At 45.7% G+C, this 288,358-nt stretch overlaps 4 protein-coding genes across 6 annotated transcripts; 2 read left to right on the top strand and 2 right to left on the bottom strand.

Moving 5' to 3' along the window:
* Window positions 1-137,194: 137,194 nt before the first annotated feature.
* Cdh26 (cadherin 26) lies at window positions 137,195-209,551 on the bottom strand. The gene is made up of 18 exons (XM_045157078.1): window positions 209,510-209,551; window positions 200,116-200,172; window positions 198,218-198,322; window positions 194,973-195,134; window positions 186,458-186,605; window positions 183,846-184,012; window positions 183,545-183,673; window positions 182,169-182,354; window positions 180,009-180,277; window positions 174,846-174,988; window positions 171,150-171,395; window positions 170,475-170,690; window positions 169,644-169,765; window positions 164,351-164,401; window positions 161,230-161,304; window positions 152,342-152,524; window positions 137,449-137,500; window positions 137,195-137,364 (listed from the first exon to the last, which is right to left on the bottom strand). Exons 1-18 carry the CDS (start codon window positions 209,549-209,551, stop codon window positions 137,195-137,197), a joined length of 2,523 nt encoding a protein of 840 aa, XP_045013013.1.
* Window positions 209,552-218,061: 8,510 nt separating this feature from the next.
* Window positions 218,062-226,062, bottom strand: Fam217b (family with sequence similarity 217 member B). Of its 3 annotated transcripts, none has more exons than XM_045157322.1 (4): window positions 226,005-226,062; window positions 224,622-224,730; window positions 223,913-223,998; window positions 218,062-222,266 (listed from the first exon to the last, which is right to left on the bottom strand). In XM_045157322.1, the coding sequence occupies exons 3-4, from the start codon at window positions 223,936-223,938 to the stop codon at window positions 221,111-221,113; spliced, it is 1,182 nt and encodes a 393-aa protein (XP_045013257.1). In that variant the 5' UTR covers window positions 223,939-223,998; window positions 224,622-224,730; window positions 226,005-226,062; the 3' UTR covers window positions 218,062-221,110. The 3 variants fall into 3 exon arrangements, with proteins under 3 accessions (XP_045013257.1, XP_045013260.1, XP_045013258.1); XM_045157325.1 differs by having other exon boundaries at window positions 218,062-222,263; XM_045157323.1 differs by lacking the exon at window positions 226,005-226,062 and adding an exon at window positions 225,695-225,809.
* Window positions 226,063-226,199: 137 nt separating this feature from the next.
* On the top strand, window positions 226,200-229,385 carry Ppp1r3d (protein phosphatase 1 regulatory subunit 3D). The gene has a single exon (XM_045156758.1). It carries the CDS (start codon window positions 226,300-226,302, stop codon window positions 227,173-227,175), a length of 876 nt encoding a protein of 291 aa, XP_045012693.1. The 5' UTR covers window positions 226,200-226,299; the 3' UTR covers window positions 227,176-229,385.
* Window positions 229,386-237,711: 8,326 nt separating this feature from the next.
* Sycp2 (synaptonemal complex protein 2) lies at window positions 237,712-288,098 on the top strand. Its single transcript, XM_045157077.1, has 42 exons — window positions 237,712-237,735; window positions 239,002-239,145; window positions 240,279-240,407; window positions 241,183-241,287; window positions 241,563-241,587; window positions 243,393-243,478; window positions 243,919-244,004; window positions 244,503-244,537; window positions 245,342-245,484; window positions 245,575-245,627; window positions 247,240-247,285; window positions 247,812-247,907; window positions 249,467-249,527; window positions 251,794-251,942; window positions 252,838-252,912; window positions 253,655-253,798; window positions 254,790-254,889; window positions 255,613-255,767; window positions 257,752-257,821; window positions 258,136-258,181; window positions 259,521-259,640; window positions 259,755-260,196; window positions 260,907-261,031; window positions 261,756-261,792; window positions 266,133-266,197; window positions 266,295-266,352; window positions 266,832-266,887; window positions 267,637-267,694; window positions 271,307-271,475; window positions 273,561-273,595; window positions 273,997-274,173; window positions 275,060-275,255; window positions 277,172-277,377; window positions 283,051-283,141; window positions 283,376-283,498; window positions 284,488-284,600; window positions 285,827-285,921; window positions 286,023-286,122; window positions 286,537-286,595; window positions 286,740-286,818; window positions 286,937-286,993; window positions 287,971-288,098. Exons 1-42 carry the CDS (start codon window positions 237,712-237,714, stop codon window positions 288,046-288,048), a joined length of 4,311 nt encoding a protein of 1,436 aa, XP_045013012.1. The 3' UTR covers window positions 288,049-288,098.
* Window positions 288,099-288,358: the final 260 nt, after the last annotated feature.

Below are 288,358 nucleotides of genomic sequence, written 5' to 3'. Positions count from 1 at the left end.
CTAGAGCCTCCTCACAGAGCATTGCAGAGTCCCAGGAGGCAGGTCCTGGCATGGGCACTGAGGCAGAGCTGCTCTTGATGAGCTGTACCTGAGGGGTAAGGACAGAAATGGCCACAGATAGAAAGGTGCTATGTCCCTTCTTCTGACTCATCCCTGCCACCCAGACCAGAAGGAAGCCCATGGCAGAGTTGAAATGTCACCTGTGCACTCACAGCATGAGAAAGCCACTGGAATCAGTCACCAGCTCAATGTGGCTACCTGATCTTGGCTCTTCAAATGACTAAGCCACAGGCAGTCCTCACGTAGCTCCCCTGTGCGCCACAGCAACCAGCCACTCTCCCTTAGAACGCCATGTCCTCTTTCTCTCTCTCTCTCTGTCTCTCTCTCGCTCGCTCGCTCGCTTGTTCACTCACTCTCGTTCTCATCCTCCCTCCCTCCCTCCCTCCCTCCCTCCCTCCTTACTTGGGTGGATTTAGCTAACTCTGGGAGCCCAGGCCCCACAGACCCTTCCTGTCCCAAGATCACTGCATCCCTACCATCCTTCTGTGGAGGCCTCTGACTTTGGAGGGTCTTTGTTTCTTTTGAGGTCACCAAGCCACCCACAGAGCTCTGGGTCTGCAGGAAAACATCATCCAAGAACATTGGAAGGCGAGAGAATTTATATTCAAAACTTGCAAACCTTCCAGAGTAGTGCAAGTTTTAAATTGTGCGTTCTCTTTTATAGCAAGTGTGTTGGAGGACCATGAGACCTTTCACGTGCTTCTCTCAGAACACGGAGGCGCTCTGTCCAGCTCACATCTCCCAGGCTACAGCTGAGCTGAGTCCTTGGCCTTCCCTGTGTCATGCTTTTCTGGGGCCAGAGCTGTTTGGATCTGGAACTTTCTAAAAATATAGCTACCTAGGGATGGAGCTATCTGAGATGGGGATTCCTGGTGATAGAGTTATCTCAGGATGGAACTATTTGGGAATGGGACTATCTGGGAATGGATCTGTCTAGGATCTATCCAGGGAGCCTGGTAACAGAGCTGTCTCGGAGTTAACCTCCCTATGGATAGAGCTATGTGGGGTGGAGCCATTGGCCCAGAACACTTTGAGTGCTGGTAGACAGGGGACTAACACGGGGGCTTTTCTTCTTGTCAGAAGAGCCCTAAAGAGCAGGCTTGGGTTCCCAATGCTGGACTCGTACGGGTTGTATGGAAGCTTTCCCAGTTTTTGCCCTGTCTCAGACACTTCGGCCCCCAAGGAGCTCAAGTGTGACCTCATCTGATTTTCAAACCAGTCACGTGGACCAGGGTCAGCATCTGTGTCTGTTTCTCGGAAGCTGATAGGCCGCTCTCTCAAGTCGCCCTATAATTCTGTGTGTTTAATAAGGTTCTACTGTCAACCTCGGGCGACTCCAGGTGCACAGGAATCCAGTCGCGTAGGCATCTCTGAAGCCTTGTAGATGGCTTGTGATTTTCTACTTGTCAGCTGTATGTAGAGACCGCCTCTCCTCCCTACCAGCAAGTGCTCCATCTTCTTCTGGAAGTCCCCACATTCTGTGTCAGAGTTCTTCCTGCTCCCACGGCAGACTAGGGTAGTTTGGATATGAAATGGCCCCTACAGGTTCATGTGTCTGAACACCTGACCCCAGCGGATAGAGCTGTGTGGGAAGGTCTCTCAGCCTTTAGGAGTTGGAGCCTTACAGGAAGAGGTGGGTCACTGGGGGCGGGCCTTGAGGTTTGGTAGTCCACCTCCACTTCCTGTCCTCTCTCTTGTTGACTAGATGCAACACAACCGGCTGGCTTCCCACTCCTCTTGCCAAGCCTGCCCTCAGTGATGCACTGCACCCACCAGACTGTGGACCAAAATAAGCCTTTTCCTTCCTTGAGCTGATGATAGCAATGAGAAGAGGACACAGATCATGGGGCTTGGGTAGAGCCAACACAGGAACTAGGAACAGGCCCATGTATCCGTGACAACCATAAAAACGTGTTCAGAAAGGGCCACATAAACAAACCCAGATACAGAAAGCCGCCAGGTGCTCACGTGGGCCATCTCTGGAGGGCACTGAGCTGGCACAATCCTCTGCCATTACTTGGCAAGGATTTCGACTATGCAGCGACCATGGTGAGTAGGCAACCAGACGGGAGGTTCTCTCGTGCCATCCAGCACAGGGTCCGCTGCTTGCGGCCAATTCGATCTCTCCTCTCTTTGTAAATCCAGTAAGCTAGATAGATTTAAGAGCTCTGCAGAGTGTGCTGTCTAATGGGATTGTCAAGGCCTAAGCAGATGGACTGTGACCTCGGCTGGCCAGGTCTGTTATCTGCTTGATGCCAGTACTGCTGCTACCCACTGGTCCTCCAGAGGGCCCCTGACAGGTCAGAAGCACGTCCTTTCTGTAGAGCGCTGAGGCCTCGCCACCGCTCTGGTTCCACCTGGCCAGCAGCACCCCGGGTCTTTTCCTTTTAAGGGCCCACCCACCTGAAAATTTGTAATGTAGTGAAAGAGCAGAGTCCTTGGAACACATGGGCATATGTCCACAAAGCTTCAAAAATACCAGTTTTACTCAATGGGAGAAGTTTCTTTCAGGTAGGAATTCTAGATGCCTTGAACATACAACTTTTAGGGAGTAAAGTTTCTCTCCTGTGACCACAGAATGACTTCTTTAAAACTAGAATAGAATGCATGACAGGCCCTCCGTGTCTCCACCCGGAACACACGCTCCACGCTCTTTCTACAGCGTTAGCTCTTCAAGTCTTACGGCTCACATCTCAAAGCCCATTAAAGCAGCCTGGCTACCACTAAGCCTGCTGGCTAGCCACGTGCAGCAGGCAGGGCTCGCAAGCCCGTGTGCTTGGGTGCTTCATGCTAAGAGCACCTTTGGGCTGGCAAGATGGCTCCATGGATAAGGCACTTGCTACACAAATGTGAGGACCTGACTTGGGGTCTCCAGCGCCCACATCAGCCCCAATGCTACAGTGTTGGCATCTGGAACCCCAGAGCACCTGGGATGAGAAGGGAGGCACAGTCACAAGGATACCCTGAAGCTCCCGAGCCAGGTAATCTGGCCAACACAGGAACGATGAATGAGGGGCCCTGGTACACAAGCTGGAAGGTGAGGACTGACACGCAAGTTGTCAGACATGTGCCACATCACACATGTACCGATTCATACACACACACACACACACACACACACACACACACACACACCTTTTCTATGAAGTTTGGGCATGGGAAACATGTCTTATTTTGGGTGATTTCAAAGGTTTACAGGAATTAAAAGTAGCCATTCCTAATAAAGTATCTGGGCCACTGTCTTGGTGATCTGAACACGCACACTGATCACGGCTCCTTCCGTGTGCACACGCCTCACCTCGGCACAGCGGGTCAGGGCACGAGAGCCCCCAGCTGTGGGCACTGCACGTACACCCTTTCCTCAGGACCAAAGAACCCTTCGGAAACTTCTTGTTTGAAGTCATTCTTTTTGAAATGTCTTTGAACCTATTTCATCTTCTTTTACCTATCTTTTTGACAAACTTGTGCCTTCTCAAACTTTCAGAGACATAGTTTAAATTCTTGGGGGATTTCTAGGGCATGGAAATTTAAAATAATGTGAAAATAGGTGATTTTAGATTTTCGTTGTCATTGTTCACTTTTTATAATTAAAACCTTATTATTTATTATTAGCAACATATTTCGTATGTATACATCATGTGTTGGTACCCTCTTTTCCCTCATCCTTATCCCCATTTGGTTGGGGACCCTCCTCAATGGGGTTGCAGGTATTCCCCATGGGGTTGTGGTTCATGCATTGTGGGAGCAGCAGTCAGTTATTTGTGGGGAGGGAATGCCTCTGGGCATGATGTCTCAACCTGTGGCATTTATAATCTTCCCACCCCCTCTGCTGCAAAATTCCCTGAGCTGTGGTGGGTGAGTTTTAAGTCTTCTTCAGTGATGAGCTCTTAGGAGCCTCTGGATCTCTGCTGTGGTGGGTGTTGAGTGTCCTCAGGGTCTCTCTCATCACCCTGGCGCTGGTTATCAGGTTCAGCATGGAAGCAGCACTCTTGCTCATCTCCCCAATTCCTCTGTGGATTCAGCTGTGGCTTGCCTGAAGTGTGAGAGGTGGTTTATCTCCTCAGGTCTCATTACCTTCTGAAAAAGAAGAACAGATTCTCCAATAGAGAGTGGAGTCAGCACAGTTTAAATGGGATTTGCATTATCAGAATCCTATGGAGACAAAGACTATGCTCTCCACTGTCAAGCTCTGACTAGTCTCTGGCTATAAGAGAGGTTACATGCATTGTTCACTTTTTATTTTTTTAATTTAATTTAATTCTATTTTATTTCTTTGAGGGAGAGAGAGAAAGAGAATAGGCATGCTAGGGCCTTCAGCTGATAATATAAATGAACTCCAAACACATGTGCTACCTTGTGCATCTGGCTTACATGGGTCCTGGGAAATTGAATATGGGTCCTTTGGCTTTGCAGGCAAACACATTAACTGCTAAGCCATCTCTCCAGCCCCATTGTTCACTTTCAAAACAACTAAATTTAAACTAGGCCTGTAACCCCAGCTTCTCTGGAGGCTGAGGCAGGAGTATGGCAAGTTTGAGGCCTGAGTTCAAGGCTAGCAGGCAACTTAGTAAAAAAAAATAAAATAAAAATAAAGAAAAGGGCTGAAAGATGGCTTAGTGGTTAAGCACTTGCCTGTGAAGCCTAAGGACCCCGGTTCAAGGCTCGATTCCCCAGTACCCACGTTAGCCAGATGCTCAAGGGGGCGTATGCATCTGGAGTTCGTTTGCAGAGGCTGGATGCCCTGGCATGCCCATTCTCTCTCTCTCTCTCTCTCTCTCTCTCTCTCTGTCTCTCTGTCTCTCTCTCTCTTTTTCTCTCTCTCTCTAACTGCCTCTTTCTCTCTCTCTGTCACTCTCAAAAAAATAACTAAAAATACACAAAAATTTAAAAAATATATAAATAAAGAGAAGACAGGAGATGTAGCTCATAGGGTCAGCAATTGGCTGGCATTCACAAGGCAAAATCTTAGTACAGGAAAACAAAAGTAAGTACAACCAAATTAAGACACCCAGGGTGCTTCAGGGGCTGAGGTTTTCTAGAACAGTGAGGAGCTACTCATGAGACGGAGGACTCCTCAGAGAAAGTGGCAGGGGCGTGGGGTTGGTGGTTATTTCTGCAGCCCCACCAAGCATCCTTTCTCTCCTCTCCCTTATCCAGCATGGCTCCGCAGCGCTGGGTCCCGCACTGCGAGGGAGCTGGTTGGATCCCAACATCCTCCTCTTTGCTCACGGCCCGTTTTTCTGTGTGGCGGGAAATCACACCCTGCCACTGCATGTAACGCTGGACTCCTCGTTAGTCCAGATGACCTGACGTTGTTGAGCAGAGCAGATGGGGGATAGGAACTCAAGCTGAGGCACCGTCTCAGGGAGCTCAGTCTCTCTCTGTGTCTCCTTCGTTTCTTTCCCTCTTTGTCTCCCTCTCTGCTCTCTGGCACTATCTGGGTTACTCTGTCTGTCTATCTCTCCCTTCATGTCTCTGCCTGTCTCCCACACCCACATGTGTTTGCAAGGCTTGGTTCCCAGCTGGTGGTGATTTGGGAGGTGGAGCTTGCTGGAGGAGGTGTGCCACCGGGGCGGGTTTTGGGGTGTGATAGCTCAGCTTCCCCCTTGCCTGAACTTGTTCACTCTGGTTTCTTTCTCCCCGCTGCCATGGCAAGATGAGATGCCAGCCTCTGCTCTGCCATCCTTTCCTTGCCACAATGAAACTTCCCTTTGAGACCATAAGCCAAATAAGGCCTTTCATACGCTGCTTTTAGTCAGGTACTCTGTCCCAGCAATATTCTCTCCTGTCTCCATACACATGCAGAGAGAAAGAGAGAGAGAGTGAGTTCACTGAGGTAGGTCAGCCCACGTGGGCCCTGCATGGGCCCTTGCTCTGGCCTCTCCCCAAGCCCCTCAGCAGACATTCATTTCCATCACATATGCTCTGGCTCCAGACCCCCCTCCTAGCCAGAGTTGTGTCTTGGGTAATGCCTTCTGATCCTAAGTCTGCCTCAGCAGATCAAATGGCTCCTACACTGCTGAGACAGGGGGCCGGACGACCTCCCAGATGCCTCCGGGAGCCTCCTCTCACCGGTCTGTAGAAAGGAGAGTGGTACCACCTTGAGAAACGCCCACTTGATGCCACGTGGTTCCAGGCATTGGCCAGCCCAAGGCCATGTGCTCCTCCCTGCTGCCTCTCCGTACAGGGAGGACAGTGTGGCTTGGTGACTCGGTGTGCACTCTGGATCCAGGCCGCCCACTTAGAACCCCAAAGTGTCTTAGAACTGGGACTTTGGAAAGGGACTTGGCTTCCCTGGGCCCAGTTTCCTCATCAGTAAGCTGCAGGTGATGTCATGACGTTTTTCTTAAAGGTTTGTCTGGAGGAATACGCTCACTAGCCCAAAGCAGATGTGATAAATAGCTCTTGGCCCAAATAGTCACTCAATGAATCCCCTCTTCTTTACTCTTACATATAAAAGCAATGCTAGTAATACTAATGTAAAAAATAAAATTTCAATGCATTTAAACGATGAATTGAATTCATAAACAAGATAACCGCCCTCGTAGAGATTGAACAAAGTGATCCCATGAGCTGAGCTGAGCTGAGCTGTGCAGGGAGAGAGGAGTATAAAAGCCTGCTGGAGGCAAAAATGGGGAACAAATGGATTTGTGGGTATTATGACTTGAATGTGCAATGTCTCCCACAGCCTTGTGCGTTTGGACTCTTGATCCCCAGCTGGAGGCACTGTTCTAGCAGGTTCTGGAACCCTTGGGAGGTGAAGGTCATTGGTGGTGGAAGGTCACTGAGACCAGAATTCTACCTTGGCCTCAGGCCATGAATCCCTTTTTGCCATATGAGCAGCTGAGGCTTATACAGCAAAGATGGCGCCACACTTCTCCCACCATGAGACCTTTCCGAGTCACTTCATGTCAGGTGTTTGGTCAAAATGGCAATGGAGGGCCAGAGAGATGGCTCAGTGGTTAAAGGTGTTTGCTTGCAAAGCCCTCAGGTCTGTGTTTGATCCCACATTACCCACGTAAAAAAGCCAGATATACAAAGTGGCACATGTATCTGGAATTTGTTTATAGTGGCAACAGGCCCTGTTGTGCCCATTATCATTCTCTCTCTCTCTTTCCTTCTCTCTCTCTTGTCCCTCTCCACTTTCAAATCACAAATAAAATATGTTTTTAAAACTGGCCATGGTGGTTCATGCCTTTAATTCCAGCACTCAGGAGGCAGAAGTAGGAGGATCACCATGAGTTCAAGGCCAGCTTGAGAATACATAGTGAATTCCAGGTCAGACTGGACTAGAGTGAAATCCTACCTTGAAAAACCAAAAGAAAAATAAATAAATAAATGGCAATAAAAAGCAACTCTCATGGGTACACATGTACCTCCTTTAGGGTCAAGACAGAGGGCTTCCCTTACTCAAGCCAACAGACTGGATCCTTGTTGACTAGTTGGTGCGAGCCCAGCTAATTTGGGGAAAATTGGCTCACTTCAGTGAGCTCATGCAGCACCTGCCCAAAGTGACTCCGTTCAGGTGGTCTGGTCTGAAGAATCTCTTACAGAAGCTCACCCACACTGGTGGGCTCTCTAGGTTCATTATTAAACTGAGTACTGCAAAGTCACGCAGTTAGGCAGTGGTGTAGCCACTGGTTTTATAAATCCCATGTCCAGCCACAAATGCACACAAGCCAGGTGCTCGGGACCAACTGATAAAACCCACGCGCCCTCCGCTTGACTTCCAGTAACTGAGCTCTGTGGCTGTGCGGCTCAGCGCCGGGAACCCAGACCGCCGAAGCCGGGAGCTGCTCGGCAGGGGAGAGCGCTTGCCACACCCGTGAGAAGCTGAGCCCCCTCTGAGGCACCCACGTGAAAAGGCGGGGAGTCACTGCCCTCGTGTAACCCCAGTGCTGAGGGGCAGAGACAAGGAGGTCAGTGGGGCTTGCTGGCGAATAAACAGGAGTTCCAGGTTCACTGAAAGACTCTCGAGGAAGTAAGGTAGAAGAGTGATCTAGAAGAGCTGATGTCCTTCCTCTGGCCTCCTCAGGTGGACAGATAGGGTGAAGGCATCTGTACACACATGTATGTGGCATGTATACACAGCACACATACTGTACACACACACACACACACACACACACACACAGGAAAAAAAAATCAGATAGTAAAGTCAAAAGGCCTGAGTTCAAATCCTCGTCCTCCACTTGTGGGTTAACATGAGTGACAAAACCCTTACATGTGTCCTTGAATCTGGATCATGGATGCTCCTGCCCTGTGGGACTACATGACCGTTAGACCAGCCGGCATATGCGGGGTTTGCACAGGCTGAATAAGTGTCAGCAGGTTCTGTAATCGTCACACTGACTGGAATAGCTGCACCTTCATGGCCAAGCCCTTCTGTCACCAGGGCCATAAGAGGCCAAAGAGAATCGTTGCCCTGGTCTGAGGGGGGGGGCTGCTCTCCCACTGAGAAGGGGGTGCTGAGGTCCCCGTGAACACCGTATTATCTCCTGTAGACAGACCACTGCTGGCCTTAAGATAATCACGCAGCCCGCAGAGCCAAGCGGAGCGTGGAGACTTATGGGAGGCAGGGGGATTGAGGACTTAGTGTCAGCAGCCAAGATGACGCTGAGCCTGGCGTGACAGGCTTTGCCACTGTGGATGGAATACAATGGCTGAAGCTCCCTCTGGCCCCTGGATAACGCCCGCATTTACCAGCTGGGGTCTCGCAAGGCTGAGCTTCCCTGACAGGACAAATCTTTGACTGACACATCCTCACTCAGATGTGTTCAGCGCAGCCGGGCCGTGATGTCTGCCCGCTCTGAGGGCCAGGCCTCGGTCCTCAGCACAGTGCTCAGCTGATCTTCACTGTCAACTTGACTGGCTTTAGAGTCACAGAGCCACGCGGGAGACACATCTCCGGACAAGCCCTTGACTATGTTCACAGGGAAGTTCGGCTGAGGACAGAAGACCATCGAGAATGTGGGCAGCATCGTTGCTTGAACTTGGAGAAAGCAAACTGAGCACCAGCACTCATCCCTGTCGGCCTTAGGACCGGGCACGCGGTGTGGCCAGCCAGCGCGGGCTCCCACTCTGTGATGGCCCCACCCTGGCACACTGTCCCCTCAAGCTTCGACCTTCTGAGACAACTACTGAACCTCTGGAACAGTAGCCGGGAGGGTAAACACCATCTGTAGTAGGTTAAACACACCCTAATAGATTCAAGAGTTTAATAAAACTTGGGTTTCAAGCCACCTGTCTGGAGGAGGTGTCAATGGGCAGATCTTAGGGTTCCGCCCAAAGATGTGGTGGTGGGTTTGAAATTCCAATCTAAAGATATGCAAAGTGCCTGGAGTTCCTGAAGTGTTTTGTCTGTGGTGTGGTTTTAGGGACTAGGCTTGTGGCTTTTCTCTGTCTGCTGGGACCTGTGAAGCAGGCCAGCTTCTTCTGCCATTGTGGAACTTCCCCTGCATCTGTAAAATCCCTTCCTCTGTGACTGTGCCTGATTTGGGAGTTCACCTCAGTGACCTGGAGGCTGTCTACTACAGCAGCCAACACTGGAGGAAAGGGACCCAGAGCTTCTAGCAGCGTCCTCCTGGGACAACTGCCCGTGTCTCTCCGGTTTTCGTGCTCATCTTTCACAGTGATAAAGTGGACGTTGTGATTACATGCTGTCATGATTCTGGACTCGTTCCAGGAGTTACTGAACCTAAATCTGTGATCAGGCCACCAGCACTGAGGGGTCCCTGGTGCCTAGACTATGTGCCTGGAGTCAGTGAGGGTGCCAGGGTCCCTTCAGCACTTGCAGAAGATGCTCCTCACCCCCTGAGTGCCACCCTGCCTGGGCAGCTGGTACCAGGTCATGGAAGGCTCAAATCCACTGAAAGCCTCCAAATACACAGCCTATCCATTTCTTCCATTGAGTCTGATTGGCTAAAACTATACCAGCTTTTAAAATCCTTTTTACATATTGCTGAAAATCTGCAGTAAAGTCGTGGTAAGTATTGTGTGTCTGTGGTTTTACTATTTTGCATTCTTTCCTCCTTTAATAAACTGAGTACTGTGTCATGTACCTTTGAGACCCTGCCCTGTACCCATGTATATACCTAGGCTAGGCCCTTGCCCCTGGCCAGACAGCTCAACGGCCTGAAGAGTCTTAACTCCATCTGGCCACACTCTTCTTTGTGCATGTTGGTGAATTTTATTTCTGAACACATTTCAAGTTCCATGTCACCATTGTATTACTACTACTATCTCCTCCAAATAGCTGCTGAGGCTGACCCCTGTCCTCCATCCCTGTGTCTCTCCTGGGTCATTCGTGATTCTTGCTGGCAGCTGTTCCTCACCTTGGCCTGCTGGACTCACGTGTCTGGAAATGTCCCTAGTCTGCACTTTTCAATGGCAAGCACTACCAACTGAGCAATCTCCCCAGCCCTCCCTGTGCTATTGATCCGCATTGGCATGTGATATAATTTCTGCAAATAGTGTACAATCACAGCAATCCCATCTGCAGCCTTTGGACTTAAAGAGAGCCTTGTTTCCCTGGCCTAAATTTTTATGGCCAAAGCCTGGAGCTGAATCCAAGCTACCCCTTTCCGCACTCTTTGGTCTTTAAGGAACGTGTATGAGTCATCTTCCTTGTTGCTGTGCTAAAACCCCTGACACACATGACTTAGGGGAGGGTGGGTTTATTTTGGTCACAGTTCTGTTGCCAGAGTCAAGCCTGGATCCTGATATCCCATAATAATCCATGTTGGCCACTGTCCTCAATAAGCCAACTACACAAACAGGAAATGGTGTGGGGGGGGCAGAAAAAGGAGCTTTACTGAATGTGGCCACATTGGAAAGAGGAATAATGAAGTTCATAACTCCCTCTCCCTCAACCTGCAAGTCCATATTCCGGGTGCTGATGTGAGGGTTAGGCTTCAGGAGAGCACCACAGGAATGCATGACTAAACAACCTCGTAAACGCATGGTCCTGCCTTCACCATTGTCTCAGTGCTAGGCTGGAGTTGAGAAACTCTTTTCTGAAAACAAGTCCCCCCTTAGGCTGGTCCAGGGCCTCAGCCTGGGATTGCTGCATTAATTTCAATTTCTTGGAGTCCATTGTACATGCCAGCTCCTGGTAGCAGGAGCAAAGCTCAGGTCTCTTTGGGCTGCGGTGCATTTTGCACTACCGAGCTTCAGTAGCATAATGAAGAGGTAAACATACAGTACTATTAATATATGCTAAAAGTCAACACCATTCATAGTTTTGGGGACTGCAAGAAAAGGACATTTTCTTAATCTTGAGAATCTAGAAAAAGCCTGCTTTTTTTACACATCACCCTGAATTGTTAAAGGCTGTGATGGTTTCCCTTTAGGAGGTTCTGGTCAAGGCAGTGAGCAGAGAGTGAAAAGATGCAGTAGTACGAGGAAGGGGAAATAAAAACTCTCAGGTCGCTGGAGCTGAGCTGCAAACCTCCTCCGTGGGGAACAGCTGACAGAAAGCTGGACAAAGCTAAGCTGCATGCAGTTCATTGGGAGAGAGGAAAATCACCAGTGGAGATCCTCAACAGTAGACACTGCTAGCCTTAAATTTGGCCAGCCAGGCCAAATGAGCCAACAGGTGGCACGTCTGTTATGGGGGAAACCAATCACCCTCTAATTTGACTAGAGGCCCACTCCATGAGAGGAAATACATACCTGATACTGAAAACCTACAACAGGGGTAGTCATGAGCCCTAGGGGTGTAACATCTGCTGGTGTCTGGTTATATGTATATACTGTGCTCACCAAACTGCCCAATCAGCATTTCCCTTAATGTTCATAACATACATTAATGCTATTCTCACATTTCAGATGGCAGTGACCTTGGTGTGACTCAGAAGGCATCATGGTGCTGAGAAGAAGTGACAGAGGAGAGCTCAGCACTAAAACATCTCTATCACACTTTCCAAGGCTCAGGGTCTATTGCGAAAGAGGTGGCAGAAAGAACGTAAGAGCCAAAGGAAGGGTAGGACTCCTTACAATGTGTTCTTCCAGACACAAAATGGCCTGGATATCCATGACCTCACAGTGCCTGACACTTCCTACACAAGACCATCATAAGAGGAGGAAAAGATCATGACATCAAAATAAAAGAGAGACTGATTGACAGGGGGAGGGGGTATGATGGAGAGTGGAGATACAAAGGGTAAAGTGGGGAGAGGGAAGGAATTACCATGGTTTATTATCTACAGCTATGGAAGTTGTCAATAAAGAGTAAATTTTTAAAAACTCTCATGTAGAAAATAGAGAGAAAGCAAGAGGTAATAAAAGTCCTATGAGAAGTTGGCCTCACTGCAGATGTGGGTCTGCAGACCAAAGTAATTGAATTTCCTGTGCTGAGAACAAGTGGCCAGGAAGTGAAGACTTGACCATGCTGACAGTAACAGTAAAAATACTAACCACGTGAGACTCAACCTGATGTAAGACAAACAGGCCCTCTGTAGAGAAAAACGCAAAAGCACACACACACACAAAAAAAAAAGAGCTTAAAAGACCTAGAGAAAGGGAGGCACATTTCATGGTCATCATCCATCACAGGATTTGTTTTGGGGACAGTCTCAACTTTTTTCAAATACATATATGCCATCCCATTAAATCCCAGCAGCCCCTTTCTTTTACGAAAATGACAAAATAGTTCAAAAATTTACATAGAAACAAAGCAAGACAGGAGCAGCGGGAAGCTTGGATAGGTGCTGGGTACAGTGACTCCAGGAAGGACTCACTGAGCAGTTCCAATAGGTGGAGCTGTGGAGCCTGTCCCTGAACTCAGGGCCTTGGGGAAGGAGTTTCTGGATGGTGGCTGTCCTACGAGGTTCAGGTGTTTGGAAGCATTCCAGGTGTCCACCATTAAATGCGGTAGAGGAGCCGCCCTCTCCTAACACACACGCACACACGCACGCACGCACGCACGCACACAGATACTACTGTAAGCACCCTGGTGGTCACAAGTTTTACTCCTGGCTAGGAAGTACAGCACAGACAGAGGGAATGAAACACTGTCTGAGGAGAAGCCGATCATACACAATAGCAATTTGCAGTGATTTGTAGATGGAACTGTGAAACGTGAAAATTAAATGTCTACGTGGCAACTGAAAAGAACCTCTGGAGGCCAAGGACTCCATCCCTGGACCCATGTAAAAGCTGGGCACAGTGGTGTGTGCCTGTGATCCCAAAGCTGGGGATACGGAGGCGGAGAATCCCTGAGGCCCCCTGGCTAACAAGTCCAGCTGCATTAGTGAGTTCTCGATTCAGCAAGAGACCCTGTCACAAAGGGTGAGATGCGCAGAAACCGAGGAAGACTCTGAACATAGACCTCAGGCCTCAAAACATACATGTATATGTGTACTTCCACATACACACTCGTGTGTATGTGCACACATGCACACACAGATACACATGCAAAAAGCAAAAAATAAATAAATCTTTATGGCCTTGGGCCAGACAAAGATTTTTTTTTTGTTTTTTTTTTTTTTGGAGGTCGGGTCTTGCTTTAGCCCAGGCTGACCTGGAATTCACTATGTAGTCTCAGGGTGTCTCTAACTCATAGCAGTCCTCCTACCTCTGCCTCCCAAGTTCTGGGATTAAAGACATGTGCCACCATGCCCAGCTCAAAGATCCTTTAAGTACAGCACTTCACACAGGATAGAGAGAAAGGATAGAATAGACTGTTAAAATTAAGAACTTCTGGAGTAGGGAAATGGCTCAGCACTTCAAGTTACTTGCTTGCAAAGTCTGCCATCCTGGGTTCCGTTCCCCAGTACACACAAAAAGCCAGCTGCACAAAGTGGCTCCTGTGTCTGGATTTTGTTCCCAGTGGTAAGAAGCCCTGGTATACCCATTCTCTTTCTCTTAAATAAATTTTGAATATTTCAAACAATTAAGAACTTCTGATCGTCAAATGGCACACTGTGAGCGTAGCGAGACAAGATGCCAGGCATATACAATGAACTCCAGCCACAAAGGAAAGGCTGAGGGAAACTGGCCAGAGGACTGAGACTCTTTCCCCAAAGAAAGCAGCCACATGGCAGTGTCTCAGAGAAGGGCCCCGCCTCACCCATCATGGGGGAAACACTGATCAACGCCAGCTTGTGGGAGTGTGAGATGCATGGGGAAGATGGCCACTGTGGGAAAATCAGACAGTGTCCTGTGCTGGAGAGCTGTGGGACAACTAAACTCCTGTGGTATAGTGAGCCTTAAATGCGACAAGCCCAGGCAGTCTCCCATCATGCTGCCCACGGTGCCCACATTCTGGTACAGATATTCTGTGGGCAGGAAGGATTCCTGCAGTGCTGGTTGACAACCTTCTCCTCTGGTGTTGGGGAGCTAGGATCCACTAACCAGACACAGATTTATGTACATATGTATGTGTGTCATATTGTAATAAAAATAGATTTCTAAAAACACATCATGTTCTTACATACTCAGTAATAAATTATACAATGAACTGCGAGCAGCAAGCTCACTGACAGACCCCTATTTGATTTCTTTATACTGTTTGTTTCCCTCAGGCCTTTTTGTGCTGAAAAGGGTAAGCAGGCCATGGGTGTGTTTCTGTCACCTAAGCTGGCTGCCAACAGTCTACGTGGAACTGTACCCAGGTCAGGCCTGGAACCCCAGACTTCCACCATCAGATGGCCCATGAGGCTTCTCCATCATTCTCTCAGTAATTCTCCATCCTCTGACCCAGACATGGGCCTAGGTTATGGGGCGCAGCAGGGAGAAATATGAAAGCCTTGGTCCCCAGGTGGCCATGACCCTCGAAGGAGGCTCACTTAGGACTTCAATCAGCTCCTCTGTGGTGAGGAGCACTGTGGTGGTGTGATTCAGGTGTCCCCCATAAACTTAGGTGTTCTGAATGCTAGGTTCCCAGCTGATGGAGATTTGGGACTTAACAGCTCTTGGGGGGCAGTGTATTGTTGGGGACGGGCTTTTATGGGTATTACAGCCACCAACAGTACACTACCATCCCGGCCTCTAGTGCTTGCTGTGGACACAGTGGGGCTGCCTGCAGGCATCTTTCTGACAATCTCTCAGAATCCTTTGTTCCCTCTTCTGCTCCAGTTATCAGAGTAAGAGCTATCACAGTTTCCAATATTCCTGTCCCATAGTGTTTGTTGCAATCAGGTTCACATTGCTGCCACAAATCACCTGACCAAGAGCTGCTTGTGGGGAAATAAAAAGATTTATTTTGGCTTAGAGACAGGAGAAGCTCCACCATGGCAGGGAAAACGCTGGCATGAGCAGAGTGGACATCACCCCCTGGCCAACATAAGGTGGACAATAGCAACTGGCAAGTGTGAGCAACTGAATTCAGCGCCCCAGCATTCACATAAGAAAGCCAGATGCCAGGGAATGAGCATGTGTAATCCCAGGGCACCGGCAGCCAGAAGGGCGTCAGAGACTGGAGAACCACCTAGAGGTTCAAGGGCCAGGTGGCATGGCAGACACAAGTGAGCAACCAGAGACCCCGCCTTGGGTTGGAGAGACTGCTCAGTGGTTAAGGTGCTTGCTTGCAAAGCCTAAGGACCCATGTTCAACTCCCCAGAACCCACTTAAGCCAGATGCATAAGGTGACACATGTGTCTGGAGTTCGTTTGCGGTGGCTAGAGGCCCTGATAAGCCCATTCTCTCTCTTTCTGCCTCTTTCTCTCTCTCAAACAAATAACAAGAATATTTTTAAAAAGAGAGACACTGCCTCAAAGAAGGTAGAAGGCAAGAGCCAGTAGCCTTGATCCTCCTCTGACCCCCACACGCGCACTGGGGCATGGACTGGCCCACGCTCACATGCACGTACATGCAAACACACAAACCCAAACCGTAGATTCTGACAATTCTATCCCTACGTGTGTGGATCTACATCTTTATCCACTGAAGCAACATCACCAAGAACAGTGAGTGAGCTGAGACGGAGCTGCAAGCACTGGACCTGCGCGGGAAGAAAGGACGGGGCGGAGCACGGGCACTGGAGCATAAACACGGGCACCACAAGCCCCGCGGGGTCTGAGCTGCCCACCTGGAGGGCTGCTGCCCGAGCTTCCCTTACCTGCAAATCGGTGACTCCCTTAGGTGCCACCTAAGGTTCTTCAGCTCGGGCATATTCTTCCATTAGTTAGCAGAGAGCTCAGTGCCCTCACCTCAGCCAGTCACCTTTGGCCTTATCCAGGAAGTCTGTCTCCTTATACCTCCCCAGGCTGCCCCAGGGCTAACAAGTCTCGGAAGAGCCTGGGCTAGCCCCGTACCGCTACAGACAACTCCAGCTAGAACAATGCCCTCCAAGTGCCCCCACGCCTCTCAATAAAAAATAAAAAAGACACCCACTTCATTACATCCCACCCAGAGCACCAGCCGAGCCCCTCCTGTAGGTTCTCTAGGCCAGCTTAGGATGGAAGACCTCCTTCCCAAGGAGCAGAAAACAGATGCGGGGTCTACCTCCCTCTTCATGAGATAAAATCAATAGATAAAACAAAGGAAGGAAGTCCATCCGGGCTATTAATTAGGGAGAGCTAAATAAATCGTCTGCCCTAATTCCCTTGTAGTTGAAAAGTCAAAATGTATATTCATTACAATGAGATTCTTCACACGTGTCCCCCGCTGTGGGAAGTCAGGGGTTTCATCTGCACTTCCTGATCCCTGGTTATAATCATTCTAACCACAGGTTCTGCATATCTCTCCTCAAGCAGGCCTCCACACTGCTGCAATTCAAATCAGCACCCGACCAGCTATAATTCCAGTGACAACTGCCCCTTTCCCACAGATATGTGCCACTAATCAAAGACCTCAGCAAGGGCCTGGGAATGGGGACCCGCCTCAAAAGTGGCAGCGGCAGGGATTTGCTGCAAAGATAGACTTCAAATCAAATGCAAGAGGGTTAGCCGAGCAGCCCTGGAGTCAATCCTCCCCGTTCCAAAGCTAAGTCAGGAACAAAGAGTGCCATCCCGTCAAAACATTCCCCTGCAAGTGACCATTGCAAATTAGCCCGTTTCAAACAGCCCACCCACTTACCTTAAGCATCTCCCGTGGCACATGGCACCAACGTCTTCATGAGGCTGCCCCTGCCAGGAGCGACCTATACTGGCAGTGTCTGAAAGAACAGGACAAATTGGTGTCAAAGGAATTACAAAAGCCCTGCAAACAGGGCAGGGTTGCATGAAGTAGGTAACGGCAATCCTGGCAAAGTGTTTCCTGGGGAGGCAGCTGTGGCAGATCCTGCAGCGGGAGAAGGGAAGGAAGGCTTTTTGAGGGTGCTGACAACACGGAAATTTCAAAATCATTTGTCTTGGTAACTTTATAAGGGGCAATTTAAAAGGCATGCATGCCCATTGAGAGGAGCATAGATAAGTGGTTGGTGGGGGAACAAGAGGGGACCAGGATAGAAGCCGAGGGGGACTCTGCAGCAGGGGCACCAGCGCAGCACCGGTGTCCGGGGGGAGGGGTAGCTAGTAACTGGGAGAAAGCAGAGGGAGACTGGGAGGTGGGATGGTCTATACCTGCCTCTGAGACAGCTATCCAGATCTAAAGGTTCATCCAGCCAAATACAAAGGATGGGCGCCCATGACCTTTCCAGACCCTCTTGGCAGGACTGATGTCAGTCTGCTGTGAGTCTTCAGATGAGGGTCTTACGAAAGGCAAGTGGGATATGACGACACGGCAGTGATGTGCTTAGGCGACATCACACGTGTCTGCTATAGAATGATGAGGGCTGCAGGCCCCACTTAGGTAAGGAAGCTAGTGGCGGAATCCACACGGCAAAGAGAGAGTGGGGCAATCCAGGGGTTGGGGAGGGGAGATGAGGGCTATCCCATAGAGACATTTTCAGCTTGAGGAAGTGGAAAAGTTCTGTGGCTGGATGGTGGAGAAGGGAGTGGGCTCAGTGACATTTCTGTATGCTAAAATGGTAAATTTTAGGTTTAAAAGGCTTTAACACAATAAAATTAGGGTTCAGGGGAGATGGCTCAATGGGGAAAGTGTTGATTGCACAATCCTGATGCCCTGAGGTCAGATCCTTAGAACTCCAGGGAGAACACACGCATAGCCTGAGCATCTGCAACCCCCTCGCCTCCACCCACACCTGGGATGAGAAGGGAGTCAAGAAGGACCTTCTGTCTATCAAGGTGGAAGGTGAGGATTGACCCTCGAGGGTATCTTCTGACATTCACACATACACAAAATTTAGAAAGTGGGGGAAAAAATCAATACAGTTTATTTTCTTTCTGGTGTGAAAATTATCTCATAATTGTGATTAAGTTCTAAAGATTGAATATTAGATAAGAGTATCTTCACAATTTACATTTTATTATTTTAGACCAAATTTCAACACAGTTTGTTTTGTTGTTGCTATGGTTATATTTGTTTTTATCATTTAATAACAGATTTCAGGTGCACTTTGTAAGTAAATTCTCTCATGTGGCCCTTTGCCAAGAACCATGTGTCCTGGCATTACAAAGACTTTCACCTGGTGCCAAAGTTCAAGGTTCTGCCAAGACTTAATTCAAATCTATTTTCCTTAAAATGTATTTCAGCTAATCCAAAAAGCCTGTATAATAAAGAGCAATAGGCTTAAATGCCAAGTGTACCAAGTTGTATGAGGTTCAACTGTGTTTGTGCAGACCTCGCATAAACTCCCACCCAAGTTCTGTGCATAATTTAATCTCCTTGGACATGTTCTGCTGGCTATGAAGCCACAGTTTTGTGCTGTGCATATTAAGAATCTAGAGCTTTTGCACTCTCCCCACAGGCATTACATTGCCAGCACTTGGCGCAGCATGTGGGCATCTCCCAGCCTCATGCCAGGCAACACATGGAGGCATCTGTGTGAGAAGAGGCCTGTGGACACATGTGTTTACACGCCGTGGTGACCCTGAGAACCTGGGTGTGGGCTGGAACCTGGGCAGTTGGTGCCCTGGGACAGCCTGGTTCTGAGTACATTGTGCCTGAGATCTCATGTTCTCTACTACATTTAAAAAAATTTTTTTTGTTTTATGTTTATTTATTTATTTGAAAGTAACAGACAGAAAAAGAGGCAGAGAGAGAGAATGGGCACACCAGGGCCTTCAGCCACTGCAAACGAACTCCAGATGCATGTGCCCCCTTGTGAATCTGGCTAACATGGGTCCTGGGGAATCAGGCCTCGAACTGGCATCCTTAGGCTTCACAGGCAAGTGCTTAACTGCTAAACCATCTCTCCATCCCCTCTATTACATTTTTTTTCATGCTTCATAGCAAATATTCAAAACACATGGGGAAAAATAGGCGAGGTGAGGTAGCTGTCCCATGAGAGGGAGAACTGACCCACAGAAGCAGGGGAAGTGCTGGGCTCTTCGAAGGGCCTTGGAGGACGTGAGAGATAAAGCTCAGGGAGGCTAAGCCTCAGCCACTTACTATATAGTGCTTGGACTCCTCACAGGGACCCACAGCATGTGAGAGAAACAGCTCAGGGAGGCCAAATCACAGTCACTTCAGCTGTGTATTAACCAGCTCTCTGGAGGAATAGCAGGAATAGTGCTTTAAAAATGTTTAAAAGGAATTTATTATATTGGCTGATACAATACAGTGAAGAATGGAGAGCTGTTGGTCTTCATTCCGTGGTGGAAGGCAGAAGAAGCAGAGATCTGATGTCAGTGAAGAATGGAGAGCTGCTGGTTTCAGTCAGTGGTGGAAGGCAGAAGAAGCTGGGGTCCAATCAGTGAAGAATGGCAACATCAGGTCAGATGCCCTCACCAGCAAGGAGTTACAGCAGAAGTGTAAACGCAGCCTCAGACCTCTTTATATTTGAGCTGCTTCTGGAAGGGATTCTGCAGAGGGTCTTCCTTCCTCCATTAATCCTTCCTAGAAATACCCTCACAAACCTTCCCTGCATCCTCTTAGATGATTTCTGATCCAACCAAGTTGACCATAGAGACCTATCCTCACAGCATGTTAATGCTTGTAGTTTGGGAGTCTGACCTTCACTTTAGAGACGGCCATGTACCTGTCAGCAGACATCAGCTAGGTTGCACGGACCGTGGAGTTGAAAGCCCCACTCGTTTGTATCCTGCTGCCTCCTTGACATCCTCAGCAGCGTGGCCAAGGGACCCACCTTCCTGTTTGCACTGGGGCCTGCAATTCATGCACATGGCCTGATCACAGGTGGCTCCCAGATAGAGCACTTCTGTTGCTTCTTCCACAATCCAATTGGTTGGTCCAAAGGATGAGATAGAAATGTGAGTTTCAGATGGTGACCACCAGGGAGGCCTCAAAACTCATCAAAGTGCTGAGAGGGAGTGGCAGTGGAGTGTTCAGCACTAAGGGAGAGTCTCGATCATATCCTCCAGGAGTCAGGGACTATTTCGGAAGAGGTGCTGGAAAGAATGTAAGAGCCAAAGGAAGGAGAGGAATGCTTTGCAATACTGTCTTCCAGACACAAGCAGTCCATGGTATTCATGTCCTCACAGTGGCGGATGCTACTGACACAAGACCTGCTTAACAGGAGGTAAAATGATGACATTAAAAGAGAAGAAAGACTAGTTGAGGAAGAAAGACGAGTTCTGACACTCACAGCCTGCACCTTGATGCCTGGATGAGGCAGGGCAGTGTCAACGCACTGCAATCAGCACAAAGCCCAGAAGCCGCTGTGCCGTCAGGACAGACAACCCCTCAGCAGCCACCTGGCCCCGCCCTGCACATCCATTGTCCCGCCCCTACCGTTGCAGTTGAAGGTGAAATGACCACCCACAGCTCATGCGCTTGAACATTTGCTCCCCAGGTGGCAGTGATGTCGGAAGGGTTTGTGGAACCTCTAGGGGGTAAAGCCTAACTAGAGGAAGTGCCTAGGGGTGCAACCCAGCCCCTCTTCTAGCCCTAGTCCTTCTACTTTCTGGGCTACCAAGATGTGACCAAGCCAACAACTCCCTTCCACAGCCAGGGAGCCACCTTCTCTGTCTTCTCTGCATGCTAGACTAGCTCCCTTGAGACAGTGAGCTAAAATCAGTCCTCAGTTGCCTTTTGTTTGTACTTGATGATGACCATGAGAAAGGTAGCTCATGCGCCTGCACATGCTGATACCCCTGAGCTCACTGCTGTGCAGTATCATTTCTGCTGGCTCAGGGGCAGCTCCTGCCCCAGCTCCCAGGATGGAGGGGGCACTCAGCCAGCCAGCTCACTCCAGTCTTGAGCATGAGACCCAGCTCAGCCTCTCCATGTGGCCCTGTGAACCTGGGCTTGGCTTTACTTTCCTGCTGCACTTGAGGCTATAAGGATAAGAGAGCAATGGCCACCTTGACAGCTGCAGTGGGAGCAAGGCTGCAGACAGATCCAGTCAGAATGGAAACCCTGGAAGACCCACTGGCTACCAGATCATGACACCCCAATGTCTATTTACAACAAAGGATATAGGAAGTGTGTGCATGAAGCCACCCTGTGACTAGCAAAGAAGTATCTGTTTTTTTTCATCTGAGTCCACAAGGGGTAAATAAGCCCACAGGGAAGGCTCTGCCCACCAGGATACAAGGGAACCCTGGCATGAGCCCTCCCCTCACCATCGTGGTGTACTCTTTTCTTTTCCCTTATTTATTTATTTATTTATTTATTTATTTATTTATTTATTTTGAGAGTGACAGAGAACAAGGCAGAGAGAAAGAGAGAGAGAATGGACACACCAGGGCCTCCAGCCACTACAAATGGACTCCAGATGCATGTGCCACCTTGTGCATCTGGCTTACATGAGTACTAGGGAACTGAACCCAGATCCTTTGGATTTGCAGGCAAGTGCTGGGCCACTAAGCTATCTCTCCAGCCCCCTTAATTTTTTTATTTTTAATCTGTGTGTAATGTGAACATACATGTACTTGTATGTGGAGGCCAGAGGACAACCTCAAATGTCATTCCTCAAAAACTTTTCAGGAGATAAGGTCTCACATTGACCTATAAGTTTGACCAGTAGACTAGACTGGGTGACCAGCGAGCCCTAGGGAACCACTTGTCTCCACTGCCCCAGTGCTGGAGTTCCACGAGCATGCTACCACACCTGCTTTTTCATGGGTTGGAGGATCACACTCAGGTCCTCACGCTTGCAAAATAAGCAGTTTCTCCACTGAGTTGTTTCCCCAGAGAGTGCTCCAGCTTCTCTCCTCACATGTGATGGGGTCCAGGCTGGCAGTATGTGTGTGTGTGTGTGTGTGTGTGCATGTGTGTGCGTGCGCGCACGCGTGTGTGTGTGCACAAAGATCCTAGCCAGCATGAGTAATATGACAATCAACTAGGACTATAGGGTCAAAATAACATTCAGAGAGTTAGTGCTTTCCAGCCATAGAAGCTCTTCCCTCCGAAAAGCTTAACTCGGCACACATTTTGCTCTAGGGAGAGCTTTGCTATCAGGGCAAAGTGATCAGGCAGGCAGAATCTCCCAAGAGGCCACAAATGAAAAGCTGTAAGCTTCCACCTGCAGACAGCGGGCCATTTCTCGTCACTTGTGCATGAGCAGCTAGGAGGTGATGTGATCAGTACCAAGTCCACGACCCGCTATGGACCACGCTCCTTATCTCCTCATTATACAGTGGCCCCTGGAAACGTCAACTCCACAGCAAAGAACATCTGCTGAGGGCAGCACCTGCCTCATGCTGGTGAAGTGACTTTGGAGACAGGGCTGGGTTCTTTGTGGGCCTCTGCCCCTGGATCCACGCAGCCCCTGGAAAGAGTGTTTTTCCTCGATCGAACACAGCTTTATCCAGAAGCCCTGCCCTGTAGGCACCTCGCATGTTCTCACACCCGAGTAACTTGCCTGCTCAACCACTGCTTGGCCCAGGCCAGCCTCTGGCCTCCGCTGGGCATGACAGGCCCAGTGTCACAACCAGGTTGTGCTAGGAAGCTCCACAAAGGCATCAGGATCCTGCGGGGTAGACACTTCTCCTCCAGTCCGTATCTGAGGCAAGGCGGCCTGGGGGAGGCAGTGGCCTTGGGAAGAAGGGAAGAAGAGGTAAAAAAATAATGCTGCCCATGTTTCTAAGAAGTGTTCACAGAATGCACCAAGCCCTGCCTGGCATGCACATGGCGATTCCCATGAATCCACTTGGAGTATTTCTCCACACACTTACCCCAGAACAAAGTGGCTCCCAGAGGGGGGTAGATGCCAAGATGTAGCAAATTAGGTCTCTTCTGTGTGCACAAAATGTGCCCTTCGGCTAGGGGTCACTGTGAAAAGAGGGATCCAAGGTTTATTTTATGGAGTAGAGAAACTTTCGGGACTGGGTTTGCTCACATTACATTCCTATGTCTTGTTTTGTTTTGTGTTTGTGTGTTTTGTTTACTTCTCTGAGCCTGGAGGCAAGAATACATGTAATCGAAGATTGTGATTTTTTTCATTGTTTTATTTCTGGCCTATTATAATGTGGATTCAAGGCCCATTTGTCTGTCTTCCATCTGCCTCTGTGTACAGTGTAAACATGTAAATCCTCAGTAAGTGGGAAAGAAAACACTCCAACAAGGCAGTCACTTGTGCGCAGTGAACCTCACTGGCTCCAACTGTGCCCTGACCAGCTTCTCTGAGGTCTTAATGTGCCCTGGCCAAAGTCAGTGTGCTCTAACTGCACTGTGACCAACTCCACTGGCTCCAACTGTGCCCTAGCCCAATTCACTGTCTAAGTGTGTGTGGCCAACTTCACTGGTTCTAAGTGTGCCCTGGCATGCAGATAGAGACCAGACATGGTGAAGGGATAATGGACCTAGATAGATGAGTTCTCTTCAGTCCCCATCATGTAAATGCACTAAAAGAAAGGCTACCTAAAGTCTACTTTGGTACAGAGGCATGCTGAGAGGGATTCCTTTTTATGGGGGGTGAAGCTTTATTAAAAGGGTTCGTCCAGCATGGAAAAGCATGGCACAGTCACAGGGCCAGAGAGAGGGGTCTCATGCATGAACAAAGGGAGCGGTTACAGCATTTGGGGAAAGGAGGGAAGTTTCACACCATATGCCCCAGCCTGAACGCTAGAAGGCACGGAGCCATGGGGGCAGGAAGGCACCAGACAGGAGAGAAGACCAGAGTCCAAGGCGCGTTGTCTTGGGGCAGCAGGCCATGGGCTTGCCAGCCTGGCCTTGGACCTGCACACTCTCACCGTCGCAGCGGGGATCTTCTCAGCTCTCGGGAGAGGGAGAGGCTACGGGGGCATGTCCTGATGTACGAGGCCCCAGCTTGTGATCTAATGCAAAGTATTTTATTTTAAGTCAAATCTTAGTTTCTGTTAGTTCTGTTGGTTTTGTTTCCCATGTTCAAACCCAAGGCATTGAGTGCACTAGGAATATTCTAACACCGAGCGACATCCCACGCCGAATCGGTGCTTTAAAAGTCAGGAGACTGTGAAAACCCAAACTTCTAGTTTCTGTTGAAAAACACGGAACTGTAGTTATAAAGCTCCCAACCCTCGTGCTGATCTGGTAATGGGCTAGAGCCATCAGCAGCCGTCCTCCAGCCAAGCGCCTGGTGTCCCCCCACACGGACACCAGGGCACTCCAAGGGCCTCCAGAGCCACAGTCTCCACCACTCCCTGTCGCCTCCGCCACTGAGACCACAGGGGGAACCATTTCTTTGTTATCTGGGGTAAATAGGTGTTTGTTCATGCCTCCCCAACAAAAGTCACACATAATGCCTGAGACAGCTATGGCCACTTTACTATCCACTGGATGCCAAAGCCAACCTTGGAGACAAGGGCTCCAGATCCTGGTGCCCTCTGGGTCCCCCTGTGCCCCTGGATTGCTGGCTATACAGAATCATAAATACCTTGTAACTTCATCTAAGTCTTGTCTCACAGCCCAACACACACCAGCCGACGACACTTACTCATCAGGCCACCCGCACAGCCACGCAAAACATCCCTATTTCCTGAGGCTCCGAGACTGTCAGTCTCTGGAAAGGTGAGGCGTGTGTCCTCCATAGCTTCATGTATGGATTCTGATCAGATAAGACGCTGCATAGGGAAACCTTCCCGACTGAGAATTGTCAAGCCAAGGCGCAGGAGTGAAACCCCCAGCATGTGTGAGGCTGAGAGGACTGGAAGCACGTAGCCAGAGTCATGTCACATCAGCGTTCCATCCGTTAGTGCGCCCGTGAGCGCACCGCCCCACGGTCAACTGTTACCAAGACCCTAATAGCGCCTCCTCCACAGCTTCCTTCTGCAATCAACCCCCCAATTACCTGCGGACAGTCTGAGCACAGTGAAGCTCAAACTGGCCAAGACAGGGACGGGGGTGGAGCCAGGTCTCAGTGTTAGGAGGATCTCAGCCATCGGTAGGCCCCACCCGAGCCCACCCTGACTTATTGAATGATGGATGGGCTCAACTCCAGCTAGTCTCGCCTTAGGGAACCACTGCGATGATGTCAGGTGAGGTCTAACTCGGGGCTCACCGATGGAGCCGGCAACCCAGAGTCCCTCAGTGTGGCCTCGTTTGCCTTGCATCAGTATCAGCATCGCAGACACTCAGACTGATCTCGAGATGCCTGACCAAGAACATCTGCAGGGAGCTGGAGAGATGGCTCGGAGGTTAAGACACTTGCCTGCAAAGTCTAAAGACCAGGGTTCAGTTCCCCAGTATCCACATAAAGGCATATATACAAGGGGTTGCATGTGTCTGGAGTTTGTTTACAGTGGCTAGAGGTCCTGGCATGCCCATTCACACACACACACACTCTACCTATTTCTCTCAAATAAATAAATAATAAAATTTAAAACAATCTGAAAACCGATCCAACTGTGAGAACCCTCGTTCAAGATGCATTCATGTTCCAGAGCACAGATTGTCAAGAACTGAGTGGGGGAGGGGGGCCCCGGGCTCCCTCCAGGGTCAGGAAGTGTTCTTGGTTCTACGCAGAGAGGGCAGGCCCTGAGCTCACTTGCCCGCAGCTGTCTCTCTGCAGTGTGGTCCGTCCACCGCCCAGCACAGCGTCACCCGCATGCCTGTGTTGACAAGAGGGAGGAGAGCCTCAGGCGTGACCCCCATCCCCACTCACACAGAAGAGTCTGTGTACTTCAGGTGGTAGCAGCAGAAACCAGCTAAACACCTCCTCCCGAGGCTGAGGAAGTAAATAAAGGAAAGAGAACCTGCTTACTTCCCTATTTTTACTGTCTCAATCCTCTATCTCTGAGGTCATAGATTTTCCACATATTAAATAATTGTCTATCAGATCCAAATGGTGCCATTTAATGTGTTTCTTTGTCCCCTGTCTTCCAGTCCAGTACTTTAGCAAGGTCCTTGCTGAGTGGTGTCGGTCACTCCTAGAGACGTGCGATGCCTGCCCTGCTCGGTGCTGGCTGTGGTTGTGGGCTCAGCAAGCGTGCACAGAGTCTAAGGTTGGAAAACCATGATATTGGAGTCCTGTCAGCCACCTCCAGTTCTGCACTGGAGCTCTCCCATACAGAGCGAACTGCCCCAGGAAACCAGTCATTCAGCCACCATGAGACACCATTTGTTGTAAAAGTAAGGCAGAAAGACTGCTCAGCATTCACCCTTTAATTTCTGCTTCTCCAAACAGTGAGTTTGAAAGCAACTGCTTGATCAGTCGTGACAGTGTGAGGGTCCAGGTTCGGCTCACCGCTGCTGCCCACCACACCTAGTTAATCTCTGCTGCTGCCGCCGCCGCCATCGGCGCGTTCTCCCTCGGGTCTGAGCGTAGCTGCCCACTGCCCCCACCATTGTCTGCTGCTCTGCGCTTTTACACATGGGCGATGACATATCTGACATGTAGCTACACAGTGTTGGGGGTTTTCTTTTTGCATGTGTGCATGTGTGTGTGCATGGTGTGCATGTGTCTGGGTGTGTGTAGGTACATGTACATGAACCTATGTGTGATGGGCTAGGGCTAGGTGAATTTCAGGTGTTTCTCTATCATCTCTCTGCCATATTGATGGAGACAGGATCTCTCACAGACCCCAGAGCGCACTAATCTGGCTAGTCTAGCTAGCCGGCTTGTCACAGAGCTCCTCCGGTCCCCGTCTTCCCCGTGCTCGGGTTACAGACAGATACCACCAAGGCACACAGGCACATGGGTGCTGGGGATGCAAATGCAGGTCACCATGCTTGTGTGGCAAACACTTTACAGAATGAGCCACCGCCCCAGCCCTTGATGCTCTCACTGATGCTCCGAACATGCCATCTCTGGCCAGTGAGCCTGATCAAGCCAAAGCCTGAGTCCTCGACCCTGACCAGCTGCTATTGGAAAGACAGGAGGACTCGGGACCATCTCTGGCCTCCCTACCACAGGCCGCGTCTCCAGAGAGCTCTGGTTTGCTAATGGAAATCACACCAGTGTTTGGCGGAGCACAGATGCTGGAGCACCGAGGCAGCAGAGTGGGGTGCGGTGGTGGTTGGTATGACTGCCTTCTTTCCTGTCTTTTCCTTTCCTTCTTTCCTTTGTTTCTGTTTTGTTGTTGCTGTTGTTTGTTTGCTTGCTTGCTTTTGAGACAGGATTTCACTATGCAGGCCAGGCTGGCCTCTAATTTATGACCCTCCTGTCTCAGCCTCCCAAGTGCTGGGATTATGACCATGTACCACTGCACCCAGAAGATATGCGAGTTTTAGGAGCAAATGCATTGAGTCTCTACCAACATTTCCAATTCAGATTTAGAGTTTCAGTTTTATTTATATTATTTCATATATTTTTCTCTATTTCCTTTGAGCTGAATATCATTTCTTGATGACCTTATAATTCCTTGTTTCATATATCTCACAAGTAACCTCGTAGCTTCCAGAGACAATGACTATGTCGTTAGCAACACAGTGTGCCATTGTCCCCATGTCATTGAAGTAATCCTCAGTGGTGGCTTCCACTCCTGCTCGGTGCCATCATTCAGATAAGCCCTTCTCTCAGCAAATCCTCTGCTGCTGGGCAAGTAAGTCGTTAACCATCCTTCACGGTTTCATTTAACATTTTCTTCTTCAAAAATATTTTATTTATTTATTTGCACACAGTGTGCATGGGTGCACCAGGACCTCCTGCAACCGCAGACAAGCTCCACACCACTTTTGTGCATCTGCCCCTAGATGGGTATTGGGGAATTGAACCTGGGCAGGCAGTCTTTATATAAGCAAATATCTCTAACCACTGAGAAATCTCCTTAGTCCCACATCTTTCACTGTTTTACATGACAGTAAGATAAATATTCCAGGGATCAAGTATGTTCACACATTCCCAAATTACTATTTTAGGAAAACTTCTCACAAATGTATTTTCTGAGCCCCAAATATAAAATAATAAAATAATCACTGTCAGCTCTGGTCTCATGCAGCTAAATTATTCTCCTGAAATATACAAGATCCCCACATCCCTAAACTCTTGCCAGCTCTAGGAATTATAATTCATTGTTTTGGATTGTCTAACTTCAAAAGTAACTAGCTTGCAGCCATTGGAGGGCAGATATTCCCTTAAATGAATCTCTTGAGGTGTTCATATACTCGGTTATTCAACAAAACCATCATCCAGTGTCTGCCCTATGTCACGCCCTACACTGTGACCTCAAAGGACAGTCTTTCCCTCACAGGTTCAGGGAGCACAGAAGAACAATGATATCTGAGAAAGCAAGCTGTAGGGGAGAAGCCATGAAGCTGCATAATAGGGAGGTGCAGCTAGGCTGGGAGTCAGGGGAACATGGACACTCACACCACCACCAGAGTGAAGGCAAAGGAGCAGTGCAGACGAGCGAGGACACAAGCTTAGGTAGGAGTCAGACCTCTTCTGTCAAGAAAATTATTTAATGACAAAATATTTTATTTATTTATTTAAAAGAGAGTGGGCACTCCAGGGCCTGCAGCCACTGCAAACAAACTCCAGATGCATGCACCACCTTGTGCATCTGGCTTACATGGGTCCTGGGGAATCCAACCTAGATCCTTACGCTTCACAGGCTAGCTAGCACCTTAACTACAAAGCCATCTCTCCAGCCCATATATGTTCTTAATATGTGGATATCCCTGTGCTGACAAGAGACCCAGAACTCCTGGGACCCGCCTGCTGCACACAGGCTCCATGAAGGCCAGTTTCCAGGAGCCACCTGTGCTCCTGGAGTGGGCGAACTGGATGTGGAAGAAGCCTTCTGACTCCTTGTCTCAGACGGCGCTCCAGAGTGTGCTTCCATCACCCCGCCAGCATAAGCGCGGAGTGTCCCCCATCTTTCCTAACGTCCTCCCGTGCCAGTCACGGGATCACAGGGACACGCCTCCTGAGCCGATTAGCAAGAGGAATCTTCATAATTACACAGGCTTGCTGTTATTTAAATATTTACCAGCATTAAACACCAAAGGGCTGCACAAATGATCCAGGGACTCATATTGTTCTAAGCTAATATTCTTTGTACAATATTATGCAAATTGCATAAACTTTATTTTGTTTTTGGGGCTGCAAGCACTGTATCCCAAGGCAGCTATTCACTAAGTTGAAGCAGATAAAGTTTTAATAATAAATAGTGATGATGAATAAGTCACAAAGTTTGTACAATGCTAATACACTCTCTCACCCTGGGGTAGTTTATTAGATAAACAAGGAACACTTCCTGCTTTGCTTTTGTTCAAGTGGCATAGTTTTCCTGGAAATGTGTAAGCAATAAATTGTTTCAATCCATTAGGTGTTAACGAACAAATCATATCCACTCGCAATCTGTCCTGAATTGCTGAGAATTGAGATTTAAACACTGAAATCATGCATTAATTTCACTTTACAGCAACAAAACTGGTTAAGAGAAATTAAACTTGGCTGAAATGGGAACAAAACAGTCTGTCTGGTGCTGAATATTTTAAGCCTGCAAAGGAGGCTGAAAATTGTTTCATTAATATTCAGACCATTTGGGTGTTTGTGACGATGAGAAAATGCAAATGATGCCATCACGCCATGGGGTAAGAGCGCCACCCCACGGGGATACCTATTAGCACCAGCGCATCTATGCAGTTGGGGTGTGCCCATGTGAGCCCAGGGCTGGTTCCAGCTGGGCCAGCTCCCCATACCTGCACGCTGGTCTGGCACATCTCAGCTGACGTTTTGGCATCCCAGAGCAGAACTGATTCCATGCCACAAGAAGGTGCATCATAGCCTGCTTCCATCTAAACAGGAGGTTGGAAAAGATCTCGGATGGTTCCCCCAGCAGCCCAGGGCCAGGCTGGGCTGGAGACAGCAGAAGGCAGACGAGAGGAGGCCGAGACCACCTGCACCATGAAGGGTCTGAAGTCACGAGGCTGCAAAGGGAAGCCCAGATGGTTCCAGACCGACTTCCAAGATACTTCGCTAAAATAGTTATTTCCAGCATGAATTTTCTTGAAAAAAAAATAGTGCTTAGAGAAAGGTGCAGAGACCATATGTGGTGATGGATTCTTACAAGCTGCACATTTGAGGAACCAACACTCACATCAGCTGAAGAGCCTTCCTGCCCCTGCCAGGGTCGCTGCCTCCCAGTTCTCACGCCAGAGCGAGGGCTGAAGCCACCTCCTTCTTCGCACCCAGGTGCTGTTCGTGCAGCCGTGCCCGCAGGGCTCCCGTGCGGACATGCCCGCGGGGCTCCCGTGCAGCCGTGCCCGCGGTCTCACCACACAGGATCCGCCCCGGTTCTTCACTGTTCTCAGTGGCGGATGGGATTCGGTTGCAGGAAGCACCAGTTTGCTCACTTGTTTTCCTGCCGAGGCCATGTGAGTCCTTTCCAGGGCGGGACCATGGCACTTTGTGAGCTCGTATTCCCACCGTGGTGAGGGTAGGGGTATGGTCCGTGACAGAAACACAGTCATGGATAGGCGGGTTACGGTGGCATAAGGGGCGGTGGTATATGCATGCACACGCACACACGTAACACCTGTACACGTGTGGACCACGAGTTCAGTAGAGGACATCTCTGAAGCCTAGAGGAGTCATGACAGCCGCCTTGGGAAGGGTGCTGAAGAAACAAACTCTGCCTTTTCCTGCTCATGCTTTCGTGCCATTCGCACTTTTCCAAGAGGGTCGGTCAGTTTGCAACATAAAATGCAGTCATAACAGGGGCAGAGCTGTCACACACTCGGGCAGGAGGTCCTTACTGAACACCAACCCGATTCCCTCCATCTGTGGAGTCCAGCATGGGAGGCATTTTCCCAAAGTGCACCCAGGTGCTTCTAAGAATGGGGTGGAGAAAGGCCTCTCTATGGCCATGCCAGGGTACAGACACGCCACATTGTTTCTGTCTTCCTCTTTCACCTGGGACGCAGTGGCGTACGCTAACTTCCCTTCACTGATGAGATGTGTGGAGGACAGAGGCAGGGAGGGGTCCGGAATCCGTGGAGGAGTTTCACAGCCCTTCATCCTGTGCTGTTTTCCCCACTGACCTTGGGACACCCTGGAGTTAAAATGAGGAGGGGAAGGGAGGGCAGCAGTGGAAGCTGTGGAGCCCAGGGCATGAGGAACAACCCTACAGAAAACATGGGGGGGGGGGGTCTTCTGCCCCTTCCTGAGCCGTGCAGGGACTCTGCTGGGCTCCATGCTTTCTGCATGAGATGGGGCAGGGCACGGCAGGCACTGACTATAAAGTGTCAGACAGGAAATGCTCCAGGCTTAGTGGCCATTCAGTCACAGTCCTGCCTCTCCCTTGGCTCCATTTTATGCCAGGGAGCTGCAGACAGCACGTGAATGGACAGCCCTGGCTGTGTTCCAATAAAAGTTTATGTAGGACACTGAAATTTGAATTTCCTGTGACTTTCACATGTCATCTACTTATTCTCCTTCAGACATTCAAGATGCAGTGGACACTTATTCTTAGTTCCATGGCTGGACAAGCGCAGGCAGCAGGCTGGGCTTGGACCATTGGCTGCAGTTTGCCAGCTTTTGTTTTAAATAGCTATGAAAATAGGTTAAGATACAGCCACGAAACAGAAAGTTACCAATTTAGTTGTGAGATGGGAAACAACTCAAACGAAGGCAATCGAGATATGGGAGGTTATGAATGCTCAACAGAGAACTGGGTATTGGGATTCATACATGGGCATTTAGGATCTGGATTTCTGGAAGGTTCTTTCCCTCTCTCCATCCATTCAAGGCCTGTTAACTGCCATCACCCCCCCCTCCTTCCTCTTTCTTTCCCTCCTCCTTCTTTTCTTCTTCTTCTTTGCCCTCCTTTCTCTTCCACCTCCTCTTCTTCCTTTCTTTTCTCCCCGCTTTTCCCTTCTCACTCTCCCAGTCTTTTCAAGGCTGTGTGGTCTTGAGAACGCCCAAGTCATCTTCCACTTCACCCGCAGGCAAAGTCCATTCTAGCTTCTGCCAGTACAAGCTGTGCTCAGTCATGTTTGCCTCTGCACCCCCCTCCCCCGGGTCAGATCAACGCCCCTCTGCTTCCTTCCTTTACTCCTCAAGCGTCCTCTGAGTCTCTTGCTCTGTGCCAGACAACAAAGAGTGCCCAAATAGACGGAGAGTAGGCACAGTTCCACCATCAGGACAGAGGCTGGCAGGAACACAGAATAACACGATGCCGCAAGGAGCGCTGGGCGAGCCTCTGCCTCACTGTTCAGGAGCGCGGGGTCAGGTAAGCAGTGCCTCGCCAGGCGGGGCTTGTGGCCCTGTGGGCAATGCCTCAGTTCCTTCAGCTGTCAACCACAATTGCTCCAAGTTCTGCTGGCCTTCAACCAAGTCCTCACTGCAGCGTACCCCACCAGCCGTGAAGCCTCCAAGAGTCACCGTCGCTCGGTGGTCTCTAAGTGCACAGTGTGGGCACTGGAGCAGAGAACCACTAGGGGAGGTGATCAGAGCTCGGTTAACGTCGTGTGATATGAACCTGTTCAAACCAGACCCCAAACTCGGAAATGCTTCATGGACGTCTTTGGCCTAGATTTATGTTGCCTTTTGGAGCCTCTTAGAAAAAGTCTTAAGTATGTATATGTGTATGTATGTGTGCATGCATGCATGCATGTATGTATGTATGCATGAGAATATATGTATTATTTATTTGTTTGATTTATTCTGGTGTTGAGGATCAAACACAAGGCTTCTCACATGTTACGTGAGACCTCACCAAGCCAGACCAATCCAAAAATTTACCATTATGAGCATCATATTCAAACTGTTGAAATCAGAGACAAAGAGAAAAAGTAAAGATCTGAAGAGGACATGAGCCATGTCTTAGTAGCAGCCCTTGAAACCCCAAGGCAGGGTGTTTGTGTGCTCTGAGAGAAAACACATTTTAACATCAGGAAATATAAAGATTGTTGTTAGACTGAAAAGTGGAGGGAACTCATATCCAGAAGATGGATGCTTCCAGAAAATGTTAATGACCTTGCTTTGGACATGGTAACCACCTTATTTTCTATCTAAAGCAAAAATAATCAACTATTTCACAATGTATAAGATGCACAGGTCTGAAGGATATGACAAGGGAATCACTGAGTCTCATGAAAAATATATGGGACTATGGTATAATAGGATGCTCACATTGCTTGTAAAGTGGTACAATATTATTTGAAACTAGCTCTGTAAATTAAAGATTAGAAAATCTGCAGCAGGCACTAAAGTAAACTTGAAAACATATATCTTAAAAAGAAAAGATCAAATAGAATACTTAAAAAATGTTCACTTAATCCCAAAAAGGATAAGGAAGGAGGAGAGAAGAATGATCAATGAGACAAATAAAAATGATGGCAAAATGGCAGGCTTACATTAACCATATTGACAATTGTATGAAAATTGATAGATTGAACATTCAATGTAAGAGGCAGTGACTGTCAGATTTCAGGGACATTATCAAGACTCAACTATGCCATTTTCTAGAAACATTGATAATTTATAAACATATAAATTAAAAGTCAGTGTGTGGACACAGAAGTATCAAGCCAAAATGGGCATAAAATCCCAATGGAAACAGAGAAGAGTACTTACAGATAGGTGCTACAGGTAGATGGTGGGAGGAACTGCTCACAGTTCTCCAAGTGTGAAGTCACAAAGTCACAGTCTGTGACATTATGTGAGATGGAATGGAAGAGAGGGAAGGACATGCAGGAAGGGTAGAGTAGATAATTTAGTAAAGGAGTGGAATACTGGGGATTAGATGGTCTAAGTCAGAGCAGGGGAGGAGAATGGAGGAGAGGAGGGAGAGGGAGAAAGGTTAATCAAAGCTAAAGAGGTTGTAAATAATCCATATGGCAACCTACTTCTCTGTTATCTATATACATGTATATGAAGATCCAGCATTGGGCAGAAGTGCCAGATAGAAGCATAAATTCTGTGCTCAGAAGCTATGGACTGTCACAGAATAATTTCAGTAGCAGGGTTGGGATACCCCCCAGGGAGGTATTGGTCAGCAAGACTCCTGAGGTACCCAAAACAACAGAGCCATTGCCAAAGCTCTCAGTTGCCCGCCAGAACTAGATGGTAAGAATCTCTTGCTTCACTTGCAGGACACAGCAAATAAACAAGGAGAACAGAGCAGGAAGCCTTCTCCCTGCTGACAAGCTGTCACTGTGTGGAAAGTGCTATGCAGTCTGCTGGAGAAGAAAAGTCAACAATGATAACCAATAGTGGCCCTTGATAGTTATACAAGTAACCATGCAGGCATAACTAAAACCTTCCTAAATGGGCTGGGGAGATAGCACAGTGGTCAAAGGTATGTCTTGCAAAGCCTGCTGACCCAAGTTCACCCAGCCACCCCATGTAAAGCATCAGTTTGCAGTGGCCAGAGGCTCAGTTGCAACCCCCCCCCCCCCCACACACACACATGTGCAAAAAAAAAAAGAGTAGAGAAAAGCCTTCCTACAAAATCTAACACATGTCGAGATGGCTTTACTGTGGATGCTATCTGATGTTTAAGGAGAAAAATAATACCAAATATCTATTCTCTTGCACCGAAAAGGGGAAAAATCAATTTCTACTTGTTTTAACCCCAGTGCCAAAATATGGCACACTAACTCATAGGTCACTCTCCTCCCCAAAATACATGTAAGAACAACAAAGGCTGGAGTCAAAAGGAGTGCACAAGTGACTACTTTAAAGAATGCCAAAACGTTTGAGGGCTGGAGAGATAGCTCAGCCATTGCAAAGCTTGATAACCTGGGCTCAATTCCCCCGAACCCACATAAAGCCAGATGCTCAAAGTGGGTCATGCATCTGGAGTTTGTTTGCAGTGACAGAAGGTCCTGGTATACACTTTCTCTCTCTCTCTCTCTCTCTCTCTCTCTCTCTCTCTCTCTCTCCATATATATATATATATATATATATATATCTTGCTTTCTCTGTTTCTGAAAACAAATAAGTAGATAAATAAGAAACATTTGACAAAACTAAAAATTCATATTTTAAGGCTTTCATTAAATGGGATAATTTTCTCTAAGAAAAAAATTTCAAAATCTTTTTAAAAGAGTCTATGAAAACTTTACATTTATACATTACTCATTGGTAAATGAATTGTTTCATGTCAGAAACACAGGATGCAATCTTCTTCAGTCCCATTGAGCACTGTGCTACAAACTTTAGCTATTGCAGTAAGACAAGAGCAGAGAAAGTCCATATAGTCAGGGAAAGACTTGATAGGTGACATGGTAATGTAAATTCTAAAAATCCTATGGAACCCACAGGGAAAACCAACTGACTTTGCTAGGGAACATTAGGAAGGCCACAGAATAGAAAGTCAACGTACAATGCAGAATTGCATGTCTACATGTAAACACTGAAACCAGACAATGAAAGTCATAAAAATCAAACAACATATTTCTAATAGCAACCCTGAAAAACCAAATACCTAGGAGAATCTAACAAAAGATCTGTGGGACCTTACCACTGAAAGCTGGAATATATTGCACTACAGTAAACAAATAAGTTTCAAAAAGTGAACAAATGCTAATAGGGTACATAATTAACATGGTAAACGTGGATATTTTTCTCAGGCTGAGCTATAGATTAAGCCTAATCACAATAAAAATCCTACCAGACTTTTCAGATAAATGGAAAAGCTGAAGCTGAAATGCATACAGACATGAAAAAAGGCCTAAAGTAGCTAAAACAATCTCTGAACAAAACTGAAATTGGAAGACTCTCTGATTCTAGACTTCACGGTTGCAGGAATCAGGACGGTGCTGACTGAGAACAACTCATGTAAGGGGAAGAGAATGGACGGCCCGAAAGACAGCCTTATGCTCGCGGTGGAGGAAGATATCCAGTCACGTCAGTGGGGAAAGGAAAGTGTTTTCAACAGACAGTCCCTAGATAATGCTTTACTGTGCTTTCAACAATAAGCTGAATGGTGGTAAGCACGGAGGCCTGGCCCCGCCTTGCTTCACTCCAGAATCATACTGGTAATAGTAATTGTAGATAATAAGTAGGCCCAAATATAAGAGAAATTACCCTAAAGCTTCTAGAACATGACATGATTTGTTAGACAAAATTAACTGCATAAAAAGAAAAAAATAAATAAAACACAAAAATCAAGGTTTAGATTCATATTAATAACAGCTAATAGTATTCCCACCAAGTTGCCCTGTAAGCGCTTACATTTGTGACCATATGTTAGTGCCGCTCTCTTGTTTATGTCAAGAAGGTTTTCTTCTTAGATGGTGGTGACCATGGAGGTGACTCAAAACACACCAAAGTGCTGAGAAGTGACAAAGGTGTGTTCAGCACTGAAGGAAACACCTCCATCACTCTCTCCAAGGCTCGGCGGAAGAGGTGGTAGGAAGAATGTAAAAGGCAAATGATGGAGAGGAGTGCTTTGCACGGCTGTCCTCTAGATGCAAAGTGGTCATCGCACTCATGATTTTGCCCTTGTTACCTGAAAAAGACTCGCATAATGTTTGGCTCATCAACAGTCTGGGGTAGATGATGAAGGTGGGCAAATAATCATAAAGACACTCAAAATAGAAGAGGAAAAGCTGGGTGAAGGAGGGGATTGTGTAATTTTCTTAATGAAGTTTTTAATTGTAATGTAAAAAAAAATTAAACTTGGCTCTTTATCTGTAACCATTGGGGCAATAAGCACCCACAAAGGAAGAAAATATTCAGTTCACATTTGTTGAACAAAGGCCATGTATCCAGAATATTTAAATAACTACAACAAATTGATAATAAAAAGACAAGAATCCCAATTAAAACAGTGAGGAAAGAATTTTAACATTACACAAAAACAAATATCAAATGACTTATGAGTACAGTAAAAGAGATCTAAGACCATCCGCCTCTGGAGAAGCTAGATTAAAGCATGGCTCCAGGTCATATCCAACCAAGATGGTCCAATTCCAAACGTCAGGACCTAGAGCTACACACGACAAGGCTGTCCTTCATTCTTTCACTGATGGTCACATGGATGTGTAGAACTAAATGTCTGAGACCTACAAATGCTGTTTATAGAGCAATACTTATAAAATATTTTTGAATAATTGAAAAAATCCTATAAATGCTGAATGCATAAGTCTAAGAGAAAGACGGAAGAGCCAGTGGGCCGGGAGTTGGGGTGGACCCTCTCTGCGCACTAAGCCTTTGGACGGCATGGACCCTCCATGACACCCTCCCTTGACACTTCCTGACCCTCTGAAGTGACCTCAATCTCTGGCAGAAACAAAGAGAAGGAAGCCAGTCCTGGCCAGTAGAACTACCCTTCAGACATGAGATCTGCCCTCTTCGGAGTCCTTCCAACCCCAAGTTCCTAAGAGCTGCACACCTAGCCCTCCATCTTTCTACCTTACAATGCTTCTGCTGATCCAACCCAATTGAGACCACTAGAGATCACCCATTCTGCAATCTTCCCTTCCCAACTGAAAGTGGAAAACTTAGCACTCTCTTTCTACTAAAGGAACATGATATATTCCCCACCTCCACACCAGAGGGAGGGAGGAGGAGCAATGGGGTACCTCTCTCTGGGCTGGTTCCAGCTAGAAGAGTAGGAAGGCACACGTGGCCACGGTGAGGCACCCTCAGGAGGAGGGCAAGACTACGCCAGCAGACACGTCCCTTCCAGCTACACAGCTCATGCGCTTATGACCAAGTTTTCATAAATGCACATTTATAGACTGCCAAATCAAACACGTGGGCTAATTCCACTTAATTTAATTAACCAGATTTAATTTTTCTCTGTGTTTTGTGGCATGAGAGGATAGAATTCCATGCACATCTATTCTATGTGAAGGATTCTGATATTTCCTTTGATCATTTGCTAATTCTGCTGCCCTAGCAATTAGTCGTTTCGTAGCTGCCCCAGCTTCCAGGCACAACCTGATGTTGACTTTAATTACTTCACCCAAGACCAAGGCAGGGTGCGGTACCCAGCAAGCCCCGTTCCTATTTCAGTCCCTTTCATGTGCCAACATGGCTTGCCGAGCAGGATGTGGCTCTCTGAATCAGCGGTGCACGTTGTGAGCGATCAGAAGTGAGTGCCCTCCTTTCTGCCAGTCTCCACTGTGACCTTTCACAGTCACTGCAGTTAATTAGTCGGAGCGGTCTCTCTTAACTGTGGTCACAGCGAGACATGTCCTGGTCCTCCCAGGGGGCCACGCGCACTCCAGCCTGGACTCCCAGGCTGGGTTCAGTCCCCAGGATACAGAACCCTAAAGAAGACATGGAAGGCTGGGATCCCACGGGTTAAGTCCACTCTCCAGCATCACTTAAAGGATTCAGGTTTTAATCTTCCCAGGTAATTTAGATTAATGAAGATGCAGGGAGCAGTCTTTATTTTACTTCTGGCTCTGCCCTCAGCCAGAGGTAATGACCACCATGACACTTTGAATGAAGTTCGATACTAATCTGCCCAAATGGATTTCTCCAGCTCACTCCACTTTTAAATTTAAGGTCCAGTTTAAGAAAAACAAAAACAAAAGAAAGTTTAACCGCCTGATGCCAGCACACTGGACAGGTGCACGTTCACTTTTCCTTCCTGTGGCCCCTGCAAGTGACACCTACTGGTAACCCTCTGGATTCATCTCTGGTTAGATGGTGGCTACAGGGAGTGAGTGGTCCAGAGAGTTTTCAGAGATGCACAGTCTCTACAAGGTCTGCCAAGTTGTCTGAGGAAAGAGAAATAAACTCTCTTCATTCCTTTGATAAGTACATATGTGTGTATGTGTGTGGAAGCCCAAGGTTGAAGTCAAATGTCTTGCTCAATTGCTCTGTACCTTAGTGAAAACAAGGTCTCTCACTGAGCCTAGAGCTCACCAACTTGGCCAAGATAACTAGCCAGCAAGTCTCGGGGATCCTCCTATCTTTGTCTTCTCACCCCTGGGATCATAGTTGCATGTCATGAGTCCTGGCTTTAAAATGAGTGCTAGAGATCCAGCCTCAGGTGCTCACACTAGTGTGGAGAGCACTTTTCCCACTGAGCCAAATCTACAGCCCCAAAGCCTCTTCATTACACACACACACACACACACAAACACACATAATATATATACATATACATATACATATATATATATATATATATATATATATATATATATATATATATATATATACATACACATATATTTGTATTGAGAGACAGACAAACAGAAAGAGGGAGAGATAGAGACAGAGAGAGAATGGGCACACCAGGACCTCCTTCCACTAGAAGTGAATTCCAGATTCATGCATTACTTTGTGTATCTGGCTTTACATGGATGCTGGGGAATCAAACGTTGGCCATCAGGCTTGGCAAGTAAGTGTCATTAACTGTTGACAGTGTTCAGTGTTCACCTCATTTGGAAACCCACATGTCTTCCCGTAGGGTCACTTTGATGACAGCAAATAGACATGAGCAGGAAAACATGCTCATGCATGGACGCCTCTTGCTCCAACTGCAGTGTGGTCGGGGCCTTGCCCGCCCACACGGTCTCCATCCTGCACCCAGCCATGCAGCTCCCCTCTGCCCTTGTCAGTGAAGCTCCTGCCTGGCGTGGCTCTCCTGCGCTTCTTCCTGCTCCCTCTTGTGCTTTGTGCTCTTACTTGCTTCTCTCCTCTGTTAGTCTCCTGCTCTTTGTATAATATTCATGGACCATACCCTCAAAGACCCTCCTCACACGGGAAGCTGAGAACCAGGTCTCCCTGTGCCCTGAATGTTCTGCTGCATCTTCAAGGAGACCCTGGTGGCCTGAATTTCCTTTTCATGGTGCTTTTGGAAGGACTTATAAGGTTGTGCGAATCAAAGGGTTCTGATTTCTATCTGACCTATGGTAATCTGGGAAGCACTGGTATTCAAGTCATCTATACTCCGGGGCTGGGGAGATGGCTCAGCAGGTACAGCGGTTGCCATGCAAGCGTGAAGACATGCGTTCAGATCCCTAGAACCCATATAAAAGCTGGGCGCAGTAATCCCAGGCCTGGGGAAGCAGAGACAGGAGGATTTCCAGGACTCAATGGCTAGCCAGACTAGCCAAATCAGTGAGTCCAAGGTTCAGTAGGGCTTCCTGTCTCAGAAAGTAAGAAGGAAGAGAGACTGGGGAAGATCTGATGTCAATCTCTGGCTCCATATGCGTACATACATACACATGCACCCACACAGTGATGTGTGTTCCCTCACAAACATATGTACACACACACACACGCACACACACACATGCACACAATGCACACACATATACTTGCAAAAGATATCTATACTGGATTAATACCCCCATAATATTGTTGATTAATTAATTCACTTATTTAGAAGAGAGAGAAGGGGATAAATAGATGATAGATAGATAGATAGATAGATAGATAGATAGATAGATAGATAGATAGACAGATGGATAAATAAATGATAAAGAGATGGATATATCAAAACAAACTCTAGACACATGAGTCATTTTGTGTTATCTGGCTATATGTGGGTACTGGGGAATTGATCCTGGACCATCAGGCTTTGCAAGCAAGTACCTTTAACTGCTGAGCATCTCCCTATCCCAATATTTGTTATATATTTATATTTGTTTATAAGGAGATAGGGAGAGAGAGTATGGACATGCCAGAATGTCTAGATGCTGCAAACAAACTCCAGATAAATGTGTCACTTTGTGCATCTGGCTTTTGCATGGGTACTGGAGAATCGAACAGGCATCATTAGGCCTTGATAAATATTTACTGATCGCCTGCTTTTGTCTAGCAGCGCTGCCCAGGGTAGTGTAGGAACACGGAAGATGAAAGCACTGTTGCTTGGCCATGCCAAGAGCTTCTTCTAGCACATCCAGAAGTGGGTGCCACAGGAAGCCTGGGAGCTGTGATGAGGAACACAAGGCAGTTACTTTAAGTCGCGGGCCGCATAGCTAGATGCCATGTGTACTGGGAGACTCAAGCCAGCCACGCATATCTTCTCACAGCTCGGCATCTTGGCGATGCCTGATTACAGAGCTAACAGAGTTGGGCTCTCCCCCTGCCTGGCAGACGACACCCCACCACTATGTCTCACATGGTCTGTGTGTGCTTTTGGAGAAGGGCTCCACCTATAAGACCACCAGTCTACTGGACTTGGGCTTCACCCTTCTGAACTCATTTAACCACAATAGCCTCCTGGAAGCCCTGCGTCCCAGTCAAGTTCCACTGCAGCGTTAGGCTTCAATGTGTGAACATGGGCACGTGGGGTGGGGAGAGGTTGAGCATTTCACTGCATGTAGCCAAGAACAGATGCTGAGCAGGTGTTATTTGAGGTGAGATCTGGAGGGTGGGGATGGGCTGTCCCTGGAAATGCAGGCGAACAGTGGAGAGATGAGTTGGGGGGGTGACCAGTATCCAGGGTTCTCATTTAGATGTGTTACATTTGGGCAGGAGAGATAACTTAGTGGTTAAAGTGTTTGCCTGCAAAGCCATAGGACCCAGGTTTGATTTCCCAGGACCCACGTAAGCCAGATGCTTAAGATGGCACCCGTGTCTGGAAGTCATTTGCAGTGGCTAGAGGCCATGGTGCACCCATTCTGTCTCTCTCAAATAAATAAAATAAAAATATATCTGTTACATTTGAGGCTCATGTAACACCCCTGTGTTTAGATCAGCTAAGCAGTCAGGTAAGAGAGTGGAATGCACTCATAATCTAAAGTTGATCACTTATTCTTTGTCCACATGCCCTTACCAGGGGCTTCAGAGATAAACTTGTGGGGCTTTCTTGGGCGAACCTACTGGATCAAAGGCCTTCATTCCTTGGCTGGTGTAGCAAGATGTGAAGGGGCTGGAGGTAAGTGGAAGGCCTAGAGCCAGGTGTGGAGAGTCCCGGGTTCCCAGGAGACCCAGGATGTTGGCCAGTACAACCAAGGCCCCAAGGCAGGCCACTTTATGCGACTGACCTAGGAAGCGTTTGGAGTCTCATCGGACAACACAATTAGTCAAAACAAATTCTTCCTGCCTGAAAGGCTCCAGAAGCGTCTCCAATGACCAGCTGTTAATCAGAAATGGCCGCCACCGCCATCTGAATTGTGTTAAGCTCAATCGTCAGGAATCTCCTTCCTTTTCTCCCCCAGGTCTCTAATACCCCACAATCCCCGCCCTTGACTTTCACCGCATGGAGCTGTTTAGATACATCCATGTGCCTAATGATCTCTTCCCATCAGAACCGACTCTGCGGAGAACGGGGGGCGTCTCCCCCTCTCTGGTCAGAAGGCCTTCTCCCCATGTCCCCACGTCACGGCTCGCCTCTTGCGCTTTGAGGAGGCAGCAGCCATGTTAAGTTAAACCTCACCTCCAAACAGAGCCCATCCGATGTTAATTCTTTTATTCCTCTCAACCAAACAAAGCATGTCTAGGTCTTACCGGGCTGATAAAGGCCTCCAGGCACTGTTTTTAACAAGCTGCGTGTGATCTGCAGCTTGCCAGCACTATCAAAGAGAGGACTCCTCGCCACGGAGGCTCTGTTATGGATCAAGGGGCAAGGCTGCCTCACGGCAGAAAAAAAAAAATCTTTAAGGCTGTCCTGATGATATGTCTTAATCCCAATATGTTGGAAGATGCATCAATTTTCAAATGTATTTGTGTTGAAGGGCCTTAATGCAGCAAGATGTCTCCGATCTCACTTGCACCTTTCTTAGGAGATGGAACCTAAAAACTGGAAAGAAATAATTTGCATGATATGGAACTGTCGAGGGGTCATTTGAGTATAGTGTTGGCAATAAACAGCCTGAGCAATTCTCCTACTTCTGTGACCTTTGGCTCTCCGTGTTGCCCCCAGAAAGTGTTCTTGTGAACTGGCCCGGTGTCTGACTCTGCCAGCTGCTGCAGGGTGCCAGGAGGAGAGGAGGGAGAGGGCGGCACGAGCAGCGCTGGGAAGGAGCACGCACGCGGTCACCCTACGGCGGTTGCGTGAGGCGCTCCGACACAGGGCCTCGCCCTCCACCTGCGAAGAGGAGAGCTCCACTCCTCCTTCTTACAGTAAGGAGTTTGGAAGTCATGCCTCCCAGGTTTCTAATGCCCTGTAGCTGGGACATTTAAAACTTGGTTGTTTCCCTTCAGCCTGACAAGGATCTGCTCTCCCAGAGGGAACCAGATTTTGTCCTCTGCTCCTGTAGCGGACACATAGTTTGGACCCAACCAGCATGAAGTCACTTGCGCCATGTGCCAGGTCACCACACTGAAACTAGAAATGAGCCCGTTTCCCTAAAACTCACAAAACACAGTGAGAGGGTCCTCTCTGTCTTAACCCTATAGAAACTCCGAAATGACCTGCCAGTTCTTTGTTCTGTTTCTTCAGCCTTCCGTGCCTGTAGACACAGCCTCCACTCAGCTCGGGAGTCACTGTACCGTGAGGTGCTCCTCTGGCCTAGAATAAAAGTGCCCATCAAAGCACCTTCTCAATGAATATATTTTTGCTAGGGAGATGGCTCTGTGGTTAAAGGCCCTTGTTTGCAATGCCTGCTGGCTGGGGTTCAATACCACAGTACTCATGTAAAGCCAGATGCATAAAGTGGCACATGTGTCTGGAGTTCCTTTATAGCAGAAGGAAACCTGGTGTGCCCATTTTCTCTCTCTCTCTCTCTCTCTCTCTCTCTCTCTCTCTGTATGTATGTGTGTGTGTGTGTGTGTGTGTGTGTGTATATATATATATATATATATATATATATATATATATATATATGACGTATATGTTTATCTCCTTTGATCAATGGTACTCTCACTCTTGGTTAGAAAACCTGCTTTTAGCAGATCGTAGCAAATACTGGGAGACCCAAGGCCAATTGGTACAATAAAAAAAGAAATGGAACTGCCTAGCAGGAGACAAGTCATCTCCATCACATCTTCCAGGGCCCAAGAAACATTTCAGAGGAAGCGGCAGATTAAGCACAAGCTCTGCTCTCGCTGCTAGCCGGCCAAGACAGCTTTGAGTGACACTTTGTCATCTGTCCTCGAACCTCCAGTCCAGAGTCACAGGCCAGCTCTGCCTGCACGATGCACAAGCAGCTGGAGACAAACTTGCCTCATGGGGGTGCTCAGAGCAGAAACATGGCAAGCCTTTATAAATCGTGCAAGTTGACTTTCCCAGAAAAAGAAAAGAAAAAGAAAAGAAAAAAGAAAGCCACATCTCTGCTGAAGATCCCAGAAGGCTGATCTGCTGGCTAGAGCCCAGGGGTTGTAGAGTCCAACTGTTTCGGACCCAGACGAAATTGTCTTGGGCTGTCTTTAGTTCCCTACATAGATGACATACGTTACCCACCTTGGTGTCAGCTCTAACTTCCTTTCTCCTATCAGGTAAAACATTGGGATGTATTAGCAGTCTGCTAGCTTCTACCAGCCCCAAAGCTAAGAATGTCTAAAGCTTATGACAGAGTTTCCCCACTTTGATGTAACCTGCCTACCTGATGCTCCTACCAATGTAATTTTTAAAAAAAAAATGCCTTGTTTTATGACTTTCTTTTGTCCTGTGTCTGTAAGAATCCATGGACCCATTTCTCCATAGGACTGTGTGGTGGTTTGAGTTAGGTGACTTTCATAAACTCATGTGTTTTGAATGCTTGGTTCCCAGGTGATGGAAATTTGGCAATGGGCACTTTGCTGGAAAAGTTGTGCTGTTGGAGCGGGCTTATGGGTGTTATACCCAGCCTCCCCTTGCCAGTGTTTGGCACACTCTTCTGCTGCTGTTGTCCACCTGATGTCGGCCAGGAGGCAATGTCCAGCCTCTGCTCATGCCACCTTTCCCCTGCATTTACAGGGCTTCTCTTCTAGTCTATAAGCCAAAATGAAATCTTTGTTCCCACAAGCTGCTTTTGGTCAGATGCTTTGTGCCAGCAACGTGAAGATAACTGCAACAGACCATGTTATTCCAGTCATGGTCACTCATCTTTGGCTCAGAAGAAACGATCTCTTCGAGCACCATCTTTTGCCCTGACGAATGAAGGTAAAGGAGTCCCGCGGGCTGCAGTCTTGGAAGACCTCATAGTCTGGACTTCATCACCAGGAACTACCCACCACCATGACCATGGCCAGCCTAGAAAGACTCCCACTGGCTTTTAAGGGAGAGGAGGGCCATCTCACAAGATGTGTCCAGCCCAACGCCTTCTCCTGTCCTACAAAGGGTGACTCTGCCAGGACCCTGTCCTACAGGGGAAGAGCACACAGTCACTGCACACACACACTGCCTCCAACGAGCCTCCTTGTCCCTTCTCAGGCAAGAAAGCCCCACTGCAGGCCCTCGGCAAAGAAGAACACCGTGACAGAGAGAGCTCATGGGTGGGGGGCTGCTGCCTCCCACAGAGGGGAAGCAGAGAAGAGACGGAGAGCGTTCTGGGTCAGACCCCACATGCCTAACCTTCCAGAACCTCCCAGAACAGCATGCAACCAGCTGTGGAGGTGAGTCCATGAAGGACATTCCCATTTGAACCGTAACAGACACCAATCCCAAGAACCAGAAAATAGTTGGATACAAAATAAATAAATAAAATGGATCAGCCCCAACCCAACATGAGTATGTACAAAACAAACAGAAGCCCCAAGAAAAATCAAAGAGAAGACAGCCCTGCACCCCCAGAGGACCAGGATGAAAATCATGGTGGCCTCAGAATTCAAGTGACAGAAAGAGAGAAAGCAGGTGATATTTGGCATTGAAAGAAAAATAATTTTTGTATTAGTTGTTTTTATAATTGCAAGTGAGAGGAGGAGAGATTGAGTTTAGTTCAAGATTTCAGCAGATATAGTCCATCCTGTTGGGGAAGGCATGGTCACAGGAAGGCATGGTGATTGACAGGAAGGCATGGTGATTGATAGAAAGGCATGGTCACAGGAAGGCATGGTCACAGGAAGGCATGGTAATTGACAGGAAGGCATGGTGACTTACAGGAAGATATGGTGATTGACAGGAAGGCATGGTCACAGGAAGGCATGGTGATTGACAGGAAGACATGGTAATTGATAGGAAGAGACATGGTGATTGACAGGAAGGCATGGTGACTGACAGGAAGATATGGTGATTGACAGGAAGGCATGGTCACAGGAAGGCATGGTGATTGACAGGAAGGCATGGTGATTGACAGGAAGATATGGTGATTGACAGGAAGGAATGGTCACAGGAAGGCATGGTGATTGACAGGAAGGCATGGTGATTGACAGGAAGGCATGGTGATTGACAGGAAGGCATGGTGACTGACAGGAAGGCATGGTAACTGACAGGAAGGCATGGTGACTGACAGGAAGACATGGTGATTGACAGGAAGGCATGGTGATTGACAGGAAGACATGGTGATTGACAGGAAGGCATGGTGATTGACAGGAAGGCATGGTCACAGGAAGGCATGGTCACAGGAAGGCATGGTCACAGGAAGGCATGGTGATTGACAGTAAGGCATGGTGATTGACAGGAAGGCATGGTGATTGACAGGAAGGCATGGTGATTGACAGGAAGACATGGTGATTGACAGGAAGGCATGGTGACTGACAGGAAGATATGGTGATTGACAGGAAGACATGGTCACAGGAAGGCATGGTGATTGACAGGAAGGCATGGTGACTGACAGGAAGATATGGTGATTGACAGGAAGGCATGGTCACAGGAAGGCATGGTGATTGACAGGAAGGCATGGTGATTGACAGGAAGGCATGGTGACTGACAGGAAGATATGGTGATTGACAGGAAGGCATGGTCACAGGAAGGCATGGTGATTGACAGGAAGACATGGTGACTGACAGGAAGATATGGTGATTGACAGGAAGGCATGGTCACAGGAAGGCATGGTGATTGACAGGAAGACATGGTGATTGACAGGAAGATATGGTGATTGACAGGAAGGCATGGTCACAGGAAGGCATGGTCACAGGAAGGCATGGTGATTGACAGGAAGACATGGTGATTGACAGGAAGGCATGGTCACAGGAAGGCATGGTGATTGACAGGAAGGCATGGTGATTGACAGGAAGGCATGGTCACAGGAAGAAATGGTGATTGACAGGAAGGCATGGTCACAGGAAGGCATGGTGATTGACAGGAAGGCATGGTGATTGACAGGAAGGCATGGTGATTGACAGGAAGGCATGGTGATTGACAGGAAGGCATGGTCACAGGAAGGCATGGTGATTGACAGGAAGGCATGGTGATTGACAGGAAGGCATGGTGATTGACAGGAAGGCATGGTCACAGGAAGGCATGGTGATTGACAGGAAGGCATGGTGATTGACAGGAAGGCATGGTCACAGGAAGAAATGGTGACTGATAGGCAGGTATGGTGACAGGAGTGGTTCCTGGCTGTGGCCACAAGAGCCTGCTTACATCGTGACAGAACAGGAAGCCGAGATGGGACAGGAAATGGCCTCAGCGGTAAAGCCCTAGGCCTGTCCTCCGCTGACCCACTTCCTCTATCACAGCCCCACCTCCTGAAGGCTCCTCAGACCCCCAGAGCCACAGCTGGGACTACGTGTCCAAATACAGGAGGCGGTGAGGGATGTGTTGTAGCACCCTTCAATGTCCAGAAACCTTGTCCCTCAAAGTGAGAACGTATTCTTTCTCAGACAGACAGAAACTGAAAAAGTCCTTACCAAAAGCCCCACCTTGTAAGAAATGTTACGGGACCATCAGGCAGGAGGAGCGAGAAGATGCCAGCAACAGACTGACATGCATGCAGGGCAATGATGGCAAAACATAAGCTTTCCTTTTTAAAAAGAAATTATTTTATCATTTTAATTTATTTGTTAGATACAGAGGGAGAGTTAGAGAATGGGCACACCTGGCCATCTAGCCACTGCAAACAAACTCCAAATGCATGTGCCACAATGTGCATCCAGCTAATGTGGAACCTGGAGAATGGAACCTGAGTCCTTTGGCTTCACAGGTAAGTGCCTTAACCGCTAAGCCATCTCTCCAGCCCACAACCTTTCCTTTTTGCTACTTGATTGTCCTTTAGAAAACAACAACTTAAAGCCACAGTAGTGACAGGGTGAGGGTGACAATGGGACATGGCTGGCAGGGGCTGGAGGACAGCCAGTCACGGGGAGCTGGAGGAGGAGCTGGCAGCCCCTGTAGCCAGCACCTACCCTCCCGCATGAGTGGCAGGGTGCTTGAGGTGGGCTTGGTTTCAATCACAACGCCAACAAGAGTCCCTGAGAAGGCAGAGCGGTTGCAGGGGATGCATGGACCGCGTGCGCAGAGTCAGGGGCTGACCTTGGCCCTGAAGCCTGGGAGGAGGTCAGGTCACGGTCAAACCACGTCAGCCGGAACATGTCTTGATTGCCTTTATCCTGTGTTTCAGAGGAAGCTCCAAAGCCCAGTGATAAGGCGAGCTGCATGCCTGACTCAGGGAAGCCAACTGCACACTGAAGCAGTTTTCGTTTTCACTCATTCTCCAACCCTGGTCCCCAGTCCAGCAGCATTGTGCACCTGGGGAAGTGTCAAACACACAACCCCTCCCTTGCCCCAGAGCCCAGACGCTAAGCAGGAACTCTGTGGTGGGACCGGCAATCTACATTGCAGAGTCTTTCAGGGAATGAAGATTCTTTGAGAGGTGTGACTGAGAAGTCCCTGGGAAGTCCTGATGACCTGACCTGAGGGAACTTGAGACCAGCTGGCCTTCCCTCCCTGCCTTCCATCATGACCTTAAGATACCAAGTACCTCTGCCTTCTCTATCTGATCACCTGTTACCTCCATCCCAGGGAGCAGTGACATGCCTGGCACAGACTAGTTCCCAGAAAAAGACCTACTGTGTGAACGACTCAGTAGCTAGAAGGAAGGTGTCCCTGGCTCTGTGCATCTCTTCCTACAGGTAAAGAAAGGAAGGCCTAAGACATTCAGGTGTCCCATTTGAGCCTGCACTATTTGGTGTCCTCTTGCTCTGAGCCTGGTGATGCATCAACAGAGGACCTCAGGTCTGGCTTCCCATCCTGCAGCCTCTTTACCAGATAGCTCTGTCTGAAAGGCCACAGGGCTCGCCTCCTGAAGTCCTCAAGGGCTGCACAGAAATGACTTGAGATCTCCCATGTTCCCAGTTCCCCTCGTGACCATGAGACTCTGGCAAAATTGTCATGGGGTTGTTTTAGCTTAGGTGCCACACTTGTCAAAATCTGTGACACGCACCAGCTTTTTAAGACCTGGCAGGGGAGTGGGGCAGTGCATGTGTGGTACCCCATTAGCTTTGCTCTGGGGAGACAGACAGGGCATCCTCGTTAGTGGGGACTAGGGCTCTGTTTCGGGGGGGACTCTGGGCTGCAGGAAGAGCAGAATACTGCTGGACACTCCATGGAACTCGGTGCTCCCACCCCCCAGGAGAGTGGGTACTCCACCTGACTGATGGAAGCTAAGCGAGGCGGCAGGTCCCCTTTGCCTATTAAAGTAGCATTAAAATGTGTTTAGTGGAAATACTGAGTGCTGGCAGCAGTGTAATGAAATTGGCATTGTCATATATTTCTGGAAGCATCTGGCGAATGGGGATAATATGGTTCTGGAAAGCATCCGTCAACACATACGAAGAGTATTATAAATGTTTGTGTCATTGCGCCCTGCCATCAGGACTGTTGAAACTTGTCCTCTCTGAGGTTGTTTTCAACAGAAGGGGGTGACATTCCCAGCTGGGTTCATTGCCAGCAGAGGCAATAAAGATGTCAGAAAGTGGCTATGGAAATTGATGTGACTGCCCAGGGGTTAGTAGCCTTTAACGCAATTTGTCTGGAAAACATCAGCCACCTGCACACAAAAGCCTGAAGACGGGTTCAATTAAAAATCCTGACTGACTCTTTCAACAGCGCGTAGTTAGTGACGACGGAGCGCTGGGGGAAGGCGCTGGGCAGAAGAACAGCAGCGGTGGTGCTGCTGGGAAGACTGGTGGCGGCTTGATTCGTCCCCTCCACCTGCCCAGTGCTTTGAGATCTGATTGCACATGGCACAGTGGAAAGTCATACAGAGAACGAGGTTGACGTGAGAGCCCCTGGCCGTGGCTGGAGGAGGACAGAGTCACGTGGTCTTCTCACTGCCAGCTCCACTGGTGTCACGCCGGCTGATTGTCCTCCCTCCTGCTCTCCTGCTGGAAACGGCTCTCCGAGAGAGATCTCCCAGAGACCCCATGTCTCCGGGTCTGCTCCACCAGAGGCCAGCACTCAACTGTACCCCAGGATGGAGTTTGCAGGATGAAGCCATACTTCTCCCAAAGCCCCTAAGACAGAGGCTGTGAGGCCGCATCCGAGTCTGAGGGTTTAGTCAGTTGATGTTCTTGGGCTGGAGGCAAGCTAGGAGGAGGGGTAAGGGTCTGAGCACAAGAAAGGGTTTCCCGGCATCTGAGGAGTAGCGCCTGATCATAACCGAGCAGGAGGTGCGCATGGGAAGTGATGCCCCGTCATGCAGCAGCGCAGCGTGGAACATGGCGGGTGAAGCTTGTGTGGCATTAGGACTGTCCCAGGCGGTTCTGGTGGACACGTGCGCTCCGGGCCCACGCAGCGAGGGCTTCTGTGCTCCCATCCAGATGGAAAACCTCCTGTCAATTTTCTGCACACGCGCCCTTTGCTTCCTCCTACAATTTGGCCACACAAGCTAAAAGTGATCTGAAAACCTCTGCTTCATTTTATAACTAAACGTAATATTAATCTGTTGCTTATTTAACAGCTGTTTTGGTCTTTATTTCCATTGATTTTAATAACTATAATAATAAGAAATTATAGCTTTGTTTTAGATAAGGTGGTTCCTTCCTCTAACTACAGCATTTAAAACTAACTATTCCCCACACCAGACTGGAAGATGTAAGCAAACTCCGGCCATTCCCTGAGCCTCTGAGGTCCACAATTGTGGTGACAGTTTTTGTCTCTGCCCAGAACACCAGACAAAGAATTCGATTGAAACAAGGCATCACTTTTAAGAGTAGATGCTGCCACCTGGTGGCAGCATACCCAAATTTCATGCCTAGAGGTCTGACAACAGGGATTTCATGGACCAGGAATTGGTGGCATTCTTTTTTTTTTTTTTTTTTTTTTGCTTTGTTTCCCTGCCCAGAACAGATGAGACACACCAGAGTTTGCTCTGCCTCATGTCTGCTTGGCCTCCTCATTGTACTTAGGGCTGCTCCTCTGTGGGAGCAACGGGGCCCATCCCTTCAAGAACACCATCATTCTTGTCCCCTCAGAATGGCTAAGACACCTGGCCAAACTTATGCCTGACATGGGAAAGGTTGGGACCATGAATGGGCATTTCTCTCTACTGTCCTGACATCCGGATCTCGAGGACACATGAGACCACCTCACTTAGCTGTAAGGAACACTACTAAACCCAGACACAGCTGTTTGCTCATGGAAAAGAGCAGTTTTAAATTATTTAAGGCAAAGCAATAAAGGCAGTGGCTTTATCCCCTGACTTGCTGGCTAATGTGCAGACTCATGCAACATCGCCTGGGATGGGGAAGCCACCATTCTCTGGTAATATTATGCTGTCTTAATTTGGTTTGTATAATTATTTAAGCTTGCTTTGAGGGCTGCTACCAAATGTTACTATTTTTCAGCAGAGGGCATTTTTAAAAGTGGGTTCTTGTGTCCACACTCATCAAGAGGCTTACTTGCTGGAATAGCGTGGGCAGCTGTGGGAATGAGAATGACACCGGTGCATGGAAAGTGTGCAAGACTTTTCATGCCAGCTCTACGGGTGACATCAGGTGGGCTCTTTGCTCAGGAATACAGCCACATGCACTTCCTAGATACGAGTCCTGGAGGTGCTGGCAGGGGTGCTAGGGGCTGACTGACGCTGAACACAGACAAAGAAATCAAGCCACTCACTGAAGTGGATCTCACGAGCTAACACGCACTGAAGTCCTCCCCGTGCAATTCCTCCATGTGCCCCAGGAAGCAGGTGGAAGGTGTTGGCATCGGAGCCAATAGGCCCGTATTATTTCTAGCTGGCAGTGCTCAGGGAGGAGCTCCCTGCCCCCTGGAGGAGGAAGCCCCAGGGAAGAGGGAAGGGAAGTAGGGTGGGAGCAAGGAGTGCTCATTATTGGCCCTGCTCTGTCCTGGCTTTATGGTGTCTCACAGCCTGGAAAGACCCTGGCTTTGTTGAGCCCATGTGTGCAAGGCCAGTTGTGATAGCTAACAGAGTGGGCACACCCAGGGCCCCTGCAGTGTGTTGAGAGAAATCCGGTTCTCGCAGAGTCAGATGGCAGATGGAGCCCCACTATATGCAGCTTTGACTTGGGGGTTGATGCAAAGGTGTCCTGAAGAAGTCCAGGAGGATGACACACCCATCCCGACTACCATGAGGGTCATGAGCAGAGAAGCGATGCGAGCTGTGTTCCTTTGGGATAAAAACTCTTGCCAGGGGGAGTTGCCAGGGACTGGAGAAGGCCTGGCTGGGGCTTGAAGGAACCTTTGGAGGAGTCTCCTAACTAGTAGAGCCACATGACCCATCAGGAGATGGCATCGTTATTGTATATTAACTATTAAAGATGGTTTTCTCTTGGCTATCATTTGTGTTCATACACATACTGTCTGACACTAATTCTCAACAACCTTCAAGCCAACATGAAGCATATGTCCTCAGCTTAGTTGCCCAAATTCAGTTCAAGTTCCCGACAGTTCAACAGCCAAGCACCCATGAAGTTGGCTCTCCCTGCATACAGCCCCCTGCAGCCTAGAGCCTCCCTGGATGTCTCTGTGAGAGCAGAACCGCAGGTCACAGAGCCAGCAGCTCAGGAGCAGTCACTCACTTTGACTCAGGGATATCTTGACACCACCTCCCAGACAGCGGAGAATCAGTCTCATCTCGGACAGTGTTGGTCTGTCCACTCCTCAGACGTGCATACCTCTGTCTGACATCCCTCCCTTCCTCCCTCCATTCCTCCCTCCCTTCCTTTCTTCCTTCCTTCCATCCTCACACTTCCTCTCTTACTGTACTCCAGTGTGATATGACTAACGCCATCATAAGGCAGGGCAGCCATGGTGACCTATGCCTTTTCAGGTTTCTCAATGCAATTAACTTGCTAAAAATTAGAAAACATAGATAATAACAGAATAAAACTTTTCCATAACAATAACTCATGAGTTTTTATTATTTTTGTGTATAGAAGTAATCATTATGGAAAATAATTACAAATGCCCAAGGGGATATATTTCTTCAATGCATAATTAGCTGAAATGTTCACACATAAGCCACTTATGGCTTGGGTCTCTTGCTTTTCTAGTAACAGCCCGTTTCCATCATGCTGGATTCCATACCCAACCTCAGTCTTTTCCTGGTACACAGACTCCATCCATGCCAAACATGTGATATCTGGAGCACCTTACTTTAACAAAAAAAAAAAAAAAAGGCCAGTATTTTTTTTTTTGCATGCGTGAAAACGTGTGTGTGTGTATGTGTGTGTGTGTGTCTGTGTGTGTGTGTGGTGTAAGTATGTATATGTGCAGATGCGTGCATCTGTGTGCACACATGTGGAGCCAGAGGAGACCATGGACTCTTCTGTATTGTTTTCTTGAGACTGACTCTTTCACTGAATGCAGAGCTGCAGGTTTGGGTCACACTGGCTGACTAGTGGGCCACAGCCATTCTCTGGTCTCCTCGTCCACAGGCCTGGGCATCCAGGCCTGTGTGGCCAAGCCCTATTGTTATATCAGTTATGGGCAATCAAATTCAGGGTAAATCAGCCCCTCTCCGGCCCTCATGTTTGCAAGGCAAGCACTCTTTCCTGCTGAGCAATCTCCCCAGCCCAAGATCCTTTTTAATGACCATATTTTTTTTCTCAATTGTTTCACACACCACAACTTGATCAAGCCATTTTTATTTGTTTCAGATATTTTGCTATTTTTTTCATTTTTCAATAGTGTAAACAATACTAGCTAATGAGCATGTGTGTAGGTCTTTTCACACCTGTCCAATTATTTTCTTAGGACAAATTCTTAGTAGCAGGATTGCTAGGCTAAGGGATTTTCTGTCATTGTTTTCAGATCTTCTTCTGATTCATGTTGTCAGGTTACATCCCAAGAAAGCCATATAAATCTATATCCACTACCCGAAATGTTAATGTCATACAAATCTTTCCATTACAAAGTGTATCTGAGAAATATCTACAAACAGTAAGGTTTTCATTGAAGAGGTAGGATATAAATATATACACACATATGCATGTATGTGTTCATATATACAGAGTAATTAATTACCTTTTCTCTTTTATTAATGTTTTTGTATTGTGTCAAAGTGACCTAAACTTAAGAGAAAATTTACAACTCAGGGCAGGCCACTGAAAATCATCTGTAGGCAAGACCAAGGACTCTGTTCTGGGGACATTGGACAAGGCACACATGGCATCCATGCCACCCACATTCGTGTATGTTAGCCTTATCAACCAAGCTGCCTGCTGTCCTGAGGAGCTCACTCACCCATAAGGAAGAGTCCTCAGCTGCCCCATGGGTCACTGCTCTCAGCACCTGTCTCGCCACCCTTTGCAATTGATTTTTATCTTGAGATGATCGTGAGTTCGCATGCAGTTGAAAGAAACCGTGCAGAGAAGCCATGTGTCTTTGCCCATCTTCCAGCAGCACAGATTCACAGACTGAAGGACAGAACCACGTTGCAGTGTGCAACGTGACCAGAGCCCAGCCACCATCCTGTGCAGAGCTCACAGTTGACCTATGGTCTTTCCTGCCCAGTGGATAGGCTCAGGTATCTACCGTCAGTCAAGACAAAGGATGACTTCCTCACAAGTACCTCCATGTTCCTTGTCCAAAGCCAACTCCATTACACACACACTCACACACACACACACACACACACACACACACACACACATGCACACACAAGCACACACCCGTCCTGTGCACTTGGCAACCCAATTTCTTCTTTTTCCATTATTTTAACATTTCAGAAATTGTCACAGCATAACTATGCACATAAAAGTGTGTAACTGTATCAGTTACTTGCTTGTTGCTGGACAAAACACCTGCCCAAAGGTAGCTTAAGGAAGGAAAGGGTTTGTTTCTGGCTTACAATTTCAAGAAGTCATTTCTGTTATGGCAGGCAAGGCACGGTGGGCCTGAGCAGAAGGCCTGTGTCACATCTTCACACCAGGATGGAGCAAGTAGAGAAGCATGAATGCAACAAGGAGGACTGGACTGTGACACCTAAATGCTCCCTGCCTGGTAACACACTTCCACCAGCAAGGTTCTGCCTCCTAAAGATTCTGCATCCTTCCAGAACAGTGCTACCAACTGAGGATTGATATTCAAACACATGAGCCTGAGGGAGACATTTCACATGCAAACCATCACAGTGGCCTTTAGTAAATTTGCTTTTAAATCATCCAAAGTCCCCTTGAGATACTGCCAGGATCATGTTTCTTTGCTCCTTTTGACGTAATAACCCATGCTAAGATGTGTCACAGTTTGCGCAAACATCCACCCTCTAAGGGACATGGGAGTTGTTCCCAGTTTGGGGTTATTATGACTCAAGCTGTGTAACCATCCATGTGTAGGTTTTTGTGTGAACGTAAGTTTACATTTCTCTGGGAGGCATGCCCGGGAGCATGACTGCTGGGTTTTGTGTGAAGTGCACGTTCAGTTTTATGAGAAATTACCAAACCGCTCCCCGAGTTACCACACGAGTTATGATCCCAATGACAGCATTGTTCGGTCCAGCACTTCTGCACCCGCACCAGCACCTGGCTTCCTTACTTCAGCCATGGTGACAGGTGCACAGTTGTATTCACTGTGGTGTTCGCCTATGTTGTCATTACGGTCACTGATGTCAGATATTTTTTCCTATGTTTGCTTCCATCAGTGCAATGATGTATCTGTTTTCCCATTGGACTATGTGGGACACTTTACTGCTTAGCCTTGAGAATTCCCTAAATTCCTTTAAGTAACAACCCAACACTGATGTCCCTGTCTAAGCATCTCGGCCTGGATGTGGCTTTCATCCTCTTGCTGAGGGTTTTCACGGTGGGGGGGGGGGGGTGTCACTTTGACAAGGTCCAGTGCAACTGTGTTTTCTCTCTTGGTGTTAGCTCTAGAACTCCATACTTATCCATACACACTATTTTACTATGTTTATATTAAAATTTTTAGCTTTATTCCAAACACGTTTTCCCCAGGTATTCTCAGCACTGGAAAGAGACCCAGCTCCTGGCCGGAACCCATGGGTCATTTACTGTGTCTTCTGGAGTGAGGGTAGCATTTGTCCTTTTGGACAAGGAAGTGGTACTCCTGAGATTGCTGTCTAGAAATTGTTAACCAATGTTAGCATGGATGCTGAGTGGCCATGGGGGTGGCTTATGCCAGCTACTGTCCTCCAGCACCCCCTGCTCCCCTCCAACAGCCATGCCTGGTTACCTCAGGGTCTATAAGCAGCAAGAACCTGGCCAGCTCCAGCAGCAGCTCCGGCACCTTCCTGGCCCTGTAGTCACAGCCTGGCTGCAGGCACTATGGAGCAGGGCATCGTGGCTTCCTCCATTTCCTAATGTCCCAGCAACACTCACCCGTGGCTTCCGCTCCCCGTCCTGCAGTTGGCGCTGTTAGCATGGAGCCCTTTCTGCATGCAATGTCTTGACGAACTATGGCTGACATGCCTCAAGAGCAAGGCTGGGTTCAGAGCTTCTGGGGCCATTAGGACAGATCCACAGGTGGAGCTGCATACCAGGGTGCTAGGTGCTGGTAGGCCCTATGGGGGTGTTACGGTTTGAATGCAAAATGTCTCCCACTGGCTCAGGTGTTTGGACACATGGCCCCCAGGTGTGATGCTGTTCAGAAGGTGTGGAATCATTACGAGGTCACTGGCGTCTGGTCTTCAGCTATGTACACCAGCCCCAGTCCCTGCATATGCTCTGCTTCTCAGCTATGGTGCACAGAGCTGGCCTAGCTTTCCCCTTTCCTGCCATGATGGAATATATCCAGTCAAAGCTGCAAGAGAGAAGAAACCCTCTCATTCTTTATGTGACTTCTGGTCCAGCATTTGTTCACAGAAATAAGAAAGTAGCTTATACACAGTTTTCTCCCCCGACCCTATGGCTGGATAACAAAATTCAACAGGGAGCTGAGCCTGGTAGAGGCCAGCTATCCCAGCACAAGGATTCAAAGTTCAAGGCCAGCCTGGGCTATCGAGTGTGTTTAAGGCTAGCCTGAGCAACTTAGTGAGACTCTCTCTCAAAATAGAAGTAAAGAGCAAGGGATGTGACTCTAAGATCGAGTGCATGTCTAGGGGACTCAAGGCCCTGAGTTTGATCCCACTGCAAACAGTGGCAAAACACATGTAGGATCTGTACCTGAACACCCACACTGCTCGCAAACCTTCCCAGCAGCCTTCACGCTGTGCACGAACAGAATCTGCTGCTTTGGGAAGCCAGCAGACTTCGCCTCACCTGTCTTGTCATGATTTTCCTGTCCCTCTTTGTGCCTTGCCCACATTCTCCCCCCTTCAGCTGGAGGCAGCACCAAGAAGCAAATAAGCTGCTGCTACAGCATTCGTGTTTTTAATTTGACAAGAAAACTTGTGCAACTGCATGGAACATTTATCTTATTTTGGCAAAATTTTTCTTTCTTCTATGAATAACAAAACAGCCTCTGAGCACAGCATCCTACCCCCATCCCAGCCCCAGCTCCAACAGCACCTATGGCTTCTGCAGCCAAAGCCAAAAGGCCTCTGCTTTTCCCATCCATTTGAGGCCACTGTCCTTTGACCACTCACCAGCAAGTGGCTGGTACTGTATATGTTTTATTTTAAATAGTCTATTTGCAAGTAGAGAGAAGGAGAGAATTTGTATGTATGTGTGAGTGAGAGAGAGAGAAAGAATGAGCACGCCAGAGTCTCTTGCCTATAACTGAACTCCAGATGCATGTGCCACTTGGTGCATCCTGTTTTAAGTAGTACTGGGGAATAGAACCTTGTACTGTCAAGCTTTGCAAGCAATTAATTGCCTTTAACCACTGAGCAATCTCTCTGGCACAGTCTGCGAGCTCTGTTCTCCAGAGATGGAGTGCTGTGTCCAGAACCAGAATGCAGAGTATGAAAAAACTTGTTCTAAATGCAGGGCAAATAGGGTCATGTGCCTCAAGAGACAGGGCAATCCCATTGAGACCAACGAGCATCTTTCACAATGGAAATGAAGACGACAATGCCCTGGCCTCCTCACTTCCCTCTTCTGCCTCTCAATAGCCCACACTCTGCCTGACTTGACTTTAGTGACCACCTCCTGGCTATCTAAATGCCATCTGCTCCTCAAGTGATTCAGCAAATGCCAATGTTTTCAAGAAGGGATTGTGTACATACTCCCATACACAGGATGATTCCTGTCACATAGCATGATGTGACCTACATCGTGGCTGTACATTAGCCTTGTCTCTGCAACTTATCAGCACAGTGGTGACTGTATTTGTGGCAGGTAGATTCAGACCCTGCTTGGGTGGGCACAACACAGGTGTGTCCACAGGAGTTCCCCAGCAGTGCCCACCATACCACAGGGGTGGTATGCTTGACCTTGCCCCAGGAGACAGACGAAAAAACAGACTTACACAATCACATTAATTATTATTTTCACCAAATACCAGACAATTAGCAACTTAAAGGAGAAGGATTTATTTTGGTTCAAAGTTTGAGGATACTGCCCATCATGGCAGGGAACACATGGTATTCTCTTATCCCCACACAGCGGGAGTGTCCATCAGCTGTGCTTGTTCACAGCCAGACGGATTGAGACATACAGAAAGATTGGGAAGCAGAACTTGACTATTAACCCTCAAGCCCCACCCCCTAGTGAACCACTGCCTCCAGCTAGGCTCCACCTCTCAAAAGTTCCACAACCTCCCCAAATTGCACCACCAACTGGGGACCAAGAGTTCAGACACAGGAGCCTGATGGGGACATTTTATATCCACACCATAAAGATGATGAGGAAATCTTCCTTTTAGATGGGTGACTGCTAGAGAGACACATCTAAGGGCTGGGAAGGAGTGACAGTGGAGTGAGTGTTCAGCACTTAATGAGACATCTGTGTCTCACTCTCCAATGGCTCAGGGACCACCATGGGAGAGGAGGCAGAAAGAATGTAAGAGCTGAAGAGGAGGACTGACTTGAACCGCTGTCTCCCAGCACAACATGGTCGTTGTGTTCATGACCTCTGGTGACTGTCATTATCTTCAAGAGACCTGCAGAATATTGGGTGATCAGCAGGTTGCCATGGATGGCAGGAAGGAAAGAAAGTACACAAATATGAAGGAGAGAAAAGTAGGAAAAAAAACTGGAGGCTCAGTGGAGAGGGATGTGAAAGAAGAATGTGGTGGGAAGAGACTATGTAAATTTTTAGTAACTATTTTAATTTATAAATAAAAAATAGAAGTGAAAATAAGTTGTGAATTAATTTTTCATTTTTTTAGAGAGAGAATGGATGCGCCAGGGCCTTTAGCCACTGCAAACAAATTCCAGATGTGTGCACCAAAATGTGCATCTGGCTTATGTGAAACCTGGAGAATCAAACCTGGTTCTTTAGGCTTCACAGTCAAGCGCCTTAACCACTAAGCTATCCCTCTGGCCTGTGAATTATTCTTTGTTTGTTTGTTTGTTTGTTTTGAGGTAGGGTTTTACTGTAGCCAAGGCTAACCTGGAATTCACTATGTAGTCTCAGGGAGGCCTCAAACTCAAGGTGATCCTCCTACCTCTGCCTCCCAAGTACTGGGATTAAAGGCGTGCGACACCACACCTGGCTGTGAACGATTTTTAATGATGTGGCATTCCCAGATGAGAGGGATTGTTAGGACCTGAAACACAACCTGGATCCATTACTCCAGAGCTCAGACTTTGCAGATTAGAAGATGTACACTTGATGACAGAAGGTTCAGGATCAAGGGGAAGCAACTCTGTCCCAATTTCTTACAGTATTCAAAATAAACGAGATGCGTCATTTGCGTCAGCAAGCAGGGGAGTGCTTTTAGGTGGTGACTGGTGCTGTCTGCACTCTGGTGGCCCGTGCCGTTCCAGGAGACTTCCTACCAGTTTGCATGAGGCTGGGAATTGCTCAGAATATACCCTGTATCCACTTCTTCCCTGGCTCTGGAGATTCTAACTTAGACCTTTCCTACACCATGAATATTAAACACAAGTCCTTATGTTCCATCTGAATAGCGCCTCAAGTTCCCATCCCTCCCCCTCCACATGGCAACCAGCAGGCGAGAACATTAAGTGGCAGAGCTTCATCTGGGCTCGTTAAGGATGGGGCCCATGTTATGCAACCATGCGCAATGTTAAGGAGACATGTTTTACTGCCCATTTTCCCTTATGATGCTTGTCTAAGAAAGAACAAGAGGATAAAACCCACCCAATGGTAAAACAACTGCGCTGTGAATGATTGCCTTGGCAAAACTTCCCTCACACTTTCTGAGCTTAAACAAAAAAGGAAGATAAAAGAGGCAGGGTCCCCCACCCAAACACGTGGGTCAGATTAATCTGGAGGGTGAGATAGGGAAGGAGGGTCGTACTGGGGACGTGTGGCCACAACTCAGATTTTTAACTAGGCTTCTGGACAGTAAAGATACAGACCAAACCGCTCACTCCCTCACTCATGGGACTGAAGACAAAGGCTCTGACGGCAGCCCACCGCCGCCAGGACCTGCCGGCAAAGCACGCTCGCCTTTGAGCTGGGAGCCTGGCTTAGCGGCGCTGCTACGGGGCAGGCCTGGGAGCATCCTGAAGGTAAGGGGCTCATAAGGTGTCTCGGAAGTTACCCCACAGCGACTGAACAAAGCCTGGGGAGCACAAGCAGCCGTCCTGCCTCGCTGATCCTAGTATCGATTATGGAGCTGGGCTGACGTGGGCACGGCCAGCCTGGGTCCTGCATGTGGAAACCACAACAGCGACACCTCCGGAGTGAGCCAAGCGACAAAATATCAAGAGCACAGCAGTGTCTGGTGTGGACCCATTCTGAGTCCCAAGCCTCATACATAGCCTTAAAACAATGCAATGTATGATTTATCTCAACTAATTTTTAAATATTTAATTTAATTTATTTCTTTGACAGAGAAAGAGGGAGGGAGGCAGGGAGAGAGAGAGAATGAATGGGCATGGCAGGGCCCCCAGCCACTGCAAACAAACTCCAGACGCATGTGCCCCCTTGTGCATCTGTCTAACATGAGTCCTGGGGAATTGAATCTGGGTCCTTTGGCTTTGCAGGCAAATGCCTTAACTGATAAGTCATTTCTCCAGCACTCAACTAATTTTTTGGTAGAGATTCATTTCATTTCTACCCTCGTTTTCCTCCGTTAGGAAACATATCACTTTTAACAAGAAGTCTGACCCAATAACTCTGACGTGTGCATTGTACACAGTGGGTATTGAGAATCTGCTACATACCTGCCAGGAAGCTATCCATAAAAGACAACAGGGCAGCCAGAAATGCTTTTGAATGCAGAGCTGAAGCCTGGCTCCAAGTTCTAACTCCAGCTTGAAGTGACAACATTACCCTGAACAAGCTACCTCACTCCCTGTGGCCTTAATCTCCTAGTCCACTGAAGGTGACCATAGGCCTGCATTACGAGGGCCATCTTCTATGAGAGGATGTCTGTGTTGTGCCTTAAGAGGCGACCACAGAAAACAGGTGCTCCAAGACCTGCCTGGAATCCAGAAGAAAGCCAGTCCCCAGACAGCCCATCTAGTGCCGGGAAATGCTACACGAGCTACTGGGGGAAAGTGGCTGACCACTGTGTGAACAATCGGGTCTAAGCCACTCAGAGACAACCAGCCTGACTAGAAGCACACACCAGTGCAGTGGGGGCGTGCAGCCTTGGTGGGTGACCAGTGGGGCTTTCTGATTGGTTAAGAGATCCACTCAGTGGTTAGGAACCCATATCTGGAACTAAGAACCAGGTCTGAATCCTATGGAGACAAAGATTATGTTCTCCAATGTCAAGCTCCCACTAGTCTTTGGCTGTAAGATGGGCTACATCCATCAAACTCTCCCCAAATTAATAACATGCAATTTAACCTATGCTGAATTCACTCTCTGATAGAAAATCTGTTTTTCTTTTTCAGAAGGCAGTAAGACCTGAGGAGATCAACCACCCCTCACATCTCAGCCAAGGCCCAGGTGAGACCACCGAGGAAGTGGGGAGATGAGCCAAAGTGAGCCTGATAGCCAGCGCCAGGGTGAGAATACAGCCGCCAAGGATACTCAACACCTACAAAAACACAAACCCAGAGGCTCCTAAGAGCTCATCACTGAAGTAAGCTTGAAACACACCCACCAAGGCTCAGAGAATTTTGCAGAAGAGGGGGTGGAAAGATTGTTAGAGCCACAGGTTGGGATGTCATGCCCAGAAGCATTCCCTACCCACAATAACAGACTGCTGCTCCCACAACCCCATGGGGAATACCAGCAACCTCACTGAGGAGAGACCTCTACGGAATGGGGGCAGGGAAGGAGGAAAAAGATGTACCAACACATGATGAATCCATACAAAATATGTCCTTAATAATAAAAAACATTATCCACTGATGAGTGGATAATGAAGATGTGGCACATTTATACAATGGAGTTCTACTCAGCGGTAAAGAAAAATGAAGTTATGAAATTTGCAGAAAAATGCATGGATCTGGAAAGGATTATACTAAGTGAGGTAAACCAGGCCCAGAAAGCCAAGCCCCACATGTTCTCCCTCATATATGGATCCTAGCTACAGATGATTGGGCTCTGCGTGAGAATGAAAATACTTAGTAGCCGAGGCCAGTAAGTTAAAAAGGAGATGTAAAGGGAAGAGAAAGGAAGGGAGAAGGGTACTTAATAGGTTGGTATTGTATATATGTAAGCACAATGATTGAGATGGGGAGGTAATATGATGGAGAATGGAATTCGAAGGGGAAAGTATGGGGGGAGAGGTAGGGTATTATCATGGGATATTTTTTATAATCATGGAAAATGTTAATAAAAATTAAATTAAAAATATGACAAAAAAGCCTCAAAAAACAAAAAAATTAAATTAAATTAAAATGACATAAAAGTGAAGGAGAAATGTTAGGAATAGAAAGGAGATCATGGGGAAGGGAGACAGTACAATAGAGGATAATTAGGTAAGAAATGAGATGAAAGTAAGCGATAAGTGTGAAAATGTCTCAGTAAAATTCATGATTCTGTGTAACCAGTTTATAATAATAAATCATCCATAAAATAAAATAAAGGAAACAGGTGCTCCGAAAGGCAGATTTGTCATCTGACGTGGCAGGATCCATAAAGCAGTTCTGTGCTGGAGAAGACTACATCGGGGATAGAGAAGCAGTGCAGCAGCCGTGGCACCAGGCATGAGTGGCCAGCAGCCAAAATGAAATGCAGGCAAAACTGAGTAAAGCAGAGATGATGTTGGGGAGACAGCCGGGAGAAAATGGATGGGGTTGTGTGAATTCTGGAATAGAGAGACTAAGGAGCAGGAAAGAGGAAAAGAGCTTCCTAGCCATGGAACATGGATTTAGGGTCGACCAGTTAGCCTCCCTCTGTCTGACAAACGACCAAGATCAATGGTTCATGGCACTGATGGACACCTCCGTGTGTATACTCCTTCCCAGGTACATGGCAACAGCCATCATGCACACACCAAGCTTCATGCACATGCACATTCAAATGAACACACACGCCCATGCGCATACACTCACCCACATGAATCTACATATCGACACTCCTGTACCCATCCATGCTCACACACTTATGTGGGCACATACATGGACACACACGCACAGACACAGAGACACACGCATGCATACTTACTTAAGCACACACACCCACCCAGAAGCACAATTCACCCTAGGGTCCATGCACACACTAACAGAAACATTTACAGATGAGTTCACAGACACACATGCACTTGCATACATTTCAAATGCATCACCAAATGCACAAACACAAGGAGATTATGAAAATTCACAGGGACACATGAGCACTGTCATGTACATATAGTCACACACACACACACACACACACACACACACACACACACACACACACAAGAAGAGCTTGGCCTTTTGTCTTCTTTTCTTCTGACATCTCATCTGGTCAGATGAGTGTCCTTTGCCTTTTAGAGAGAGAAGTCACTCAAACCAGAAATGGTTCACAGAGAGGCCATTAGCCTTGGTGAGCCTGGAGCCCACTGTGTCTTATCTGCCTCCAAGAGCTACCCCCACTGGATAGCCAGATGTCCTCCTGGCTGAAGGAACCCTCTCACTCTGTGGCTGCCCAGCCTCTTAACAGAGTAATTGCCCTTCATTCCATGTCATCCAAAGCCACAACTGACTTTGCATTTCCTCCTATCTTCTGAGCCACACCGACCGTTCTGTTGGTCCTTGTCGATGTGGAGACCCAGCCCTGTGATGCAGGGGAAACAGAACCTTCAAACCAGGGCTGACATTCTTTTGGACTGCTGCAGGCTGCTGTTGGGGCACCCCTGGGCTTCCAAAGTGGGTCATGGGTCAGCTATGCCAGGGGTAAAAACCTCTCAGAAAGAAAACCACCCACTCCTAGGCTGTGTTCCTCTTTGTGGCATCCCTGGCACAGTCTCTGTGCCCCCGCATGCAGAATGTAAGCATGAATTATCCATGCGCCTCCGAGCCCTGCTTGACAGGGAACGTGGGAACCATGCAGACAGGTTGCAGGCGGTGGGACTCGGGGTGCTAATTACTTCTCACTGTCACTTAGCGATGCTGTCACATCTGCTGGGGGAAGAAGGGGCCTTTTCCTGTCTTCTTGTGGAACTGAAGGATAAAGTTGAACACACAAACAGGATTCCGCAGAGCACACAACGCAGCAGGCTGAGAAAGTGCCTCTGCTTCATCGCAGGGAGGAAATGGGTTTTGCCCCCAAAATCTCAGAACAAAATGAGTGCGAGGACACCTGGCTGAGGTGGCCAGGCCAAGGAGAGGACGCGGAGGAGGGGCTTTCCAGTAAGACAGACTAGACCGCGAGCTCGTGGAGACACCTTGCCTCCCATCAAAAGCCTCAGTTAGATCAGAGGTGAACAGTGGACTCTAGACCTGACTGGCAGTGTGGACAGACCAGAAGTTCAGCACACGGTGCAGGCGCGGTGCGAACCCAGCAGCAGGGTTTCTGAGAGACGGGGCATGCGGGAGTGTTCTATGATGACCCAGCATCTTCCACGTTGTCATTTTCACAAGCGATGGTGTGTGCAGGATGTTCACAGATCCCCTCTGGTTCTGTTTGCCACTGCCTTGACCTCTTCAGTTCCCTGGTGCTACTCCTGAAATCCCCAGGCCTGGCCGGTCCCCCGTAGTCACCACACCAGGGCTGCCTGTAACCCCGGTGCACAGATCCGCCTCCCAGGTCTGCTAGCACCAGGCACGTGCAGAGTGAAACTTGCCGCAGGCTTGCTCAGATTGCCCCACTGTAGCAGACAGCTTCAGGTTCACTGAGATGAACTTCCAGACCAGGCACAGTTATGGAGGAAGGGATATTTATTGAAGCCTACAGATCCAGGGGAAGTTCTATAGCGGCAGAAGAAGCTGGCCTACCTTCACAGGCCCAAGCAGACAGAGAGAAGAGAAGCACAAGACAAAAAGCCAAAAGCCATACAGCACACTTCAGGAACTCCTGCTAGGCACACTTTGCATATCTTTAGACTGAAGTCTAAAACCCACCACCACACCTTAAGATCCACCTAGTGACATTGCCTCCAACCAGGTGGCTGCACATGCAAACTACAAATAATAAATAACTCAATATATTGGGGGCCATCTATTCAAACCACCACACCCACTATTTCTAGAAGTAGGAGCTTCAGGTCCACTGGACAACCCCACAGGAAACCCCCAGTTATTTTTCCAGACCTTTCACAGCACACCTTCGAAACCCAAAACATTTCCAATCGCAAAGGTCAGTGTGGATCTCCAGGCCTCTCTGGACAACGCTCTGGCGTCTGCTCCCGTTCCGAATCCTCCGATCTATAACAGGGGTGTGGGAGGAGAGGGCAGGTGACAGACTGACTGGAAGGCTTTTCTTTCAAAAAACAGAAGGCAGTGTAAGCAAGATGGGTGAATAGATAAAGCACTGAGTTTGGATCTGCAGAACTCACAAACAATCTGGACTTGCTGTAGCAGGTGTCTGCAGCCCCAGTATACCTAAGGTCACGAAGGGAGGCAGAGGCAGGAGGCTCTGTTGGAAGCTTATGAGCCAGCTAGTGCAGTAGACAAGACACCCTTGGCTCAAATGAGGTGGAAGGCAAGTATCAACCCCCAAAATTTGTACTCTGACCTCCACATATCCACGGTGGCACACACCAGCATGCACACATGTGTACACACACAGAGATAGCACGTAGAATTTTACTTTTCTTTCCATACTGGGAGGGTGAGGGGACTTGAGGTTGTCTCTTTTTTGTTTCTCCAAAATCTGTCCTGGGATTTCAGCAGAAGTGCTCCAAGAGCAGTGTTCTAGAAATGACATTTTGAGTTATAAGAAAATATTTTAGAATTTTTTTATGAAAGAAGAGACAGGCTTACATTTTCCTCCCCTTTTTTGGTACGTGTCATGTGGAGAATTTATAGAATGTACTTTTCCTATAACAGCTCTCAAAGAAGGGGACCTGTTTCTGTACATCTTGGCATGATGTCCCCAAGGATGAAATGCAGAAAGTTCGCTTCCCTTCCTGGAGGAGCCACTGGCTGGGCCCACTGAGGGCCGATCTGGAGCTCAGCCCATCGCAGGCAGGGGCCCGGCGTACCCGGAGGCGGCACAATGCGGATGGTGGCAGTGTTTGCGCCAGGCAAGGACTGGCGTGAGAGGAGCGAGTGCGGGAACCAGCTCGTGGAGACATCGCGCACAGATGCGTCTTTCAAAACAGGCTGCATACCCCAAATATGTGCAGCTTTTACTCAGCATTGCAATAAACAAGCTTAAGCTTTAAAACTGGCAGGTGTAATGATCTGGGACTGTAATGCGTATAATCCTAGCATTAAAGAAGCTGAGGCAGGAGGATCACAAGTCTAAGGCCAGCATGGGCTACAGGGAAAGATCCTATTTCAAGAAAAAAAAAATTACTGGGGTTGGTAAATGGCTCAACAAGACAGGGCCTATTACACATGTGCAGGGCCCTGGGTTTAATCCCTGCAGAGGAGGGGAAGGGATGGGAGGAAGGAAGGAAAATGGCCATCGCTGAGGCCTCAAGGGCACCTTCAAGTGGCCCCAGGAAGGCCCTGTGAAGGAACGCCCCACAGGTAGGAGCCCGCGGAGTCAGCCAGCCCAGGTTCTTCATGGAGCTCTGGACTCAGGGGTATTAGTTCTTAATCTCAGGAACAAACTCTGGTCTCCCAAGAAAGGCTTAAATCCTAAAACTGCCGGAATAGACGCGCACATTCCCTGAGGGCCAGAGCTCGGCGGGATCCAAAGGACTGGGTGTCTCATACCCAGCACGGGCCTCCCTGGAGGATTCATTTAAAACCGAAAGTGTTCCCTTCTCTTGCAAACCTCATTTTTCCACTCGAGTATTGAAGATAAAGTCATTTTCACAGGAGCACCAGAACAAAACGAAAAACAAATGTAATGTAACTGCTGATATTTTCCCAGTAGACACCTCTTTGAGTCTACTTCCATGTTAATGTCATTTTTAAGATCTTTATCAAAATTAGCGACCCATGCCCTCTTTTTGAACATCACGCATTGCACGCTGTCTCTCTTAGAAGGCTGGGGCCTCTCCATCATGTTGCCAGTGGCTTTCTCATTTGCATCTGGTCTTGGCGCCTTCCATCCACCTTGTCGGGGCTCTGTCCGGCTTAGGAGCGCCATCCTTTACAGAGTTCCACACCGGAGCCCTCGCTGGCCGCCCTGCCTCCTTCGATACAGTCCCCGTTTCCTTAAAGAGTGCCGTGTCACGTTGAGATTCGCCTCCGATCATCACAGATGATGTTTACCTGAAAGCTTTTGAATGGATCCGACAGGATCAGAAGTAATTACTTGGCAAAGTTCACTTCCGACTTTCTTCCCCACCACTGAATAAATATTTCACTAGCATGAAACTCATGTTGTTTGTTCCTCTTTACTTTGCGAGCATTTTTTTAGTAATTAGCTGATATGCTTGTACTGTTCATTATTTTTCTAGATCTCTTCATATGATCTTACGGAATAAGCTACGCTTGAAATATATCTGAGGAATTTTCCACAGAATACTAAAGAAGCCATGACCCAGGGTCAGGTAGGGGCGGGGCAGGACATCTGCTCCAGACCACACATCTGCTAACTTACTCACTTTCCACGTAAGCCCCACACCTTGACAAGACACTGGATCAGCGTGGGTCCGCAACATTCCTGGGAGCCCTGGTTATTAGTTACGCTGAAAACTTTTGAGATCTAAGACCAAGTTCCTGGAACGCATCATTAGAAAGACCCGCAGCCCCCTTGACTGTTAGCAGATGCCACTTGCCTGCCTCGCTGCTGACAGGAATATTCTTGGTGGCAGCAAGTGAGACATCCGCAGACTCCCGACAGCAGGTAAACAAGCCAGGGCAGCCGACTTGGAACTGCCAGTAAATCCTGTCTATCATGGGGAGGACGGCGGTTCACGTAAGAAAACTGGCCGGGGGTGGCCATGGCCTACAGGGTGCAGGAAGCGCGGGGTGAAGGGAGCCTGTGGTGCCCTCCTGTATTGACACTACCACCCTCCCTCCCTGCTACTGGCAGCATCTGCAGGTGCCGGGAGGTCTCACCTGTGACGCGCTGGGCACAGAGCTAGTGCATCTCCACCCACGTGTGCCTGAGAACCAGGCTTGGAATCACCGAGGCAAGACAAGGAAGAAAATCCAAACGATGCGGAGGCCGGGGGCCGTGCTAACGCACTCCCACGTGGGCCTCCTCTGCAAAGATGGCTGCCTGGCATTTTCTTGCCTTGAGGTTTTATTCCTCAGACACGCTATTCACTGATGATCTAGCCGACAGACCTTAGCCACATGCCTTTCCTGCTTAAAATAGACAGGGCAGGTTCTGCACCTGGTGTTTGCTACCAAAGAACCCACAGGACTGGGTAGAAACCCAGGCTGCCTCTGGTTATCTAGCTATCCTCCACCACCCACCTCCTAGTTTGCTTAAACAGGTGGACACCAAAGAGAGCTTGGGATGGATTGTTCCACGGCCCTGTTAGTACCTTTATCTTTGTGAAAGTTGAGAAAACTGACAATCAGCCAGTTCCCGCCAGGGGGCTAGTGAACATGCATACATACACACATGCACACCACACACTTACACATGCAAAAGCAAAATCAGCTCAATAAATAGACTTAGAAAATAAAAATGGGGGCTAGAGAGATGGTTCACCAGTTAAGATGCTTGCTTACAAAGCCTGACTGCCTGGGTTCAATTCCCCAGTACCCAGGTAAAGGCAGATGCACAAAGGGGCATGTGGGTCTGGAGTTTGTTAATACCAGCAGCCATTCTCTCTCTCCTTGCAAAGAAATAAACGTTTATAAAAAGGAGAAGAAAAATGGTTCAGAGTAGGGAGTGATGGTGCCCACCTGTCGCTCCAGCAATGGGGAGGCTGAGGCAGTGGAATTGATTCTGAATTCAAAGCTAGCCCAAACTCCATAGCTAAGACCATATCTCAAAGGACAAGTCATCATCTTTATGATCATCATGGAAAAGTAAAGTACAGTAAAACAGTTCAGGTCACTATTTTCACTAGTGGCCCCTCCCCTTTGACTGAATAGTAGCCCTTTTTGTTTTTCCTTCATAAACATCATACCTGAAATCTCAAATAATAAAACGGATGGGAGAAGAGTGGCAGGAAAGAACCAGAGCCCAGTGCTCTCCTCCTCTGCAAAACTGCTCCCCAGCCCCCCACCCCACCCTGCAGCCTGTGCAGCCTCCAAGCAGTGTGCCTCGCTCATTAATTTAAGCAGGACCACGGTCCTGACCTCAGGCTCCTCTGGGCTGGGGTCCTGGGGAAGCATGGACACCCAGGAAGGAGTTCTCGCCTGTGTCAGCTCAAATATTCCATTTCAAGTGCCTGCCTGAGCCTCATTCCTTAACTGAGGGCTGCTCGTCTCCCTTGTGTTTAAGAAACTGCAAGCTCAGTGTAAATGTGCCAACCTCTGGTGTCTCTTAAATCCTGTCGGGAAGAGCACAACGGAGAAGAGCTTCGCACATCTCCCTGGGAGCTCACGATCCACAGGGAGATTAATGTGTACTCTAAGAGACACACAAGGAGGGCTGCAAGGAGAGGGGCCTCTCTCCGCATGAGGATTTTGGGGTGTAACCACAGGCTTTATATCCTCATGTCCACGACAGAGAAGCACGAAAATGTGTATGCTCAGAGAGGCCATATTTTATGCATGAACTAGTTCCATTTCTGGAATCCGTAAGCTTTTCAGAGGTAAGAGTCACAGACTATTCCACACTTCACACGCATCGTGCATACAGTCATGCAGTTTGGGGTTATAAATCCTGAGGGCCTCTGGAAGGCCACTTCCCAACACACTGGGCATCTTTTCCTCAAAGGACATTTCTTCTTGCAAACAAAGCTTTCAGTCCCTTGCTCCTTCTACAGAAACCTGAGGCGGGCCCTTAGGGCTCATTTTCCTCTCGCCCAAAACCTGGCCCACGTTCTGTCCCTGCAGCTCTTATCTCTAAAAAACACCCGGTGCTTGGTGCTTTCCCTCTGCCTGTCTGTCACCACGTGCCACCACCAGGCCAAGGTTGGATGCTGGAAGCTGCTCCTCTCTCATCCCCGGCCAAGGATTTCATATACAGCAGGCATGCAATTTTCAGGGGCGAGGCAAAATCACACGCCCAAGAGAAAGGACAAGGACCCCTAGCTGCCACCACGGAACACGCAGGCAGCTCAGTCAGGAACTCCTCATCCCGGGCTTGCTGAGTTCAGACAGGTTCAGCCCCTGCTGCACGGTCACCTGACTGTGGTAGGGAAAAAAGTTTTATCCCTGGCTCCACCCACAGTGGCCGTGGCTCCTCCCCGGTTGTGAAACATCACATCTCCAGTCAGTGTCAGCTCGGCTCCATGGACAACTTTGAGCTTGAGGTTTAGTGAGGACCCATGTGACAGCCATGGAAGTAACGGGAGCCAAATGCAGAGTCAATTTTCCAAGGACCAGAGGCCAACCGCAGGCCCCATCACCAGTCACATGTGGAGGGCCCATCAGTTCCCAAACCTGCAACTTCCACCCCGGCCCTCCTCAGGCATCTACACACATCTCCAAGTTCACACTATCAGAAAGTGCGCCACATCCCTCAGGTCCAGACGAACTTGAGACAGAAAATGCCACCCTGAGGAGAAGGCCACCGCGGCAGCCTCTCTGCTACCTTCCCTGCTGCCCCATTTCTGAGTGCAACGTCAGCTGTGCAGCCAGAAATAAAAGCTTTATGTGGGGCTGTGTCATGGATTCTCACAGCAGTGCCATTCAGAGCCTTTTACTAGGACATAAACTGTAAGCTAAAATGTCACCAGATTTTATTAGACAATCTACACTTAATTGCAAATAAGTTGATGCACTCATAAAAGATGATGTAGGGCCGCCATCTAAGCAGCCATCCAGGGACCAGCCAGGGGCACATGACGATGACTAAGTTAAGTGACAGTTTGTCCTCTACCCCAAAAAGCTACACTGGGTTTCTGAAGTACCAAGAGGGAAGAAATATGTTGGCAGGAAGCAACATTATTAGTTAATAATAATAACACCAGGAACCAAAGGTTAAAAGAGTTGTGCTCAAACCATGTTCCAAGACCATTTTCTCTGGAATAAAATTTTCATAACAAGCTCTAAGTCTTTTTGATGGCTGGGAAGAATGTCATTGGGAAATTAATGATGGGTCTGGATGATAAATCTGCCTTCATGGAGAGGGCTGGTTTTCTGAAAATATGCTTCTGTGCCTTGAAGGCTGTAAAAAAGAACAAGACCCGAATACATCCAGAGGTTCCTTATTCTAAGCCCAGCCACCTGCCCCATGGCTCAGCTCCACCACACTTCTTGCAAGCCAAACAGAGATCAACAAAATTCTATTCCCATGCAAGGACTTACTTTAAAAATGTACAGTATGATTAATGGTGTGAGGACTCCACGGTTTGGGTCAGAATGTTGTATTTTTACCATGTGTTTTCAAAAGTCACCCAAGATAACAAATCTGAGAATGGAAATTTTTGTGAATTTCATGGTTCCCCCATAACTGGACAATTCTATTCATGATTAACTGATCAATGTTCACAAAGAGTTTCCTGAGTTTCCTAAAGATGCCATCACAGGGCTAGAGCTGTAACTCATTTGGCAAAGCTCATGCCCAGCATGCACCAAGGCCTGAGTTTTCATCAGCCAGGAGCGAGGGCATACACCGTAACCCTCGCACTCAGGAGTGCAGGCAGGAGGATTGGGAGTTCAAGGTCATCCATGGCTACACAGCAAATAGGAAGTTTGGAGAACATATCTCAAAAACAACAACAACAACAAAAGTGTTGGGATAGAGAGATGGCTTAGCGGTTAAGGCACTTGCCTCACAAGTCTAAGGACTCAGGTTTGATTCCCCAGTACCCACGTAAGCCATATGCACAAGGTGGTATATGCATCTAGAGTTCATTTGCAGTGTCCAGAGGCCCTACCATGCCCATTCTCTCTATCTCTATTTGCCTTTCTCTGTCTTTCACAAATAGTAAATACATAAATAAATAAATATTTTTTAAGAGAAATGTACCATCACAAATAACCACGAACTAGGTGACTTACAGATAACATGAATGGTTACCTCACAGTTTTGGAGGCCAGAGTTGAACGTAAGGCATTGCCCAGGCCAGGTCCTCCTGTCTGACATAGCTCGGGGTGGCACCTGGCAATCTTCAGTGTTCCTTGGCAAACAGTTCACCTCTCCGAAGTCTGCCTCGCTGGTCAATGACCTCTGTGTGACTTTGCCTCTTGTTAGCACACCGGGCAGGCAGTTGTGCTATGACAACCGTCCTTGCCTGCTACTCCCTTAAAGCACACTCAGTAAGTTGGTCTTCTACCATGAAAGCGCCTATGTATGCACATGGACAAATCACTGATTTGGAGCAAATCTAATACAGTGCAACTTTGTTGCCATTTTTCTGGCAAGATTTCCCAATAAACTTACTTTCTGAAGAGGAATGACTGTGAGGGGGCTTATTGACTCCACTGAGGGGAAGAAGCTGTTGGCATGCGTTGACACAAACTCCGGTCTGAGGAACGCCTACGGCACGTGTATCAGTGAGCGTTATATCACACACAACGGCTCCTTATCTTTCGGAGAGAGGAAGATACGGATTGGACTCTGCAACCTGTGGGTCCCGGGATCCTTGGGGCCGCAGTTCCCTGACAGTATCCAAGCAACCATGGAGAGCAGGGTCTTGAGAGGCCGTGAGTGTGACGGGAAGTACACCTGGGAAACAACTTCAGAGAGTGACTTGGTTTATTTGTCAGGGGACTGAGGTTTTATAAGCAGTTGAGAGAGAGTGGGAAGAGGGTCCTAAGGGGATTGGTGGGTTCAAAGGTTGCTTGCCATGCCTAGGGACATTCATCCCAGAACTTAGGGAGTCAGTTGATCTACATAGTGGTGGGAAGAGGGTCACAGGGGGATGGGCTGTGTGAAGGCTGCTGGCTGATAAGGAGTTCCTAGGCAACTGACCCAAGGTCATAGGGCTGTGAGGGAAGCCTAGGTCTCAGGACATCCAGGGGCCCCCGGACTGGAGAGGGTGTGGGCTCTTGTAGCACGGAGGCCCTTAAACTGTGCCTGGCAGCTCAGGCCCATTTTAACCCTCAGTGGCCCAGGGCCATTACCTGTGCCCAACATCAACCCTGAGGAGGCTTCTGCCCTCTTTCTGCATCCGGATGACATGTGCAGAGATGAGTTGACAACAGCTTGTTGTTTCTTGAGGCCACCTGAAGATATCACCCAACAGTATCTGAACCTTGGGACCCATCACTACCAGAGTGAGCATAATGTCCCTTTACAATCAGGCCAGCAAAGGAAAGGAGGACCAGCTCCCATGCTGCCTGTACCGGTCCACCATCCTGACACCATCACATTTCTATCTTCACCATGCTACCGAGGTGAGACTTGAGGTCCACCTGTTAGCAAGGAAGTTTTGGAAGCTCAGATAAGATAGATGAAGGATGAGGGCATCAAGGAGGCTGGAAGGCATCCAGGCCACACTCATATCCTTCCACCCAGAGGTGGGAAGCCAGTCAGAACAGGGACTGCCTCAGCCTCCACAGGAATTCAGTTTGCAAGTTCAAGCCCTAAGAGGCTGTAGCCCAGGTCTGCAAGAAGGAATGTTCCAGAAGCAGAGAAAGGAAAGATTGAAGCCCTACCCACCACGGTTTCAGTGTAGTAACTCACTATTGCTAAAGGTCTGTTTCCAGGCAGGTACAGGATTTCATCTCAGGATTGTCATCAGCATAAATTAGTGACTTCTTTGAACAAGGTCTATTTACTTAGCGAGTAAATTGGGTTAGATCATCACTAAATTTTGCTACTTGGCAGAGATGATATTTATGTACTTAATAGCTTCATTAAGGAGTTTCGGGAAGTTTATTACCGCTCAAGCCTATAGATCATCAGGCAGTAAATTTAGAGAAATCTCCTTAGCATTCATCTAATTTGGCCATAGTTTTAATTAAGTGTTTCAGCTAATGATTCCCATCTATGTTTAATAAAATTTATTGTATAAAAATAAGTTATCAAATCCCAATTTATGCAACCTCTACTGACTGATGTGGTCGCCCCACACAGAGCGCAGCACGTGTCAGTGGGTGGCAATTTGCACTCAGAGGATTCCACAGGGCTTGGAAATACTCTGGTCACAGGCATTTGGGGTGCCCTACCCTGAGCCATTGACTTAAAAATTATTTAAAGCAAAATAAAAACTTACAAAAAAATATCCTACAATGCCTACCAAATCAGAGAGCCAGAGCCCCAGAGGCCCCAACACCTCATCACTGAAGCAGACCAACATTGAACCCAACATGGCTCAGGGAACAAGGAGGGGCCAGTGGGGAGGGGGTAGGTCATGGATGAGCCTAATAATGGTACCAAACTGCCTATACTTGCAGAATAGAAAACTAATTTAAAAAATACCCCACAAGCTAAGCATGGTGGCACACACCTGTAAACCCAGTACAACGGAGGTGGATGCAGGAAGCTTAAGTTCAAGGTCTCCTCAGCTATAGGTCAAGTTTTGAGGCCACACTAAGCTACATGAGAGCCCATCTCATAGAAGAATCATTTGCAATAGAGCTGGCTTTTGAAACGGCTGTGAACTGCATGTACACCCTGGAGAACATGGAACCTGCTTCCACGGGTTGTTGGCAAGAGGTCCTTCCTGACGCAAGCCCCTGGCACTGGCGGCCCTGTCCAAGCCCGCAGGCTCGCTGGTCACGGGCCGTCTCGCTTGCGCATGCTCTCTCAATGTGCATGTGCTTGCCTTCCCACCCACCCCCGAATCAGACCTCGGCAGCCTCAGGCCGCCCAAGGAGTGCCTGCTGACAGCCACGACCCAGTCTCGGCCACGCCTTCCCCAGGCTTGCCTTTCCCACATTCAGTGAAGGACTGAGTCAGGGGGACAAGCACTGGGTCAGTGGCCGCTATGATCCTAGCTCAAGGCTCTGAAGAACCAAGCCCTCCCGGAACTGGGAGCAACTGAGGCTCAGGGCCGCTTCTCACATCCTGGGCCTCTTTGCCCATATCTGGACTTCCAGGCCCCCAGAGGCAGGTACGAATGAATGTGACAGCAGACCAGCGAGCTGCCCATTTTGGCAGGTCACTATAACTCCTAGCATTTCCCAGTAGGGACCCACGTCCTCGAAGACACACACAAGGAGGCTCAGTGCGGTGCTCTCGGAGAAACTGTAACCACCCCCGACCAGCCCAAGGGTCCATAGAGGCCCAGGCTCCCCTGCGGCTAAAAAGGCTGGGCTGGGTCTGCGCACGAACAATTACATGAATAACCAAGCAACAGTCCAGGGTGCTGGGAGTCAAAACAGAGGCACGTCATCACATCTTCCTTTCATATCAAAACAACCCAATTTTATGCCTTTTCTGTGGGTACCTACCTATCTATCTAAACCCATCTATACCTAAACACAGGGAAATCCAAGGTAACAGTCATTCCTTCTAATAGGCTCTGGGCTGATAACAGGATAGCAAATAGCAAGGGGTGAGGGGTAGAGATTGAGCAAACTCACCGAAATTTCACAATGCAAGGCACCCTCTTCCTTTCACAAGAGACCCACTTACACTTTGATAGCTCAATTAAATATTAATCAGTTTATTTTGAATATGGCCATGTCATATAATCTCCTCGGAAACCTGGGGATAGGACCATTTATTGTAATGAAATGAAAACACAACAGGACCATTCAGATGCGCTATTGAAGGCTCTGCTCTGTGCCTCAGTTAGAGAAAAAATAATTGGGCTGCCTGTACAAAGAAAGCAGAGCATGGAAATATGTCTGATCCGCCACAACAGGCTTGTAGCAATTTACAAACGTTTTTAAAAACGTTACTCTACACCTAGGGATTTTCTGATTGGAGCCAGTCTATAACGCAGCTTGTTGCTTCGAGACAATGAAAGCTGAGTCCATCAAGCCAGTCTTTTCATTCTTGTAACTTAATTCATTTCTTTAAATTCATGCTCACTTTTTCATGAAATACAATTGAGGCAACTTAGACTTACAGCTGTCACCATGTCTTGGGTACAGATTAATTTTCATAGCATAAGAGAGGTAGGCTTTGGGCTGGAGAGGTAGCTCAGCAGTTAAGTGTGCAAGCACGAGAGCCTGAGGGGGCCTGAAGTTGCCGAGTTCGAATCTCAAGTCCCCATACACACAGTTGGGTGTGCCCATGCATACATGCCTGTAACCTTAGTCCTGCTGGGAGCTAAGACTGTGGATTCACCCCATCAGCACAAATGAGTGCAAATACCTCACACACCACCTCACAAACACACAGACACACCATGACATTGAAGGAAAACACCCCAGCAGGGGGTCCCCCACGCTCTGCCCGGATATGGCGACACCCCAAATCACTCACGAGAAGCGGTCTTGATGCAAACTGCAAGAGGATTTTATTCCAAGCGCGCTGGGGCCCACAGTCATACACCTCACAGGGGTAGAGGACTGCAGAGCCCCGAATGCAGGAACAGGACAGTTTTTATAGGGTTTCTAACAAAGCCTGTGTATTAGACCAATCATTTTCTTATGACCTTGGTGGTCGGCATTTGCGCAGGTCCTTGGGTGGGAGTAGCAGAGTGTGGTACCAGTCTCCTATGACCTTGGAGGTCAGCCTTTGCACAATTCCTTAGGTGGGGGTAGCAGAGTATGGTATCAGCCTCCTATGACCTTGGTGGTCTGAGGCAGGCTGCTACAGCTTATGGTGCGAGCTACTAAGGCTTACAGTGTGGGCTATTAAGGCTTATAGTGTAAGGCTTATAGTGCAGGCTATTTACAGAAACCAAATAAGTGGTTCACTTCATTACTCATTTCCCATCCTTGAGGGCTATCTCATGCCCTTTTTACCTAGTTTTATATTAGGAGCGGGCTCTGATATAATGAGAAGAGGGATTCTTTACTTGCTTCCAACAGAGAGTAAAGCCTGGAGTTTGAGGTATGCAGGGCCCTGCTTAAGCTCCCCTTGGAGTGTGATAGTATTTCTGAGCTTCTGAATTCTTGGGCCTTTCAACATAACACACCACACCCATAACACACCACACAACACCACACACACACACACCGTACAAGACACATGCAAACAGAGAGAGACAGACAGACAGACTTCGTACATGAGAAAAGTCAAGCTTAACATACTCTTGAAGATCTCTGAACCCAAGCCCACATTTTATATTCAAGGCCAAGGGTGGGGCTGCAAGGAACATGCCTCTCAAGGATGTGGTCTAAATTGTGATTATTAGGACAGATCTTCACAATGAGCATTTCTGTTTTTCTGACTTTGCTGTCTCTCGCTTCCTCTAGTGACTGGTTCTGTGTTTGTAGGTCCTGAGGCAAAGTGAAGCGCACAGCCCATTATTCAACAAATACTGAAAACCTATCAGATGGAGCCCATGGAACATTACACTAATCCCTATATCATCTTGTTTCAAGCATTTGATTGGTTCAGAGGTGAGCACGTGACCCTGAGATACCCAATCAGGGTGATTTTCAGAGCATGCTGAGATCTCTGCTCTCCAGGTGAGGAACTGGTTGTATACAATGCAGGTATTGCTGGCAGCTTTTCTGTGGCAATGAGGAGAGAAATTTCCTCAAAGCAAGGTGGCCAGACTAGAGGGCAGAGCTAGGCTGGAAGGTGGAGACAAGAGATTGCTGATGCTTCCACATGGTCCTTCTCCATCTTGCATGCCCAAGTGTTTTCACTGGTCTAGCTAACTGGACTTGGGTTTTCTGATGTCTCTATAAACGCATGTTCTCTGACTGAGACGTCTCCTAGATTAGTAAAAATGTACACCATACACATTCTATGGACATCAACTGGCCAATGTCAATTGGCATCTGATATTTCCCCAGGAATCTATTTCTAGGAAAAAGTTATCTGGTAGCAGCCTTTGTCCAAACATGCAAGGACTTCTTTTTATTCCCCGTGGTAGTTTTATTTTTGCTGCATGATTTATGGCACTGAAAAAAAATGTAAATAAGCATATCTTCACCAATAGGGTTCACCAATAATAATAGGGCTTATTAGTAACCAGTGGTCTTTGCATTGTACAGAATAGCAGACAAAACTTAAATGAGTTGAGGCTGATTTTTTTGTAGGAAGCCATCAACAATATATTGAGTGAAAAACAAAAGCAAGTTATACAGGAATGTTCTGGTCTGATCTGATTTTTTATGAAAACAAGCGAACAATAGATACTGCATAAATCTATTGCGAGATGTCACTGGACGGTCTAGAGGAATGAGTGGAGGGGCTTGTTTCCCTTCGACAGAACACGCAACAATTTGAATGCTGCAGTCCCCTAATGAGGACATACTGCTTTCAGTTGAAAGAAAAGAGAAGACAGCATTTTAAATTCCAACATGTGTAAGTGGGCTGGAGGTACTAGGCCATAAGTTCCTCTGCGATCCTGGCATTATATATAATATCCTGGCACCCACTCCTGTCACTCTTGACCCTGGGCAGTCTCCACTGTGCAAGGCCTGCTCCAGATGGGTCCAGAACAGCTAGGCTGGCCAGCTCATGTAACACCAAGGCTCAAAAGGACTGGTTTCCGGTCTCGAGATCCCTGAGGAGTTGGGGCGCCACTTTCCTGGCTCATCCCCGCATGCTCGTCCATGGAAGGCTGCACAGGTGTCAGCTGAAGCTTCCCAGCAGAAGCCCGGCCTGTGCTGAGCTCGCCCCGAAGCAGACTGATGAACTTCCCTGCGAGCGGAGGGGTGAGGTGGCCAAATCGTCTTGGGCTATTTAAGCCCCTTAAATAGCCACTGACTGCCCACTTCTGTGTGTGACTGAGCATCCTTGTGTTATTAGGTAACTCCTCTAGGAATGCGTAAATAGACGCCCTAACTTCCACCAACCCAAAAGCTTAGGATGGTACATCTGAGGCTTATAAACGAAGACTTCCCGCCTTGCCGTAACCAGCCTACCTGTAGTTTCCACCAATGTATTTGAAGCGTGTTTTGATTTGTGACGTTCTCTGTCCTGCGACTATGAAAGCTTCATAAACAGTTACCACACTACACATGGAATTGGGGTGACCTGAAGCTGTGACCCCAGGCCATGATCACTCACACTTGGCTCAGAGGAAACTATCGCTTGTCCCTTTTGTGTCGGATGCGCGGACACGTCTCTTCATGCAATGCTACGGGCGCGCGGCGGCTCAGCCACGGCTCACCGAGAGGCAGCGATGTGCAGAGCCCTGAGCCGAGTGCCGCAGGGCTGGCCAGTGGCCTTCCCCTGCAGCCTGGCACAGAACGCAGACCTGGGGGCAGAGTGCTGAGGGTAAGGCTATCGCAGCTTGTGGGCCCATAGAGGCTTCTAGAAAGAGTACAGCTGCCACAGAGTCTTGCAACCAGAGACGTAACGGGGAATACATGTGCATCTAGCAGAGGGCCTCTGGGAAAAGGAAAGGAAACCCAACGTGTCTGAGAGTAGAGGGCTCAGGAGAGGGAAGAGCAGGAGGAAGAGCCACGTCAGATGCGTCCTTCAAAGGGGGTCCTAAAAGACATAGGGAGTTTCAGGCCAGGAGTTAGTGATCACATTTGCACCACAAAGGAGACCTTCCTAGCAAGGTGGGCAAGGTGGCTGATGGGTGGTACAGGGGCAGCATGAGTCAGGGTCAGGGAGACCACCAGAAGCAGTAGTGGGTTGAGGATAGGGGGTCGGAGGGAATTCTGAGGTCAACAGGGAAGCCTGGCTTCCTGGGCTTTGAGCGAAGGCTACAGGCGTCCCAGGCGGGCTCTCCACAGTAGCCTCTGCCCAGAGTCTGCTGCTCACCCCTACCACACCCACATTGTCACTGCCCCCTCCAGCCTGAGAGTGGAGCTAGCTCCTCAGGTCACCAACACTGGCGTGCCTCACCATCACCTCTGCTTTCCCATGATCCCCCACACCCCTGCATAACCTCCATGAAAGTCCCCTTAAATTACCCAGAAGGAGCAGTCCCTGTCACACTTGAATGTAAAATAGATCTGACCCACACACTCCTCATAGCATGTGCCACTCGTGTGCAAAAATGCACATGTGCACAACACACACACGCGCACGCATGCGCGCACACACACACTTGCTTTTAGTGCCCCGCCCTCCAGGACCTCTTACTCAGTGCGTGTTTTCTTCGCCTCCTGCACCACTTGCCCTCAGGAGCCTCCTCACTCAGCCTGGGCACTCTCCCGCTCTACCTCCCTCCCTCCCAGCCACACGGCTTCCTCTGAGACGGGCTCTTAACTCCTTCACATCACTTCTTTGAGCAGCAATAGTCATGACTCCAGAGAGAGGTTCTGGGCCCAGGAAAAACCAGCCCGTGTCAGCAAATCGAAGTTCCTGAGTGGTTTGTCAGGCTTGTTCTCGGCCCCATGATGGGAGTGTGTGTCGATGAGCCACTATGAGTTGGAATATCTCAGTGAAAAATGCATTTCACACCCTGGGCCTGTGGAACTCATGTTAGCCTACAGCTAGGAAAATGCCCTTGTGAGCCGAGGTCCCCAGGAAGAGCGACGCCTGTGTTGGAGTCCACGAGGCTTAGGCTGCTTACAACTTCATTACTGGGAAAGAGTTGGGATGTTTCAGATCTAGACAAAAGTCCCTGGTGCTTTGCTTAGACTCCTCACTGGCCATGTATTGCCTTCCTTTGCATCTGACCTAATATCCTTTCAACTAGCAGGTAAAGCTTCTTGAAGTGTATTGACTGGTAAAGTCCACCAACCTAAAGGCTGAGGACATCATCAGGCTGCGTCTGAAACCCATCACAGAGTCGTCCCTGCTTTGCTATAACCTGCCTACCTGATGTTCCCACCAGTGCACTTGGAACAGGTCTTGATTTGTGACTTTGTTTTATTCTGTGACTATAAAAGCTCATGGGACCACTTTCTTGGGTGATGGGTGACACTGGCTGTCAACAGGACCTAGGATCACCTGTGAAGGATTATGTAGGTTAGTCTCTATGCACATCAGTGAGGGGTTATATGCACTAGGTGACTTAAGGTGGCAAGACCCATGTTAACTGTGGGCAGCGCCGTCCATGGGTCTGCACAGTATAGGAAGCTGCGCAGAGGTACTAGCGGCTCTCTGCCTCCTCACCATGAGCACGTGCGTCTATCCCCGTGTCCTCCTTGCCACGATGGACTGTAACCTGGACCTCTGAACCCAAATAAGCCCTTCCTCTCTCTTTATTTATTTATTTATTTATTTATTTGAGAACGACAGACACAGAGAGAAAGACAGATAGAGGGAGGGAGAGAGAGAATGGGCGTGCCAGGGCTTCCAGCCTCTGCAAACGAACTCCAGACGCGTGCACCCCCTTGTGCATCTGGCTAACGTGGGACCTGGGGAACCGAGCCTCGAACCGGGGTCCTTAGGCTTCACAGGCAAGCGCTTAGCCACTAAGCCATCTCTCCAGCCCGCCCTTCCTCTCTTAAACTGACTTTCCTCAGATATTTGCTCCCAGCAACAAGAAAGTAACACATACATGTGATTTGTGACAAGTAGGATCCATGTACCCAGGCCAGAGTCACTTGCATATGAAACTTAGATATGCCTGTCTCGTGGGACTCACTGAATGCTGAACATGACTGCCTGTTGAGAACAAATTGTTTTGGTTTTTTTGGGGGGGGATCAATACACTCTCTCACCATTGTAAAGCTAAGAAATAGGGACTAGAGAGATTGCTCAACCTTGCTTGCCAAGCCTGACTGCCTGGGTTCAATTCCCCAGAACCCATGTAAGCCAGATGCACAAAGTGGTGCAGGCATCTGGAGTGCATTTGCAGTGGCCACAGGCGTTGTCTCTCTCTGTCTCTTTCTCTGTGTATCTCTCAAATAAATAAAACATTAAAATCTAAAGCTGAGGAGTCCTGACAAAGCCTGGCCAGCCTGACTGTGTGTCCCTAGGACCTCCACCCTGTCCCATGGCAGCCCCCACTTGAAGTGAAGGCCACCTTCAGACTGCCACCAGTGTTGGGGCAGGAGCATCCGCGCCAGGCCGCAGCCACAGCAGCCGAGGGCTTCGGTCAGAGGCTCGGCTCGCAGGGCTGCTGGCTTCCCTGCAGACGTTCAGGCAGAGGCATGTTGAACAGAGACTGAGCGTGCACGCAAGCACGGGGTAACAGAAAGCGGCACTCTGGGGACAGTCCACACTGCAGAGCGTGGGGATGGGCCTCTGGAAGGGTCACTGTCTTTACAGTGGCCATCTCCAGGATTGTGATAGCCGCTGCACATACATCTCAAAGGGTAGCTACAGGATCTGACAGGTCACGGCGTGGTCCTGCATGTGCATTGGGTAGAATTATACATGAGGTAATATCCACAGGTCACAAGTATTTCACGAGGAGTTTTGTTTTAACGGCAAAGTCAGTTTAGAGTCTTGTTTGTGAGATTTTTTTTCAGAAAATTGCAAGTCTTTTTTTTTTTTTTTAGCTGCAAAAGGAATAAGGCCATATATGCTTTGTCATTAAACATGATTTTTTGCTATTTCAGTGTTTTTATTTAAAATACCTTTGTAATTTGGGCGTGGTAGTGCACGCCTTCATTCCAAGCACCTGGGAAGCTGAGGTAGGAGGATTGCCATGACTTCAAGGCTAGCTGGCTACAGTGTGAGTTCCTCCAGATCAACCTGGGATGGAGTGAGAGCCTGCCTTGGAAAAAAAAAAAAATTAAAAACCTAAACTCAAATAAGATTGGATTTTTCTATATAATGTTACTGTTTCTTCTGTATAGGGAACCTTCACAGTGAATGTTGTGAGCTGTGTTGGAGTTCCTGATTCTTGGTGAAAGACCTCAGTCAGATCCCGGGGTGAGGGCTCCTTTCTCTACCCATGCCCCCTTCATTTTCCATCTTTCTCCCAAGTTTCCCTTCGTATTTAAAATGTATACTGGATCTCTAAGATTTCCAAAAGAAAAATATAAAACAGCTCATTATTTTTATATTGATTACATGTTGAAATGGTAATATTTTTGATATATTGGGTTATATAAAATACATTACTAAAACTCATCTTACCTGTTTCTTTTCACCTTTTTAAAGTGACTACTAGAAAACTTTAAATTACACACACAACTTCCTTTATATTTCTTTTGGACAGGGAGGTTAAAAACTGGGAACAAGCAAACTTTTCCTTTGCAAGACCAGAACAAATATGTCTGCCTTTGTGGGCAGATAATTTCCACAACTACTTGGCTCAGTCTTTGTACCATAAATGAACCACAGATGCGTGCCAAAAAAAAACTTTATTTCCACTGTCAGATAGTGAGACACATTTTCTTGCGGCTGGGTAGGGTTTGCCTCCACCCTGAACCCCTGGAGAGCTACAGGGACCCAGGATGGTTCTTTCTTGTAGAAATGGAGCAGTTTTCTCTGGTGCGACATGACCCTGACCATCATGAAGCACAGAGACTATGGTCACCCACAAAAACCTTGTCCTCTAGTCATGGAAATGAAACAAGCAGAACAAGCCAGGCGTGGTGGCGCATGCCTTTAACCCCAACACTCAGGAGGCAGAGGTAGGAGGATCACTGTGAGTTCCAGGCCACCCTGAGACTCCATAGTAAATTCCAGGCCAGCCTGAGCTAGAGTGAAACGCTACCTTGGGGCGGGGCGGGGTGGGGGGGCAAGCAGAACAATGCAGTGATGACCAGATCTGCAGTAATAGGAATGAGGCTCCTAACAACTCTTTGAGGACCTGAGGCAGACCAGCATGGGGAACAGAAGGGCTTGCCCGCTCAGGACTGCACTGTGGACAATAACACTTCCCTTTCTTGAACAACGCACCCAGCCACCAGTTGGGGATCTGAGAACTCCACCTACATCTGGCTGCATGCGCACCCTGACTCTGAGATCATGGGCTGAAGCTTCCCTGTTCCAGTAATCACCAGCAACTCCCCTCTCACGGTCAGTTTCTATTCAAATGTGTCCTTAGATACATTCAGCCTGAACTGGTTTTCGATTCATGTGAATTAAAACAAACTGTGTCCTCCAAGTGGGCTTTGAGGAAGAAGCCTGTATTTACCACCAGCTCATGCCTGTGTGTATCTGGGCATACATGTGATTAAAGTCAGATGCATCATTGGAAGGGATGTGCACAGGAAAGAAAATATTATATAACTCAACCCTGGTGATCAAACCTCTGGCAGCTGACACCTCCTTCTTCTGGATGCCTTAAACAGAAGCCCTGGGCCACAGCCAGGGACCCATAAGAACTGTCCTGCTCAGGCGGCTCACTGTCCCTCTTGGCAGTGGCCATAAGTTTGCTCTTAAGAATGTTTCTCACTGGGCTGGAGAGATGGCTTAGCGGTTAAGGCATCCGCCTGCAAAGCCAAAGGTCCCAGGTTCAATTCCCCAGGACCCATGTTAGCCAGATGCATAAGGGGGCACACACATCTGGAGTTCATTTGCAGTGGCTACAGGCCCTGGTGTGCCCATTCTCTCTCTCTCTCTCTTTCTCTGTGTGTCTCTCTCTTTCTCTGTCAAATAAATAAATAAAATTAAAATTAAATAAGAATAAAAAAACACATTTATTTTTAAAAACCAAAAAAAGAATGTTTCTTGCTGCTTTGCTTCTTGCGTCTTCTCCAGTACTTTGAATAAGGCACCAAGAAGCTGGGAAAACCCGGAAATGGCCAGTAACAGAGGGAGCCGGAGGTTCCAGAAACTCACCTGAGACTCCTCTCCACTCCCTCTTTCCTGGCTGGTCCCGTGTATGTTGAGCATATAGGAGGTGGAAGGTCTGTCTATACACTCTCTTTGTAGAGTGAACAGACCTTTTCTATGCCTCCCCCAGGAAAAGTCACTCAACGCATTTCCACACACATCTGAGTGCAGCTGGAAGTCGCATCACTGGATCAAACATGATATTATATTGTAATTTTGATGGACACTGCCAAATTGCCCTCTCATAAAAGAAGTGACAGCTTTTTCCTCTTCAGACGGTTACGTCAGTTAAGACTGCAGGGAAGACGAGGAGTAATGATGTGCAGGGGCACGCCAGAGCAGGGGTGGGTGAGCAGCTGATTCTGAGACAAATGAGCAGGTGCCCTCGTTAGCTTTAGGACTTCTTGGGGTGGGGTGGGACTTTTGAGTGTTGTGTCTTGATTTTCTCCATAGGCTACTGGCCTGGCACATAAACTTCATTAAACACTAAGGCTGGACATCTGTTTCCTGCTGTCCTGCAGGAAGCTGAATGCGTTGTCCTTTTGGATTCTGTGAGATTTCTCCTCATGAGCTGCTTTGTGACTCCATTGGGTGTTTTGTCCTCCTATATCAACCCCTCTGGAACCACACACCACAGCTTCCCAGGTAGAGCCGCTGCAATTCTCACTTCCTCTACTGTGAACTTCACATTTTAAAAGTTGAAACTATACTTAGGGCTGGCAAGATGGCTCAGTGAGTAAAGTGCTTGCTGTGGAAATACAAGGACCTGAATTTGTATCCCCACAAACCACATATTAAAAGCTGGGGACTAGAGCGATGGCTTAGCAGTTAAGATGCTTGCCTGTGAAGCCTAAGGACCCAGGCTCAATTCCCCAGAATCCACATAAGCCAGATGCACAAGGTGGCACATGAGTCTGGAGTTCATTTGCAATGGCTAGAGGCCCTGGCATGCCCATTCTCTCTCTCTCTCTCTCTTCTCTCTCTCAAATAAATAAATTTATATAAAAATTTGTTGTAAAAAATCTAGCTGTTGGAGAGATGGCTTAGTGATTAAGATGCTTGCCTGCAAAGCCTAACAACACATGTTCAAATCCCCAAATGCAGTGACGCAAGCGTGCAATGTCACACATGTGCACAAGAGGGCGCACATGTCTGGAATTAATTAATGGTGGCTCTCTCTCTCTCCCTCCCTCTTTCTCTCTGTCTCTCTCTCTCAAAAAAAAAAAAAAAAAAAAAAAAAACTAAAATTTATAAAAGCTGGGCATGACCAGCCATGCCTGTAATCCCAGGACTGGGGAAGCAGAGACAGGAGCGTGCCTGGGGCTCACTATTTAGCTAGCCTGTCCAAATGGGTGAGCTCCAGGCTCAGTGAGACACCCTGTCTTAAAAAATAAGGTTGAAAGAGATCAAAGCAAATACTCATTGATGACCTCGGTCCTCCACAGGCGCATGATCATGTGCACATGCACCAGCACACATGTGGACATGCACCAGCACACGTGTGTACATGCACCTACACACATATGTACCCACATTTATGCAAAAACACACACAAAAAAAATCCCTACATTTTGTCTTTGGTGCCTTTTTCGAAAGAAACCAACTTGAAAAGGGTCCACTTTTATGGCCTCTTATGACCCATTCTCAATGGCAAGGATGAAGAATGTCTTCTTGGGTCTCTGGAGATGACTCAGTTGTTAGCAGCAATCGCCGCACACCCCACGAAAACCCAGACGCTCACTCGTAGTCTCACCGTGCCTACGACAAAGGAGGGGGGCAGAAAAATGTGAACCTCACAGATCAGCTAGACTGGCATTCACGGCAACAAAATGAGCGCTTTCGCCTCAAATAAGTGGTGGGGTGGGGGACAGGACCAACGCTGGAAGTTGTCCTTTGACTCATGCACAAGCCCAAAACCCCTCCCACACCATGCTTGCATAAGCGCACACACACACACACACACACACACAGAGAGAGAGAGAGAGAGAGAGAGAGAGAGAGAGGGAGAGGGAGAGAGAGAGAGGGAATTTAGTCTTCAAACAAGGGAAAAGATTTCTTCCTTCAAAACCCACAAAACAGGCTTATGGTAAAAAAATAATGAGAATGTGGTTATTAGTGTCCTGGAAAATAGTATGAGCAGAAGCAGAGATCCTTTCATCCAGCCTCAGTTGGGCTGTGGGAGCAAAGGCGCTGGTCTCCGGGGAGGGAATGGCTCTTCCTCATGTCAGCAGTTTGTTTTCAACAAAAGACTCCTTTGCTCTCCCCTTTTATTTTAATAAAGAAAGGATATTGTTAGTTGACCAGGGCTTAGCTGGGATTAGAGCTGGTTGGCTTTACAATATTTCTACCTGCCGTCCACGCACACACTTGAATTAACAATGGTAAATAATCAAAAGGGCATTGAAACGAGAGTGGGTGGAGGGACCTCGGGCCCCTGCTTGTGTGGCGTGGAGCTCCGGGACTCACAAGGCACCCTTGGACTACTGCAGTTCTGGATCTGTCCTCCCCAGGATGTGAGCCTTCTCGCCTCCTGAACTGCCTGGGTGTATTGCAAACAGTTAGCATCAGGGTAATTTTCCCTAATGCTGGAGTTGATTAAGAACATAAATTCTTTTTAACCCCAAGGCTGTTATTAGCAGCGGGACAGTTGGTGGGGAGACCAAACCTGCGCTAAGGCTGGAAGAGCTGGGAGGAGTCCAGCCCCAGCCAAGGCCTTGGAGCCCAGCTGACAAAAGTGGCCACCCACGGGGAACAATGTCTCCACTGTGGCTTTTCACCTGCTTAGTTAAATTTAACTCTCAAAGGCTGGGAGAGTGGCATGATTACCTATGTATCTGAGCAGGCATGGAGCTCCTCAGACAATCAAGGCCTCAGAACTGTCCCGGGGGAAAGGCTGAGATGCCTGGCGCAGAACCGCCCCCCACCCCGTACCTTCAGTTTGTCAGAAGAAGGACAGCATTGTGGCTTCCCTCCTGAAGAAGTTTACAAATGTTCACAGGTTGTCAAAAATAATTAGTCAAAAGTCGTTTCACAAACCATAGAATGGAGCAGGCTGTGCCTTGTTGAGATCAAAGGGCTTTTGTTGCTTTCATGTAAATCAGGTAAAGTTCTTTTGAATGTAAACTGCAGGAATTAGCAGTGAATTTGTGGAGCACGAATGGCAATCCAGTGCAGTCGTGTGTGTCCAAGAACTCAGTGGCTTCTGGGGGAAGGCATGCTCTGCGTGGCTGGTACTGGTCTTTGCAGTATTTCCAGCATCGCCTGGAAGTGCCTGCGCCTATGGTCATGGTCTCTGTGGTTTCCAGCACTGGGGATTGCTCTAGGGACTGGCGTATGCTGGGCAAAAGTGCTACCACTGAGCTCCATCTTTGGCCCCTATTGATGATCTTGAATTTGTAGGAATGGTGGCACTTATCCAGCTTCGCTGAACACAGTAAAAGCAGGGGCTTCTGAGTCTCCCAGCCCACGCCTGCTCCAGTACACAGGTCCTGGACAAGACATTTCTTTCTCTATGTCTGTACCTCTCCCAGATGCAGGTGGGTGCTGGACCTCCCTCCCGGTAAGGGGGTAAGGGTGAGGGGCAGGCAGTATTGCATCCCGGGGACCAGGTAAGGATCTGGTGCAGCATCAGCCCTAGTGACAGCAGCTCCACCTCTCTGTACCTCCCCCTCTTCACTATCATGGATGGGAACAGACTTGTTCCTGGGGCTTTGTCTGTGGCAGATGTCAAGGGAGCCCCCGGGTACGTTTAGAGACAACTTCTGCCTCTGAAGGACAGAGCTAAGGCAGCTCACCCTTCAGCTACACGGCACAGCATGTGGGTCTCAGCCAGTGCAAGTGCCCCCCCCCCCCCGAGAAATGGGAGGCAAGTATTGCAGCAGCCAGAGAAGCCGCTCCAGATCTGGGGCTCCACAGCAAGGAGGCTATGGCAGGTCGTGGGGTCCGGGGAGACTCACAAGAGCCTAATGGAGGAGCAGGAGGTGGAAGGAGTGGGATGAGGACACATTTCTGGTCAAAAGAAAGATATTTAATAGAGTCTAAAAACTAGAGTTCCCTCTCAATGACAAATGATGATGATGATGATGATAGACAGACAGACAGACAGATAGACAGACAGATCATAGATACATTGACAGATGATCAATAGATCAATGCAGGCAGATAATAGATCTGAGAAGGCTGTGTACTATCTGGTTAGAACTCCAGTCTACTCTGGGAAAGATTAAGCAGGGAGACAGCTAAGAAACCAGAGGTTGGCAGGGGTCAGCAGGGGGAGAGGAGTAGAGGATGCTCAGAGCAGTACTGGGGAATTAAATCTGGGACATTAGGTTTTGCAAGCAAGTACCTTTAACTACTTAGCCATCTCCCCAGTTCAATGACCATATACATATATATATATATATATATATATATATATATATATATATATATATATATATAATTTGAGAGAGAGAAAGAGGCAGACAGAGAGAGAGAGAAGGAGAGAGAGAATGGGTGCACTAGGGCCTCCAGCCACTGCAAATGAACTCCAGATGCATGTGCCCCCTTGTACATCTGGCTTACATGGGTCCTGAAGAGTCGAACCAGGATCCTTTGGCTTTGCAGGCAAACGCCTTAACCGCTAAGCCATCTCTCCAGCCCAACCACCTATTTTTGAGATGGGGGTCTCTCATTGGATTTGAGCTTAACAAGTAAGCTACAGCGGCTGACCAGAGATCCTCAGAGACCTGCCTGCATCTGCCTCCCCAGCACTGAGATGGCAGTGCACACCACCACCTTGCGTTTTCGTGAGGCTCAGGCTCACGATCTCAAACTTGCAAGGTCAGCACTCACTGAGCATCTCCCAAGCCCCTGCCTCCTGGGTTTCCCTGCTACCCGCCCGCCACCTGAGGTCAAGCTGCTTTTAATGAACTGTACTGCAGCATTGTCCTTGTGGCTGCTCAGTGTGTTAGGAGTGCTGTCGCAGTCAGTCATGGCTTTTGAACCAGGTAACAAGCGACAAGGAGCACACAGCAGCCTATTAAATTCTGTCACGGTCTGCTCTTCCCTCCGAGCCTTTCCTAAGTGGGTCAAATGGGTGTCCACAACTTGCTTGTGATGGCGCCTCAGTGTTGATACATACGTAATTTTTATCTTCTTTTCCAGATGAAGTTAGCAGTCCATGTAATCAGCTGCATCATCTCTGAAGCTCACAGACAGCGGCCCCTCCACTGTCCCGGCTTCGAGTCCTGGAGCTGAGCATGAACAGAGGCAGGGCTGGACAAGGGGGCCGAGCCCCAGGGCTGTCTGCTCCCGATGTTAGACTGCTGTGGGCATCTCCCAGAGACTCTCAGGAAGCCCAGCATGGGGATCAGGTTGGGAACAGTCTCCGCCGGTGGCGTCTAGCAGGTGGCAGTGTAGGACATTTGGTTAGTGGTCCTTGCTGGATTCCCTTGTTCCTCACCTCAGGCTGCTCCTGACGAGCATGACATGAGCATGAGTCCGGGCTGCACATCCCACACGCGGAATATTAAGCAGACATTTTGCAGCAAGGCTGCCAGGCTGGAGGACACATGAGTGAGAACAATGCCGAAGAGTGAATTGTTTCTCCAAGTTTGATCTGCTAACTCCAGTGATGTAGGGAAGAAAAGATGATCCCAAAGCGCTTTGATCCCCTGACGGTTCCATTGGGACCTCTCTTTAACCTGTTATCTGGCCTCTGCATGGGACAAGACTGGCCGTGCGCTCTGAGCCTCACATGACCGTGGCCCGTTGTGGAGATGGAGAACAAGCCACTGCTTCTCAGCTGCTTCCTGAGCCCGGGGGTCAGTCAGTGAAAGTCAAGGGCACCTGTGATGATTGACAGTGATCGTCAACTTGAGCGAACCTTGAGCGAATCACCTGTGCAAGATTGGCTAGATGAGGTTAGCCTGTGGTTGTGTCTCGGAGAGAGTATCTTGATTGGGTTAATTGAGGTGGGAGACCTACCTTAATAACTATGGATGGTGCAGTTTCGTGTGGTGTGATCTTGGATTGAATAGAAAGGAGAGAGCCGGCTGAGCAGCAGTGTTCATCTCTCTCTGCTTCCTCGCTGTGGACTGAATGTGGCCAGATGCCTCCAGTCCCTGCCACTATGCCTATCCCAGCTGCATGGACTATAAGCTGAAGTAACCCCTTCTTCCCCACACTGCTCTTTGTCGGGTATTCTGTCCCAGCAGCAAGCGGGTAACTAATGCAGCAGCTTTCTAGCCTGACCATCACTGCAGCCGTAGGTTCGTTCAAGTTCAGCCTAGAGCTCTGGACGCTGTGATTTCACCCTCGCCTGACCAGGAATATTCACACCCTGCCATCGAGGAGGGGGCAGGACAGCATTTCTGACTTCCCCGCCACGGGGCTGTCTCAGATGAGGAGCCCAGCCCTGGCCCAGCCTCAGATACCTACAGTTTAGACTGTGGGGGCCTGACAGGTTGGGTCAGTGCATACCACAGGAGGATGTTGACAGGTGACAAAACAAAGGATCACCTTTCAGAAAGAGGAGACGCAAATAACAGGGGTCAGGCACAACGGGTTTGGTCGGCCTGGTGGGGGAGACCTTCAGCCTGTTCCCAGAAGAACAGCACAGTCTAGAAGCCTCTCTGTTCCTTCTAAGTGCCCAAGCCCACTGCCTCACACTGCTGCCACACCACCCAGCCTGGAGCCTGCAGGACAGGCACCCCCGACCCTGCACAGCGCTCCAGCTCCCGGTGGCACATGGTCTTCCATTCCACATGAATAAATAGGTTTCTTCAAATTATTTCACTCTTCAAAGTTACACTAACAAAACCGAAACTTACCACGAATAGAGAACAATGGCTTTAAAGATGTATGATCATGAAAATCAAGGAAAATTAGTAAATTCTTCCCAAATATTGTGACTTGTCAAAACCCTTGGCTTCAGATCGATGCCTTTTGTTAAAAAGTGAAGGCGGGCAGGGTGGGAAGTCCAGGGAGGAGCACTCTGGCAGACAGCTTGGTCTGAGCTGTGGAACGTCAGGCTCAGGTCAGGCTGTACAGGATGAGCTCAGCATCCAGGCCCATCACCGCATGCCGGGTCTCTCAATGAGTTCCACCTCCAGCTCCATGCCAAGTGTTGCTCTGGTGTGGGTACTGGAAGGCAGCTCTGCCTTCCTCTGGCATTGACAAGGACTCCTCAGAGAGCCATTGCTCACCCAGGAGGAACACTGAGAGCCACATTGTGGGCAGCAGAACGATCAATGCCTGCCTCACAGTTGATCGAATGCACAAATCTCGAAGTGCTTCCTATGCCATTTAATGAATCCCTCACCTCCAGCCCAGGCCGAGTCAAATCAGAACCTCAATGATTAAAGCAGAAGATGGCAGGTTCTCCCGGGAGTTGTTGGTATCATTCCTCGGAGCTCCATCACAATCCGGTCACTGCAGAGCGAGGGCAGACAGTCAGATCCTGACGGAAGGAGGTTTTCAGAAGTTACGTGGAACCAAGGCAAAGAACAATGCCGAGCATGTGTCCATGTGGAGAGGCCCACGGTGAGGTACAGAGAGAAAGCAAACATAGCACCTGTCTGTGGCCCAGTCCTGGCTCATGGCGGCATCTGTCTCCAGACTCAGACATACACATAATGTCACCCATTACATAGGACTCTTCAGTCGACCATACAGCACTTATGAGACACTCGCTAGTCACATAAGGCTGTGACAGAGCTGAAAAAATCCTACCACCTGTGACACAGGAGCCACTGTAACGTTGTCCCCAGCATGTCACTGCCCGTGTATGGTGGGGTTGGTCCTGTAAGAGCACTCGTGGAATACGCAATGGTGACAATGGTAAAGACGACTGTGTTGTCAGTTCACATGTTCGCTAAGCCATGCTTGCGTTACCATGTCAAAGTGTTCTCTTACTTACGTAGGAAATTTTGTTGAGAAACAGTCTTCCATGCTATGTGGGAGGAGGCCTCAAACATCTCATGTTTAGCAGGTGTATTATCATGTTACTTTCTACTGGCCTTGATCCAGCCTCATGTTGTATTCATCAGACATGTCCACAGGCTATGACATACCTATATATATTATACATTATGTATGTTACATATATTGTATGAAATAGGCTATTATGTATAATAATATAATAGGCTATTATGTATAATAAAACCATATATACATGTATGTATAGTATATATATATATATATGTATGTATGTATGTATGTATGTATTGCTATTATAGTCTTTCCCCCCTCTTTTTGGCATTTTGAGGTGGCGTCTCACTGTAGGCCAGGATGATCTAGAACTCATCTATAGTCGAGGCATGCCTCACTCATGACAATATTCCTACCTTAGCCATCCAAATGCTGGGATTAAAGGCACGTGGCACCACACCCATTGTTGCACTTACCTTCTCACTGTGGGCACAAAGTGCCTGGCCAGAAACAGCTGATGGGAGGCAAGTTTCACTTTTGGCTTATGGTCTCGGGAAGTTTCATGATGGCAGGAGAAACCCTGGCATGAGCAGAGGCTGGGCATCACCTCTGCCACCAAGGTGGAAAACACCAGCAGGAGAGCGAGCTGCACTCTGGCAGGGAGCTGAGCCCATCCCTAGAAGCACCTCCTCAAGCAAGGTCTAAACTCCCAAATTGCCATCGGCTGTGGACCAAGCACTCAGAACACAGGAGATTATGGAGGCATCTGATTCAAACCGCCACACACACATGCACACACACACACACACACACACACACACACACGTATGTTCCAATGGACTCTGGTAGCGTAGCTGCCTGTATGTCACCTATGGGATTCAGTGCTGATTTTCGTGATCATCTCTTGAATCCGTGGGCTGGCCACTGCATGGGGTGGTTGTGGGCTCTTAGCCCCACATGAATATGGTGCAGTGAGTGGATAGAGATCACACCTCTGCTTCTCTCTCTGGTCAGTCAAAGCCAGCTAAGGGCATCTTTTCACCCTGAAAAATACTGCACCCTAAAGTTTATCCAAGTTCAACTTCAGAGGCTGTGAACTCACCCTGGCTTACCCACTAGCACCCCACTATTGAGGAAGAGGCAAGATAGCATTCGCCCACTGGCATGGGTAAATATGCCATTGTAATTTAGTTTGTTTTTTTTTTTTTTTTTTTTTCAGCCACCACTAGCTTGGCTTATGACCTCTCTAGCTGAGGTAGAGAGTGGCAATAGTAGTACCTTATGCCACACAGGTTTGCTTGTAAGCACTCTGTGGCATTCACATGGCAGTGGGACTGGCTAGGACAGAGTTCTCAGAAGGCTCCCATCATCAAGTCATGACTGTATATTATATCGGGCATTATAGAGAAGGCAACTGGGCATTTGTCATATCCTCAGCCCATGTCACCCTCAGAACTTCCTAGAGGGATGAGTTCTATTGGCCCTACTGTACATCAGTGGAACTGAGCCTTGGGAAAGTTAAGCAAGCAGTCAAAGTCACAGGGAGCCTGCACCATGTAGAAGATGGGTTTGAGAATGTGAGGCTTTCTTTTCCTTTTATGCTACCTTCTGCATAATTCAATGCTTATTTACACTGTGTTTGCAACCTTAAGAACTAAATCAGATTCCAATTCCAGGTAAGAAGGAGAGGGAGAGGGCCTCACAACTCCCCACCCTTCCCTGAGGAGTTATTGGTAGTTAATGATGGCTGTCGAAGAGAGACCTTTTCTGTAGTGATATAGCCACTGGTAAGTTGCACCTATTCCTGTACATTACCACAACCTTACATGAACTCATTGGGTCATTAAAAAAAAAAAAGTCATAAAAGGAGGCTGTAGAGATGACTTAGTGGTTGGGGTATATGCCTGCAAAGGCAAAGGATCCCAGTTCAATTCTATAGGACCCACGTTAGCCAGATACACAAGGGAGCACATGTGTCTGGACTTCATTTGCAGTGGCTAGAGGTCCTGGCATACTCACTCTCTCCTCCTCCTCCTCTTCCTCTGCCTCCTTCTTCTTCTCTCTCTCCCCCACCTCCCTCTCTCCTCCTCCTCTTTCTCAAATAAATAAAGAAGAGAAGGCAGCAAAAGAAGTGAATATGATCAAATGCATTTAGATGTGTAGAAATAAAAGTGAAAATTTATTTTAACTTATTTGTGTGTATGAATGAGCATGCCAGGACTTCTTGCCTCTGTAAACAAATGCCAGACAGACATGTAATTTTTTTACATCTGGCATTATGTGGGTAATCAAAATGAGGCCAGAAGGCCTTGCAAGCAAGTGGCTCTAACCACTGAACCATCTCCCTAGCCCAGAAATAAAGAAATTTTAAAGCTGATAAAAAAAACACGACTAGGAAATAAAATCAGTCAATGGGCTCAGAATACAAGAGAGATATTAGAAGAATAGATCAGTGATTAGGAAGATGAATAAGCAGAAAGTAACCAAACTGAACAGAGTATTTTTTTTAAATTTTTGTTATTTTTATTTATTTATTTGAGAGTGACAGAGAGAGAAAGAGGCAGAGAGAGAGAGAGAGGGAGAGGGAGAGAGAATGGGCGCTCCAGGGCCTCCAGCCACTGCAAATGAACTCCAGACGCGTGCGCCCCATTGAGCATCTGGCTGACGTGGGTCCTGGGGAATCGAGCCTTGAACCGGTGTCCTTAAACTTCACAGGCAAGCGCTTAACTGCTAAGCCATCTCTCCAGCCCACAATCTTATTTTAGAACGTTATTACCCCAAAGAAAACCAGGGTCCTTAGGCTTCACAGGCAAGCACTTAACCGCTAAGCCATCTCTCTAGCTCAGAACAAAGTATTTTTAAGTGGATTTTTCAGTGTATAAAGAGCTTGCCATGCAGGTTTGAGGACCTGAGTTCAGATCCCCAGCACCCACATAAAAAGCCAAGCACAGTGGTGCATGCCTGTAATCCTAGTGCTGGAGAGGTGGAGGCAGGAGGATCTCTGAGTGCAGTGAGAGACTGTGTCTCAAGAAATAAAGTAGGGACTGAGAAAGACAACTGACCCTAACATTGACCTTTGGCCTCCACACATATGCACCTTCACATACATATGATCATGTACACACACACACACACATACATGCACACACAACAAACATACACATGCAAAATAAGGAAAATAAAGACAAAATGGTTTAAAAGTGAGCAGCACTTCGAGATCTGGGAGACAGCCACAGAAGTTTTCACTGGTGTCAGTAGAAGAGAAGACAGAACAGAGGATTAGAGAGTTGTATGATTTACCAGTGGCTGGAGACTCCCCAAAGTTTGCAAAAGATGAAACATACAGATAAAAAAAGTTCAGGAAATGCAATCATCTGCCACCAAATCCACATCCAGAATCACTGGAAGTAAGCTAGTAAAAACTGTTTTTTGTTTTGTTTTGTTTCATTTTAATCTTGAAAGCGTGTGGGAAAATGATGTGTGATGTATGGCGTTTGACCCATAGGAGGATGGTTTGAGTGACAGCAGATTTCTCATGAAGACCATCGAACAGGGGAATACCACGGGTGCAGAGATAAAAGAGAAGACTTGTCAAAGTCAGAATCTAGGGAATCTACTTCGAAGGAAAACACACCTTATGAGTTATGGCAAAAGAAAGGTATTTTGGAGTACAGGGAAACTAAGAGAAATGCATATATGCCCTCCAGAAATGCTGAAAGAGTTTTTCTCAACAGAAATCACAGAGTCAAGAATTAAGGGAAAGAAGCAGAAATGTCAGCTCTCTGAGTAAATTCAGCCAACTCTTCTGCTCTGAGATTTATAGAACACATTTGATATTGGAAAGTAACAAACCTTCTGACAGAGTTTCTACACCTGCAGATGCACTATGACATGAAAGGAGTCATAGGGCCTATAAAATTTCTGAAGTCTGAACTGACCCTTTTACTCAATAGTGGCTCAGGAGGATTAACCTAGTTGACACATCCTGCCACTAGCACCCCGTGTGCTGTCCCAGGCTGGGCCAGTCCCGGATGGCTTTGATTAACAAGACAGGCTTGGTCCAGGGACTCTATGTGTCATCCATGGCTGGGTGTCCAGATACCACGTGAAGACAAAGCAGGTTGTCTCCTAGCCCCACCTTCCAAGCTCATAGGATGTCATATTTGCTTTCACTAAAAACCAACTAGGAGAACCATGAATATTACAGAGAATGCATAAGGCCTGAAATCTTTATTTAAAAATACAGTTCATTTTTATTTATCTGTTTATTTGAGAAAGAGAGAATAGGCATGCCAGGGCCTCCAGCCACTGTAAACTAACTCCAGATGTGTGTGCCCCCTTGTGCCTCTGGCTTACGTGGGTCCTGAGGAATCAAACCTGGGTCCTTTGGCTTTGCAGGCAAGTGCCTTAACCACTAAGCCATCTCTCCAGCCCAAGGCCTAGAATTTTTATATACTCTCAACTATTTCTGTTTGCTTGCTTATTTATTTAGCAAATTGCATTTTATTTCTTAAAGTTATTGGATAGGGAGCCTTCCCAACTCACACAGAGATTGACTGATATAAAAGTATATAGAGATCTCACAGGGGAAGTAAAGGTTAAAGAGGAAAGAGTGAGCATGAGTGAGGGCATATGGTGGACCTCTTTACTGCTTTCATAGGCCAATATCACTGGAGAGCCATGTCTGGTCCTCAGGGTCCTCAGGAAGAATGTGTTACACTCGCAGCCAGAGCCTCCATCCCTCGAGAGCCTTCTCCTTGCTGAGCAGCAGTAAATGATTTGTGATCTGTCCTTTGCTCTGGGGACCACAGGCATGGCTCCAGGGTATGATAAACCAGGCTGAGCTGCTCCAGCCTTTCAGGCTAGCCACTACCTAAGGTTATAATTTCACTTTATAGCTCACTCATTAAAATGCAACTGGAAGTGAACTGAGGAGAACAGGGTGGCTTTGACCGAGAACCCTTGACATGAAGGGCAACACCAAAGGCCCTCAGGGCTAAGGAACAGAAGAAAAGAGGCCAGGTGCAGAACAACTACTTCTTTTTATTTCTATTTTATTGGGAACTTGAATATATGTACCTACTGTAACTGGGCTGTGTTCCCATCACGCTGTCCTCTCTCACCCCCTCTCTCCTGCCCCCATTCCACTGAGGACTCTCTACTACCAAGGTAGTCCTTCCTCTGTTTTGTTGTCTCATTCCTTTTGTCCTCCTCTGTCCTCCATGTCAAAACACTGATGGGCTGAGAACAGTGCAGGTTTTGCGGGGCTGTTGGTAATCACTGTGGGGCCATGAATGCACCAGTTGGTTCATGTTGAAAGACAGTACACCTTCTCACTTGGTGGCTTTTTCCATTATTTCCACACCCTCTTCTGCAATGTTCCCTGAGACTTGGATCCCATGTTATAAGCCTCCTTTAGTGTTGAGCTCTCAGCAGCTTCCGATTTTCTGCTTTGATGACTTTTGAATCTCCTCAGTGACTACCGCCATCCCCATAGGGAAGGCTCTCTGGCTAGCAGTGAGAGAAGCACTCACATTTAATCACCTGGACAGGAAAACCCCCTTTGGGAGAAGCTTACTAGTTTTAGAAGGAGTGTGACACTATCCACTGTCCCCTCTGGAGCATGTATTCTCCTCTATGGTAAAAATAAGTGGCTGTCTTCCACACCACACTGGGTACTATTTACCCTACCTCGTCCATGGGATGGAATGTCTGACACCAGCAACATAAGGAATGGACCCCGTTCTCCCAGGTGCCTTCATGAGGCCCACCTGGAATGAATCACCGGTGCTAAAGGTATACGTAGCTTTGATTGGCAGGCCTGGGTCACGCCACACGGGTGATCCAGTCGTCAGGGTCTATGCAGGAAACAGAAACCAGTCTAGACCTCCCACTCTTCCCTGGTGGCCTCCCGGCTGATCAAGGCACAGTGGGGGTGGCGTTCTGCCTGTTGCCCCCTGAGTTGCCTCACTCCTCCTGCATGCTTCTCTACTCGCTGACCACTTGTACAACAAGGAAGGAGATGCATGGCCTAGGCTGTGCTCCTCGTGACAGAGAAAGGTGGGGGTGTACTGACTGGGGGGGGGGATAGTTGCAGAAGCTCAACTAGGGCTTAGGACAGCCCCTCAAGCCAGAACGAAGAGGAAAATAAAGACCTGGCTTCTGTCTTTTTGGATCTTTTCTCCTTCCATTGCTGCATCCCATTGGCTAAGGCTAGTTGCAAGGGAGGCTGGGAAAAGTAGTTCCTGTGATACAAATGCTGGTGAGAAGGAGGAAGGACTCTAGAGCTTGCCTGCAACTTCTCAGGTTTACAAATGGGAACTGGGGGGGGGGTGCGGCATCCCCCAAGCAAACTGGAGACCCAGCCTAGGTGAACAAGACAGTTCAGCATGGCATTTCTCCTCTGCATATCACAGAGATCAAGCATAGGCCAAAAGGTTCTAGAACATTTCCGAAGCTCATGCCCAAAATACAGTTAAAGAGAGCAAAGGCATTTCCTTCAACAGACAGGACCACCGGGGTTGGCACAATTTCTCTAGACCCAAGACGTTTCTAGGGCAATGAATTTCTAACGTGTCTCTTGGGAAGGGAGGGGCTTGAATCCCACTCGCGAGGCACAGAGCCAGCTTCGTCTCTCTTCACAGTGGCTTCGTACTTGTCCCATTAGGTTCTCCCAGTTATTTCCTTGCTGGGGTAACTGAAGGAATGATAGCAAGGAGCCTTTCAAACTCAGCCATACACTTTGTTGATGAGGCAGTACAGAGTTCCATCAATCACCCTTCGCTGTCAGAGCTGGGAAGCCTGCAGCTGGAAGCGCCACACTGGCTGGGCCACTCGGGATTTACATGCTGGCTGTGGTCACAGTCCAGGACCCTCAGAGCCCCTGGCAAGGAGTATGGTGAGAGGAGAAACATTGATGGCCAAGGAAAGGTGATTGTGATGCTCTTAGTCATAAAAAAGTGAAATTTTGCTTTGGTTACACCACAGCTACTTCAGGAGAGAGTGATTTGTATTTGCTAATGGCCTCTGGCAGTACTTTGGTTTCTGGTACAAGGGGATCATTAACCAGAACAACCCATGGTCTCCAAAAAGCCCAGACCTTTTTGGTGTGATTTATTTCTTAGAAGACAGGCACTGCAAGCTCTACCTCCAGCTGAGGGCCCGTCACATGGAAGGCTGTTCCCTGGCACCAGGATGGCAGCCTGGTTTGGAGCTTTCTGAGGAGTTCCCTCTTGCCACTTGGGTCAGTGTAAAAGGCACATCTAGAGAGCTGAAACTAAAGGGCTTGGGAGATGTGCAGTCCATAAAGTGCTTGCCTTGCAAGCACAAGGACCTATACCCACATTAAAATGCTGGGTGCAGTGGTGTGCGGCCGCAATCCCATACTGGGGAGGCAGAGAGAGGAAATTCCTAGGGTTCACTGGCCAGCCAGTCTACCCTAACTGGTGAGTTCCCAAGCAATGCGAGACCCTGGCTCAAAAAAATGAAATGACACCTGAGATTGTCCTCTGCTTCCATAGACATGCACACAAAGTGCATGTGTGCCTGCACACACATGCACACACACGCATGCATGCACATGCATTAAAGAAAGAAAACACAAGCATACCTGCCAGCCATAGTGCCAGCCCATCTGCTGGTTCAGATGGAACCTGAAGAATCAGCCAGAAGGAAAGAGGAAGGATGGCGACACTGGCGTCTCAGGAAAGTAACTGAGAAAGAACGCAACAAAATGTTTTTCAAGGAATAAATTTGATCTTTGATTAGACAGTTGGTCTTAGAATTTTGGTTAGGATTCACTGAGCTTGTTGGGGTTGCCAGACCTACAACCACATTGTTTCCTGAGGCCAGACCTATAGGCCCTAGGGGATGCAGACAGGAAAGGATCCTGGCTCCCAGAATTGCAGGTGTGCAGGATAGAGGTCGCCACAGCACTGTCTCGGTCACTAGTGTCTGCTGAGTGGCCTGCTGTGACACCTTGTGTGGCCAGTGGTTCCATAGTTCCCACCCGGCACGCATGTGCATATGGTCAGTGCACAGTGGGCATACAGTAGACACAGAGCACATCGTCTCTATTGGCACACTATCCACAACAGGCAAGGTGTGGGATCAGCCTAGCTGCCAAGCAACAGATGCACAGGTGAAGAAAATGCACTGTGTGTAATGGCAGAGGTGCGCTCAGCCATAAAGACAAGTGGGATCATGCCATTTGCAGGAAAATGGATGGAACTGGAAGACATCATATTAAGTAAACTACATGAGACTCAGAAAGGTAAAGACAGCACATGCCCTTTCAAAAGGAGCAAGGCTGAGGGCTCCCAGCTCCTATCCTGCCCACGCAGGGCGATGAAAGCAAAGCAGACCTCACTTTGCCCATGCCCTCAGAGGCCACTCACCCAGGGCGGGGGGAGGGGGCATGGCAGACAGCTTCAGGTTCGCTGAGATGCACTTCCAGGCCAAGCACAGTTATGGAGGAAGGGGTTTATTTAATCTTATAGGTCCAGGGAACTTCCATAATGGCAGAAGCTGCTCTGCTTTCACAGGACCAAAACAGAGAAGCACAAACCTAAAAGCCAAAAGCCACACAGCACAGCACACTTCAGGAACTCCAGCTAGGAACACTTTGCATATCTGTAGATTGAAATCTCAACCCCACCACCACACCTTAAGATCTGCCCAGTGGCACCACCTCCAGCCAGGTGGCTGCAGATGCAAACTACAAACTAATAAAACAGTGAATATATTGGGGGCCATCCAGTCAAACTACCACAGTGGGTATGCCACCTTGCTGGTCAACATTGGTCCATCCTTGGTGATGTGGCATTGATGCCCCATGGGAGGTTTTCCAGCGGGCAATTTGGACTGTGACTCCAAATTCAGCATGTGCTCTTCTCTCTCTTCTCCACTATATAGGGCAGAAATTCCTACTCGCATCTTTCCCAGGCCCTGGTCCTGTAGTCTCCTCCTGACCCTAAAGAGGACTCTAGCTAGTCTGATGCAGCCAGTACAGTTTGATGTTATTAATGGGTGGTGCCTGAAACTGGAAATTTTTTCTTTTGTCTTTCCTGGGGATAAAAAGCAAGGGTTGTAGAAAAGCAATGCCACATGGTCTGGCAAGCATTATGGAGGATTACCACTGGACCTAGCCCTGGGGCCAGGCCTTGGGAAAATGGAGAAAAGTAGAGGCAGCCATTTATCATCTGAAGCTTCTAGAAGGCCCTTTAGTCATGGCTTCCAACACAGTCACCTCTCACATCTCATCTTGCCCTGGCCCAGGTGTGAGTCAGCTGTAGGGAGTGTGTCTCTCCCAACACACAGGCTGTTCAATGTTCTAGCAAGGCAAACCAGCTAGAGGATGGTGGGATGGGGAACCACTGTAGCACCACAGTGAGAATGTCCATTATGCCTCCAGTCAAGTTAAGATAGCAAAGATGATGTATTTTATGTTGTGTGTGTTTTACCACAATTAAAAAAGCCCTGGAAGACAGAAAATGTAAACATCCATCTCATCTTAAATGAGGTGCAGTGGAATGTTTAAAAATATTAAAGCTGATTTTTATTTTCATTACACAAAAGGTTCTTTCTAAATTATCCATAAAAAGCTCTTTCTTAGCATTGAAGAGTTATAAACACACAGTGGGTTTGTAGACAGGTTTCAGAATTCTTTATAACTTCATTAACAGCAGAATTTTGTGCCATAACTATAAAGCTATATATAGATAATGAAAACAAAACTCTATAAAAAGTAGCTACTGAGAACCACCAGCTTTGGTTCAGCACTCCCCATTTTTCCATTCTTTCCTGCATGTCACCAAGCACCTATGCTGTGCAGTCCTGGACACAGGACACAAGTGGCCCAGGCCTTCCTTACTAAGACAAAATGACCAAAGGCAGCAAACATCCTGCCAAGCAGCAGTGCAGGTCAAAATAGATACTTGTACTCAGGACAGATATGATCTGATGCTAGCCTGGGAGGTGACATCCAATCTGAGACCCTAAGAAAATGAAGGGCCAGTCATGAGACCATCTGAGAGTGAGTTATTCCATACAGAGGTTGTAACATGTGACCAGATCCCAAGGCAGGACCAAAAGGAAGCCCATGGGAGTGTGGGAGGATCTGCAGGAGGTCAAAGGCAGGCAGGGGCTGGGTCAGACAGCTGTACGCCAGGGACCGAGGTCAGGACGTAGGATGGGAAGCATGACGTGACTCCTTCAGGGCTAGCGGACACGACAAGTGCAGACTGGGACGGCACCAGGTCAACGTCCCCCTCTGGTTTCCAGCGATCAGCCAACCACAAAAGAAGCTGCATGCCTGCGTGACTCCAAACACAACAGTCGGTGGACGGTGAGTGGAGTTCCGGCCCTGGGCTGTCTGTGAAGACGTGCTGTGTCTTCCCAGAGTCCAGTCTCCTCAGCAGCCCTCTCTCCAACAGAGACCACCCTTGGATGGTTATGATCTCTCCCATGCCTTGCTCAATGCCAGTGGCTGAGAGCACAGGGAAGAGGGTATACAAGATGTCCCAGAGAAGGCACAAACCTGACAGTCCCGGGAGGGGCTCTGGGCCTGATGGGCAGCGAGAGTTCAGGTCACAACACCACCACTTCCTGATGCAGTGACAATCAGCATCATACTAGATGGCCTTGTCCGGGCATCCTCATCTGTGTGATGGGGACAAGTGCCTGTGGTGATGTTTCAAGATCTTGTGATGCTGTAATCAGTGCAAGGTTTTCCCTTGGCAGAGGGAACTCCTCAGCATGGGACAGCCACTGTCATAGAACAGAAAGGATCTTTCCACCACTGGTGACATTCTGACACCCAGGTGTACGCTAATGTATTAATCTAATCCTGAAAATTTCCTAAGGCCTTCAATAGCTGTCAATGGGCACATTCCCAACACCTGCCTGGAGCTATTGTATGGGTGGTGGAAGTCACCATCCTGACACAAGAATAATAGTCATTGTCTCAGACATTCATGACAGATCCCTTTCAAGACTCAAAGCAAGCTTTTTGATTTTGTTATGGGCATCTTGAAAATAAGTTTTTATTGCCTCCAGGCATCCAATTACACATGTATAAGTTGTGCATTCTAATTAAGCATTCCTAATGTCCTTTCCACTCTGCCCACTGGTATTAATTATTGAACAGGCTCTCTGAGAAAGCTACTTTCTGTTCTCTGGTTTCCTTCTTCCCTGCATCACCACACACCCCAAAACTGTCCTTGTACTTCCTGCTGCCACTGCTGGAGAGTGTCCAATGTCTCACTGAGAAGGAGCCCCTTCAAATAAGGATTCAAAAGCAGGTAGGTGCTGCCCCAAACAGGTTAGGACCCTGGAGCCACAGGGGAGAGAGAGAGAGAGAGAGAGAGAGAGAGAGAGAGAGAGAGAGAGAGAGAGAGAGAGAGAGAGGGAGGAGCATGGCATGGCAGTGTGGCTTCCTAACAGGCTCATCAGATACAGGGGTGGCAGGTGACCCTGCAGAGCCACCCTCAGTGTATTGCCCTTTGGAGCTACCCTTTGATGGCCACTCACTCTGCTGAAAGGCCTTAAGTGCCAGCCAAAGGCAGGGCCTGAGCCCCTGGCACACACATGCAGAATGAGAGTTCAGAGAGTGCCCCCAAGCTTGAATCAGACTTGTAGGATTTGGAGGGTTTTGCGCATGTGAGCGAGCTGTGTGTGCGTGCATGTGAGCATGCATGTGTAGGCCAGAGGTTGACTTTGGGTATCTGCTTCAATCTCTGCCCACTTTATTTACTGAGGCAGGATCTCTCAGTTCAACCTGGAGCTCCCCGATGCTGCTAGTCCAGCTAGCTAGCTTGCCTCAGGGTCTCCTGTCCCTGGCATGCCCACTCAGTGTTTGTGAGTGTTGGGGACCCACGGTCTCCTCCTCAGCCCCCATGCTTTCCAGGCAAGCACTTTATATACTAAGCCATCTCCACAGCAGAAACATGACTTTTACAAAGAGCTCTAGTGAGCTGGAGGATAAAACAGTGAGTAAAATGCTTGCCTCAAAAATATGAGGACCAGAGCTTGACTCCCAATACCCACAAAAACTTCAGGGCTTGTGACACAGTGAGGAGATGGAGACAGATGGATCTGTCAAGCTATCTGGCCTGCCACTCTAGCATAATTGGTGAGATTCAGACCAGCGAAAGACCCCGCCTCAAAAAGAGGTACACAGAGTGTTGCAGTCCGGTTTGCATTGCTGGTAGAAATCACCCAATCAAGAGCAGCTTCTGGGAGAAAGAGATTTATTTTGGCTCACAGGCTCAAGGGGAAGCTCCACGATGGCAGGGGAAAAGGATGGTATGAGCAGAGGGTGGACATCACCACCTGGCCAACATAAGGTGGACCACAGCAACAGGAGGGTGTGCCAAACACTGGCATAGGGAAACTGGCTATAAAGCTCATAAGCCTGCCCCCAACAATATACTCCCTTCAGGAGGCATTAATTCCCAAATATCCATTAGCTGGAAACCTAGCATTCAGAACACCTAAGTTTATGGGGGACACCTGAATCAAACCACCACATTCCGCCCCTGGCCCCCATAAACTGATATCCCTACATGATATAAAATGCAATGCATTCAGTCTGACTTTAAAAGTCCCCATAGTTTTTATCAATCCCAATGATGTTCATACATCCCCATAGTCCAAGATCTTTTAACTGAGCCATAATACCAAAAAATAACCTCAAAAAACCCATAATGGCACAGAATAAATATTCACACTACAAAAGATGGCATTGGGCATAGCAAAGAAACATTCAACCAATACAAGATTTAAAACAACCAGGGCAAACATCAAACTGTGTAGCTTCAAGCCCAGCAACTCTAGCCAGTGACAAATCTTCAAGTCCGATAATTCTAACCAGCAACAAATCTCTGGCATTCCAATTCCACCCCTCCAGCTAGGCTACTTACAGTCCTGGGAAACTTCATTGGGGCTGGCAGCTCCTCAGCAGCCATCTTATGGTCCTGGCATCTCCACTGGGTCTCCACTGCAAGCCACGGTTCATCCTCATGGCCCCATGGGGTCTCTCTGAAGGCAACCAGCAAACCCACTTCACACTGCCCATGGCCATTTCCAAAACACAAGACCGTGTTGCAAACTCAATGACCCTCTTTCCAGCATTTCTTATACTCCACGATACCAGGTAGGGTGCCAATTTGTTAATCCACGGGGGGAATAAAGCAGACTTTGAAGAACAGGACACTCCTTAAGTACCCAGGCCCCTTCAAAAGAGTCTACATTCTTCTTGTTGCCCCAATGCAGGTCAGCTAGCCCAGTCTCAAAGGTTGTAATCTCTCAGTTGCAGCTGAACGGGCAACAGTTCACCCAAAGATTTTTCTTTCTGTGCCATATCCCTCTGCTCACACTCCAGTTCATTTCTACGCAAAGCAACCCTGCACAACTTCTCAGGACATGGACATAAGAGCAAGCTTCTCACACAAACTGCTAGCCCAGTCCAGGCAAAGCTCTTTCTCACCCTCATAAGCCAAACCTCACAGTCCATAGTTCTTATTGCATTCAGGTCTTGCAGCTCAGACCAGAATAGTCCATCAAGCTGTACTTACAGCACTGCAAGGCATCTCTTAGGCCAAGGTTTCAACTCCTTCCACATTCCTCTTGAAAATCAGCTACAAAAGGCTGAAGCCACATAGTCAGGTGTCTAGCAGCAATCCCACTCCTCAGTACCACTTTACTGTTGCAGTCCGGTTCGCATTGCTGGTAGAAATCACCCAACAAAAGCAGCTTCTGGGAAAAAGAGATTTATTTTGGCTTATAGGCTCGAGGGGAAGCTCCACGATGGCAGGGGAAAAAGATGGCATGAGCAGAGGGTGGACATCACCACCTGGCCAACATAAGGTGGACCACAACAACAGGAGGGTGTGCCAAACACTTGCATGGGGATACTGGCTATAAAGTCCATAAGCCCACCCCCAACAATACACTCCCTCCAGGAGGCATTAATTCCCAAATCTCCATCAGCTGGGAACCTAGCATTCAGAACACCTAAGTTTATGGGGGACACCTGAATCAAACCACCACACAGAGTATCTGAGGATGACACCTGAGGTCCTCTGGCATCCACATGTGCTCATGTTTTCCAGCCCCTGACACACACATAGGACAGGTGCAGTGGCACCTGTAACCCCAGATACTCTGAAGGCTAAGGCAGAAAGATAACTGGAGGCCAGGAGTTCAGAGTCTGGGCAACATAGAAAGAGGTACAGGGTGGCAGAATCATGGGGGAGTGAAGGCAGGAGGAAGGCAACAGGGGACAGAACACTTTGTGTCACATTTCCTTGTAGTCCATTCCCAGTAGTCACACCCAAGCTCAAAGGATACCTACTGATCACTGTGGATGGCACCCATCCTGCAAGATGTCAGGCCCATACCTTCCACCCATCAGCCCATCTGCTGTGCTCAGTACCCAACACAGGCAGACTGAGGTGCACATGAGCTTCGTGGTGCTCCTCATGCCCTGAAGGCTGAGATGTGTGTGACATCAGTGGCATGTGACCAGGCAGTCTACAGTCAGGACCGAGCACATGCAGAGACCACCTGCATTTGATAGGGTGTCCTCGGGCAAGTTCACTTACCACTTGGTGCCTTGGTTTCCTCATCTACAAGCTAGAAACTAGGTAACGAGTTACCTATGTCACAGGTTGGTGTATGCAAAGGGCTCAGGTGGGCATCAGGTACATTGCAAGGATTTTAGAATTTTTTTTTTTTTGCCATTCTTCAGGGGAGTTCTCAAGAGGAACTGAGAATGGAGACCAGAAGGTTAGTGAGTGTCAGCTAGACAAGGAAACAGGGAAGGAGATTCTGAGCAGAGGGAACAGTGCATGTAGAGCCTGGGTGCCAGGAGCCATGATGCACTGGAGAAAGTGAAAGACAAGGAGACATGGACCAGGGAAGTGGGGAGCAGGGAAGGAGATGAGGAAGTTAGGTAGGATGAGCAAGAGTCATGGAGGAGCTCACATAGTGATCTAAAGAGACATGGAGGACTGTAAGTAGGGTTGCTACAGTCCATTTTGGCTGCCCCATGGAGAATGGATTAGCAGGAAGTGAAGCAGATAGACATTTTGGAGACTGATATATTTGTAGATATAGGGCATGGTGATGCTGTAGACCAGGATGGAGATGCATATGGGAGGAAGTGAGCAGATTCCAGACACAATGAGGAAACAGAATGGTGGAACTTGATGTGTTGAATGCTAAGGAGAATAGAAATCAGGAATGACAGCAAGGTGTCATGCCTATTGGGTGGTGTCATTCCTTGGGCTTTGCAGGACAGAAACATTCTTGAAGGGGATATTACTTGTCCTGTTCTAGGCTTGTGTCATCCAAAGGGAGAACTTGATTGGGTGATCAGATTCAGGGATTTTTTTTTTTTAATTTTTTTTTATTTATTTATTTGAAAGCGACAGACACAGAGAGAAAGACAGATAGAGGGAGAGAGAGAGAATGGGCGCGCCAGGGCTTCCAGCCTCTGCAAACGAACTCCAGACGCATGTGCCCCCTTGTGCATCTGGCTAATGTGAGACCTGGGGAACCGAGCCTCGAACCGGGGTCCTTAGGCTTCACAGGCAAGCGCTTAACCGCTAAGCCATCTCTCCAGCCCAGATTCAGGAATTTTGAACTTGGGGAATGGGCAGCAAAACACGCTGACTATGGAAATACTACTCAAGAAAGTTCTTGTTGAATTGGCATTTGGTACCAGTTATTGGTTTACCAGCACCTGCTGATGACTATGCCCAATGGAGGGCACTAGGGGTGCAGAAATGAATAAGTCGCAGTCTCACTGACCCTGTGATCATTCTGTTTAGTCTTTATACTGCTGCGCCTCACAGTCACTATGAAAAGCCATTTGATCAAGCCATGTGAGTTTGCCTACAGAACATGGAGAGACTTTCTCCACTACCTTCTGTGACAGACAGATACCATTATAACACCCATAACCCTGAAGCTCTGTTCTCTACCTCACTTCCTGCAAGAAATAAAAAACGGTATTTATTAAAACTTAAAAGTGCTGTCCTCATTCCATTTCCCAAGCTTCGTTGCCCAGTGGCTGTGGACGTCCATAATTTCAGGTGAGATAATCACCTTTGCATAATACAACTGTCCTCCAAGGATCCTTCTCACAAACAACTTTCCCAGCGTCAGTGCAGGGAAACAGACCAGAGGTCATAGGGAAAAGGAATCTGAGAGAAGCTCAGTGGGTAATGAACTTAGTGTTCAAGCATGAGTTCCCAAATTCAGAACCCCAGAACCCACACTGTTGCAGGTTGAACATATGTCCCTCATTAGATGCAGGTATTTTATTAAAGCTTGTCTCCAGCTGCCTGGCTAGCGAAGTATTGGTGAGTCTACCCTAAGGTGTCACTGGGAGTGGATCTGACTTTTATCCCAAAGGCATGCAGAGAGGTTTCTGAGCTCTGCCTGGATCCCTGCTGCTTGCTACTTTTGGTGTGTGATGGTTAGTGGTGGTTACCTTCTGCTTAAATCTATGAAAAGAGGCCAATCTCTCCCACTATTATGGAACTTCTCCTGGATCTATAAACCTGAAATAAATCTCATTCCTCACATAAACTGTGTCCATTTGGAAGTTCATCCCAACAACATGGAGCTGACTACAATGCATGTCAAGGTCAGACATGGTAGCACATGTGATAATCCCAGTGTACTTATGGCAAGATGGGAGGCAGAGGCAGGAGACTCTCAGGAAGCTTGTGGGCCAAGCCAAGGTAGAAAGCAAAGACTGACACTTGAGGTTGTCCTCTGATCTCCGCATGTGCAACACATTTACACAGAGAGAGAGAGAGAATATAAAAAATAAGAAACACCTTTAGACTGTGGAAAACAAGATTCCCTCATGAGAGTTCCTACATAGGACTTTCAAGAGCAACCCTTAGTTAATCAATTGATTTCTGATTCCAATTTGATCATTTATTAGGAGACCATAGGTAATTCATTCTTCCTTCTTGCCTGAACTTCCTGTGCCTCAATGTGAAGATAATTCTAGGGTGTGCTAAGATGGCAGATGTTACATACATATCATATTATGAATGAAAAGATAAAGTTAACATGAAGGCAGTTAATTCAATCACTTTGTGCATTTATTTATTACTGTGTACCACTGTTTATTTGAAAAATAATAATATTTAGGGGTTTTTTGTTTGTTTTTTTAAGGAAGGGTATCACTTTAGCTCAGGCTGACCTGGAATTCACTATGTAGTCTCAGGGTGGCCTTGAACTCATGGTGAAATTCCTACCTCTGCCTCCTGAATAATATTTTTTAAATAGAGCAACATAGAATGGCTGGTCTCTGGTATGGTCCAATATGGGCTCTAGCTACAATATTAAAAATTCAAAAAGCAATGATGCACAAGGGAAAATTAAGTTAAATGAACAATAAATTAAAATAACCCCTTGTGAGCATTTGTAAAATGCAATTATTTGAATTTATTGCAGATAGATGAATTGGAATCTATTCCATTTACCCTCAGTTTAAGATATGAGATATAAAATTACATTAACTGCTAAAACAGCATAGTTGAGAAAGTGCTCATGATCTCTGTGTAGTTTTCTAGCCAGGCCTTGATAGATTGGTGTTGTAGACAGTTTCGCATCATTGGGATGAACATCCAAACCAGGCACAGTTTGGAAGAGGAAAGATTTATTTCAAATTTATAGATCTGGGGTGGGGAGTTTCATCAAGGTAGAAAGAGCTACTTCCATACATGCAAGTAGAGAAAAACAACCAAACATCCAGAAAAAAAAAAAAAAAAAAAGCAGCAAGCACCAACTGAGGCAGTAAACAGCAGCGACCCCACCAGAGTGCAGACTGCCCACTCTCCATGACTTTGGGCTTGAAATAAGATCTTCTGTCAAACACACCTTAGAGCTGGATCCCAAGATCTGTCCCCAGTGACACTTCCTCCAGCCAGGCAGCTGGAGACCCAAGTTACAAGCTTCAATACAGCCCGAGTCTACAGAAGACATACATTCCAACTCCCACAACCAGGTACTTTTCCACCTTTTGAACCTCCCTGTCACCCACTGTCTCCCTGTTGCTCTTCCAATCAATTTTTCTACTTCCTTCTCAGACCCTCCTAGTATATTAGTACTCTGGAAGCCATGCCCAGCCATAAATGCTCTGCCCCCACTGCCCCACACAGTGATTAGATGTTCACATGCAGGCTTAAAATATATGACACATTTGATGCATTAATTAAACTTAACATGGACTATGCTGGGGTTTAAATGAGAAGTCCTTCCCATAGGCTCATGCGTTTAAACAATTGGTCCCCAGCTGGTTGCGCTGTTTGGGAGTGTTGTACAACTTTTAGGAGGTGCAGCCTTGATGGAGAAAGTGGGTCCTGGAGTGGGCCCTGAGGCCTACTAGTTGGTCCTCACTTCCTGTTCAACCTCTGCTTCCTGCATGCTGGTGTGATACGCTGTTGCCTGATCCTACCACCATGCTTTCTCTGCCATGAAACTTCCCCTCAATCCCATAAGCTTAAATTCTTTAGTTGCTTCTGGTCAGATATTTGTTCACAGCAGTGAGAGAATGACTGATATCTACTCTAAAGGCAAGCAGGTAAGGCATAACCCAAGGGTTCAGATGTCGCAAGCACCCATTATGTCACTCATTCAGAAAGTTCTAGAAACATTCTGAGAAGACAGTTTGTAAATGCACTCTCTGAGTTTGAAACCAGTCAGTCCTCATGGGGCTAGCCATTCTCGAAAAGGGTGTTCAAACACTCTTTCAGCCACCACCCATCACACCAGTGTCCAGGGTGGCCCAGTGTGCAGAGGAGCACACTCCAAGCACAGAATGTGACTAAACCTGACCCGCATTCTTTTCTGACTCCTCTCGGCAGACAGGGATGGAATCCTACACTAATCCCAGCTTCACTTCTCCAAATTACCTTCTCCCATCACTTCACACCTTCGTGTGTCTCACCTGCCATATCTGAAGAAGTCTCTAGATTCCAAAGGTGGCTTTCTTGTTTATTCTCCTTTTGCCTCATCTCTTCTCAGTGGCGCTCACCAGGCTTCCGTGGGGACTTCAGGCATGCTTCCCATGTGACTTGTAACCCAGATTCCCCATGACAAGGAAGAACTCGGGCCTTCTCCAAGCCTGTGAGAATTCCTTCAACATTCTTTCCATGGGTCTCAAAGTCTGCACCCTGTACTTGAGCCTGGGGACAGAAAGGAGGTTCCAAGGTCAAGGTCATAGCTGGAGGGTTCTGACAGCAAGCACTAGCCCCATGCTTCAGTTTCTGAAATTTTTGCCTTGGGAAAGAAGTTGCTTTTCCTGCCATCTTCATGTTCCCTGACACCCCTGGAAAGTGACCCTTTTTCTGTCTCCATAAAAGGAAACTGAGGCCCAGGTGAGTGAAGTGTCCTAACAAAACTCACACAGTAAGTAGAGTCTCAGAACTGAGAGCAGGGGACATAGCCACTGGCCCTGAGTTTCAGATGCTCATGCCACCTCCCTCACCAGCCTGAGGCTGACCGTGTGCAGCATGCTGGGGGGCGGGTGACGTATGTCATTGCATGGTAGATGAGCAAGTGATACTTAGAAAGGTACAGTGATGTTCTGTGTTGGCTTGAATTGCTCCCCACCCTCCCACACACAGGCACCTGTAGTTGAATACTTGGTTTTCACTGGTGGTGCTGTTTGAGGAAGTTTTTAGGAGGTGAAGATTTGCTGGAGGAAGAGGGTCACTATGGGCAGGCCTTAAGGTTTTATAGTCTGACCCCATGACCTACTCACTGTCTGCTTCCTGACTGGACATAGTGTGACAAGCTCTACCCCATGCTCCAGCCACCATGCCTTCCCCACCGTGATGGACTGTGTTCCTTGGAACTGTGAGTCAAAACCAACCCTTCCTCCTTTAGGCTGCTTCTTGTCAGCTGCCCGGTCACAGCGGGGAGAAAAGTGACCAACACACTTGCCCACTGTCTCATCCAGACCATTTGTGGTCTGATTTTCTTTTTCATTTTCTTTATTTATTTGTTTATTTATGAAAGAGGCAGAAAAGGAGAGAGAGAATGGATATGCCAGGGGCACTAGCCACTGCAGATGCATGTACCACTTTGTGCATCTGGCTTTACGTGGAAACTGGGGAATTGAACCTGGGTTCTATGTCTTTACTGGCAAGTGCCTTAGCTGCTAAGCCAACCCTCCAGCCCTGCGGTCTAATTTCCTATGAACTCCATCTACTTAACCACTGTGACAGCTGTCCCTTCAATGGTAGTCCATGATATATAGTCAGATGCTAACAACCACATCACTTCTGTCTGCTCTAAATTGAGCATGGAGTTTACCCTTGAAGTATTAACAAAGCCCACGAGGCATGTCCTGTGCAGGCCTCTCAGCACCTCCTTCCACCTGTGTGCCCAGAGGACAGTGGCCTCCCACCTCTCTGTGCACACCCTGCCAGCCCTGCCTGGGCCCTGCTCCCTGGGCCGCTCAGGTTGGGACTCGCTCTGGCCGGCTGTCAGGGCAGGAACTGTGTCAGCTGGTGTAAGCTGTGGACACCACGCCCAGCAATTCTCAGTGAAGTTCTCCAAGGCCAGGAACCCTCCCTTCGGGACTCATTTGGTTTACTTCCGTAGCCTCAGAAGTATCATCTAGGTCTCTAGGGACGTTTCTTTGATGAAAGAAGAAATCCAAGCAAGCAAGAATTTCCCTCAGCCTCACATTTCTAGCACACCTTAATGACCTTGTTCCTGAACTCAGTTCAGATCCCGGTCCTTCCCTTTGCACCCTGAGGGCCCCAGGCAGCTGCTTCACCCCAATGAGATCCCATGGCTCTGCAGGACATGGAGATGAGGCAGCAGGGAAGCAGAGTGCAGACCAGGCGACTTGCTGTGGTGACAGTCACCCCAGTCTACACAGACTCTCCCACAGAGGCCAGGATGGGCCCGGGCCAGGTGAGATGCATGAGCACGTAACACACCTTTTGTCCTGGTCCCTCCTGCCCAGGGTCACCTTATCTTAAACCCCAGGCCCCAGGGGTCAGACAAAGCTCCGTTCTCCCCATCCTCCCTTCCCTCACTCCCGCTCCTTTTGTGCTAAAATCACTGTGAAGTATCAGTGTCTCTCCCCACCCCCTAGGGAAAAGGGAAAATCTAATATCTTAAGTCTGGGTGCAGCCTTGAAAGGTCAGCTCTTACCCACTCATGCTGTCAGATGGGGCCACTTTTAACTGACCCAGACGAACAGGAGCCTCTGCTGCACATTTGCTTAAAAAGGACATTCTTTTCTCTTTTGTGCTTGAGGAAGAAGCTAATTTTATCACATCAGAAGAAATATCAAAGGGTTGCAGGATGCTCAGTCAAATGTGCCAATTACACCTCGGGCAGGGCCGCTCGCAGGTGATGCTGTAACGAGGCGCTCTTTCAGAAGTGGCCTTCTGGGCCACCTCCTCACGTGGTCCCTCAGGGTCGTTATTTCTTGTTCTTAATTTTGCACTTTGGACACGGGTATTATCTGCCTGGGCAGGGGCGTCCTGAAGGCATGCGGAGCAAATTGGGACAGATTAAATCAATCCAAAAATGATGATTCTGAAAAAAAAAAAAAAATCGGGCCATTTTTCTTGCTGATCAAAAGCTCCTCACCTGGGCAGCTTCCTGAAGAGGTTAGCACCCTTTGTGTAGCCAATAGGCCAGCCATTCAGAGCTTCTCATACTATTATCCTAATACCTTAAGGAAGGCAAATAAAAGAGACAGAGAAAGAGAGTGAGAGAGAGGCCTCCAGCTAAGAGGGGGAAAAAATGCAGCTGCCAAGGCCCCCCCCTTGGCCTTAAAGGATCAAGGGGCCTCTCTGCATGGGGGACCTCCTGCCTCAGGTGACCCACTCCTTAGATGACCCACCTTCAAGGGCCCCTGCTGTGAAAATCTACCTTCTGGAAGGAATGCATGTCCAGGGTCTGGCTTCAAGTCCCCTAAGCTGAGGGCAGTGCCTACAGGGGAACTCATGCCTGCGTAGGAGTGAGCAAGGCCTTCAATGGCTGTGCTCCTCACCCAGGTTCTTGAAGCACCTACAGGCTGACCACCACCTCTGCTAAAGTCAGATCTGATCCAATCCCACTCTCCCCATGGGACTTTCTTTCCTAGGCAAGTTACACCCAGGTAGAGTCTGACTGTAGCTCAAGACATTTCTCATTGCACCTCTGGAAAGAGGGGCTGCTAGCAGCCAGAGGGTAGAAATCAAGAATAGCTCAGCACCCTACAGTTCCCAGGGCACACCCACAGACAAGGATGCTGTCTAACACATCACCGAAGCCGAGGAGCCCCGACCAGGGCCGGCAAGGGATTCTTCCTGTCTGTCCAAACGTTGGCAGGACCATCCATTTCCGATCCTGTGTTCACTGAGTGACCCCTGCTCAACCTGCTCCCCGCTGGTCACTCAGCAAGTCATGAAAAGACACATCACTGGGAAGGAGCAGGGAAGGCTTGGTCTCTGTGCCACCACCCATAAGCTGGCATGGCCACAAAGATGCCAAGTGGAGATGTTAGAGGCACAGATCAGAGTGTGGTTGGGGTATGCGGTGCTGCTGAGATTTGTAGATGTTCCAGGACAGAGACCTATACTACGGGTGCAGGGTAACATAGCAGAGATGAAAAAGGCACTCCGGAGATGCTGCTCCACTGTTGCATGTGGCTCAGGTGAGGAAAGGTCTCCAATCCTCTGTCGACGGGCTTCTTTTGTATGTTAATTTCCATGGCTCTCTCTCCAGTCCCTCTGTCCTGACACAGGAGCAAAGCAGCCACTGTGTCCTGATAAGATAGATGCTCTCCAGGACCAAGTGCCACTTCTTCTGTTTCTAGGGGTGGTTCATCTGAAATGTACTGAAATTGGGTGAAGGTAAGTGGGGGAGGGCAGAGGTGGGTGGGAGGGTGATTCCTACCCAGTGCAGTCAGTAGCAGCCTAGAGGGGGAAGGCGAGGAAAGATGCCCTGAGCCGAAAGAACAGTGGGGTCCAGAGACCACAATGTGTGGCTTCTGGACTAGCAGCAACAGCAGTGCATGGGAACTTGTCTGAAATGCACCTTGTGAGCCTATAGTCAGAGTGGGAACACCTTGTCTCGGCAGATCTTCACACTGGTGAGCCTGTAGTCAGGGTTTGAACCCCTCAGCAGGTTCTCCAGGTGACTGTGGGTTCAATCTATGTTTGAGGCAAAGAAAGACAGACAGATGAAAGAAAAAGAAAGAGATAAAGAAAATGAAAGAAAATAGGAGGAAAGATTAACCATGTGTGTGTGATATGTGTGATGTGTAGTGCGTGTGACACATGTGCATGTGTGTGCAGATGTGTGTGCCCTGAATGTGCACATGTGAAGCCAGGGGATATCATGAGGTTTTGTTTTTTTTTTTTTAATTTTATTTATTTATTTATTTATTTATTTGAGAGCAACAGACACAGAGAGAAAGACAGGTAGAGGGAGAGAGAGAGAATGGGCACGCCAGGGCTTCCAGCCTCTGCAAACGAACTCCAGACACGTGTGCCCCCTTGTGCATCTGGCTAACGTGGGACCTGGGGAACTGAGCCTCGAACCGGGGTCCTTAGGCTTCACAGGCAAGCGCTTAACCGCTACGCCATCTCTCCAGCCCATCATGAGGTTTTTTCCTCTGCTGCTCACCGATGTTTCCTCGAGGCACAATCTCTTACCAAACCCCAGACGGTAGTTTTTGTGAGCCCAGCTATTCTTTGGTCTCCAGTCCCCACAGGACTGGGGTTACAGGCATGTGTAGCCTGATCCAGCTGTTTATGTGGGCGCTAGGAAATCAAATTCGGGTTGTCTCAGCCCCTCTCAGGCTCTCACACTTGCACAGCCTGCATCCTTAACCACGGTGCCATCTGCCCTGCCCTGTCTGTCCGCTTGCCCATCTACTGCCCCGTTCCTCAGTGGCCTGTGAGAGACAGAAGCAGGCCTGGAGCATTGTCTTTGGCCCCGAGCAGCTGCTCTGAACGTACGGGTGAAATGACAGCCGACACAAACCAGGGACCAGAACAAAGATTCCAACCCATCTTTATTTCAAGGAAATGTTTTCTATTGAACATACTGATGATTTCAGCATAAATGAGCAGGCTCACTATTCATCCAGGGCAGGCGACTGTCCTGAGCACGGTGCCACAGTTAGAGCCAGTGGCCTCTTGCTCAGTAGACGCTCCTCACACAACCTTCTCCTCATCCACACCCAGCTGTGACACCACAATGTCTCCACATCTTGTCAAATGTCCCAGGTTAAGAACCACCCAGTGCAAGACCTGAACAGGATTGGGGCCCCCGGCGTTCCAGCATGGATGGGGAGGGGCTTATAAGGCTCCCCCCCCCCCATGAGGAGCTATTGGCAGCAAATCATGTTCAGGGGTGTAACTCCTGGTAGACACCCAGGCTCCTGTGCTCATGCTACTGCGAGCAGCCCTAAGAGAACTCACTGGATCACCAAAACAACAACCGGAAGACATGAGCATAGAAATGGTCCCGACTCAAAAGAGGAAGGGGCTCAATGGGAGCAGGACAGGACAGGAGAAGGTAAAGGGGCTGAATACGATCACGCTATATTATATACGTGCATGAACATATCAAATCCACACATTAATTGTAAAAAAGAACAATCCACTCAAGGAATCCACAAAAGATAAACAGGGCATCCCCTGAGTTGTGGAATAGGCATGCCCACTGTGCCATTCAGAGGGAACGCTCCAGATGGCAGCCAGAACTCGGTCAAAGGGAAAGCATGCATGTGAGAGTACAGACCCCCCAGGTCCTGGCCAGGGCAAAGGAGGCGTGAAGTCTGGTATACAGACACAGGCTGTGAGGAAGAAGAGAGGTGGCAGGTCAAGGGAAGCCACAGAACTGAAGACGGGGTCCCAGACCTTCCATTTTCACCCATTGGGTAGGGCTGGCCCAGCCTAGGGATCAACATTCCAAGTCACAGCCTCCTGGCAACACCCACAGGTCCCTAGTCTCACCATGCCAACCCCACCTCACCCAGGAGCACCTGGGACCCCACCTTACCCAGGAGCACCTGGGATCCCACCTCACCCAGGAGCACCTGGGATCCCACCTCACCCAGGAGGACCTGGCGCTGTTCTCCTTAAATGCCCCGGCTTTGCACAAAGGAGGGAGATCACAGCATTCAGAAGGGACAAGCTGGAGCCCAAGTGGTACTGACAGTGACATTAACAAGCATGGGTGGGGTACCTTGCATGCACTAAGCATTGGGCCTTTGAGTCCCAAAGCCAAAGAAGAGGGGCCATCTGTGCCCAGCCTCCTCCACCTGCAACGGGGATGGACCGAGCTGGCAGAATGCAATTAGAGACTAAAAGGCCTCCTGAGGCCCCAGCTGAGAAAGCAGATAAAAGTTAACACAGGCTTCAGAGGACATGACAGGGCCATGGGTGATGTATGGATGATGTGACCCATGCCCACACTGAGCCTTGAGTAGCATCATATCTTCCTTGAATTTACAGCAACTCATTTTGTCTAATGAGTAGAATCCTGTACCACCACGGCATGTGCAGCCCATCTCCTTCTTCCCTTCCATCCATGGGCAGCCTGATTCTTTCTGGTGATGGCTTTGTGGTGTGTGTGTATATGTGTGGTGTGTGTGTGTGTGGTATGTGTGTTTGTGGTGTGTATGTGGTGTGCATGTGTGGTGTGTGTTTGTGGTCTGTGTGGTATATGTGTGTGTGTGTGGTGTGTGTATATGTGTGGTGTGTGTGTGTGTGTGTGTGTGGTGTGCATGTGTGGTGTGTGTTTGTGGTCTGTGTTGTGTATGTGTGTTTGTGGTGTGTGTGTGTGTGGTGTGTGTATGGGTGTGGTGTGTGTGTGGTGTGCATGTGTGGTCTGTGGTGTATGTGTGTGTGTGGTGTGCGTGTGTGGTGTGTGCGTATGTGGTGTGTGTGGTGTGCGTGTGTGGTGTGTGTGTATGTGGTGTGTGTGGTGTGCGTGTGTGTGATGTGCGTGTGTGGTGTGTGTATGTGTGTGGTGTATGTGTGTGGTGTGCATGTGGTGTGTGTGTGTGTGTGTGTGTGTGTGGTGTGCGTGTGTGGTGTGTGTATGTGTGTGTGGTGTGTGTGTATGTGGTGTGTGTGGTGTGTGTGTTTGTGGTGTGCATGTGTGGTGTGTGTATGTGTGTGGTGTATGTGTGTGGTGTGCATGTGGTGTGTGTGTGTGTGTGTGTGTGTGTGTGTGTGTGTGTGTGTGTGTGGTGTGCGTGTGTGGTGTGTGTATGTGTGTGTGGTGTGCGTGTGTGGTGTGTGTTTGTGGTGTGTGTGTGTGTGTGTGTGTGTGTGCTATTGGCACATTAACTCACACGTAAGATTGTCTCCTGTTAGTGCACACCCATCATTCCATGGCCACCGTGTTTGTGTTCACTTTCTCCTCACCGTTCCCCTCGCCCATGTTGAGTTTTGGAGCATTTTCCAGACTGGTAGGGCAGCTCTACTTCGCTCCTTCCGGGGCCCGCCCCTCGTGTACTTGCACACCTAACCTCATTCCTTCCCCGCGGGTGAGCAGGGTGGTCACGCTGTTGACTGACACGACACGACAGCTCCGCCGTGACAACTCTGGCCGCTTCCTTGGGCAGGCTCAGGAGAGCGCCTATAGAGAGGACTCTCGGGGTGTAAGACTGTTGGGGTAACGTCCCTGGGGAGACATACAGAAACATCCATCCACCCCTGATAGTGTAATGACATGACAAAGAAAGAATTCCTTCCTCGGGTGGTTTGGTGAACCAATTTGCATATGGAGTCACATTCAGGAGCGCACGTGAAGGGCCACTTCCCGCCGCACGGGTGGCAGCGTCACAGAAAAGCTGCTCGCAGGCAGCTATGGGGCGGGTGGAAGCCTCTCCTCTCCAAGGCCATTGTTCACTTACTGCTGATGTAATTTTGGGGAGGGGCCTTAGGACTCTTGTAAGCTTGCTCCCTCCAAGAGGGGATGTTTCCAGCTGAAGGAAACAGCTATCCAACCGACCAGGAACCACAGGGTATAAACGTCTCCATCTAACTAGATATGATCACATCCATTTCCAAAGTGGCTGAAACAACTTCCACTCCCTCTGACAGCCAGGACGTGTTGTCACTTGCCAGAGAGTCTGATTTTTTCAAGTCTCCCAATCACTGATTATTCCTATACCTTTGAAACAGTTCCAGTGCAGCAGGGAAGACCAACCTTACTTGGCTGTTTTTATAATACCAACATAACGTGGATGCCAGCGCCTGACCTGACGGATCCTACAGAAAAGACAGTTAGAGAAGGCGAATGCAAAGTGTTTGGCTATGGTGCAGGCCAACAGAAGATGAATCGCATCATGGATAGATAACTCCCTGATCCAAACACTCCAGAACTTCAGACTAAGGAAACTTACAATTACGGGCACCGTATTAAAATGACAAAAGACAAAGAACCTTGAGATCAGCCCTTCCTTATGTGCCATAAAGACATCTAATAAAATTTAATATCCACTTCTGATATGCGGAAATGGTGGTTACCTTCTTTCAGGATTTGAAAAATACGCATTCCAACCCCCAAATTGCCACCATAGTTAATTACAAAAATGCTAGAAGCATCCATTAGCAACACAGCGGAAGAGCGTTCTTTCTCACAGATGTAAAACAGTGCCCCGGACATGCCGAGCAAAGCAATTAGACAGGAGTGTGAAAGCAGTCGTGAATATGGGAAGAGACAGAGCAATCATTATTTGTAGATAATCAGGTTGTATTCCTGGAAAACACAAAGTAATGGAGAAATATTAAAACAACAAATATATGAGAATATGAGCTATTACGAGAAACATACAGGAATCATGCATAAATTGTAGCAAGTTAGAAAACACGTCATTTTACAAATCATTTGTGATAGATGAAGTCCTAAAACATCTAAAAATGAATTTAACAGTAACAGGCGGAGCACAGGGGAGTCAAAGATAGGTCTCAAGGAAGGCCATTTCAGCAAATGGAGACCTGTTTTTCTTATTGGGTCAACGACTCATGTCATAAGTGAATAATTTTTTCTGTCAGTCTATGAATTTTATAAGATACCAATGTGAGATATATTTTAACTTGAAAAAAGGCTGTTATTTTAAAATTTATCTGGCAGAATGCACATCATATGTTAGCCAGGAGAATTCTTTACAGTTGAGGAACCTGTCTTGACAAGTATTAAAAATGTATTAGTTGTGGACAGTTCAGTAAAGCAGTATTGTTTGAAAAACGAATCAAAAGATAGCTCAAAGGAAAAGAAATTGAGCCAGCAATAGCCCCCAAGCATGTGGCTTTGTGCTGTGTGATGCAATGGTCCATTCTAATAAGTGAGACCATCCTGTGGAACATCCAAAGAGCCATCTGGAAACATAAAACAGAGTCAAATCCATTTCTTACTACATAAGGAAGTTATGAAAGAAGAGTTAAATAAAATAAAAAGATAAGCACTTATTAAAAATAAACAAAGTTATTTACATATCATATTGTGGCCATTCTGAACCTATGAGCATCAGAAAACACAAAATAAGACCTGTAAATACAATAGCATAAAACAGCACCAGAATGGTTTTTAATATCATTCATAAGCTTAAAAGATAACAATTTCATAATTCTATCACAAAGGGCTGATAGCTTTAATATGTGAAAAGCTTCTACAAATCAATAAGAAAATAAAACTATATAGTGAAAAGAAAAATTGGCAAGTGATCTGAAGAGGTGTTTCACAGAAGAAGGAATACAAGAGATGGATGATCATCTTCAGCCCACAACCCACCAAATAAATTAAAATGAAACACTTTCCTCCTATCAGATTGGTTAGGCAATAGAAGGTGGTTGAAAACTAATGCTCACAGGCACTAAGAAAAATAGGCTTTTCATGCAGTTCTGGAGGGAATATAAAATGAGTCTGTTACCTGTAGGAAGCAGCTTACATCTATGTATAAAATGCATGATGCTTTCCCATTGGATCCAACAATCCTGCATTCAGGAATTTGACTGGAAGAGACTATTTCAGTAATGAGAAAAATGAACACACACACACACACACACACACACACACACACACAGAGAGAGAGAGAGAGAGAGAGAGTGAGAGAGAGAGAGAGAGAGAGATCCACTCCTGTTTCAACCAAGAAAAAAGAGGTTTTCTTCAAATAAGCATGGTGATGAGAAAATGTTTTTATTGACTAATGATATTGTATTTGACATTTTAAGTGAGCACCAAAGGCCAGATCCAGCAAATACTGTGATGCTGTTATTGGAGATGGGTCTGCCAGAGAAACAATGGAACTAAGACCAAGATAAATGATATGAATAGAGGCCAGGCTTTGTTGGGACTCCAGTCTGAGCTGCCCAACTTCAGCGTGAACCCAAGGGAGGCGTTGCTTGTGGAGAGACAGGCTGCTCTCTGCACAGAGAGGAATGCCTTTATTGCTTTGTTGCGGTGGGCTAAAGTTGGATCCTTTTCCACTGGCCACAGGCACAATTCCAAAAAGCATTTTCCTTCTTGTGTGGTGTACGACCAATCAGGCAGATGGTCCATTTGGACCAGACCTGTCGAGTTTCTCCAGGGGTTGGCACCATAATCCTGCACACACCTGCTGGGCTGTGGCTTAGTGCACACCCTAGGACCTGGAGAGAACTTGGCCTCCTGCAGCAACTGAAGGAGACACAGCAGAAAGAAGCACACACCTGCTCTGGAGGCAACAGCCCTGGGAGCACTTAGGACAGTCATGCGCAGAACACTTCTCAAACGATCCCATGTCCATGTGCAAAGCCAGTCAACACTGACTGCAGGGGCAGAAAGACAAAACCCGAAGACTGAGATTCCAGACCTCCTCATCCTGCCCCACTCGCCCATGGGACCCCCATACTCCCAACTGAGGAGCCAGTGTTCCCACTGAAAGCAACTTTCAGATCACAGAAAAATAACCCAGACAACTGTTATCATAACTCCATGGCAGGGGTGTCTCTACAGCCAAGCAAGTGGAAGACTATTGCAGGCACTTTTTGTTGCTGGGACAAACATCAGACCAGAAGCAGCTTATGGGGGAAAAGGGATTTGTTTCAGGCTTATGGAGTCCCGGGGAAATACCATCCATGGCAGAAGCTGGCTCCCTTTCATTCAGCCCAAGGGAGAAACCACACCAGCAAGCACAAGCAGCCAGAGCGAAACTCGTTTTCCACACACCCAGCAGGGCTGCACTGAAGGTCCGCCCTGGTGATGCATCTGCCTGCTGGAGGCGGAGGCAAGAGGGTTAACCACAAGTACCTGAGCCTACAGGGACATACATTTGTGCCCAAACCACCACAGTGAATTGCCTAGCCATGGACTTCCTGCATCAGAACAAGGAAAGCTGGAGGCTTTCTTAGGTTTTCCCTGGGCAACAATATCAAATATGTATAATTATATGCATGCCATTTGTACTTTTCTATATTTCTTTATTAGTGTGTATAGATGCGTATGCATGTGGGTATGCTGTGGAGGAAGGCGCATGTGTGGCACAGCACACGTGTAGAGGTCTGAGGACAACCTTGGGGGTTCTGTCCTCCCCCTGCTCGAAACAGGGTCCCCTTACGTTTATGCCATTGTGGGTATTGCATCCTAGCTGGCCCATAAGCCTCTGCATTCTCCTGATCCACTTAACACTGCTGTAGGTACAATGGGACTCTGGACCTGTACCACTTGTGTACAGCTTTACATAGTGCTGAATGTGTGTGTGTGCGCGTGCGTGTGTGTGTGTGTGTGTGTGTGTGTGTGCGTGAATGATGCATACAAGCTGTGTGTACGCATGGAGGCCAGAGAACATTGGATATCATTCTTTTATCACTTACATACTTTTTCCTTGAGTCAGAGTCTTTCACTGAACCGGGAGCTGCCATGTTCAGTCAGAATTGCTGACCAGCAAGACCCAGCGATTCACCAGTCTCGATTGCACTCCAGACTGGGTTGTAGGCGTGCATGGCCACTCCTTGCTGTTGACACAGGTGCTGAGGAATTGAACTTAAGGCAAATTAGGCCTTCATGCTTGGCTTGGCATGGCATGTGCTGTCACCTGCTGAGCCACCTCCCTAGCCCCACACATAGTTATTTTTAAGATAAAAGATAAACATCCACAACCTACCTAAAATTCAAGGCCAAGTTGACTTTCCAAAACTGAAGGTTGCTGTGGAAGTCCAGCATGAACCAAGCAGAGCCCTGTGAACGAGCTGAAGCAGAGTCCCAAGCTCCACACTGCGTGGCAATCACCTGAAACAGCTGAAGAGAGGGACAGCTCATCTGGCTCATGCTTGTGGAGACTTGAGCACATCATGTGAGAAAAAAATATGGTGGTGGGATCAGGTGGTGACTTCTCAGGGAAGGTGGGCCAGAAACAGAGGCCGCGGCCCGAAGCAAGGCACAAACACCCTTCAAAGGCTTACCTCAGTGTTCTTCTCAGGCCGCCAGGCTCCGCCCCATACAGGTCTGCAACCTCAAACAGTGCCTGAAGCCAGGGACTGAACAGTCAGAACTCAGGTCTGTGGGGTGAGTTCAGTCTCACAGCATAGCCCCACTGCTTTGAGGGGGCTTTGGGAGAACCCTCGCCCCCTTCTAAATCATAACGTGTGAAAATATCTGCCTCAGAGTCAAGAGGATTCACTATGACAAGATATAAGCTGTCATGCTTCTGTTCATGAACTTGAGTGGTGTGTGTGCAGGTATATACATCCATACGTGCACATATGTGTGGAGGTCACAGGACAATCTCATGTCAACTTTAGGACTACCACCCACCTTTTCCAAGACAACATTATACGTCACCCTGGAGCTTGCCAAGTGGGCTAGAGTGGTTGGCCGTGAGCCCCAGGGATCCTTCTGTGTCCCCACATCCCCAGTGCCAGGATGAGAAGCCCGTGACACCACAGCCATCTTTATTACATGCATTCTGGAGATGGAAGTCAGGTCTTCTTGCGTGTAAGGCAAGCACTTTCCAGAATGAGCCGTGTTCTCAGCCCTGGCCCTACATTTAGTTGTATCTCCTAAATACATTGTGGACCAACGTTGTAATCTGCTCCCACCATCATCTCTATCCCTAATCCCTCCAGGCCCCAGTGCAGCTCATGGTTGGCTATGGAGAGCTCTGTGGTTCCAAGGACCTGTGATGAATCAAACCCTGATCTTCCCCTGGGTGGCTGTCACTTGCCCTCTGCTGGCCCGTGATGCAAAATGGTGATCAGCGCACCAGGCCATGGCAGCCTTAGTGGGGACAGCATGAGAAGCCAGTCCCTGCATCTGGAAACTGCTCATGGAGTGCTGGGACAGGGGCATCTGGATTCCTTAGACAATGCTGGGAAAAGATTCTGTTTAACCATCTGGAATATTTTAAGTGCTACACTTTTATTCCGCATGATTAGGATGTAATTAGCAGCTTCCAGTTAACGCCGATGCTCACAGTCGATTTTGTGACTCTCCCAGCAATGTGTGTGTGTGGGGGGGGGGGGGGGCTTCTTTTATTAATACCTTCCATATTAGTCAAGGCTCTCTAGAGGAACAGAACCAATTCAATGATTATGTATTATAAAGAGGATGTGTTAGATTAGTTCATAAGTGACAGCAGACACAGCTGGGCAGTCCAGTAACGGCTGTCTGCGAGATGGAGCATCAGTGAACTGGCAACTGTGTAGTCCACGCCCCTGGGGCCTTGGTAGTCCCCATCTTGCACAGAAGACCTGGATAATTACTGGGCAGCTGCTGATCTTCAGTCCAGATTGGAAGGCCAATGCAGCTGGGTTCCAATGCCAGTGAGAATGGCAGCGACGGGGCAGGTCACATAGCAAGGGGCAAGCAAAGCCTGGCAAAAAGGGGGACCGCTTCTTCATGTAACCCCTTCATAGACAGCCTACCATCGAAAAGGTTGTCTGCTCTATGGGCAGGATCTTCTCCCTGGTAGTCCTCCCTGGAAACACCTTCACAGGCCTGCCCAAGAAGCTTGTCTCCTGCCTGCTTCGTGATGCAATCAAGCTGACCACAGAACTTAGCTGCAGACTCCTTCATGGGCTCCGCTCCCTGCTGGGTGAATGTGGAGGAAGGGCCTTTGATATTCCCTGCCTTTCCCTCCTCTCCCCCAGCTTCTCTCTGCTTAGAATGCGTGTTTGGTTTATGAGAAAGTAAGTCTCAAATATGTTTCTTCCTCAGAACTTCCCAACCAAGCTTTTCAGCAAGACATAATCCTGCCGGGCGAGTGGTGCAAGCTTGTAATCCCAGCCACTTGAGAGGCTAAGCCGGGAGGATTGCAAATTCAAAGCCTGCCTGGGCTTTGGCGTGAATTCAGGACTAACTTGGGTAACATAGCGAGACCCCGCTGAAAATGTAGAGGAAAAGGAGGGATGGACACATAGTGTAGGTGGGGCCCTAGGCTCAATTCCCAATACCACAAAGAAGCCTAGGAAGGCCGGACCCCAGGTGTCTGCAGAGCAGGCCCCGCACCTCTTGTTTCTAAGGTCCCCTGCTAAGTGCGCATCACTACTGAGGGACCCGTGGGTGGACGCCTGGGCAGGCAGGCGTGCCTTCTGACGCTTCCCAACTTGCGGTGCGGACGTGCTGCAGCCCTGAAAGCTGTCAAGTAGCTGAGATGTCACAGGCTGGAGCCCAACCCCCAGAAGACTCCTCTCTCCTGACTCAGGATCCAAACTCCAGGGCCCCCAGTTCAACTGACTAAAACTCTAGGGGTTCCCACAGCTCCCTTATCAGCTCAAGAATATTCCAGAACCACTCATAGAACTTAGAAGTTAGGAACTGGTACCCTTTGGGAAGTTCAGTTCTTAGGGTTACAGTGTGATCATGACGATGGGAAGAATCCACAGTTCACTGTGGGTTGCGGAGAAGGTCATGGGGCCCCCAAGCCTCCCTGAGGACTTATTGGTTCTTAATGACTCCAAATGGGAGAGCTGGAGACATTTTTCCACAGTAGTGCAGCCACTGGACTCAGGTACTCGGATAAATTAACCCCCATCCATGCTCTTGTCGCAACACGAGCAAAGTAGGCCGCATGCACACAGCACCAGAAAAAGATAGAAAGACGTTAAGGTGGAAGAGGGAATAGTTGGGAGGAAGGGACCCAGTGAAAGTGGGACCAGGAGGTCAAGAGAATGTAGTGGGAGGGGATTTGATCAAAACACAGCATGGACATGCATGAAAATAGTCAATAAAAATTTTACGAAGAGAGATATATAGGGGCCATGCTGTAAGGGATTACCCGAGGAGGTCCCAGGTCACTGCTCCTGGATCAGAGGTTGCCTCTGGCACTTAATCCACTCACTGACCTGGAACTCCTAAGCCTTGAACCCAGAGATGTCACTAGGGACATCACATAGAAATAATTGGTTAGAATTCTGGTGCCAGGAGATTATATACCAGCTCTAGCCCAGCTTTCCTGAACGTATGGTATCAGGTGTCCCATAATGAGATCTGATGTTACCACCTCTGGTGGTTTGATTCAGGTGTTCTGAATGCTAGATTCCCAGCTGATGGAGATTTGGGAATTAATGCTTCCTGGAGGCAGTGTATTGTTGGGGACGGGCTTATGGGTGTTGTAGCCAGCATCCCCTTGCCAGTGCTTGGCACACTCTCCTGTTGCTATTGTCTACTTTATATTGGCCAGGGGGTGATGTCCACCCTCTGCTCATGTTGTCGTTTTCCCTGCCATCGTGGAGCTTCCCCCTCGAGCCTGTAAGCCAAAATAAACCTCTCTTTTTCCACACAAGCTGCTCTTGGTTGGGTGATTTCTACCAGCAATGCGAACCAGACTGCAACACCACCTCATGACTTGGTTGGCCTTTCTGGCCTGGCTAGCTCCTGTCCATGCACATACACAGCTCTCACCACAAAGGTAATGAGAGAGAGTTTATTCTGGAACAAAATATGAGTAACAATGGCTCAGGAACATGGATTCATGTTATCCCAAATACCATGTTGCAGTATGGCAACAGTTTTATAAAGCATGTTACAGTCACAGGACAAAGGGCCGTCATACATAAAGGCACTTTTAAAATACACTGGTGGAAACATCCAGCAGGTGATTTACAGCGAAACAGGGAAGCCCCTGCCTTAAAGCCTTAGATGATCACATTCTTCACCTTTTGGGTTTGTGGAAGCAAGTAGTCTGCTAGTACCCTCCAAAAGGACTTACCCAACCATCACAAAGGTGTTACATCACACACTAAGGCTAAAGAAAGCCTAAGATCATTTGGCTATGGACCATTCCAATTTGACTTTGCAACACTCCAACTCTGTACAGCACGGAAGTTCCCATCAGTTAATCAGTCCTGTGGAACCATTAACACTGGCGTGGGAACAACGGGTTCACCTTCCCATCCGGAGCTAATTCATTAGCATAAACTCAGGTGTGCTTGAGTAGCCACCAGGAATCACAGACACTGCATTCCTCAGGAGTGGTCCAAGGAGCAGACTTGCTCAGGAACCAGGAGTGGAGCCAGGCTTGCAGGGGAGATGGGCCAGTAGACCTACATGAGCTCAGGCCCTGACCTGCACTGGAACGACTCTAGGACATCCGTGGGTGGGCATGAGTTCATCAGCTTTTCTGAAATCTCAGGCCACCGTCACTTGCCCCCTGCACCTTGGGCTGGTAGAGGGACACAACACACACCCAGGACGGTGTGGCACTGCAGAGCTGCTCACCTCACGGTGGCGGGGAGCAAAGGGCAGAGGAAGGGGGCAGGTCTTCAACAGTCCTGGTCAAGAGCCCACCCTTGGCTTCCTTCAACTAGTCCCTGCCTCCTAAAGTTTCTCCCACCTCCGTGGCTGGGGACCTAGCCATTAACACAGGAGAATTTTGGAGGAATTCCAGACCTGAGCAGTAAACGGCACCTGAGACCCTCCGTATTAGTTCCTACCATCCAAGGGATCATCCTCTTGCAGGGAGGAGGCCATTTCTCAGGTCAGCCAGAGGCCCTGGGTGAGTTGGTGCCTCTGCAGTGGAGCCAGACTCCCTCATCGCCACCTGCAAAGGTGTCATCCTCCCCAGAGCACATTGCCACCGTGATGCAGACCCATCCTCCTCAATCCCTCCATCTTGCCTCAGATCCAATATTCACCATTCCACCAGTAGTGGCTGTGCTCAGGAAGGACCAGGAAAGAAGGGGTTCTCTGTGAGTGGTGAGCTGCAGGCACAGGCACTCTCCCAGATAGTCAGGGTACAGTGGACAGGGGGAGGCGGAGCCAAGCCAGTCAGCACCTTCCAAGCCTCTGCTCAGCAGTTATATATTCACCCATAGAGGTTTCTCTTCCCAGGCCCTGGGCCCAAGCATCAGAGGTGACGGTGGCCACCCCAACCTGCAGCTGGTGGCTGGTCTCGCTCCCCACTCTGCAGGCACAAAGTTAAAGCAAAGAATTAATTCTATCTGAGCTCATTTGTGGTTTGTGGGTTTTCCTCATTGGCACTGACCTCCACGGGTACCTCCAAAATTTGATTTCTATTAAGGAAAATGACTTCAGATTTTTCAACATTTTTCCTGCCCCAAGTGCCATGGTTTTAATTAACAGCACAGCGAGCTGAGCTCCCTGGCAGAAGCATCGGGTGGGCCTTGCGGATGCCCATCGAGGAAGCCGCCAGCAGACTGTTTGCCTTGATCCTGCCAGCGCGGAATCTGCGGCTCAGGGCGGAACAGCCACCACAACAGGAGCCTCTGGGCTAGGGGCATCTTCCCAAGGAACGTGGCCAAGGTTTCCAGGCACTGCAGGCTCGCCTGCCTGCTGCGTGCAAGCTGGACAGGAGGCGGGTGGCTCTCTTACCGCAGAGAAACCCGGCAGTGGCTGGCACCCACACAAGCTAGCCAGCACGCTGGCACCGCAGAGCCACCGGCCTTCCAGTGCCAGCCCTGCACAAATCCATCAGCTGTGGCTCTAATTAATTACAAGCCCTGCTCACCCAGGGCTGGTGTGGCCTGAGAGGCGGGGTGCTGCGTTCTGGCTCCACCAAGCACACTGACGTGGTGGCCTCCTGCCGCAGAATGCCTTCTCTGGTACTTTTTGGGCGGGGTGGTTGCTGCAAGGCACCAGCTCAGGAGCTCTCCGGGGGCTTCATCAACACTCCCTGAGGAGGTCCTCGGGTCCATCTGTTATGTTCCTTAACAGCTAGAGACGGCAGGAGCCCCTGGCACCAAGCCCTGCTCCTGCCTCATTCTCAGCCTGCTTGACCTCCACAACCATCTTCAAGTGCCTCCACCAGCAGCTCGGCAGCGCTGCTGACGCCATATGCACGTTCTCCCCACCCCGTCCTGTGCAGACCTTACCCCAACCCGTTTCTACTCTGTCTCCCTTTCTTCACACCTCCCCACTTCCTCCAGAAGGAAGGAAGACCTTGGATCAGGGCTGCCAACCGTGGCTCTGAGCTCTAACAGTGGCTCGGAGCTCTGAGGCAAGAATTTGGGCTGCTGAAAGGAAGAAAAATCCCGACCCACTTAGCAGCCTCATGAGGACTTGAACCCGAGTCTGCAGGGAGCTGTCAGCGTAGCTGTTTTCTCAGATGTGAAGGGCATGCCCCGGCTTTCAAGCGCACCCTGGAGAGGAGCCACAGCACCCTGGAGACAGGGCTGATAGAGCAGCTAGCTCCTGCCCCGCCTGCCCCTGGCTCCCGCTTCCCTCCCTCTAGCTTCCTCGAAGGCCCTGGAGCCCGGTGCGGTGCTGCGCTCAGGGCCAGGCACTTGCAGCAGAGATGCCAGCAAGGTGTTCTCACATGATAGTTTTCCAGCTGACCTCGGTAACGGCATCTGCCCTCAAGGGGGCCACTGGGAGAGGGAGGAGCCAAGCCTACAGTGGACTGACCTCGCTGGACAGGCTGAGCCATGTGACGTGACAGCCCAGACATGCGTTTTCCCATTTTCTCCAGAGAGGACTCCCAACCCGCCCCCCTGCCCACAATGCCGGCACACTTACAGCCATGTTTCTTCCCAGTCGGGTTTTCTGCTCAGCTGCCCAGTCTCCATTTCAGTTCCAAAGTGTGAGAAGTTCTCCCTACTCTCACGGTGAGCCTTGGCCTTGCCCTCTCCTGCGATGCCCCCCACATCAACCTCTACTGGGCACCAGACCTCAGCCTTCCTGACCCTGTCTCTGAAGGACCCCCCCTGCCATCCCCCCATTTGGTTTGCTCTCTGCCCCTATCCCACCCTTCCTGACCTTACTGCCTCTGGTTTCCTTCTTTTGCTCCAGCTTGAACGAGCCCACCACGGACGCTCACACTGTGTCCCCACGCCTGGAAGAGAAGCGAGCACGCGGTAGCTGCTCAGTGAACACTTGGATGCGGGACGACCAGCCCCACCACCAACACAGGCCTTGTGCAAGCACTGTGCAGACCCCTACTTCCTGACAGAGACAGGCTGTCTCCACCGCCACACCTTGGACGTGAGGCATGAGCCCCGAACGCTTCTCTGCAGTCAGAGCCCACAGAGGGACATCTTGTGTTCCGCAGACCCACCTGGCCAGTGTGGGCATGGCAGGAGACCCTTGAGGCTAGACCCACAGCCAACCCTGAGTGGTTGAGGGTCCTCCCAGGATGAAAGATGGCTCTTACACAGGAGATCTCCATGCAAGCTCCAGATAGCATTTCACGAAATTCAACAGCCTGCAGGGCAGGGCAGAGTCCGTTTCTAGATGGCTTCTGCCATCTGCTGGCCACTTGTTGAATTGCATGCATCCTGTTTCTTTTCATAGAAAGCCTTTATCAACTCTTTCTACAACAGGGTTTACAGGCACTTGAGGTGGGTATTTGGGGCAGACCCCAGACCCCAGATGGGTGGGGAACAGTTGTCTTTAGTTAAACCGTACGTATTAAAACTTTCCACACTTTATGTATATTAACTGGAAAGAAATCTTAAGCCCATCAGTAAGGGATGGTCAACATACCAATTTACAGCTGAGGTGTTAAGTAAATTTCCCAAAATAACACAGATATAGAGCTGCGGCACTGAGATTTCAACACAAACAACAGCCACTTGAGGATTTACTTTACCCATAACTTTGCAAATGTCCCAGAGCCTCCTCACTCCGCTGTGTTCCTTCCTACAGAGAGATAGGAATGGGAAGAGACAGAGGACAGGACACTTCGGCTAATCCCCTCACAGGACCAGAAGCCCTCTGCCCTTCAGAGCCTCTGCCTTCCAGCTCAGGAACTGGGGGCTCAGCGTCCCTGACAGCCTGGAGTCAGAGCGCACGTCTCTGTAAGTCCCCTCTTCCCGTCTTGCTTGTGTTACAAACAAACAGGGCCAAGGGGAGCTCTGCGCACTGTTTCTGGCCCAGGATGAGTGTTTAGTAAAAGCTGGGGAGATGGCTCAGTGGGTAAAGTGTTGCCATGCAAACTTAGGACCTGAGTTCAGATCCCCCAGTGCCCACGTAAAAGCTGAGCACAAGCCGGGCATGGTGGCGCACGCCTTTAATCCCAACACTCAGGAGGCAGAGGTAGTAGGATTGTTGTGAGTTCGAGGCCACCCTAGGAATACATAGTAAACTCCAGGTCAGACAGAACTACCTTGAAAAAAAAGTCTGAAAGTGAGGCGCGTGCCTGTAATCAATCCAGTGCTGGGAAAGAGCAGGCAGGAGAACCTGGGAGGTCTAGCTAGCCTGTGTGAGCTGGTGAGCTCTGGATTCAGAGACAGACCTTTTCTCAGGAAAATAAGGTGGAAAGTGACTAAGGAGGACACGTGACATTGACCTGTGGCCTCCACATGCACCTGCACACACATGTGTTTTCACATACATATAAATTCACAGGCACATCATACACATAGACACACAGAAACGTAACAACAAGCTTTTGTTAAACACACACACACACACACACACACACACACACACACACACACAAAACCTGTCACTATCAGCACATTAAAGGTGCTGTGAAGTCCTGCTGTTGAGAAACTCACTTCCCTTGCTCTGCCTTTCCCAGCCTCGTGTGTGTTTGTGGAGCCACCTCAGAGCCTGCGGTGTTCCCTCCACAGAGCCCACAGTTCTTACCAGCCAAATGCAAACTCAGACCCACTGAGAGCGTCCTGCTGGAATCCTGCCTGACTCCAGGCTCCCGCTCCCTGGCCCTGTTAACAAAGCATCCCAAAGCATCTATTTCCAGGGCCCCCTATCTTCTGTACCCGGAGACTCACTTTTACATCTGGAAGCCAACAGGGCTTGTCAGCTCCATGGACCAAAGGCAATTAAGAGCCTAAGGCCAAGAAGCCAGTTTTGAATTGTCATTTATCTCAATTGCGCTCACACACGCACACACACACACACACACACACATTTCCACTTTCTTCAGAGTGTTCGGTGGCTCCTGCACCATGTCACTTTGCCACCAGTTGCAAAACAGACTTGAGCTTCCTTCCTAAGGAGACGCAGTCTGCCAGGGTGAGGCTTCCTCCCACTGGGCCCACCTGGGACACGTCGCGCCAGACCACAGAGTCTCTGCAGATCCTGGTCTGGCTCCGTGGCGCATTCCTGTTTTGTAGGACCCAGGGCACAGTGATGCCATACAGTCCAGCTGATGGTCAGGCCAGATGTGAGCCTGGCGCCATGGCTTTCTGCTTGTCAGCACGGTGCCAACCTGTGAAGAAACCAGTGGCCAACCTCCCTGATGACAGAGGAATGGAGAGGAAGTGAGTGGGCATGGAGGTGGCTGCAGAGGGCTGGGCAGGGAAGTCAAGTCAGTGGGCAGGAGGAGCCTGCCCTGGTGAGGGCAGGAAAGTCCCTGAGAAGTAAAGCAGTGCTTTTATGAGAAATCTGAAGGCCACATGCCCTAGGCAACAACACTGGCCACTAACAACAGTAATAGTGACAGCAGCTACTTCTCGCTTACTTCGTGCCCACCTTTATTGTAAACACCCTGCCACTGCAACTTTTATTTGGAGTGTGTGTGTACTGTATGTGTGTATATATGTGTGTGCATATATATGCGTGTATATGTGTGTGTGTGTGATATGTGTGTGTTTTTGTATGCAAGTTCATATGCATCTGACTGTGTGTGTGTGCACATGTGTCTGTGGGCATGCCTGTGTGTGTATGTATGTGTGTGTGATATGTGTGTGTTTGTGTATGCAAGTTCATATGCATATGAATGTGTGTGTGTGTGTGTGTGTGTGTGTGTGCAGGTGACCATGTACATGTTTGCACATGAATTGGAAGCCAGAGTTTGACATCGGGTATCTTCTACAATCTCTCCACCTTATTTACTGTGGCAGAGTCTCTCACTGAAAGGGAGAGCTCACCAATTCAACTCATCTAGCTCACCTGCTAGCCCCAGGAGCCCCAATCTCCACCTCAGCCCCAGGATCCCCAACCTCCACCTCCCAAGTGCTGAGATTATGGGGTCACATGCCTGCCTGGCATTTATGTGGTGCTGGGCATCCAAACTGGTCATGCAGCAAGTACTTTCTCCACTGTCCATCTCCCCAGCACCTCTACTGTAACTCTCAATTCCCACAGGACCCCTGCATGGGCACCCCATCACTGTTATGACTGAGGACACCCACACGAGAGTGCTGAGTGACCGGCTTGAGGTTGCACAGGAAGGAAGCCGCTCCGAGGACACAGTCAGAACAAGACAATCAGGCCCTTGCTCTTGGGCTGGGGCCACAGAAAGTAAAAGGTGAGGCCCACGCTACCCCTTGTGACTGTTGCTGGGACACGGAAGGGGCCACACCAAAGGGGTGTCAGGGGATCTTGCCCTGATGGTCAGGCAGCTTGTCCAACAAGCAGGCAGATACTGGAGGGTTCAAACACACACGGGAAGATTCAAGCACATGGCTTTCACGTAATGTTGGACACGATGCTAGGGTGCACATCTGGGTCAGTGGCCTCACCTGAGCAGCAGGGAAGACCACCTCACACTTGCTTCAGCAAGTTTCGTTGGCCACAGAGCCTCACACATGCTGGGTAAACCCTCCTCTGTTGAGCTAAACCCCCAGCCTTCTCCTTACCTTCTCTTTTGAAACAAGCTCTTAGTTTCCCAGCTTCACCTTGAACTCAACTCTGTATCCCAAGAAGACCTTGAATTTGTGATCCTCCTGCCTCAATGTCCAGGGTAGCTGCACTTACATGCATGCATAATGAGACCCAGCCCCAATTTGGTGCGTTTCCTGGGATGATCAGCAACCAACAACCTGTCAGCAAATGCTCATGGGGATGTGCTGAGGAGGCCATGAGGGAAGTGGACACTTCCTCAGGAACAAACATCTGGGGACAGCCACTTCCCAACATCAAACCCAGAAAGAAACCAAGGAAACAATGTAGACTTTCCAAGGACTGCAGAGAGATGGGGACGGAGGGGAGGGACGAGGGTGGACACCCAGGTGAGGGACCAGTGGTTCTGTATGCGTGCAGCAGTCGGGGTTGTAAATACCTTCCTGGACTTTTCCCAGACTACAAAAGTCATATACTCTCAGGGCATATAATCGAGAAATTATAGAAAGCTATGAAGGAGAAATCCACGCATGGAACATGGCACCACAAATGATGTACGACATCTCTTTTGGGTCATTCATCTGTGCTCATGCAGATACTTTGTTTTTTGACAAGACTAGGAACATATAAAAATATATTGTCATGTTCCTTTAGCATTTTATTGTTAGTTGTTATGGTGAAATGTCCCCCACAGGCTCATTCGATGGAACACTTGGTCCCCAGCTGGAGGCGCTGGGGTTCCAGGAGGTTGTGAAACAAACCCTAGGACCATAGCTTGGCTAGAAGTCGGTCACCGAGGGTGGGCGATGGACGCGACAGCTGTCTTCTGAAGCATCCTGAGCACTCTGCGTCCTGGTCCTCCACGATGTGAAGAAAAGTGTCCCCACTCTCCCACCACCGGGGACAGGGCCATCTCAGCTGTCACACCAGACTGGCAGCGCCAGCGCTGAGCTGCATTCCAACTCCTCGTGCTCCCAGGGCGCCCTCCCCGCCCAGCAGCTGCAACTGGTTTTCCGCCGGGCAGAGAGTTGGCAGGTTTGCTTCATAAAACGGTTTATTTCAGCTGAGCCTCACGGTACAGGCCTGCAATGCCAGCTACTTGGAAGGCTGAGGCAGAAAGGAGGGCATGTTCAAGGTCTGTCTGGGCAACTTAGTGGTACCTTGTCTCAAAATAAAAGCAAACAAGAAAGGAGTGGAGAAGCTCATAAATGGAGTGCGGGGCTCTAGATTCCATCCCTGGCTTGGGGAGGGTGCTGAGGACGAAGCAGAGAACAGGTACCGCACCATGGCCCAGGGCGAGTGCTCCGTGAGGCGGAGCCGCATCGCTATTCCAGCAGGTGAGCCGGCCTCGGAGCCCCGCACCCCACTTCTTTCCACCACCCGCAGGAAGCGCCGGCCCAGAGGCAGCCGTGTGATGACAAAGGTTTGTGCCACTGGCCTGGTGACGCATCTCAGCTCTCTGAAGACCCTGACAAAGCCCCACTGCTGGGCCTCGCCGACCCCCAGCCTTCCCTCCAGCAGAGCCCCTCGGCTTCTTGCAGCTGCTCCTTGGGTGTTAGGCCACAGGGAAGAGTCCGCTTATGCATTCTGTTCCTCTGGGAACGCACCCCAGCCTGCACACATGTGTGAACACACACACACACACGTGCACACAAGCACTACTCCATTGCTCTGGAGCGTGTGTCTTTGACTGCTCAGGGAACTCCTGAAGTGTCAGACAGACCTACACGGATGCCGGCAGGCCGCGTTCTGTTTCCGCCCATATTCAGTGGTGCTCACGACCTTTAAGGCCAGGCCCTGACCAGGGAAGCCACAGGCAGGAGCCAGCAACAAGGTCAGGTGCACCTGCGCAGGGTACAAACCAGCCTGGCTGTTGCAGTGGCCTGTTTGCAGAGAACAGAGAGGAGTAAGTCATGGCAAGCAACAGGCACTGTGGCCTGATCACGCTAGAGGACATCTGACCTAACACAGTGCATCGGTGCCGTCGTCATTGTCATCCTTCAGCTCACAGCTCTGTACCTATGGATCCCAAAAGAAGATATTCATTATTGTTTTAAATGGCCACGAGTCAGGTCTCCATCTGAGGAGATAACAGGACCCAGGCTAGGTACAATGAGAGACGGTGGCTCCTCAGAGAGAGAGAGAGCGATGTGTTGGGTGAGGGTGAAAGAGGGAAGTAGAAGGTTAGGCCAGCAGGTTCACCAAGGGGCCAGGAAGGAGCGGCTGGATGTTGGCAGGAAGACCCTGCCACCAAGAGAGCGAGCACATGTGGCTGTGTTATAGACGGGGTTTCTTCAGAAATTCTCAACAAAGGGTGATTTCACTCCCCAGGGGACATTCCGCATGCTTGGAGACACACACGCTTGTTACGAAGGGGCGGGGCTGATCCTTCCGTGACAGTCACTATTGCCGTCACAGTTGGCTCTTGCGTCGCAGAGGAGAGCAATCTCTAGGAATGCCTGTGGTGGGGACACCCACCCTGACTAGGGACAGCACCGTCCTTGAGCTGGTGCCCAGCAGAAAGCAAGCTGGGCACCAGCTTCATCGCTCTCTGATGCCTGACTATGGACACAGTGTGACCAGCTGATTCACACTCCTGTGCCCACGCCTTTCCCACCATGGTGGACTGTGCCCTAAAACTGAACCAACATAAACACTTCCTTAAGGTTCTTCTTGTTGGGGATTTTCATTTTAGCAACAGGGAAAGTAACTTAATATACCCCCTCAATACGCAAACTATCCAGCAGCAAGTATCAACACTGGATTGCTGGACAAAGTCTGAGCTCGTTGGAAATGAGTTGACATTGAAGAGACAATGCCCATGAACCACCTGGTCATTGTGAAGCCTGAGGAGTCTTTAAAGTGAGTGGAAAACATCAGTGAAGGGGGCTGGAGAGATTGTCTAATGGTTAAGGCACTTGCCTGTGAAACCTGAGGACCCAGGTTTGATTCCTCAGATCCCATATAAGCCAGATGCACATGGTGGCACATGTGTCTGGAGTTTGTTTTCAGTGGCTGGAGGCCCTGGCACACCCATTTTCTGTCTCTCTCTCTTTCTCTCTGTCAATAAATAAATAAGATATATTTTTAAAAATCTGTTAATGTCTCATCACCATATTCATTGTTGTCATTAATTTTTAAAACTTCTTCACACTTTCACACTGGCAACTTCTGTAATGGCCTCTGTCCCACCCCCATACCCTGTCTGTCACCCACCTTCCGGGTCTCATCCTCCTGGTGACTCGGCCTCTTTCAGCCACTCTGGCCTAGGCTGAGATCTGTTTGGTCCATAGAAGTAAATGCTGAGTTAGACCAGTTTCATCAGAGCACACCAGCACCAGCCCTTGTTTATTCCATGGTCAACTTCTATGATGAAGTTCAAGACCTCACCTGCCCATCCCCAAACCTCACGGTGTCCACCTATAAACAGGCCACAGTCTACTTCATGGTGATGAGGGCACATTATGTCCTCGACTGGAAGTTTCTTTGAACTTTATGGTGAAAACCCAAGTTACATGTTTAAGAACTTGATTCCCAGTGACTGTTCAAATACCATGTTGGAGGAGGGGAATTCCTGGGGTTGTCACTGCTTCCTGACTTACTTGTACTCCTGTAAATGGCCCAGCAAGCACAATGGTCACATGAAAAAGAAAAGAAGGGCTGGAGAGATTGCTTAGTGGTTAAGGTGCTTGCTTGCCTGCAAAGCCTAAGGACCCATGTTTGACTCTCCAGATTCCATGTAAGCTAGATGCAGAAAGGTGAGGCAAGTACAAGGTTGCACATGCCCACTAGGTGGTGTGAGTGTCTGGAGTTAGATTTCAGTGGCTGAGGCCCTGGCATATCAATTCTCTCTCTCTCACACACACACACTCTGTCTCTAAAATAATAAACAAAAAAGACCAAAAAGGAAAAAGAAAAGGAAAGAAGAAGGAAGGGAGGGAGGGTGAGGCTGCTTCTCTTAATGGCCTCCGGCATCTTGTCTCTGCCCTGGCTGGAATCCACACACTGGTCCATCTTGGCCCCAGTGGGAACGTGGCCCCGTCTTCTGTTCCCAGTGTGCATAACATGGAAAGGCTCACAGTGTCCTGGGGTCACACAGGGTCATGATGTTGCTGAAGAGGAATGACAGGAAGAGCATGGCACGGGGCACCCACAGCACTGGGTACAACAGGGCCTTACCTCAGCTTGGGGGCTGCAGCCCTCAGTCACAGCACAGCCCCGTTCTGCCCACAGCCCACAGGCTCTACTCCCACAGTGTACCACCTCTCCCTGGAAAGCCATGTCCTGCCTCAAACCTGCCAGTGTGGCCCACCCAAATGACTTTGGACCCCAGGATGTCAGAGAGCTGCAGCTGGAGACAATGGCAGCATAGAGAAGAAATGTGAAGGGCTCTCTCTCTCATGTCCCTGAGGCTAAAGGAAGGGTGGTTCCCTTCCCTAACATGTCCCCATCCCAGGCAGCACCCTTCACCTCTGAAGTGGCTTCTTACCAGAAAGGCTAAACCAGGTGAACAATGGCTTTTTCACTTCCTAACAGGGCCAGACTGGGCTGTGCCTGATTATGAGACAGGACTTGCTCCAGCGCCGGCTCTCTTGCTCAGAGCCAGGTCCCCTGGCTCTTCCCTCATGGTGCTAGCAGCTCAGTGACCAGGGCCAGCTTGTCTTCAGGGAGGCTGCTTGAGAAGCTGCTAATCCACTGGGTTCTGGTCACAAATCTGTCACCTTCTTCTTGGCAGACACCCAGGGAGTCCTGAAGTTTACCGTAATTTCCTTCCGTGTCCAGACTACATGGGTGTGGTAGAACCTCTTCAAAATCAACAAGAACATTTGCTTTCTTTTAAAAGTAAAATAAAATTTAAAAAAACTTAAAAAAGTTTATATACTCTCCACCTTCCTTTGTTCTTCCTCTGCCTCCACTTGTCCTATGCAGATGACAGTTGCTGTAAGATCATGAATACAATCACTGGAAGATTGTGGGCCAATGCACTACTACTGACATGGCGGCATTAGCCTGATGGCCTCAGGGGTATTGTGGACCCTCCTCCTGGCATGGTAAATTATACCCTCTAAGCCGGGTTTGGGCAGATGGCTCACCAGCTAAGGTGCTTGCTTGAAAGCCTGACAGCCTGGGTTCAGTTCCCCAATACCTACATAAAGCCAGATGCACAAAATGGCAAATACATCTGGAGTTTGTTTGCAAGTGGCAAGAGACCTGCTATGCCCATTCTCTCTCAGTCTCTGTCTTTCTCTCTCTGTTTTCAGATAAATAAATAAAGATTTTAAAAAGAAAGTGGAAAATCATTGCAGAGGGCACCCAATATTGGGTTCTGGCCACCACATGCACACGTATGCATGCATCTGCACATGTAAGTGCATGTGCACTCAAAAGTATGCAGACATGCATACATACACAAGGGCATGTTCACCACCAGGCATATGAATATGCATGCACACACAGGCCAGTTACATTCATTACAAAAAGACTTTGTCTCGATTTCCGCAAGCAATGGACGCTGGCAGGAATCCGCCCCCCTTTTTTGTCTACGCTGGGTCTTCAGTTCCAGGTGTGCTGTTTGCCTTTGCCTAATCGCCCGGTGCAGCCCATGAAGCTTAGATGCTCAGACCACCTGGGATGCCCAAGCGAAAAGGAAAAACTCAACACAGTGAAATTCTAGCTCACATGTCAGTCTGTTTGGTTGGCTATTTTTTAAATATCAGCTTCATTGCTGGCATTTGAAAAACAGACTTGAACATAAAAATCCCCAAAGTCTAGATTATCCTGAAAAATAGGAGACCTGACATGCCCGGGCCTGTATGCCCAAAACGCTGGTTGCAACTGTAAGCTCTCTGGAGCCCTACAGACCCACTGACTCTTCTTACTTGTCACATGGCCACCTGGTCCTGCAGACTGAAGTTTGGGAACCCTTGAGCTAGGACCAATATCTGTATTCCTTCCTTTACTTGTGGCCAATACAGAAGTAAAGGGTGTATTTTGGCTTATGATCCCAGAGGTACAGTCACCCACGGTGGGGAAGTCATGGCAGCAGGAGCAGGTGACCAAGTGGTCACCTTGTGTCCATGGTCAGGAACCAGAGGGTGAACAGGAAGTAGGGCTGTGAGGTAAATCCTCAAGCCACCCAACCCTCCCCCCCCCCCACTGCAGTGACTCACCTCCTTCAGTGAGACTTCACCTCCTAGAAGTTTCACAACCCTTCCAAAGAGTGTCACCCACTAAGGACCAAGCACTCAAGCACAGGAGCTCATGGGGGCATTTTGCAGTCAAACCACTGCATGTCAGCTGGAGCTGAATTCCTCAGAATTCTTTCTGCTCTCTGGTTCCAGGCCAAAGGCAGCCACAGTGAAGGGTTGATAATGTTGAGTTGCCTACATGCCCTTGATGGAGGGTGGCTGTGGGGGCTTTCCTGGTCATCCTGTGGCAGGGGCCAAGACTTCAGCTGCCCCAGTGCCAACATCCTAGGCCAGATACGTGGACAGCTTGATGGTGAAGAAGGCCAACTCTGGCAGGCCACCTGTGTTGGTGCAGATGCAGGCTCTGCTCCGGTTTTCATCCTTGTCAGGCCAGCTTTTCCTTCCTTTCCCTGCATCCCACCTAGCTCTTTCCCCAACCATTGGACCATGCCACCCATGTATTTCAGGGTGATTATTAGAAGAGAAGACAAAACCTTCCACTCCCTCTTTCCCATCTACCCTAGATGCATGAAGTCTAATCCCAATAAGAAACACCTCACAGGGTTGCATCAGAAAGACCTGTGATTACCCAGCCCTGGACCAGGCGGTCTTCAACACAGCCATTAAACGCTGGGGTCACGTGCAGTGAGAAAATCATGCAAGAGACAGAACAAAGTGTGGCGCCCAGTTGGAGCCGTTGAGTCAACGGGTCTCACATTGGAATATATTCAGTCACTTCAAGATCTGGGTCCCCAGCATGGGGCCCAAGATTCTGAATTCCTACCAAGCCCCAGTGTTGCTCGTCATTTCCCACACTTTGAACCTATGTCAAAAGACATTCCTGCGGTCTCTCCTTTTAACACGCAATCACCTGAAGGAATAATTTCTTCAAACTCCATTGCCTGGAACTGTGGTACACTGTGGATGCTGTGTGGGTAGGCGTGCAATGTCATAGGCGTGCAGCTCAGTGCCCCCCAATGCTCAAGTTCTCCCACAGCTCCCCACTTCCTCTCCCACTGTTTATTAAGACCCTCAACATAATTGAGTTATAAAGGTAAGCACAAAGCTCGAAGGTCACAGGTCTGGATTTCTCAGGCCAAGGAAAGGGTAAACACAGAGTACTGAAATGTCACCAGCGCTTGAATCGCCAGGGAAGCGCGGCACTAATGCAGATGCCAGGTTCCAGCTCAGGCCTGCAGTGACCCTTGGAGGCTGGGCCCTGTGCCTACTCTTTCACAGACTCCATAGGAGATGCCAGTGCATGGGAGCATAGGCTCCTGCCCTCCTTGTTACCCACTCTGCCACCTGCTTTCCCCAGCATGCATCAGTAAGCTGTGCCCATTCCCACTGGGGAACTTGCCACAAAAGATCAATGTGGATGTTCATCTGATCTGAGATGTCCTTCCGGGAGGCCCATTTTGGGGAGAAGAGTCATTGTGGCCATGAGACAAAGAACTGGCTGGATCCTAGCTGGCATCCCCAGGCTGGGAAAACTTCACAGTGTGGGAGAGACAGGCTGGAAGGACACACTAGAAGTCAGGATTCTGGCCTTTCATCCCAAGAGTACTGAGGTATGAAACTTGCACCTCCCAGCTGAACTCAGGTGCAGCGGGTTTGAATCTCCCATATGTCATGAGCAGAGGTGAGGTGCCTTGGGAAGCCTCCGAATACTACCTGCACCGTGACCTAAATGAATGTCACCTGTCAGAAGCCAGCTTGCAAAACAATCACCCTGATAGCTACTGAGTTTGCCTGGCCCTGCCAGCCCCATGCTTGATTTGAAATCCTTCCATGTGGAATGATCAGCTAAGAGCCGCTTAGCAAACGAAAGAGGAATGACGTAAGCAGATCCTGCAAGGGGCGCCCAGAAGGCCATGCTGCTCCTGTGCCATCCAGCACAAGGTCTTTCACCATGGTTGATTGAAGGTTACCAACCTTGAGTTACTCATTAATGGCACCTCTGCAAGGAAACCATGTCTGCGGTGAGTAAACAGTGAATGAGTAAGCTCTGGACTCACCAGCTCTTACAGCTGAAGCGGAAATGTTCGGAACTTGGAAGACATCTTACAGTGGAAACGAACTCCAAAGCAGAGGCTAATAGTGAGCCCTGATGTCAGTGTGCGGAAGACAGGAGCCCAAGACACAGGTTCTCTCCCCCTCACGGCAGATGGCCTACTGTGGCAGTCACCTGAGAAGGGAAATGTGCCTTTCAGCGGTCATCACTAGGTCACCCGTCATAAAGGCCCTAATCCAAAACACCTCGCACTGTCAGGGATCTGGACCTGTTATCACAACTTTGTTACTCATACCACACATCTCCCTCTTCTTCCCTCCATAAAATCCTAATTCTGGTTCAAGATGAAGGGAAGCAGCGAGTCTGTGGCTTCCAAAGTCCACCCCAGCCCCGTGTTCATCCAAAGCACCAGAACCCCCCGCCCCGAGCTTGGTCAGACTTGCCTGTCATGGAGCCTCCCCTCCGTTTCGCCGCTCACACCCAGGCTCAGCCCTGAGCCCCCTCTCCCCCCCCCGCCCCGCCACCATCCTCCAGGACACTCTCCTGTAGCGCAGCCTCTTGTAGCAGTGATGCGGTTCTTGTAGCAGTGATGCACTTTTGAATGTGTGATCTGATAAGTCGACACCCATCAAGTCTCTTGCAAAAGAAATTTTAATTATTTGTTTGAGAGAGAGACAGGTTCAACTTCATTACCAAGAAGAGGTACTGATATGAATGTGTAACCCCAAGGGCTGGCCAGTGCTTTCTGATCCCAACACAACTGTCAAGACAATCCTACCCCAAACAGGCTTGTTTTTGAGATAGTAAAACACAGATGGGCTCGGTGGCCCAGCTCACGTTTCTGACACATGCAGGCCAAGCTGCTGGGAGAGACATTTCATCTGAGCCTGCGTGCTGAGGCGGTCTTGGCAGCGGCAGCGTGTGGATGCGTCCCCGGCCGGGCTGGCTGGTCTTTACGGCAGCGTCGGCACCCTGCCTGCGTGGTGCCCACACAGCCACCAGCTCCCCCTGAGGCTGCTCTGGGCAGAGGCTCCCTGTGTGCGATCTCCAGGCCCTGCCCAGGTATTTTTAGCCTGCATGTGGCCACAGCTGTGAGGCTCAGAAAGGCCACAACATTCCTGTGCTCTGGTCCCTGCTCCAGGCTTGGCCTGTTCTCATGGCTAATTTAGAACTTTCCTGGCTATCCCTATGACCTTTTGCCTCAAGACCTTTCCCCCAGAGCACAGGCTTCCTCTTGAGCAGTCCCTGGACAGAGTCTGGCCTGCAGCTGCTCACTATCTGTACATGGTCCACAGCAGCAGAAAGACCCCCCGCCACCACTTGGGGCCGTGGGGCTTCGCAGACACGTGCACATGGCCGTGCACACATCTCTGCACCACCAGTTCCGCTGGTTCCTTCCTCAAGCTGGGCTGCCGTTGGATGCACCCTAAGAGCACTGTTTTATGGGACTCTGCCCCACCCCATACCCTCTTCCTCCATCCTCTTTTTATTTTAGTGTGTGTTTGGGGGGGGGTGTCTGCACATATATGTGTCCCATATGCTTGCAGTGGGGTCACATGCCCGTGGAGGCCAGAGTGGAACCTTGGGGAGCCGCTCCGTCGCTCTCCCACCCGATCTTGCTTGGAGCCAGAGTCTTCTTTGTACTAAATCCAGAGCTTTCAGGGCCTCACGTGCTCTGGTCTCTGCTCCCTTGTGGGCCTGGGGTCTTTGGTGTGTGCGGCCACACCTGACTGTTTCACATGGGACCTAGAGATTGGACATGAGCCGACTCAGGCTCCCTCAAACTTGCCTAGGGAATGCATTTAACCTCTGAGCCATCTCTCTAACCCTCTCCACTTTCTTCTTTCTTTCTTTCTTTCTTTTTTAGCAAGAACAAAAGAGACATAGAAGAGCGACAGAACTGACACACCAGGGACTCATCCACTACAGTTAACTCCAGATGCTTGCACCACCTAGTGGTCATGTGTGACACTGCACTTGCCTCACCTTTGTGCATCAGCTCGCGTGGGATCTGGAGAGCAGAACATGGGTTCTTAGGCTTCACAGACAAGCACCTTAACTGCTAGGCCATTTCTCCAGCCTTCTCCACCTTATATTCAAAGGTAAGGTCTCACTGAACCTGGAGCTCACCAATTAGGCTAGTCTAGTTACCTATAACCCCCCCAGGAACAGAGGAGCAGAGTCTGTGGGGTGCCAGCTCTGCTAGGACCTTGTGGCGGGGGGGGGCATTCTGTGCTTGTGTGTTCACACTTACACAAGTGAGAAAATGGTACAGGACATACTGCACACACACATACAAATAGGTACAACCAAGAAATATGGAGAAGAGGACCGACTGTGCCCACATTGTGGTCTCATTCCAATATTACTCAGAAGGGAAACTGAGTGAAAGCCACAGCATCTTGCTGCTCAGCTTGTTCCAAGTCCATGCGACTTTTTTCTCAAAGTTCACCACCCATGGTTCAATGAAAAAGGTGTGTCCCACCCACACAGTGAAGATGGGAAATTATGTAAAATAGAAATTTCAGTTTTCAGTCTCAGTAGACACATTTTAAGTGCACAGGGGCCAAGGTGGCTGGTGGCTACTGTGCTGGCCAGGCTAAATCATGTCTCATCCCTGCAGATGGTTCTTTGGCTCACGATAGCCTACGCTTTGCTAAAGTGAGGGTCACGCTGTTGGATGCAATCACCTGTGTGCATTGCCCGTGACGCCTGTCTTGGCAGCACCACACCCACCTTGAGCTGGCGCAGCTGGGAAGGCAGAGGCCTCAGAATGACTTCCAGCACAGGTTTCAGGTGGGGGGCACTGGCCCTGGTGTTATTTTCTGCTAAGTATGCTGCTCAGTACAAACCACTGCAGTGGCGGATGTCCCTTGAAAGGCACAGCAGTGGTAGATTCCAACCCTTTCAGCTTTCAGATTGCAGAGTGCCAGCCAGAGTGCCAGCCAGAGCGCCAGCCAGAGGGGCCGCATTAGCACAGCTGCCTCCTTTCATTCCTGGCCAGGGGTAGCCAATGTCCGGGCTCTTGCATAGCGTGATGCTAAAAGCGACCACTAATGCACTTCTCCATCACAATCCCCCCCCCCCATACACACACTGTGTCCAGCCATATTACTTGGGCTCTTTTCAAAAGACTGTGGGGGGCCAGTTTTATCAAGTATGGTGTTTCTATATAGCAAGAGTCACCAGCTCTCTCGTTCACAATGTTTGAATCCTACCACCTGGATGCATCCATTAAGCCAAGGCCACATGCTTATTTCTGCTACCTGTAGCTCACTTCTCTCCATTCTGCATTTTGGGTCAGTTAAGATTCAACTTGGTCATAAGTGACTGAAATTACAAACTAGCAATGACTTAAACAAGATGCACATTCTTCTCCTTCATTTCGAATCTCAAGTAAAGTGGTACAGGGGAGAAGTGAGGCCAGAAGTCCCATGGGGCCTGTCCGAGTCCCCATCCCATCTCATCCCATTTCCATTGAAGCCAACATCCAGGAAGACTTCCCTAGCTCCAACCATCGCATCACTCCCTCCAGGAGAAGGAGAAGGGAAGGAGATAGGCACAGTTCTAGCTACAAAAACACTTCCTGGAAGTAGCTTGCCATTGGCCAGAATGTAGTCACATGGCTGTCTCACTACTGTGGAGGATAGGAAATGGCTCAGGCACGGCAGAATTCCCAGTTCTTTCTTTCTGAGGAAGGACCATGTGTGTTTGTGTAATGAGAGGTAGGGGAGTCTGAATGTATGGCCCCATAGACTCAGGTGTTTTATTAAAATTGATTTGCAACTTCAGCCCCTAGAGGCAGATTTCTGCTAGAGGAAGCATGGCACTGGGGCCGGATCTGATGCCAGCCCAGCAGCATGCAGACAGCAGTGAGCGCCAGGGGGATGAGGTGTGCGGGCACTCGTGCTGTCTGCTGGAGCTGGTGATTTGCTTGCTGCCATTCCTCTATGCTCCCTGTGTGGAAGTAAGCAGCCTCTGCCACCATGGAACTTTCCCTGGATTTGTACACCTGAAACAAATCCCTTTGTCCCGTAAATTGCGTCTGTTTAGAAGTTTGTCCCAGCAAAGTGGAGCTGACTACAACAGGAGGTCTCGGGCCTGTGAGCACACCAGATCTCAGTCCTTGAGAAAACTCCACCACTCTTTAGCTAGCACCCTCCGTCTTCATGTCAGAGCAGACAGCCAGTGGCAGGCAGGTCTGCAGTCTCTGTCTGTTGTAGACAGATCCACGTTGCTGAGATGAACCTCCAGACAGACACAGTTCACGGGAGGAACAGAATTTATTCCAGGCTTACAGATCGAGGGGAAGTTCCATAATGGTGGAAGAAGCTGGTCCAGTTTCACAGAACCAAGGAAAGAGACACAACCAAACAGCAAGCACTGCACAAAACCCAGAGCAAATAGCTGGGAAATGCAGCAAGCTGTGGGACCCAGGCAGAGCTGAGACCACTGCATACCTTTAGGCTACAAAGCTGATTTGCCCCCAGTGACTCCTTCTCCAGACAAATGGCTGAAAATCCAAGTTTTAATAGAACATCTGAGTCTGTTGGGGAACATGCTTTCAAACTGTAACACCATCACATGGAAAATTCCCTAGGGAGGGAATGGATCTCATAGCTTTGCTGTTTTATACTTGGATGGACCAGGTCATCTATGAAGGGCTATGTCTCTCATTCCCTAGATATAAAAGGAGGTCTCCCTGGCCAGCATTTCCCTTTGGAAGAGAAAGTTTTGTGGGCTTTTACAAAAATTTATATTTTTGTTTGTTTTTTGAGACAGGATCTCACTAGGTAGCCCAGCTGGTTTGAATGTGTGACCCTCCTGCCTCGGCCTCCTGAGCACTCCAGTCACAAGAGCATACAACCCTGATACATGGTGGGGAGAGGCAAGTTTTAACAACTGTAATATCTTCCGAGTTTAGAACATCATAAAGTTAAGAAAAGGAAATATCTAAGGTAAGAAGTTCCAACAAGATTGTTATTGTATTTAAAAATCCAACTGTGGGCTGGGGCGAGGGTTCCGTGAGTAAAGCACTTGCCATGTAAGTGAAGTGGGAGGGCATGATTTCTTACCCCAGGGCGCACCGAAAGCCGACACAGACTCGGCAGTGCATGCATCTGCCCTTGCAGCACTCCATGGTGAGGTGAGAGGCAGAGACAGGAGAACGGCTCCGGAAGATCGGCTTGGCAAATACAGAAGTAGAGGAGAGACCCTGCTTCAAAGACGGTGGGAGAGGAGGACTGACACCTGATGCTGTCCTCTGACCTCCAGGTGTGCACCATGCCATGTGAGCACCTGCATAGCCCCCTCTACCCACCCCCCACACACACACACACACCACACACAAAGGATTTCTTAAAAACCCTAACTGATGAAATGCAGAATTAATGCAGTTCCTATGGATTACCAAGTCATTTGGAAGTTCATATTCTTAAGAAAAGTACATTGTCTTAGAAAATATTCTCAATTTTTGTCTCACTGCCTTCTTGGCTGCCATTAGCAAGAATCAGCTTAATTCACAATTAGATGTAAATTCCACTGAGGCAAATAATTTTCACCCAAACCTCCTGGTACCAAGGTTTGTAATGGAAACCGGTTAAGCATGTCAAAAAAGATTTGAAAATGAGCCTGTGGGGAGCTGGCCAGCCGACATCTAGGAACATCCTCTGTAGATGTCAGCTGGGAAGATGACAATGCATAATATCAAGTGGCATCTAAAGGAGGGGTCTCCCGTGTCATACGCCAGGGGCCGGTGTGCAGGTGTTACAGCCCCATCCTGACACTGGTTGTCAGGACCCCAAGGTCTATGGCCTAGGAAAATGGCCACCACTTGGCAGGGGGAAATATAGGAAGTATCCGCTTAAAAGTACTTCCTGAGGGCTAGAGAGATGGCTTAGCAGTTAAGTGCTGTGGAGCCTAAGGACCCCGGTTTGAGGCTCAATTCCCCAGGACCCACGTTAGCCAGATGCACAAGGCAGCACACACGTCTGGAGTTCCTTTGCAGTGGCTAGAAGCCCTGGCGCACCCATTCTCCCTGTCTCTCTCCTCTTTCTCTCAATCTCTGCCTATTTCTCTCTCTGTCACTCACAAATAACTAACTAAATAAATAAACAAAAAACTTTTTTAAATACCTCCTAAAAAGCAGGATAAAATTAATATTAACAAGTGTCTAATCCATATCCACAAAATGCAGCATTCTGCTCTCCTTATGAATTTGGCGTTCATGAGCACGGCCTATGTTTGACTAGTATTGAAAACAGTTTCACTGATAGCAGCTTACAATGCAGAGCGTCCTGAGGTGCACACTGCTGCCAAGACCCGGCAAGCAGAGAGAGCTAAGCACAGCCAAAACCAGGTTCATGTGCAGCCTCGTTGCAAAGTGAGGCTGGAAACGCATCTGTCTGTCTTGAAGTTGGGGTGTGGAGCCATCATGATCAGGCTAGCTGTGAGGTAGAGTGTCCAGACAATGCCTTGAGGAATGGATGAGCACCGTTTCCTGGGAAGGCGCAGGAAGTCACTGTCTCTCCTACGTTAGGTCTTGTGGACTCTGCCCTGACTTGCAGCTGCAGAACTGTACAGGGAGAACCCAAAGGGCCGGGATGACACCTGGACAAATGAACTCGACCGAGTGCCAGTAAAACTTTATTCATAAGAACAGTGGGCCAAATTCACTCCTGGTGGGCACTTTCTTTCCCTTGGCATAGATCCAGAAAGGTATAGTGAACATCTACCAACGCTGACCAACAGCTCAGACCCAGAAGCGTACTTTCCTAAACAGTATACTTTTTTATCCTGAACAACCCAGAAAGTGTCCTGAGTTGTTCCCATGGTTGCATAACCATCCCGCTTGGCCCTCACACTCAGGCATGCCAATGCCTTCTAATGGCATTCCCTCTTTGCAGGGGCGCAGCTGTGTGTGAATGATCATGCTCCCTTTGAAGTACACAAAGGGCATTTTAACTCTGACCTGGGAGATTACTCACATTATTATATTTGCTGTGACTATTTAACACAACCCTTCACTCTTTTGCTGAGGTGCCGGGGACTGACACAGGACTTGCCCACACCAGCCATCCACATACTCACTGATTCAACAGCAGGCCTGCTTCTCCTGGGTCACTCAAGAATGCAAGAGGACATTTGCAAAGATTATGATGGATAATCATATCGCTTGTTTTGGAATTTGGCTATAGTACTTTTAGATAGGCCATGTAAAGTGTCCTGGCAGTGTGTTTGTGTGTGTGTGTGTGTGTGTGTGTGTGTGTGTGTGTGTGTGTGTGTCTTTGGAAATAGGGATAGAGCCTCATGCTTTGCATATGCTAGGCAACTGCTCTACCACTGACCTATATCCCCTCCCTCTTTTTACTTTGCATTTTAAGGTTGGCCTTAGACTTGTGGTCCTCCTGCCTCTACTTCACAAGTAAGTGTATAGGATCAGGCCTGGCTCCTAGAAGAATTTCAGTCTTTAATTAGTCAATCTTGTATAATTTACTCACAGAAGAACATATGTCCTCATGTAAAAATTTTGCAAAGAAATCATCTTCCCCTGCCCCACCATGCACATAATTTACGTTAACAATAAATGGGCAAGAAAAGTCTTATTCAAACTAAAATCTAATCAGAACTATTCATTCAAAGTGTTCAAGATTCTTTTATTTCCAGGATTTCTGCAAGCTACCTTGTCAGTTTCATTTCTCAAAAAGTGTTGTTTTATATACTTTGAAAATTTTATTGATTTATTTTTCAAGCACAGAGAAAGGCAGAGAGAAGAGAGACAGAGAAAGAGAGAGAGAATGGATACGTCAGGGCCTCCAGCCTCTACAAATCAACTCCAGATACATGCACCACTTTGCACATCTGGCTTTACGTGGATACAGGGAATTGAGCCCGGGTCATTAATTAGACTTTGCAGGCAATCATCTTAACTGGTGAGCCATCTCTTCAGCCCTGTTTTATATGCTTTTAAGCTTAACTATTTCTCTCAAGAAAACCAAGTTTACATATCTGATCAAACTAATTCTCTCAAGATAAGATAGTTTACATAGCTAATGAAAAAGTGGGAAGGGACTGACAGTATCTTTTTTTTCCTGTTTGTTTGAGAGAGAGAGAGAATGAATATGGGCACCCCAGGACCCTCTGTCACTGCAAAGGAACTCCAGATGCATGGGCCACTTTGCATCATAGGTTCTAGATCAAACCCAGCCCAGCAGGCTTTGCAAGCAAGCATCTTTAACCACTAAGCAACCTCCCCAGCCGAGAGACTGAGACTTATTTTTTTAAATAACTAAAATTGTTAAAGAAAATTAAAATTATAGAAATGCCAATAACCTTTTAAAATCAATTTTCCTTTGTTCCCAGTGTTACCTATTTCTGCCAAGTTGTGTGCCCATCACTCTCGGAGTGAGGAGGGAAGTGAACACAAAGAACGCACAAGCTTCTTTAGAAAATGCAAAGAGTCAAAATTATAAAAGCATGAGCAGCTGTTCTGCTTGGGTTCAGATGGCTGCTCTGAGAATATTGCAGCGTTTAATTCAGATTAGCAATAGGTGTTCATCCTAGAAACAGGAAGTAATTAAGAGTAAAAAATGGCATGGGGTGGGGGGAAATCTACCACGCATTCTGGCCATGACGTTTAAAGGAAGCAACTCCTGATACAGAGCTTGGGGCTTCTGCTGGAGCAGCTCTGGGGCCCCAGCACTCCAGCAGCTCCTTGAAGAGCTCCTGCTCAGAGAAGGTCAGAGAGCTGAGGGTCTCGGTGCCTTCACACTCTCCCTCCTCACTGTAGACACGAGGCAGGTGGTCTGCGTCACCCTTCCACACATCAACATTATGGAACCTCTGGGAGGAAAGAGGAGATGGGTGTCAAAGAGCTTCGAGAAAGCATGCCTCCTCTCTAGGCTAGATTTCAGCAAAGGCCCTGCGTTGCTGGATACCGACAGGCCCCAGATCTATGGACTGAGAGACTGAGAGATCGCAACCAAGTTGAGGAAAGTCTCCACTCTCACAGCCTCTAGCTCCTTCCTAGCTGTTACAGTCTCAGCGCTGTCCTGGATAGTACAGCGAGGGCTCCCCGTCCCATCCTGAATTCATTTCTTGGGGTGCACTCCTCCATGTCCACATCCTAGATACCTCCCCATCTGTGACTCTCCTGGATTTTCCCTTGGACAACTGTCTCCTCTTTTCTGCATGTTTACTATGTCTTTTCCCCTGATTTCCTCCCAGACCCACAGATGTCCTTCTACTATATTCACCTCTCACTGTAGCCTAGGAAAACGTGGTACCCACGCACCATGGTCCCTTCAAAATCCTTCTCTCCTCAAGCCACTGCTCTTGGCTTCCCAGGTAAACTCTCACTCCACAGCTCCTCCCATCGCCTACCACCATTATCCTCTGGACTGTGATGCTCCCTACCATCAGAGCTAAAGGCAGACTTCCAGCAACCTTTCTGGGGCAGATCTGTAGGGACAACCACACACATCAAAATCAACATCCTCATGTGACCTCCTTTATTCTCCAAACCTATTCCCTTCCTCCCAAGTGCCCTTCTCCAATATCCCCCCAAAGCAGTGAGCAATACATCACAAATGTAGACACATGCCAGCCCAGGGCACACATGCAGCCCAGTGCTCCTTGTGAATGACGTTGTATTGAAACACAGCCAAGACCACTGATTGGTAGCTTTCATAAAAACGTGGCAGAGGTTACTGTTGGACCTGGAATCCTCAAATATTTCCAGTCTGACACTATGAGAAGTTTGCTGACCAGCCGCTGTATAGGGTCTCACTGTAGCCCAGGCTGACTCAGAACTCTACAGTGCCAGGCTGGCATCAAACTCACAGAAATCTTCCTACAACAGCCTCCTGAGTGCTGGGATCATAGGCATGTACCACCACACCCAGCTACATTAAGTGACCTTAGATGGCATCAGGACACAGTTACATGAATAAGTAGTTATGTTTATATCCATTTATATCATAGTAAGGACATCATACTTAGGATTTCCCAAATACATTGGTTAGAAAGCAATTTAAGAAAAGGTCAGTTAAATTGTACACTGTTCTTACAATATACTGGGTAAAAGTGAGTGTGTAAGGTGGTCTTGAGGCCAGGTCAGGCTGGTTTGCATCATGATATTCCGACAGCGGCTGGATTTCCCCCAGCACCCCACCAACGTGCTGTCAAACAAGCCGTGTGTCTCTGAGCCTTGGCGGCAGCCTACTCCCTGGTTACAGCAGCCATCAAGGCAGGGAATTACCTAGAACAGCTCTCATCCCTGCTAGGTGCCCCAAGGGCCTTGTTTCCTGCCTCTCGGATGTGAGCAGTGGCTGAGCAGAGCCCATGGATGGTGGGTGTCAGCATGTCACCTGGTCCGTATAACCTCCTGTGTCTCTGTCCCCTGTCCTCCAGCCACGTGTCTCCAGGTTGCTGCTGGGTAAGCATCATGACACAAAAGGATGCTGGATACTGCATCCTACTTGGAAGGTTCCTTTTGATGGGACCCAACTGTCACAGGAGAAAGAGATACAGAGCTTGGGGTAAGCCACTGTGGCACAGAGGCTGCTCTGAACCTTCTTTCCTGACAGCCCATTTCTCATCACGTCCCAGAATCTCCTCAACCCCATGATTTCATTCACTCTCTGAAAAGATCCAGAGATGAAGTCTAGACCTTGGACCAGGAGCCAATCTTGGCTTCCAGAACCCCAAAGATATTCACATTGCACGCACAGTGGCCCTCTGCCTGGCAAGACCAGCCTTTGGACCCCAGCCCTGCAGCTCAGCAGGCCCTAAATGGGCCAGCTCCTCCTCACCACAGCCTCCAGCGGGTAGAACTCTCCACCCGCCTTCTGCTGCTCTTCAGACTTTGTGGAGGTCGCTCCCTGCCCTCACCCATCTTCAGTCTCTGTGGAGAATGCTCCCTGCCCTCACCCATCTTCAGTCTCTGTGGAGGACGCTCCCTGTTCTCACCCATCTTCAGTCTCTGTGAAGGACGCTCCCTGTTCTCACCCATCTTCAGTCTCTGTGGAGGACGCTCCCTGTTCTCACCCATCTTCAGTCTCTGTGGAGGACGCTCCCTGTTCTCACCCATCTTCAGTCTCTGTGGAGGACGCTCCCTGCCCTCACCCATCTTCAGTCTCTGTGGAGGACGCTCCCTGTTCTCACCCATCCTCAGTCTCTGTGGAGGACGCTCCCTGTTCTCACCCATCCTCAGTCTCTGTGGAGGACGCTCCCTGCCCTCACCCATCCTCAGTCTCTGTGGAGGACGCTCCCTGTTCTCACCCATCTTCAGTCTCTGTGGAGGACGCTCCCTGCCCTCACCCATCTTCAGTCTCTGTGGAGAACGCTCCCTGTTCTCACCCATCTTCAGTCTCTGTGGAGGACGCTCCCTGTTCTCACCCATCTTCAGTCTCTGTGGAGGACGCTCCCTGCTCTCACCCATCTTCAGTCTCTGTGGAGGACGCTCCCTGTTCTCACCCATCTTCAGTCTCTGTGGAGGACGCTCCCTGTTCTCACCCATCTTCAGTCTCGGTGGAGAACGCTCCCTGTTCTCACCCATCTTCAGTCTCTGTGGAGGACGCTCCCTGCCCTTACCCATCTTCAGTCTCTGTGGAGAATGCTCCCTGTTCTCACCCATCTTCAGTCTCTGTGGAGGATGCTCCCTGCTCTCACCCATCTTCAGTCTCTGTGGAGGACGCTCCCTGTTCTCACCCATCTTCAGTCTCTGTGGAGAATGCTCCCTGCTCTCACCCATCTTCAGTCTCTGTGGAGAACGCTCCCTGTTTTCACCCATCTTCAGTCTCTGTGGAGGACGCTCCCTGCCCTTACCCATCTTCAGTCTCTGTGGAGAATGCTCCCTGTTCTCACCCATCTTCAGTCTCTGTGGAGGATGCTCCCTGCTCTCACCCATCTTCAGTCTCTGTGGAGGACGCTCCCTGCTCTCACCCATCTTCAGTCTCTGTGGAGGACGCTCCCTGCCCTCACCCATCTTCAGTCTCTGTGGAGGACGCTCCCTGCCCTCACCCATCTTCAGTCTCTGTGGAGGACGCTCCCTGCCCTCACCCATCTTCAGTCTCTGTGGAGGACGCTCCCTGTTCTCACCCATCTTCAGTCTCTGTGGAGGACGCTCCCTGCCCTCACCCATCTTCAGTCTCTGTGGAGGACGCTCCCTGTTCTCACCCATCTTCAGTCTCTGTGGAGGACGCTCCCTGCCCTCACCCATCTTCAGTCTCTGTGGAGGACGCTCCCTGCCCTCACCCATCTTCAGTCTCTGTGGAGAATGCTCCCTGTTCTCACCCATCTTCAGTCTCTGTGGAGGACGCTCCCTGTTCTCACCCATCTTCAGTCTCTGTGGAGGACGCTCCCTGCTCTCACCCATCTTCAGTCTCTGTGGAGGATGCTCCCTGTTCTCACCCATCTTCAGTCTCTGTGGAGGACGCTCCCTGTTCTCACCCATCTTCAGTCTCTGTGGAGGACGCTCCCTGTTCTCACCCATCTTCAGTCTCTGTGGAGGATGCTCCCTGTTCTCACCCATCTTCAGTCTCTGTGGAGCATGCTCCCTGTTCTCACCCATCTTCAGTCTCTGTGGAGAATGCTCCCTGTTCTCACCCATCTTCAGTCTCTGTGGAGAATGCTCCCTGTTCTCACCCATCTTCAGTCTCTGTGGAGGACGCTCCCTGTTCTCACCCATCTTCAGTCTCTGTGGAGGACGCTCCCTGTTCTCACCCATCTTCAGTCTCTGTGGAGGACGCTCCCTGTTCTCACCCATCTTCAGTCTCTGTGGAGGACGCTCCCTGCTCTCACCCATCTTCAGTCTCTGTGGAGGACGCTCCCTGTTCTCACCCATCTTCAGTCTCTGTGGAGAACGCTCCCTGTTCTCACCCATCTTCAGTCTCTGTGGAGAATGCTCCCTGTTCTCACCCATCTTCAGTCTCTGTGGAGGACGCTCCCTGCTCTCACCCATCTTCAGTCTCTGTGGAGAATGCTCCCTGTTCTCACCCATCTTCAGTCTCTGTGGAGAATGCTCCCTGCTCTCACCCATCTTCAGTCTCTGTGGAGGACGCTCCCTGTTCTCACCCATCTTCAGTCTCTGTGGAGGACGCTCCCTGCCCTCACCCATCTTCAGTCTCTGTGGAGAATGCTCCCTGTTCTCACCCATCTTCAGTCTCTGTGGAGAATGCTCCCTGCTCTCACCCATCTTCAGTCTCTGTGGAGAATGCTCCCTGCCCTCACCCATCTTCAGTCTCTGTGGAGGACGCTCCCTGCCCTCACCCATCTTCAGTCTCTGTGGAGGACGCTCCCTGTTCTCACCCATCTTCAGTCTCTGTGGAGGACGCTCCCTGCCCTCACCCATCTTCAGTCTCTGTGGAGGACGCTCCCTGCCCTCACCTATCTTCAGTCTCTGTGGAGAATGCTCCCTGCTCTCACCCATCTTCAGTCTCTGTGGAGAACACTCCCTGCCCTCACCCATCTTCAGTCTCTGTGGAGGACGCTCCCTGCCCTCACCCATCTTCAGTCTCTGTGGAGAATGCTCCCTGTTCTCACCCATCTTCAGTCTCTGTGGAGAACGCTCCCTGTTCTCACCCATCTTCAGTCTCTGTGGAGAATGCTCCCTGCTCTCCCCCATCTTCAGTCTCTGTGGAGGATGCTCCCTGCCCTCACCCATCTTCAGTCTCTGTGGAGGACGCTCCCTGTTCTCACCCATCTTCAGTCTCTGTGGAGAACGCTCCCTGTTCTCACCCATCTTCAGTCTCTGTGGAGGACGCTCCCTGTTCTCACCCATCTTCAGTCTCTGTGGAGGACGCTCCCTGCTCTCAGCTTTCCCCTCACTCCCAGTCTTCAAGCTGCAGTTCACAATGTTCAGGTTCTGCTCATCTTATTGTAGTTGTTTTGGGTTTTTTGTTTTGTTTTGTTTTGTTATGTTTTTGTGGGGTTTTTTGTGTTTTTTTTTTTTTTTACTTTTTCTCATCTGAGTGACAAATATTGAATGGGTGGATGGGTGGGGAAATGCATGACTGGATGGAAAGATGATGGACAGATCGTAGAGTGATGAATGGTGGGGAGAAGAAGGAAAGAATGTAGAGAAGATAGTATAAAGATGGCAGGAGGGAGAGGCAGAGAGATATGAATGAGTAAATGAATAATGGAGAGATGGATAGATGAGATGAAGTGGATGGAGGGAAAACAGAGACATGGATGAGATGAAGTGGATGGATGGGTGGGAAACAGGAGGGAGGATGGATGAGATAAGGTGGTCCGACGGATGGGTGGGCAACAGAGCAGAGGTGGAGTGCTGTGGTGGACGCGTAGACGGGCAGCTGGAGCCCACTTTCCTTCCCCTTGGTCTGTGCTGTCTGCAGCCTGTGCCGCTCCAGTCAGCTGTGGAAGGAATGGCTTTAGCTAGTCTCTCTAAGCTGTCTACGGGTAATGGAGGTTGCTGAGGTGGGCAGTTCAAGTTGAGGATAAGGGGGGGTGAGAGTGTAGGCTCAGTGCCCAGCGGGAGAAGTGGAGGGGGGCCTAGAGAAGGGCACCACGAGCATCCTGCCCGCTGCCATTCCTCGGGTCCTACCCTCCCAGACAGCCTCCTCCTCCCCTGGCCAAGCACTGTCCTCCAGTCCCTCTGCATCAAGAAGCCTCCTGATCCTCCAGGACCGCCAGGCCTTGGGCCCTATGTCCACCATGCCTGGCTTTCGTATAGGAGCAGGAGCGCTCTCACCCACATCTGCCATCACCGGGCTCTCACCACTACTGTGTAGGCCCCTAGCCTGGGATGAGGTGGGGGTGGGGAAGAGAGGCCCTTGCAGCTGACAAGTGAGCCTACAAGCCTGGCCTAGGTGTTGGGAGTCCAGTCACGTCCCTTCAGCAAAGCTGAATAGATAATTCATGACAGACCTGGTGTGCGCAGAGCCAAACCAAATCGGCAGTGGGGGCTGCACCTTGAGAACTCCACTTCAAACCCCCGAGGCTGGCAGCTGAGCAGCGGGGTTCTACACCCTGACTCAGCAGTTTCAGAACCCCCATAAGATCAATAATTCATCACAAACCACCAACTAAGTTAGAAGGCTCACGAGGAAAAGAACTTCCCTCCCCATCTTGTTTTCTTGCCTGTCCCCACTCCCTCACTGCACCAAGCTCTGCACTCAAGCTGGCATCGTGTAAAGCTGCCTGCCTGTCCGCATGGCAGAGGGCGGGCAGGGCTGCTCTTCTGGAACAATCTTCTCCTGCCCAGCTGCCTGGTGACCTGAAGCACAGTCCTCGCTGCTTTACATGGCTCTGGATGGGGGTGTGCACACATGGAAACGGGCAGGCCAGATGTCAATGTCACCATGCACCGTATGTATGTAGGGACACGATCTCATCTGGGCACAATGTCCTTAGCCATAGAGAGCTATTCTAATCAACTGTCCCTCCAAGTGGGAAAGTGAGGCTTCCGTGACATTGTTCAATGGCCAGATGGAGTGGTCTGGAGTCTGTGTTCAACCCTAGCTCTGACCTTCACAGCTCTACCACACAGTGGAGTCAGGGACCTGTGTTCAAGCCTGGGTCTGCACCTCACAAGTCTACTACATTAATCGACCCCTCTGTGCCTTGGCTTTCAGCTCCGTCCTCCTCCAGGAGCTGCTGGGACTAAGGGCTTGGTCATGTGTGCATGCCTCAGTAACTGTTAGGCTGGGATATGAGATGTCCCCAAACTGTTCACGTGCTGAAGCCAGAGGAAGGGCTTTTGGAAAGTGATGAAATCATGAATCATGGCAACTCTGCTTTACTAGTGGACAAACCCACTGATGGGTTCAAAATTTGAATAGTCTATTAGCAAGTGGCAGAATTATGGAAGATGGGGCCTGTTTGGTAGAATCGTGCCATGGGATCCATGGTTTTGAAAGGAGTATCTTGCCCTGGCCGCTCCCTGCAACTCTAGACTGCTTCCTGGCAGCTGTGAGCAAGGCACCTCGGCTCTGCTGCATGCAGGAGCCCCATGCTCAGCACAGGCTCACGGCAATGGAACCGGCCACACATGAACGGAACCCTCTGAAACTGTGAGCCCCGGGAAAACCTTCCTCCCATGGGTTGTTTCTCTCAGGCATTTTGTCACAGCCGTGAAAAACGGACTCACAGTGTCGGTACGGGAGCTGACACTGGGGACCCCGGGCACTGGCTGTGCCCTCGGACGTAGTCAGGACTCCCTCCTCCAGCCCCTGGCTCCCTGTAGCCCTGTCTCTTTTCCACTGTGACAAGAAGAGGGGATGCCCAGGCATATGATCAGGCTTCACAAGACAGGGGTCCCAGAAACTCAGTCAGAGACTCCAGTAAGAACTTAGCCCAAGTCAGGAAGGTTCTACAGAACTGGGGGCTGGGGTCAATGCATTTGAAAGAGCTCCCCAATTTCCCAGCCCTTTGAGTCCTACAGATTATTTGGAATCCAAGTCTATCAATTCACATGGCTGTGACCAAGTCCATAGCATCTCATTGCTTTGCCCCTGGGCTTCCCAATTTTATAGAAGGAATAGAATAGTACCATTGGATGTGAGTGCAGAGAACTCGAACTGTCTAAGCACTCAGAACAGCCTGGAAGGAAGTGTTATTTGCACACTTGCCAAGTAAAGCAAGCCTGGAAGGTACATTATTTGTGCTTATTACTTTATAGACTGAGTCCCAGCTTGCTGTAGGCTCAGAGCCTATGGGTGCAGCATCTTGATAGAGGCATCTCTGCCCATGTACAAGACATTCCTACCCATGAAGGAGGAGATAGTTCTGCCCTTAGATGAAGAATCCCTCCTTCCCCGTAGAGGTGGCACCCTTGCTGAAGTAAGAAGAAGCTTCCTTGCCCATGGAGGATGAGGAAACTCTGCCCAAGTAAAAGACAAGCTGAATCACCATAGCATAAGTCTGTGATCCACTCCACTTTCACCCACACCAAGTGCTTTCTAACCCTCCCAAGAGTGAGGGTGGCCATATGGAGAAGACTTCTTCCAGAATACAGGTACCATCAGAGCCCCTGCCCAGTGGCCCCATAGAGTCAAACCTAACTTCCCTATGTCACAGCAGAAGAGCCATCATTCTGCTTGAGCTGTGTTCTGTGGAGAGCCCCGTAAGAAGACCCCCACGACAAGGCTTACCATAGGCGGAATCACATCTGTTGGTTCTAAACTGTGATACAGTCCTACCCCATTGCCATGGGACCTGCGGGTTACCGTTTAGATGTTGATACGATGTGGGGGTCCTGTGATAGGACTAGCACCCTATAAATGGGACAAACCAAGAGTGTACTTTGTCCCTATTTCTGTCACCTGAGCCCACAGAGAGAAGATGACCATCTGAAAGCTAGGACAGCCCTTACCAGACCCAATCATGTTGCCACCACAATCTCAGACCTCCAGACCCCAGAAGTGTGAGGAGATAAATGTCTCTGATCTAAACCACCCATTCCATGAGCATTTGTTTTTCAGGGAAGCCTGTGCTGACCTAGGAGGACGCATGCCCAAGCCGAACCGGGAGCCGTGTGGGGAAGCAAAAAGAGCAGTCTGCCCGCAGGACAAGGGGGACCCTACCTGATGCCATGTCTCTACCATCCTTCCTTCCCTTGGTTGTGGGGGACATCTGGGCCATGTGGATTCCAAGTCGACCTGCAAAGAGGATCGTCACTGTCCTATCCCCATGAAGTAGGCCTCACCATGGCTCCCCGCATCAGGGCTCCCCAAACCCACACAGACCCAACAGGGCAGCTCTTTTGGAGATAGAGTCAGGGCAAGGGCTTGCATTATCTTCTGCAAGGGGAGGTGGGAGGCCCCTGCAAGTGGCATTGCTAGACCTGTGACTGCTGGGCTGTAACATACTCCACGAAGGAGCTGGAGCACAGCTGGTTGTCTTCATTCCCCTCTCTGCCTTTCTCAGGGCCAGCCCAGGGCATGCTCTGTGGTGGGCACACTGGCATGCACTTTTGTTGATGGATCTGGCCTCAGGGAGTCCACAGCTTCCCCACCCGAATCACACACCAGGTTGTGTTGTCTAGTGGTCAGCCAGGAGGCAGGGGCCCAGCTTTCAGGCATGCCTGTGAAGGTCAGAAACCCCCGAGATTGACAGCATGAGCAAGAGAAGGTGTACGAAGGGCCGTCTCCTGGTGGGAGCTAGAAAGGCCTCTCAGGATAAGAAGAGGCTGAGGAAGGACATGGAAGCATCGTCGAACAATGGGCGGGAGGGATTAGCAGGTGGGAAGAAGCACAGCCGCTGACTGGGGCGAGTTCAGGCAGGCACTCATGTGGCTGGAAGGGGAGGAGCTGGCCAGTGCCATTTGGGAGGCAGAGGGACTGTAGCATTGGCCGGATGATGGAGGGCATCACAGGACCTTAGGCTCTGGACTTGTCCAGATAGGACAACAAGCCTCCAGGAACTTGTCCACTGGATAACGACACAAGTGGTTTATATATGTAAAATGCTGGTGGGCCTTTGAGTTGATTTCTGACCATCCCGGGTTTAGGGATACTTACTGGATTCTAGAAGACATTGCAGAAAAAGTGATAAAATCTGGGCCTATTTTGTATCTCCACAAGGGTAGATAAAGAATGTGGAGTATGCATCCACACTTCATATATGTGCACATGTACAGAAACGTATCTGTCTCAAAGCACATACTACACACACATGCACATGTGAGGACACACTTAGTTACGCACACTTGCACCAGGCCGCTCACTTTCATGGGCAGTCACTGTGTCTCAGGGGTGGGTTGGTGTCATTCACACATGGTAAGGTAGGTTAAACCAAACACATTCAGCAAGAGAGACAAGGTGTGGGCTGCTACCTGAAGCCCTGGGCCCGCTGACTGCCTGTCTCCCTGTGATGCAGGATATAGGCCCTCCATTACTCACTGACTGGGTGAGCCCCATGGCCCTCTCCAAGGAGAGTCCTTAAGACACAGGCTCTGAGCAAGATGGCCTCTGAGCAGGTGCTCATGGGTCAAAGAGTTCCTCTCAGAGCTACATGAAGAGGCCAGGTCAGTGTCTAGCCAGGCTTCTTCCCAAGGAAGAGACACAACTCGATCCTGCATTCAGCCAGCTTAGTGTCCTAACCCCAAATTATGTAGGACTCTTATGTGGCCTAAAGAGCACCATTGCCCCACTCTGGGTCTCTCTGGCTTTAGCCACTGGCCTTGGACGATGTTCCCAGGGCGTGCTATTATTCAGATGTATTTTAGTAAGAGAATGGCAATTTCTTTTTAGCTGTCTACAAATTATTTCAATTATAACAATGTATATATATATTTAATATTCTAGAAAATGGCTCACACATTTGGAACCTCACCCTAATATGTTAATTTAGAATTCCACATCAGTTTGCTTTCATAACCTTGAATAGAGCCTGTTGTCCCATGTTTGAAGAATGCTAGAAAACTGTAACATGATCAATTGAGACGATGGCATTTAAAATGATAGCTGGTGTACATTGACATTTTCTTAATGCTCCCCAAAGGAATTCCTAGCAGTGGAGAAGAACTGGGTGTAGGACAATGAATTCTACTCCACCTCAACATTCATTTTGTTACTTGTTTTCGTTACTATCACTATATTTTTGCATGTGTGTGTGTGTGTGTGTGTGTGTGTGTGTGTAAACCAGAAATAGTCTTCCTCAATCGTTTTCCAACTATTTCTTTTTGTATTTTATGAGAGAGACAGAGAGAGAATTGGCCCACCAGGGCCTCCAGCCACTGAAATAGAACTCCAGACGCGTGCGCCCCCTTGTGGTCATGTGCGACCTTGCAGACTTGTGTCACCTTGTGTGTCTGGCTTATGTGGGACCTGAAGAGTTGGACATGGGTCCTTAGGTTTTGCAGGCAAGCACCTTAACCACTAAGCCATCTCTCCAGCACTTTCCACCTTTTTTTTTTTTTGACTATAGTGTCTCTCACTGAGCTCAGAGCTCACTGATTCCACTCACTTACCTTATCAGCAGGTCCTGGAGGTTCCCCCGTCAACACCTCCCCAACCCCGGGGTCACATGCACAGCCCTAGTACCTAGTACTGATGTGAGCACTGGGGTCCAAACTCAGGACCCTATGCACTTTTCCCAATAGTCAGCTCCCCAGCATCCAACATCACTGTTATAGTTTGTTACTTTGAAAATAGGTATGTGTTAGATCAATGCCCATAAAATTGTTGCATAAAGCTGGGCATGGAGGTTCACACCTTTAATCCCTGCACTTGGGATGCAGAAGTAGGAGGGTCATTGTGAGTGAATTCCTGGACAGCCTAGGCTAGAGTAAAATCCTAAACCAAAATTAAAAAAAAAATGTTGTATAAAAATAGCGTGTATGAATTAGGTTGAGGCTCTTTGTAAACTCATTTGAAAGGAAGGGTCCCATTGCCCAAAACACTGAGTGAAGTCATAGATGATCTTCAGCCCCAAATGCTAAAATGTCCGCGGGTCTGGACACAGATGGCAGAAGCACATCTCTAGCAACTCAGTAGTGACAGGAAATGTGCCAAGGACTAAAACCTCAAGTGCCTTCATGATGCTGGGCAAACGGGCTTGAACCACGTCTAATGTGTCCCCCGCAAGCAGCCCCTAGGAGGTTCCAATGTTGGCTATATCGTGTTCCACCTCTTCTCTCTCAACTTGCCAATTTCCAGGGTCAAGAACAAGGTGACTTAAGGTTTCACATATACGTGCACTTACTGGAGAAGATTTACTTTTTACTCTTCTTGGTTCGAAGAACTTGCCAAAACCCTTTAAATTTAAGAAGAATGAAGTTTTGTTGGTTTCACATAAATCAGAGTCAGAGGTGAGTGCATAATGAGACAGTCTCACAGTCCCCCTGCTTTCCAAGTGTGAGCTAAAAGTGGGTTCATTCCAGCAAGAGCAGCGCAGACGCCCGCAGGTGACGTATGTCCAGGGCTACGGTAGTGAAGAGCAGTGGGTTGTGAGAACAGCACACTCTGTTCGGGGCTCACCAACACCCAGGATGCCACCCTTTGTGCCATAGCCACGACCTCAACATGTGTGAATGATGCCTACCTACCCCTAAGACCCAGGGCTGGCCATGCATCAGGAAGAGCCTGTGCAAAAGGAAAATGTGGGGCTTCTGTTCAAAAATTAAAAATGTCAAGATAGTGGCAACAGGACACTGTCACTTCTGAACACTGGGACCTGCTCATTCACACAACTTCTGAGCCTATCAAGCTGGTCTTGCCAGGATTACAGGTCATGCCTTCATGCAAAAATAAAAATAAAAAAAACAAAACAAAAACCCTTCTCTGGTGAATTTATAGCATCATCATTGAGCAAGAATAGCACCTTGGCAGCTTTTCTTAAACACAGCCTGAGCACCAAGAAGAAAATAAAGGCATTTGTTAAAACAGTAGTGAAGCCCAGATGAGATCGGTAGCCCAGACCCACTCCGATGAAACTGCTTACAAACCAGCTGCCTGTGGTCATGTGACATGGCCTCCTGGGGACCTGGGCAGGGCCCTTGGGAACCCTCCCTGCCATTTCAGCAGCTTTTCCTTGATATAAAATTATTTCAGAACAAGCAGTTTGCAAAGCAAAGAATCTGTTCATAGGGTAAATACAGATACAGTGTGACAGAGAAGCCACGGCTCTGTTCAGCAAGAATTATGGGGGTCACTGGGCATGAATTTCACCAGGGCCCAAGTCATGTCCACTGTACTTTATAGATGGTTTTGGTGTCCTTAGATGGGCACAATAAAATATATCCTGTGAATGCCATATGTGATCAGGACATCAAAGACATCCAAACAACTCTTAACAGCCCCTAACAAAAATACAAATATTCGGTTAGATAGACAAAAGGTTAAATACACCAACCTCACAAAGGAAGCCCCACTTCTCAGATTTCCATTGACTGCATGCTCATTCTAGGAGCATCATGAAATGTTCTAGACGGGCCCTCTCCAGGGAGCTAGCTGCCAGTCACTGGTGAGAGGAACATTGCAGGAGCAGCCTTCCATAACTCACCGGAGTCCCCAGAGCAGGGGGCGCTTCGTCCCGCGAGCTCACAGTCCACGGCAGCATCTCATTAAGACCCTAGGGGGAAATGATGGCTGACTTCAAGGTCATCATTTCTGTCTAGCAGCCCATGTGGTCCCGAACACGTCCCCTTGCTCAGACCCTCAGAGGCAGCAACAAAGAAAGGGCAGGAGGAGGGAGTGGGGATGGAGAGCTGGAGGGAAGCTTAGGATCTCCGAGGAGCTGAGCACCTGCTGGGACCAGACACTCAGATCCCCAGCTTCCCGTGCTGGCAATGGGCCTGGAGGATGGTTTTATCACTTAAGATCTGCTCTACTTCCCACAGATCTGAAGATACTAAGAGACTAGTAACTCCTAAGAGGCTACTTGACTTTGGGGACAAGTGTGAACAGTGGCTGATTTAACTGTCATCCCAGAGGTGCTTCACTAAAATCAGGACATGGGAAAGGGAACCCAGAGACACACAAAAAAATGTAAGCCAAAAGACCTCAGTTTTCTCTCCTTTAAAATAGGGATGTGACAAGCTCCTCTGTCCCCTTAGTACAAACACAGTGGGACTACACAAATACCATACGCTCCTCAGGAGTGCTCAGTATGTCACAACTAGTAACCTGCTCATCAGGCAAAGCCCAGCTTCTAGAAATGTCCGGGCTAATTAAGGAGGGAAACAGAAACAGCACTGGGCCACAAGACATGGTCATAGATCTGGACACATAGCAGCCCTCTCCTAGGACTGAGGTTGAGTGAGGGATCCAGTGAGGACATGACTCCATTCCTGAAACTTGCAGAACAAGGACAGCTACTGTTTACAGAAAGGAGGACCCAGCCAGTTTGAAAACCATTTTAAATGATGTCAGATTGCCTGTTGACAAAATTATCCCCTTTCTAGCTCCATGTCCATATCCTCGTGACATCCAGGAGAAAGTGTCTCTCTGGTGCCTGCGCAGCTTTGACATCTGTCCCTTTTCCACCGAGCAGCCTCCAGCTCTTGGCAGGTGGCATGATCTACCTAGAATTACTGTGTTCTACTTCTTCTGTGTCTGTTTTCACACTTGCCTGTTCCTTACGCCAGCAAAACTGATATTTCATTTACAACTGCAATCTACAGTTTCCTACTTGAAGCAAGTGTGTTTCATGAGGCTGGCGGTCCAGTTGAGTAAATTACAAGTGGCAGCACAAGCTGTGAAGGTGGGCACGTGGGCTGCCATTCAGAAACCTGTCCTCACTGGCAAGGTCTCAGAGAAGGAGGCCTGCCACGGCCAGGCCGGCGTGTGTGTGGCTGGATGGGCCTGTATCACTGGAGCAGAGGCTGGCTTGAAGAAGGGTCTCCCTGCATGTGGGTGGGAGTTGCTGCCCAAAGGTTCCCTGACACGAGGCCCCCAGAGAAGGCATTTCCCCACACAGAACCAAAAAGCAGATACCAGTGTGTCACCTTCACACCCGCTCTGGCACTGGCCGTGGCTGTGTTGAAGGACAGGGCAGGGATCTGATCTCCCCCAGCTGGCAGTGCCTGTGGAACCTGCAGAAAGAAATCCCACAGAAGCTGGGGTCAGAGCTGCTACGTCAGCCAGCAAGCAAACACTTCTCCTAAACATGTAACGGCAGCGCCCCTGCTAAAACATCCAAGATGGTGAAACATTCATCCCGTACACCTAGATGGTATATCTGGGTGGGGGGGGAGGGAATGTTTTTTTTTTTTTTTTCCGGTTTGTCTTTTGTAATGGTTGGCTGAAGAACTTCCCTGTTCATGCATAGTGAGAGCAACAGATTTGCTCTGGGAGGCTCTGGATCTCAAGGCTTGTCCTTTTCTGGGGCTCTGGCAGCAGCTCTTGGGCTCCCGCTGTTGCTCGGTACTCACTACCCTGTCCATCTATTCTTTCCAGCACTCAGTCCCCAGGGCACTCCAACTTTGATAAATGTGGGGTTTCTGCTGGCAAAGGTATCACCAGCCTCCCCGTGGATGGGAAAGGTGTCTGTGCCACACCAAAGGTCATCCCACAACAGGATGTGACAATGTGGGTGGGACAGTATCTTGGATGAACTCTTCCCCCAGAGCACAAAATGACCCAGGAGGCAGGGAGAGTGCAGGCTGCCTCGCTCATATACCGTGGGCAGGTAGGTGTGCACACCTTGAGATGGCCTTGTGTGCCGATGGAAACAGATATGTGATTAGCAATTGCAGCTGATAAAGTTAATCTCAGCTACCACGGTTTACTACATGCCCGTCAGCACCCTGCTCTATGGTGAGGATTTTACACGTCTGATTTGATCAAATCACCCGATAATCCAAGAGGGAGAGAGAATACCATTAACCTCACTTGAGAGAAGAAAACCAAGGGCTACACCACCTGAAGGATATGCCACGGATTTGGAATTTAAACCCAGGTTTGTTGGAACTCAGTTTTCAGGGCACCAAAGAAGCTGTGGCAGGAAGTGACACGTGCTGAGCAGTGAGCAGGTCAGGAGGACAGCAGCCCCCCTCCCGTCTGGGTGAGGCTTTCCATCCTTCCAAAAGAGCCTCGTCACCAGTACCCCACTCCTGATCTCAGCCCCACCAAGGCCACGGCCCCTCCCCACCCTCTCCGCTTCTGTAGCTGGGGCCTCTCTTTCACGGACTATGGTGAAGTCACCACCCAGAAGGGCACCCGGAACATCTCCCCTCATCTTCTGTCCTCTCTGCCAGCACAGGAGACGCAGCTCACCTGAAGTGGGCTCCTCCAAGACACAACGGCCTTAGCCATCGGTTTCCCCACAGCCTTACTCACTGTGCTAGGGCGGGGCCAGGCTGAAGAGAGAGCCAAGCCAACCCCAGGAGACAGTGTGCCAGATGTGCCACTGACAGGGGCGATAAAGTTACTAACAAGGCTAGCCATCCAGTGGCAAGCGGATTACCAGGGAGGGTCCAGGAGAAGTGTGTGCACACTGAATGCTTAGAAGGTGACCAGCCGGACCAGGAGCACATGTCCTTCCCCCGTGCTTGGTCCACCAGGACCATGACCAGCGTTTTCTCCACAACACGAACAAGTCAGATCAGACTCATTCTGCACAGAGGACAGCCAATTTCCACCCAAAGAGAAACTTTCTTTTTTCTTTCTTTTTTTTTTTTTAAATTTATTTAAGAGAGAGAGGGGGAGAGAGAATGGACATGCCAGGGCTTCCAGCCCCTGCAAACAAAGTCCAGACGAATGCTCCTCCTTGTGCAACTGGCTTACGTGGGTCCTGAGGAATCAAACTGAGGGCCTATTGCTTTGCAGGCACACTCCTTAACCACTAAGCCATCTCTCCAGCCTGAGAACCTTTTTCTTAGCAGTTTTTCTATCAGCACTTTGGACCCTGGGCCAGATTATTCTGTATTGTGAGATATTCAGCAACAGTCCAGCCCTCAGCACACGAGAGGCATCCTCTAATTGTGACCATCAAAATTATCTCCAGAGCTGGGCATGGTGATGCACACCTTTCATTCCAGCATATGGGAGGCTGAGGCAGGAGGATTTCTGTGAGTTCAAGGCCACCCTGAGACTGCATAGTGAATTTCAGGTCAGCCTGGGCTAAAGCAAGACCCTACCTCAAAAAAGTCCAGGGCTGGAGAGATGGCTTAGTGGCTAAGGTGCTTACCTGTGAAGCCCAAGGACCCATGTTTGACTCCCCAGATCCCACATAAACCAGACACACAAAGGTTAGGCAAGTGTAAGGTCGCACATGACCACTAGGTGGTGCAAGCATCTGGAGTTTGATTGCAGTGGCTGAGGCCCTGGTATGCTAATTCTGTCTCTAAATATGTATTTTTTAAAAATCCAGACATGGCCAAGTAGCCTGTAGGGTGCCAAACTACACGTGAGAGAGAACCGTTGATGTAAAACATAAATTTGGCTGGAGTGGACCATTTTGGGGTGGGGGGAGAAGCACTTTCCTATTTTCTCCTGAAACATGAAACATGAAGAAGCTCACACATGTTTGACTCTATTGGCCGGTAGAACACTACCTGGGCTTTGCTCTCGTGCTTGTACACAATCAGGGTCTGGTGGCCATTGTCACTTGGGGTGAAGCTTCTGTGTCTCCTGAGTCCCAACTCAAAGTAGCATCGCAGCAGGGAAAGCAGAGCAGCTGTGACAAAAGTACACGGTGGGAAGAGGAGGTGAAGAGGTCGCTGGTTCCAGAGGCTTCAAGGGGACCCAGGTCTGCTCACCTCCACACAACCACAGGACGGAAAGAGCAAATTACACCTGAACTCTCTTTGTAACTGCAGGGCTTGACATTTGGGGCACAAGGAGATGCTGGCTCTTTTGTTGAATTAATATTGTGTTCACATTAGTTAGTATAGGATTATCATATTCTTTCATGGAAAAACTAGTTTCCTTATTAGCCTTTGCCAAGCCCAGGAGCCTAACATATGTATAATGCCGTACCCATGGCTATGACAGACATGGCAACCCTTGGATATGACAGCCACCTTTGTATATAAAGCTCTGTGGGTTCCACCACCCATGGTTCTGACAGACACTCAGCCTCCCTTGGATATGGATCTCTGTGTGTTCCACTGCCCATGGGGATGACAGACACTCGGCCAGCCTTGGACTACGACCCTCTGTGTGTTCCATGGCTTCCGTCCTTGTCAACGAGTGGAAGCTACTTTCTTCACAGAAGCCCTTTGACTTGAGCAAACTTAAAAACTCAGAGGCCATTCTCAGACATCCTATCACTGCTGCCATCATCCTCCACCCACCCCTACAGACTCTGTCTCCATGGTCCACAGCCTGAGAGAGGCCGTGTTCCCAGGAAACATCTCCTCCACCACCACACATGCAGGGCTGACCTGCCAGAGTCATAAGCGCTGCACAGACTGGGGACAGGGCCCACCACAGGAGCCCTGTGTGCATGTGTTCCTCACACTTGAGATCACCAGGACAGGAGCAGATCCGCACATGCACCACCTGCTTCTGGGAGAAGCCCTGTCTGTCTCCGATGACGACGGGTATGAAGTAATTCCCGGGCGGAAGGCTTCTCAGCATTAGGAGCTCAGCAGAGCGGCCTGTGGAGGAAGAATGACTCATACTTGTGTCCGTTCACTCCATGCACACTCCCATGGTGCCCTCCCTGCACCAAGCTCTGTGTGGTTTCACTAGTACCACTCTGTACATGGCCCCTGCCACACTAGAGGGACGGTTCCAGAACACCCTCACTCTGATATGGATACGAGGTCAGAACTTCCCGAGGCTACACTCAGGGTGCACAACTGTGGAGGGGTTCTGTCCTCCAGGACTGATGTGGCCATTGCCATCTTGAAATGGAGACACTGTGACCTGTGAAGACCTTGAATCCTAGTCATGAAGGCCAGGTCTGTGTGAAGGAGGAGGCCAGGAGCATCTCTTCTTGGGAGGAGGGAGGAGTGATGTGGACAGTATAATTTCTCTCTTTCCTTTTCTCCTGCCTAGGTTTTTCTGAGTTGGACTTGTCATTCCCAACCCCTTACTCCTGATCCCCTACAAACCTTCGTCCTGCCTTGCGCCCAGCGTCCACGTGTCTGCCGCATCTCCCCAGCTGGTGTCCAGCTCAAAGGAAAAGGGCTCTGCATAGGGCTCCAGGTCTGCATCCTCTGCCTCTAAGAGCAGAGGCTGGCTCCTGGCAGACTCACAGACCTCCAGGTAGCGAGAGTGGGACCGGAGAGCTGGCGCGTTGTCATTAATGTCAGACAGGAAAAGCAGGAGGGTCCCTGTGCCAGTCCGTGGTGGTAAGCCTGCAGGCATAGCAGAGATTATAAAAGAAAGGAAGGGAATTAAAATGGACTTATGAAAGCAGCCATGCCTTACCAGGAAGGAATGCCATCCCTTGTTGGGGTTTGAAAAGCAACACAAACCTCTGCCCACCCCACCATCCTGGCATTTGCCTCATCTCTAACCACCTGTCCTTGCCACATGGTGTGCCAAGTCCTGGCAAAGAACATCTGTGACACTTCCTCCCTCCCTTGCCTCGCACTGTTTCTCACTTGCAAGGTTAGTGTGTGAGCAGGGACACGGGAGGTCAGGCTTGAAGCTGATTCTCAAAGTAACGGATAGAGTAAGTCTACAAATCCTTCAAAGATCATGTCAGGGGACAAGAATGTGCCCCTCCCCCCCCGCCCCACCCAGAGAAGAAACCTTCCACCCATCACCTTATCAAAACCTCTGAGATGTTTCCCCTTTGGGAAATGGAGAGAGACTACTTTACTGTGAGACCAATGGTCCTTGCCCCATTTTCCCAAGCCTGGACTTGAGTCAAACTCAGCCTGTTCCCAGAGAGGTGGAGGGTAGTAAGGCCTGCTGGTTCTGAAAGAAAACCAGGAGAGGTAGTCTAAGCATGAAAGGAGCTTTCTTTGGGCTAGAGGGATGGCTTAGTGGTAAAGATGCTTGCCTGCAAAGCCAAAGGACCTAGGTTTGCCTCCTCAGGACCCACCCCAGCCAGATGTACAAGGGGGCACATGCGTCTGGGTTCATTTGCAGTGGATAGAGGCCCTGGCACTCCCATTCCCTCCCTCTCTCTCTCTTTCTCTGCCAAATAAATAAATAAAAATAAAATATTTTAAAGGAACTTTCTTTGTGCACAGGACCTAGCCCATAAACATGCTCAGTCTGCCAGAACAAACCTGCCCACTGAAGTATGAGGCAGTTTCTCTTCAATCCATAAGCTGGCATTTGGTCTGGTTTTTTTTTTTTTTAATTGATTCTATGAAAATTCAGACTATCTGGCAAAGGTCACAAAACATTTGCCCTCTCAAACCATTTGTAAAATTGAATGCGAAATTGCTAAGTATACTAATATGTCAATCATGGTGTTAAGAGGGCCTGGGAGAGATATGGGAGTGATTCTGGAAGGGGTAACATGAGTGATCCCTATGGCAGGGGGAATGGTCTGTTCCAGGCTATAATCCCATTGGTATCATGTTTGGGACAAGGTGTTGTACTGGGGGAGGCTGGGAAAAGAGTGCCGGGATTCACTGTTATTTATTTCCTAAAACCACATGCAAATCTGCTAGGTAGCCAGCCGTTCTGGTCTGATATCAGCAAGCTTAAAGGTCATGGGGAGGGACCCCTCCCTCGTCATCAGAGCGCAGGGCTCTGACCACTGGACAGCGGACTGTCATGTGAGGTGATGCTCCAGCCCTGTGAGAAGCATTACATCCTGAGCTGCCGGGGAAGGTCACAAATTACTCGAAGCCAGAAGCTTCCTAGCAAAGAACAAAGCAGGCTATTGTCCCTTCCCTTAAGAATGAATCCCAGTGGGCCTGTCAATCACCTGGGACAGGGTGGGGAGGGGGGAGGCGCCCCTCAGAAAAGCTTCAGAAATAGTGTGTAAGCATGTATGTCAGCACAATGGTCCTTCTGGCCATTGGTCACTCACTCTGTGAGAGTATTCTCCTCCACAGTGGTCCCTGTGGCCATTGGTCATTGTCACCCCACTTGGCTCTGTAGCAGACTTGCTTGTTTTCTACACTATGCTCTGTATCTCTCTGAATTCTTTTTTTCTCTGAATTCTTTTTTTTCTCTGAATTCTTTTGATGAAGACCACAGGGATTGTAGAGTGAGGGAGGGCACAGCATGGACCTGGGGACAATTTTATTATTGTATAAAATAATTTCTTCTCAGTAAAAATAAATGACAAAGCTGGGGGAATATAGCTCAGCAGTTAAAGGAGCTTGCTCGCAATGCTTTCTGGTCTTGGGTTCCAATCCCCAGTACCTGTATAAAACCAGATGTTCAAAGAGGCACATGCATCTGGAGTTCCATTGCAGTAGCTAGAGGCCATGAGGCATCCATATACTTTCCCACCCTGCTTGCAAATGAATAAGTTAAATAATAAATAACAAGGAGATTTTCTTGTTAAAAATAAATAAATGGTGATCAAGAGACTATTCATAAAAGAATCCTGAAGCACAGGGGCACAGGCTGCCTGCTCACTGAATGCCACCTGGGTCATCTCTCATGTCTTCACAACGGACATGTTACTACTTACTTCATTACTCAAGAGCACAGGCACATGTGTTTATTGCTTTCTGGTTGTTGTGACCAAACACATGACCAGAAGCAATTTAGGGAAGGAAGGTTTATTTCAGTGCACAGTTCAAGACTCTAGTCCATCATGGGGAGCATGGCATGCTATCGGGAGCCTGAGACGATGGGAACACTGAGTTCATAGTGAGGAAGCAGACAGATGACCCATGCTGGGGCTCAGCCACCATTCTCTTCTGAGACACATCCCAAGTCATGGGATGGAGCCCCCCACAATGAAGGTGGGAAGACCCACCTTAATTAACACAATCATGATATCTCCTCACAGGCATGCCCAGAGGCTAACCTAATATCCATACTCCCCCACAGGCGAGTTTGCCTGACAGTCTAGGTCCTGTCAGGTTGAATGTATCAGCCATCGCAGCAGATCCAGATCTCTTGAGCCTGAGGTTTAGTTTATAGGCCTCCTTAAATGTAATTTTTAATGCCATTGAATATTTCACTTTTTCAGCTGTATGTTTTGAGGCGTTTAAACATTCAGCCTCATGAGAATGCAGAAAAATGTGCTAAAACTTGTTCTTAAATCCACCCATCCTGGTTTATGACAAATGCATCCCATGAACCCCATTGGCTTGAGTTTTCATGCCATACCAGGCACAGGAGACTGCTAAAGACACATCACACACCACGGGGCTTGACACACAACTACTGCATTACATTATGAAGAGACAAAAAACAGGGTTTGATGGCAGCTTCCTTGCTGCTTTAATCGTCTCTTCTGAGTGAACACTGCCCCTCTTTCAGTGGTATTGGTCCCTGGTTTGCCATTTCAGGAATTATTAACAAAAATAATCACCAGCATGAAGGCAAAGCAAAAGGAAGTCTAATATTCTAGGGGAAAAAAAAAAAAGAAAGAAAACTTTCTCCCTCAGGAAGCAAGAATAATCACTGGGGCTGGGGAGATGGCTCCGTGGTTAAAAGCACGTCCTTACAAAGCCTGACAGCCTGGGTTCAGCTCCCCTGTACCCACATAAAGCCAGGTACATAAGGTGGTGCGTATGTTTGGAGTTGTTTGCAGTGGCAAGAGACCTTGGCACACCATTCTCTTCCCCCCCCCCTTGCAAACAAATAAAAGCTATGTTTTTTAAAAAAGAAAATAGTAAACTCTGATCCTCCTTACCTGGTTTTGACTCAGCACTCACCATTATCGACGGCCTGGACAATGATTGTGTAAAAACTGTCATTTACATGAGGGGACTCCCGGTCAATTTGTCTCCTGGTAGTAACCACTCCTGAGTTTTCATCCACAGTGACCCAATTTGCTGGATCATGAACAAGTTTGTATCTTGTAGAAAAAACACACACACACACTTTTTTAACAGGGAAAGGGACATCAAAAGACAAATCAAGATATATCTGAGAACGAGAGTTTCTTTTTTAAAAAAAAAATTTAAAGATTTTTAATTGGATATTTAAATAATTGATTAATTTATTTTATTAACAACTTCTATAGTTACAGACAATAAATCATGGTAATTCCCTGTTCCCCCACTTTCCCCTCCACAACTCCACTCTCCATCATATCCCCTCTCCCTCCCAATAAGTCTCTCTTTCATTTTGATGTCATCTTCTTTTGCTCCTAGTATGATGTTCCTGTTTATAAAGAGTTCCTATCATCAGTAATTGTAAGTGTTCATGGATTTAATTCAAAGAAGAGAGGGGTTGATAATGAAGACTCAGTGGGCTGAGTCCACAGTCACTGGATTCACAGGTGTTCACCTCCCGGTTGGGTGGAAGGTAACTTTGCCTTGGGAAGCACTTGGTCATGGAACAGAACTGTGGCTTCATGTAAAACACCAACCTGCCACAGCAGCAGGGAATTGACTCACCTGGAGAGTTGGGTCTGGACCAGAGTCCAAAAGATGCCCATTTGAGTGACCCAGTCCAACAAAACAGCCTATATCCCCCTCATTTCTGAAAACCTGGAGCCATTTACAGATGTGGGGATCCCCTCCCAAAATTCTTCGGAGAGTCATTAGAGGGCATCCTTTGCAACCACGTCAGGCTGCCAACCACTGGGCCTCTTGAGGGACCTCAGTGGGAGGTCAGAGAAACAGAGAAAGTGCAGGACCAGAGAGGTGTGGGAGGGACGGCTCCACCTTAGGCTTTCTCTTCCTCACCTGGAAAATGTTTCCAGAGAGTCCACAGCCATCCCTCTCTGATACTCAGTGGGTCACTGTTTTGAAAAGGACTGATGTTTTTCCATGCCTTACCTTACCACTTACAAAAGGGTTCTAGAAGTTCTTGGTTGGTTTTATTTTGTTTATAATGTCTACAAACAAGGGGTAGTATAGCAGACAGCTTCAGGTTCACTGAGACGAACTTCCAGACCAAGCACAGTTATGGAGGAAGGAATATTTATTTTATTTTATTTTATTTTTTTTATTTATTTGAGAGCGACAGACAGAGAGGAGGAGGAGGAGGAGGAGGAGGAGGAGGAGAGAGAGAGAGAGAGAGGGAGAATGGGCACGCCAGGGCTTCCAGCCACTGCAAACAAACTCCAGACACGTGCGCCCCCTTGTGCATCTGGCTAACGTGGGTCCTGGGGAATCGAGCCTTGAACTGGGGTCCTTAGGCTTCACAGGCAAGCACTTAACTGCTAAGCCATCTCTCCAGCCCAGGAATATTTATTGAAGCTTACAGATCCAGAGGAAGTTCCATAATTGCAGAAGAAGTTGGCCTGATTTCACAGGGCCAAGGAGAGAGAGAAAGAGAGAGAGACACTCAAGCCTAATAGCCCAAAGCCACAGCACACTTCAGGAACTCCACCTAGGCACACTTTGCATATCTGTAGGTTGAAATCTGAAACCCACCACCACAACTTAAGATCCACCCAGTGACATTGCCTCCTGCCAGGTGGCAACAGATACAAACTACAAACAAATAAAAAACTGAATATATTGGGGGCCATCTATTCAAACCACCATGTGCCGCCCTTAGCCCCCAATAGATTTATAACCATCACACACTGTAAACTGTACTCAGTTCAACTTCAAAGGTCCCCACAGTCTTGACCAATTTAAAATAGTAAGTCCTGTAAAATCAAACAAGTTAAATACTTCCAACAGGTAAAGGCACAGAGTAAACATTTTCAACTGGTATAATGCATAGCAAGAAAAGACTAAAACAATGCAGACTCAACCACCATCAAACAAACATCAAACTTCTGCAGTTCAAGTTCAACATAACCAGAGACTTATCTTAAAATCTTAAGATTTTCCAATTCCACCCCTCCAGCTGGGCAGAGTAACCAGGGAACACCTCCATCCTAGGCCAACAGTGACCTCCATGGTAGCCTTGCATAGTCCTCGTATATCCAAAATGTTTTCAGGTCTCCATGCAAACCACAGTCCGTCTTCCAAAGGCTCTTTCAACCTAACAAGTCATCAGGCCCTGACTCATGCTGCATCTCAGCAGCAGCTCCTGCAACCATGTGCAATTCATGATCACTCCTGACATCTTTCATGCTCCTGAAAACAATACCAGTTGTGCAGGACACAGGCATATTCTTAATTCAGGGACAAAACAAATCATAGCCTTGAAAAGCAGGTTCCTTATCCAGTCAACTCTTTCCAAGACTTTGCATTTCTATGATAGTCTTTCCTCAGGCATTCTTTCCATTGTTTTAATGGAAAGCAATTGGACCATCTTCCTTAAGATTGCTAATGTGTTGACAATAGCAGCTTTAGTAACCTAAAACCAGTCGCTGTGCCAGTAAATTTAACTTGCTAACTTGCTTAAAGTTTTCCAGCTTAAAAATCTTAAGTCTCTCAGTCCAATATCTCCAGCCAAGCACATCAGTCCAAAACAAATAAAGCTCTCTGGGCCTCAGCAGCAGAATACAGCCAGCTCTTATGCCAGTATCCCAGTTCCAACAAAGTCCTCTGGAGTCTTTTCTTCCCCTTAGAAAGCTCAATACTGTCTGCACTTAGCATTCTGAAACTCACATCAGAATAGTCCATAAAACTTGGCTTATCACTCCAGAAGAAGACATCTTCAGTTGCAAGCACCAAATCCATGCCTATTCCTCCAAAACAAAGGTTCTAAAAGATCAACATCCATATGGTCAGGTTCATCTCAGCCCATTCCTTGGTACCAGGTTCTGTAGCAAATAGCTTCAGATTTGCTGAGATGAACTTCCAGACCAGGCACAGTTATGGAGGAAGGGATATTTATTGAAACTTACAGATCCAGAGGAGGTTCCATAATGGTAGAAGAGGCCGGCCTGATTTCACAGGGCCAAGCAGAGAGAGAGAGAGACCCAAGCCTAAAATCCCAGAGCCACAGCACACTTCAGGAACTCCACCTAGGCACACTTTGCATATCTGTAGGTTGAAATCTGAAACCTACCACCACACCTTAAGATCCACCCAGTGACACTGCCTCCAGCCAGGTGGCAACAGATATAAACTACAAACAAATAAAAAACTGAATATATTGGGGGCCATCTATTCAAACCACCACAGGTAGAAACTTAAGAATTCATCTACAGGCCGAAAGAGCTCAAAGGCAAATTTGGACATGAAAGGTAAAAAACACCACAGAACACCTGCTCACCAGATCTCGCCTTAACTCTGTCAGGAAAGACAGCTGGCACCACGGGTAAGCAATAGCAGAGGACAGACTGTTAATTCTTTTTTTTTTTTTTTTTTTTAATCTTAGTGTGAGAGAGAAAGAGCGAGAGAGAATTGGCATGCCAGGGCCTCAGCCACTGAAGTAAAACTTCAGATGCTTGTGCCACTTAGTAGACATGTACAACTTTATGCTTGCCTCACCTTTGTACAACTGGTTTACGTGGAATTTGGAGTCAAACATAGGTTCTTAGGCTTCACAGGCAAGTGTTTTAACTGCTAAGCCATCGCTCCAGCTTGGAGGGCCTGGGTTCAATGCCCCTGCACCCACATAATGCCAAATGCACAAATTGGTGCATGCATATGGAGTTCATTTGTGCAGCAGCAGGAACCCCTGGTGTACCCATTTCCCCGAACTTTCTCTCTCCTTCTCTCTCTCTTTCCTAAATAAATAATTTTTTTTTTTTGAGGTAGGGTCTCACTCTGGTCCAGGCTGACCTGGAATTAACTCTGTAGTCTCAGGGTGGCCTTGAACTCACAGCGATCCTCCTACCTCTGCCTCCCGAGTGCTGGGATTAAAGGCGTGCGCCACCACGCCCGGCTCAATATTTTTAAAAAGAAGATTCTCAAACTCAAGTAAGAACAGGAAGCAAGTGGATGACAGAAGTGGGTGAGGTTGCATGACTGGGTTTGGAATCAGTGACTGATTGGCCTTAAGAAGGGACAAGATGGACAGCCCCTGCCCCATCCCCAGCCAATCATGGTCCCATTGAACACAGAGACATTGATGCCATATCTTCCCATTTTTAAGAGCATCCAGAAAATTCAAGTGGCCATGTACAGTCATTTGAATTTTGAGATAGGAACTTAATTTTAAACACAAAATACTAAAGCAACCCAAGTACCTACAGATAGATGGATGGATGAAAAAAAAGTATGGGGAAAACCTGCAGAGTGTGAGCCTTCAGCCTCTCAGAGGAAGAAAATTCTGACACATGCCAATCCTGAGTGAACTTTATGCTAAGTGAAATAAGGCAATCACCACAAGACAAGTGCCGGAGGACTCCACTATAGGACGCAACTGTGATGTGGTTGCCAGGGGGCTGGGAAAGGGGAGGAGAAAAATGGGGACTTAGGGACTTTGGGGGCTGTGTGTATGTGTGTGTTGTGTACACAAATGTACACATGTTTGTATATATGTGAAAGGTGCATATGCATGTGGAGGCCAGAGGTTGCTGGGAAGTGTCTATGAATTTAATTTTTAATGGGTGCAGAGCTTCAGCTTGGGAAGGTGAGAAAAGTTCTGGAGGCAGATGGTGGGGATGGTTATACAATCACATGTGCTCAGGGCTGCTGATTAGACACTTAAGATGGTTATGTTTAAAGACCCACTTATGTTGCCCAGAAGCAAGAGAGCTTCTAGCTTGTAACCTCTGGCAAAGAGGAACATAGAAATACACACACACAAAAATAATTTTCATACAAAAGCAATTATGAGTGGGCAAAAGGAAGTGAGCACATGAATCCTTCAAGTGGGTCAGCTTGAGCTGCCCAGTGGGGTCAGCAAACAGGCTAGCTGGACAACAGGCAGTGAGTGAGTCATTGGCTTCTTATACTTTGACCACTGAGAACAAACTAACCTGAGGAACACTGTACATATGTCGGGGTACCACAAGTGCTGTGCTGAGGTGAGACCGACTGAGCTAGCCTCCCTTCCTGGCCCCCTCTGCCCACCTTATCTGGTCTGCAGCCCCATCTGGATCCGTAGCACTGAAGGCTCCCAGCTGGATTCCAGGCCTGGCTCCATCCTCCTTGCTGACAATGAAGCTCCCCGGGTGAAAGGTGGGTGGGTCATTGACGTCCACTACCAGCACACTCACTGTGGCACTGGCCAATGCCTGCCTGGATGGTTGCAGTTGACCCTCTTCACAGGAGAAGAGCAGTTCCTGGTTTTCCACAGAAATGACCAGGCTGTGAGCTGCTTGGGTTTCATAATCCAGACACTGAAAAGCCAGGAAAGGGTTCCATTAGCATCCCATGCTGCACTACCCTTGCTGGCTGAGACTGAGCACCAAGGCATCACAAACCCTTCTGGAAGAGGGTGATGATGAAAAGAGAGTCTGCAACTTGTTTTCAAATCATTAAGGAGTTCTCTTCTTCCTCTCCCAGTCGAACAGAGCCACTGTCCATTAGAAGAGAATGAAAAAGATACAACAAAATCCCTAACTTCAGCAGACGTTAATGTGGTAACCAGACTGCAGAAAAACGCGGAGGAATGTAGTGAAACATAAATACTAATGAGCACAGTTTTTCAGGGCTGGGCTGGTTTGAACAGGAAGGGACCCCACAGGCTCACGTATGTGAGCACTTGAAGAGGTGCTACTGTTTGAAAAGACTGTAGGGCCTTTAAAAGGTGGAGCCTTAATGGAGAAAGTGGGTCACCTCAGTCTGGCCTTGAGGTTTTATACCTGGCCCTACTTCCTTCCTTCCTCTACTTCCTGACTGTGAATGCAATGTGATTAGCCAACCTCCAGTGCCTGCTGCCCTGCCTTTCTCACCAGGATGGACCATATACCCTTGAAACTGTAAGCCCAAGCAAACCCTTTCCTCCTTCAAGCTGCTTGTGGTCAGGTGTTTGGTCACACAAAAATGTAACTAACATAAGGATATGAAGTGCAAAGCCTGGAAGGTTAGGGACACTTGGAAAAATCCACTGGCATGCATCTCACATAGAAGGCTAACAGAGACTTTCTATTCACCCTGTGGACCATGGCCATCTGCATCACCTGGGAGCTTGCTCAGAACCAGCACCCGGATGTGCTGACTCAGGTCTGCTCCTCCCAGGGAGCTCGGCCGCGCTGTGCTGGGAGCACTGGCCATCCATCCCCTTGTCTCCCTGGAAGACGAGAGACACAGGTGTCAGGTGGCGCTGTCGGATTCCCGCCTCCACCACTCCATCTGTGTGACTTTATTGAAGGACCCACACAGTCTTCCTTAGTTTCCCTGTTAGTAACATGGGATAGCCATGATTTCTTCCAGGGCCAACTTGTCTATGTTAGGTCCTCAGGCTTGCCATACATGTAGAGACCAAAAAAAGATTCTGACTTCTTTTAAACTTTAAAAGTTTAAGATAATTAAAATTCAAGAAATGAAAGCCCATTTTCCTTTAAAAAAAATAATAAAACATTCTCAAAGGGCTGATAATACGGATCAATTGATAGAGTGCCTGTCTATCATGCATAGGAGTCTGGGTTTGATTCCCAGTTCTACATAAACTGGGCAGGGTGGTGCGGTTTTATAATCCCAACAGTGGTGACGTAAAGGCAAGAGAATCAGAAGATCAAGGATATAGAGCGAGTGCAAGGCCAGCCTGGGATCCACGAGGCCTACCCCACTAAACAAACAAACATCTTCATGTAGTACCACAGAAAAATCTAAAATTTTAAGGCCTGTGTAAATGTATAAAACTTTGCTTAAGCCGGGCATGGTGTCACACACCTTTAATCCCAGCACTCAGGAGGCAGAGGTAGGAGGATCGCTGTGAGTTCAAGGCCACCCTGAGACTCCATAGTGAATTCCAGATCAGCCTGAGCTAGAATGAGACCCCACCTTGAAACCCCCCCCCAAATTTTTTTTTTTTTTTGCTTAAAACAAACAAAGCATTTAATAGCATCAACAGTAGTGTTCAATGCTATTCTCATTTTGGCTGGAGGATCCCTTGCCACGTCTACATAGAGTGGCTGGTTGCAGGAGCCCTGCCCGCTTCTAAGGTGACACTTGACACGGTGTATGCTCAGTACAGAGTAAGTATTTAGTAGGTGCTCGCATTGCTTGTCCTGCATGGAGAGACACCACAGCATCCCCCCACAACCTGGCCAGTCATCTGGACTTTACCTTGACAACGCTTAGAATCCCCTGGTTGGTCTCAGGATCAGTCGCAACATCAAAATGGCCCTCCTCATTGCCATATAGTATGCTAAATTCTGCTCTCCAAGCTGATGTAAATGGAGAATCATGATCTTGAACCGGGAAATGCAACACGCCCTGGTAGACTTGACCTTCAGAGAGCTGAATCTTATACTGAAAGAGAAAGCCATGATTTGTATGTCACAGACAGACAGAAACACCACCAGAAAAAGAAGTCCAGGAGGGAGTGGAAGCAGAAGGAGAAGGGCAGTGGAGGCCCTCAGCATGACGCCCCTTGTTATTCAACTTGACCTTGTAGCTTTGGAACTCTGCCTGCTAGAATCCCAACCAACAGCCTGCTGTGAGTGTGTCTAGCGCTGACATGATTCCAGAAGCACTCTTACCACACTGCGTCACAGCACTGCATCACAGAAACTTTTAAAAGCAATAATTAATAACAATAATAATTAGTGAATAATTGATGATGCATATCCTGGTGCATGCACTTTGAAGATCCCAGCTCTCATGCAGTGGGGAGAAGTGTGGCCATTTGGATCAAAGTGGCTGATGTCTTTTCTCGTAAAGATAGATAGTTCTTTGCAATAGCTTAATTTTCAATATTTTTGGTGACAGTGTCACTAGACAAGCACATCAAAATTGTGACATTCTTTTCCAGGCTTACTTCGAGACCATTGCTGCTACCTAAGCCAAGAAAGGAGTTTGAGACATGGTTCAATTATAATATTATTTTGTCATTTTTATATACTTTCAGGTGAAGTGCTTTCATTTGAAAACATTCTGCATTGGTTTATATAATTAACATTTTTAAAAATGACACCTTTTTAAAATAATTGGTTGAATCACTTAAGGAACAATAGTTACTGGATGCCTTATTGCTTTACATGCTGACAAAAACAATGTTTCCAGTGAGCTGACAAATGAGTGTGTGGGGGGTTGGGGGAGGTTGACAATGAATCGACCAAATAAATTCATTAGCTAAAGTAAAGAAGAGAACAAAAAGGCTAAGAACGTCTTTGAAGGAGGAGAGGGTGTTAATTATGTCATCAAGGAAAGTTTCTCTTAGAATCTAGATTTAAATTGTCTGTGCATGTATGTGTGTGTGCGCGCACACGTGTGCGTGTGTGTGTGTGTGTGTGTGTGTGTGTGTGTGTGTGTGAGATGAATGCAGAACAGGAACTCTTTGGGGATAGGAAGTAGACCAGTTAGAAATGTGGGGGGAAGAGTGTACAGTAAGGCTGCTCTGGGGAAAGACATGGACTTGGGGCACGCCCCAGCAGAACTAAGCCTGGGCCTAGGGGAGCCCTTGTGTTAGGACCTGGCATTCGGGCGCTCAGGCATCTTACCCTGTCCTGGGGAAAGGTGGGCATGTGGGTGTTGCCTTCTTCCACGCTGATGTGCACCGCGGCTGTGGCTGACAAGGCCGGCTCTCCACAGTCCCTCGCTCGTATCAGGAGTGTGTACCGAGGCGCCGTCTATATGGGGAAGAAAAGGCATGTTACAATTCTCGAACACAGGGAAGAGAAACACTAACGCAGGCATTTCTTTACAGCTATTTCCACAGCAGCTACAAGCACAAACCCCTAGCCTGGGACTCGCGGCAGGCAGCACACTTTGATTGCTATTAAATAATGAAACCGACATGACCTCATAATCCAAACAGCCTGAGAGTCGTATTTCTCCGCTCATGAGATCAATCCGGAAGCCACTTTCTTTCAGCGATGGTGTTTGAGAAACGAGGAAATAAAGGACTTGAGAATTTGGAGTGTTTTCTTGATCCAAATCAACTGTTAACATCTGAAAAATAGGTTGACCTAGAAAAACGTTTGTAACACTGTTACTGCTGGTTAAAGGCAGCTGTGGAGCCACCAGGAGGACAGAGAGCTCGCGACATGGCACCGGGGCATATAACAGAGTAAGTGAGGTCTGTACGTGAGAAACCAGGCTACAGAGCACACCATGCAAAATGAAATAAAAGATGGGTGTTTAAGTCACTATAAAGTTCCAAGTGACTTCTGATCATGGCTTCCAATGAAGTAAGGATAAACTTGATAAATAATATTGCTTTGAAGGGCAGAGTAAAAAAATCCCTACACAAAATTTAAAAGTAAATGATTATTTGGGAAACATTTGAAATACACATGGAAGATATGATTTCTTCACGTAGAAAAAGGAGGTAATGGTCAATAAAAAAGACAAGCATGCTATCAGAAAATGAACAAATAAAATAGAAACTAAGGGAAAAAATACAGAAATGGCTAAGAAACACGTTGGAATGCTCAACTGCATAACAGGACACCAGACTCCCCTGTGCTGCGGGTGGGTGAATTAAAGGAGCCCTTGCGTCCTGAGAGCCACGGGAGCCAGAAGAGCCCCTCCCTGTATTTACATGAGAGGGAATGATGCCTGACTGGAACCCGAGTTTCACTCAAATATTTCCCTCAAAACACATTTTACAAAAATAACAAAAACTGTCAATAAAACAGTCAACAATAGAGTTTGGCGAAATATCTTAAACTCTATCATAAAACAAGCTATTGCACAAGATGCTATGGGAGAGTATGATAGGTTACAAACAACAGAACAGCATTTTTAAAAGAAGAAATTCATAAATATATACATAAAAGTATGCCTAGTATCTGTAGATACTAAAATATTCATGTGTGCATGTGTACATTTCCTGCTATCATAAAGAGAAAACGTATGTATCTATGAATATATTTGTACTCATATATGAGACTACAAATATGTAACACAATGTGTGTGTGTGTCTGTGTGTGCGCGCTCGTGCGTGTAGATTGATCGCAATGAAGGGGCTGGGAGCTGGCTTAGTGGGAAAAGCACTTGCTATGCAAACACGAAGAAAGGCCCGAGAGAGCTGAGTTTGGTCCCCAGCACACATGGAAAGCTGGGCATGGCCACAGGCATCTGCAATCCCAGTCCTGTGGGGATAGTGGAGAGCAGACCATCACGGGGCTTGCTGGCCAGCCAATCTGACCAAACCCGAAATGGCATTTCTGGGTTCAATGAAAGACTTCGTCTCAAGGAAATGAAGTAGCAAGGGAGTAGAGGAGGGAACTGACATTCTCCTCTGACTTCCACATGCATGTGCTCAGGGTGTGTGCAAGTGCATACACTGTACACACATACATGCATGCATGTGCATGGAAAAATGCAAAGAAAGGGCTGGAGTGGCTTAGCAGTTAAGCACTTGCCTGTGAAGCCTAAGGACTCTGGTTGGAGGCTCGATTCTCCAGGACCCACATTAGCCAGATGCACAAGAGGGCACACACGTCTGGAGTTCGTTTGCAGTGGCTGGAGGCCCTGGCATGCCCATTCTCTCTCTCTCTCTCTCTCTCTCTCTTTCTCTCTCTCTGTCTCTCACTCTCTCTCTCTGCCTCTTTCTCTCTCTGTCTGTCACTCTCAAATAAGTAAAAATAAAACAAAAAATGTTTTTAAAAAATACAAAGAAAAATACTGAGAAATGTGACTTGAAACATGGTACACATCTGTAGTTGTTGGTATAATATGTGCTACTTCTATCTTTTCATTTCTTGGAACTTTCCAAAATTTTAAAAATGTTTTATATTTTGAGAGTGAAGGAGAGAGACAGAGACAGAGAATGGGCACACCAGAGCCACCAGCCACTGCAGACGAACTCCAGACATATGTGCCACCTTGTGCATCTGGCTTTACATGGGTTCTGGGGAATCAAACCTGGGTCCTTTAGATTTTCAGGCAAATGCCTTAACCACTAAGCCATATTCCCAGCCCAACTTTTCAAATTTATAAAAGACATACTACAATATTAATAATGCTCTATGGTTATAAAGATAAGTCCTCCTGGAAAGCATAGTTTGGCTATAATGGTTCAGTCTCCAACTCTCAGCTGTCGAGGTTCATTTCCCTGCAATCCTTCAGATGAGGAACTTTCCAGCATGTTCAGGTCTCAAAAATCAGCCCTGTGTTTATCCCTCATTCCACAGCCACTCAAGTGGCTTTGATATAAGATTGATATCTACACACCAGCTCTTTCAACTGCCACAGTTTCCACACTGCTCCACAGTCAAGATACAAGACCATCAGCGATCCCGGGCCTGTGACCTGAGATGTGAGTAGCAAAAACAACCTCTCTGAGATGACCAGGATCAAAGTCCCCATTGGAATGGAGGCAAGAAAAGCCCTGACAGAGCAAAGTCCAGAAGAAATGCCATAGCGCACCGCCCACCCACCCCGCCCCCACACATCCTTGCACACACCTGCAGGATGGGTCTCTTTCACGGTGAGATTAAATTCCTCCTCAGGAAACTGGGGTGCGTGATCATTCACATCGCTGATCTTAATGTGGAAAATCAAAGATTCATCCACAAGTTTCCCCGCTGAACGGTCCATGGCGTCAATGTGAACCTGGGGAGCAGACAGCCTTGTAAACCCTGCACTCCTGTTTCCTTAAGGACACCCATCAAATACTTGTTGACACAGTGAGCTTTGCACTGTCACCTCCACAGGACTGAGGTTCCCCAGAGCAGGAATCACATCCCTGTGATGTGTGCATGTCCCTGGGGACTCAGCATCAGGCTGGAGTAGAATAGTTACTCAGAGAACACGTAGAACAAACCAATGCGATGGGCTTGGGGAAAAGTCACCAGCTCTTCCAAGGTTTAATCTCAGCATCCCTGCATATGGTAACCCAACCAAGTCACTGGTGAGCCTCTGCTTCTGCAGCCCCTCCGTGCCGTCATGAGAAAGCGAGACACTGAGGAATGCTGAAGGCTGCAGACAGCAGACACCTCAAGGCTTTGGAAAAGTGAATGTGCAGAGGAGCCACATAGTCCGTGACACATGTGGGGCTTTTAGAGGGTCCCTGTCCTCACCTCTACAGAAAAGAGCAATTACCAGGTCTTCTCAAGCACATCTGCCAGGAGTCCTTCCTTCCAGTCAGCTGTGTTTGCAGCTTGAGAAATGTTTACAGAGAAAGTGTATTCAACCTACAACACCCTGGAAGGAGAAACTGACAGCCAGCCACCAGAGCAGGTATCAATGTGACAGAAGCCAGCAAAACAAAGTCCTGAGTTAGAAAAGGTTCTCTGAAGTCATCAGCTGAAAGACAGAAACATATATACAGACTGGTAAGGGGGAAAGGGCATGGAGAGAGGGGAAGTGAGAAAGAGCTTGTTGGAACAGTTACTTTCTCATTGTTGACAAAAAGCAACTGACAAAAAAAAAAAAAAAATCAGTGTATGAGAGGAAAGGGCTCATTTTCGGCCTACATTCTTGAGGGGCCAGCCTAGGTCACAGAGTGAGACCCTGTCCCAAGAACCTCAAGAAAATGTCATGGATAATGCCTGGAAATATACAAAGAGTACAGCATTGGGACAAGATGGGGTTATTCTGAGATTGTAAGACTGAGTCAACATTTGAAAATCAACATTAGCAGTCATGAGATGCAAACCTAAGATATGGAAGTCAATAATAATTCTATAAAGTCAATCAACAATTAGAAATCAAAAAAATTTAAGCAAACTTAAAATATGTACATGATCTTTTTACTAAAATCTATGAAATATCAATAAATCAAAGGAGAACTAGTCAAGTGAGGAGATACTCTACATTTGTAACTCAATATTTCCAAGGAGATAGTGCTTCCCAAACTGACCTACAAATTTAGTGCACACTCACAAAAAGACTAGCAGATTTCTTGTAAGGTTATCAACAGATTGACAAAGATACATAGATGGCTAAAATAATTCTGAAGAAGTCAAAGTGAAAGGATTCACATTCTGTGATATATATAAAGGTATCTGGTTTCCTATATATAAATTGTAAAATAATTGTTTTGTTGGTTTGAAGCAGATTCTCACTCTAGCTCAAGTTGACTTGCATCTCACCCTGTAGCCCAGATTGTGCTTGAACTCATGGTGATCCTCCAAACTCAGCCTCCCAATTACTGAGAGTAAAGACATGTGCCACCATGCCAGAAGAAAATAAGTTTTAAGAAATTAAAACATACCCAAAATATTGAAAAAGTAATACAGTACATGGTTCCGAGGTCAAGGTTCCGTGTGACAGATTACGAAAAGGAAGTGAAGAAGGAACACGGGAGCGGCGCTGCCTGTTCCCTTCCCCCTCTGCGGCACGCGACAGGAGGCCAGAGTTGGAGTGAGTGGGACTTTTACTGTTTCAGAGGTCTTGTGTTGTTTGAACATTGCCTGAGTTTTTTATTGATTTTACTCTGAAGAGTTAGAGTTCCCATTCATTGCCAGTCACCTACCTCTTCTGTTCTTTCTCTCTCTCTCTCTCTCTCTCCCCCTCCCTCCCTCCTGTAAAATAAATAAATAGATATTTAAAAATCTTTTTAGCAGGCTAGAGAGATGGCTTATCAGTTAGGGCACTTGCCTGCAAAGCCTAAGGACCCATGTTCAACTCTCCAGATCCCATGTAGACCAGATGCACAAGGTGACACAAGCACGCGACATCACACGTGTGCACAAGATGGCACGTGCATCGAGTTAGGTTGCAGTGGCTGCAAACTCTGGGATACCAATTCTCTCTCTCTCTCATAAAAAAATTAAAAAAGAAAACAACAGCAATCTGTGTTGAAAGCATGTTTGCTGTCTTCCTGTAATGCTTTCTGTACACTCCATCACACCCCCCATGAGAGAACATGGACATCCACACCGTGACCTTCACAGGGAGGTACGCAGCAGCTTTATTCATGATTGCAAAGCAAAGAAGCAAATAAGAAACTCCAAGAGGTGAATAGACACACATGCATGAGGGTATGCGATGACAAGAGAACACGGATAGACCTCTGAGAAGTGAGTGGATGCACACACATGATGGGATATATGATGACAAGAGAACATGGAGAGACATTCAATGCACATGGCTGATCCTAAGAACCCAATGTAAGAAGGTTCTGGTCTGAAGGAGTGCAGCTATGACCAGCTGCAAAAGCAAACCTGTAGAGATAATCAAAACGTTCATCATCTGTGGGGGAGGGGTGAATGGGCAGAGCACAGAGGATTTTTGAACAGGTAGGTGTCTCTGGATGACCCTGTGGACACCTGTCTCTCTACCCATAGTGCACCGGAATGCAAAGGAGACACACTATGGTTTTCTTCTGACAATGATGTAAACAGTCTTACAAGAGGGAAACAGAGGGGAGGGTGTGAACTCTGTACTGCCCACTGGTTTTTCCACAAATCTAAAATGACTTCCAAACTGGGAAGGGGGCTGGCGATACAGCTCAGGATATTTGGTGCTTCCTGGTGAGGAGCTGAGTTCTGATGCCTGGAAACCACATAAAATATCCAGGCAGGACATGTGCTTATAAATCCAGTGCTAGAGAAGCAGAGACAGGGAATCCCAAGGGACTCACTGCTGGGCAGTCTAGCCAAATCACTAAGCTCAAGGTTCAGCATGGGATCTTGTCTCAAAGAATAAGACAAAGTGACTGAGGAAAACCCCCAACATGTACCTCTGTCCTCCGCCACACACATGCACACACACATGCGCATGCACACACACATGCATCCATACCATGCACACATACCTGCACAAAAATTAAAGTTCATTACTTAGTCAGGCATGGTGGCAGAGGTAGGAGAATCACCGTGAATTCAAGTCCACCCTGAGACTACAAAGTAAGTTTCAGGTCAGCCTGGGCTACAGTGAGACCCTGGACCTTGAAAAACCAAAATAAATAAAGTCCATTAATTAAACAATATATGTGTTTAATTATAAAATAAAAATGGGATAGTGACTTTTCTTTCTAGCTAGCTAGCTATCATCTGTCTAGCTGGATGTCTTCTGCCTACCATCTGCCTACGTAGAGGGACAGGTGTCTTCTACAAGGAGCCTCACCTGCCTCCCTGCTGCATCTCCATGTGCTCTGCTTGAGGATAGTGTTTTAGCTGCTGAACACCACAGGGCTGTGGGGACAGAGCCAGCAGCGAGCCAGCAGCTGTCCAGGGTGCAGCAGAGGAAACACTGACATGCAGGAGCTCCCAAGACAGAAGATCACAGCAACAGGGCGCTGGCTTTGCCAGGGCCCTCTGGTTGCAGGTGTCGAATCCTGCAAGGGCCCCCAGGGAAACAGGTTCACCACAGAGCAAGAGGCTGCAGGGCTCTGATGTGCAGTAGCTGGTCTCCTCTGCCCGCGTGCCGAAAGAGGCCAGCACTCTGGGGCATGCTGGGCTCCGCACTGCCCCAGAGCGAGGCCCTTACACAGGTCTAGATCCCAGTCCAAGCTTGCAGGACTGCACAGGGGCCTGATCTACTTGCCAGGTCTTCTCAGATCCTAGGGCGGGCAGCCCCTCCCAAGGGCCAGCCCAAGGCTCCTCTAGGATGGCTCTCCCCCTCCTTGGCAAGGCTGACGGATGCTGCAGGGCTTCTGCTCCTGAACGATTCCCCTTCGAAGACTCTAACATACATTTTTTAAAGTTTTTGCAAGCAAATTGGCTCTCTCCCACACCGCTGCCCGGTTCTCCTCCATAATTCATGGCTATGCTGGCATTTCTTCTCTCCTTAATCACCCCGACTTCTGGCTCTCAAACTGAGCCAACTGTAATCCTCCCACTTAAACAAGGGCACGTGTTTGTTTTATGTTTACCATTTTATATTCCATTTATTACCCTAAAAGCTACATCTGAGACCTTTCGTTCTGGAAGGTGCCTGAGAAACCTGAGTGCTATTTACTTACTGGCAAGATGCTAAGAAATTCCAGGAGACTCAGTCACAATGGAGAAAGGAAATACCACGGGTATTCTCTGCACTTGGAAAGGGTTTTTCAGCCTTTTGTTATAGCCTGAAGATTTATGCCCTCTGGATAAACAAACCATGCAGCATTAATGTGATGGATCGCCATATGGCCATTTGAAATCACATGCGCAAGATCGATAGCCTCACACCCAAATGAGCAGACGGAAACATCTTAAATGCCAAATGTACGATACGAAATCACTCGTACGCATGAGCTAGAAACAGCAGAGATGACTCGGCATGGTGGAAGATCAATAAATAATTATTTGAAAGAATGGGAAAGGATGGGCTAGCAGATATTTGTGTCCTATGAAATTGAGCATATGTAGTTAGTAGATAAGATTCCTACACAGAAAAAAAAAGTTAGACATTTTCCCCTGAATAACTGTATCTTCAATATTACAGCAGTTTTGAGTCAGTGTTATAGCTTTCTTACATATTATCACTTTTGACAAGCTAACCTCCTTTTGCACCTCCCAAACTCAACTTCTAATGTTGTGTCTAGTTTTAGGGACGCCTTTCCCTCCGGGTACTCCAGAAAGCAGCATGCCACTAGAATGTCCCCATCCCTGTGATGCTGTGATGGGGTAGCTTGATTTTTAATAGCGACTTGTCTTTATGGCCTGTCAAAACCAGTAATCACTAGTCAATGTTAGGTGTGCAAGCTAATGGTTGTGCGGATGCTCCATTTGTGAGGTGCTCACGTGACACTGCTTATGCCACTTTCCATGTGCCTGGTAAACCTCATCCAATGGCTTCCTCTGCGCCCACAGTGCACAACTTTCTCATGCTTCCCATGGAAATTTATTCTCATGTTCTGGAGGCTAGAGATGATATCCAGTGCAGGTCCTGAGGCCCTGAGGCACAGTCAGGTAAGGCCTCTCTCTCTCTCCCTCTGTCTCTCTCTCTGTCTGTCTCTCTCTCTCTCTCTCTCCCTCTCCCTCTTCCTCCCCCCCCCCCCTTGCAGCTGCTGATCACTGGTAAGCTTGGAACTTCCTTGGCTTATGGATATGTTTGTCACAGTCTCTGCCTCTGTCGCCACATATCACTCTCTCCTGAGTCCCCCTCGGTGTTCAAGTACCTTCCTCTTATAAGCCCCAGTTCCATGTGACTCCTTTTTCACTCAACCACATCTGCAAAGAGCCTGTGTTTTAGTAAGGTCACATTCATAGCTACCATGGATCAGGACTCACCCACGTGCACGTAGGTCCCAGGCAGCCCACAACACTCTACAGGCAGACTCATGCTCAACCAGGGAGGTCTCAGCATAGGGCCATCAGATAAAATGCATCTTCTTTTGGTAAAAGTGGCAGACATACTGTTACTTTCCTCTAAATGGTGCCAGGAACTGTCTGTAACCTGCACAGCTCAATCAACCACCTCAGTCCCAGATTTCTGCTCGTGGGGACTGAGCCTGAGCCGTGTCAACTTCTAGTTACAAATTTTTACATCACTGTGAAAGGCAGTCCAAAACCCATCACTCAGCATGCTTATGGATGGGCTGAGGAGATGGCTCATTGGCTAAAGGCAGTTGTTTAGCAGGCTGCCTACCCAAATTCAATTCTCCTCAGCACCCATGTAAAGTTGGAGGGAAAGCAGAACACGCATACGTAATCCCAACACACCTACAGCAAGGGGAGATGAAGCCAGGAAAATGCAGATGCTGGCAAGCAGCCATGGCAAGAGAGACCCACCTTGTCTCGAAAGAAGATGGGAGGAGAGGAGAAACTCCCCAGCACTCTCCTCTCACCTCCACACATGCACGACGGCACGTGTGCACCCATACACACCATGCACTTACATATTGTACACACACATACATATACAAGCACACACAAATGCATGATAAAATAGAAAAATTAAAATTGTCCAGGGCCCAGGAAATTTTAGCCAAGCAAGTGCCTGCCTTGCAAACACAAGGACCTCAGTTTGATTCCCAGTACCCACGTAAACATGCCAGGCATGGTGGTGCAACCCTTCGTTCCCAGCATTGGGGAGGTGGAGACAGGCAGAACCCTGGGTTTGCTGGCCAGCTGCTCCAGCCTAATTGGTGAGCTGCATGCCAATGAGAGTCCATGTCTCACAAAACAGGTGAGGGTGCTCCTGAGGAATGGCATCTGAGGTTGTCCACACACAGACCCACATTTGTACACTTGCACCTGCATCCACACACATGCTCAACGTGCATGAACATGAACACGTGTGCTAGAAATGCTTCAAGCAGACAAGTAGAAAGGGCCACAGTGGTGCATGAACACTTGGCTCCCTCCAGCTCCTCTCCACTCAGCACCCAGCAGCCTGTAGCTCCTGTGCACGGTGCTTGTCCACTCAGCACACACCCACACAGGGACCTGCAGCTCTGTGCAGGCTCTTCTCCACGCAGCCCACGGCACCCAGTGGCTTGCAGCCCCCTGAGCACAGCTCTTGACCACTCACCACCAGCACCCAGCACCTTGCAGATCCTTTGCACTGCTCCTCCCACTCGGCACCCAGCACCCAACGGCCTCCAGCTCCTGTGCAAGCTCCTCTCCAGTGGCACCAGCACCCGGGGACCTGCAGCTCCGGCATTGCTACAAAGCTCCTTAGAGATGCAGACGCTCACCCGGGCCATGAAGCAGGGTCTGAGTGAAGCCCCTGAGCTCTCTCTGTTCACTAAGGATAGAGATGTGCCATTCAGCATCCCTTCTGCGTCTCTTAATTCTACAGGAGTAGACAATAGGGCTTGAGCGGGTATAGAAGACCCACAGTCATCTTTTCTTGTGTCTGGTTGAGTTTGGAGAGCATATATTCCTATTTAGAAATGAGCAATTCCAAACCCACTGACCACATAGAAGACTATTATCATTGTGCATGTAAATATTTTGAGGCCACTGGAGAAAAGCTTCAAAAAGTATTTTTTAATATTTTGTTTTCACTTACTTATTTCAGAGAGTGAGAGAGGCCGGGAGAGAAAGGGAGAGAGAGAGAGAATGGGTGTGCCAATGCCTCCAGCCACTGCAAACAAACTCCAGCTGTATGTGCCACCTCATGGATCATGGGTCTTAGGAAGTTGAACCTGGGTCCTTTGGCTTTATAGGCAAGTGCCTTAGCCACTAAGCCATTTCTCCAGCCCTCAGAAAGTATTTCTTAATATTTTATTTATTTACTTTCAAACAGAAAGAGAAAGAGAGAGATAAAAGAGATGGACAGACAGAATGGGTGTGCCAGAGCCTCCAGTTCCTTCAAACAAGCTCCAGATTCATGTGCCCCTTTGTGCCCCTGGCTTTATGTGGGTACTGGGGAAACAAACCTGGAATATGAGGCTTTACAGGCAAATGACTTAACACTAAGCCATCTCTCCAGCCCCCAAAGTATCCTACTTAGATGGTAAGCAACATCTTCCCAGCTTAAAGAAGCTAACCCATAGCCAAGCACAATTCCCACAGCTCCACAAGGCGGAGCAAAAGATGGTGACCCAACAACCTAAGTTCAGTGGGTAACATGAGCTACCGCCCCATTGTTTAGGGCTCTTTTCTTTATAATGTTCTTTCCTGGTTTAGAACTTGAATTTCAGGTTCATAGAGAACCACAGCGTCACAGTGGTGAGGTCACGAAGGACACCTGGACTCACGACAAGACATTGCCAACAGGTAGGCAAGTACTCCTCATCAGGTACCAGGCAACACTGAGGTCTGTGTATTGCTGCTCTCCCCATTCAAATATCACTTGGAGAGTTTTATAGCCATTCTGTGGCTCCATTTCCCAGATACCTTCAGATCTCCTAATTGCATCAGGACAATGTTCATGAAAGTGTGGATAGACAGCACCTCACATACCTTTAAGACATAACTGTACTCTACAGAAGATTCTAAAATTAATCCAAGCCCCAGGCGTACTTCCAAAGTTTACCACAGTGTATATCACATCAGTCCCTTAAATCCTGATACATATTCCAAAAATATCTTATCAAATACAAACTTCCCATAAGAGCTTTCACTAAATCCAAGCTTAAACTATCTCAAAATTTAGTACCATAAACGATGGTGTCGTTTCCCGATCAATAGGACGGTGAACATATATTTTTCCACTCTCATTATCTTCTATAGAGAATAATCCAATCTCAGGAAATTCATCCACACCAGGTCCACTGATTAAATACATCAGTGACATGTTATTGGACATATTATTGAATAGCTGGAAGGAGAGAAAAAAAGAACATGAGAATACACCATGGCTGATTGTCAAGCGTCACGTGCAGGAGCCAAGGCATCACAGCAGTTGGGGCCAGCAACCTCCCTCTGGGGTCTTGCACTGAGGACATCAGTAACTACAGTGGTGTGGGGACAGAGATACTGTCTGCAATGGTGAGAAGCTGGAAACGGCATGAATGTCCAATGATACAGGAAAACAAAACTTGCAATGATACTGGTGTGCCATCTCACAGCCTGGGACACTGTCTGACACATTCAAAAGAAGGGAGCACCATGGAGGCCACATTAGTAAACAAGGAGGGCAAGTCATGGAACAATACAGAGCATGTGACCCTGTGGGGGGTGTATATGTGTGTATGCACACGTGTGTGCAGATGCACACATCCCATGCACATGTGTGTGGAGACCAGCAGAAGACAATGAGGACCTTCCTCTATCACTCTCTTGCCCTCTTTTCTTGAGACAAGACCTCTCACTGAACCTCGAGCTCTCTGAGTTTCTGCTAGTCTCACTGACTGGAGATTCTCAGGGATCCTTCTGTCCCCACCCCACAGTGATGGGCATATAGACATGTGCAGCCACGTTCAGCCTTTGATTTGTGTGTTGAGGGTGGATCCCAGTCCTCACACTTACACACAAGGTGCTCTTACCTGCTAAGCCATCTCATTACCCTCAGATGTCTTGGTTCTTTAATAAACATTTACATTGCTGATATTGGCTACCTCTTGAGAAAAAAGAGAAGCAAACCCTAGACATCTTGTAAGAAAGAACTTGGGAGCTAGAGAGATGCTCAGCAGTTAAAGGAGCTTGCCTGCAAAACCTGATGGCCCAGGATCAGTTAATTCCCCAGTACCCATGTAAAGCCAGATGCATGAGGCATGTGTGTCTGGAGTTCATTTTCAGGGCAGGAGGCCTTGACATGCCCCCGTCCTTCAAATAATCAATAAAAATAGTTGTTTAAAAAGTGAAAGAGGGGGCTGGAGAGATGGCTTAGCCGTTAAGCGCTTGCCTGTGAAGCCTAAGGACCCTGGTTCAAGGCTCGGTTCCCCAGGTCCCATGTTAGCCAGATGCACAAGGGGGCGCACGCGTCTGGAGTTCGTTTGCAGAGGCTAGAAGCCCTGGCGTGCCCATTCTCTCTCTCTCCCTCTATCTGTCTTTCTCTCTGTGTCTGTCACTCTCAAATAAATTTAAAAAAAAAAAAAGTGAAAGAGGGGCCAGGTGTGGTGGTACACACCTTTAATCCCAGCACTTGGGAGGCTGAAGTAGGAGAATTGCTGTGTGAGTTCACCCTGAGACTACATAGTGAATTCCAGGTCACCCTGAGCTAGAGTGAGACCCACCTCAAAAAAATCAAAAAACAACAACAAAAAAGTGAAAGAGGAGCTGGAGAGATGGATTAGCAGCTAAGGTGTTTTCCTGTGAAGCCCATGTTTGACTCTCCAGATCCCACATAAGCCAACTGCACAGAGGTGAGGTGAGCACAAGGTTGAACATGCCCACTAGGTGACACAAGCATCTGGAGTTCCATTGCAGTGGCCCTGGTGCAACAATTCTCTTTCTCTCTCTCTATCTCTATCTCTGTCTCTTCCTCTCTCTCTCTCTTTCTCTCTCAAATAAAAAATAAAGATTAAAAGTAAATGAGGGCGCGTCTGGAGTTCGTTTGCAGAGGCTGGAAGCCCTGGCGCGCCCATTCTCTCTCTCTCTCTCTCTCTCTCTATCTGTCTTTCTCTCTGTGTCTGCCGTTCTCAAACAAATAAATAAAATTTTTTTTAAAAAAAGTAAAAGAAACTGGGCATGGTGGCGCACACCTTTAATCCCAGCACTTGGGAGGCTGAGGTAGGAGAATCGCCGTGAGTTTGAGGCCACCCTGAGACGACAGAGTGAACTCCAGGTCAGCCTGGGCTAGAGCGAGACCCTGCCTCAACCCCTCCCCACAAACACCATGAGCGGGCTTTGTGCGAACTTTACTCTCTTGACTCTCTTCTTCAGCACAGCGCTGCAGTGGAGGACAGGACCAGTTCTGCTGTGCATGCGAGGATGCACTGAGGACTCAGCAGAGCAAGGAATGGCGGTGTGGCCGAAGCCTTGAAAACAGTTGCTAACCTTTTTATGTAGGCTGATTTCACAAATAATGCAAGCATACAAATGGCCAAGTGAAGGTTTCTGGCATCCTGGTCTTCATCATGAGACCTTTCTATGGGGTGCAGCTTTGGCATGAGGGAGGCAGCAGAGGGGTGGAGACTGGCATTTGGGTGCAAACAAGTCCCATGTACTTAGTGTCATATGGGAATGTGGGCTGCATGTGGCCAGAACTTCCAACTTCCAAAACTGTCTTAGTGCCAGTCATGGTGGCGCACACCTTTAATCCCAGCACCGGGAGGCAGAGGTAGGAGAATCACCATGAGTTTGAGGCCACCCTGAGACTACACAGTGAAATCCAGGTCAGCCTGAACTAGAGTGACACCCTACCTCCAAAAACAAAAACAAAACAAAACAAAAAAGTCTTAGAAAAGCAGGAATGTGTTGTGTTTGTTTGTTGTTTGTTTGGACAGGGTCTCTCTGGGTAGCTCAACCTGGCTCCATGCTCACAATCCACCTGCTTCAACCTTCTGAATGCTGGGGCTTCACAGGTGTTCCCCACCACACCCAGCAGGAATGCACATGTCAATAAGATCTCCTCATACTCGCACAAGGAACATAAATTTAATGACTGCATAGATCAAGGGAAAACCATCTACAGGCTGGAATTATTCTCATCATACACACCCGAGGAAAAGTCACCTGTCTAAAGTTTCATGGTCAAGGAAAGGCTGCGTGACTTTGGGGATTCAGGCGTCCTGAATCCCAGACCAATGTCCTTTCTACCCCATCTTGTTGACTGGCCTTCAGGAAGGTAGGTTCATGGCAAGGCAGCCCAATCAAAGCTCCTCCTTGAAGTGAGCTAGATGATGGTTGTTTCTTTCTCTCAAGGGATAATTAGTCCCCTGCATGAATCTGCAAGACTCAACCATCACCCCATACGGCATGCTGGTCAGAGGCCAGGTAAGTGACTGAACGTGTCCTTACCTCACCAACAAGCTTGGGAAAGGGTCCTGGGTCTTCCTCCTGGAGCTCCAGGGTGGTAAGTACCCATCTTCTCTTGGATCGCTGTAGAGGCCGGTAGCTCTCTCCCTGTAGGTTAGAAGGATGCCAGTGATGATGAGGATGGCCATGAGGATAGCAGCCTGGATTTGTGGCACCCTCATGCCACGTGCAGGCACTGTGCCGACTCGGCATCCATTCTCTCTCACACAGCAGCTGCCTGACGTCAGAAATTGCAAGTGTCTATTCTCTTAGCAGCTGTCATCATTCCTAAGAGGTGAGGCACAAGCAGCCTGATAATTGTGTAGGATCAGGAGACCACTTGAGGAGCTAGAGCAACATACCAATGTGGATCCTGTGACAAATACGTAAATGGCTGCTGGGAAAGCCATTCCCAGCATCTCTCAACCTTCTTGAAATCATTGACAAGGTCTACTCAATACTGACAGGCCTCTAATATCTACTAGTATTCCTTTCAGTAAACACATATGTGCACATACACACAGGCCAACATATACACATAGAATGTACACATACACATGAGAGAGCACACTTGTGCACACACATACACACACACATGTACATACACACACACAGTGCTGAGGAATGCTATTCTCCAAGCATAACATTCATTACTTCCCTGTCAGACAGCTGTGATTTCCCACAAGATCGGGCTCATTGATGTTTCCACAGAGGCAAGCAAGGAGTGCTGAGGGTCATTAGACCCTCACCTGAGATTCCATTCTCTAACCCCCTCCACAACTGCTCCTGCTCACATGCAGTTCTGCCTCAGCTGCAATGTTCCTAGGAGGTGTTAGAGAGAGAACATGAAGGTGGAAGGTTAACTGACAGTGGGGAGTCCCGCGCGTCTACGGCAAGGTCATCATCAATGCTGGGGTAAGACTTGCTGATAATGCAGCTGTTTGGGTCATCATGCTCCTATGAGGAATTCCTCAGCACTGCTCCAGTGAGGAAGCCTGAGAACACTGTCCATCCTCCAAGCTAGATTTGGGTAGAATCCTCATTTGTCTGTCATCAACGCCCTTTCTGGTGGTTTGTTCATATCTTACCAGGAAAATATACAAGACAGACTTTAATTCAGACCTCAGCCTTAGATATTGGGCAGGAAAAGGAATATGGATGGAATGTAACACCATGGATAGATTTTCTCAATCATCTATGTTTCTATCATCTATTTGGCTACTGTCCCCTGATTGTATGTCAAACTGGTTTCTAGCTACATTAACTTTTATCGCATTATGTTTTTTACCTACAAAAAAGTGAGTTTTTAAATGGTGTATCATGGAGTGAGTTGATGTAAAGAATTACACTAAGAGTCCTAAGACAGCCTGAAATCATGGCTGAATTTCACGTGATGGGCATCAATCTGCTTGCCCTGTACCAGAAAATATGAAATACGGGGCTTTGTTTGTTTGTTTGTTTGTTTTTCAAGGTAGGATCTCACTCTAGCACAAGCTGACCTGAAATTCACTCTGTAGTTTCAGGCTGGCCTCGAACTCAGAGGGATTCTCCTACCTCTGTCTCCTGAGTTCTGGGATTAAAGGCATGCGCCACCATGCCTGGATGAAATGCAGGATGTTTTAATCTCATACAAAAGAATGTGCTCTGGACAAACCTCCAGGCTGGCACTGTGAAGTTCATTTCCGATGCTCTCAGGTGGCCCATCGTCTAATGAGACACCAGAGCATCCCCCATGCCTCTCCAGCAGTAGCCTGAGACTTCATTTAGCAGGACACATCTACTCTGTTCTCTGCAAGCAAACATTGACAATGACAGGGCCCTGAAGAACTCAACACTACGTCCAGTCACTAGGTAAAGTACAGAGACTGTCTTCTTTTATTAGAACTGCCATCAAAACACACCTTCATTTGATTAGGGCGATCATCAGTTTCTTGCTGGAAGCTGTTAATGATGTTGACCTTAAAAGAAAAAAAAAAAAAACTGGCATTAATTAATTGAGAATGTACTAATCAGAGGTCCATAGAAGCTGTCTGAAGTAACACAAATCCAGAATTAGAAATAACCAAAAATAACTTCTGCATTTTAGTTTGTCATTGTTGTTTGTTCTGAGGTGCTGGGGTGAACCTAGAGCCTGGCAGGCAGACATGCTGCTGCTAAGCTGTATCCCGGACCTTGTATTTAATGTTAGCTAATATCTCTGCACCTCACTTCATGATCACCACTTCTATATCTATAGGAAAACTAACCAGAGAGTTCTGGTGGATCGTTACCAATGGGAAGGGGCATTGAAACCCACAGCATATGAGCACTGTTCTGTGAGTGAGCAAAAACTTAAAACTATCCCTTCTAATGAGCACAGGTGTATCTGAATATGCACACTCGACTGAGCATCAAATGCCACCTGGCAATGGGACTTAGTGGGGCCTCTTTTTGTCCCCTCCTTTGCCTTGTTTACAATAATCAAAATAATAGAACTTAGCACTTTATATTGAGAATGACTGATTTATAATGTATATCTGAACAGCCTTCCTCCCTCCCTAAAAAGTAAAAGAGGACTGGGGAACACAGCACAGCACACAACTCTGCAATGTGGTTCAAAGCCAGGAACATACACGTGTGTATGTGTGTGTGTGTGTTGGAGGTGGAGATGGGGAAGGAGACAAAGAGAAAGGAGCTGGAAGCTTATGCATCCAGGAAAAATACAACAAAAATGAAGGACAAACAGTCAACAATTGCTAAATTCTCATAAAAGAGATTTTTTAATTCTTTTTTTTTCTTAAAGTTTGTAAGTTTTCAAATCTCCAAATGTTACTTTAAAACTTAATTTAGGGGCTGGAGAGATGGCTCAATAGTTAAGGTGTTTGCCTGCAAAGTGTAAGAACCTAGGTTTGATTCCCCAGGACCCACGGAAGCCAGATGCACAAGGAGGCACATGTGTCTGGAGTTCATTTGCAGTGGCTAGAGGCCCGGGCATGCCCATTTAGTCTCTCTCTCTCTCTCTCTCTCTCTCTCTCTCTCCTCAAATAAATAAAAATAAAACAACTTGGATTAGGGTTGAGGAGATTGCTCAGTGGTTAAAGATACATGCTTGCAAAGCCTGATGGCCAGGGCTTGATTCCAAATACTCATGCAAAAAACTAGATGCACAAAGAGGTGGGCATCTGGAGTTCATTTCCAGTGGCAAGAGGCCATGGCATTCTCTATCTCTCTCTTAAATAAACATTTTAAAAATTGGATTAAAGCCAGGGGTTCTAGTGAATGATTTTATTCCTAGCACTTGGGAGGTTGAGGCAGGAGGATCACTACAAGTTCAAGTTCTGGGGTTCTAGAATGAGTTCCAGGTCAGCCTGGACTAAAGTGAGAGTCTGCCCTGAACAAAAAACAAGGAATCTTGGTCTAACTGAACAGCTAACATGAAGCATGCAGTTTAGTGCTGATTCTGATCACTGGAGAAGCAAAGGAAAGTCAGTCTTTAAAAGTGAAACATTTTCTGTAAAACCTTTTCTATTCCATAGCTTCTTTAAAACTTTTTGATAACATAATGCTTCAAAGACAAGAGAAAAATGTAATGACACCCATCACCCAGTTCTATCAAACCTTAACATTTCACCATATTTGCTCCAGAGAAGAAAGGCAGAAATTGTCACGGAAAAACTGAAATTCCCCATGCACCCTGCCCTCATCTCATTTCCTTCCTGTTTCCTCAGAAATCATTGTCATCCTAAAGTATATTTAGAATTTCAGAGCAAATCACATTTTAAATCTCTCTCCTCCTCCTTCATCCTTCCCTCTTAGTGCTCTCTCTCGGGCTCTCTCTCCCCCATGTTTCTGTGGTTTGAACAAGTTCCCAAACCCTATGTGGTGGAACTCTAACTCCCCTGTATGACATCGTTGGCAGCAATGGAGAACTTTACAGGTGGAAAGGCCACTGGACCTCAGAACTCATAAATGGATTAATGTCCTTATCTCAGGAGTGAGGCTGTTGTCACAAGAGTGGGTGCCTGGTAAATGGGTTTGGCCCCTCTCTTGCTCTCTTGGCCTTCCTTCTGCTTTCTGTAGTAGGTAACACAGCAGAAGGCCCTTGTCCTAGGCCAACCCTTTGGCCTTGTATTTCCCAGCCTAGAAAACTGTAAGAAGCAAATGTCTATTAAAATTTCTCAGCATCAGATATTCTGGTATAGAATACAGACTAACATACTTATGATACACACATAAACACTTACACACATTATTTATGTATATAAAAGAACATGAACTCCTACCAAATCAGAGAGCCAGAGCCTCAGAGGCCCCCAACACCTCAGCACTGAAGCAGACCAAAAATGAACCCAACATGGCTCAGGGAAATCTTGTGGAAGAGGGGGCGGAAAGAATGTCAGAGTTACATGTTGGGTCATGATTTTCAGAGACATTTATCATACTAATAACTGGGGGCTAACTCCACAAGGCACGACCCATTTTGAATAACAAGGAGGGTCTAATGGGAGGGGGTAGATCACAGATGAGCCTAAATAATGGTACCAAACTGCCTGTATTTACTGAAAAGAAAACTAATAAATTAAATTAAAAATAAATAAATAAATAAATAAATTATTTTCTCCCCAAAAAAAAAACAAAAAAAAGAACATGAAATTTCTTTGTAATTTAATTCTGACATTTAAATAGCAGCTCACCGTAAGCATCATTCCACAACTTATATTTTTATTGACATTTTGGTTGGTAGGCATGTGTATATGACAACTAGAATTCCAGTTCATTCACTTTCACTGCTGAGGAACATTTCCTGTATCACTTGGCAGCAATGCATCCATCTGTTCTTCTAGTGCTGGTCATTTCTGTGGGTTCGAGTTTTCATTGTCATGAAAAATACTGTGCCAATACAGGGTGGCGCATGCATTTGGAGTTTGGTTACAGTGGCTGGAGGCCCTGGCATGCCCATTCTCTACCTATCTGCCTCTTTCTCTCTATCTGTCTGTCACTCTCAAATAAATAAATGAAAATAAACAAAAAAAAAATCCAAAAAATACTGTGCCAATAAATACCCACACACATATAATATGAAAGTTTCCCTGAATCATCAGCGTTCAAAGTGTGGTTAGCTCAGGGGTTCCCACAAACTTATCAGAGAGTCCCCAGGGCCAAACTCCTTCCTAAAAGCACTGCAACTTTATTTGCCTACTTTTCTTTGCACATCGCATGGATAATGCCAAATACAGTGAGTTCAAGCGCAGGCGCCAGCGCACACAGACACACGCAGAAAACCCTCTCGTAGTCACTGTGCTCTGCGCACGGCACACTTGCAGGAAAAGCAGCAAATAAAGAAAAAGAAAATTGGTTTCATTTAGGAATGAAATCACCAGAGAATTTACTACCGTGAACCCATATGGACGATGAAACGGTGAGCATAAATTCTACGAAATGGCAATTCTTTGTTTCAGATAGGGTATCACTGTGTAGCCTAGGCTAGCCTTAAACGCATGGCAATTCTCTTGCCTCAGCCTCCCGAGCATTAGGATTATAGACCTGAGCCACCACCCACCGGGCGTTTTCTTAAATCATCACACTTGAGTCTACGCTGTGAAGTTTTCTCGGAGACTGGATGGGAGCTGTACAAAGATCACTGCTCTCCATGTAGGCCAGAAGCTGTGCTCAGAGAAGAGAGCTGTGTGATGGTTCACATTGCTGCTCAACCAGACACAACTGTGCCAAGCACCATCTCATTTGACAGAGTGGCTGACAGGCTGTGGTGGCTCGGGCACGAGGATGCAAGGCTGGGCAGGGCACCTGTTGCTATTGCAGAAACAATGGACTGTGTCTGTTTCCAGTGATGAAGTTTAAGCTTTTAAGGAAACCATCAGAATTTTAGACAATTTGTGTCTGCAACGAAGAGCTTGACAGTTTCTAAATAATTAAAGTTGTTTCCTGATGGTATTGTTGGAGATGTTAATGAATATGGGGATTTTTTATACAGTGGTATGTCAACATTTGGAATATCTGTCCAGATTAGTTTTCCATTTCTATGATGAACTACCAGAGGTGGGCTACTTGTGCAGAGAACGAGGCTTCCTTGGCTCACAGTCTGGGAGGTTCAGAGCCATGGTGCTGGCACCAGCTGTTCTCTGCAGAGACTGCATCAGAGTGTCGCAGATGGCAGTGGCAGAGGCTGTGGGAAGGACTTTGTCACCAGACATGAAAGGAGGGAGAGCTGGGTGGCACAAGGCATAGTGGGCTTCCACAACCACCTTCTCCCGCAGGGCGCCACGTGAACTATCTGTACCTCTCCAAAGCTATCCCACTAGTCTCCGCCTCCAGAAGGTCCCACACCATCTCCCACTAGCAACTGGGGTCAAGCTTCCATTGTATTGTGCTTTGGGGAAACCAAACACATCCCCACCCTAGCACTGCCCACCACAGAGGGCCAGCACTTTCTGTGATCATCACTTCGGGGCCCAAATTCCCGGAGGCGAGTGTCATCCAAAGTACCGAGGAGACCAGTGGATTTTGATGCAACAGTGGCAGTGTCAAGAGGTGTTTCCTCTAGATGGAAACATTCTTTGGGGGGAGAGGGAAGGGGAGCTCATGAAATGCACAGGAACTTTGATATTTTACAGGACTGGCTAAGGCCCCTTCCCAAGGTCATGAAAGCAGTAAACAGGGAAGGCACAGGGAGACGCTTTTGTCGGGTAGCTGCCCACAAGTACCACAGGGACTCCAGAAGTGCATCTCTCACGAGTCACCCCCAGGCTAGGGAGTGACATGTCAGCAACGGAACTGCCCGGGGAATCAACCACGCTTCTATGCGTAACCCCTCACTCACGCCCCGCTAAGGAACCCCAGTGAGTTTATTGGTTCGTGGAGCTGAATGTGGCCAGAATCATTTCTTTCTATGTCATTGCCTTCACTATCTGAGATGAATAGGTGTCACTCAGGAATGGTCTGAGTAGTAAGAAAAGCTCATTAAGCTTGCGTGAGCCAGGCGTGGTGGCGCACACGTTTAATCCCAGCACTGGGGAGGCAGAGGTAGGAGGATCTCCAAGAGTTCACGGCCACCCTGAGACGACATAGTGACTTCCAGGTCAGCCTGAGCTAGAGTGAGACCCTACCTCGGAAAACCAAAACTAAATAAAAAAGATTGCATGAGATTTCACATTACAAGTAATGGGAAAGATACAACCTATGCCAAGTTTTGGTGTGATATCAAAGGAGAATAACCATAGTTATGTATCCAAAGGGGTTGAAACATTTCCTCATTTCCAAATGCATGTGTGTGGGGAGACAGAGTACGGCGTTCTCAGAAGATTAACCACAAATGGGAAGAGCTGTCGTATGTGAAGCCCAGCGTGCAAAAGGTTCACAGGTGTGTGACGAAGCGCCACGCTTCTCCCTAAGCAGAACTTGAATGCTCCGGTTGTTTTGCATAAAGATATGTTTATTTATATTAATATATAATGCTGTTGTTATCATTAGTGAACTGGGAAATATGTTTAAAAATCTTCAGTTTTAATTTCTAATACACCATCAGTAAATATATGTCATGATGCCAAAATCTCTGGGATTCTTGCCTAAGTCACCAAGGATAGATGTTGCTATGGCCACCTTAGCCATAGTCACCTTGCCTATGTGAGAAGAATCTGTCCTTCTTCAAAAGCCCATGATCCAATAGACTGTGTGGTTTCTGAGGAAATGAAGAAACATTTTTCACAGTTCATTTCTTACGGTCAGCCATCTTCATGGTGGGGATGGGGAGATTACTGGGTTGTTTTCTGAATGTCAAAGATAACATTTGTTGCTTGCCTTATATTTCTATCTATTTCCCTAAAGGAAAAGATTGTTTAAAACTCTTTGAGTTCCAAAATCTTAAACCAATATATATGAATACCTAGGTGTATAATTTTAGAACAAGGAATTTCAGTTCATGCCAATGAATGAAGAAATTAATTCTGTTTCTATAGAAGGCATGTTTAAGGCCATTAGTTCTCATGTCGCCTTCAAACCTTAGTTTAAGACAAAGTGTTTTTAAGGCTCCTGTCCAAGTATAACTCTACAGATTCATTTGCTTTTCCCTATGGTAAAAAAGGGCATGGCTGACGGGCAGGCAAGAGCCACTGCAGAGGTCCCCAGAAGTCGGGGCTGGCGAGTAGCACCTAGCCACAGCAAAGCCTGGGACAGCACATCTTAGTGCATGCTTCCTGTCTCTTCTCTCTGTGCACGTCTTGCAAATTAGCTGGAAATAGCTCGTCTGGGTGATGCAGGGAGACTAGAAATTGTTCCATTTGCTGAAATGATTCTGTAAGTGTTCCTATTATATATCCCATCTCTGCCAATTTAGGCAGTTTGTCCAGAGAGGACTCCATTCATAGCGTTTTGCATAATGCAGCCTTCTACAGTGCAGGGACATTCCCAAGGCTGGCTCCTCCAGTGACAGTGTTTCAGTATCCAAGGCTGTTGACCCTAGTGTGACAGGTAGGCACATGACCATTTCCCCCTCCCAACATGCCACTTTACAGAAAGGATATAGCCAGGGTCATTCAGACTGACCTGAGCCAAAACCCTTTGCAAGAAATTCACAGAGTGAATGAAGGCTTTGTACCTCTGACAGCAGGAAAGAGCTAAGAAGCCTGCATGGAGAACATTCTTTTGCAAATGCTTGAGAATGTTTCCTAGGAAGGAATCAGTTTTCACAAGTCCCACTGAGGTCTTCTGGCTCTCTACTGATGCCTGGCTTCTGGGCTCTTGACAGCCAGCCCAGCACACACTGAGGACAGGAATGCTGTGGTCTGAACCACCCAGTGTGGCAGACACTGGCCACATGGAGCTCACCTCACCTCAACAACTGCCTGAGGTATGGCTTTGGTTCCTATGGTATTGAATCTGAACTTTGATTCTACTGAAAGTTATGTCTTCACATGTGATTAATGGCTGCCAACCACTTTCTCTAACAATGCAGATAGTACTGAAGAGTCATGAAACATGGATTTGTGAATCTTGAGGCCTGAGGCCCTATTCCATTCTTTCCTATACTAGCTGTGTGATGTCAGGCAACGACTGAATCTGAGTCTGCATTTCATCTGTGTACACACACATGCACAGGTAACAGTATATTCCTAGGCAGATTTAATCATCTGAATAGTTCCAATTAAGAAAGCAAGGGGATTGTTTTGGGCATATGCAAACCACTTAGAACAATTTTGAAAAGCTAAGAGGAATGATTTGAGTGTTTTTACTCTAAGGAAACAAAGGCTGCTTGAGGAGATAGACACATTTACCCTACCCTGAATAGTACATGATATATACATGGTTAGAAACATCACAGGGTGCTCATAAATGCAGTTTTCATGTTTATATGTATCAATTATTTAAAATTTAATTTGCTCAGAAATGTCCTCAGGACAGTGCAGATTAAGCATTTGCTGTTTCCTACGTGAATCTCAATTTGACATTTATTTCATTTTGTATCTTTCACAGACAACTGGAATTCAACATCTCCAAGGCTGATCCTGGGCTCATCTTCTCACAAAAATGCCTCATCTTTTGAGCTCACTAGGTAAACAAGAGACACACACCAGCCATCCCTGGAGTCCCCTCGGTACCGCTGCTCGCTCCTCCCACGGCCAAGCTCCACTTCCATTCCCAGGCTCCCCTGGCTTTGCCAGCCCTTGCCTGTGTCCACCTCCATGACCACAGTTCCTCCGTGCTTTCCTGAGAGACATGGAGGCACCCTCCTGACCAGCTGCATCTGCCCCTTCTGATCCTTGTGGAGCCAAACCATGTGCCTAGACACCTATGTCCCAGTACCCATCTCCTGTGCACACAGTCTTATTTGGAAATCGATATTTGAAGATATTATCAAGTGAAGAGAAAGGCACCGTGGACTGGGTGGGCCCTGGCCCAATGGTAGGTGCCTTTATAGGGAGAGAAGACAGGCCCACGGGCACAAAGGGGAAAGACCCTCTTGCGACACAGGTGGAGCCTTGAGCGACGCGACTGTGAACCAAGGACGCCGAGCCCCGCCCGCCACGGCCAGAAGCTGGGAGAGCACTGGCGGGTTCTGCCCAGCCCCAGAGGAAGCGTAGCCCTGACGACATCATGATGACATGTACCAGGCTTCTAGAATGCCTCTCTCTTGGTTCGAGACACTGACCCCGTGGTTCTTTGTTTCAGCAGTTCCACAACCTACGCAGGCTTTCCCAATGCGCTCTGCACCAAAGCTTGGGAAATCTTTGGAAAATTCTCAGCCCTGGGAACCTATGGCTCTTAGGACGGGCTTTGGACTGCTCCATCCCCAGGTGGCCTGCTAAGGTTCACCTCTGACTACCCTGTACCCACCTTTAGCACCCCTCCAAATCTGATATTCCTAAATAAAGTTTGAAGAATTGTCCAGAGCATAACTGATAGCAAGTTTTGAAAGGATAGCCTTATTCAGAATTTCCAATTTTAAAAACAGTATCATCAGCAAAGTACCGGGCTCTCCTCTTTGTTCTGTTTTGTTCTCTGAAACCTGCTTTTCCTCTGACCTTTGAACCCTGCCCAGCCCAACCTCAGGATTCATAGGGACCAGAAATGACTGACAAGGGAGGCTGGCTCATCTCTGATGTCACTGGACGAGGAACAGTCATAAGCCTACAGAACAGACATCTGATTGTCCTTTGGTTTCATGTCAGAGTGAGCCAGCAGGGGTGTGGGGTTCCAGGGGGAAACCACTGAGGACCTCATATTTCTCAGCAGAACCTGGCAGGTTTTCTAACGTAGAGATGGGCAGCATGGGGGCTACACATGTCAAAGATGGGGACGAACCCACTTTGGGGGACATGTAAATGAACAGGAGGAATGGTTACTTATAGCCAAATTTGCAAATAATTGAGCAGCCTAGGTGTGTGCTTCTGTGCCCAGTGAAAGTCCCGCCAAGACTCCTGATTCCTCTGAACAACATTCTCTTCCACAGCTGTGATTCACTGAAATCTGTAAAGCTCCTTCCACCAAACATGCGTGTACAATCCACAATAGGATCCCCATTTCTGACCCCTCCTACCGCTCCCTCAGAGGTGAATTAACTGCCCAGGCACTGAGCTAATATAATAGGAAAGAAGGGACAGTGGTGTCCTCCTGAGACTAGTGGTGGGTGGGAGCAAGTGTGAGGGAAGGATGGAGACAGGACTTGATTTACAATATGCTCAAATGCACACTGACACGGGCTAAATCACCCAGGGATCCCGCTCGGTTATTGGACCCCATTCTTCCAGCAAAGGGGGCAAAGCCAGCCTGCGCCGTGTTTAGTCCCTTCCTCCCCCAGCTCACCTGCATGAGGAGCAGTGGCAGCAGACGCAGCAGTGGTGGCATGCAGCCCCTGACGCTCATAACTGGGTTCTGGTGGGTCCTCAGGGTCTGGGGACCTCAGCAGGAGCCAGCCACCTCCTTCTCCGCCAAGAGCTGCTCCTCCAGTCAGCCCAACCTTCCCATCTATTCCTCTATGGCCTGTTTGCTTTCACCAGAGCAGGTGGATGGAAATATAAGCCGCACCTTATCTGTGGTAACCAGCATTCCTAGGCGGCAAATGCCGGAGCATGCAACACCATACCGACGTATGTACACAGAAGACTGGCCGGGCACCCGACCTCAGGATTACAGCTCAGGCGAGGAAAGAAAGACAAGGCCTATGGGAAAGTAGTTTTGTTTTCCTTTGTTCCTTGTTGGTTTTTAGTTTCCAAGTACAATGACCAATAATCTTGTTTTATAGCAGCCATTCTAACCAGTATTTCCTATAGTCATCCAAACCTGGAAAACAACTTCGAGCAGTTAATTAAGACCAAGGGATGTATGTGGGAGAAAGAAATGCAGAGAGGGCTAAAGATGTAGCTCAGTAATAGATAGTTTGTCTACTATACATAAGGCAAGGGCCTAGGATCTGGGGTTCCATACCTAGCGTGCACATGCACATACACATACACACAAAAGGAAAAGAAATTTTACTTAAAAGTTGGGTTTAGACTATTTTTAAAAATATTTATTTATTTTAGAGAGAGAAAGAGGGAGGTAGAGAATGGGCACACCAGGGCCTCATGCTGCTGCAAATGAACTACAGATACATGTGCCACTTGGGGCATCTGACTGTATGTGGGTACTGGAAAATTAAACCCAGGTCATCTGGCATTGTAAGCAAGTGCCCACTGAGCCATCTCTCCAGTCCCTAAACTATTTTACACAAATTTCACATATATAAATAGTTATGGACATACTCAGTATGTAAACAGCGCTTGTGGGTTCCATGCTTACCCTCATTTTAGCACCCCTCCAAAGGGGCTCTCCTCATTAGGGATGTCAGCGATTCCCATGGGGACTGTGGGTCATGCATTGTGGGGGTAGCCATCAGTTATGGGGAAGAGCAATGTCTCCATGCGTCATGTCCCACCTGTGGCTCTAACTAGTTTTTCACCTCCTCTTTCACGAAATTCTCTGAGCCATCTTGGGTTCGTTTCAGGTCCACTTCGGTGATGAGCTCTTAGGAGCTTCTGGGTCTCTGGCTTGGTAGGAGTTGAGTGTCCTCTGTGTCTGTCTCCTTCACCCCTGTGCTGACACCAGGTTCACCGAGAAAGCAGCACTCTGGCTCATTTCTCCAATTGCTCTGTGGTTTCAGCCGGGGCCCTGGTGAGGCACGAGGGGCTGATTCTCCCCTCAGGTTCTGCTTCCATCTGAAAGGGAGAAGAAGATTCTCCAGCGGAGAGTGAGATTAGCACCAGTTAAATGGGATAACCATTGCTAGTTTAGAGAGAATTTAATGGGTGTAGGGCCTCTTGTAGGCCAAGATTGTACCCATACTTCCTTTGAGCTTCGATTAATTTGCTCTTTTGAGCTTGGAGTTAAAGTGTGCGGGGAGACTGAAGGAGCATCTCCCCCTGGGAAGGGTCTCTAGAACAGCACAGGGTCTCGGTCTGCAGTGCTGGGACGAGGGTCATGTTGTGATGCTATTATATCAGCATTCAGGGGGCCAATGTGAGCACATTTTGAACCAAAATCTGAATATGAACTCTGATCATTTAGTATGTGACCTTGTTATGACATCGTTTTGTTAAAACTAGTGACCAGTATTTTTAGCGGGAGAAGAAGAGGGAACTTTTTTGTACTGAATGTTCAGAGCTTGGTGAGCTGCTGTTGACAGGTTTATTGACCTGGGTGTTATGCTAGTGAAGGTTTTCCGCTTGCTCTAGTGTCCTGGGTATGAGCATAAGGCCTCTAGACATTTCCTGCATTTCCTGCATAGAGAGAAGCAGAGCAATCATGAATGAACGTGCGGGGTTCTGCTGTGAAGTCCACTGGGAACTTGAGGCAGAGTCACAAATTCAGTCTGCAAGGCAGGTGAGCTAAGCCTGGGTCAGACACAGGCAGAGCTGCTCCGAGCTGCAATGATGCTAGGAGCTAAAACACCGAGCAAGACAGGTAACATGAAGCTTGAGAAGGTCACACCGGGAGGAGCTGGGGAATGCTGGAGGTAGATTCCACTTTTACACTTGTTCCATGTTGAAAACATTGGCATTTTAGTCTATTAGGAACAACCAAATTTTTGACATTCTCAAGCATTTAAAATAATTGGGCCACCTGCCTTTCTCTCTCAGGCTGTAGTCCTCAAACCCAGCTGCAGAACTCAGGTGACTGAACTAGGAAGTGCTGCTCTGAGCACAGGAGAGTCCAGTGACAAAAGTCTCACACTCCTTTCTGTGCTTAGAAGTGCAGTAATACCTTATGGCCACGTGATGGCAGCTCCCGGCTCCCTGGAAGCTGCCCAGGGTGATACCTGTGTTGAAGAGAAAAAGGAAGTGACACCACAACCCCCCTGAGGAGAAGCCTTAGTGGAATGGGGGTGGAGGTGAGGGACTTAAGACGATAACAGGAGGGGAATGGGACCAACACACGACTTGTTCATACAGCAAACTAATTAAACGCACTCACTGTCAGCAGCAGCCCTGGACGGGAGGCACGCGTGTTCTTTCCCCCGAGGGAAGTCAGAAGGGGGAATCTTGAGATTCCAGAAAATCACTGTTGAAGAATGAGCATGACTGCATCCCTGTCCAGTTGGGAGAGGACTTCAGGGGCTGCAGGACTTGGAGGACAGACATGGGCTTGTTATCACCATGAGGCCCTGTTCATGTGTCTCATTGTCGAGTAAATGCTAAGAGCTGGCATGACTGGGTAACTCCTGCCCTCCGGTTTCCTGTGGGCCTTCTGAGGCTCAGAGAAGTACAGGACATGGCTCCAGACGGAGGGAGGCCTGGTGGGGTATGTGGGTGCTTTATCCATCCAGATGAGACAGCCCAGTGAAGGTTGGGCAGTCTGCTGCATACAGAGAAGCCTGGCTAGACCTCCTCTGTCTCAGCCTAGGAGGGAACAGCCTGGGAGAAGCAGGGAACAGAGGAATGTCCTGTGGGACCATAAAGGAGTTGGAAGGTAAGGCATCCACCAAGGCCACAGGAGTCCAGACATCTCAGAGGGAGGAAGGAGACTGGATTTTATTCAAAGTTGACATTAGCTTTTTAAGCTGGACTTGTTTAACTGGCCACGAATGCCACCAACAGAAAAAACCCAGCTCCCTGGGGTGGAGGAACTGTGGAATGAGCAGCCCAAACCCAGGGGTTTAGTTCCTGCCAGGAGGAGGCTGCAGCTGAGCTGGGCATGTGGATGAAGGTGAGACAAGCAGATGAGGCCAGCTGACAGCAGTGAGTGTGGATGGGGGCACATGGGCATGCACTGGACGCCTCTGTCCATCTCCCTGTACGATTGAACAGTTTTACAACATAGCCATGAATCCATTAAAGATGGACTGTGTCCTGAGAGTGTGTTCCTGGGTAATGATGTCCTGGCACAGAAATCATGAGTGGCTCACCCACACCTGGCTGGTACCACCTCCCACCAGGATGGGCGACAGGGAGAGCCTGCTAGTCTATGAAACTGGGCACTGTGTCACCGTACAAAATTCTTCAGGTGACTGTGGCTCAATGGTAAGGATTCTGATTATCTGTGTAATCAGGATGCCTGAACCTAGGACAGGTGCCCAGAAGTGCTGGCAACTGGAAACTGCAGCTTCCTTGTCTTCTGGGCCCTCCAGTCCTGTATGCTATCCATAGCTAACCAAAATGTCACGAGCGCGTGACTATACAACACTGCAAAATACACCAGAAAAGTGAATGTCACTCCATCAGTGAAAGTGAATTAGTAGTATGTAGTAGTGTCTATAATATTTTGTATTATACATTATGTACTATATATGATATATAATATATACATATATTATATAATAGTTATATATCATGATATATAATATATAACATGCAATGCATATTATATGGTACACATATCATATCACCAAATATGTTTTGTATTAAAAAAGTTATGTCATATATGACAATTATTAGCAGAATGTATATTATAGTTATTACATATTACCATGTATATTAATATTTCATTACTAACTTATCCCAACATCTTCCTCAAGTCCACTCTAGTTCACATTAGAATAAAACCATTCAGCATTGCTGCGCCCTCATTTATCTTCCACAATAGAAGCACTTGCTTCGTACTTTGGTTGCTTTAGGAGTCACAGGGCTTGATCGGAAAATGTGTTCCCTGACTTATGTTTAGTGCTTTGAGTCAGCCACCAGGAGCTGGCCAAAGTGTTTGCTTGGGAAGGTTTTAGCCTCTTTTCCCAGGTGTTTCAGAGCTGCAGGAGAGCGGTCAGAAACCCTGTCAGTTGTCCCCAGTGGAGGCCTGTCGCTTCTCACCAGTGTCTTTCTACACAAACTGTTTGGAGTTTGGCATGACAACATATTCTTCAGCCTTTTATCCGTATAAGTTTTACTGTTTCGTGGGGGGGAAGACAAAGCACAGGGAGGTGGAAATGGAAAGGGTGTGATATTACTCCCACATCAAGTACTAGCTGAGGGATGACACACGTCTACTTAAAATCAGTGTGCACACCCCACGGCACACCACCTGCTCTCTTGCAGCAGAGGTCCGGAGGGGGGCATCCAGTGAGCCACTCCATCTTTTGCCTAACCTTGTTTGGAGCTGCAGTCTCCTTTCTACTAATTCCAGAGCTTGTGGGGCTCTACTGAGTCTTGGCTCTCTGCTTCCCTGGGGCTACAGGCACATGTGGCCATGCCCAGCTGGTTGATGTCATGGGACCTTGAGGTTTGAACTTGGGCAATCTCAGGCCTCCTCAGGTCCTCAGGCTTGCGCAGGAAATGCACTTAACTGCTGAGCGGTCGCTCTTGCCCGTTTTAGGCCATTTAATTCCTATATGTAGCCTGTAGATGAAATGCATTTCCTTCTAGCAGTAAAATTCCAGAAAACTGAAATTGCTCCTAAGAAAAAAACAAAAACAAAATCAACAAAACACAACCCACAAAGCTTCCACCCCTCCTTCCTCCTTGGTTCATGAAGACGGGCGTCTCTGGAGAACAGGGTGGAAGGAAGCTGATGGAAGGAGGCCAAAACCTGCCTCGGCCACAATGACGAAGTGGGTGAAAAGGACAAGCAGGGCAGAGTGACTTCTCCTGGCTGGTGGCTGGACTCTGAGAATGTGAATGTAAAAGTGTGACCTAGGTGGTTGAGCGTGCCAGGGAACCTCCTCTCCGTAGCACTCGCGTGTGGTTCAGATTAGCAGAGCCTACATGTCTCTCAAATCAGTCATTCACCGTGCAGCTGAAGGGCAAGCCAAGTGCCCTGGGGCCTTCGAGGGAGTGGGCACGAACAAGCCAGTGCTTTGCTTCTCAGCCTGAGTGTGTGGGAATGGGCACACAGGGGACAGTTCATCAATAAAGACGTCAACTCAAGGCAGGTTTCCACTGGCTGCAGTGTGCCAAGGATTTTGTTAAAATGCAAACTGACTTGTAGGTCTGGGCGGGGCTCAGTGAGCTGCAAGGCATAAAATTTACCTTGCTTAAAGTAGCCTACAGTCACATAGGTATTTGTGGCTTTCTCTTGTAGAGGCGGAAAGGTGTGACACCCTTCATCACCCAGCACAGGGCTCAGGACAGACATTCCCACATCAACAGAAGAGCATGGCAAATGTGCTAGTCAAGCCTTTCCATGACGCGGGAGCTTGAGACGGAGGTCCTAGGACCCAAGGAGGCCTATTTACAAACGTAGGCATGAGGAAGCGTGGACAGCCACGTAGAAGGAATGTGAGCGGAAACAAAACAGTGTGAGCTAATGTGATAGACTGGAGAGGACACCGAGACGTGCCTGCCCAGGTCCTTGTTGGCCTCGTTGTGAAGCAATCCTCCTTCCTCCTCGCCAGATGCGGGGCAGCACCCACCGTGCCTGACCACCCGAGCAGCTCCTGCATAGCACCATAGCAGAAGGGAAGCACAAGTTCTGGCTGGCTCTAGGGGAAGAGTTCCAGTTTCTTTAGCTGCCTTGGGGGACAAAGGGAGTGAGTGGAAAGGCAGATAGTCCTTCTGAGCCTTGAGTTTTCTGTTTGTAAGGTCTGGGAGTGACCGAGACCACGCAATCCACTCTGAAACAAAGATGGAAGCTTTTATTTGGGAAAAGCACGCGCTGCCAGGGCTGACTCACAGGAGAGGAGCCCAGCCACCCTGAGTTCTCAGGGAGTGGGTTTTCTAGGGCTTTCTCAGTTGGGGGAAGGTGAGGAAGGGAAAAGAACTCCTTTGTTAAGCTGAATGGAAAAGTTCCTTTAAGGGAGATCATTAACCATTTTATACAGCTAAGGTGTGACACCAGAACACTGGCCAGGTGACTATGAGACAACAGGGCAGGAAACAATGACCTGGGGCATTGTTAGGCAAGGAGGGGAGAATGACCACCAGGTGGTTTCTTGAGGAATGTAGATAATCCACTTCCCCATGCCTCTGTCACCATTTTACTGTCCTTGGTGACTCCATCTCGGGAGCCCATCCTGACCTAACACTGCTCAGCACCACACTTTGGAGTGTCATTCTGTGAGTCTCAACAGTTTAAAATCTCATTCAAGCTAGAGCAATTGCATTTGTGACAATCTCATTTTAACATCTATATATATTTTAGTGTTGATTGCTTAAATATAAATTGATAAGCACAGGCATGTTTAAATAGTGTCTTATGACATGAAGGTCTTCTATGAAGATTTTTTTAGTCAATACTCGCGTTACTTCAGTAAGCATTATTCTCTCCTTGTGCAGGACAGTCCTTTGCAATGTGAGCGTATTAGTGGATGATGACTCCAGAGCATTCGCCTCGTGACACATCCTCTGTTCTCTGACGAAGCGAAGGTAAACGAAGAACCTGCTCTGTGTCGGAAGTCAAACAGCCCTTTTTGCTCCCAATCTTTTTGATTCCAGTACAAAGCTTTAGGAAAAACACGGACAAGAGGAATTCACCACTATTTGAAAAGGCTTTCTCGCCACCTAGTGGATGAAACCTGTTTGTCATCAACTGACTGAAGGTAGAAAGGTGAGGGGACCTCAAAACCTTGTGAGGGCAGCAAGGCGAGGGGATCTCAACAGCTTGTGAGGGCAGCCAGGTGAGGGGATCTCAACACCTTGTGAGGGCAGCAAGGCGAGGGGATCTCAACAGCTTGTGAGGGCAGCCAGGTGAGGGGATCTCAACACCTTGTGAGGGCAGCCAGGTGAGGGGATCTCAACACCTTGTGAGGGCAGCAAGGCGAGGGGATCTCAACAGCTTGTGAGGGCAGCCAGGTGAGGGGATCTCAACACCTTGTGAGGGCAGCAAGGCGAGGGGATCTCAACACCTTGTGAGCGCAGCCAGGTGAGGGGATCTCAACACCTTGTGAGGGCAGCCAGGTGAGGGGATCTCAACAGCTTGTGAGGGCAGCCAGGTGAGGGGATCTCAACAGCTTGTGAGGGCAGCCAGGTGAGGGGATCTCAACAGCTTGTGAGGGCAGCCAGGTGAGGGGATCTCAACACCTTGTGAGGGCAGCCAGGTGAGGGGATCTCAACAGCTTGTGAGGGCAGCCAGGTGAGGGGATCTCAACAGCTTGTGAGGGCAGCCAGGTGAGGGGATCTCAACAGCTTGTGAGGGCAGCCAGGTGAGGGGATCTCAACAGCTTGTGAGGGCAGCCAGGTGAGGGGATCTCAACAGCTTGTGAGGGCAGCCAGGTGAGGGGATCTCAACACCTGGTGAGGGCAGCCAGGTGAGGGGATCTCAACAGCTTGTGAGGGCAGCCAGGTGCGGGGATCTCAACACCTTGTGAGGGCAGCCAGGTGAGGGGATCTCAACAGCTTGTGAGGGCAGCCAGGTGAGGGGATCTCAACACCTTGTGAGGGCAGCCAGGTGAGGGGATCTCAACACCTTGTGAGGGCAGCAAGGCGAGGGGATCTCAACACCTTGTGAGGGCAGCCAGGTGAGGGGATCTCAACAGCTTGTGAGGGCAGCCAGGTGAGGGGATCTCAACACCTTGTGAGGGCAGCCAGGTGAGGGGATCTCAACAGCTTGTGAGGGTAGCAAGGCGAGGAGATCTCAACAGCTTGTGAGGCAGCCAGGTGAGGGGATCTCAAAACCTTGTGAGGGCAGCCAGGCGAGGGGATCTCAACAGTTTGTGAGGGCAGCCAGGTGGGGGGATCTCAACAGCTTGTGAGGCAGCCAGGTGAGGGGATCTCAACACCTTGTAAGGGCAGCCAGGTGGGGGGATCTCAACAGCTTGTGAGGCAGCCAGGTGAGGGGATCTCAAGCAATTCCCAGAGATGCTCCTCTGACCTGCTGAGTGACACTAAACCACATGATGCTCACAGAATCAGAGCTGGAGCAGAATTTCATCCCAAGAAATCTTTTGAAATAACCAGGCAGAAATAAAGGATAACAAAGAAAACTCCATTAAATAAAAGAACATGGTACAAGAAAAGTCCAGATTATATGTTCTGCTGTTTAATTGACCTCAAGGAAAGATCCAACTTCACAAAAATCTTGAAGTCTGCTGTTGCATATGAAACCAAACATACAAGCATAACGACAGCAAGTAAACATGCTGAATATTTTCAGGCCATTTTAATAGTGCTTTGTACATGTACATAAATAACAAATACTGTGTCTGCTGCCTTGAGATACAGTACTGCCATATTTCCAGCTAACTCATCAGGTCAGTGAGCATAATGAAAGAGGAAACCGGCAGCACTTATCATGTAAGGTCACAATGCTTATCTTTCTAGAAAGTAACCCAGTAGGCCAAGTAACTAGTGCAACCATCTTTTGTTGTTCCTTCGCATTCTGAGGACTGACGCCGCCTCTCCCCCTCCCACCCACAGCTTGCCAGTCCTCTAATTCCACCGCCGCTCAATTAGGGACAAACCCTTTTGGTCATTTAAAGACCAAAGTAATACACAAATGCTGTTACAGCTTTGTGATCTTTCTACAACTTTTCCAACTCACTGATTCTAAGCCTGAAATATTTTTACTTATATTCCTCTTAGGTTTTACTTCGGATGGTTTAACTTCGAGATATGTGTAAACAAATGAGAGGCACTTCTCAGAAGTACAATGACTTTTGTCGCTAAACTAGCAGGACACTGTGGGCTCGAATTAAATGAGCTTATAATTCAACTTGTAATGGCATCCACTTGAACATGTCAAGATTCTTACCTACAACACTCAGTGCACTGAGGTGTGTGGGACATGTATACTAGATTAAAAAACAAAACTGTGCTTATGTCAATTCTCTAAATTTAGAAAGAGACACTGTCTATTTGGAGCTCTGATCTAGCCCAACGAAGCTGGTTAACACAACCAACCAACCTGAGGCAAACAGTAAACAAAGTCTCTTCTTCAGGCTTCTAGGACATTCTGAACACTGGACATTATTTCCCAGAGTAGGGAGCCAACTTTAAGTAAAAGAGCTGAGATCAAATGTGTGAGACATTATCTCTGACTGTCATGATCATGCCAGTCTTCAGCTCAGACACACATTCAGCCAACAGAGGAGAGGATGTCTCCCCCTGCCTGTTCAACGTCTCTAAGAACACGCTCATGGCTGTGCTCCTTGGCAAAGAGCTCCCCAGCCTGGCACCTTTAGAGCTACTATGGGAGTACACATGTACACACGTATGTGATGTCATGCTCATAATTATTTGATGGCCATGAAATTTACTAAAGTGATGCATTAAAAACTTGCCATGGAAGAACAAGGGAGGTGCTGGCCATGGGGGATGAACTATTCTATGCGCCAAGGAGCAGGAAGCTGGGCACATGGGCACCATTCAGGGACCACAGCGAAGAGAAGGGAGACTAGAGCTGTTTTCCCAACATGGTGCATATACCGAGGGCAAGGATGTTTGAGGACTGTGGAGGCAATGCCTGAGCGTCTATGTACATCTTTTGGTCCCATGTAATGGTGTGAGGCCCTAGTATAAGACTGCCTCCTCTGTAGGGTGTATGCAAACGAATGAAAGAGAACCTGAGAACAAATCCCCGAAAGAAAAAGGCTGTGATCAAAAATAACACCTGTGTTGTTCAGTGTGATTCAAATGTGCTTTCACAATATGTGTTCCTGATGCCAACTGATGCTGCACGGAGTCCACAAGCCGTTAGGTATTGTCAAATGCAGTGTGTTAAGTGTCTCATGTGCCCTAAAGGTGAGAAGAATAGACTCATGCATGCCCACATGTAAAACAATGCAGCTGTTGTTTCCAGGGGTAGACTAACTGAAGTCAGTAGAGCCACCTGTCACAAGCTCAGCATAGCTGCAGAAGCAGCAGAGAGGACCAAGTGGTAGCTGAGGACGCCCCTGGGAGGGCCAGGAAGCCACGGGCCTGATAAAAAGGGCTGAGCACACACTTCTCTAGCAGCTTCATTCACACACACTTATTTGGACACTGTCCTTTCCAACCCTGCCCCAAGAAAGATTACAAAACTCTGCTCTTGCAAATAGAAATAGATCACTGTTTTGACCAAGGACCACAGGACCTGGGTTCCAGGTGAGTAACGTGGTAACCTACATTACTGCAGATCCACGGCTTCAGCCTACTGCAGGACCCTCCCATACAGGATTTACACAGAGATCTCTGTGTTTCCCCAAGGTAGACGCACCACAGAGCTCCAGAGTGAGGCTGAGGCTGATGGACTTCCTAAGTGGAAAATCTTCAAATGATTTCAAACTCAGTTTAGAGAATGGACTTCATCACCACCCCTAAACTTAAATGTCCCCTAAAGATGCCAGATAAATTCAGCAAAGTTCTAGATGTCATTGCCTTGTAGAGTAAACAACTTAGATAAATGATTGCTCAAAATAGAAACTCGTGTTCTTCTAACTGGGAAGGGATTGTGGTTTCTCCTGGGAGGAGAGAGGGTGGCAGGTGACAGAAACTTGGCTCAGAGTTTATGCAAAAGCAAAGAGAGGCAATAGGCCAGAAGGGCCTTATGACAGACATTAGGATTTACTGTCATTTAAAGCAGTATGGGGGGCTGGAGAGATGGCTCAGCAATTAAAGGAGCTTGCTTGCAAAGCCTGCCAGGCAGGCTTCAATTCTCTAGGACCCACATAAAGCCAGATGCTCAAAGTGGCACATACACCTGGATTTGTTTGCTGTGGCAAGAGAACCTGGTGCACCCATTCTGTTTGCAAATAAATAAACAGACCAATCGATAGATAATAAATAAAATATTAAAAAATAAAGCAGTATGTAATGTTTTCTATACATCTGTGCAAGTGTAAATGGGGGAGAAGCCATCAGTCAGCTTGGAGAGAGGTGGCTAGCATCACTGTTCTATTTCTCTGTGCAGCATATACTTTGGGATGCTCAAATGCTTAAGTCTGTCAATAGGGAGAGAGACTGATTGAACCTTACTGAGATCTCTGAAAGGACTGAGATGGGGCGGGCAGTGAGGACCATAGAGCCAGTGGACTTGGGAAGTGAGCTGTCACACTTCTGGAAACGCTCGACATCGGCGGGCCTCTGCCGCTCATCGTGTCAGAGATGGCTCTGACCTGCGTGCACTTGGCTTGGTTCCATTCGTTTTGAGTTTCTTCTCCCTGGATGAGGCGGCGAGTCCACAGCCAGCTGCAGTCCCCTTCTTCTTCAGCTCTGCATGCGCCTGTGTTCTGGGGGCCCCGTGAGAGTCCACTGGGTCCAGAAGCATGGGGGCCTGTTTGGGAATCCGGATGTTCCCATTGGCTTCCATCCCAGGGCTGCCATTCCTGTAGGGCAGATCCCTGGGCTGGGGCATGGCACCCTTGCTTAATTTCTTCCTCACTTCTTTCCTCACTTCGGGGATCTGTTTCTGAAAACCAAGCCTGGTGCGAGCCGGCACGTCCTCAGGTCTGGGAGAAGGCTCAGATGCACAGCAGGATGGGTGGGCTTCACCCTGGTGGAAACCTTTCTTTCGTGAAGGGCCTGCCTTTGAAGCCCCTGCTGAGGGAGGTAAGGGCTTGGACAGAGCGCCAGCAAGCAGCTTACTTCTCCCAGGGCTTCTCAGAGCCCCCGAGGGCCCAGGGACACCCAGAGACCTTGCTTTGGTGGCCCTGGCCTTTTCCCACTGCACAGTCTGCACCTGCAGCCACTCGAGCTGGAGGAGCCTGTCGATGTACTTGCCGAGGGGGCCCGCGGCTCGGGCCACGGCCCCACTCCTGCACTCCGTGTTCAGAAGCACGGCCATATCCTGGAGGTCCCAGGAGCTGAACGGCGGTGGGAGGAAGTCAGGGTAACAGTACTCAGCCTTTGCCTGGCTCGGGTCTGGGTGAAGGTCGAAGGATACGGGATCGATTTCTTCAGCTCGGAGACGGAGGTCTGGAGGCGTGAGGGGTGAAGGAGGAATGGCCACCCTCTCCGAGTCTGACAGGTCACTGGCACTATCCTCATCAGCATCTTCCTTCATAATCCTCAGCGACTGAAAGTCTAGAAACAACCTGAGACCCGAGGCTCCCTGACCCCCGAGGACATGCTGCTCGGGTCTTCGCTGGGTGGAAATACTTTCTGGAGGTTTACCTGCAACCGGCTGGGCATGGCTGCTGCTTCTCAGATGGGAAGAAACATGGGTGCCTGTGGACTTAGTCTGCTTTCTTCCTGAGAGCTTCTTTGAACGTTGTCCTTTACTCCATGAAGGGTCAGCATTCACACTGCTGGGAGAAAGAAAGCATCCCTCAATGTACGTGACCCCAAAATGTCTAATTGGCTATGCTTGGGAAACAAGATCCCTCGCTCTGCACTGCCAGCACTTTCTAGGCCTGACACAAGGGAAGGCCACCGAAGGCCTCCAAGACACAGGAGTGTCACTGCATGTTTGCACACGGTGCTCTGTTCACAAACCAGGAGACAATGCGTGCCTCAAAAGTGGATTACTGGTCTTTTTACACTGAACATTCACATTTTAAAAAACTAACATTTCTAAATGTATTCATTTTATGATTTTAGACCAGTTATGAACACCTAAAGAATATCCACTTGGAAAAAAAAAATCTATCATAGAACTATTAGCCTGTTCTGTTAATCACCAGTACTACAAAATCTCTAGAAATAAAACCCACAGCCTCCTCTTGTACCTACTTCGGCTATAGAGAGATGACTTAGTGTTTATGGCACTTGCCGGCAAGGCCCAGGGTCCCAGCCTGGATTCCCCAGTTCCCACGTGAAGCCAGATGCATAAAGTGGTGCACTGCATCTGGAGCTCCTCTGCAGTGGTTAAAGTCCCTGGTGCACCTATGTTCTCTCTCTGTTTCTGTCTGCCTCTCTATGCTTACAGATAAATAAATAAATGAATAAAATATTTAACAAAAAAAACAAGTTGATTTAAAAAATTCTTATTTACTGGTGGTGATTCTGAACCAACCTTCATGTGTGAAAATGCAGTATCTGCACCCTATACTATGGGCCGAAAGCCTATTAAAATCATTTCAAACTGGAAACACTTAGGAAAATCGTGTTTGAAAGGAAGGAAAACCTGTATGTGCCACTGTAACTCAGTAACAAGGAAAGTCGGGGTTACTGCTGCCCTGCGATTCGCAGACAAACAGCAGTAAAGCTCTCGCGCTGCCGGCGCAGCCAGAGACTCTGCTCTGAAGCAGACGCTCATGTTAGAGTTGGAAATACTCTTCTCAGCTTACCCCCCCAGCAACACAGTATTTAATTACAGTAGATGATGCTCTCTTTGATCCACGTCAGGTGGAGTGAAAAGAAGCGAGTGGTGAGCAGGCTTTCTGGGAAGCACAGAGGTCCACCTGTCCAGTGAATTTAACCACACAGACCAGAGATTTGAAACCGTGCTGCCCTTAATGAACACAGAATAGACGCTGCTAATAGCACAAGAAACGTGGATGGAGAAATGAATGAAGCAATGGTTATCATTTAAGTCACAACTAGCGGTTAAAACTTTTGGTTACAACTGGCTGACTAGGGATCCAGCTTTCACCCATGTTAGGATGGGGCTACTGGGTGATGTGGCCGCCTTTGAATCATCCAGGCCCTTGTACACTGGGCTTGGATGGAATCGTTTCTTTGGTCTGCATAGATAAAAGGTAATTCCTGGCGCTACCCCTTCCATACAAAAAGAGGCCAGCACAGGAAGGTGACATAAGGGAAGTAGGCAGAACTTCAGATTCTGCCAACCCTGCCAGACCTCTAGTATGTACCAGCCAATGACGCTGAAAGGTACTTTGTCTGCTCATTTCCGCTGGACAAGACTAGAAATGTGCATTTCCTATCCACAGGCTTTTCTTTCAGAATCACAACTGACTCAGGAGCACTGAGGTAATGCCTGAAAATGACACACCTGCGTTCTTGATTAGAGTCACTCATCCTATTCCTTTTCTTGAAAACATCACAAGGCTGCTCGTCCCCTTCAGTTTGATGGGCTGTCTACAAAAAGAAGACATTTGAAAATAAGTACTGTGAACACACACACTGTATAACTCTTCTCACCACATAGCTACGGAGGCCTTGGATCCAGACAGCTTAGACTCACAGAGTCCCTCCAAGATTGGGCCTGTTAACAATTCCTCCCAGAAAGAGGTCCATAAAGATCCTCCCAAGATCCAAGATTGGACCTCTTCGCATTTCCTTCTTGAAGGAGCTGGAGAGAAACATCACGAGGCTTTCCCCAGAGACTCCAGGCCCTGCCAGCTGCACGCAGCCCTGACCCAACAGCACGTGGCCTTGGGGAGGGGGTGCTGCAGTACACAGGAGACGGAAGAATACTTGCGGTGGGGAGCCCACAGATGCCATGGGGGTGGGGTTTGGAGGTGATTCAGCTGCCTTTGAATCAACCATGCTCCTGTAAGTAATCCCAAAAACTTCACTGGTTCACCAAGCTGGACTTAAATGGAATCATTTCTTTGGTCTGCTGGTGCCCTATCTGGGGGTAAAACTGTTCTTTCCATCTCCAGGGGAAAATAACAGAACCCCCATGCACACACAAGCCCTCAACGGCTAGACAAAAGCGAGCGAACTCCAAGTAAGGCTTCTCTCGGAGTTTACATCACCTGCTCTGGAGCGGTCAAAATGGTCTTGCTTAATCCACTGTAGGATGACGACAGCTGGGTGGACTTCTTTCTTCCTCTTATGCTTGGAAAGGATGTCTAACCACCGGAACTAGAAGCAACAGAACACTGACAGTAACTGCTGATTGCAAGCGGCTCTGCCAGTTTTCAGAATTTGCATCATATTGGAATGGAAGCGCTGCCTGTACAGTGGCTGGTGTTCAGCACTGGAGTGATAAGAATGAGTATTCTACCTTCTGTTTACAGTTTAGCCTTTTGGTTTGTTTGTTTGCTTATTTTTTTCCCACACTACTGTAAGCGCAGTAGATGGACTGCATCTCTCTGTCTTCTTGGAAATGATATGCTGTTGAGGAAACTGTCAAGCCAATCACAAGCCAAGATCACATCTTACACTAAAGCTCCCATGTCCACTCATTCATCCGTTCAATAAGTAGTGTCTATAAAGGGCAGGGGTTACACGCAAGGCCCTCTTCCCACAGAGCACAAGCCCGGTGGAGACGCTCCCTGCTCCCATTCCTGACACACCAATCCAAGATCATCAACTTTTAGTGCAGGGCACGTCTTGCATGTTATCTCTGTGAAACGCTGGCCCCCATACCACAGATGGCCTCTTGTCCTGCTAGTTAGAGGGGCTTGATTAGAAACTAAATACTTCTCTCTCTCTCTCTCTCTCTCTCTCTCTCTCTCCCTCCCATAATACCTCCTGCTTCTGTCAAATGGAAAGAGGCGGATTATGGGATATTTTTCTGAACTGTGCATGTTTTCCCGCCACAATCACATAAGCCTTTGGGTCTGTTTACAAGCGGTGGTAGCAGAAATCTCATCCTCTCCCCTTCATCCACCCTACAAGCTTAACACCCAGAGGCACGTGCCAAGTTCTTGGGAGCAATGAGAGCCTGCAGGGCCTGAAGCCTGCAACCCCCGCCCCCATCTAACCACCAGCACGTTCCCCCCCCCCCCCCCCCCCCCCCCCCCCCCCCCCCGGCCCCAGCTTCCCTTCAGATGGCACATCGCAGCCACAAAGCCAAGGGCGAGACTCTGGCTGCAAGACGCACCCTCAGCACCAGAGGCTGACTTCGGACAGCTGCGCAATTCCTCCCTGGCAGGCCCGGCCCAAAGGCTCCCAGTCTCTGGACAGATACCAGCAGCGCCTCCCCCACCGCCCTGGCCACCGGGCGGGCAGACCCGGGGTGGATGGGTGGTCAGGGGGAAGGCGTGGGTCGCGGTGCAGGACACCGGCGAGGCCAGCTGGCCCGGGCTCTGCCCCTCACCCACCCCGAGAACCCGGAAGCCCGCGCGCGCACGCTCGGGTGCCGGTCCCCGCGCACACACGGCGACCCGGGCGCGGGCGGGCAGGGTGCAGACCTGGCGTGCGGCGCCGAGCGCGCGGGCCCGGGGCGGACACGGCGGCGGCGGCGGCGGCGGGGCTCGAGCGGCGGCGGGCGTCACGAGCGGCGGGGCGGAGCCGGGAAGCGGCTCGGAGCGGCGGCGGGCGCACCGGGAGGTGGGCGGGGCGCGGCGCCTTCCCGGCAGCTCTCTCTCCGCGGCTCCCAGCAGGAGCCGGCGCCACCCTCCGTCGTTTCAGCCGAGGCTCCTAGCGCCCCGGGGCGGGCACGGCTTGCCCGGTTCTCTCGCCATCCCCGCCGCCCCCGGCTCAACCATGTCCGGAGCCGTCCTGCCCCCGGCGGCCTCGGGGTCACGGAAGCCCGCGCCCCGCAGCCTCAGCTGCCTCTCGGAGCTTGATGGAGCGCGGGCCTGCAGACCGCCGGGGAGCCCCGGCCTGGCGCCGCCGCCGGCCCCCGCGCCCTCGGGCTGCGACCCCCGGCTGCGCCCCATCATCCTGCGGCGCGCGCGCTCGCTGCCCAGCTCCCCCGAGCGCAGGGCCAAGGCGCCGGGCGCGCCCGGAGCCGCGTGTCGCCCGGGCTGCCGGCGGCAGCACCGCGTGCGCTTCGCCGACGCCCTGGGCCTGGAGCTGGCACAGGTGAAGGTGTTCAACGCCGGGGACGACCCGGCCGTGCCGCTGCACGTGCTCTCGCGGCTCGCCATCAACTCGGACCTGTGCTGCAGCAGCCAGGAGCTGGAGTTCACCCTGCAGTGCCTGGTGCCCGACTTCCCGCCGCCCGTCGAGGCCTGCGACTTCAGCGAGCGCCTTGGGCGGCAGCTCGTGTGCCTGGAGCGGGTCACCTGCTCGGACCTGGGCGTCAGCGGGACGGTGCGCGTGCGCAACGTGGCCTTCGAAAAGCAGGTGGCTGTGCGCTACACCTTCTCCGGCTGGCGCAGCGCGCACGAGGCGGTGGCACGGTGGCGCGGACCTGCGGGCGCCCAGGGCACCGAGGACGTCTTCGCCTTCAGCTTTCCCGTGCCACCCTTCCTGCTGGAGCTTGGCTCCCGCGTGCACTTCGCCCTGCGCTACCGAGTGTCCGGTGCCGAGTACTGGGACAACAACGATGGCCGTGACTACACCCTTATCTGCCGCAGCCACGCGCTGCACATGCCACGCGGGGAGTGCGAAGAGAGCTGGATCCACTTCATCTGAGCTGCAGGCCGAGAGCCACAGCCTCCACCCGGGTCTCCCTGCAGTCTGGCCTGGCTGGGCGCTCACCTCCGGGTGGATGGCTCCCACCCCATCCTTGCCTTCCAGTTAGTTGTCTGACCTCATTGCCTGCTGCAGAGCCCTCTGACGGGGTCGTGTGCTGTCTTCTACGTGATTCGCCTGGTGTAAAGAGTGGCCTCAGGTGGCCCGAGGGCCAGTAGGCTGTGTGGTGCGTTAGGGGAAGGTGGGGTGGGCAGCTGCATGGGAATGTGGGCCTCTCTGGGTAGGGCCCAGGCTGATGTTGGGAAAGCCTTGCCGTCCCCACAGGAAGGCCTTTTGCATGTGTCCTGAACGTGTCTCTAAAGAAGCATGGCTGTGTCTGTCACTGTGATGTTACGGACTTCTGCCCATAGTGGACGCCTTCTCAGGATTACTCCGTATTTAATAAGCTAAAAAAAAATCTTGTTGTGTGTCCGTGCCCCTTGTAAGCAAAATGTACAGTGTGACCTGCATCATGGTCCCTTGAGGCAGTACCGTGGGAAGAGAAATGTCTGAGGTTGCTTGCCAATGTCAGTAGCCTAACAGTGGTGACTATTAATAGCCGAGGAACTTACTGCTTATCTGTCATCACACAAACATCTCTGGGCTTCCAGGCCGCCCTGGTTAGGCTATGTCTCCCACAGTTGAAAAGGTTAAAAATCTTTGGCTTTTGCAACCGGCCCCAAATGTCCGGTTTGGAGCCACTGCCTCTGTCTTCTGTGTGTCGAGTTGGAGTGTTGATAAGATACCAGCACATTACCAAGCCATGTTCTGTTTAGGTTTCAAACTACCTAACCTTTTGAAAATATTCTTGCCTTATTTCAATTTCCAGGTGGCTGTAGGGTTTCAGGCAACAGTGCCCCTTCAGTTATCTTTTTTGATGACTTATGGAGTCTTTTTTTATTTGTTCTTAAGCCTCAGAAGATTCCAGCTTTCATCCTTTGGACGTCTGGCTCCAGGTGGGCCTGTGTGGTGGTTGCCAGCGTTAGCCAGAGCACTGGAGGAAAAATAGTTCACAGACTTTTATATTTCTAATTTGTATTGTTTTATGTCAAGTTATCCAATGCTCTTCAACTTTATTCTTTGTGCCTTCAGATAGGAAATTTTCTAACACTTTATGAACATCCCTCCCAGTTTTAAAGTGTTAAATTAAAAAAACAAAAAACCTTCAAGTAGCCAGATTGGACCATTCACTGTCCCCTGCAGTCTGCCTGTTTCTTAACCCTGCCCCCCCCACTGAGGGGGCTGATGTGTCTCTGGTGCTGTGACAGTAGGTGCTAGAACTGAGGTGTGCACTCGCAGGCACCCACAAATACCAACCCATATGGGCAGGACTTCAAGATGTGACCTTTGCTTGTTGGGATAACTGAAGCCAGAGTGATCGGTTTGGTGACAGCTGTCACCAGTAAGTTTTTGACATTTGTTAATTTGGCATTGAGAAGATGCATTTTACCTTTTAACCAATTTGTTTTTGACAACTGCAACATCGGGCTCTTAAAACTCCAAAAATAGTCCTGGCTGTCTTTGGTACCTTCCCTGCCTAACAACACTGAACTTGGATTTAAAGTATGGATAAATCTCGCAGCCTGAGGCTGCAGGACTGTGTGACACATTGACATGCAAGAGAGGGGGAAGCCTACTTGAGCTTCTGCTGCTTCAGTCTGTCCAGTGAGGTCAGCAAGCCTGGGCTGCGCTGGCCGTGGCCCCCGTCTGGAGTACCAGAGAGCTGGGACACACAGGTACAAGTGAGGGTTGCCGCAAGTGTTGCTGCTTAAAGGCATGGAGAGCATTTGCTCATCTCAGAAAGTCACTTGCCAGGAAGGTTCTAGTCAGAAAAGTGAATCTTAGATCATCCAAATTAAGCAAGCCTCAATGTGCCTTCAACAAAACACCAACATTTCATAATATGAAGCTTAAAGATTATTCTGGTTGACAAAGATTTGTAATGGTTCAAGGAGAACCCTCAGACCCTAAAGCATTGATATTGCTTAGATAGTAAGATTTTTGTGGATTGTACAACCACTGAGTCGTCTCCCTGAATGTGTATTACTGTCACTTCAAATGTTTTCACGCAAGCTGAAATATTAAAACATCCCTCAGATGTGTATTAGTCTGTCACTTCACATATTTTTATCCACGCCTAAATATTAAAGTATATATGCAAAATGACTGCATCTTCTGGCCTGGTGTGTTTTCTCTTTGTGGTCTAAATGCAGAAGACCAAGTTTTGAAACTTCTTCATTGTCCAAATCATTTCACATGGAAGGTGTTTTCTTGTTTTGTTTTGTGTTTTATTTATTTTCTTTTTAAATTAAAGCAAGGTTTCACTGTAGCCCAGGCTGATCTGGAACACAACTCATTCTGTATCTACCATCTGGCCTCAAACTCATTGGCAGTCCTCTCATTCTGGCTGCCAGAATGCTGGGAAAGTCAGCCGCCGCAACTGGCTCTCACATGGCAGATTTCACTGATGATTAGAGGTTTCCTAAGAAAGGAGTTGCTGTGATTCAGGGAGTTGTGTTTGTACCTGGAAACTGATAAGATACCAGCACTTTATCAAGCCATGTTCTGTTTAGATTTCAAACTACTAAACTTTTGAAAATAGTCTTGCCTTATTTCAATTTCCAGGTGGCTGTAGGGTTTCAGGCAACAGTGACCCTTCAGTTATCTTTTTTGATGACTTAAGGAATCTTTTTAATTTGTTCTTAAGCCTCAGAAGATTCCAGGTCAGCATTTCATATCAAGAAAATTCTTGGGCTGGAGAGATGGCTCAGCGGTTAAGCGCTTGCCTGTGAAGCCTAAGGACCCCGGTTCGAGGCTCGGTTCCCCAGGTCCCACGTTAGCCAGATGCACAAGGGGGCGCACGCATCTGGAGTTCGTTTGCAGAGGCTGGAAGCCCTGGCGCGCCCATTCTCTCTCTCTCCCTCTATCTGTCTTTCTCTCTCTGTCTGTCGCTCTCAAATAAATAAATAAAAAATGAACCAAAAAAAAATTTAAAAAAAAAAAAAAAAGAAAATTCTTGAGGATCCAAGGGTTGTGAAAATGGTGATTTTCTTGCCTCTTACTGACTCCTGTGTTAAAAAAAATTATATATATATATATATATGTATATACATATACATATGTACATACATACATACATACATACATATATATATATATATATATCTGCCCTTCCCCAGCCAAGTACAGAGCCATACAGCCATACAGGTAGGAGGAAGGACACTCACATTCACTGTTCTGTTCTCTCACTTGCTTGGCAAAGGTACTAGGTGTTTTAAGTGTTTGGGTTCAGTTCCCTGAGGAAGACATGCTGACTGAATGATACTACTTCCCATTTTGTCAGCTAACAAGACAAAAGAACTCACCCCTCATTCCCATATCTGGGAGGTAGCCAATTCGTTCAGACCTGTCCGCAGCTGCAGACTTGCTCTGCCACAGGATATGGCACACAGTGGTGATCACCTAGTGCTTGTTTAGTTGAAAGGGGTTGGGGATGTAGCTCAGCATAGCTTAAGTACTATGTACAAGGCTTGAGGTTCAGTCCTTGACATTGCAAGAAAAAACTAATTTAAGGCCACATTTTGATAAGGGTTGATAAGGCTTTCTTTCAAATCTTAAAAAAAAGTAAAACTGAAATGAGTGATATACATCCAAACTGCATTTTACTGCTTTCCTAAATTATCCCTTGGCTTTCTGAACACATGGGGAAAAAAACCTTTAACATTTTTTTGAACTTTATTTTTATTTATTTATTTGAGAGAGAGAGAGAGAGAGAAAGAGGCAGAAAGAGGGAGAGAATAGGTGCACCAGGGCCTCCAAGCACTGCAAATGAACTCCAGATGCATGCTCCTCCTTGTGGATCTGGCTTACGTGGGTTCTGGGAATTGAAACAAGGTCCTTTGGCTTTGCAGGCAAACAGGCTTTGTAGTAAAAAGTGGTATGATGAGTGCAATGGGCACATCTGTGAGGGATTTTCTAGACTGGGTTAATTGAGGTGGGATGACTCTCTCTTAACTGGGAGGCACCATCCCATGGGTTGGGGTCCTGAACTGAATTAAAAGCAGAAAGGGAACTGAACACATTCATCATGCTGAGTACTGTGGTGTAAACCCCCTCCTGTTCCTGCTGCCAGGCCTATCTCACAGGGACAGGCTGTGTCACCTGCAACTGAAAGCGAAAACGACCCCTCTCTCCTTTACATTATTTGCTAGCTATTTTGGTCACAGCAATTAGGAAAGTGACAAATGCAATGAGAAATCACTACTAAAAGATCATTTGGGGGACCGAGAGAGTGCTCAGCTATTTAGGGCGTGTGCTTGAAAAGCCTGACTGTCCAGGATGGAGTCCTCAGTATGCACTTCAAGCCAGAGGCACTAAGTAGCACATGCACCTGGAGTTCCTGTGCAGTAGCCAGAGGCCCTGGTGCACCCATGCCGCCCAGTCTCTCTACTTGACATTGATGGAAAAAAATAAATAAATAAACTTAAAGAATATAATTTTAAACTTTGATTTAGCACTTAAACTCTCCAGATTCTAGGTCACACATTTCCACTTTTGGGAATACGTCCAGCATGGTGGCAGTTTACCCTAATGATGGCCTGAGGCATTAGTCTGTTCCTGAAACCAAGCCTCAGGCCTGCTATGTTGCATGAACAAAATATTTATGGCCCCTTCTCAATCCAGGGCATAGGAAACGGAGAAGCCAAGTTGCTGGACCATGCCTGTGTGTTTAAGGGGCAAGAGGCAGGCCTGCGGAGAGGGCAGGCCCTACCCCGTGTGCACGCACATGGCCTGCTTCCGGGATCAGCAAGGCGCCTCCTGCCAGGAGATACAGGAACCTTCTCTCACTGCGCGTGCGCACCAGCGAGGCCAGCTCAACGGCACTCATACCACGCAAGCTCGAGGACCTGGGGTGAGGGGGCGTGGCCTAGTTGGGCGGCGCTGATTGGGTCACGTCAGCCACGCATGCGGCGCTGATTGGGCGGGTTTTTCCCGCTTTCCGTTAGTCCCCTGAGGAAAACCCGGTTCCTGAGAAGCGGCTACTCAACGTCGCGGCGCCCAAGGCTGCTCTGAGGGGAGCGGACGCGTCCTCCCTTCGGAGACAGCAGGTTGGGCAGCGGCGGGGTGGACTCTGCACGTCACGGGGCCGCTGGACCCCGACGGTGGCATGGAGGGAGGCGAGGGGCCGCGCGTGGGCCTGGACCGTAGGGGTCCGGATGGGGCCGCGGCCTTGAGTGCGGTGGTGACCGCGGGGCTTCGGGGTGCCGGGCGAGGCCGCCCCAGGGCTCTGGGCGGTGGTGGCGGGGCCGTCCCCGCAGTGCCGCGTCATGGTGAAGGCCACGCGACGGTTTGGTGAACTGGTGTTCGGTCGACGACTGGACTGCGCTCTGCTTCGCCTCTGAGGCGTCTGGGAACGCTTTCCGCCTCTGCTAATGGAGGACCTTCAGCTTGCGCGAGCATGTGCGCATGCGTGCTGGGAGCGTGTTGCGCGTGCACGGCGTGATCCCGCGTGGTGTGTGCGAGCGTACGTGTGTGTGCATGCCTGCGTATGCATCATCTGATCATGAGTGTATACTTAGTCTGAACACGTGTGCATGAATGTATATGTCGTCTGAGCATTGTATGTGGGTGTGTGCGCCTGCGTGCGCATCATCTGAACGTGTTGCGTGCGTTGGCTTGATCCTTTTCCGTCTTCCTGCACGTGCAGAGCTTCTGTCTGGCTTGTGTCTGGAAAGCAGTCCAGGGCTGAAATCATGCTTACCTATGCAACCCTACATTACCTTATTTTTTGAGACATTGTCTCACTGAACCTGGAGTTCACGCCTTTGGTTAGACTAGCTAACCATTGAGGCCCACAGATCCTGTGTCTGCCTCTTCAGCAGTGGGATTACAGGCTCTGGCTCGTGAATGGGTGCTGAGGATGTCATGGGTCATCATGGACACTTGACCCTCTGAGCCATCTCCCCAGACTGAAAAGATCTTTTAAGATGGTTGTCTCATGATGGTGGGGGAAAAATTGTATTACTTTTTTGGGTTTCTTTCTATAGTTACCTTCCCTTTCATTTATATATAATTGACTTGTTTGGCATTGTAGCATATAGAGTTATTTTTAGCTGTACTGGTGGGCAAATAAAATGGATTATATAGTGTCCCTTTTGAAAAATCTCCCTATATAGAAACTAACTAATGTTCCTTTTTACTTAGTTGCCTTCTTAATGAAACTTTTGGCTAGGAACTAGAATCATCTGGTTAGCTTAATGTGTCTCTTGGCCATAAGTCTTTCATGTACTTTGTGAAAATGCAGTACTTCCAATTGTTTTAGTAGTGATAAATATATATTACGACAAGCAGGTCTTCCCTAATAGCTACTAGCCCTAAGGAAAGAGTACATTTGGGGACCTCTACAATATATTTTAAGTGTTTAATGTTTTAAATCACGTATTTAATTATGAAATTGACTAAAATATTCCAATCTGTAGTTTCACAGATACACTTTCTCTGCAACAAAATACAAAAAAAAAAATAGTGTAAAGCTATAGTATTTATGACTACTGGCAAAATACCCAAGATAACCGAATATATTGATTTTTATGAATTTTGACAGAGGGATGGGTTTGGTTTTTTTTTTTTTTTGTTTTTTGTTTTTTTTTTTTTTTCAAGGTAGGGTCTCACTCTAGCTCAGGCTGCCCTAGAATTCACTATTGAGTCTCAGGGAGGCCTCGAACTCATGGCAATCCTCCTACCTCTGCCTCCCGAGTGCTGGGATTAAAGGTGTGCACCTCTACGCCTGGCTAAGGGATGGGTTTCTTTTTTTTCTTTTTCTTTTTCTTTTTTTTTAAATTTTTATTAACATTTTCCATGATTATAAAATATATCCCAGGGTAATTCCCTCCCTCCCCACCCCCACACTTTCCCATTTGAAATTCCATTCTCCATCATATTACCTCCCCATTACAATCATTGTAATTACATATATACAATATCAACCTGTTAAGTATCCTCCTCCCTTCCTTTCTCTACCCTTTATGTCTCCTTTTTACCTTACTGGCCTCTGCTATTCAGTATTTTCATTCTTACGCAGAAGCCCAATCGGGATGGGTTTTTTTTTTAAGACCTACATCCTAATATATATTTTTCATTTTTGAAAAATCACTATCATAACTTTGCTGCTTTTTTTTGGTAGGTATCACTCTATCTCAGGCTGGCTTAGAAATTTACTATGTAGTCTCAAGCTGGCCTGGAATTCACAGCAATCCTCTCTCTGCTCCTTTCCTCCTCATGAGTGCTGGGATTAAAGGCATGTACCACTATGTCTGGTGTAACAGTTTTGTTGACAAGAATCAGGATTGAGACAATGTATATTATGTTCAACATGTATAGAACTTGAGTGTATGTTTTATGAAAACAAAATAAGTGTAAAAGTATTTTTCTTACGGTTCTTTGGCATACTAAAATCTTATAATTAGTAATTACTATAAATCCTTTGATCATTAATATATATTAGCCTTAAATAAAAATATATTCTATCATATTATTAACTAAATACTAATTTTTAAAATATTATTTATTGATTTGAGACACACACACAGAAAGAGAGAATGACTATGCCAGTGCCTCCAGCCACCACCTTGTGTATCTGACTTACATAGGTTCTAGGGAGTCGAACCTGAATCCTTTGGCTTTGCAGGCAAGCAACATAACTGCTAAGCCATGCCTCCAGCCATAAATATTAATATTTTATAGATGTAAATTAATTCAACATTTTAGTAGCTGCTTTCTAGCTAACTGCTATTGCAAAAATTCTCTAGGAAGTAATTTAAGAAAAACGAAAGACTTTATTAAAAGAAACAAAACTGTTTACAAACTGGAGCCTTCCTTTTTGAGATAGTACCTTAATAATTTTTGTATATCCAATCTTTGAAGCAAGTTGCTATGTGTGTATAGACACATACACATCTGGAGGTTAAAATAATATAAAGATATTTATTGTAATAAATGGCATTATAACATATACCACTTGGTAACATGCTTTTAATCTGTTAATACTGCTTTATAGAATATACATAATATATATGCATTCCTTCTGGTTCTTCTCTTTGTTAACATTCACACAATTATCATATCCTGTAATTTATAAATTCCTCATTGTCTTTCCCACTCCTGTCTAAATATTTTTGAGGTTTTTCTACTCAGGGAACTTCAGAGGGCTTGAGAGATTGCTTAGTGGTTAATGCGCTTCCCTGCAAAGCTTAAGGACCTGGGTTTGGTTCCCCAATACCCACATAAAGCTATATGCACGAGGTGGTGCATGCATCTGGAATTTGTTGGCAGTAGCTAGAGGCCTTGGCATGCCATTTTATGTCTCTCTCTCTCTCTCTTAAATAAGTTAATTAAAAAACTGCATAATTTTTATGCTTAGTTCTTTATAGACATGGATCAAATGTTTCTCTAGGTATCAGATTCCTCCCATATTTAATCTCTAGTTTCCCCTGTAGTTAGTTGCATTTAGAAATGTGAGGTATTTTTGCTGTTCCTTAACACTTTTGTATAACTTGTATGGATGTCTTTGTTGGCATTTAAATTTCTGTACTGCTTTGTCTGCAGAAAGTAAGTTGAGCAGGGTGTGGTGGTGCACATCTTTAGTCCCAGCACTTGCGAGGCAGAGGTAGAAGGATTGCTGTGAATTCAAGGCCAGCCTGAGACTAGAGTGAGATCCAAGTCAGACTGGGATAGGTTGAGACTCTGCCTTTAAAAACAAAGAAAAAAGTAAACTGATTAATGTCTCATATATTATGAACACATAACCCCATATTCTTATTGGATTAATTAGTAGCTTTTTTATATTGGCTTTCCTGGTGACTTTATTACAAAGCTCTTAATGGTATAGGTTATTCCAGTCATGAATTCTTTTAAAAAATTGCTTCTTGATGCCACTGTTTTCTTTTCCTTTCTAGTGCAAACTTCCAAAATACATTTGAAAATGTTGGTGCTTCAATGAACTCAGTTGTGTCCTGTTTCCATTCTTTCATGAAGGGAGAAATTTACTTAGGATATTTATTTATAAAAAGTAAACCTTTATTACATTGCGAGTATAAACAAGGGCTTCCAGGATCTGGAGAGATGGCTCAGCAGGGAAGAGTATTTTCTTAGCAAGCATGAAGGCCAGAAAGGGCCTCATTTACCCACTTAAACAGCTGGGTGTGGTCACATACACCTGTAATGCCAGTGCTATGGGGAGTATAGGTGGGAGAATCATTGAGGCTCACTGGTCAGCCAGTCTGACTGAAAATAGCAGCTCTGGGTTCAGTGACAGACTGTGTTAAGGAACTACATAGAGGAGAAATAAGAGAACACCTAACATTCTCCTATGGCCTATACCCATCAGCACATACATGCCTACAATACATATACATGCTCATACGTAAACAAAAAAGAACACCCAAAATACATATTCACCAATATAGCAAATCCCTAACAGTTAACATGGCACTTTATATTAGTAATCCTTTCAGAAATAACTACTTTCACAATAACCTTTGATGCTGTCTTTCATAAGCATCAAATACCTTCACATATGATACAAAATGAAATGAATATAAAAAAGTTTTGAGTATAGCGACAATAATGATTTGCATGTTTTCTCATTGCCAGTAATTACAGTTAATTCCTTACGTGTATGTGTCAGGGAAAATAAATGACCTTCACTCTCCCCTTGACAGAAATGTTCTAAGCAAGTTTGTTTGAAATACTTTTTTTTGGCACTGTTTACAGGGACATTAAATTTCACTTTAGAACCTTGGCAATGCATTCTTGTTTGAAGAAAATGGGGTATTACAGTACATTAATTCATGGTGGCTGTTTATATGTGCTTCCCAGGGATATAAGGGACCCATGTCATTTTGGGAATTTGAGATATTCCCCATGACTTGGACATTTAGCCCAAAACTGAGGGTCTGCTTTAAAATTCTCCTACACAAGTCAAATATGCTTATGCTTTTCCTCACCTGCATGCCTGTATGTTCTACTTGATCCTGGTATTTCTTAATGCATTTTTGTATTCTTTCCTCCTCAGTGTTTCACTAGTAGTCCAGATTTCATTTTGACCTTAATTCTTAAGTGCCTCCTTCTGCTTTTCTCTAATGTAGAATAGATACTGCAGGAACCACTAGTGAAGGACATCCAGGTCTGTGTTCTTTCACCAGCTAGTTTTTAGGACCTTTTGCATCAGTTCCCAGAATCTATAAAAGAGATAGCTTGAATAAATGATATGTAAGCTTTCCACTAGAATCATCTTTGATGAGATGTGTAATTTGATTAAAAGGTAGGAAAAATATCCAGAAAGAAATTTTAAGGAAAGCCTTATTGGATTTAGTGTAAACATCAATAATTTTATGTTCAGATTTTAAGCTGTAAACATATGGAACAGATTATAAATTACAGATAATGTTTTCTTTTATAGGTGCATGTTTTGCCCTGCTGTCTTTAAATGAAGTCAAAATGCCAGTAAGACCAGATCTCCAAGTATGTAGTCCTAGACCAAAAAGAAGCATTTTAATTCCCAAAATCATTTTTTGTATACTTATAGAAAGTCATTGCTGTATCTTTAGCAATGAGAAATCTCACATGTTTTATGTAGTAATTAAAGTAATGTAAATAAAATTACTTTCCTTTATTTCCTTTATGTTTCAAAAGTCTATAAATATAAAGTATAAAGGAGGTTCTTTATATATGTTTTCTACATTGAAAAATACTCAGGCAATGATTATGGTATTGTATGTATAGGTATTTTATATCAACTTTTAAAGCTCATGTGATCTTTACATTTTGAGCGAGTATGTTAACATGTCTGTTTAACATATAATAGCAATGCAATTTACCACTGAGTGTGTTCAGTGAGCAGTCTGAAAAGTCCTTACTTTGAAGTTATTCCTTAATAGAGATGGCAGTTCAACAAAAACCATAAATAATATGTAAAAGAATGTTTAATAGAGATGGAAACAAAGTAAAGATCACAAAAGTATATAAGTAGGACCTTAAGTTATCTTAGCATATTTTTAAAAGGTGCTTTTTTCTGTTTTTATGCATCTTTAATATTTTAAAATTTTTTGACAACCTCAATACATATAGACAATATGCCATGATTATAATCCCTTCTCACCACACTCCCTTTTTTCCCTTTGGTCCCTCCCAAGTCCCCTTTCCACTGATTCTCTTTCTTTCTAAGTAGTCTCTCCTCTATTTTGATGTCATCATTTTTTCCTCCTATTATGCTAAACTTTTACTTTTTAATCTCATTAAGAAGTTGATAGTTATTCTGGGAATATATATATATATATGATACATATATATATGGCTATATTCATATAGTTCACCAAATTTTTGATGCGTTTGACTTAATAACTTTAGCAGTGAAACGTTAAATGTTTCTCTTACCCAGATTATTAAAAAATAAATCTGAGCCAGGCGTGGTGGCTCACGCCTTTAATCCCAGCACTCAGGAGGCAGAGGTAGGAGGATCACCATGAGTTTGAGGGCCACTCTGGTACTATGTAATTAATTCCAGGTCAGCCTGGATGGGAATGAGACCCTACCTCAAAAAAACAAAAAAATAAATCTGTAGCTCATTACTCTAAATTAAATACTGGTAGGTTTTAAAAAACAAAATATGTTAATACTTTATAAGCTCATTTGAGAGATTTTTATGTGAAAACAATTCTCAGATTCCTAGATTACATACAGGAAGTAATTTTTCTCCTTGATTTCAATATATGTGCTCTATTTCTGCAGCAGTTGGAGAAATGTATTGATGATGCTTTAAGAAGAAATGATTTCAAACCTTTGATGACACTTTTCCAAATCGATATTCATGAAGATGTGAAGATTAAATGCAGCAAGCAGTTTTTGCACAAGTTGGATGACTTAATATGCAGAGTAAGTACTTCTTAAAAATAATAACATTCTATTTTTCTAAGAAGAATTATCCCATTAGTAAAAATAAACAAAGGCTTGAATAAACTTACTTACAATTAGATAAATAAGTATTTATTTCATGATTTGTTTGTTTAGGTTTTTCTTTTTTTTTTTTAATTTTTATTTATTTATTTATTTGAGAGCGACAGACACAGGGAGAAAGACAGATAGAGGAAGAGAGAGAGAATGGGCACGCCAGGGCTTCCAGCCTCTGCAAACGAACTCCAGATGCGTGCGCCCCCTTGTGCATCTGGCTAACGTGGGACCTGGGGAACCGAGCCTCGAACCGGGGTCCTTAGGCTTCACAGGCAAGCACTTAACCACTAAGCCATCTCTCCAGCCCTTGTTTAGGTTTTTATTTGAGTAGTCTTTGACATGCTAGACTCTTCTTTCTCAAGTAAAATAGACACTTTGTGTTGTTTAATTATACCATTATTAAATATCATGTAAAGTGGCAAAACAACTTAATTAATTTTTTAAAAATCCTGTTAGCATAGTTGTGATGTTACACAATGCTTGGTGCTTTCAAAAATAAATTAAAAATTCAGAACATTGGATTTGAGTATCGTCTCTGAAACCAACTTAAAAAAAGATGACTTACTGATGTTTCTCAGTATCCAATGTTAGTTATAAATTTTAAAGATTGAATAAGAATTTCTTATTTGGTAATGTTAGGTAATGCCTGTAGTCTCATCACTTGGGATCCCAAGGTAGGAGGATTAGCACAAGTTTTAGGCCAACCAGGGCTGGATGGTGAGCTCCAAGGTAGGCTGAGCTAAAGTGTGAGACACTTTCAAAATAAACAGAAACAGAAAAACAAAAGCCTTAGATTTGTTAGTTAAAAGTGAATTTTTGTATCACAGTTTCTTAAATTTATACAGATCATGACATTTTTCTCTCAGTTTGTCATTAACTAGCTGGGTAGACAGCTTGACTTATTAATCATACTTTTCAGCCTTTTTGGTATAGAGATGATGAGATATAGCTAGCTCCCTTTGAAGATCAGAAATATGTATAAAATGCTTCTGGAACAATGTCTATTTAATACTATTTTTGTTATATTCAGAAGTTTAAATATATACTTTTCATTTTAGGAATTTAATAAGCAAGAGATAAATACTCTTACAGCCATTTTGATTTCTATTGGAAGATGTGGCAAAAATATCTCTATACTGGGGCAATCTGGACTTCTGACCATGATAAAACAGGGACTGGTCCCAAAGATAAGTGTACAATATATGAATTCTACTGGGAGGGAGGGAGCTATGATAAAAGTTATGCTTCCTGTCAACAGAATAGTCCAGTGTTGAAAATAAAGTTGTGAACTTTATATAGAACTTTGAGAACAAAATAATTATTTTTTATAAACTAGTGTTATACAGAGATAAAAATGATAAGGAAACTGTCTCCAAGCCATCATAATCATGTGAAGTTGAGGTCACAAGACATCATGAGGTCTTTACTTGCTTCATTTTCTATTGCTTGTCTCATCATCTGACTTGATCTTGTTTATATTGTTGACTGACTGATTTCCATACTTTAAAATAGAAGATAGTAATTTTGTATTTTTATTCATTGCAATATAACCAACACACAGAGCAGGACATGTAACATAGTATGTACTTAATTATCTGATTAAGATAAAATAAGTCTAAAACTTTAAAATAGTAATACTAAAGAATCTAAATTCTCATGATAATTTATTTTGATTGTAAAAAAATGTATCTGTACTAGGAATTTAAAATGGGGAAATAAGGACCATCTGCATGGAATTGAGATTACTTCTTTCCTATATTAAATGGGAAAAACAGTGAGTTAACCAAAAAAGACAAACAAGGAGAAAGTTTTAAAATATAAATTTATTTTGACATAATACTAGAGTTTTTGTCTTTTAATGTCTCTGTACTCCTAGGTTTACTGTTGAAATAAATACAAGTAAATAATTTTAAGTTGTTAAAATGTAATTCAAAGTAACTAATATGTGCATTCGTTTTTCACATGGTTTCCTGGTTTGAACAATCAAAGGAGATTATTCTTAGTCGAGGACAGTCCAAAGATGAAGCTGTAATAAACATGACAGAAGACTTATTTGATCTTTTGATGGTAAAAACACATTGTTTGTCTGATGTTAGAAAGCGGGTGCTGATTTAGAAAGCACTTGTGCTCTGTGTTTTGTTTTTTTATTTTGTCCTAAGCATCACTCAGGCTGGTTGGTGATTTGGTGGGAATAGTTCATCTACCTGCATAAAGCATTTCAGCTGATTAATGTCAAGTAGCTCATTAATAAATGCTATGAATTAAAATCAGTTAATTAATACCTTTTGAAATGATTTACAATTAAAAATAAATTGTAAACTAAATATTATTCACTTTTTTAGATCATATACGACATCAGTGACGAAGGTAAATGTTATTTCCATTGGAATAATAATTTGCTCTTAATGTTTTAGTAGAGTTTGTAATTCCCTTCATATTATCTTAGTATTATTGAATTTGGGATTAGACAAGTTTTCTTTTTCTTGTAAAAGACAAGATAGTATTCTAGACATTGTAGGCCAAGAGAAAAATAGACATTAGGTAGACCTTTTTATCTAATAAGAAAGAAAACAGATTCCTAGACTATTTTACTAATACAGCTAAAGATAGGCATGATTGTAATATAGGTCTATCAAGGAGGAGGGACTTAGCATTCTTACATTTCACTTAATTAGGGTTCAAAGTTTTCTATTTTCACAGTGATGAGGAATGGTCATTTGTTAGTGTCTATCTCTAATGAAATGTTACATATACTGTTTAGAAAATATCATTCCATGAAAATAACTCCAGACACTGATGCCAGTCAGGGAGCAGGATTTTGAACAGATTTTTCCATAAATATCCTTGTATATTTAGAATGAAGAACTCCTGTTTTTCTTCTTTCCTTCCTTTGTTTTCCTTTCTTCTTCCATTTGAGGCAGAGTTTCGTGTACCCCAGACTGGCCTCATACTGCTCAAAAGTAGCTGAGGATGACTGAACTCCTGATTTTCGTTCTGCACCTCCTGAGTCCTGGGAGTCCAGGCATGTGCCACATGCACAGCTGATATCTGCTTCTTGGTTTAACTTGCCTTGACAATCTGGAAAATACCTAAGGCCATTTGTACATGATTAACGAGCCTCAGTTACAGATACTGGGTTAGAAATATAAATACAAATACTTAATTGTCATTAAGTAAAGATACATATCCTTAAAATGATTATATGCATTATAAGTTTGTAATATTAAGCTCTTTTGTGCCATCTGAAATTAAATTCTTTATATAACATTCTCATTCTGCAACCAAAAACATTCAATATTCAGGAATAATGGTTGAGGATAATTACTGTTCAGAAAAATTTCAATTATCTTGATTGTTAGTATAAAATATTCATAATACAAATTTGGATGTCTGTATTCTTAGACAAATAGGATAATTGGCAACAATTTCAAACAAAAATTTACATAATTGATTAAAAAAACTGGCTGAGTTCATCAGAGTAAAGTTTACCTTTGGTACTGCTCATTCATCAAGCATGACAGATGTAAATATTTTCCTTCAAACATCTGCTGATGATACAAAATAGGCAGAATTGGATTTTGTGTATCTGTCATAGTTGTTAACCCTTGATGTAATGGAAAACAATTTTCACTAGTAAAAGGAGATTGCAGAACATGTGACAACTCATCCTCATTTGTGGTCACTCAAGCACATTGTTCCAAGTAATGAGATACAGGGTATTTCACCTCTGTGATATTTGAGGGAGACTTCCCAGTATTTGTAACTGAGGCTCATTAATCATGTACAAATACAGTTATTTACTGTCTCCAAAGGGAAAAAATTTTAAGCAAATTGGTTATTTAGATAATAATCAATAGTTCCTTTTCATTGATTAAATCCTTAGGTTCTTAGGGGAGAAAACATTTCTGAAGGTATTAGCATTTGATCCATCTGATTTTCAAAAGTCAGTCAATCAGTCTTTCTATCAGAGCATTCTTTTCTTCCTTGTGCTCACTGTGAAGAGTTGTCATATGTTGCTGCAGTATGTCTAGTGCTAAGAATTATTGTATTTGTATTATGAAGTATGAATAGAAATTAATAAAGCTATTTTCATAAATACCTCAGATAAGAAATAAGTGCCAGTTAAAATGTTTTAAAATTAACATTTATCAATAATTTAACACTTTATTCAGGTAAAAAGCAAGTAGTGGAAAGTTTTGTTCCGCGAATTTGTGCCCTCATTGTTGATTCAAGAGTGAATATTTTCATTAAACAAGAGGTAAAGTCATTTAACTGTCTTTTAAACCTAGAAATGAGAAACTGAAAAATAACTAAAATTATTTAATCTTAGATTAATTTTAATTACATGGAATGTATTTATGTTGCCTGAATAATCTGTTGCCTGTCATTAATAGATTTTCTAAATAGTTAATAAAATTTTGTAATCATATGGGCTAATTGATACACATAGCTTATTTGAAAATAAATTATCCTTCCTAGATGCTAGATGTTCTCCAGTAATTCAGTGCCAAGATAGCTTGTATGTCATATCTGTATATACATATGTGTATATTGCCATAAAAATGAAAACTAATACTTTTTTTTGCTTTCTTACAAAGGCAGTGACTAAGAAAATGTTAGACTTACATTTATGTACCAATTTCTCTATTTTATGTTTCTCTAAACAAAAAGTCAATTCATTATCTTTTTCTTTTCTAGGCTTTAAAAAAAATGAATGCTATACTTGACAAAATGCCTCAAGATGCCAGAAAAATACTCTGTACCGAAGAAATGTTAACCCTCATGTAATTATAAAAAAAAAATTCTTTTGGTTAATTATCTAGAATCTAAAGTATGTCTTGTGAGGTAATAAGGAAAGCATGAATTTAAATTGACATGATGTTTGAGTCCAATAAGCTTTGTCATTTTTAAAATTTTTTGTTCATTTTTATTTATTTATTTGAGAGTGACAGAGAGAGAGAGGGAGATAGAGAGAGAGAATGGGCGCGCCAGGGCCTCCAGCCACTGCAAACGAACTCCAGACACATGCACCCCCTTCTGCATGGGGCTAACGTGGGTCCTGGGGAATCGAGCCTTGAACCGGGGTCCTCAAGCTTCACAGGCAAGCGCTTAAATGCTAAGCCATCTCTCTAGCCCAGCTTTGTCATTTTTAAGATAATATACTGCTTATATTTTCTCCAGAAGTCAGTTATACTAGCCAACTAAGCATTTTATTGAAGTGTACATTCCCAAACATTTGTTTGATACTAGCTTAGTAGGTCATCTATTATTTTAATTCACAGGAGTAACATGGGAGAAAGGATTTTAAATGCAGGTGGTAAGTACATCTTTTCAAGATCTGAAGTTATTTTTAATTTTTAAATATTATATATATTTAAACTAGTATTAGCCTTATAATAGGAGATTATGCAAAAGAATAATAACCTATTTATGGAGAATGAATCTTTTTTTTTTTTTTTTTTTTGGTTTTTCGAGGTAGGGTCTCACTCTAGCCCAGGGTGACCTGGAATTCACTATGGAGTCTCAGGGTTGCCTCGAACTCATGGCAATCCTCCTACCTCTGCCTCCCGAGTGCTGGGATTAAAGGCGTGCACCACCATGCCTGGCTGACAATGAACCATTTTTAATTGCATCAGTAATACTAAATATATCTTAGGGAAAAAATTGTTATGAAAGGAAGAGAGATTGCAATTTCTGCTAAGAAATTTCTCAAATTATATTTAATGATATGATGATGACTAATGTTTTGGGAACTGATAAAATATGTTTACTAAAAGAACTTGACTGTTCTGTTGTAAGTTTCCTATGGAAAAGTTTTGATGGAGTGATTTAGATGTAGAATAAAACATGGCCTAAAATATACTGGGAAAACAGGAAAACAAAGATTCTGTTATCTATGTATTACTATAAAATTATTTTGCATTTACAACTAAATATAATGAAATAGTAGTCTTAGATATTTAAGAGTCACTTTTAGCTTTTTTCTTCTGTTAGCAAAGATGAATAAGTTATATTCATATTTTATTTCCCTTGCTTATGCTAATTGTTTATAAAATATATAGACTTTTACAAACTGAATTTTCATAATTGTGACCTATCTTGATTAACTATGTTTTTACAGATTATGATTTACAAGTAGGCATTGTGGAAGCCTTATGTAGAATGACTACCGAAAAACAAAGACAAGAACTGGCATGTCAGTGGTTTCCAATGGATTGTATTGCTAAAGCATTTAAAGGAATTAAAGACTGTGACTTTGAAACTGTAAGTTTTATTAATATAACATAAATTAGCAAATACTTTTGTTTAATTATGATTTTTAATAGTCTTGTCTTTTTTATTTTTTCAAATTAGGATTGCAGGGTGTTTCTCAACTTGGTTAATGGCATGCTTGGAGATAAGAGAAGGTAAACGTAGTTCAACATGTAGCCATTTGGTGATGAGGAAGTGTGTGCCCAGTGTTGAACCTTTATAAATATAACTGTATTTGTCCACTTAGGTTGTAATGCAAACTATAAAGGATATTTAAATTCAAAGCAATAGTTTTTAATTTTATGGACAATTTTCATAAGTGAATATAATGTATTTTGATTATAATACCCCTTCCATTTACTTTCGCCCCATTCCCTTGTCCCCCTTCCTCTGAATCCCTTCTTTCCAGATTTTTATAATAACATTTTACATAATGTTATTTAGTAGTCACCACGCTGCCAATCTGCAGTCATCTTCTAATAGCCTTTGTCTTTCTTTGTGCTTTTTAGGGGATAAATACATTTATATTTAATTCATATTAATAATTTTTAATGCCCAGATTTGGTTTACTATATTTCAGACTTGCATATATCTTATTGATTGAAAAATAATGAAATGTTGTCATATGTATTTCTTTGTGTCATTCATCTATATATGAAATGAAAATATAGCAAACAAGAAATCCTCTTTTTATAATTAACATGCTCTAAGTAGTATTTTGTGGTTGTTTAATATCAGGAGCAAGTATTAAATGATACAAAATGTAAATGTGAATCATTTTCATAATGACAAAGCAACAGTGTTTCTATAATGCCTTACACCTTGTAGATGTTCTAGACAGATTAACTCACATTTGTTTTGCTTACTAAGTGAAAAGTTAGGGTCAGGGTTTAATGCAAGGAGTCTTACCACCTGGATTTGAGTCATGAGTTTTTATCTTCCTATTCTATGATAAAATTATTTAATCTCTCTGGCCCTAGTTTCCTTAGCCACATTATAAGAATATTAATAATACTAACTCCTATGATTGTTATAAAAATTAAATGAGATAATATTCTAAAGGGCTTAAAATAGTATCTGATTATAAAACCATTTACATATAGCCATCTCAGGGCTGGAGAGAATGGGCAGTGGTTAAAGGCACTTGTTTATAAATAAAGCCTCATGGTCCAGGTTTGATTCCACAGTTCCCATTTAAAGCCAGATGCATAAAGTGGCTGAAGTGGTTGATGCATTTGGAGTTCATTTGTAGTGGCAAGAGGCCCTAGTGCACCTCCTGCCCCTGTCAGCTTGCTAATAAATATTTTTTAAAGGATACATCCTTTTTATTATCAGAATTACTCTTTTTCTAAATCCTTTGGGTACTTCCACTGTATTAATATAACAAAATTAGGACTATCTGTTTGCATTTGATAAGACATTATAAAAATACTTTGTGTAATTACTTTATTCAAAATTATACATTGAGTAATATCATCAAAGTCATAAGCTTTTCTTTACCTAAAAAGATTTCTATTAGATACTTGTTTAAAACAGTTAGAGCCTACCTCAGCTGTTTAAACTTGTTACCTCAGCTGCTAGTGAGGCTGAGGCAGGAGTTCTCTAGTGTGAGGCTAGCTTAGACAACATAATGATGTCTCATCTCAAAAAGTAAAAGAGAGTGATTATTTTATTGGCTTGATTGTCCTTGGATTCTGAGCATTATTTTTATTACTGAACAAGAATAGTTTATGAAGGCTAACTTTTCTAAACCCTTTTGTATTTCAGTGTTTTTACATTTCCCTGTTTGTCAGCATTTCTTGATAAATATGAGGCAAGTTTAACTTTAACATATAATTGGGTGAATTTTTAAAGAAAACTAAACTAACTGTGGGTTATAATTTAAAACATTCCAAATGGCTATCATTAGATTGAAGTATAGCTGATCTACAGTTCTGTGTTAGAGTGACACCAGAAGTTCTCCAGGCTATCTCTTCTCTCTGTAAAGCTATCATTACTTCTTCAGAAGTATATTCAGACTAATATTTTCAATCTTGATAACGTTGAGAATATTTTTGATTCCTTGATGCTACATAATTTGTCTAAAATATTAAAATATCATTTCCTCGGTTCCTAAATATATCTAATGTTCTTCTGCTGCTTACCCCCTAACTATCCTTTCTGTCTCTTAAATGTAAATATTAGTGGAACTCTTATTCTGTTTTACATAGTGCTGGTGAATTTTAGGATAAAAATGAAGTCAAATAATTAAAATGCACTCAGTCATGGGTATAACCTGATTATGATTTTCCTTGATTTTATAAGCATAGTATTTCATAGTTTTATGATTATTTTGTTAGCTGCAAATACCATCAGATGATAAGCTTGAGGAATTTTGGATCGACTTTAATCTTGGGAGCCAGACTCTGTCATTCTATATTGCTGGAGATGATGATGTAAGCTTTATTACCATGGTTATTATTTATCCCTATGTGTGAATAAGACATTTGAAATTCTCTTTAAGAATGTACATTTATTTGTATATTTTCTAGCTATCCTTTTATAGGTTTCAATGGCTGCTTTTATAATTTTAAATAAGATGATTATTTACCAAGCTAATGAAGGTATTTCTTTATTATTATAATAGAAAAATATGATTGTATAGTATTGTGGGTGTTTCTGTGGTAGTGTATGTGTGGTATATGCATATATGTACAAATATGCATGTCCCTTGTGCATGAAGTAGCCAGAGAAGGACATCAGGTGTCCCTCCTTCCTTGCTTTCCTGCTTGTTTCCTTAAAAAGGAACCTCTTACAGGTCTTGCTGTTTTCACAAATGCCAATGATTCTCTGGTCTCTACTCCCTTCAGGACTGGAGTTACAGGTGTGATGACCATGCCAACTGTTTATGTAGATGCTTGAGGTTGAATTCAAAGAGGTCTCAGGCCCACTTTGGCCCTTGTGCCTGTGTGGGAAGCACCCTTATGAATTGTCCTAGTGCTGAATTTTAATATTAATTTTAACCTAAAGCTTTGAGAAATAAATTACTTATTAATGGCATAGAATTTTCATTAGCATGAGCATAACAAATCAACTTTAGGAAGACAGTGGGGCTTGCTGCTCACTAGCATAGTGCTGAGCATGTGAGGTCTTTAATTTGAACCCTAGTACCAAATTTTAAAATGTAGCTACTGATAGAAGTACTTTATGAAATTCAACATTAATTAATAATTTAAAAAAATTAAAATTTAAATAAATTAAATTAAAAAATTTAAAAAAAAAACAACATGGTAACATTTTTTTTTAATTTTTTTTTTAAATTTATTTATTTGAGAGCAACAGACACAGAGAGAAAGACAGATAGAGGGAGAGAGAGAGAATGGGCGCGCCAGGGCTTCCAGCCTCTGCCAACGAACTCCAGACGCGTGCGCCCCCTTGTGCATCTGGAGAACGTGGGACCTGGGGAACCGAGCCTCGAACCGGGGTCCTTAGGCTTCACAGGCAAGCGCTTAACCGCTAAGCCATCTCTCCAGCCCAAAACATTCTAACATTTTAAAAAATGTACCCTCTGGTAAATATTGATACATCAAAACGTTTTGGTTGAAAACAAACAAAATCAGTATCATTTAATTTTAACAATAAAAACATGGATTAATATTAAAATACATCATTGGGGCTGGAGAGGTGGCTTAGTGGTGAAGATGCTTGTCAGCAAAGCCAAAGGACCCAGGTTCATTTCCCCAGTACCCATGTAAAAGCAGATGCACAAGGTAGTGCATTTATTTGCAGTGGTTGGAGGCTCTAGCGCACTCATTCCCTCCTCCCTTTCTGTATCAAATAAATACATAAATAAACTTTAAAAATACAACATTGATATAGCAAGAACTGTGTCTTATGTGATGATTGCTTAGTGATATTAGCAAAAATAACTTGTATAGCTTATCCAAAAATTTGTGTTGAAAGAAGTTTTAAATTAGCAATAACTTATTATTTATGCTTAATACCTATTTTTAAGGATCATCAGTGGGAAGCAGTAACTGTGCCTGAGGAAAAAGTTCATATATACAGCATTGAAGGTACTAAACTTTAAACTTGGTTTTCTTTTATATGATTCTTTCTTGGTTCACCCAATTCTTCACCCCACATTTTCTCTTGTCTAAAAGACCATTCTCATGTCAGTATTTTACCAGTTGAGTGATGTTGCAGTCAGGTTCACATTGCTGGCAGAAAACATATAAACAAGAGCAGTTTGTAGGTTTATTTTAGCTTACAGACTCAAGGGTAAGCTCCATGATGGCAGGGGGAAAGAATGGTATGAGCATAGGGTATACATCACTTCCTGGCAAACATCAGGTGGACTGTAGCAAATTGTGCCAAATATTGGCAAGAGCAAGCAGGCTATAACACCCATAAGTCGGCCACCAACCATACACTGTCTCTGGGAGGCTTTAATTTGCAAATTACCATCAGTTGAGGATCTAGCACTCAGACCATCTAAGTTTATAGAGGACACCTGAATCAAACCACCACACGTGTTCAGTCTCAGTGTATAAGAATTTCAGTTGCTCCATAACCTCATCAAGACCTACTTTCTTCCCTTGCTTTTCTGGCACTAAGAACCTTTGTTATAATACTGTTTGTAGAAATTAAAAGAATGTCTTTGCTTAGTTTCTGTTGTTTTTTTCTCCATCATGAAGTATTTCAGTATGGTCACATGTTTCATGTTTCTCGAACAAAATAATAAGGACTAGATAATGTGCAAAAAAAAAGTTTATTTAGGATCATAGTTCTGAAGGCTGGAAAGCCAAAGATAAAGTGACTGCACCTGGTCAGTTTCTGGAAAGTTCCTCATGGTGGAAAGCAGAAGGGATCATGTGGCATGAAAAAGCTCAGGAAAATGGACTCACTTTATTATAACCTGCTCTTGCAGTTGTGAATGTGAGAACTCCCAGGAGGAGGCATTAATCCATTTTTGAACCAAACACATACTGGGGGCCACCACCTAACATTGTCTAATGTGCATTCTTGTACATGTGTTTTATTGACAATAAACCACAGTGGATGTTGGCAGCTTTTCATGTTTGTCCTTGATCATTTAATAGATTATCTTCTGAAATCATCTCTTTCTCATTATTTGCCTACTTTTGTTTTTTCTTTAATCCTTTAATGGTTTAATGTTATAATTATTTTAAAGACCATACCTATTAGCTAATATAATAACTGAAGCATTGTTTGGTCGTCTTCTACTGACTCTTGTTTCTTCTTTCTATAAGTCATATATTGTTGTAGTTTTGCATGTTGAATTACTTTATAAGACACTGTATATAAAAGAATACAGAAGTCCTAGATAACTCTCCAAGAAAGAGGATTTCTTCTTTCTTAGGCAGAGAGAGCAAAAAATTGATTATTTTCATCTGAGCATGTTTGGATTTAATTTCAATAGGTTTATCTATCTTTGTTAACAGTTTGTAATCCTTAGCTGTGGTCATTCCAGTCTGTTGAACGTGAACCTTTTAGGTTTCTATCTTCTGAGCCTAAGACTGTGGGAGATACCATCTTTGCCTTTTATAGGATTCTAGCTCAGCTTACTATCCACTCAGCCCAAAATCTAGCAAATGTTTTAAAGGAGAAACTGACCATGTGCTTAAGGCTGTCCCCTGTTTATAAGCCAGTGAGATTCTTGGAGAATTAGTTCTAGATAATTTTCATGACACTTGATAATTGTATATATTATGAAGTCCAGTGTGATATTTCTACACAAGTGTATATTGGAAGATCTAGCAAGAGAAATAAGGCAAAAAAAAAAAAAAAAAAAAGCCTAGCAGGCCTTCTAGCAGCTTATTTATGTCCTTGAAGATAATGACTGCATCATTCTCTCCTCATGCCTTGTGAACATTTTTCAAATTTTATAATAATCATTATATTCATAACAACACTAGACTCAAGAGAAGTCTTTGGACATATGCTTATAGGTAAAAATACTGTAATTATGTGGAACTAAGTTTATTTTTTGCCTCTCTAAATTAATAAATGATTTCTCAGATGTGTTCATGGAGAATGTTAAGAATCTTTTGGGTTCAGAATCTATTGTGGGCACTATCTCAGTAGTTACAGCATTATTATATAATTCACAGGACACTTGAGATTGAAATGTACCTTGACTGATTTCTTTATATAGGTACTTAGTGCCAGAATTAATTAATTTAAACACTGTAATTCTGAAAGCTTAAATTGTGATTCAGTGAATTTCAGTATGCTTCATGTTTTTCTTCTTCATAATATGCTTATAGAATGGTTTCGTAGCAATTGAAATAAACTAACAGCGGTATTTTTTACATATAGTGAGAGAATCAAAGAAGATACTGAGTATAATTATGAAAAATGTTGTAAAAATTAGCAAAAGAGAAGGGAAAGAATTGCTTTTATATTTTGATGCATCACTAGAAATCATGAATGTGACTCAAAAACTTTTTGGTGCAAATAAATACAAGGTAAGTAAACACTTAATGATTTTATACTTTTGGAAACTCCCCTTGGGGGCTGTAAGTTGTAGTTCATTTTTCCACTCAATTTTTTTGGGGGATTTCAAGGTAAAGTCTCACATTAGCTCAGGCTGACCTGGAATTCACTATGTATTTTCAGAGCAGCCTCAAATTTATGGCAATCTCCCTACTTCTGCCTTTCAAGTGCTGGGATTAAAGGCATGCACCACCATGCCTGGCTATTTTTTACATGACAGATTTGAATTTTTTAAAGTTTTACTCTGGAATATTGGCTTGTTACCTATGCCCTTTGAGATACATTTTAGAAAGTACATTAGATGACAGAATTAGCAGTAGTTACTTAGAAAATGTGATTTCTTCCAAGTAGTTTAAAAATAAAACATTACTTTTTAAGTTATTAGAAGATTGTGAGAATTGTAGAAGTAATATAGTGATATAGATGCAAATAATTATTCTGTAAAAATCAACTAGATTAATTGTAAACAGAGATGGCTCATGAAGAGTCATTTGTAAGGTAAGGTATGATTATAGCAATGAGGTGTGAAGTAGCCTCTGAAGTTGAATAATTTTATGGAAACAGTGTAAACCAGTCACTGCCTATTGGAGACAATTTATGGAACATTTTGGCAAGGTAATGTTTGAACAAGCTTGGGTAGTGCAAAAGACTTATGCCAAAAAATAACAGGACATACTCTTGAGGGGCCTCCTAGTTTAGGAACCAAGTTAAAACTAAGGAGAGAGGTAACTTTGAAGTAATTGAAGTATTCTTAGGTAGGGCATTTACATATGCAAAATTGTGATTTCGGATAAGTTGGTAGTTGTGAAAGAAAACAGGAAATTTCATGGAAAGAAAATAACATCACTTTGAATTATTGAATTTTAGGAATTTACCAGAAAACAAAGTATATCAATTGCCAAAACATCTGTTCATATAATTTTTGATGCAAGTGGATCACAGGTATGTGTCAGAGTTACTTGATATTTCTAACTGGGCCAAGTTGAACATTAAATAACAGTACAGTAATAAAATTAACTTTGGAAAAAATTTACTTTGGAAGGCAAACATCTGAAAAATAAATTGTCTGCTAATAAAACATATTTTAGTTAACAATGACAATTTCAATATATAACAATATAGTATATATGATATATAATAATATAGATTATAATATGTATGATAATATTTTGATAATTGAATATTTGATTGTTTTCTTTCTTTGTTTTCTTTATTAGTTATGTACATACTCAGTGAACATATGTTGATACCTTTCTTACCCTCATCCCTGTCCTCCCCCCAAGGGGCCCTCCTCATTGGGGATGCCAGTTATCCAAATGGGGGTTGTGGGTCATGAATTGTGGGAGTAGCCATCAATTATGGGAAAGAGGCAAGCTTTGCCAATTATTAGTAACAGAACATACAATCTGATTAAAAATATATATCATTAGTTTAGAGAGAATAATGATAAATTTAAAAATTAGAATTTTATGTTATTTCACTAATAAATGGCAAAGCCTGTTTACAGAAATTGAGAATTTTTGTTGTGTCACTTTGTAAAACTTAGTATATGGGTAGTAGAGGATCAGACGTGGTATTTGTAAATGTCAGGCAAATAGAGCTTTAATAATATACAGTGATTTTTGAGACTGTTTTGTTGTCTAGCATTTTTTAGAGTCACTTTTCTGCATTCTGACTCCAATAGATACTAGTGCCAGAAAGTCAGTCCTCACCAATAAAAGAAGACCTAGTGCACTTCAATGAAAAATCTAACTTGTCAAAGAGTTTTGCTAGCCCTTCAAAACATATCAGTGACAGTAACCCAGAGGACAGAAATAGCCAAATTGAGGTAAATATGGTCCCTGGATAGTTGTTTATGCAATTACTATAGAGCAAATCATGGTTGTATAAAAATATATAAGGAAAGCACCTAGAATTTATAAACTATGGCCTTGATCAATTTCATTTCAGTTTTCTTTCCATTTTCCATGAGTGGAAACAAAAAGGTAGTACTTTAGCTAGATGTGTGTGTTAGGAAGTATGACAAGATATGTTAAACTTGACAGTAGTTAATCCAAAACAAGATAGATTCCATTTTTCCAGTTGTTCATTCTGTTCTCTCTTTGCTTTGGTTGTAATGTGTAAGACAAACATAATGTTCTGCTTATTTATGTGAGGAAAGAAAGCTAAGCTGTAAAATTTGGTTATTTTTCTTCATCCTTCATACAGTATGTCACCATATGTTCCTTTATATGGCATTATCTGGAACTCTGTTCCCTATAGTCTCTGCTCTGACACATCAATACTCCCACAAATCACTCTTGGCTGGTGTGGAGAAATGCAAATCTTGATTGGAACCAGTTGCTTGTCTGTCATCAAATCTCTGAATTACACTAGGTAACTCAGTTTAAAAGCAGAGTAGTTATACATTGATTATTCAGTTTTTACAAATGTGTGAAGGTTTTGAAGACTGCTTAACATTATGAAAGCAAAATAATGCTCTGTAATCACATATGTAAGCATCATCTCTCTGAAATATAATAGGAGATTGGAAGTCCTTGGTTGGCCAAAATATTTTCATCAAGCATATAGATATATTCCATAAGGCAGAATAGTCTATGAATATTCTTCAAAATAATATTTGTTTTAGCTATATATTCAATTCCAAATATGAGGAGAAAACCCGCTACAGTATGCTAAAACATAGAAATTTGTGTACTTTGTGTTTATTTGGAAAACATATATGTTTTGTATGTGCTAAAGGCAAAATGTTTGGAATAAAATTAAAGGATATTTTAAATAGAATCTGTGTTTACTGTGGTTGTTTCTCATGGTTTAAGATAACTACTCCTATAAAAAGGAAAATGTCTGAAGCATCAATGATTATTCCTGATGCAGAGAGATACCCTGTGAGAAGTCCAGTGCTTTTAGTCAACACATGTAAGTTTCTTACTCTTAAAAGATTTTTACAAGATTTTTTTTATTAACATTTTTAAGTTAAGAACATTCTAAACATATTTACCTGGAATATAAGTAAGGATATGAAAATGGTCAAAATATTAATCATAAATGGTTATTTATACATAAAGATTTGTATTCCATATTAATAACATCATTATTTATCATAACATAGAGGTTAAAAAACAACATTTGTCTAATCAGGCTTATAGGCTTAGTTTCTCACTTGCAGGTTTATATTTTCACATATTCTCTACCTAAATTCAGAGTCAGTTTCATTTCTATAAGATGGAACTAAAATGTCTGACCAATTTGTTTGAAGGATTAAATAAGAATTCTTTAGTAGAGAATCTTTTGAGCCTTTCAGTAGTACTTGGCAGTACATACAAGTTCAAGTTGGCAACTGGGTGCTGCACACTTAAATAAAGTCTTAGTGGTTATGGTAATTGAATAATGACATCATATTCCAAAAATCCAGTTGCCTATTGGCTAATTGCCTAATGTATGACAGAGTCCATAAATTAATCTTTCTAACATTCCCCCCAAATTTTTCCACCTTATCTTACTAAATTCTACCATGAAAGCCTAGAAACTATGCTGGAACCTCCCTTTCTTATTGGCCTCATCTTAATTACCATCTGTATGTGAAAGCAACTCATTAACAGAAAAGGAAAAACAACTCTAGCCAATTTTTCCTTCTTTTAGCAACACCACGAAAAAGAATCAAGCTACCACTACAAATGATGAGTTCTACAGAAAAAGCTGATGTTTCTAAAACATCAAAAACTGGAATGGATAATGCTGTGTCACATAAACCTAAGCCATCTGAAAGAAGATATAGAGGAAATAATATGGACAATGTAAGTATAATTTGAAAGTATTTGGGAAATAAATATTATCAAGTTATATTAGAAATACATGTTGAGGGCTGGAGAGATGGCTTATCAGTTAAGACAGTTGCCTGCAAAGCCTAAGGATCAGGTTTGATTCCCTAGGAGCAGGTAAGTCAGATGCACAAGGTGGCACATGCATCTGGAGTTTGTTTGCAGAGACTGGAGGCCCTGATACGCACATTTACACACATTCTCTTCCCCTCCCCCTTCTTTCTCTGTTTCTCTGACTCTCTCTAAAAAAGTAAATAAAATGTTTAAAAAACTACATGTCGAGTTACTTTCTTTTATAAATATTGTCTTAATTTGTTTATAGAACTATATATTTTTCTAGATATAATTTATTATCTTTGAAAGTAAGGTCCTCTGGAATATAACTCATTTACCATGATTGCAGTAAAACTTCTGAAACATTTATTCACTACATCCATTTGACACACTTGGTAGGAGAAATGGACTTGCCATCATTCTTCAGTTTATTATACAAATGTGTGTCTACTGTGGGAAATACTGTGGCACAGAACTGTGAGAAGTGAACTGCCTTTGAGTCTCAAAGTTTAGTGTGGGATTATACAAATTCATAAGATTATTATAGCATCATATAAGCGCCCTCAGATATAAATAGGCAGCAGTAAGAAACTGAAGAACTGGGAGCTTAACTCATAATTGGAAATCAGGAGAGACCTTTTATGACAAGGAATATGGACAATGGAATTGGTTTTTGAATGATCAATAAAGGTCAGTAAAATGCATATTAAGGAGGAGACATTAGGTAAAAGGAGAGAATAGGGAATGGATAAGCACAACTGGAGATAAAATAAGGTTGTTAAGATTAGTACTTAATGTTTTTTCTCCACTGGAGTATACTGATAGCCAGGTTCTCCTAAGGATCTGTTGAAGGAGGTCAGAGGCAGGTAAACATTTTCTTTACAAAGCTACTGAGAGAAAAAATGAGAATTATCAGAATATGTTAGACAAGTATTAGACAATGATGAAGGCCCAGTTTCAATTAAGACTGAATTTCATCTCACTGTTAGTTCATAAATATACATAGGTTACTTTAATCACAGTAGTTTTGATATTAAAATGAGAAAAAAACATGGATTCTTTTAAAACTTGATATGTGCAAATAGAATATGTTTCAAAAGTTGAATATGTTAAAAAATACTCAAAGTAATTAATTGCATTGTCTAGCTAAGTGTTTATTAATAAGGAAACTAATTTTCAGTTGGATGACATGGTCCTGAATATTATAAGATGACTGTAATCCTATTTAAGACTGTTCCTGTTGTTGTGACAACCAAATCACACCTGAATATTTATATAATTACTCCCTTCCTATGAGAGGGAACTATCAACAACATTTAAGTAGGAAAGACAGCTAAGGTAAGGTAAAATATCTTGGGCTGAATCCGGGCATGCTCGTGCACGCCTTTAATCCCAGCACTCCGGAAGCAATGGTAGGAGGATCACCGGGAGTTCGAGGCCACCCTGAGACTACATAGTTAATTCCAGGCCAGCCTGGACCAGAGTGAGACTTTACCTCGAAAAACCAAATACACACACACACACACATATCTTGGGCTAGCTAGTGTATTTTTTTCTGATAGCAATGGCAGATTTTTATTTGATTTGTATTAAATATGACCTCATGGCTACAGAAAGAGGAAGTTTTGCTTTAGGCAATACATTACCTAGGCAATGCCAAAAAGAAAATGCATATGCAGTATATAAAATCAATACCAATAGATTTTCTAACATAAAAATTGAATTATTATCTTAGCTTTGGGTGTGCTTAGAAAATGTACAGTCCACTGACTTTTTGTCAAAGGTTATTTTCTGTATTCAGTTTTCATACCAAGGCAAACTTCCTCAAATCTTAATCTTTTTTTCTAAAACTTATTTTAATATATCTTCATTTAAGCTTGTATTACTGTATTTTCTATGTTTGTAGCATATCAAAACTACTGAAGTGGTAGAAAAGACAGAAAATAAAGACACTGAATGCCCAGATCAAAATTTCAGTAAGTACTTTTTGGTTTTAGTCACTTTAGAAAAAGGGAGAACAAGTGAGCACTCTTAAATGCTTTCTTTTAGCTCCACTGACTTTCCATAATTATGTAAAGAAAAGGTTTGTAATTTGTACTGAATAAGGAAATTTTGTTGCTAGGAGAAAATGGACTATTACCTCCACTCCCAATACTTTTGGGTGTGGGAGGAAGGAGTCAAGATAAATCCATCTTCTCATCAGTGTTCCCACCCTTATAAAATTCTACTAACATTTTATTCTGCCAACTGCATGCAAAAATGAAAATACCATGATTTCTATTTTGTTTAGATGAACTGCAGGATTCACAGGCAGTGGGAAAAATAAATCAATCTGTGTAAGTATGAGAAAACCCATTAAATAATTTAGCACTTATTAATACTAGTTTCAGGTTTGCAGGAAAGATGTTTGTGTTATTAGAATATAGTGTGATAGTATTACAACTACTTCTCAAGTTATGATGAGGCAATGGGCAAGTGTATACTTTCTATGTCAATCAACCATAACTTCTTTCAAGTTGACTTACATTAATTAGTATTTTAAAAATAAGTGTGTATGTGAAGAAATTTAGCTCATCTTCACAGTGGAATGTGCTAATATATATAACATGTATTTCTACTCAAAGTAGGAACAATACCAGAGTGTCTACTTTCTCCACTTTATTTATTTATTTATTTTATGATAGAGGGAGGAGAGAGAGAAAATTGGCATGCCAGGGCCTCCAAGCACTGCAGTCAAACTTCAGGTGGGTGTGCCACCTTGTGTGCATGCATGACATTGTGCACATGCATCACATTACCTTGGGCGTCTGGCTTATATGGATTCTGGGGAGTTGAACCTGGGTCCTTAGGCTTTGCAGGCAAGTGCCTTAACCACTAAGCAATCTCTCCAGCCCTTTTGTTTAACATAATACTACAAGTCTTAGCTACAACAATAAGACAAGATACACAAAAAGGAAAATAAAAGGAATACATATAGGAAAGGAATATATCAAATTGTCATTATTTGCAAATAATATGATTCTATACATAAGGGGCCCTACCAGAAAACTGTTAGAGCTATTAAATGCTTTCAGCAAAGCAGCAGGATATAAAATTAGCTTAACATTAAAATACTTATAACACAGTCACCAAGGCTCAGGGAACATTACAGAAGAGGGAGCAGAAAGGCTGTAAGGGTGGGCAGGAGTAAGTTCCCCCCACCCCCACAGAGACTGACTGATGTACTTCTGGCCCCTATGAGTACCAGTAACACCACAGAGCAGGGCAGAAGGGCGATTCAGGAGAATGAATGACCCAAGGGGAATACGACCAACATGCAATTTGTTCATATAGTAAGGTTCATAATTAATGAAAATTAAAATAAAAAGAAATTTAACACACAGAAATAAGAAATACTATTTACCAGTAACAGATGTAATGAGGATGAACTAAGGGATAAAATCTCCCACTTTTGGAAAATGATAAATGAAATGTATTCGGGCAGATCTTAAAGTAATAGCTATTAATATTTTTCTAACATTTTAGTTATATAATTTATCAAAATTTAATTAGTCATGATTTATGGAAGTATTATATTAAATAAATTATATTCAATAAATACTGACTACATAAAAAACAAAGTGTTTAGATACTAATGTCTTTATGATACACTGAGCAAATGAATTTGTTTTCTAGGTTACCTAATGTTACAGACAACATCTGTAGAAATAGAATGCACTCCAGATGGGCATGTTGGACACCTGTAACAACTATTAAACTCTGTAATAACCAAAGAGCCAGTATTATATCAGGTGAAATAAATTTATGTGTTATATAATAATAGTTCCAGGAACTACTAATTTAAATGCTATCAAGCATTTGATAACAAAATTTAGGTTTTATCAGTTTATTCTTTCTATAAGAATTGATTTCTCTCCCATTAGATACTGGTGTCAGCAGAAAATGTACTAGACCAAAATTACCCCTATCTGTTGATGGGTCTGAAGAAACACAAAAGGTGAACTACAGGAAAGAAATGACTGAGCCAAACAAGACAGATAAAGCAGAGAATTGCAAAAAAAACAGTGAACAGCAAAGTCATTCAAAAGGTTCAGAGCCTCAAAGAAGTGCTACAAGTGCCAGGCCAAGGGATTGGCACGTTGAATCTGAGACTACTTTCAAGTCAGTGCTCCTAAATAAGACCACTGAAGAATCTCTCATTTATGAGAAGAAATGTATCTTGTCAAAAGATATGAATACTACTATTTGTGATAAAAACCCTGCTCTTGGCAAAAATGTGAGGAATCATACAAAATCTGTGAAAGAATTGACTTCGGAAAGTAATTCCTGCAATTTGAAACAAAAACCAATGGTGAGCTTTCAATGTATTTTCATTTTCACAAACCCATAAGATGTCTGCCTGTAAAAGAAGCTTGACTGACAAAATGGAAGAGTGATTTTGGCTCATAGTTTGAGAGGTTTCATTCAATCTGCGGTCCCTGAGCTTCATTGCTGTGGGTTTATGTTGAGGCAGAACATAATGGCAGGGAGACATAGAGGAGCAAAGCTGGTTGTCTCATGATGTCCAGGGGAGCAGAAAGACAAAGAAAGGGTTGAGGATTCCCTTGAAGGACTTACCTGCAATGACGGACTTTTTCCCAATTAGGACTTGCTTCCAAATGAACTATTTCTCTTTGCCACAGTTTTAGTAAATTCTATCCTTCCTGGAACTGGTCAGTTTCATGTAGATTACCAAACTGGACATAGAAAGTTGCTGCTGGCTTAGAGACTTGACAGTTTTATTATCTTTTAAAGAACTGGCTGTTTCCCTTAGGTGTTTTATTCTCATGTATAGTAACTTTAAAAGAATGTATATTACATATAGTTCTCCATGTTAAAAAGACTTATCTTGAGTGGTTTTAATGATTTATGAATCCCAGATTTATTTAATAATATCTGAATTCTTCTTTATCTGTATAGGCCTAGATAGAACCAGATTATTTTTAAAAATTTCTGTTTTGCCTTTATTTTTCTTAGAAATTTAGCTGGTAAAGTGTTAAAGTGACTTGTGAATTGTTTCAGAGAGAAAAGTCAAAAGGGTCAGGATTTACTGATGCAGCTGAGTCCTTAATAAACCAAATTAATAAGCGATACAACCCAACTGATAACAGAAAGTCTACAAGAAAATCAAAGGAGCTGAATGTCAGGTACATACATAAATTTTATACACAAATATTATTTACATATAACTAAAATACAAAGTTTATAATTTTCAAATAATATATTTTTCTGTAGAAAATACTACTTTAAGGATAAGTAACTGTTTAAATTCTCTTTGAAATATGGCATTTTAGTATCTGGAAATATCAGAAAATATCCAACAATACAGTATACCATTTCAGAGATAAATCTTCAGAATATAGATATTATATGATTATAGAATCTAGTAATGAATAAAACAATATATTGAAATATGCTGCTTAATGAAATAAGAATTTTCAGTATACTAGACTAAATATATTAAATAATAATGTTTCTAGTTTTCAATCTTTCTGATAGTGGATTTTTATTATGAATATTTGTTTGTAGGCTGTTGGATTGTTCATGTTTAACTTCATGAAAGCTTTATTACACTGCATGAAATAAATGACTTTAATAGTAGAATAATACCTTTTATTTTTAAATCGTTTGGCAATTCTGCTACAGTCATAATTAAGTTAAAGTTGACTATGATAAATTAGTGTTTAATATAAACGAAGTTGCAAAGCTCTCAAAGTGTTGGGTCTTATTTTGGTGCGTAGCACTGCCCTTTTAAAGTATACTGAACACAGACCTAATCCCTTAGTATATTTTACCTTGTACAAAATGTTGATTAAAATATTATATTGCTATTTAATCACTCTTTAAATATTGTCAAAATCTCTTCCATAGTGGGTTTTCAAACAAATCTGGCCTTCAACTCAGTAAGGTAGGTGTCATTTAACTACCAAACTTATAGTCAAACTTGATATTTGACTCAAACATTGAATCCATCACTGAGATGGAATTGGATTTAAGGTTTTAGAACACTACTAAATTTATTATGACATCTGACAAATTGACAAGTAGTCAAAATAGCCCCTTAACTTTCTCTTTAATTTATCAAAGGAAATTCTGCTTTTCAAGAAGTCAGGCCTAGTGGTGCTGACCTATAATCCAAGGTACTCAGGAGGCTGATACAGAAGGATCATAAATTAGTTCAAGGCCTGCATAGGCAATTTAGTGAAACTCTGTCTCAAAATAAACACTAAAACGAAGGTTTAAGGGTATAAATTATCAGTAGAGCACTTGCCTAGCCTATATGAGGCCCAGCATCCTTTCTTCCCAGCCACTCATACATACACACTTTAGACTTTGGGTATATGATTAAGTCTGGGTACATGATTTCATTTAGATTCTGTCCTTATCTCTATGGGATTATTTTTGTATATATGTGTGGGTATATTGTGCTCAGTGGGTACATGCCCCATGCACATGCATGCAGAGGCTAGAGGAATACCTCTATTGCTTTTCCATTTTATTATCCTTAGACAGTCCCTCACTGAACCTGGAGCTCTCCATGTTTGGTTACTGACTAGCGAGCCCTAATAATCTCCTGTCCGTACCCTTCCTTAACATTGGAGTTACAGGCATGTACAGCTCTGCCCAGTGTTTTTACATGGACACTGGGGTTCAGGTCCTCATGTCTGTGCAGCAAGCATTCTTAATCAGAGCTACCACACAATGGATTTTTGTTTTTTGCTAATACCGTATGTCCTGTCAATTAGATCTTTCCGAAATACTTTTTAAAAAATATTTTCAGCTGTGCATGGTGGCACACGCCTTTAATCCCAGCACTCAGGAGGCAGAGGTAGGAGGATCACCATGAGTTCAAGGCCACCCTGAGACTAATAGTGAATTCTAGGTTAGCTGGGCTAGAGTGAGATCCTACCTTGAAAAATCAAAATAAATAAAATTTTTTTAAAAACTTTTTTTATTTATTTGCAAGCATCAAGAGATAGAGGGAGAGAGAGAATGAGTGTGTCAGGGCCTCCAGCTGCTGCAAACGAACCCCAGATTCATGTGCCACTTTGTGCATCTGTCTTAACATGGTACTATCTTAACCACTGAGCCCTCTTTTTTATTTTTATTTAAAAAAATAAAACGAGCTGGAGATATGGCTTAGTGGTTAAGGCATTTACCTGCAAAGCCAGAGGATCCTGGTTTGACTCTCCAAGACCCACATAAGCCAGAATGCAAAAGGGGGTACATACAACTGGAGTTCTTTTGTGGTGGCTAGAGGCCTTGGTGTGCCTTATTTTTCTCTCTGTTTCTGCCTCTTTCTCAAATAAATAAATAAAATACATATTGTTTTAAAAAGAAGCTACTAATCATTCAGGCTTAAAATACTAATTCTTTTTGGCTTGCTACTTACAGTTTCTTTGTATTCACTTGATTTATCTGATGTTAAGTTTCACTCTGAGTTACCCTGTAAGCTTCTCTGTCCTGTCTATGTCAACTTCTTTTATCTTGGTTTCAGTTTGCACTGTTCTGTGCACTGGCTTTAGGTGGCACTGGGGAATCAAACTCTGGGTCCTTTGGCTTTGTAAGCAAGTACCTTAGCCATTGAGCTCTCCAGCCCCTTCAGTGATAATTTCTTTTTCCTAGATTGTTATAATAGCCCTTAAGTAATTCTGTTTGCCCACAGTATGACTTGTTACCAATCCCTTCATTATATTCAATACCAGCTTGTTTTCTTTCCAAATAGCTTTAATCATGCCATGTTCTTATTCGGAAAGCTGCTCCGGTCCTAGCTTTTAGCTTTCTGCTATTTGAAACAACCGGAAACAGAATAGCTCATTAGTTCCTTTAAGATGGTCTTTTCTAAGATTAGGCTTGTGCCTTGTTTCACTTGAGCAAGACACCATGTTTCCTGAATTGTCTTTCCTATGTATTCATCCTTTTGCGGAAAGAACTGTATCAGCAGGCTCTCATCCACCTTTCTGATTTCTCCTTGAAAGCCTTGTGTGATAGATGGTCTTTTTTTGTATGTGTGTGAAAACTTTCCAAGGTGCTCTGATTCAGAAGATTGAATTGACAAGAATTCTGAATCTATACAATAATTCTGTCGTACATTTAAAAAAAATATATTCAGGGCTGGTGAGATGGCTTAGAGGTTCAGGTGCTTGCCTACAAAGCCAAAGGACCCAGGTTTAATTCACCAACACCCACATAAGCCAGATGCGCAAGGTGGAAAATGTGACTGGAATTTGTTTGCAGCAGTTGGAGGACGCCTGTCATGATCTGGCTTCCACACATGTGCACATGGGCTGTGCCTATCTGCACATACAGATACATGCACCACACATTTCACACACTAAAAAAAAAAAAAAAAGCAAAATGAGCTTCTAAAACAAAGCAAAATATTCTTGAGATGCCAGAATCACTAAAATTTTGTTCATAGAATGCTAGAGAGAGATTATTTATATGCAATGTCAGTTGATTTTAAGGATATAGTAATTTTATATTAGATTTATAATATTTTTTATAATGTTCTAGTTAGTATGTATAAGTAGTCTTCAATGTATTTTAAATTATAGATGCTTAATATTGTCATTTTATGTAAGGTATATAACATTACATTACATAGTAGAAAGAAAATTAACATGGCCATTATTTCACATAACTACCCTATTTTACATGTGGACCACAAGGGCACTTTACGTCTGTTGTTTTGTCAAACATCTTGAATGCAGTACATTATTAATAAATATAGAACTCATATTCTATATTAGATCTCTAAACTATACATAATACACATATATATGTGTATGTAAACTTAGACTCTATTCATTGTATATATGTGTATATACAGCTTTATGGCCTTTAACTCCTCACCCTCAGAAACCATCATTTTCCATTAATTTTATGTATTTCTTTTGTTTGTTTGGTTTTTTTTTTTTTTTTTTTTTGGTTAGTCTTTTGAGGGATGGCCGCACTCTAATCCAGGCTTATCAGCAATCCTCCTACCTCAGTCTCCTAAGTGCTGAGATTAAAAGTGTGCACCACCGTGCCTGGCTTCTTCAAAAGTTTTTATAAGTGAGATCATGAAGTCTTCTGTTTGTATAGATTTTTTTTCATTTCATATACTGTCCTCAAGGTTTAGCCACATTAAATCAAATAGCAAGGTTGCCTTTTGGTTTTTTTTAAATTTATTTTATATGTGTTATAACAAGTTATACTCTTATCCCTCATCCCTTCTCTTGGTTCCATGGGGCCTCCTCAGTGGGGTTCACTGTGGGGTCTTGAAGGCCCCAGTCAGTCCCTGTAGGGTAGCAAGGGTACTCGTACCCACTTTGTGGCTCTTACTATCTTTCTGCCCCTTCCATAATGTTCCCTGAGCCATAGCAATCCTGTTGTAAGTCTTATTTAGTGTTGAGCTCTCTATAGCCTCTGGATTTCTGCTTTTATTAGGTTTTGCTTGATCACCATGTCTGTCACCATCACCCTGGAGCGGTTGTCAGGTAGCAGTAAGAGCAGTATTCATGATGTTGCTTCCTCTGCATGTTCTGTAACAGATGTGGCAGAGGTGACACCTCTTGTGGTGGGTAGTCAACATTCTTTTTGCCTTATTGGTGGATCTTGGCTCTCCTCCATTTTCTCTGCTTTATGTAAAATAAAGAGTGGGAGTAGCTTGGGAAGGGGACATGCTAAGTTATTTGAAGGACTTTTTAGTGTGTAATCCTACTCTTCTTCTTTAGAGAGTAGTGAGGACTTCTCTCTAAATTCTATTATTTTCCTGACATTGAGATTCTGACTTGGTTTCCAGTAGCATATATGAGTTGTCTCCCATTGAGTGAACCTCATGACCAATCAGATTATTTGATTACCTGCAGAGGCTGTGTGCCACTATTACACAAATGTGTACTTCTTGTTTTGGCTGGTTGATTTTGTACTCTGTAGGATCCCTTGCTTATTCATGCTGTTGGTGACCATTCTCCTCTAGCACCTCCTTCTATTTTTAAAGCTGTATGTTAGACACTTTCCTTTTCCATCAGCAGAAAACTACATGTATCTGTACCTTGTATATTATGAATGTGCAGTGAACATGGGAATGCATCTATCTTTATAAGATTATTTCATTGGGATATATTTTTATTCAAATTACATTGTACAAGAGGCTAGAATTATAGTAGTGGAAGTCTAACTGAAGGTAATGGCACTTCTGATTGTCTGCTACAGTCTACAGCTTCAATGCTTTATATAAGCCTTTCTTTGTCTTTTGAAAAGGTTCGTAAAAAAAGTTACAGAAAACTGAAGACCACTTTTATTAATGTCACTTCTGAATGCCCACTGTGAGTATTTTTTCATACATCTACTCATTTTATTCATATTTGAAGAGACTAATGTATTTGTTACTTAATGAAGCTAATTGTCCTCTTATTTTCACAGGAATGATGTTTACAATTTCAGTTTGAATGGTGCTAATGAACCTGTTATAAAACTTGGAGTAAGTTAAATATAAGTGATGTGTTTAGTTCTTCAGTGGCCATCTTGCACTTACTATGCAGTTATGAGTAGATGTTTTGCATGTTTATCTTTGTATAGATATACTTAATTTTTAAATATATAATAACTTATTTACATAACCAGTCTAGGTGTATCTCTCACCCCCCAGATCATTTGAAGTAGGGTAGAGAAAATTGACTAGCTAAGATGTGGAAGAACTTAGACTTATTCTTTCAAGAAAATCACATTCTGTAATAATTTTTTTTAAATAGTTTTTATTTGTTTGCTGTTAGTATATTTGTTATATTAGTTTTCTTCTTAAGTAAAAATACTGAAAAATACTTAAGTAGGTTTAATTTTATTATCAAATTTTATTCTTTAAATTCATAGAAAGTACATTTTACATGTTCATTTTTATTTCCCATATTTTGACACTAAGAAATTTTTTTCTTTTACATTAAATGTTCATTTACCATGTAGATCCAAGAATTTCAATCTACAGCTAGAGAAACCAGCATGGATAATTCAATAAAACTGTAGGTGATGTTTTTATTATATTTGTCAGATTAAAATTTAGCTCTATCTTTATTATTTTTATTTTTTAATATTCATTTATTTGAGGGGGCAGATAAAGAATGGATTGCCAGGGCCTGTGTATCTAGTTTTACATGGGTCCTGGTAATTGAACCCAGGCCCTTAGGCTTTGCAGGCAAGTGCCTTAACTACTGAATCATTTCTCTGGCCCTTTTTTTCCTTTTAAATAATAATTCCTCCTAGTCTTTCTTTATGATAATGTTTAGCATATGAGAAATGTGATTTAAAATGCTACTGTCATGATTGGTTCATTATGATTTGCTTACTTCAGCATTTACTTTTTAATTTAATAGGTAAAAATATCTATAATTTAAATATTAATTAAAAATTTGAGAGAAAGAGAGCAAGTGAGTGCATCAGGCCTTCTGGCCCTGCCGATGAACTCCAGGTGCATGTGCCACCTCGTGCATCTATCTGGCTTACATGGGTCCTGGGGAATTGAATCAAAGTCCTTTGGCTTCACAAGCAAGCGCCTTTAGCCACTAAGCAATCTCTCCAGCCCCTAAATATTAATTATGTCTCCTCAAGCATAAGGCTGAAAAAAATATACTCCTTTATTTCAGGCTTGTTATTTAAAGCTGAGCTCAGAGATGTTAAGTGGCATGGCCAGAATTACATAGCACTAATGATATAGTTAAATAAGAAAACAAGTAAGATTGCTATTAAAATTAATGCATATTTTTGCTTTAAGGGTGGGTATACAAAATTATGATGGATGTGACCCTTCTCACAAAACCAAAGATAAAAGAGTAAGTGTACTAATGTGTCTATTACAACAGTATTTATTTTAGTACTTTTATTATATATGGGGGGTGCTGCATGTGTGTGTGCATGTACGCAGAGGTCAGAAGACAGCCTTGGATGTGATCTAACTTTATTTGAGCCAGAGTGTCTTGTTGGCTTGGAATCCACTGATTAGGCTCAACTATCTGACCAGTGAGCTCAAAATATCAGCCTACCTCCACCTCTCCAAAGCTGGATCACAAATGTGCATCCCCACACTCAGCATTTTTACATAGTTTTGGGAATCCATGGAACTTGGCTAATTCTGGAAATAACCATTTGAACACTTAAAAACAGAAATGTAGGTAGCTTACCTAAAATGACTATATCAAATAGTCATAGTTTACTTATCTTTAAATAACTTCTATATCATTTCAGAGAATACAAATTTCAAAAAAAACTAGAGAACATAATGTTCATACAGAAAGAAGCAACACCTTTCTGTGGATACCTGTTGGAATTTGAACTTGCTATAAGATGTTGAACCCACTAGTTTGAAAAGGCCAAACCTGATTGGCTCAGCATGACTTTACTGTATCGTAGCTTAATGTTCTTACTCCACCATCATCAGAAAAAGTTGTCACTGAATTTTGAGAAACAAAATGACAGTTTTATCTTGGACAGAATATTATGATGTGAGTCATAACTACACAACTCTCCAGATGGCTTTTATTCTGGTTTTAGACAGCCCAGTGGAGAAAATTTTGGGAGGTAGGAATGGTACTGAAAATATCAGTCATTGAAAGGGATAACATAATGGAAATTCCCATTCTCATAGCAATATTTTCCATTCTGGAAAAAAAAAACATAAAAACAACATATCAGTAAAATGGAGGAAAGCAGACAAAAGAATGAAAACAGTTTGAGGCTGAGGATTTTCCATCTCTAGATCCTGAATAAGTGAGAACCAAATCAGAATAAATTTGGAGCTGCATAGATATGGGAAGATCCTCCCAAGTGCAAGTCTAGAGCTCTAAGGATGCTAGCCACTGCTGTTGGTTGCCCACCAAATCTAGTTGATAAAAAAAAACACTATTGCTGAAGATACTACCCTCTGGTTGCAAGGTATAGATCAAACTGGAAGTATCCTCAACCTGGCTAGGTTGAGGTTTCAACCCTGGCTAGGGTTCAAAGCTGGAAGGTGCTAAGCAGGCTGTTGTCAGAGAATTATCATCAGTAGTCTTACTCATACATGGACCCTGTGTGCTACACTGTTGACCTGTCAGGCAAGATGATTGTGAAGGAGGTAACTAGCAACTTTATGGTTGGTTTTGAGGCCTGTTCCACAGGAAGGAATTTATATCTATACTACAGTACTGTAACCTTAGTCAATAACCTGTGGCTTAGGTGATCATAGGCCCTAGTGGGTAAGCTACTGTTGTTTGGCTGAATAGACATGATGTGCTTTATCAAACTGCCTTCTATGTGTTTATGTTGATGGCCATATATAGATAGTGCTGCTGTCAGCTTTGATCAGAGGAATTTCTTTTTTTGCAGGTTATATAAGTTACCATAGAGATTTAAAGTGGTCAAAGTGCTGAGATTAAGTGAATGTTCCACCCTAAATACCTATATCACCTCTATTAAGGCTCAGGAGACATCTCAGAAGGAGGGGTTGAAAGAATGTAAGAGCCAGACAAAGAGGGGAGTGTTGTAAAACACTATTTTCCAGGCATTACATGGATATGGCACTCCTAAATTTTTAGAAGATAAATTTACCTGTACAAGACTTATACAAGACTAGGGCCATCAACATTTATTCTGTCATGGAAGTGGATAGGACATGAGATCTGTATATAGTTAATGGTTGCTGGTGACCATGGTTAAGTTGTATATGTTCCTATAAATGACCCTTCACCTATGTTCCTATAAATGACTATAATTAAATGCATTTAGTCACCAAAAACAAAAGAAAAAATAGACAAAGTTAAAAGCTAACTAATTAGGAAGAGGAAAAGAATTATGGGGAGTGGGAAGAGGATAACAGAATGTAATAGAGATTGAATAGGATCAAAATACACTATATACCTATATGCAAGTAACATTAAGAATCCCTTTATGGGGCTGGAGAGATTGCTTAGTGGTTAAGGTACTTGCCTGAAAAGCCTAAGGACCCAGGTTCAATTCCTCGGAATCCACAAAAGCCAGATACACATGATGATGCATACAGTTTGTTTGCAGTGGCTGGAGGTCCTGGTATGCCTATACATATTCTCATTCTGTGTGTGTGTAACAAATAATAATAAAATATTAAAAAAGAATCCCTTTATGTACAATTAATATTTGCTGATGAAAAATCTTTCACAAAAGGTAGTACAAACCATAATCATTTGGACCCCCAGTAGCAAGAAACCTCTAGTCACAGTTGAAAGGCACCTATCCAAGTATTAATAAAGGCTTTGTTCTAAAACCCATTGTTCTGCCTACAGAACCTATGTAAGGAAAAGACCAAACTGAAATAAAGCCAATCCTTCTTTTCCTCAAGAATCTATATGTGATGATGGCAACTTTAATGCTTTTAAATCAACTACCAGGACTATTAGTCTTAAGATTTAGTGGAAGACTATAATCATGCAAATGTATTTTTGCCTATTTCAAACTTTAATCTAATTTCAATGTACACTATAAAGAGTGTACTGTTTTCCTATAAACTGAAATTCTTTACAGTTTGCTTGAGGCAGAACACAGATTGTCAAAGGAGGCATATTGGCAAGACATGAAATTGATGAAACGTGTGACCCCTTAACAGGATATAATAAGAGAATTCTAAGTTACTAGTAAACAGATAGAGAATTTGTATGAGAAAAAAATGATATTTTGAAAAATGTCCTAATCTCTAACTTCAAATTTAAACCCTGGAGAAAAGCCCTTTCAAACTCACAGTTGAGAATGGTGACACAAAAACAAGTAGCAGTGACACATCAGATGACAATAGTGTATGAAGGATTTCCTAACACTGATAGGAGCTCTAGTATGATACAGTTCAAATACAATTTGGAGTTAATAAGCAGAAAATGAAGAACTATAATTTATGTAGTGAAATGCCCCATTAGAAGTAGATTTTTGTGATGACTTAAATGTAAAATTAAAAATGTTCTTGGTTGTGTAGAACATTATGTCTTTGAAAATCATGGACTTCATCACTGGAGTACTTCTGTGACTAGATGTGTAACAAATGAGACTTTCTCGCTTAATAATTATAAAAAAAGAGTGGAGTGTTATGCAAAAAAAAATTAAGTTAGTCATAGTGATATAGCATAATGCTGTTCCCTAGCATACAAGGTCCTAGGTTTGATCCCTGCACCAAAAAAACAAAGCAACATAAAATGACCAGACATCACCAGGTGTGGTGGTGCATGCCTTTAATCCCAGCACTCAGCACTCAGGCAGAGGTGGGAGGATCACCATGAATTCAACTCCACCCTGAGACTATATAGTGAATTCCAGATCAGACTGGACTAGAGTGAAACCCTATATTGAAAAAAAAAAGGCTGGACATTATTTTTTGGGGCATGCAGGGAGAGTGAGTCACTTCTGTGTGTTACATATAATAAAATGTGCTTATGGAATTTTTATAGCTTACAACAAGTCATGAGAAGAAAACACTATTTAGTGATACTGAAACAGAATATGGATGTGATGATGGCAAGACTGACATTAGCTGGCTGGAAGAGTCAAAATCAAAACGGCAGCTAATAGACTATAGCAGAAATAAAAATGTGAAGAAATACAGAAGTAGAAAATCAAGTAAGGAATTACTTTTATAGAAATGTGGCAAATAATTTTACCATTTCAATTATATAAAATGTTCTGTTGGTGGATAAGTATATTCTTATATGTAGACTCCTTATAACAATATAACCTTATGAGTCAGGATTAAACACTATACTGGTGGTTTTTTTTTAACTATTTTTTAATATGATTGTATTTTAATTTCACCTTTCTTTTTTTTTTCATTATTTTTGTGTGTGTGAGAGAGAATTGACATGCCAGGGACTCCCAACTATTGCAATCGAACTCCAGAGCTATCTTGTGCTCATGTATAACCTTGTGTTCTTGCGTCACCTTGTTCAGCTGGCTTACATGAGACCTGGAGAGTTAAAGTTGAGTCCTTAGGCTTTGCAGGCAAGTGCCTTAACCACTAAGCTCACTCTCCAGCCCTGAATTTCATTTTTAACAGAACCTTAGAAACACAAAATACAATTTGCTATAATTCGTGGTTCATGTCATTTTTATCACTTGTCTATTATGGTTCGCTATTGCTGTTAATTAGTTATTGAACACAATGCCCATGTACTGTTGGATACTTTCTGCATGTGTATATGCATTTTCATATGTATATGGACACATTTGTGTGCTGTGTAGATACACATGCCTGTGTGTGCATGTGGAGGCCAGAAGTTGCTCAGTAACTTTCTCTGTCTTCGGATTCAGGGCCTCCTACAGAGCTTAGATTTCACCCAGTTTGGCTAGACAAGCCAAGAGCAGTAGGTCCTAGGTATCCACTTGTATCTATCTACCCACCATTTGGGTTGTAGGCATGCACTACCACACCCAGAATGTCCCATGGGAGCTGGAAATCCAAAGTTAGGTCCTCACACTGGCTCAGCAAGCACTTTACTCACTGAAAAATTTCCCCAGTATTCTTAAACAAAAGCAGCTGGGATCCTGAAACTGCCATCTATTTATTGTTATTTAAACATGTGTTGCATGCATGTATTTCTTTGCATCCTATTTCCTGGATTCATTAACACTGATACACTTTTTGGTATATGTATATAGTATGTGTGGTGTGTGTGCACGTGGTATATGCAGATGTGTGTGCCTCATTCATACTTGGGCAGGAGCCAGAGGAAGATGCTGAAAAGCCTTCTCCATTATGCTTCCACCTTACTTCTCTGAGGTGCCCTGCTTTTCTCTTTGACTGGCTGACCATTGAGTCTCAGAGAACCTCCTGTCTCTGACCCCCTCAGCACTAGGGCCACAGGCTTGTGTAATCACGCTTGACTTTTTACATGGTATGAAACTCAGGTACTAGTACATGACAGTAAGTGATCTTACTCAGGGAGCCATCGCTTCTCTCCATCCCAACACCCTCATACATTTTAGGAATCTATTTACATACAAAAAGTACATAGAAACAAAAAGTCTTTTGATACGTATTATTATAAGTCTTCTACAAAGTATTTTCCTAGACTATGAATAGTGAGTTCTGTGACAGTAAGTTTCTTGAAGAAATTGAATTAAGAGTTTTAGATTTAGATTTTGGCTAGAGATAATGTGTGTATAACTGAATATCAAGGCTTTTAAACTGTTTTTCAATTAAAATCAGGTTCATTTTATAATAAAAAATAACAACTAGTGACCTGAAGGAAGGAGGTTAGCTTAAAATGAAGTGAGTTTTGGCATTTGTTTAGAAATGAGGGTGAATCTTGCAAACAAATAAGAGTCTGCAAGATGTAGAGTCTGCAGGAAAAGGAAGAGGATTGTCAATAAAAAGGGACAGAAGTATGGAGTATGATAGTATATTCAGGAAGTATAAAGTTGAGGTGGTTGAAACAAGATATTTGTGAGAAAATAATGAAAGGTGAGGATAGATCTGGCCATAGAGTCTGATCTTGGGAACTGTGTGCTAGAAGGGGCATTATGGTGGCTTAAAAGAACATGAGGTAAGGTTCATTAAGTGCTAAAAAATGCCTTTTAAAGTGAGAATCTCATGTTCATTGTTTATAAGTTTAAATTTTTACATGCTGAAATGTTCTCAGTTCTTATCTATTAGGAAAAAAAAAAAAAAAAAAACACAACCCTGAATCTCGTTTTCCTGAATTGCAGGACCATCCTTGGAAAAGGGGCAGCCAACAGCTGCAGTGACAGACCAACAGGTAAGGGCTCAAGCATTCCTTTAAGGTTTTCATGCCATCCTTTTATTGTTATTACTTGTCCCAGTTGATCACTGATTCTGCCCTTGTATACTTTTCTTTTGCCTTCTGTTTTGCAAGTCACAGTAGCCATTTGGAGTCTTTGGGTTGTAGATATTTTTGTCTTTTACATAAGTTAGATACCAAATCTTAGAGATTTAATGCTAAGGGTAAAAAGGTAGTAGATAATTGAAATGGGAAGCTAAGTATACAATCATTTAAAAATAATCAAAAACATTTCATTCTTATGAGATATTTATATGTATTGTCACTATGCTATTTTATAGCAAATAGCCTGGTTCCTCTAATACTGACGTAATAATAATAATTCATGAGTTCTTCTCCTAAAGGTGTCCCATAAAGGTACCACTAACAAGGAAGAGGAGATAGTTCGAGATGGGAGAACTAGACTTCCACGAAGAGCAACAAAAACAAAAAAAAATTACAAAGATATCTCTACTTCAGAATCAGAGTGTGAACAAGAATTTTCACATTCATTGAAAGAGAAAGAGAAATTGCCAGTACAGGTGAACAAATACAATTAATTCTAAAATTAATGATTTCTAAAAGTTTCATAAGCTACTAAATGTTTATTTAAATATACAAAGTACTGGTTGCTAGCTAGTTTTTAGCAATTTGAAGGTTTACCTTCTTAAAATATAATATGTCCATGAGTATTTAGTGCTCTTACTGTCAGCCCACTTTACAAGTGAGGAATTGGGACTCATTGCATAGCTGGGAAGAGTTAGAGAACTTGAATTTAAAACCAGAGTCTGGTGCTAAAGATCTCTGGCTAATACTCTGTGATGATTTTAACCCATAAAATATCCGTTTACTCTTGGCTGTACCATTATCTTTACCTGGAAGACTTTTATAAGTTACCTCCACATTTTTATCACTTTTTAATTTTATTATGCATATAGCCACTTAGGTCTCTTCCTAAACCATTCTTGTCCCTCCTCAAAGAAAAATAATACCCTGAAAAATGTTTACCCTGTCAGATATTCAAAGCATCAAAGAACCTTTCCAAGCTTATTTCCACTTTTCTAGTGTTACAAAGACTATATGGTTTGTGAGTCCTGGATAAGACAGATCTGAACCTACCAGTGGGCTCTTCTCTGATCAGCAGTCTTCCATTCTCCTACTGTGTCTTCCCCTTAACACTTTCTTTCATAAACTTCTCAGTATATCAAGCACCATGAAATCTAGGAATGCTGTTTTCCCTAAACTGGATATGATCATCATCTTTTGCATTTTACTTGCATGTCATGATACTTATTATAGTCTGTATTTTTCTAATGTGTAGGCCCTTGTGAGGCATGCATACCATGATATTTTAATGCATATTTCAGTATAAATTATGTGCTCAAGTATACATACTCAGAATAATTTAAAAGTTATTGATACATTTAGGAGGAGACTATCCATTCCAGAACCCAAACCATGAAACTCCTAAAGAAACAACAAAAAGCTTTCTCTACTGAAACGCCCAAAGGACCTCCAAAAGAAAAGAAAAGCTCACCTGAACAACAAGATTATGTGAATAATAATAGCCTTGACTCATCTTTTCTGTCTGCCTCTGGGAGCTCATCTGTAGAAGTGCTGAGATGTCAGTATCATTTCATTTTCCTTGCTTTTTACTCAAATAGCTAATGATTTTCTTTCTGTAATTTTGTGAAAATATAATTTGAAGACTAATTTTGAGGGATATATGTAAGATTAAATATAGCAAAAAGTTCATTTTTAGAGCTGAGGAGATAGTTCAGTCAGCAAAATGCTTGCCCTAAAAGTATAAGGATCCAGGTGTGGTGGCACACACCTTTAATCCCAGCACTTGGGAGGCAGAGGTAGGAGGATCCTTAGGAGTTTAAGGCCACCCTGAGACAACTGAATTCCAGATCAGCCTGGGCTTCAGTTAGGCCATACCTCAAAAGCCCAAAAAGCAAGAAAAAAAAAAAAAAGTATGAGGACCTGAGATTAATCCCCAGTACCCATGTAAAAATGCCAGACATGGTGGTACATATCCGTAATCCCAGCACTAGGGAGGCACAGACTGGGTGGTTCCCTGGGGCTCATTGGCAGGCCAGTTTAGCCTGACTGTTGAGCTCAGAGCCAATGAGAGACACTGTCTCAGGTAAGGGTAAATGATGTTCCTAAGGAATGACACCTGAGTTTGTTCTCTGGCTACCACACACATGTCTACACGTGGCATGGTTACCCCGAGATAAATGTGTGCCATGTGCTATACAAACACATGCATTTTTAATCAATTTATGTACATTTATGTATGGTGTGTATATATGTGAGCGCACACCTGCCACAACACACATGTAAAGGTCAGAGGATAACCTCTAGAGTTGGTACTTGCCTCATACCTTGTTTAAGGAAGGGCCTTTTGTTGTTCACTGATGCAAATGCTAGACTCATGTGCCTACAAGCTTTCAGATATTCCTGGCTCCACCACCCATTGACAAAAACATGCTGTGATTACCGATGTTGGCTATTTGTACCTGAGTTTATGTTGAGGCCTGGGAGCTCAAGTTGTCAGGCTTGTGTAACAAGTACTTTTAAACACTGAGCCATCTGTTCAGCCTCCTGAACATTATTTTAAACTCATTTTTCAACTAGTTAATGATAGTAATTTGATCTTTTGCTAACTTAAGAGTGCTAGTCAAATATCACCATTTTCTACTTTGGGAAGTTACATATAAAATGCTTTGATAGGGAAAATAATTGGTACATATTTACAAGTTGTAATGTGAGATGCAATTAAGCTTAACTTTAATATACTTTTAGCTTGCCATATGTTTAATAGCATAAGAACTGTTGGGTTTCTATCATTTTCTTTTTTACAAGTGACTTTAACAGTAGCACACCTAGTGCTGTGATCATTCTGTGCACTTAGTGGACTGTTTTCAACAGCAATAAAGATTTTGCTTTCATTTAAAAATAGTTGGTGAGACAAACTAATATTCTTTGGATCTTTGACCAGTGTATGCCTTTCAGCTATAGAAACTATAAGTTCCTCTAATGCTATTTTTAAGCAGTTTCACATGTCAATCATTTTAGTTAAAATTTAGGACTTAAAGAGTCATTGTGCCTTGTGCTTCTCCTGAAGGGATTGGGGTCTCTATCTTTTTTTTATAATGCCCAGAACCATTGTTACTTGAGATAAGGTAGAAAGACAGATGCATGTTCCCTGATTTGACCTTAAATTTCATTTATACTAAGACTTATTTCAGCAGTGAATGTCCTCATTTATTGAAAGATTTAGAACAGATGATTTTTCCAGCTTTTTCTAATTATAAAATTCTGGGACTTCAATATTTAATAATATTTACTATAATGTACAAATATTTGATATTTAGATCATTATATTTCAGCACACATATAGATAATTTTTAAGTGTTTTGAGAGTACTTAAATTATTGACAGTATGTCTTTCAATATAACTAAGAGGGGAGGATTTAGTAACTGATTATTTCAATTAATGATGCTTGTTTGCATTTTTGTGGGGCAATCCAGGTATAGAGAAAATAACAGAAAGTGATTTTACTCAAGATTATGACTACATAACAAAATCTCTATCACCTTATCCAAAACCTGTGCCACCTGAATCCTCAAACAGTAGCAATAAAGTTGGAGGCCTGGGAAACTCACTTAAAAACAATGACACAAACTCACTGAGTGCAAGGGAAAGTTGCTCACCCATTCTAAGACCACATGTTATGGTAAGAATGTCTTTTTCTCTTATCATATGTATTTGAAAATGGCAAATAATTTGCCTACAATCTTAACCAAATATTTATTGCTTGTGTACTTAAGGTTAGAATTGGATCTAGAGCCTGGGGTAAGAGGGACAGAATGACAAATAAGATAGTTCCTAGCCTCAGTGACCCTAACAGAGCTGTGTATGGGAGAAAGAATGGTGGCACTGATAATACAGCCTGCAAACAGATTTCTGATAGCAGTTGTCACTTCCAAAGAGACTTACACATCAGAAGACCTGTTTCCCTATGTTTGGATACGTTGTAGTCCTGTAATACAGCTGCTTCTTTCAGATTTCATTGTAATACAGTTTTTAACCTTTAATAAGCTTTATTACCAAGACCAAAAATTGACAAAGTAAACTGAAAAAATGTAGTTGAGAACAATATTACTATAGGGTTCGATTTATATAACAAAGCTTAAAGTCATAAGTGAATACTGACTATAACAGTTTAATATGGTAAATTTAAAAGGTTCTTATCTCTCACTCGTCAAATTATATTAAGCATTTCTTCATAAAAGCAGTGGGCAGGTGTAAAGGCCCTAAGAGGGTATCACAGATGACTCACAGTATTGAGAGCAAGGTGAGACAGTTAGTGTTTATAAGGAGTCATAGTGTATTTTTAGTTATACTTTTTAAAAAGTTTTACATTCTTAAGTACATTCAGTTTATGAACCACTGCATTTTTGCTTGTGTTTTTATAAATGGCTTAATTTGAATGCTTTTAAATTGATGGTCACAGTTAGAACTGCTTATAGTTATATATTTGTATTATCATGTACTGTAACTGAGAACAGCGGGCTTCTGAATCAAAAAGAATCAGCTTTCAGTCTTGGCTATACTATTTGCTAACTAGAAATAATCTCTGTATTTTTCTCTTTTGTAGATTGGGATAATAAGAATCAAGTAGACCAAATTATGCAAACATATCTGACACCTAGGGAGTAAAATACTTTCTTTTCAACATGCACCAACCATTGCATATAAAATGGACTTAATGACTGTGTAGGGCTTGAGAGTTGTAGCTCAGTGACAGAGGACTTGTTTAGCAGACACGAAGACCTGCAAAAAAAAGTGAAGAAAAGTAAAATATGTAAAATGACTATGAAACACACATGTAATATAGTGATGGGACTGTGGATACAATCAGTCTTCTCTCCTACCATCTATAACTAAATGTGCTAGAAAGCCTTCAGTAGTTGTCACAGAGAATATTTTTCAAACAAAATCATTTTTAGATTTGTTATATTAATTTATTTATTTGGAAGCATAGAGAGGTACAGAGTAGAGAGATGAGAGAATGGGTGTGCCAGGGTCTCCAGCCACTGAAAATGAATTCCAGAAGCTTATGCCACTTTGTGTATCTGGCTTACATGGGGTACTGGGCAATCAAACCTCCTTAGGCTTGGCAGGCAAGTGCTTTAACCACTAAGCCTTCTCTCCAGGCCTCAAACAAAACCTTAAATGAAACTCCCAGTATGTCAAACAGTTCAGAGTACAGTTGCATTTTAAAGCACAGATAAAGATGTCTAAACCCTACCTACAATAAATTTTTAAAAACTCGAGGTACCTTTGTAAGACTTACTTCCTACACACCACAATTTGTCAGCCGGGATTCAAACTATTTTGTCCCATGATTCTTCATCAATATTGTATTATCATCATTTCTTGTACTGTTATCTTTTTAAATTTTTCAGATCTCATCTTTACAAATGTGTATACCTAGATAATTACATATACCTTCTTTAAAGTCTTTCCTACATGGAATTTTAAATTCTACATTTTCATGTGTAGAGCTACATATGTGCCATTCTCTCCTCTGTTTACTGTTGACCCTTAATAAGGTTTAGGAAATTTGCTTTATAAAGTAGTTGTACTAGGTTGCTTGCTCAGTACTATGTGATAGAGTTATCACACACTCCACACTTATAACTAGCTGGGTGTTACCAGATCTTTTTGCCAATCTGGTGCCTGTAATGTTTTGTCTTTAATCTGGATTTTTATGGTTACGTTCACCAGTGAGTACTTTCATAAGACATTGATTTTATTTCTTTTTGGCAATTATGTAAATTGCCTATTTTTATTTTTAGTACAGGGACTGAATTTAGGGACTCAACCCAAGGACTCAAGAAGGGCTCTGCACATAATAGGCAAATATTTCACCACTAAGCTACATCTCCAGCCCTGTTAATGTTTTCTAATTTTTTAATTGCATTGTTTGATTTTTCTTATAAATTTACAGAAATAACGTTTTTAGATACTCTATATTGATTGTTGACATTGTTTTACTAATGTGAATCATCTTTTCCCTTACTTGAATTGACAAGTTCCACATGACAAATGATAGAATGTAATAAAACTTACCAAATTTTCAGGCAGTTTGATCTGATCTTTCTCAGCCAGGTTGGTAAGGTGGTCCAAACCTATAATCCCAGCACTCAGGAGGCTAATGCAGGAAGATTACAAATTCAAAGGCAGCCTGGGATACTATAGTAGTTACTTTTTCATTGCAGGGACCTGGTGGGAAGCAGATATAAGGGGGAAAAAGAGGTTTATTTGGGTTTCTGGTGTCAAGGGAAAGATTTGTTATAGTGGGAAAAGCATGGCAAGAGCAGAGAGCAAAGTGCCACATCTTATAACATCACCTGAGAGGAAGCAGCAAGACCAAGCTAGTCTAAAACACCCAGTGGGCTAGACTAATAAACTTCAAGGTCTACCCCTAGTGATTCCCCACCTCCAGTAAGGCTTCATCTCCCAAAGTCTCCACAACCATCTCAAATTGCTACCAGCAGGGTACAAAGCATTCAACACATGAGGCTATTAGGGGACATTTTTACCACATTCCATCCTTAGCCCTCCATAGAATCATGGTCATTTCAGGATGTAAAATGCATTCAGTCGAACTTTAAAAGTTTCCATAGTCTTTATCAGTCTCATTACGGTTTCAGAAGTTCCAAGTCTCACCTGAGACTCAAGATAGTCTCTTCACTGTGAGCCCTATAAAAACAAAACACAAATTATAGCCAGCAAAAATAATATTACTGAATAAACATGCCCATTCCAAAAAGAAATAATGGAGGCATAGTAAGGAAAGTTTAGACCAATACAAGACAGAAAACAACAGAGCAGGCATCACATGCTGTATGCCTGGCATCTGAGACTTGTGATAAAATCCTTTGGGCTTCAAACAGATTGAGCAATTCTGTCATAATTCAATTTTCTGTACAGTCATATAAACTACTATAGGTTTTGCATTTGCTGTTCTACCTCTTCGGCTTCATATTGTTCTCCTTGTTATAAGGTGACTTGGCCCCTGGAACATAGAAGTGACACAGCAGGCATTGTTATCCGTGGGTTTTGAGTTATCCTTGTCATTGAGTTAATGCTCTATTTGTCTAAGGATATGTGTATGTATATGTGTGTATTAATTATTTAATATGAGTAATTTAATTATTTTAATATATATGTGGGTATTGAATCAGCACTGAATTAACAACTCAAAATTTAAGTAGGTTTGATGTTTCCTGTTACTTTATTTGACTTTTTACTGGCTTTAAATGCTTCTCTAACTTTGTTTGGATGTCTGTATATCTTATACATTCATGTCCCATTCATACTGTTGTGAACAGAAAAATGTAAATTCTGTAGCACTTACATAAGAAACCTGAAACTAATAGCTATTTGGATGTGAGAGTAATAGTTGGAGATTGAATCTCCTAATAGTACTGAAAACCATACACACAAAGCAAAAGAAGAAATATGCCATAATTTTCAAAGCTTCCTTAAATTGAAATGATTCTTGTAAGAATCAAATTGCTAGCCTTTAGTGGTAATTGCACCACTTAATCCTTTTCAATTGCTGTTACTGATGTCTAACATGTAGAATGGCTTACTGAAGAGAAATGTCAAAATTTAAGACGAGGCTAGTAGTAAGCTTATAAAATAGTGAAAATATGGTTGCTAAGTCCCTGGATTACATGTCTATAAGATATTGTTTTCTACATGTGTGTGATGTGAATTTGGTTGATTGAGCTTTTTGCTAACAGAAAAATACATTATCAATAAAAATATTTTAATAACCTATAAAACACATAACATGAAGATAAAATTTTAAAACAAGTTGGGTTGAGACTTAAATTAGAACTTATGTGGATGAATGAGGACATATAGATAAAATAAAGAAAAAATGATAACTTAAGTAAAAGTTGCTAACTTAAAGAAAAAATCCCTAGGGGCTAGGGAGCTGGCTCATCAGTTAAGATGCTTTCTGGTCAAAACCTGCTGGCCAGGTGTTCAACTCCTCAGCCACCACTGACAAGCATTAATTTACAGCAGCAGAGATTCTGGTATGCATACACACACACACACACACACACACACACACACACACACACACACACAATCTATATCGTGAGGACTGGGGAGATGGATTTTTGAGTAAGTGCTTTACTACACAAGCATAAAAACCTGAGTTTGGATTCCTAGCATTCATGTAAATGCTAGGTTGGCAGCACATTCCTGTGAGCCCAGAGCTGAGAGACAGACAAAAGTGTCTCTGAGGCTTACTGCATAGTTTGTCTAGCCACATAACTGAGATCAAGGTTCAGTAAAAGAATTTTGCTCAAAAAATAAGGTGGAGGGCTAGAGAGATGGCTTAGTGGTTAAGGTGTTTGCCTGTGAACCCTAACGACACAGGTTCCATTTCCCAGGACTGATTCCCCAGGACCCAAGTAAGCCAGATAGATGCACAAGGTTTCATATGTGTGTGGAGTTCATTGCTAGAGGCTAGAGGCCTTGTTGCACCCATTCTCTCTGTTTCTCTTTTGTCTCTGTCTCTCTCGCTGTCTCTACCTTTTTCTCTCTATCTGTGTTAAATAAATAATTACAATATCTTTTTTTTAAAAAAAAAAAAAAGGTGGACAGTGATTGAGAAAGACATCTAACATCAACCTCTGGCCTGTGCACACATGTGTACTTGTACCTTCACAAACATGTACTACTGCATATGAACACATATACTCATGCACTCACATCACATGCAGAAAAGAACTAACTATGCTTAAATAGTAAAACATAAAGCTGACATGTGAAAATGTGGCTTCCATGAAAAATCTTTCTGTGACTCCTCGTTTTCTGAAAGAAATGACATTTTTTGAAAGAAATGACAACCTACACAAGGAAAAACTGAAAAGCAGGAACATGAAACAGAAAAGCCAGCTGGGGGCTGGAGAGATGATTCAGTAGTTAAAAGTGTTTACTTATGAAGCCTGACAGCCCGGGTTTGTTCCACAGTACCCATGTACAGCCAGATGCACCAAGTGACACATGTATCTGGAGCTCATTTGCAGCAGCAATAGGCCCTAGCATGCTCATACACCCACCCGTCCCATCACACACACTTTTTGTCTTTGATTAAAAATAAAATAAAGGTTTTTACAAAATAGCCCAAAATATGAATAGAGAATTCATAGTAATTCAGCACCTAGGTTCATTCATAGTGATGTTAAGATGAAAACCCAAGGAGAGAAGTAAGGCATTCTGAAAAAGGAACTGATACTGTTTGGCTTCATGGTTTGATAAAGACAAAGACAAATCTAAGAGTATAGTATTTTTTTTCTAATTTCTAATATTTTAGGAAAGCCATGCAGCATCTCCATTATCTATGTCCAGTGAAAGAAGAGAGAAAATATGGGTTGACATGACCAGTGACAATACTCATGTGTCAGGTTTGTAGACATGGTTTTACTTTTCTAAAAGAAATCACTTATTACTATGATATTTCCTGAATTATGTATTTCAAGTCATATCATGATTCAATTTCGTTACTGTCAGAACTATATAATTTAACATAATTGTTTAAAGTACAATATTTAAACAGACTTTTTAATAAAAGCAAAGAAATATTGAGTATTTTAAATAAAAAAAATAGCACTATTAATTAATTTTTAATGGTTTCTAAGGCCCCAGTCATCATCATAGTCATAAACACATGTACATAGAAGATTATCTAAGTGATTTTGATGAAGAGGAAGAGTCTGAAGGAAGAGCTCAGTTGCTTCATGGAAGAGTCTGTCAAACAGAAGGTGCGAATTATCACTCCATCAAAAGTAGGCATATCAAAGTCCTGGATCAGAATGCATTTATTTTCAGTGTGGTTTTTTAGATTGTGAATGGTGTTATCCACAAAAAATTATTTGTACAAACATCTAGATGAGTTCAGGATGAATAATACTTTTTCACAAACAGAAAGAAAGGGGACATAAAAACACTTATGGCATGAAAGCTGTGAGGTAGGAGAGGACAAGAGGAAGGGAGAAGAGTGAGAAAAGAGGAGAGCAAGGAAAACAAAAACAAGTTTTTTTTATAAATATGCTATAATGAAACCTAATTCTTGTATGTTAAGAAGAATTTAAAAAATCTCTATGAATATGCTGTAGTAAGTGGCTTGGTTCTTAGAGAGTCCCCTCATGATTCTGCCAATATTTACTACATTTAAATTTTACCAAAATCTTGATTATGTCAATAAGTTTTCTTGATAATAACACAAAGTAGTTTAAAATAGTCCCAACATGCTCTATTGTAAAGTTGTCACTTTTGCCTTCATAGCCATAGAAAAACACTTTAAGTAATAAATTCATTTAAAAATTATAAAATATAATGTCTGCTTTTGAATTCATTCATAAAGATATTTTGTTCTTAGTGTAATGACAAAGCTAAATTTGTAACAATGCATTCTGAATATCTTTTACCTTATTTCATGTTTACCACTCTAAATTCATGAGTCCAGCAAACCAGCAACCCAGCTGTGGACTTTCAGAGAAATTCAAATATGAACTGAAAATATATGTTCTTAATTTTAAAGAGGCATACTTTATACGCAGTATAAAACATTTCAAGTAACTCTTGGCAAATGCATATAGCATTTGTGATCTCCACCCTAATCCTGATAACAAGATTGTTTCCCTCATTTCCAAAGGGTTCCATTACATTTCTTCCCAACCAGTCTTCCACGCTGTAAAAAACAATATAATGGTGTGTATTTTAACTTTAGCTGATTGTCTTTGTTTTTTAGTGTCTGAAAGTATCACACCAAACTTTCCTATTTCTGAAGACTGGCAATATGACTTAACAGATGCACGGATGATTTCTAAGGCCATCAACTCAGACTATAAAAGGAAAATGGATGTGAGTTAACATTTAAGTTAATTTATACTGAATACTATGCTGATGGCTTGTTTGACCTTTAACCAACACAACAGTCCTGCATCTGAATTTGCATGTGTGAGAAATTAGAATAACTATCAGGTTAAATCATGCCTCTTGGGGCTGGAGAGATGGCTTAGCAGTTAAGGTGCTTGCTGGCAAAGCCAAAGGACCCAGGTTTTGACTCCTCAGGACCAACGTAAGCAAAATGCATAAGGTAGTACATGTGTCTGGAGGTTATTTGCAATGACTAATGGCCCTGGCACACCTTTTCTCTCTTTCTATCTGCCTCTTTCTCTATCTCTTTCAAATAAATAAAAATTTTAAAAATTCTTATAAGTTGAGTTTCTCTCACTTCTAAAAATCTATTCATTATCCATATTCTGTATTTTTCTACTAATTATTTGTTTTGGCTTGTTTTTTTAATTTTAATATTTCAGCTCTATTCTATAATTTTTTTTTATTCCTAAGCAGTTTTTGTTTCAGGCCTTGACTTTAGACCTTTCTATCTCAGAAGTAATCATTGGCAAGAGTAGCTTACTAGTGTTTCACACTCCCAGCTTGATTTGGCTGACTCTGTGCTTGTGTCCTTTGGTTTATGAGGCTCCAAAGATGACATATGCAAAAGTTCATGCTTAAACAGTCATTAATTATGATGAGTATTCTCCCTGCTATATTTTTTGTCTCATGTGTATATGTATGCCTGTATTCGTTCTGCCCAGCTTTAAACAAATAATACTTTTTTCAGCATGTATTATCAACCTCCATTCTTGATTTCTTTTTTTTTTTCCTTCTGTGCAAGGGTAAAATCTGAAATTGTTTATACCACCTCATATTTAGATTTGATTTGCTCATGGTCAGTCTACTTTGAGAAGAGAATATCTGACTTATATATTCTGTTAGTATCTGTAGCTAATTTGGACTTCCTTTTAGGCAATGTTCTTGAGAACTATAAATGCTAGCAATTTTTATAAATACTTTAAATGTTGTGTTCTTATGAATGTAATTAGTAAATTTAACCATTAGATGTATCAATAGAATTAGCCATAAGCTTATTTATAAAAGCTTTACCTTAAGTAATTTAATTGGGTTTTAATTTTCACATTACTAATTTTTTTCTTAGCCACTCTTAAGGGTTTGTAATAACAATTTTTTGTAAGGCTGTTATTTTGGAAAGACATTTCCAGTTAGAAATAACTATTTTTCAGACCCAACATAAAATTCTGGATGACTTTATGAACCAGACTTGCACAATGATTGAGGATCATATGAAAACTCTGAACCATGAAGTTGTAGAGCTCAGGTATGTAATGCAAGTCACAGTCACTGCTGAGTGCCCTGCATTCAGTCCTCTTGAACAGGTCCCTAGTTTCAAAGATTAATCTCATTTCATCTCTTTGATAGGGCTGATAAACTTGAAAAATTCCACTTAATCATCATAGATGAGATGAAGAAACATGAAAAAGATGCACAGTCTATGAAAGATTTAGAGAAGGAATTGCTGGTTTGTGCTTTTTAGAATTAAAAACTAATTTTAAAAATCTTGACCTTAAACAACTGTACTTATGGCTTCCATTTACTTTCTTCTTTGAGAGAATATTCTATAGTATTTTGTTCTTTAGAACACGTACCTTAAATCACCTTTATTTAAACTTTTAAATCATGAGTAACTTTATAGTGGGTGTCTTTAGTAATGTGGGAGTCATCATGAGAGATTTTACTTTTGATCTGCGAAACTATATACTACATACATTATTATTATCATATAGCTAATTTAATTAAATTTGGAATAATGGAAATATACTAATTCTACTGTAATGCTGAATTTATTTTGCTAATTATGTTGCCATAAGGTTTTCATTATGTTGTAATTTTTATCATATTATAGTACAACTAGTTCTTATATCTTAAAATTTAGGACTTTGGGGAAAAGACATTGGAGAAGCTCAGAGCTTATCACAAAAATGATCGAGAGAGGTCAGTATGTCCATCCTAAATAACTATAGTCCATAAAATTGGGTTTTAAAATAAAGAAGTTTATAGGTGAAAATTGCATATGCTGTGCTATAGGAATTTAATTTGAACTGATAAAGCCAGTTAACTCATTGTTTTACTTGTTAGGATTCATCTTTTGATGACTTCCCTGGATAAAATTTCTGTCTTTAACACTGATCATGAAGAAGCCATTTTTACATCTAAGGTATAAATTTTATATATTTAACCTGCAACCTTGAAATTAGTTACTAAGTCTAATATGTCTTTTTGCTGTAAAAACTTGATGATGAATTTCATGGTGGGGGGGAATATTTGATTTACAGATGAGTTCGGTGAAAGAAAACATGAAACTGCTTCAAGAAAGGCTTCTTCAAGAAATGGTAATTCAGCTCCTTTAGTTTTTCTCAAATGCAACACTCTGGCATTTGTACCTTTTGTCTGTCTTGTTTGGTGGAGGAGGGTCTTGTTTTAGAGCCCAGACTGGCCTCAAACTCCCACCAGACCAGTGAGATTAAAGGCATATACCATCACATTTGGCTGCTTTTGTCTTGTAATGGTTTTCTTTTCTTTTGCAGTTAGGAGAAGGCCAGAATAACTAATGGGAATCTAGATATAGTAAAAGAATGAGGACAGTTGAAATAAGGAATTCCTCTTAAGGAAAATAATTTCTAACTTGTAAATCAAAAATCATCTGAAGGAGTAACTTCCTCACACTGTCTCTAAACACTGCAGTATAGCAAAGCAAAGCTACCCCGACTGGTTTCATGAAAGAATGTGTATCCTCTTAGATAATAAGACTTCATTCACTTAGATAAAACTAGTTGACTTCCTAAAGGTTTAGTAGACATTTTGAGGTGAAGTGTATTCCAGAGTGCATGGCTTTTACACAAATGTGTTTGAGAGTTTTGTCAAAGATGGAAGCACACCTGGGAACTAACATTTGCCTACAAGGAATATTAATATCCCTGTGAAGCTTTTTAATGTGCTGAGCAGTACACAATGAGTAGTACACTGCAAGTAAGCTACTGCAGCTCAGAGTACATAGAAGCCACCTAGCTGATCTCATGCGATTGTTTCCTAGATTTTGTTTTTTACTTTAGAAGCTAAAAAAAACAACATGAATATATGAAAGACTGCATGTCTCCTTTTAGTATTACCTTGAATGTTTCTAGTGTTCATGGAATTCTGTAGGTAGCTAGATGTGGACCTGAGGGGCTGAGTGCGGTGAGTGCTCACAGACAGTCTTTATGAAAGGGGCTATTTCAAAGTGAATCCCTAAAATCGAATTGATTTTCTCTGAGGTTTGTTTTTGTTTTCAATGTTAATGGTGTCTATTTTTTGTTTGTTTTTATCACAGCATGAAAAGGATCTTCTCGATCTACGTAGAGGATTGGATTCAATATTCAGACTTCATGAAGGAAACACTAATATGTAAAATCTAGTTTTTGTGAACACATTTTAGTTACTTACTAGTGTGTATGTGTAACTAAGAAAATAACATAGTAGCCCTGCAACAAAAAATACAGAGCACCTAGGCAACTGTGCAAGTGTAGGAACCTCCAAATTTAAGGAAATGTCTTCTTAGAGATTAAAAAGCCATTTAATGTGATCCAAACCCAAAAGACTTATATCTATACAACACTACTCTCCCTTTTCTAGAGAAAGAATGTTTTGAAAAACCATAGAAGAAGAAGAAATGGATTACTTTGTAGTGATATTTACATTAGTTAATTGTGTCTGAAAAA

This window comes from Jaculus jaculus, chromosome 8 (genome assembly GCF_020740685.1).
Source record: "Jaculus jaculus isolate mJacJac1 chromosome 8, mJacJac1.mat.Y.cur, whole genome shotgun sequence".
Taxonomy (NCBI): domain Eukaryota; kingdom Metazoa; phylum Chordata; class Mammalia; order Rodentia; family Dipodidae; genus Jaculus; species Jaculus jaculus.
This window is presented reverse-complemented; position numbering and strand designations above follow the sequence as displayed.

Excerpts from the sequence above, each read along its gene's own strand:
- Cdh26 (XM_045157078.1), bottom strand. The coding sequence starts at position 209,551 with ATGCCACCACTGCTGCGTCTGCTGCCACTGCTCCTCATGCAG. Across the intron at positions 170,691-171,149 it reads GGGCGCAAGGCAGGACGAAG|GCCGCTCTGCTGAGCTCCTA; the intron begins GTTTGTAGGGGA and ends CTTCCTCCACAG. Across the intron at positions 137,501-152,341 it reads CAGCAGAAGCCCCAAGCTCT|GTACAGAGCTGTGAGCTGAA; the intron begins GTATCAGGAGTT and ends TGGGATCCATAG.
- Fam217b (XM_045157322.1), bottom strand. The coding sequence starts at position 223,938 with ATGAGTGACTCTAATCAAGAACGCAG. Across the intron at positions 222,267-223,912 it reads GACTCTAATCAAGAACGCAG|CAGTGTGAATGCTGACCCTT; the intron begins GTGTGTCATTTT and ends TCTTTCTCCCAG.
- Ppp1r3d (XM_045156758.1), top strand. The coding sequence starts at position 226,300 with ATGTCCGGAGCCGTCCTGCCCCCGGCGGCCTCGGGGTCACGGAAGCCC.
- Sycp2 (XM_045157077.1), top strand. The coding sequence starts at position 237,712 with ATGCCAGTAAGACCAGATCTCCAA. Across the intron at positions 240,408-241,182 it reads AACAGGGACTGGTCCCAAAG|ATGGTTTCCTGGTTTGAACA; the intron begins ATAAGTGTACAA and ends TTCGTTTTTCAC. Across the intron at positions 266,353-266,831 it reads AACCTGTTATAAAACTTGGA|ATCCAAGAATTTCAATCTAC; the intron begins GTAAGTTAAATA and ends TTTACCATGTAG.